The sequence below is a fragment of the Tribolium madens genome, unplaced genomic scaffold (genome assembly GCF_015345945.1).
Source record: "Tribolium madens isolate multiple individuals breed KSU strain unplaced genomic scaffold, Tmad_KSU_1.1 Scaffold_19;HRSCAF=116;Tcas5.2_LG9, whole genome shotgun sequence".
Taxonomy (NCBI): Eukaryota; Metazoa; Arthropoda; class Insecta; order Coleoptera; family Tenebrionidae; genus Tribolium; species Tribolium madens.
This window is the reverse complement of record NW_025400983.1, coordinates 4,197,644-4,483,445: the sequence shown is the minus strand read 5'-3', so window position 1 is coordinate 4,483,445 and position 285,802 is coordinate 4,197,644. Positions and strand designations below refer to the sequence as shown.

Below are 285,802 nucleotides of genomic sequence, written 5' to 3'. Positions count from 1 at the left end.
AAAATAAAACATACAACCAAGAGATGGCACTAATAGTTTCTGTTTACTACTGTTTGTCGTAATTTACAGAAATCTGTAAATAAAAGTAAGTGGCGCCGTCTCTTGGTTGTATGTTTTTCATTAACATATTTGCCTATGCCTGCTGATCAACCCTGAAACTAACTTATTTAACATTTGAAAATAATCTCGATTTGTTTATGACACAAGCCTACTATGAGGTTTTAAACTGATAGGTTTTAAATTAGGGGATTTGTAATTCTTATAATATTTAATTTTACCAAAAAAGTTGCTTTACTTTTGTCCGATAGTATATAAGTTAAAGAAAAAAATTTGATAGTAAATTGGTTACCTTCTGCCGAGTTCAAGCCACATGACAGAGTAAGAACCTTCTTCTTTTCCAACAAATTCGACGACGATCGATCTTGGAAGTTCTTTTCCCAGTCGATCGATTTCGATCTTGTCTAGCGCTATATTTCCGACTGAATGTCCGTCGACGTTTCCTACGCTCCACCCTTCTGAGAAAACCTCAACGAGATTGCTTCTCGACGAGGAGCTGTAGGGACATATGAGAGCTGAATAAAGGGCCGTGTGTACCTTAATCCGATTAGAGGTTCCGCATCTCACGGGAGAAACGCTTCTCGAAGCGCCATCGCCTAGTCGACTCGAATGTTTCATTATCACGCCGCTGATCTTCACGTAGAGATACTTGTTTGGCGATGGAATTATCACACGAGGACTGTTCTCGCAGTTGGTCTGAAAATGCAGGAAATGACGGAACAGATTAGATTTTCTCCATGCAAAAAGTTTGCGATTTTAATGGAATCGGGAGGTTAATTGAGAAGTTTGGTTGGTTTTTTTTTATCACCGAAAGCACTTGCAGTTAGAACAATTGGACATTTACTTACTTCCTGCGGTGATTTGTTCGGGTAGATGAAAGCTAGTTCTCCGCTCGGTCCCTTCATCCGTAAATTACTGGGGCACACGGGGGTCTGTATCAACTTCCACGTGCCTTCGAACGATAAAGTAGTGAAATCGTCGGATGCGTTCATTCCGGTCACGTCGAAACGCAATTCGACTACGTTAGACGTGGAAACGTAACTGAATGGTAACAGTTTATCCTTGTCGAGTGAGCAAAGGCAGTCGCGGGGAACACCCGGTACGTCCATCCATGGAATCTCAAAGAGGCGAACTGTAGCTGTCGTATTCCCAAAACATTCTAGACGATCCGTGTCTTTACTCAATTTCGTCTTGCAATCGCGGTTTTTGATAGTCAGACTTGTTAATGTTATTTTTATTCTTTCGTCATTCTGAGCTTCAAACCGATACACGCAACTAAAGACACAATCAATAATTGTGCAAATACGAATAAAATTATCACAATACCTTATATTTTTTGCTCCACCTCTCCCGTAAAGAAAAATATCTCTGGGTGACCGAAATTTTTGAGGGCCATCCTGATTTAAACTACTGAATCTTCTGGAACACGCTCCTGGTCCATACGGTTCCCCATCCAGATGCAGATCGACAAATTCGTACAAAGCTCGAAACTGCACGGGTCTACAAACACGATAAAAATCCTCGTTTCAATTTATTCAAAGTAATAACCTGAGTGCCGTCGAGTCTGCCAATTTCAACTCCAGAGTGAGACTGTCTCCTGATGTGAGGAAACTTTCGGCGAGGCTACAAGGTCTAGGGAACCTCGTCGAATTAGCTAACAGTGAGTGGTCGCAGCTTCGAGGCACGTGCTCCCTGCAGTATCTCGCCAATAGCGTCACGTTTTTTTTCTTGGTGCTTGAAGCGCCCGATAAACTCGTTGTGGGAATGCTTTTCGATTTATCTCTGCCACCGCTGAAACAAATCTGATTTAAACGGGAGACGAATGGCGGTTTGGAGGTTTTCACCAGAAGAGATCGTTACAGTTGGATGGTGCCCACAATTGACCATCCCACACGTTCAAATAGCTTCTGCACAATTCCTGGTCGGGTTTTTGGGGGTCACGAGGCCCAGCCGCGTGGAATTTCACGATGGAGAGCCAGACGCGGTAACGAGGCGGAGGGAGGATCATCCCGGCGTGCCTCCAGTCGGGATAACGGGAAGAAAGAGGCCGAAAAGGGATCGGAGATGGGGAGACTGACGTGTCGATGCCTTGCAGGTGATAGAGGCAGGTGGTGTTTGCTGGCAAGGAATGCAAAGGACTCTCCAAAACTCCTTTGTTAGTCCCTCTCAAAGAGAACTCGCATTGGCGTTTCGTTTTAACGTAAGTCGGGGATTGTTGATCGACGAATTTGACTTCGACTTCGAGTTGGAAGCCGTGGAGGGCTTGCGCTGGGGCCGGATAGAGGAACGTTCCATAAGGCGACGTGGAGAATTCGACGAGGAGTTCGTGGCCGCTGGAGACGGCTTCGGGGACAGCTTCGCCGCCCCCGCAGAATTTTAAAATGACGGGATCGCGGGTCGTGTAGCCGTCGTAGATGGTGACGTAGTCTTGGACGTCGTCGCAGTCGTTCCAGAGTTTGAGTTCGCGGGTGCTCGCAGTACCGTAAAGAGCTGATTGGCTTCGTATTGAGATCAATTGGCCTTTTAGTTGACGTACAATGATGAGGGCGTGTTTACCCGGAGGAATTTCGTGCTGACGCACTGCGTAATAACAGGTTAAATTACGCGGGTAAACCCCCGGAAAGTTGGGGGACTGGAGACGGCAGTGCTTCCTATCACAGTCGCTGAAAATTCGGGAACAATATGTACCCGTTATTAAATCTCCCAAGTAGTATTCGGGCTCGGGCTCAACTGAGGGCGCCGTTGTATTCACAAATGGCTGACCTATAACGAATTGCACCGTAAATCACACGAAACCATCCCGAAAAAAACGTATTGTTTCGTGCGAAAATGATTCGAAATAGATAAAGTCATCAATCTTCAGAGATATTTTGCATCAAAAACTCTTTAATAATAATAATGCGGCTCGATTTAACTTCCAAGAAAGAGATAATAGGATATAAAGTGTTGAAAGTCTGGGATTATTTCACTTCTGATTTTTACATAATCGATAAAAGTGGTCGAGGTCCGGTTGACCCGGGAACGTTATCTCTCAACGCTGAAAAGTTGCAAAAATCCATTCCACTCACCTCCCCCGTATCGGACAGTTGCCAGTTTTTTCCGGAGAAACTTGTATTCCATACGAAAATCGAAGTTATATCCGTTTTGATCTTTAGAAAGACGAAAAAGATTAACATAAATCGTAACACTTTTCGTTTCGCTGTAATAGATGGCGGGGCCCCACGACGTCCCGCACCACGATCCTCCTACTTGGGGCCTGTTGGATTCCATTATTTGTAAGGCACCGTCTGGACAACCGTCGGATGTGAAAGACACGAAACGACCCAACGTGAAACTGTCGAACGTTAACTGAAAGAGATGTTTTTTCTTTTTAAAACAACCAATTCCAGTCAATTTCAAGACAATTTCAGTATTTGCCTTTAATAAATGGAAATAGTTGTTTGGTTTTAAAATACAAAATAATGAGAAACTCATCCGTTTTACTTTTTTTGTAACGGTTGGCATGCATTTATTTTTAACTCTGGATAGTTTTTGCGAGATGTTTCTCGTACAAAGGGATCGAGTCTGTTATTCAGCTTTTGCGTTTGATTTCTTTCATTTGGTGCATGTAAAAATGTGGAAACGGTCGCAGAGATGCAAGTTGACACAAACAGTTCTCGCGTGCCTGCGGTGGACCGGTGCAGGATGCATGTAATGCGGCGCTTCCGGAGAATTTTAATCTCGGTTGCGGCAATCGCCGTTGCGCATTTAAATCGTCTGGTGTAGTCCTCAAAAATCCCCAGATAAATACGAGTCAGTCTGATGGAATTTCAACGCGAACGTCGACTTTTTATAAATGAATAATACGGATCCCACGAGATGTTCCCATTTTCGAATGAAAAGGGAGTTTGTTCACCTCGACCTGACTTTTCGAAGCTTTTAATTAATCGTCACACGTCTGAAACGGTTAATTTTTCGGATGGGATGCAAAGTTTGCTGAAGGGTGGCCATAATAGCTAAAGTTTATCCCGATTCATGCATATTAATGAATGACATTTCCGGGCGATATCAATGAGATAACGAGGGAGAATTTGAAGAAGAAGATTAGCTCGAACTATTTGCTCCAATTTGCTAACTTGAATTGAACAGTCGAGTTGATTTGCCCATAAACAAAAGGCGTTTCCAGGCTTAGAAACACTTCAAGAATGGCGTCTTACTTGACATTAAAAAACATCGGTGTTTCACGATATGCAAATTTTGGGTTTTCACCGTATGTTAAATTTGATCAGCATCTGTTCTGGTCGCACGTGTGTGAAGCTTTTGCCTTTCCGGAACGACCGGAATCGCTCTTGGCACCATCGAGTGGAAATTAATATGCACCATAGTCGCTCTCTCGAATGCAATAAGGTTCTAAACTAAATGGCGTTGTGTATACCGTGAGAGTATGTAATTAGGCAGCCTTGAATTATTAACCTGAAGCTTCCAGTACTGAATATCATTCGAAACAAGGGCGAATTAAAAGCTATCGAATTTATGAGCACTACACCGAAATGATTCGATTAAATAGCTTTACTTGATTTAATTTCGAAGAGAAACATCTGCGTCTTTTAATAAACACAGTTTACCTGGACGAGTTCTCCGAATTCGTCTCCTCCAGCCGTGAACGTCAAATGACAGATGAAAGGTATCTTATCTTCTTTTGGACGATGTAGTTCCAAATCGTACGTTTTTCCGGCTTGACCGAAATAGGTGCGATTACAACCTGAAAACAGAGTGTTTTATCGATCGCTAAGACTTTTTTTCGAGGAAATGCCCCCGAGCGCTTAAAACCTATAAATCATAAAAGAGTGTCTCTGCTCCTGACCCGAGCAATAAATTTAATGCTTCACCTATTTCCACTGTTTGAGTTCAAACATAAGATTTCTGATAATGAGAGAGCCAAGTCGAGAGAGATAGAATTGCTAAGGTCTTAGGGGATTTGTGTTTGTTATAGTTGGAACTATTTGGGTCAGGTTGTTTTATTGCGAGGTGAATTGTGTTGATCTAGGTATATTGAGAGAAGAGAAACAGTTTTGCTAATCTCGCACTGTATTGTTATTTTCAATTTGTTGATGTGGTGTTTTTAATAAAGAATTCAATAATTCAGGAGGACGAAATAAGACTGCAAACGTTATCACTCTAGGGATGTTACAGACATAAAGTTTTCAAGTGGTTTGTTGTTGGTTGGTATTACTAAAGCGTGACTTGACATTTACATGTTTTTTGATTTATCGTCATTTTTTCAATTTAATATAAATTTTATAGGGGTTGTGGCATAAAAAAAGGAGAAACACAAAATTAAAAATTCGAATTGCCATAGGCGGGAACGATTTAGAAACAGAAATTTATAATGAAAAAATTAACTGAAATTTTGTTTAATTTAATTTTTGCGGGTTGCAAGAAAAGTTGCAGGAGTGTTTTAAATAAAAAATGTTAAACACGGAGGTGTTTTAATTCATTTTTGAGTGTACATTTACCTAACTCTGCTAGAACAGAAATCGAGTCGGTGTATGTATGCATATCGAGATTAGTTAGAAAGTTAAATCCAGGAACAGACTGCGTTCAAATTGAATTTAGTAATAAAAGTCACTTTTGAATAATTGATAACGTTTTACGTGACAGATGAATTGGCAAACTAACGAAAACTTACACCCAACGAAAAGTAATCTGATTCCATTATTGGTTCTGTCATTTGTCTTACTTTGTTTGTTTCTTCTTGTTTACCTTGTAATTATTTTCCGTGAAACCGATTGGACAAAATTACATTGTTGTGTGTGAATGTCAAGGTGAGAATTTTTCAAACGAAAGTGCTATTACATTATTTCACATTTGTTCCTGTGTGAGCAATTTGATAAATTAACAACAACTCGTCTGCGTCGTTAAAAACAGCTGTATTTTCTCCCGGCGCATCCACCAAATTTACATCACGTATATTTTGACGGTTTCGAAGTCATAAATAGTGTATTTTCGAATTGATTCTAAAACGTTTTATTTTCTGGATCGCGGAGTTGAATTCCTTTTGAATATAAACGAGGCAATTTGGGTAAGTTTTTTCATTAGAGCTACACTCGCATCTAAATATCGATACACTTACGCGTGCAATATCTCGGTTCGTCAGACGAATCTCCGCAATCGTTGAGGACGTTGCAGTATTTGTTGAGGGGGATGCATCGGCCGTTGTTGCAGGCGAATTCCGATAGTTTGCAGTTTGTGGCGGGCGCGCCGGCGGCCTCGGCCAGCAGCAGGAGTAGAGAGACAGCAGTCGTTAGACTCGTCATTTGCCAGCGCAGCCCTGGAACAATACATGTGATTAATGCCATCGAAACGCTAGCGTGGTACGATGTATGAGATTAGCGACGCTTGCACGACGAACTTGTCGCTATTGTGGATTTAAGACGAGGTGTTTTGCATATCAAGCGACTAGCAGGAAGCGTGATTGATGAGACGGGATTATGTAAATACGGGTTTTTTGGACTCTGGAGCGTGAAAATGACCGGAGGAATAAGACGGAATGGACAGGTGGATCGCTGAAAGGATAGAAATTTACATTCTTCAAAAATATTTCTATTTTTTATTGTATTTTTAAAATTGAACGTGAATAAAGTATTAATGTGTAAATGGCGTTTTTATCACCTATTTAACGCAGATTATACAGAATGTTCCGTCTAAAACTCACATTAAAAGTGTTGAGTGTTCGAATAATCATATTATTTGAAAATTGGTACATAGCCATAATCCATTAAGTTCTCATAAATGAAAATATTTTCAAGATGGCGGCACTTCCGGTTATACCGGAAGTCGGTTCAAACTTTCTTAATTTAAATGGAAAGCTATATTTTTTACTGCGTTTTTGGATTAATCGGGTTATTTTAAGGGAGTTTTTATCAGCTTTCCCTATACTTAAATTTAGCCGTTTTTGAAATATTTGGAGTTTTTCAAAAAATTTTGGATCTGCACCTTCCACTTTATAAATCGGTAAGTCTGCCATTTTTTAAGATTTTGAATTCGTTTTTTTGGCGTTTGAAAGAGAAAGCTTAGATCCTTTTTCTGCTGTTTTGAAATTTTGAAAAAAAAATTTCATATCCAAAAATTTTAAGGTTACTTTCGTAATAATGCAAATACTCATGACTCAATTTTTTCAAATGAAATACCCGAATTTTTATTTTACTAAATAGAAGAGAATTTAATTGTGCATTGATCTATATTAACATTGCCTATACCTAAATTTAATAATTTTCAAGTTATTGACTTTTTGTTAAGACTACAGAAAATTTATTACTAGCCACACCCGTTTTCACATAGTTTGCTAGGGAAATAAAAAATGTCAATTTTTTTTCTAAACAAACGTCAACAGTAAATTACTATTTGACAAATAGTGCCAAAATATGTAGAATTAAAGTTATGCAAACTTAATTATTATATAGGTTCTACTATGCGATCATTATTTAAAGCTAACAAGTAAGAAAAATTTATTTTTGTTTAATGAACGACATCATAACTTTGTTACACTCTCCATAAATACAAAATAAATTAATTAATAAATGTAAGTTTCAGTAGCTTTGACTCCATATTTTGGCACTGTTTGTCAAATAATGAGTCACTGTCGACGTTTATTGAGAAACAATTTTGACATTTTTGATTTCCATAGCAAACTATACGAAAACGGAAATCTAGTAATAGATTTTCGGCAGTCTTAACAAAAAGTCAATAACTTAAAAATTATTAAATTTTTGTATAGGGAATGTTAATACAGATCGATGCAGAATTAAATTCTCTTCTATTTAATAAAATAAAAATTGGTGTATTTCATTTGGAAAAATTGAGTTATGGGTATTTGAATTATTACAAAAGTAACCTTAAAATTTTAGGGTTTGTTAATTTTTTTTCAAAATTTGAAACACTAGAAGAAAGATCTAAACCTTCTCTTTCAAACGCCAAAAAAAAATTCAAAATTTTCAAAATAGCAGAGTTACCAATTTTTAAAGTGGAAGGTGCAGATCCAAAAATTTTTGAAAAACTCTAAATATTTCAAAAACGGCTAGATATAACTATAGAGAAAGCTGATGAAAACTTCCTTAAAATAAACCGATTAATCCAAAAACGCAGTAAAAAATATAGCTTTCCATTTAAAATAAGAAAGTTGAGACCGACTTCCGGTATAACTGGAAGTGTCGCTATCTTGAAAATATTTTCATTTATGAGAACTTAATGGATTATGGCTATGTACCAATTTTCAAATAAATATGATTATTCGAACTCCCAATACTTTTAATGTGGGATTTAGACGGAACAGCCTGTATTGTCTTCAATTTCTTGAGATTCAAAAATTATTGCAGTAAAAATGGTGGATGCGCCGGGCAAAATGTATATCATCTTAATCTTTAATTTACCGAATGGTTTTTGAAAATTGTGTTGCGCATTTTGCTAGTTGGTGGAGTTGGAAGAATATAAAAAAAGTAGATTGGTGAATTAGTGAAAGAAAGCATTTTCTAAAGCACCGGCCTCGTTATTAACAACGCGGAGGAACACTTTATTCCTATCATCATTATGCTAAAAGATGCAAATTTTATTTTCGACAGTTTGAAGCATAATTGCTTATTAAAAGTTACGAGTGGTTTATTTAAAAATTACAAAAATAATTTTTTCATGAGTTGGTCTTAAGATAATCTAACACGTCGGCTGTTTCTTTTATGAATCCTCTTGCGTACAACTAGACTATAATTAGTTGGATACGGGTGAAGGAATAGCGTCGTTTCTTTTATTGTTGCTTTGACTCTGTTATAAACGTCCCAACAAGTCGAGAAATTCGTGGAGGATCGTTGAGATAAGAGTATTACGTTCTTAGTATTTATAAGTGAGTTGGGTCTGACTTTGCGACTAAATAACAAGTTTTTTTGGGGATGAAAGATGCGTGCACGCAAGCATTTTATTTTTAGAATGAGGATTGATTGCGTGTGAATTTGTAAGTCAGAGCGATTGACGATTTGTGGGTGACAGGAACGATCTGTATACTGATGGAATCTTAGAAAGCAATTTTGTTTTACCACTAGTGTAGACGTTTCTCGATCAAATCTTCCAAATAACAATCGTACCAATTCGTTTTATTTTAGACGAGAAAATTTATCGGCGTATTTATTTCTGTCGAGTTAAGTTGTTATTCAAAAGTTGTCGCCACAAAAAGAAAAGATATAATATGATTAGGAGGTCGGAGACGACTCACAAACTTTTAGATTTATTCTTCGGATTATACACAAAAGGAAAAGAATTAGCAATATGTTAATGAAAAAGTTTTTAAATTCGGGAATAAAGAAGTTGAACGTCGCTTTATGAAATTTAAAGAAAGTTTAAATTTTGATTCGACTCGAAATTGTTGTTTAAATTAATTAAAACAAAACGTAATAAATGAAGTCTAGACTCGAGGGTACATATCGCAATTTTGTATTCAGATAAGTAATTTTAATTTCATTATAAAGTTTGCGCTAGGGATAATTTTCAAAAAGCCACTCTCAAAATGGACCGTTCTTAAAATTGAAAATTAAATTTGCAGTGAAAGTAATCCGGTTTATGCTGCAGTAACTAGTCGGTTAGTTAAATTGTGTCACTAAACCTTTTGCAATTTTTATTTCGAGCATTTTGTGACAAAAACTACGTTCAAATATTTAACCTACATGCGAGCGGGAAAAATAAAAGCGAACCTTTTTAGAATTCGCTCTGACGCCGACCCTAACTTTAAAATTTTAAATAGCACTAGAGTTGCGGCACATCATCTCGAGCCTCCTTCAAGTAAAATGTGCATTTTTCTATTTGAATTTTTTTGTATAACGCTGGTGTCAGGAACAAGAAAGCCACGTGCGTGATTGAGAGAGACGAATGACACACGGGGAAATCTCCGGCGGCCATAAATTAGGACAAATTCGCTCCGGGAGTCCGGAATTTTGCAACTAATAGGTGCTTGAAGTAGTTGCACGAAAATGGCACACAAGTTGGATTTAGCCATCCCCGAAGCATTGAAGTTGTTTAATCGAATACAGCAATTTTAATAAACTCAAAAAATGTGCATTTACGACAACTTGGATCTATTGTGATATTAATTTAATAACTGGGATAGTTGAAAGTTTCATTAAATTCCATTGGGATGTAAATATTTGTGAAATCTAGGGATATTCGGGGTTGAAAGTTTGTATTAAATTATCGACGGTGGAAATTAGGTTTGGAAGGTTTTATGACCAACTGTGTCAAGTTATATTCATGTCACTTGCAAGAAATTGGGAAATATGATTCTGAATTTGAAATTGTATTTAAATTTAGAGCTAATATCTGTATAGTCTTGCAAAGAAGTGATTATGCCGTGATTTATAAGCATTTTACGTCACGATGCTTCATAACAAAATTACAGGGTACAAGGCGGATCGATAGAAAGATAAACGTCTCATTTTTCGGGTCAATATGAAGGCTAATTTTACTAAATTTCGTCCTATTTGAGTCGACGACCTGTCATTTTCTTCCTATTGAACCTTTATTCAAGCATCTTTTTCGTTTTTGCTGTAGTACTTTTCCAGTATTGATTTTTTTTAAATAGGAACGTAAAAGTATCTTGGTTAAAATAAAGTTCGTAAAAATAAAGGAAACTTTAGTGAGATATTTTGAGGAGTTTGCAAACCAAATTTTTAAAATTACTAAATTCTAAAACTTTAGGTTTACTTAGAGGTATTTTCTTTTTTAAATTTCTGGTTTAATGCATTATTATTTTATTGAAATAAATAAAAACAGATTTTTCTTCTTACGATTTCGTTTTTGATTGTCGTTATGTAAAATTTTAGGCTTCAAAGTTAGTTCAAAATTTAGTGATTTTCTTATTATTTTTAATAGTTGCGCTTTCGTTTCGGAGGAAAAGTTTTCTTGTAAACACATCGCTCTTAATTATCCGTTATCACGTCGGTTGTGGCGTCGTCTGTTAAAATTTTCATCTTGCGTCTACGCAAATTGAATTTTCGCTACCTTTCAGGTAGGTATTTATCAGTGGTAGACGTCGGAAGAGGGTCCGAATTGCGGTCTGAGTCGACCTCAAGCGTTCCGGTGATGTATCGTATTGGTGTAACGGCATAAAATTCCGGACAGAGTCGCATCTGTTTCCGGAAACCTGTTCCGTTTTGACCGTTCACTTAATGTCGTCATACCGGATCCGAAACTGTAAACGTAATGGAAAACGTCACGAATCCGGGCAATGTTAACTAACACCCGCTGCGGCTAAACCCATGTCAAACAATCTCGCGTAATTGCAGATCGCATTTCATTCGAGTGCTCGTCCGAATAATAACCGACCACGCGAACGATATTTGAATTACAGATTTGCCACCTTGAAAATATTCCGGGGGAGAGTTTGTCGTGGTCTAATTACTCCGAAGCTGGTGACGATGACGTTTAACACGACTAACTCGTATGGAAATGAAGGAATTTGCAAAAAAAACAACAAATGATTGATAAAGTTTCGAACTTGAAACGTGATTAAATTAGAAAGTTTCTTGGAGGCGGCGCATTTTTTTTAATTTTTATTACAACGTAGCACCGCTTCCGATATTAGTAGAGATATTAAAAAATATATTCTCGCCTCGTTAATTTTAACGGGTCGTACCATAAATCTCCGAGGCGTTTAAGCTAATGGAGTGATTTAAAACTTAATCGTATGGTGATCCACGTGATTTTTTTCTCGTACCTAATTTCAATGGTGAGTTACCCACGCGAAAAACGAGCAAAATTGGGTGATAGATTGGGATTATGTAAAAGGGAAGACTAATGATGCTCAATATTGGCGGATCTCGCAAAAGAATTGATTATAATAATGACATGATGTGATACTAATGAAGATGGTTTTGTAACGCACCTGGAGAGAAAATATGAATAATTACATAAAGTTGGAACACCAATAAGAAAATAGATTAATAATATAAAATTTTGACGTACGAATAATGGTGATTGTTGTGAAAGAAAAATGGAAGTGATTGATCGGCGGCGGGTGAAATAAACAACACAAAAGAGAAATAATAGGTGACATTAAATAAATGGAGAAAATATGAAGGGTTGTTGTTCTGGAAAAAATAAATTATTTTGGTGAATCAATGACAAAATCTAAGCAGCAGTAATTAGGTATGCAAATAAAATCATATTTTAGCATAAGGTTTCATTTGCAAACCAGGGAGTATAAATTATTTACTTGTTTAATGATCCAGCTTTAATAAAATTTATTTTTGTTCCAAATTTATGGATTAACACTTTTGATACATTTCATGCAAACGTTGGCATATTATTTGAAAGAGAATTTTATGAAGTTTTGATTAGCTTCTCGAATTTGAACCGAAGGCCTTTATTTTACAACCCTCTAGAGGCCGTAGAGGGAATTCCTCGCTTTTCATACCTGTTTTATACAAATCGATGAAAAATATGAGAATAAGCGAAATATTTTTCCGACAGACAATATTATAGCGTTTGTTGTAAATTGATATTTGGTTCGACTTTGTTATTACACTTTGTATTTTTTATTTCCCATTGAAGTCGTTTTTTTTCACTTTGTGTAGTGTTTTGTTACGCTTTAATTATAGTCTAAACATTTCCTCTTCCATCATTTCAAGTTTGTTTCTCTTTTCGTTTATCAGTTTTTCTCGGCAATGAGTACTAATTAATTCCTCCTTTGGGAGGTAATCCGACTTTTGCACCCTCGTCCACAAGTAATTTGCATACGTAACATGTCGGAAAAGTCGTCATTTTCGCTTGGCGTGCGTCGATAAGCCGCATTATCCCGCACGAGGACATCGTAATTTTCCCGAAAGTCCAAGTTTTGCTTGTTCAGAACTTGAGCTTAATTAAGCGAGTGTCAATCAAGCCCTCGTTACATTTCATCGGATGGGATCGAACAAGTGACTAGTCTCACATGTTCATTTTTCCGAACTTATTCGATTAATTCGAATTTGGTGGTGTTGAACGGTGGAATTATTAATGCCTCTGTCTGTGCTAGTTGCGAATTGTATAAACGTCAATCAAGCGCTGGTTTAATAATAGCGCCGCCACCGCTCGAAATATAAACTCGCTGAACTTAATAAATAGGAGTTGGGGAAAAAGCGAAAAAGAGGAATCGACGGAAAAAGAGGTATCGATCACCGGTGGCCGTAAACAGAGACGCGATGTCTCGCAATTCGAATAATTTCTTGATTTGAGAGTTAAGCGTACCTTTTTTTCCCATGGATAATTTCCCATTTTTGCGGACAAAAGCAACGACGTTTCCGAGACATTAAAGTGAAAAGTGGGATGAAATGTGCGCTTGAAAAATCAAAGATTTATGGAAGAGACGAGCTTTACGTAACGGACATTGATAGATGTTTGGTCCTGGTTTATCCCTATCTTAGTTGTTTTATTAATTTTATTGTCGGAGCTTTGTGAAGCAAGTCGCATACTATGAGAGAAATTTATGCCGGAGATGGAACGAAATTAATTAAAGGGGGGCTTCGATCGAATTAAAAACTTTATTGTCCCGACTTCTTGGATAATTTACTGTACCGAATCGAGCAATTGGGTACACGGTGCGTTTAATGAGTTAACTAGTTCGTTAGCTGGGGTAATAAGAGGCCGTCATGTGGCTCGATCAATTCTTTCAAAGCTAAATTTAAAACGACAATGGAGAGAATGGACTGCTTTTTTCGCGGGATTTAAGACCACCGACTTACTTTCCTGTATTTCTTTACTATCCCAGAACCGATAAATTTTTCTCAGCGAGTAATGCTTTAACTGACTCGTAAACAACGCCATGTTTATTGTTGAATTGTGAGAATGCTACTCTCGTACATTTATTAGTGTTATTTTATCCTCTTTCGGAATATTTTCAAGTTAAAATAGAAAAAAGAGAAGTGGTGGAGGCGCCGGGTCTTGACATATCGTTAAAGTATTAGTTACACGTAAGAGCGATAAAAGCCAAACTGATCGGTTTACTCGTATTTGCAAACTCGACATAAAGAAATTTCTCGAACATTACTTGAAATATCGTCACAAAGTCACGGAGTTATCGCTTATGGATCAAATCGTAAAAGAAAAAATATTTATTCAGGGCTAAATGATAATCGAAGGTTTGCGTTTTAAATATTGATTGCGAGTTTTTCTCGAAAAGAGGCGTCGCGATGTCTCGAGGTTCCCACACTTTTATATCAAATTATTTTCGCTTGTAATTAGTGGATAACAATTTGCAGAGAGGGATGAAAGGATTTTAACGTTCATTACGCCCATACCGGAAAATTAAATTTTTCGTGTAGGAAGTAATTACACAAGAAGTCGAGTTTGTAAATTTCAGTCGGAAGCTTTTTTATTCCAATCTCTTGCTTTGTTTTACGCGACAGTGATATTCCCACGGTGCGGTATCAATCCCTGATTCAGGTGTCGAGATTCTCACTTCGTTACTTTTTTCGTGTGTGAAGGGTGAATATGGAATCGGGGCTTTCTCTCTTTGTCATTGTGGAGGTAATTGAAGCTGTAATTATCTGATGGGTGAAATAATCAGCCTATTATGACGACAACAACCTGGTGCTTTATCGATTACGTCACTCCTTGTTTGCCTCATTCGGGGGCGGATTGTCGTTTAAATTTGGTTTGGAAGGGAGGTGCCGAGAAGTGAACGTTGATCAAGGTTGGAAGGAGTCGTTTATTTTTTTAAAGGGAATTATTCGGGTTCTAGAAGCTGTCTAGGAGCTTTATTAACGCTGATAATTTTAATTGATTGGGTTTAACGGAGTTTTAGTCGGAGATGAAAGGGTGGTTCTAAATGGGAAATTTCGCAATTTGCCCACTCCATTCCCAGCTCAAAAAGCGTCACCTACACAGTGTGCCATCTAACATTTCACCATATTTGACCTCTGAACTTTGACTAATTGTTTTACTATCAATGAATTTCAGAGTTAGTCACTGGAACAGAATTTTTGTGAGTGAGCTTTTGGTGTTAAAGGGAGATTGTTCTGCAATATAGAGCAGCTAAATGTGGTGAAAATTTTTGCATCAGTCGTCTTTGGCCGTAATTACGAACTTTGTTTTCCTTTGCTAAACACACTGCTCCTGTTATGACAAAAGTCGTTTCATCAAGTTGTGCAGGTGGGAAAGTACCATTTGTTTGTCGAATGAGGGCAAAGTAATTTCAGTTGGTGCCCTAGAGCCCTTTTAGAATTGTTCCGGTTGAGAAATTCCGGAGTAAAACTATGAAATCGAAGTGCAGTCATCAAGATCTTTCGTTTCCGATAAGCTGCTTCGGAAGGGTCCCGACTAGCAATCCTCTTTCTTCCGTCCATCGTCCAGGAGTTGGCTGTTATCCAGTCTCTCGATTTTTTCAATCGTTTGTAACCTTGAGCACTGGCTCGATGCCAAATCCGGTGGTCATCTTGTTGCACACAATCGAGCTTTATCTAGTCGTCGTGGAAACAACCCCAGGAACGTGCCGCTGGGGACGTTCTAATTAAGCATCCATTAGCCGTAATCACCGCGTGCATGATTTATTTAGTAATTGCGGTGGTCGACTGAAAATCGCGTCGACCTCGGATCGGGATCGAAAGTGGAGGCCTCGAGGGCCTTTTCGACGTGGTTTTTAATCGTGGACTGGCACGGGAGCAACGAACATTTTTATTACAGAGTCAGATCTCGGCTAACAAAAGTGTCGTAACAAATGAGGATACTCTGAAAGCGCTCGAGAAAATGTTACGTCTCGTGTTATTTGTTCTTCAACGTAATAAATTCCGTCGTGAAGATGATGAACAGTGCCGGGAGGAAGTATGAGCACGGATGCGGAATTGTTGAATTTTTAAATCAACACACGAAACCGCAAAAGATGTGTTGAATTTTTTAAAACGTTCTTACGCGTAATATTCATAGATAGAAATTTTAACGCATACCGTGTGATTCAATAAAAAATATATGAACGATGCTCGGCCCGACTCGAGAATTCCGACAAGTTTTTTTTGCACCGTTTCGCGTTTAAAATGAATGGTGATATGCCACTCATGTTCACCATTCTACAGCTGAATTTACATGTAAACGGCCATATTTTTATTGCTTAGTGCACATTTTTCGACATGTTGCAGATTACAAGTGTAGTGAAATAGAAAATTCACAAAAAATCAAATTTCATGTTTCATAAGTGTTAAATTTAACAAAATGCGGATCAGTTAAAATTTGAAAAAAAAATCTGCTTGTTAAGGTGCTTGGTAAACTAGAGGGTATTTTAAAATCTCTTTTAAATAAAGATTTAAATGGACGTAATAAGATGAGACATTAATATCATTAGAAGATTAAATGGCAAAAGCAATTCAGACGCTCTTTTTTGTAATGTCAGATGTTACGGAAATTAATTTTATTTGTCCTTTTATTTTTATAAGAACTTAAAATGTTGTTAAAAGGGGTAATTAAAAAAAGTCAAAGGGTAAAATGTTATAATTAGTGCGGTTATAAAGGGAAATAAAAGAGCAAATTTTGCCTCAGGATTGGTTGTTATGTACCAACTTTTAGAAAAATCGGATTTTCTTTTCTATTTAACAATAATATTACTTTTTACATCTGAGATTTTTACATTTCAACTTGTAAGTAAAATAATCAATGAACTTACTGTATACCTACCATGTATGCCAACTTGTTACATAAAATTTCGTGACTAGTTAATTAGTTAGTAATTAAAAAAATGTTAAAACATGAAAACATGCCATTCGAGATGCTTGAAGTATTATTTATTTTTTTGAAAAAAACCAACGTAAGACGTTTTTGTTCGATTTCTTTCTTTAATTGTTTAACATCTAAACCAATATTATTGAGAGTTTGGGAGTAATAGTAGAAATTTTTTGTGGACGTCTAACAACCATTTTTCAATATTTTTTAAAATAAAACAGAAGTTTTTCCATCCCAATTTCAGAAAGGCAACTGGCCAATTACCTTCCTATCTCTCTCATAGAACCGGAAAAACATGCTGCTAGATTTAATGGCGAAACTGGGATATTAAGAGAAATTGTTAGTTTTGAATTTTTTCTTGCTATATCGTAGGAAAAATGATAAGTATTACACTGGAGAAAAGGGTCTTTTCCTCCCTCTCGGGCAGATACAATTTCCTCCCTATTATTTGCACATACTTTAGGCTACGTGAATGTGTCACAAAATTAGTGTTTCAAAGCGATTAATAAATTGTTTTGGTATTAATTTTATTTCAATATATTTCAATTATTCTTATTTCATAACGTGATTATTTTTAAATTAATTAAACGCAAATGAAATATAAAGTTGGGATTCAAAATTGGAAGAATTCCAACTTTTGTTCACTGCAACAATAAAACCGAAATTTTTTGCTGAAAACTTATCTATTTTTCAGACTAAACTCCAACTGTGTAATAAAATTACCAATTTGGAAAGATTTAATGATATGTTATAAATGGTTCAGTTACTTTGTAAATTTAAAGGTAATTCTAATAAAAAACTAAACTAATTAAGTTCACATTATGAGTAATTTTTCCTGAAAATTTTCAAATTCCGTCGTCTTAATGTCTCAACCCACTTATCCTAATACATTTAGTCCCTTATTGCCCCACCGCGGGTGCCTATCAATGGATTTCTGACAAGCCGATTTTTTATGTGTCCATAAAACAGCCTCCCCCAAACCTATAACTCTTTATAACGTCAAAGAAGGGCCAGTTTCTCTTCAGCGTCGTTTATATATCTCGTCCTTAATCCAGTCGAGATCACATTAAATATTTGTCGTCGACGGCGGTAAGCAAAGCAAAGAATGAAAGAAGGAAGAAAAAAATCGCTCACCCCTTTCCATCGTCACTCAATCGCGCCGTAATGTCATTTCTTTATTTATCTTTGAACAAGAAATCACATCGCGTCGCGGCGGCGGCGTCAGCGTCGCGGTCCGTCTTCCAAACGTCCTTTTTTTGGTCGGTGTGGCGTGGCAGTGGTGCTTTTACGAACACAAGTCGCGGCGGCAGATGATCGTCTTCGCGAGCACGAATCTCGACTGCAGGAGGCTCGAGGTCACAACCGCTTCCACCAGGAGTCTGCAAGCGGGTCGCAAATCGATGAGGGCGGACTACGCAAGCTCCACTGTCACTGGCGCCCCGCACACACCATTTTTTAGACACTATCGCCCCGCAATCGGACATTAGACGCACTTACCCCGATCATAATTACCCAAAGTAGAAGTTTTGACGAAATGAACGCGACGAGAATGGCGGTTTGGACAAGGGAGCTTTTGGGTGTAAATCAAGAGATAATCGTAGAAAGTCGATGGGAACTAGATGGTATTCCGGGCACGCTTCCCATCGTCCGGAATTGATGGCGACGTGAGCTTTTGTTGGGCGGGCGAAAGGCTACGATACACTTTTTCCTCGGTCGGATTAGTAATTTGATGCGGATATTGCATTCGTGTGTTTGGTATCGATTCTTTGGAGAAATTTTACGGAATGGGATTGTTTTGCCGAACGGATCCTGACATGGATTTAATAAATCATTTTTTAGATTAATTGAAGGGAAAAATGGTCAAGGCCTGTGGAGCATTGGAACTGAGAGATGTCAAAAGAGTAAAAAGTAAAAATACTCTTAATAATATCAACAAAGTCAAGATGTTTTTCATTTCGTGGCCACATAATTAAAGCCTTGTTTATTCAGGGTGTTCCGTTTTTATTGTTACAAATTTAAACAAGTGATAGAATATTCAATTTTAAGACATAAGTTTCCTATGAACATGTATCAAAAAATGTTACGTAAGCGAGCTACTCCCCCCGAAAGAGATGCGTTTTTTAATGGGGTTTTCCACTATTGCAGAATAGATAAAATAATAAAAGTTGGTACTGCTGATAACACCTGAATGAATTCAAAGATCAGTTGTCAAAATTTTTAATCACGGGTGTCTTAAACGGTGTAACAAATTTAATTTTTAATTTGTATCCTTTTTATGGTCTGTAAGACAAATTGTAAACTAATTTTACTTAAAAACGGTAAGTTGAATCGAAAAAACGCAAGAGACCTCTTTTTTTTGTAAAAAACTATGAAATTTAGAATTTTGTGGCTGAAAGAGCTACGAACCAACAGCCAAAATAAAGTTTGTTTTTTTTTTAAATGGAAATGCCAAACAGTCTTAACGTTGGCACCACTAGTAAATTCATCCATGGTAATTTTAATAAAGGAAGTTGGCAGTTACGGTTTTTTGAATTAATTTGAAAACAATGTCATTAAACGTCAACACAAAAAATCGTCTAAGAAAGAGACGAAACACCAAAAAAGGAACAAATTCAGTAGCGCTAACAGTTTTTAGACATTTAGACACGAATAGTTCGCAAGCAGAAAGTTAGAAAAAGGGCCCGTTAAAATGTAGACGCAATTTGTAATGCAGGTTTGCTAAACATTCCCAATTTTTAGCAAGAAATTGACAAGAACACAAATAAACATGAATGGGAAAGAAGCTCGGAAAGAATGCAATTAAATTAGTGTCTTGTGCATCGTTTTTGAGGAACGAGTTGTAAAAATCACAATTTTGAAACTAAAGCTGAAGAAGAATTTATAAAATGCATCAACTTTGAGCTCATTTTAATAAATTATAGAAAATTTATTGCCAATCATCATAATACCTACTTGTATCTTTTGCTAAATAACTTTTTTCTGTATATACATCCTTTTTCTACAAAGTTTTTGTAGCGAGAACCTCATTTTTGTCCACAACATTGTACTTACTTGCAGTGTGTTTCTATCAAAATTATTAGGACTGAATTCTGTCTTTAGACCTTAGGTAATGATGTCTGTCATCAGGTATTCAATTATAGCGCTTTCAAAGAGCAAACAGGCACACAAGCATAAAAGTCAAAATTTTGACAACATCTCAATTTGAACACATAACCATAATTTTTTAACAAAATTTCTAGGGACAAAAACAAAGAGCAAACAAAATTTGTGGCTATGGAGACAAGCTGCTACCAATTTTTTCACCAAAATTTTGACTTGGTAATTTCCATTTAAATAAAAAACAGACTTTAGTTAGGGTACTTTTACCCTAAACCCCTCCAGTTTAGTACGCCCCTGAGTAAAAATTTCGACATTTTATTTTTAAATTCGTTTGGGTGTATAAAGGTTATCAGTTGTACCAAATTTTGAAATTTTATCTACAATAGTTGCTGAAATATTGGAAGAAATCCATTAAAGGATGCACCGCTTTCGGGGGATGTAGCTCCGTTATTTAATATTTTTCGAAACATGTTTATAGGAAACTTTTATTTTAAAATTGAACATCCTATTACCTGCTTAAATTTGTAACAATAAAAACGGAACCCCCTGTAGAGTTTTAAAATATTCCACGATTTGTCGTGAAAAGGGTTCAAAATTTAATAATTGTCTAGTAGATTAGTTTGATTTTGGTCTAGGAATATGACATTTGTGCAGGAGGATTTGTTTTGGTTGCAGGTAAAGTGCGATGATGTCCACATTATCTCGACTGGAGTCGACTTTGCCCTGTCGCTCTCCTCAAATAGGCCAACTTTATAATCTCTTCGGCCACAAAGAGGAGCCCTTTCCGGAGAGCGTTTACATTACTGGAGGTCCGAGCGTCGGCAAATCTGTTGTTGTTCGTCGAGTTTTGGAGGAAGTTGGTGTTAAGCATGCAGTTATCAATATGATCGAATGTTACACCGCTAAAATATTATACGAGACGATTTTGAATAAGCTTTGTGGTTTGGTGGATACAAAATGCGAGAATATGATGGATTTCATTGATCATTTGCAGCGGAATCGGTCCGAAATACACCGATCTGTGCTAATTATCGACAAAGCCGACAAGCTCCGGACTATGGATTTCAACATATTTCCGGGATTTCTCAAACTCAAAGAGCTCACCGGAGGGATTCACATAAGCGTCATTTTCCTCTCACAAATCATCCTTCAGAAGTTCTATTCCAAAACTAACATCGTCGAGCCGATTCAAATCACCTTTCCCCAATACAACAAGGATGAATTATTGGAGATTCTCACGTTGGATATCGATTATGCCCGATCGCTGATTATCAATAATACGAAAGATGGAGGGTTTGAATTTGACGTCGACTTTTATCGGAATTACTTGAATGTTTTTCTTTCGGTTTTTTATCGAAACTGTAGAGACTTGACGGAACTTCGTTATATCGCGAGAAGTAACTTTCTCAACTACTGTCAACCGATCATCAATAAAGAAAACACCATCAACGATTCGTTGGCTTTGTGGAGAAAAGTCGCTCCCACTCTCAAACAAGCCCTACAAAATCTCTATCTAAGAGTTTCAACAGTTTCTCTACCACAAAACCTCGAACTGCCTTTCTATGCCAAATATCTACTAATTGCTGCTTATCTAGCAAGCTATAATCCTGCAAAAGACGATAAGAGACTCTTTATGAAATATCACGGAAAGAAAACCAAGTCTTTGAGAGATGTTAAGAAGAAAAATAAAGTGAGCGAACAGCTGAATACTGTTCTAGGGCCCAAACCTTTCAGTTTTGACAGATTGTTGGCGATTTTTTATTCCATAGTTGAAGACAAAGTCGGTTTTAATAATAATCTACTAGTTCAAGTGTCAAGTCTTGTGGAACTACAACTGTTATCGAGCTTATCCGATAGTTCAAGCCTGGATGGAGCCAAATACAAATGCAATGTCAATTTTGATTTTATCCAAACAGTTTGCAAGATGGTGGGTTTCAATATTCGCAAATATTTGAGTGATTTTAGTCACATGTGAATGAACAAATATATTTTCCTTTAATAAAGATTGGTTCATTTTCTTTATACCTGTTCTTCGAAAGTTAAATCACTTAGCCCTATGATGCGTCTTGTTTTACGATTGGTCCGATTTTTACTATTGGTTATCGAGGCGAACGTTTATAGCTGGAAGTTACGAGGTAGGTAAGGAGTGTGGGTGTCTCGAGAGGATTGTCTTCTTTTTGCCAAAGGGGAAATCAGAGCTCGGCTCGGTAAACGCAGTAAAAGCATCGTCAATGGACATTCACCGAGTGTCTTAAAAAATCACGAAAGGGATGTAATAAGCTGCTAATGCGGGGTTACGACCACTCGTATATCAAATTTGATGGTATTGACTGAGGAATTATGTCATTAGGCCGCGACCTCGATGCAACGATCGATGCGTTTCATTGTGTGTTAGGGCACAGCGGGTCCAAACATTCGGGATAAAAGGGAGTGGGATTTTGATGAGGGCAATATGGGGAAGTCAGAGTTTGATGAACGATATTTTAACTGTTTATTGTCCGTGCAGAGGGGAATTTACAATTAGTGGATGTTTTATTTGGCACGGGTCGGTTGTTGATTGGAAAGTCATTATTAATTATCAGCAAGAAGGTGAATTTTTGGTGAACGTGATGATTAAATTTTTATTGTTTTTGTCAAAACAGCAACGGGTGATTTTGACCAGAATGGAAATGTTTCGAATAACAAAAACACGCTTCAAATTTTACCAAAAAAATTTTTCAACTTTCCAACCACATGAAAAAAATCTACAAAATCTCCAGATGTACGCAAAAATACATAAAACGTTCGAGAAAAAAATAAAGTTTGTATCTTTTTTGTTAAGTCATTATTGAAAGTTGTACGGAGGCATGGCTTGCTTCATAACTTGATACACATAGTGGGAATTGCGAAGACAAGAGTGTTGAAGTAAGTTACTGTTGGGTTTTGTAACATGTTTGAACTTCATTCAGGATTTCTCAGTGTATTAGGGCAAAAGGTGCAAAAAGATTACTTTAGTTTGCGAATATCATGCAATATAATAGAGCTATTGTTCGGGTTGGTTGGTCATTGGTCATTTAGACATTACAATTCAACGTTTCGTCTCTATAATACTTGAAAACTTAACTTTGTTTATTCTCGTGCAAAACAAACGCATACAATTGCAATTTTAAAAACCCCTCGAACAATAAAACTTCTTCGAGTCGATCCTTTTATTTTGTTTTCTCAAGACAAACTTTTAGTGCTGAAGTTGCAGTGAAATAACTTGTTATATATAAAAGACCGCTTGTGAGAGAGCGAGAATGATAGGGTAGTGTCAAAAATGTGATTTTAAAAGCGTCTCGCTATCATCACCAGTGTTGTATCTATCGATCGGTGAGGGCGGCTTTTACTTTTGTTAATTTACCATCACTATATGGCTAGCATGAGCATAATTGCTTTATAAGCGGGAGCAGCTATTTCCGTGTCGTTGTTAATTTAATCAGCGAAAAGTTCACGATGACAACGGATTAGTTACTCTAATTAAAAATAAACGAAGGGTTGATCGTTTAGTAATTTACAAAAGGATTACGTTCATCGATGATCACAGAAGCCGTAGAATTATTTTAGTGACGGAAACCACTCAAAAAAAACTCATTTTTCAAATGGTACATAAAAGATCCATTTATTTGGACAGTAAATTCGTTGCGGTCTGTACAATAAACTTCTCTTGTCGACTTAAAAACACCCTTAATCTCGACACGAAATCAACAAAAGTAAATTATGTAGTTTTACATAAAGTTCACGACTAATGCACGGGAAGTTGCACGGATCTGATAAATTTTAATTCGTCTAGAGAAACTTAAAAAAAACTTAACGACTCGTGTAAAATTTAATCGCCGATAAATTAGACTCTGAATTAATCACAAGTGCACAATTGGTTTATCAACGGCTGCTTTGCGATTTCTTATATTGCATGTAAACATGAGGTAATTTTGCAAACTTTGGGCTAGAATATGAAAAAAAAAGGTTGTACCCATTTTTTTTAATTGAGTTATAATTAATAAATAAACTGTTTTGCATCTTTGAGAAAAAAATTAAAATACAAATGTATATGGTTTTAGTCAGTCTGATCTCAAAATGCAAATATCTTTTTTGATACTTTTTTTTCCTTTACTTACTTAATTATGTTTTTTTATAGAAAGTTTTACACCTGGCGAGTCCTAGTTGCTGTCCTAAATCTGTTCGCAATCCCCTGCCATATTTAACTGAGGCTTAAGCAAACACAATAAAATGCGATTATTCAAATTTCAAACCCAAAAGCATCTATTGTGTCCGTTGCAATTTCGCCAAACTTTACCAAAAAAGAAAATCAATGTTTGGAATCAAACAATAAAAAATTCAGTCCGTCTCCGGCCGATACTACCCCATCATTGCAATAAATTTCTCAAGAGTGTAACGCTACTGCACCTATATTCTGAATCAAATATGGAAACTAGTGAATAAAGGCCATCTGGAGAAGATCCAGGCACATTCGCGTCGAAATGTCAATAACAGACCCCGGAGGAAAGAACTTTCAAGACTTAGGAGCGAAAAAACGGACCGGAACGTGACATAGAGAGAACTTTAAAATAAATCACCCGAGATGATGTAACTGATGCACTTTCGTTAGAATAATAGGGAGGGCTTCTGCTGGATCAGGGATTTTAAACGAGTGTGTTGTTGGTTGCTGGGAATGGGATTATTGGTTGCCTATGCAAAAATCAAAAATCAAAATAAATAAAATTACTGACTATGAAAAATTAACCAGAGATGGAACTTTAAGGAGCCCACACATGTAAATTTCAAATTTATTATAATATACATTGTAGATTTATTTGTGTAACAGAAACCAAAAATACAGTGATCTACATAAATAAGTTTTTAACGCTGTTATTGTTGGTATCATTTTTAAAAGTAGAACGTTTTTTTTATTTTGCAAAAACCTAAATCCTGGGTTGTATATCTAGTTTAGTTTGCGGCCCGTTCTCAAGCTTTGTGGTGTCATACATACAAAGATTTTTTCTAGACTAGAAGTGCATCTTTTCGACTGCATTATGAGGCAAAAAAGTAGGATCAGGAATTTTTTTGAAGGGTTCTGATTTGATTTGAAAATGAGACGAGATTCATAACGTAATTCTTTATTTTAAAAATATATAAAAACGTTCAACATTCATACAGTATATACAAAAAATGTACAATTTACACTTTGAGCAAAAATACAATATAATTGCACCTAAAACCTATGTGAGATAAAATAAAAATAGCTACATAATATTTGATTATCACAAGACATTGCAATCAGCTAAAAATGTTAATATGTTAATTCTTGGTTGTTAACGAATCGTTAAAATATAACCTAGAAGCCTAAAATCCGTTAGACTAGTCACCAAAAAAGCCGACGTAGAATTAAGGTATACCAAGTTTATTTACAAAAATCACAGATAGTTTAGTGGTGCCCCTGCGCCCCCTCATCGCGGACAGAAGTTGAAATGAGGGAACAAGAAGCAGTGCAGCGACAGGAACCTGTAAAATCCCCCAATTTAATAAACCGTTCGTCATCGCATTTAATAAGGGTCGGAACATGGAATCTTCTAATCGGTGGGTGCGATAAATTGTATCTAATTAAAATTTACCTGTTCGTGTCGTATTTCGTATCGAAACCTTCGATCTTGACGACGTTCCATTCATCTTTGTTCCGGGCGTAACTGAACGAGATCTGCAAAAGCACACATTTTTACTCCAGCGGGAGACCCGACCAATTAGCCGGCCGAAAGGAAGCCATAAATTCCGGCCCCGGGGTGGCGGATGGGCATTCCTCGGTTATTAATTTGATTTTTCGAAAATATAATTACCTGGTCTTCGAGTATCTCCCGTCTGATGAACTTCATCGGCTCGAGATGCGAGTGGAACTGGTCGACGACCGTCAACGGCTTCTTCAGCAGGTGCTCTGAAATTCGACGTGGGTGTCGATTAAATTGCACTGTTCCGAAGCGAATTCTTACCGATTATGTAGCCCATGGTGACGTCGTCCGGCAATCGGATCTTCTCCCCGGTGCTGATGAACTTGCCGCCACTGGAAATACGAGAAATAAATCATTACGAAGGAAAAAACAGTGGTAGAAGTGATAAACGCGTACACAAAACAACCAGTTTGTAATCCTCGGGCGAGGCGAACCAGTGGTGGCGGCGATCTTTGTGACTCCTAATGCGATTACGAAACTTTGAAAAAAAATTTCACTCGATTTGATTATATTTTAATCCCATCAAAACACCTTTAAACACAGCTATGGACTTCCGGAGGAAATTTCGCTTAAAAAATTGAGCTACTTAGGACCGTTTCCTTTTCTCTGCGTTCTCTCACTACAATTTTCTTCGCTCATTACAGTTCTTATATTAATCAAAGTAAAAATATCACGACGTACTTCCTTTCATCTGCTTAACTCTAGAATTATCCGGAAAAAATTTAATATGCATTAAAGCAAACGGAGTTTTTTTATTCAAACTTATTCAACTTTAAACAATGTCAGAAATTTGTATGTAGCGAACACTAAAACTTTACTAATTGAAACAGTGAATGTTAACAGTTCGCACTGCATGGAATTAAGACTTCATTACGTTTTTGTGGCCACTTCCAGACGCGAAACGCAATTTAATAAATGTATAAACAAAGTAATTATCGAACTAGAGAGGAAAGTTCGAATAAATAAACCCCCAAGGGGAGCGTTTTACGCTTCATCGAGATAAAAATCAGAGTACCTACCTATTTTTGTATTTCATGTGATAAAAAATTAAAATTGTTATTTTATTTCAGGATTGGGATGGTGGACGTCATGAGCGGGTAAGTTCATTTGGTAATTTTCGAATAATTACAATTGCTATCTGCTAATTACAGTATTTAAACTGTAAATTAGCATAGGATTCAAATGAGTTTGTCGAAATTTATCAAATTTGTTTCACTGGAATTTTATCGCATTAATTTTCATTGATGTGTCGATTCTGTGCCAATTCAGCGTATCTGTGGTGTGATGAATCGATGTGTGAAACGTTAGTTTGTTAAAAATTGTTTAAATCTCCGCCACTGGTTCGCCACATGTGTTATAAGTGTCCGTTTCTGAGATAGAGAATCGGCAGGTGGCAGGTGGTGGTCGTGTGAGTCCATCATTATCTCGAAATTGCCACGGTCGATCGCTCCAAAGAAGAAGAAAAACGTTCGGCTCGACTGAAAAATTCGCGTTCCAACCATCCGACAAATTTTCAAGAGGTGATCTTTTTAATTGACAAGTGATTAGATAGGAGGCATTAAATCGACGGATGCAGCGGCCTTGTCTCTCAGAAAAAATTCTTAAAACGTCTTCGTTTCAAAGATAAAAATTAATGAGGACCGAAAAATCCGGACCCAATTAAAAGCGCGTGGGTTCCAAACTCGATCCCGATCAATGGAAAAGTTCGATGTGTGGAGAAAAGTGGACTTGCAATTAAGAAAAATGACTCAGAGTGAATTAAATCAATTTTGAACCGAGAGATTGTCGACAATTACACTAATGAAGCACTTAAACGATGACGCTGGGATGAAAAATCCTGGAAATAGGTATCTAGCTGACTTAATTAAAATAAATAGAAACGTTCTGATGGTCTAGTTTATTATTGAAACTTCCTCGTTTGGGTGAAATTAAAATTTATTTAATTTCCTGTTTGCTGGCGAAATTTATGAACAATGGACATTATCAAAAAACATCCGATTGATTCATGACGGATTTTTCGGATTAGCGCCGGAATTTATCGTGATTGAAAAAGAAATTGAATTGAATTGACTGATAATAAAAGCGACCCGCAAAACTATACGACGGAAATAAAAAATCAAGGATCAATACTCACCGGAGGAAGTGTTTATTATTAATAATTTTTGACGGCGAAAACACGAACGCTACTCTTTGTTAATAAAACACTGGAGAAAAATCCCAGCGAGTTTAATTGTTAATTCATAAAAGAATTCGTAAGTAATTAAACGCAAACTGTTTCATTTTGTAAAAGTAGGTACGTTTATTGTGTGACAAATTTCACATCATTCATTGATCAACAAACCAAAGGTGAGAAAATTTTATTCGTCAATAAATAACGAAATAATGGGGTTGAAACAGCTTCAACTGTCACCACATACTAATATATCGTGAAATAGACATTAATTCTGAATGGAATAAAATATCACATTACTGGTACAGATAGAGTGAGGGCTGTGTTTTAATTAATAGAGACATAAATTTCCTTCAGCTTAATATACAGGGTGATACGCCAAAATGACACAAATTGAAAATTTTATCTCAAGAGACTTATAATTTATTCAGTAGAAATTCTCCTAAAGTTGAAAAAATGCGAAAGTGGTGCATTAATGAAATTACCATACTTTCGACCAAGAGCGCGATAATGGCTTCATTTCTGCATAAATAAGTGTCAAATTATTGTCATTAAGTGAGTCGCGCATTGCTCTGGCCCCGAAAGAAATCCGAATGAAAAAATCCGTTAATTTCAGTTGTTTATTAATATCCCGGAGCAAACATCATAATTAGCGAAAATATTTACGGGTCGATCAAGTTTTCGAAATAATCTCATAAAAACACGGTAATAATTTTAATAAATTAAATTTTAATTGACACAGGATGATCGATAACGCACACTTTTACTAAGGTGCTCTTAAATTAATTAAAAGAGTTATTTGTTGGAATTTATATTGACGGGGAAAATATTCAGAATTTTTTTTTGTCTTACGAGCTCATATGGGAATAATTGAATTACGTTTGAACTTGGTGCTTTTTTCTCCTTGTGGGTGAAACAGTTTCGATTTTTCTGACCACCCATTCCGATGAAACCGCGTAATTTCGTTCCTGTCTCGCTATTATGATAATGGACAAGTGTGAAATGAACAAAAGCAATTTATTCGCCGGATTCTTCCACTTTTGCGTCGTCGTCAATCCGCGGTTATTTCGTTTGTGAACAAACACCACCACAAACGCCGGAAAAAATCGAATTTCCCATCAATTCAATTCATTCACGTGTAAAAATTAAAAAAAAAATGCGATAATAAAACGCGAGATTATCGTTATATTATACATTTAAAAGAATGATTTTGGTTGGTAATTGGCCGACGAAATCGCCGTTAGTAATTCGGATAATCTGAAATATGCCAGTCGTTCCTTAACGAGACCATAAAATATTGTGTTTCTGTTGTTGTCGGAATTAGAACGTCCGGAGTATTCCGTAATGAGCTCTCTTTTCAGACTTTAGTGAGGGATTAATCGATTCGGCCGGACCGACAGTTTTTGCACGGGATTCCGCAATTTTAAGTGGCAACCGATCGAAAAATTTCGATCTAATTTCGCAAGACTTCACCCCTTTTTACTCCGGGAGTTTTACAACGTCGTAAAACGATTCAAAAGCTCAGCAAAGTCTAGTCTTGTAATAACACGCTTTCGACCCATCTTCATAGTGAGTACAATGTTTTTTAGGAGGGCATTACTCGGGCTATTACCAGAATTTACCGACCTGTAGCTTTATGGTCGAAAATCACCACTGTCTTGTCTACCAAAAAAAAATCGCCTCTAAACAATTTTTGTAATGGCTCAGTTTAATTAAACTAAACACTCAGTAATAACCACCGAGTCCACGACACGAAAAAAGTCAACCGGTTCTTCAGAGGTAAATATAATGTACGGTAAATTTAATAAAGCTTGAAGCTTACAAACACTTCATTCAGTCCGGTTCAAGTATTTTTTTTTTGTTGAATTATTGACGTGGAGACTTTTTAAAGATTCAAGACGGCTGAAAGCAACTCTTCTTCACGGATTTTCGGGATCGAAGGATTCGAGTGTGTCACTCATAGACCTATTTCATTAACGGTTTAACGGCGCAACCCGACATAATTATACATCAAACCGGACCAGTTAATGACATAATTGCGACAAGACCACTACCGAGAGGTAGTTTAAGTACCGATCAACGTCGTAAAATACGCGTGCACGCGATTTTTCATTTAATAAAGAGGTGGAGATGATGCAAGAAGTGAAAAGGATATTTAGAGAGTGGAAAAAGAACCAGTAAAGATACCACATTCTTGTGAAATGCAGAACAAAAAAGTGATAATTATTAGTTATTACGTTGAGAAAATGTTAATAAATATATAGTGCGCCACAATTGAAGTGGATCATTAACAAAAATGTACCTATTTATTTAATATTTTCAACGCAGCAATGATTTGGATTTGTATCTGTTCGTATTAAGTATAATGCTTCCTTTTTATAATTTTTTTCATACAGATGTATAATAAAAAAATTGTGACGCAGTCATGGGCGTCGTTTGGGGGGAGCAAGGTGGGTCATGTGCCCTCCCTTCTGGAAGTTAGCGTATGACATTTTTTCAAAATAAGTTTTATTCCGTTAGCGGTAAACTATTTTTTTCCAATTTTGTTGTGACAAGCAACCATTGTGATATGTCATTTTAGTTGTCAAATGTGTTTAATTTTATCACTAGTTATATGACATTATTTTATCACTAGTGTTAAAAAGTATGACATCAAGAAAACAAATAACACTATTTTCATAACAACGCTACGACCTAGTATGATTTCGGAAAATTATTGAAATCATAGATTTTAAATTCGAATTTGATGCCTATGCTTTTCCCAACCAAATTGGAAAAAATCTTGTATAAAACACGATTCAAAATGGGTGCTTTTTGCATACATCTAGTAAAAATCACGCTCCTTTTGCAACTTGTTTTTTTAAACATTTTTTTTAGTATTTTTTAACTTTTTTATCATAGACGATTTTGGTTGAGAAAAACGAAATTTAAAACTTTTATTCCTTCAATTTGTTTATTTCTATTGATTACTGTTTTTTTGAATGTATTTTGAAAGAGTTTTTATTTTGATTTCCAAGTGTTACATTTTTCTTAGTATTACTAGTTGATTTGTGTTATTTTATGCTTAACTTTCATAATTTTTATATTTTTTATATTTTTTAACTTTTACACTTTTATACTCCAATTTATGGTTTTAGAGATCCCTGTCTTATGGTTTTATTTATAATTTCCGTTACAAAAAATATCGTTTTATGTTCCTATTTTGTATGACATGTTTTTGTGTTTGTAATAATATCTATTTTTAAACTGCGATGAGGTTGCCCCCCTCTAAAAAAAATTGTAACGACGCCCATGGACGCCGCGTATTTTAACTTAGATTTTTGAGCAAATGTCGCAAAATGAAATAGAAATTCTTTCTTTGGACCAATTTATTGGATTTTTTTATTTTTTCCTGATTACAAAGCTTTTTCTTGTCGAGGTATCCAAATCGGCGTTCCCTTTGGTGCACGCGATATTGTTTACGGCTCGTCTGGCAATTAGCGTCGCTTTACCGAGGTAGAAGTAACACTTTGGTGTCGCGTTTGATTAACTTGCACATAATGTACAAAACCCATCAACAATGTACAACATCCCGGAATCATGGTCGATCGTTTTTCGGACTCACCTGGCTACCGGCATCATCTTGAGGGCCAACGCCCGACTTAAGCAGAAACCCGCGCCGCCCGTGGCGAACCAGAACTTGACTTTTTGCTGAAAAAAAAAATAATACAAAAATACATTATAGACCAAAACGACATCAAATAAATGACTTTTACCGTGACTTAATTCTAGTCTAATTACAGCGACTCGAATCCAGTCGAATAAATTATTACACAAATCAAAATTTCCAAACACTCGTAAACGAAAAAACCCGCCAATCTTGTTTACGGCCATTAGAGACGACTAAATCACGGCCCACCGCGAAGCCGAGTTATTTACAACATCCGCCGATGGAATTATTTGAGTTACACCCTGTAGAATATGTGAAAAATTACGATGTTTCGTGATCGCGGTCGGCCATGAAACATGATTATTCATGAACGTGTCATTTTTCTATTTTCTTAAATGCACATTCACATTCTAGTTAATAAAAATAGATTATGTTTCTTGTATGCATGATGCATATTTTATGGCAGAGTGGCGTTTGAACTAAAAGTTCAATTCGGGAGGTCTTGTAATATAATCATCATATCTCCATGCAAATGCAACTTGCGACTCCTGAAAATTTATTAACAGGCGCGAGGCAAGGAATAAAATAAAACCTTTATTACAAGCCCAAAGATGGAATTTCTTTGATTGGTGACTGAGCCCTACAACTCCTTGCATAACTTATATGACACTACTATCAATTTATCATATTTTTTTATATAAATTGTACATTAATTCATTTTCACGCACTATGGGACATGTCGGCTTATAAGTCGTACCTTACACGTAGCGTAATCAATTAGTAATGGTTTTTGAAATCATTTGAAAATTTATAACCACATGTTTTCTACTGTCTGGAGATCAAGAATTACTCGAGGGTGAAGTTTTTCCTGGTGGAACACCTGTGCATATAATAAATTACAATTAAAAGGATGCAACTGCAGTACTACTTAGGACGATTAACGATTGGAACGTTTCGTCCTGACATGAAATAATTACAGATAAGAAACAATTTTACTTTCGCGTTCGCACGAAATTACGTAGGTTTAGATTTCCGGTCATTATAAAAATAATGCTAGAATTCGAAATAATTGTAAAATGTGTAGGTATGACTGATGTGATTGTTGATAAAATAGTAATGGAATTTACTTGATTATTTATTAATTTTAAAATCACAACAATTGCCCTCATGTTTTATTTGATTTATTATTCATGACTTGGAATAAATTAAGCGACCAATTATATTAACATGAAAATTGTTAATTGTACAATTTTTTTCACTTTCTCTGGTGAAAAATGTCGCCAATTGTCGCCACATTTACCAAGAACTGGAGCTTCCTTAACAGCCAATTAATTTTATAGCTCTGTGAACTATTTACACGAAACGTTGTCGCAAACGAGGCCATATTTATTAAATTCGAATCACACGATTTTTAAAATAGCACAAGATTAATGATAGTCGTAATCGACGACGCCACTTAGAAATACCAGAAGTGAACCAGAGATTTTTTTATTTATTTCTCCACTACCATCGAGTTTATTATGGGCGTTGGCGAGGATCCCCGTGGCTCTCTAACGGACCGGTCTCTCTGTGCAGAAATTAGAAAGGCCTAAGTGTTCCAGTCACGATCCGCGCACTTTGTCTTGTATATCAATTTATTTTCCATCCGACATGTGTGTTAGCAACGTTGTCGGTCGTCAGTATCTCGACGAACACGCCCAGTTTTCGACTTTTCAAAGCAAATGTCGAGCGCGGTCGACCGTTAAATGAGGCCTTAAATAAATCAGACGTGATGGGCGAGAGGAAACCGAGCCCCCGACAAATGCGAATTTTGAACAAAATTTATAGACAATTGGACATACGTCATCTTCAGAAAAATATTTTCAAGGCACAACTGAAAAATAACAAACGGGTTATGTTAATTTCGAAGAATCACAAAACAGCTTTTTGACACTTTTTCAACGTTATTACGTGCAAATTGATACTTTGCATCTACTTTATCCCTCGTTTTCAACATCTGTGTAAACATAAGTAATTGCATCAAGAATTCATCGTAAAACCTCTACCAACACTGCAAGAACAAATAAATAAAAAACTTACTCATTAAAAATCTTGTGTAAAAGTCTAGATAGCTGTTTATGTAGTGAGTCTAATTGAGTAATTTAATAATTTTTGGAATCAGCAGTCTTCTAAAAATACAATTTGTAATTTTTTTCGTCGTTTATCTACTCGTATATGTACATATATACCAGGTGAATAAAAAGTATGGAACGAAGCGTTTTTCTCGTAAAATTTACAACAAAAATAATTAGTGTAGCGTAAAGTCCAATTAAAATGTGACCATTTATCAAGAATAACATTTTTCGAAATTTCTTTTAGTTTTCAGGTTTTAGAAAAAAAAATTTTTTTTTAATGGCAACCCACCATGATAATTTTTTTTAATAAAGATTATGATCTAAAAATGACCTTTAATTAAATAAAATTGTTTTTTAGCCAGTACTTTTTTTTTAATTAATTGTTAAAGTTGCGTTCCGAGCTCATCACGAAGATTTTCCGAACTTAACCGAAGTGGTTGTTTCATGCTTTTCATCATGGGAGAGCGCTGATTTCTATGCAGGTGCTTTGGGGTGGTTTCGAATGGACTAAAAATAGAAGAAAATGATTTGTTTTTACATTTTTTGATCCATCCGGAACCACCCCAAAGCACCTGCACCAAAAACCGGGCTCTTCAACGACCAAAGTCATGAAACGACTCCCTCGTTCAAGTTCGGTAAATCTTCGTGATGGACTCGGAACGCAACTTTAACAATTTATTTAAAAAAAAGTACTGACTAGAAAACAATTCTGTTTAATTAGAGGTCATTTTTAGATCATAATCTTCAATTAAAAAATTACCATAGAGGGTTGCCATTTAAAAAAAAAATTCCAGAAATTGACAACTAAAAAAAATTGCGAAAAATGTTATTCTTGATAAATGGTCACATTTTAATTGGACTTTACGCTACACTAATTATTTTTTTTAGTTTACGAGAAAAACGCTTCGTTCCATACTTTTTATTCACCTGGTATAGAGTTCCGTGACTGACTGACAGACAACGCACAGCCTAAACCACTCAAGCTACAAACATGACATTTGGCAGATATGTTCCTTAGAGGGTGTAGAGGTCCGTTAAGAAAGGATTTTTAAAAAATCAACTTCTAAGGGGGTGAAATGTGGTGTAAACGTTTAAACCAAGACAGACACAAAAAATTTGGAAGATATGTTGCTTAGCGGTTGTGAAGGTGCACTAAGACGAGATTTTTCAAAAATAATTAAAAAACTTATTTACTCTCTTAGAAAAGGGGGTCAAACGAGTTGTATAAGTTTAAACGAAAATAGAAATATTAAATTTAGAAGATATGTTTCTTAAAGGGTGTACAGGTTCGCTAAGAAAAAAATTTTCGAAAACGAATCTCTAGGGGGATGAAATGGGGTGTAAATATTTAAACAAAGATAGAAAGAAAAAATTTAGAAAATATGTTCCTTATCAGTTGTAAAAATGCACTAGGACAAGATTTTTTTTAATAATAAGTAAAAATTTATTTACCGCTTTAGAAAAGGGAGTGGAACGGTGGAACGGAGTGTACACTTTTAATCAAAAATAAAAACATGAAATTTGGACAATATGTTCTTTAGAGTGTGTAGAGGTTCGTTAAGGAAGGATTTTTCTATAATCAATCTATAAGGGGATGAAATGGGGTGTAAACATTTAAACGAAAATAAAAACATAATATTTGGCAAACATATTCTTTAGAGGGTGTAGAGGTCCGCTAAGAAAGGATTTTTTGAAATTATATTTACAAAAGGGTGAAATATGTCAACACTTAAACGAAGATAGAAACATAAAATTTGGAAGATATGTTCTTTGGCTGTTGTAAAGGTGCACTAAGACGAGATTTTTAATAATCATTTTTTAAGCGGGTGAAATGAGGTGTACATGTTTAAACGAAGATAGAAACATGCAATTTGGAAAATATTTTTCTTAGAGAGTAGAGAAGTGCACTAATCAGGCACTTATCAAAAACCAACCTATAACGGGATGAAATTAGGTGCAAACATTTAAATAAAAATATAAATATAAAATTTTAAATTTTGAGATTTGAGGGTGTAGAAATGCACTAAGAAGACACTTTTTGAAAATTCGACGAGGTGAAGCGTTTATAACGTACTTTCGTCATTCTTTTAAAAATCGGGTTTCTGATGCTCCCGCGTTGTTTTGAGTTGATGAATCAAGAAAAAAATAGATAAACAGACTAACTTCCATTTCTTCTTTAAGAAACAACAAAAATTTACATCGAAAATCTACGTGGACGAAGTCACGGGTGCAAGCTAGTTAATACCTAAATACAATAAATCTAATTTTAAAATCCTGACCAACTCAGTGTCGCGCTGCAACTTTAGAGTATTTTTGCAAATTGAGCGCAAATCACAAATCATCATCTTATGAAGATTCCAGACAGTTCATTAGAGGAGCTGCGTGAAATATTTATTTTCGAGTTTTTATGTATTTTTCACCTGGAGGTCCCTTGTTTGATTTTTACGATCATTGTTTCGTCGATTTGTTTCTCGTTATGCGTCTTCCTGCGGCGTTACATAATTACAATTAAAAACCGCAACCGCTTCGCGGTCATAAAACTGGCTTGAACGTTTTCATAGCGGTTAACAAGAAGAAAAGACGCGTTCCAATTAGAAATCGCAAAAATAATACATTTGATCGGTAAAAGGCGATTTATTAAGTTTTGTTGTGGATCGCTTCCTGGCCGGCAGCCAGGTCGTCCGCAGATAGCTGGAGGTGATAGGGACGGACTTTCCACTTGGTTGAACGCGCCTAGAGATCTGGCACACGCAGCCGTTCATCAACGGGTGCCCTGGGTGCACCTCGATACGTATTATTATGGCCGACGATGATGAGATTGCTACGACGAGAGACGCCTACGCGAGGTGGTCCCCGATGAAGTCGCCCTAGGGCACCGATTTATACACAATTTTTTTACTGTTGCAATGTAAGCGATACTGTTTGATTTCACGTCTGGCCAGAGCGATGCCTCGCCGAAAGCGTCTAAATGCAAACATTGTGTTTAGCTGAAACTCGATACAAACAAGGCTTAGTTGTACAACATAAATAAGTTTTCCGCCCCCCTTTCCACGCACGCCGCTCGCGTGCATACTAAGGCGTGGTCCTTCACCAGGAAAAGCTCGCGGCATTGCTACCGGCCCAGGTCACGATTTATGAAGCCATCCGAAGCCGAGTTCCGCATTTAATTCCACTCACCGTCGGTTTTTTCTCCTTATTGATTATCTCCAACGGTGCTTGGATGCTGGGCTTGCCCAAATACCAGTCTTCTCTCGGATTGTAATCCCCCAGGAAGCGGACTAGTCGAGGTACGTTGACGTAGTTGTCGTCGTCGAAGTGGCAGAACCACCTGCGAACAAATGATCGATCGTACATGGAGATTTTGATGAATTACTAAGAAACGTGACTGATGAATGTCCGAATGGAGAGATTTCTTATTTGATTAGACGGACAAAAAGAGAAAAATACGATAATCAAGTTGACAAAACACTGCTTGGAGCCGGAGAATAATGTTGAGGGGCTGCCAGGGATGACGTGTGTCTGATACCAAAATGTTTGAGAGACAGGGAACAGATGTCGGCGATCAAATCGGATCGCTGATGATGCTAAAGAACGTGATATGCTAATTTTTACATAACTTCAAGCGAGGATGTAATTTGTTTTCGAGTTTATCGGACAAATTGTTACTAAAAAATGTTGCCTCACAACAAAACCCAATCGCAATTAGGTCAATACCTACGATGGGCGGAATCAATTCATAGGCAGGTGTTAATAGTCGGCTAAGATACCATTTTTATTAACTCCACCTACTTCCTATAAATCTGGTCTCCCAACTTTTTTTTTTAAATGTAATCTACTTTTTGCTCTGCTATCGTAATCCGTTAATTCCACACACAACTAGTTATTTGTTATTTTGCGTTTTCTGAGCTGTTGTTTTTCTTTTTGAACTCTAGGAAAAATTCTAAATTTTCTGAATGTATCATGTTTATGTCATATGACTCAAAAATTTTAGATACGTAATAGAATTGTTTAGCAAACGCATGACGTGGCTCGATTACAGATGTGATTAAAAATTGACATATCCATTACACAATCGTATACCTTTACATTTATGATTTTTTTTCCAACAAGCAAGAGGTGAGATTACAGGTTGTATCGTCTTGCCCCGCTTTGTACCGGCAAAAATATTTATTTTTCGGTAAAAGGAAGGTATTATTTAGCCTCAAATTTCCCTTCTCGAATTTTTCCGGTATCTCACGTTACCTCATGAAATACTATCTACGGGACGCCATATGGCCGTCAGAGAACAGTAGCAATTCCGTCATAAAACCGATCGAAACAATCCAATTTGGGGCGGTTAATTTAAAATTTGTGCGCTATTAAAAGACGAAATCGTGCATAAAAATTTAATTCATTTCGGAATAGTACGCCGGATTATCCTGGAGCGTATCATCCGGATCGGATTCGCCTCTTTAATGGAACAATTAACACACAATTTCGTGTTTTGAAGAAAATGGTGAACTTCCTTGAGAAACCGACAGAGCGTCGTCTGACATGCAGTGTAATCTTCTGGATGACGCAAACATATTAATGTAAGAAGCTTAGAAAAGACGAAAACTGGATATATATTGCGCTTTTATTAAATTTTTCAAAATGAGAAAGGTAGTCACTGTGTAAATGGATAAAGATGAAATTTTATATGCAATTCTGACGGCTTAAATTGACCAATTAATTAATTAAATGACAATCGATTGGTTCTTGGTAACTCAATCAGGTACTTATTTCTTCTTTTTTCTCCCGATATGAAGAAATCACAGTCGATAATTAACGAAGAAGTGCTGCCTCCGCTTTAATTAAGTGTTAGAAGAAACTTGATGGATGATAGTCACTAGTCAAACTAGAAAGTAAACCATTAAACACTAAACGAGAAAAAAAATCCATAACTAATGAAACAGTGAAATAATTTGGGCGCGGCATTAAGAATTAACCGTGTCAAACTCGTCACTAATCAACGATTAGAAAAAGAACCCAAAACCCAGGTTAAAACCATTTTCTCGTAAAATCGAGATTTATTTCCGTAGCGAAACGTTCGGGTGGGACATTTTAGCAAATTAAGAAACTTCGTACTTCTCGTCCTTGGTTTAATTGAAATCGAATCTACTTAATATTTAATGATATTAGATAAGGTTTTGAGTGGACGTTGAAGAGAACGGGTTCTGTTAATTATAATCTTGTCCGCATCTGCCCGACGTCGCCCCATCGGATATTATAAATCACTACCATGGATACGCAATGATCGGATAATTGGTGCCCCCGTTGCGATTTTATAATTTATTCACAAGGAGAATACGCTCGCGGTGCGTTGTTATTTTTCTCTTTGACTTTTTTTCATTTCGGTTGGGTTTATTGCGTCCTGTTGCGTTGACTAGAGAGGAAAAATTGTTGTTTCGGTTCGGTTAGGTTAAGTCACGTGTCACTTTTACGACAAGTTATAGTGATTCTTCCGCGACTCGCGCAGAACTTGTTGCGCTACCCCCTGGGTCAGACATAAACGTTTTCGAATGAAAAATGAGAAAGATCACTCATGGCCAACGTAATAAGATTAATAAACGTACGAATCGTGTAGGACGTCCGATTTTATCGATACTGTTTCAGATTAATAAATTGTTCTTTTGATTATTCCGATCTGTTGTGTTAAACACGGTAATTAATATTTTCACTATCGATCAAGAACAAGAGAGAGGAAAAAATCGACCCTCGAACGTCTGACGATGCAACAAAGACAGGCTTTTTATCGGACATAATACAAGAAAGATGGTTTATCTTTGTGGTGAATTCAAAAGCCGACAGCTACGAATAAGGATTATTCAAACGGTGATGAGGAAGGGTGACGAGGTGCCAGAGCTTTAGAATTTTGAACGGGGTAAGAGACTGTACAACGCCCGCATCGTCCATCAAGACTATTATTTCATAGTTGGTATCCTCAAAATGCGTAATTCTAGTCAAGTCTCAAATAATTGGCGCAGTCGGTAGGACGTCGCGAAAGTGTCACGTTTTTTTCCTCGATATTAAAACCAGACGCGCTTTAATTAAACCGTAACGTTAAACATAAACAATAATTCCGACATTGGGGGACAAAAACCAAAACTGGGCCCCCTACGTGCCATGAATTTCCATGCGTGGACTTGAGAAAAGCTCCCGTAAAAAATTCCAACCGATGTAATTTGCAGACCGGCCGCAAATCATCCGAATCCGATCGATTTTAATCAAGATCCGTGATTTATTTCCAAGAAAAAAATGTTTCCCCTCGCAGAGGTCAATTTTAATCACGAATTAGCTTTCCAATTAAAATCCGGGCGTTAAAACTCGAACACAAAAATATACAAAGTAATCACCATGATCCGCCCATTTTATCAAGATTATAATCGTAAATTTTAATTTGTAAGGTGACGCCAGACGCATTCAAATTTAAATTTTAAATAGTCGAGTCCGGATGCAACGCCTTTACGTGTCAATTTTGGGGCCGTTACACACGGGTTGCTCACAGGACCGTTTCTATTCACGTGCAAATGGGGCGACTTTGGAAATGAAAAGGTTGCGTGTCGCACGCAGACGCCACTTTTATATTAAACTGACATCAGTTTAAAACATAAAATGTAGTTTGTGCCGTTTTTTCCTTTCGGACTTGTTGTCGGTAATAAAGAGCGGATGTTTCAATTGTGTGTTTATGAAGCGTAATCTGTGAATAAATTGCCTCAACCGGTCCGTCAATTACAAGATGAAGTTCTACACAGATTCATGCTTCTTGCGATTATTACAAAAAGTAAACTCTTAAAAAAATAACGTTTGTACCACTTGAGATGGGTGCCCTCTAGACTCGCCGACACGAGTTATACAATCTGGCAATTATCTGTCATAAATAATAGCTTCCAATTTAGAACAGATGTTTTACAACTTTTCTAAAAAGTTGTGGGGTCCAATTATTTTTTGCCCGTTGGTTAATTACCAGAAATCAAGATTTGTCGAGATGATTGAGGAAGGAAGAACTATATTTAGGGGTAAATTGAAACCTCAGGTAGTCAGGTTCCAATTTAACCTTGCACATTTAATGTCATTCAGGTGTTCGTGTATTAAATTTCATATTACCTTGCTACCACCTGTCTTTTGGAATGTCACATTGAAAATCTTCGGTGATTTATCTTTTTGTAAAAACAACCTCCAAGTTTATTTTGCGTGGAAATTATTAATGGGGTTTCGGTCGGCTAAAAGCTTTTAGTATTGTCTGTATTGGTTGAAAAACGAAATATGTATGTGAGCAAAATCACAAAAAATAATTTGATATTCGCATCAAGAAAAAAATGTGTTTTGTGTTCTCTTTCTTGTGTTAATTGAAAACTATAGGAGGGTATCTCGGACAAAGCCGTCGAAAGGTGACTGTTATAACTTTCAATAAAGTCCTTTCGATACGGTTTAGCGAAACTAGTAAATTTCTTTAGAATCGGATTTTCCGTTTTCATTATTGACGAGAGTTTAAAGGTATCACAGAGCAAATAACAAAACCGCTTACCGAGCGAAAGACACTTTTTTCGTTTCAATTACGTGAATAGCGTCGTTGGAGTTGTGCAAGAACCCATCAAAATCCCCAACTCCCGTCACACAATTCCAAAGTTCTATCGTCGGCGACGTTCCAGTAAAGAAACAATATTTCAGGCCTCCCTTGGCTCTTTGTATATGAATTTCAGGATAATTTACAGCTTAATTTGAGTATCATTTATCACGTGACTGTTACAAAGTTTCGAATTAGAATAATAGCTAAAATCGGCCCCGACTCCGATTTTCATTAATCTTTGTGCTCCCTCGAGTGTGAAAAATGATAATTGAAGTCGCGGAAAGTGCTTCGAAAATGTACTCACTTTTTGTCGGTATCAATGAAAGTGTCAAACTCGACTGACATCTTGCAGCACAGTGCCTTCCTGTTATGCGACGAAGAACAGTTGGTGTTGATCATATGGCCATCTGGAATCGAGAGTGAATTACTGGTTGGAGGTTCTGTCATGCTAGACGCACACATGCACTACATTTTTGTCATAAAAAAGAAATTAAAAGTGGCGGCAATGACCTAGAACTCGGTCTTTGAAACAAAGCGATTTTTGGAGGGAAAAAGTCTACGACCGACACAAAGGGTCTGGAATGTGGCGATTTTATAAATAAATGCGGCAACTGAAGCATGGAGAGCACCTGCATAATATCACCGACCAGCGGATAACAACAGGAAATTCTTTGATTAGAGATCTTCTTTATTGTTACTACTTTACATAAAATAGACTTACTTGTTTTTAGCTGAAATTCCGGATCGTCCGTGTCGGTGAAAAACCAAGTCTGCAAAAGACAAGAAAAGTTTGAAATTATCTCCATGATGTTGGACTAAAAAATTAACGGCGCCACATTAAAGGGGAGTGCGTCGTTTCCCACGCCTCACACATGTTCAAGATCCCGCTTTTACTCCATTTGCTCGAAAAAATTCAATCGAGATAATGATTTTTATGATTTGTGCTCCACAAAAGCCTTTAAACCGGCGATAAAAGTGGCAATATTTGCCTACGTGTGTCCATATTTGTCCAAGTTTACCCCGGTCGAATTTTTTTCGCAACCCTCTACTCATCCATCTCAAATAAAAATCGTTGTTGGGGGTGCGAAATGTATTCTAATGTATTTTTACGGCAGATACGAATCCAGGCACCACACCGCGTGTGCATTCCTTATTTATTTACTTGATTGTATGTAAAGCTCGAAGCCTTCGCCACTTATCCAAATATTTTACAAAAGGAGCTATCCGGAAAACGCTTGAGCACACACATTTGAGGCGGACCTGCTGGTCCCTTCTCAAATTAAAACAACAAACGTTGCCTTTGCCAAGCCTAAAACCATTAAAATGTCTCGCACCCCCATATGCCTACTCAGCAGCACCCTCGAGACTATATCGGATTTCTAATCGATGTTTGCATCTAAGCACGCACCTGAAGCGGGCAGACACAAAGGCCAGAGTTTCAGGCTATGAGGGTTTTAATTTCGCTCATTAAAGAAAAATTTCGGTTTGATAAACGCTATAGGGGCGAAAATGTCCATTTTTCTGACAGTGATTGTCCGAAAATGATGGATCGGATTGCTTCGTGAGGGGTCAAAAGGAAAACTTTGACGCTATCAAGTAACATGGCTACAACTTTGATTCTTTTAATACTTTTTCTTATCTTTCTGAGAGTCGTGAGCAGATGTTGCGTTTTTTATTTGATAGATAAGTCTGTTGACCATTTTGACTTTTGACTAAATGACGGTCCTGATGGACAAACAAATAGTCGTGAAATGGAAAGCATACCTTGAACCATGTGTGTAAATGTTGTGCAAGATTTTCTGCATAAAAAAAAATTCATTTCATGTGATTTCAAACATTTGCAAAATTAAAAAGTAATAATCTTTGTATCCCGTTTTAATTCCATTTTTGATTTCTAATTAAAAATAAAATGGAAAAATAAAATAAAATGGAAATTTTGAGAGAACAATTTTCAGGGTTTTATGCCAAAACTCTTTTTAAAATATTGTAACTATTGAAATTTGAGTATCATCGCAAATCGATAGAGAGGCGTGTGCATCTATGTATTATAATATAGTGTAACGAGCAAGTATCGTTTGTCAGGGCGTGAATTAAGTTACAAGTTGGCTTTTTTGGTTTCAATTTATTCTGTAAACTATTTGGGAAAAGATTTGAATTTCCGCTTATTTGCGAGCGTTTTGTTGTATTCAATCGGCTCGTTAGTGCACCATCTTTCATAGCAATGACAGGATAAAAAAAAATTAACGAGTTACGACATTAACTCGATTATGCGTAAAAGCTTCATAATTCAGTCAAGATATCTAATTACGCCCAAGAACTCATCAATAGAACAAACAAAACGACCGCCAAAAAATCCGCAATCTTCAGTGTAAATAAAAGAGCAAGTTTCCGTTCTTGTACTTTAATAAAACGATTATTTAACCGTTTCTCGCGCAATTATAATTCTAATTCAGCTTTGTGTGCGATTTTTCCGCTATGAAAAATACAGGTGAGAACCTGTCGGATCTTATCGTTACCGCAATTTCCTCCTCGATTCGCAACAATGCCTCCCTTATCCACCGTCTGAGCAAACACAATCTTAAGAATAAGATAGCGAGTTTAAGTAAACTCAGCGTCTTCTTGGTCGATAAGGCCTTGGTCATCGAAATTTGTAAACGCGAGATAAAACCCGTGGGAATTCTAGTTTCTACACAATGAACCTAGTTAGACTCCGGACCGGGCAATGTTTATTATAATAATTACGAGGATGTCGTCAATTTACTATTCGGACAAACGAAATTCGAGGGGGGCCCGAACGGCACCCGTGGGAGTGCGATCAGAGTTTTTGTTTCGTTGATAATGGGGCGTTCCGCTCGACGATAGCGCCCCAAAGGGGGAAACAATTCCCACGAGGGTGACACGCGTCAAATGTCAAGTTTTTTACCTGGGCTTTGGCCAACTGGAACCACGTTTTGAGGATGATGGGCAGTCGCTGGCGATGGTAATTTTTGGTGGTTTTCACGCTGATGAAGACGTCGTCGAGGACAGTGGAGGGTGGCCGAAGGGTCGCCGTCGCCGAAGAGGTCTCGCTGGTCACGGACGGCTCCTCGAGAGGGGCTCTCTGGTGGAGTTTTTCGGCGAGGACGTTCTGAAAGCAAGAAAAATAAAACTCGGATTTTTCGACCAGTTTTGTAGCGGTAGCAGGACGGACATCGGAATTGGAAGAATTCATTCTTACACCTCGGAGCAATTTAATCGACGAATTAGTGCTACTATTACGCAGTTTTGGACGGTTTGTGGATATGGGGATTTTCCCGTGGGACATAGAAAGTGGGCGAAAAGTAGAGGGCGGTTCTCATTCACACGTTGCCGAAATAATAACGATTGACCTATCCACGTACATCATTTTAATTTATGGTTGCGTTACGAGTCGTGAAAGAGATAATTCTGGTTCAAGAGGGACGACAATGGGAAAAGTTTTACGTATTTTTAAACCAACATTGATTGAGGTTGAAAAAAAAATACATATATACCAATTTGTGTCCTTGGCACGAGAAAAATAATACTTAGAAATGTAAATAATGTGTTAGTTAATATCAGATCAGAAATACGATAAAATTTAAATGATACCATGTCAAAATTAATATATCCATTTCGGGATTATAATTTTGATATCTGGTGATCTAAAAATACCTCCTGTCAAAAATTTAATTCAGCTATAATTAATTTTACGTTTGCAATGAACGCCTTTGGGCTAATTTCGAATAGCAACACCCAAAAGTTATGAGATGCAAGATTACACAATCGGCCAGCTCGTTAATTAAAATTAATTCGTTTCATTAATTTAGTTCCCAAGGTTGAAGAAAAGATACGGAAATTTTTTAATTCTTTCCAAAGTAGGTTTTATTTTAGTCAGTTTTCTATCGGTTTTGTTATTTAATTTTCAATATTACTAGAAAAGTGATTTATTTTATTTATTCATCGTATTTACATATGAAATGTTTTAAAATCTTAAATAAATAGCTTATTGGTCAAAGGTCGTTTTTCTTCCACTGCTGCCAACATTTCTCGTTCTATCAAATAGAATAAAAGAGCATCGATCAATGATGTAACTTCACCCAAGTGTTGTTACAATCAAACTTTTAATAGTTTGCTCTCATTTCGACATTTCTCGCCTTTCCAAATCATGATAAGTGAAACATCATTGAAAGGCCCAAAATTCAATTATAAAAAGTGATATTTCAACCGAACTAAATAGAATTTTTTGAGAGAGTGATCAAAAAAAAAAGAATGAACGGGTGGTTTTTGTTACTCTCTGTAGACCGATCATATTGCATTAAAATTTGTTGAATGTGTTTACCCGGAGAAGTTTCCCCAATTGTGCAAAATAAAGCCATTAATCTTAAAAAATCGGGTTTATTATTTGAGTTTGTGCGACAAAAATCCCTTTTAACTTATTCAACGTTTGTAAAAAACGTCATGTATTTAAAATAAAGCTTTTTAATGGAGAGGAAATCGATTTAATTCCTGTTGTGAGTAAAAAGGAAATACAATTTCCGACAACAATCGCTCAATAGAAATAATTCCTCAATAGAGGGAGTTGAGTTTTTTATCACAATAATTATACGAATATATGGAGTTGAACCGCATGTCTGGTGTGTGTTTACATCATTAATTTAATGACCCCCGCGTAATGATATGCAAGGGTTGTAAGCAATAAATTTCTGGCCGTGACAGAATGTTTGAACTGGAAGATTTGTAACACGTCGGAACTAGAAAATGAGCAAAAATTCCTCACTTTGTTAATAGTGAAAAAGCCATCGTTAAAACACGACACTTTCTAATCTCGAAAGTCGTTTTCTATGAACGTCAGCTACTAAAACCGTGCAGTTGACAAATTGAAATTATCTCTTCGCGTGCGTATCCTGGGGGAGAAAAGCACCCTTAAAACGATGGTGCCAGGCGCATCAACAAGTGGTGACACTCCCAACCAAGAATACCAATGAGAACGTCAAATCTACGTGACAATTTTTCTAACGTGTGTGCGACTTCATCGACATCCATGAGAGCGGTTTTCAAACGAAGACGCCGCTGTATGCGAGAAATCCCAATTTTGATAAGATAATCACTTTTTCATTCACAAAGCAGCGAGAAAAGCTGATATTTTAGCTGCATTTACTGCAATCTTAGATTATAATATACAAATCAATATTTTAACATTGACAAATTGATAAAATATTCTTAGGATTTAAATATTATTTATACTTAGAACTAAGTAAAGTGAAAAACAGAAGCTTTTAAAGACATGATATTGCAAAATGTTGCTCTGTTTAAGATATAAAAATTTGAATTATGCGAGATTTAAGAAAAAAATCAATTAGAGAAGTAATCATTTATTTTTTAAATTTTACTTGTGAAAATCGACAAAAATTAATGAAAGTTGAAGCCAACCGAAACTCCCGCTTAAAAATTAATGAACTTTTTTCCACTTTTCGATGTCGCAAAAAGTTTGGAAAACTCCTTACAAAAATTATGCTTTTCAAATGCCTACAGCGAAAAACTTCGATTTTTTATCAGTGTTCCTCGAATATTTTGAATCACACCTGAGTTTTGAAAAATCAAAAAACTAGAAGAATACCAATGAGGGCGCGAAGCTACGTGACACTTTTTCCAACTTACCTCTTCATCGACGACTCCTCCACGTGAGAGCGTTTGGTAGGCGAAGAGCGCGGTGTATGCGAGAAGAGCGGCCAACGAAAGAGTCTGTAAAAATCGTCGATGTCTGGCGTTCATTTCGAAAATCACCTGGTCACCGGAGCACGACATGGGGACGAACAACAAGTCCACAACATAGTTTTCGAGTGGAAAAGGGCACAAGTGTTGCCGAATGTAAACAACGGCCACTATGGAGACTAACGACTCCGAGAAGTAGACGATGTGTGACTGACTCGGGCACCATGTTGTGTGCTGGTTGTTGTTTGTTATGGTCCCCCTCGTCCCTCGAAATTGTGGTGGGGCACACGCCAAGCACGACCACGATGGTTACCTTGCAATGGTAAAGGACTGGGTGCGTGGGCTAAGGGTGCCCGCAGGTTGATACTGACACAAAGGTTGAAGGGCGAAGGGAAAAGTGAAAAGTATCGAATTGGTTTCCACTTGGTTTGGTTCTTTATGCAAGAAAAAGTTTCTTTTCTTCGGGATATTTGAGGAGGGGGAAGCACACGCCTGGATCTCACTTTACGATCAATCGAATTAGTTGATTGTGATATGATGAGATTTATTATGACAAAATAATCAATCTTTGTCACTATTGCAAAAGAGATAACTTCTGTCACATGAAGTCCATAAGTCGTATAAAGAAGAATGTATCTCTTTTTATTTTAGATTATCGAGATAAGTCGCTATGATAATGTGTGCTAGCATTGAAATTTCCGCATGATTTGAAGTTTTTTTTGAAGATTGGGAATGTTCAGAATCACAAAATTGTTCTACATTTCTGGAAGTATTTGAACCCATATTTCGCGTCTGACGTTTATTGTTTTTTTTCCAGTTTTATTTAAATTAACACCAAAACGATAACAATAATTTACTCGAGATAATTATCTTAGGATAGTTTTTGTTACAGACTCATTTGCGTATTTATTTGTTTTATAATTTAGACCTGACCAGAATTCCGAATAATTTCCCCATAAATAACGTACCGACTGAATAAAAACTGATATTCTTGTAACGTAGTGAATAAGTACCCATTTCCATTTTTTGAGAAAATATTTTCATTCCGCGTAATATCCTTTTCGTTTCCTTTGCAACAATTTTATTGTGGCTTTTGCGTAAATCGACTGACCTTATAATAAATACGAGGAAATGTAAATTTTTCAGTTAAAAGGTTCGGGCGCGGTAATAAATTCAACGTCTTTTCAGGTCTTTACATTGCTTAACGCTCTTCTTAAATATTTATTAATGAAGATGTTAATTGATTGTGTTCCCATCCAACGGTTTATTCAAAATAGGTGCACCCACAGGGCATGAAAGTGGAACAGGCGTTTTTCAAACTAGATTAACATGCAAAACAGAGGTTTCACAGGAAACGACTTTCTGTAATTTTGTTGCTTTTTATCAAAGATTTGACGAGTTGTAATGATCGAGTTTCTTGGTCATTTTCTCTTTAAAATGAAACAGTCTTTTCGGGACGATAATTATAATTATACAGGGTGATTCAGCATTTTGTTTGAAAAAATAATCAAATAACAAGAGGTAATCTGACGTTTTCGAGTCATTCTGACAATTATAGTTTCTCTCATTCGATTCAATTACCATCATTAAGCCAAATTTTCAGTGAAACAGACGAAAATGACTAAATTAAGCATCGGACTAGTCACTTTGGCTGTCCTTCTTTTCAGTTATGAAACAACAAGTAAGAGTTGTGGAGAAGAATCTCTTTATTACGACGAGAAAGATATAGATACATTAAAATGTACATTAGAAATTTTGGAAAAAACCTACCATGGGACCAATGCTACCAGCAGCGATGATAGTGACAAGAAGCCCACAACTTCGGCAGCTTTGATAATGACGGATGACAAAATCATCAACCAAATTTACGAAGACATTTTTCCCGAAGTATTTTGTAAAAAATGTAACTTAAAATTAATGTCGAATAGGTTAGCGATTGCTGTTAAATGTTATCAGTGTATTGATACCACGACTCGACAGCCTTCGGGCCCTACAGAGTATAAAAAAGTTTTCATTTATTGATATGTCAAGTTTGAAGTCCGCGCGTTGTCAAAATGGCCGGATGAAGCGCATTCAGCGCTTTCCGGCGGCCATTCGTAAAATTACTCCCTTTACTGTGTGACCGTGACAAACATGGCTCCTACAAAACCAAAATCAGCGGATAAATCCGGTGAGTTCACGTTTTCCAACTCCAACAAACTTAAATTTGTTAAATAAAGTCGTCCTTTTTAACCCCAAGTTTGATTTATTTCAATTCGATTGTCTTGAACTCAACAAAAACAATATGACAAGACGGCCACGCGGCCACCATCCACATGTTATTATTTCCCCAAAAATCTATGTTTTTATCACTAAATCGACCCCCAGAATGATGATTTATTGTGCGGGAATCTCTTTGAGTTCCATGAAAACACCCAAATTCACACCACTGATTCTATTTACCCCTGTCTCGAATTGAGGTTATGTCGTCCAAATTTCTTACTGATGAACTTACAGCTGGCAAAAAAGAAGAGAAGAAGAAGCCGGCATCCGCCCCCGCTGCTGCCTCTGGTGCTGGGACTTCGTCTAAAGTCGCCCCGGCCCCTAAAGCCGCCGCTAAGGCCTCAGGAGCGACCGGTTCGGCCAAGCCAGCTGAGAAAAAAGCGACGTCGAAAACACCCGCCCCCAAGCCTGCTGCCGCGGCTAAGGTTTCTGGAAGTGCGAAATCGGCGCCGGCCGCCGCCTCTAAGCCCAAATCCGGGGCTAAACCCGCCGCTAAGGCCACCGCCAAAGCTGCGGGCAAACCCGCGGCTAAAACTGCGGCCAAGGCTGGAGCCAAGAAGCAACCAGCGACTAAAGTTGCCGGAAAACCGAAAATTCCGCCAAAGGCTATCGTGACGAAGCCCAAAAAGACCGTTCCAGTTAAACAACAGAAGGGAGTTGGGAAGAAAGTAGTGCCTGCGGCTCCGGTTCAGAAGGCTTTGAAGGTACAAAAGAAAGTTATCAAGGGGCCAAATGGGACGCACGCGAGGAAGATTAGGACGTCGGTGCATTTCCACCGCCCTAAGACTTTCAGACCGCCGAGGAATCCCAAATATCCCAGGAAATCGGTCCCAAGCAGGACTAGGATGGACGCTTACAATATCATCAAATATCCTTTGACTACTGAAGCCGCAATGAAGAAAATTGAGGATAATAACACTTTGGTATTTTTGGTACATACAAGGGCTAACAAACACCACATTAGGGCCGCTGTTAAAAAGTTGTATGACATTAATGTGGCAAAAGTTAATTCTTTGATTAGGCCCGATGGTAAGAAGAAGGCTTATGTAAGATTAGCCAGAGACTACGACGCGTTAGATGTAGCAAACAAAATTGGAATTATATAAAAGGTGTCTTCACTTTTTTTGTACATTTTGACGTATGAATAAAACTTGGAGATGCTTCAAAAATAATTTTATTGTTCAAACTTTTTTACAAATAAAAAATTAATTCTTTTCTACATGTTTGTAACAACAAATTTCTGCGGAGTTAAAGCAACCATGTGGATAATTTTCATGAAACCAGCAAGGTTTGTCCTTGTATTTGTCAGTTTGTTTGAGAGTTGGGGGGACTCGTAGTGCGACCCACGTTTTATTGAGTTTGAAAATATACCGGTGATTTTTTATCAGAGTTTGGAGTCCCCCACATTCATTTTTGAGTGCTTTGCGATCTTCATTTGAAACCTTTTGGCTCAAGTCTTTCAAAGTCAGTGTCCCTCCTGTATTCCAATCTGACCTTCCCTGCCCTCCTATCCAAATATTACAGGGTGTGTGAAGCAATTCGTCAACGATCAAATTAATAATCCTTTTCTTCAAATCCGGGTCAAGTCTCGTACAATTCCGGACTTTCTCGACCGGCTCTCGCGGTACAAAATCCCTTGTATTTTTTTCAACAAATTCCTTCATTTTTTGTCTTGTTTCCTCAACTTCAGGATTATCTCTGATTCCCACAAGACAAGTTCTTTTCGTTGACGGAATCCTCAACTTGTCTACCGATGTCGTAAATCCACACATTGTGGAAATATTTTTAACATAATCTAAATAGTCTCCATACTGGCTTAGTGTAGCATTAATTCTAACATATTTGCGACCACTTAAGTCGTATGGGCAACAAGGCAGAACGAAAAAATTCGTCTTGGGTGAACTGTTAAGAGCAATGATCGGAATCCAAGGTGTAAGCTCGTCCGAGTGATTACCAATGAGCCAAGTGGCGTCTGAATAAGTCGATTCTGGCGTGACTGCCCCTATGCGAAGATCGATTCCACCCCCATAAATCTCCCAAACTTGTCGACTTCTAATATCATAACCACAGCCCTTGAAACCTTCCTGATTTAAAATATAGACGAGAAGGCCATTGCCGCACCCACAGTCCACGAAACTAATATTTTCAACTCCCAAATATTTCCATAAACAGATTAAGTACGTCGCAATTGCAATGTCTTCATAGACGTATTTCTGGGGGTCAGTTTTGGCTTTTTGGGGCCACTTTTCGACTAAATTTTTACCATATTTTGTCTTGAGTTCGGAATAAAGCGTGCAGTATTCACCAGGTGCTATCAGACTCAAAGATTTTATCACAGAATTGTCCTCAATGTCGTTTTCGCTCCATTTTATCAATTTTGGAAATAATTTATCAGCCAGCCATTCAGCACTCGCCGTTTCAGCAATCTCAAATTCGTTCAAAATGATGGTCAAGTTACCCGATTTAGTCAAATGAATGTGATATGGGAATCGGGGGGCCATAATCGGGCTGTTTTGTTCTTGAACGGCGAAAAAAGTAACAGTTTGGGTGTCTTTATCAAAAATTACGATTTCGAAGCATTTTTCGTTATTCTTACGGGAAAGTAATTGGCGAATTGATAAAAAAGTGCCTTCGTAACAATTATCTAATGTATCTAAAGTCGTTTCCTCAATTGTGGCTTTTTTGTCATATATTTCTGTGATATTTTTAATGAATTGTGGACTGACTTGTGACAAGTCTGGTAATTTTCTAATTTCATAAATGAGGGATTCCCAGGTGAAAATGTCTCTAAGGCGTTTAATACTAGAGCAGTTGAGGGAGATTTTGCAAAAAAGGAGAGGCACAATTGCTGCTAATTTGCGATTAATTACGTGGGGTCTATTGTGGTATACTAAAACAGCTTTCCAAAAATTATCTAAAGGGAATTGAGTGGAGCTTCTAACTAGGGGGACCTCCTCCATTCTATTGTTTTCCAATGTACTAAAAATTGAATTCAAATTTTTTCTATAGTAATCACACACACAACTTACTTTTTTCAAAACCCAATCTGCGTCCTCATAAGACCTTGCAACGATTTGTTTGATACGTTGGGGGTCTGTTTCATTAACGTGCTGTTTGAAACTCTTAAAATTAAAATATTTGCACCACTTTTTTAAGTCAATTTTTACGGACTTACTTGTTTGATCATAAACTTGTAATATTTTTGCGGGCTTTTGGGTAATTTTTCACATTGGCGTATCAAGTACTTATACAACGCTTTCGGGGGCGTATCAGCTTTACTTGTGCAGTAATTTAACTGATTTTTAATGAAACTAAACCGAGAAAATTGCACCAAAGTATTAGACATACTTTGAGGTTATGTGGGGTTATGTTCCAAAAAAAAATTGAACTCGTGATAACAATTTAGGAATAATCAGAGTCTAGCATTTGCGATTAATTAAAATACTGGTGCAGCTTAATCTGGTTGCGTAATTAGTCAATTTGTGATAATTAGAGTAATTTTCCTGGTGTGGACGTAACTTTTACCACCGCCACCCTAACCTCACCATCCCGTCGAATTTTCGTCTTGTCAAATTTTCCCCCAAACGATGGTCTTCCGCCGTTTATTCCAGCCCCAATTGACTTCCCTTTTACGTCAATACTGTGATAAGTAAGTTGTGCGAAACTGTGACTGTAAATTTTTTATTATATTTAGGAAGCCCCCTCAGGAATATTTTAATCGTGAGGGTGACCGTGGCATGTCTAAAACCCTCACATCTGAAACTTTACCGAAGGATTCGAAGATTTTTGACGCTATTGGGGCCACAGAGGAGTTGTTAAGTCACATAGGCTTGGCTCGCGAGTATGCACAAGAGGCGGAACACGAATACTCAGATAAACTCAAACGAATACAGACAATAATTATAGATTTAAGTACGGCGATTTCACGCTCGAACGATCAGGCGAAAAAAATCATCTCGAAAAATTACACCAAAGAATTGGAAGATTGGATTTTGGAATACTCAAAGCAGTTGCCGCCGCCAGAACAGTACATTATTCCTGTAATTTAGCTGAGAGAATTTTCTTGGTTGTTAATTGTGCGTTTCAGGGGGGCGGAATCCCAAGTGCGTCTTTACATGTCGCACGGGCGGTTTGTCGTCGCACAGAACGCGTGATTGTTCCTTTGGTGAAGGAAGGGCATTTACATAATGAGGCACTCATTTATCTCAATAGACTGTCAGACTTTTTGTTTATTGTCTCACGAATGGCAGCTAAATTAGATAAGAGGACTGAGTCCATCTACATACCCAAACCAGACGAGAAAGTCCAAGCTCAATAATTTATTATATTTTGTATATAGGAAAGTTTACACAAAGTTTTAATAAAATAACAATAACAAAACAAATTACAATTGCTCAAGACCTGAAGCGACCTCTTTGTATGATAATACTTCAAGATAAGAGCCATTCTTTGTTTCCGCTTGCACCATCGTGTCGATTTCTTTAAAGTGGCCAGGATCTATTACAAAAATTAGCGTCAGTTGGTCGTCTTCACGGTCTTCTTTTTCCATTTCAACACTCTCCATCTTGCTAATTTTTTCTTTAAATTTCTTTGCGATTTTTCCCTTTGAAATCACCTTAAGTCGCATTTTAGCTCGCTCGAGCGGAATTTGCTCTTTTAATAATTTAATCACTTGAAGGGCTTGTTGTTTAGCTGACTGGTTTGGTTTTACTGAATAATGAGCATCTTTCATAGCTTTTTCTATGATTGTGACGGGATATGGACGTTTCAGTTCCGGATTAATGCATTTTTCAGCAACCGTTGTTGCGATATCTTTGAATAATTGATCGATTTGACTGTGGCGCTCTTTATCAGAGACTTGCAATTCGCCCTTCATAAGGATTTCTCTGCAGATTTCTGTTTGGTCTTCGGTATTGAAAGCCTTGACTAAATCCTCTTTTTTCGCAACTTGGCCTTTGGAAACATTGGTGAAGACTGTGTGGGATTGTAAAACCTCATCTATGTCTTTTTCACTACAAAAATTAAGTCGAGTTGTGCAATAATGTACTCGCTCTACTTACACTTGATTTCTCCATGACACAACTTTATTTCGATAACAAGCGATTTCGAAACGTTTTCCGCCTTTTTTCATGCGGACTACGGCGATGTTTGTTAGCCGGATTTGGTTTGTTGGGGTAAATATCTTCGCCATTATTTGTTATTTCTTACTTTTTGACGTTTGACATTTAAATGCCAGGTTGGGTAAGTCATCCTGTAGAGGGCGCTTTGCGTTTAAACATCTGACTTATTCTTATCACTGATTGGTTAATTTGTGAATCGGGCGTTGTGATTGGTCTAAATGAAAGTATTGAACACGGGCTTATTGTGACGTTTGTTGTCTTTTCGTAATTGTCAAAAATATCAGTTTATTATTTTTTGAAAAAAACGTGTCTAGGATTTTCGGACTCATGTGGGTGTTTCGTGTGAAAAGTCAAGAATGGCCCTAGTGACGGTGCGCCGGAGTCCTAGCACAAATAATTCGCCGACGAGTATCGTAAGTCCTAAATATTTCCAACCCTTGTCATTGTTTATATTTAGAATCACGAAATTTTTCATTTGTGTCACAATAAAAACACCAACATTCAAATTAAGGTTATATTTAACGAAGATTTTTATCTAATCTACGAGTGAATAATAAGGTTTTTTGTCAGCAAAAGTAAACAAACAATATCCCCGTGTCTTGATAACGTGAAAATGTAACAAATGGTTCAATTTTGGTCATTTTCTCAAATCCGCTACCTAAAAAGGCATAAACCCCATTGCTGTCACCTTTTCCGACCTGTTTATTCCCAAGTTGGACAATAACGGTATCAGGGTTTTTAGTATCGTGCGGTTGTCGTACCGGAGCTCTCCCATCGTATTCGCAGCTGTTCTGTCAGTTTGCTTCAAGCAGTCTCGGTGAGAGTGTCGTGAAAAAGTTGATTAAACAACCCCTAAATCACTTTGAATTGAATCTGCGACAATGTCTTGGTGATTCGTGTGAAAAATGTTGTACATTTTGCCGCCCCCGAGGACCCCGAATCCGCCGTCCCCATGGGAGAGCATCTTGTACTCTGGCGGCGGCAACGCCAACGGAAACACTTCGTGGAAGCCCCCGAGAGTGCGTCTTAGGCCCAAAGTGAGTATGCTTGTACAGGAAGGGTTTTTTAAACGCCTCCGGCATGAGGAAAACGAATCAATAGATGTTCGACCGGTTCGGGGGGCCGATTTGCAATTCATTGATCGAGGGGCTAGAGAAATTTCGGTTCGGCTTCCGTGGCGAGATGTCGAAAATACGGATTATGAGTCATGTCATCGTAAAAAGGATTAGTTTTTTAGGGACGTTAATCCCGACAATGATCAAGTTTCATTGTTATCTAATAGGAAAAAAAATAATTTGATGAAATTTAGTACTTTTCACGCCCATGTTTCTGTTTGTTTTGTGGTTAAAAAATTGTGATAAGCATGATAAGCTTCTGAGATTGTTAAGACGACAAGCAGTCCACTTTGTGTTTTTTTGGTTTGTTTTGTGATAATGAAAATGTGGAACGGATTTGGACACATTTCAAAATAAATTTATTCTTGGTGTTATTGTTAACAACGAAAATATTAGTTTTTTAGCGCAAACTAGTAAATTTACAGTTTCTAATTGCGGAAATGTTACTGTTTAGTGTTTTATCGTAAAAGTATGAGAAATTAGCAATGTAATAACGTGGTAATGGCATTTAATTAATTATTTATTGGTGAGTAATGAACTGGATGTGTTTATCTAATTAATTGTTGAAATTATTTTAATGAATTTCGATTGATATAATTTTAGAAAAATTCCGAACATTGACACCGTTTTTGTGCAGTGACTATTTTTAGCTAATGGCCAGAATTGGCATGTTTTAAAAACTTGAAGAATTTTTACAAAACAGAGAAATTATCAAAATTAAAATGAGATTTTGGGTAGATAGAAATCTACCTTTATGTTTGCATTACCATAAGTAATGTTTGCATAATGAATGTTCGGAAAAGTTTTAATTTGATTTTAATATACATATTTCAAATTTTATTTTAATTTTTTTTCCGAACCTACAACGACTCGATTAACAATTCGCCAAAAATACAATAAAAGAATGTTTTTTTAATTCCTTAAACCAATTTTCTTACGATTTTAAAAATTCTACTGCTGTCAAAATAAAAACAAAAATTGTTTAACTTATTTTAAAGGCCACAAATGTTTGCAGAATATTTTAAAAAAGTATCACGTTTGCTTTTATATATGAGATAAAATGTGTGTTATTTAAATATATACATATGTCAATATTTATTAAAATTAAAAAAAAAACTGCATAAATAAAGGATAATTTAAAACATAAAAATTTTTAGTTTTCTTAAATCTATATATTATTATATGAATATTTATTGCATGTTCCAGGTTCGATTTTGAAATGTTTGTTATTTTTTTCCCGTACCATTTTTTCTGTTGTTGCTATTTATTTTACATTTCAACACACGTCAGTTTTCTGCTCTTTAATCCCGATTAACGGACAGTTGATAATATACTTGCTAGATTTTTTTTAAATCGGTCCATATTTAGAAAATGAAATGAATTATGTTGACATTTTCTTTGCTGCTGGCAATTTATGCGACTTGATACAGGTCTAATCTTTTCTCTCATTAATAATTAAAATTTATTAGTGAGGACGTCAAGCAGAGATTTTCACCAAAAAGAACAAAAATCTCGGTGTTATTAATCTTAGATTTATGTTTGTACTTTTTATCTCATGGTTGATAATTTGCCAGAGATATATTATAACATGCACATGTCATTTGAATCAATAAAACAAGAATTTTCTTAAACGTGTTAAATATTTTTCTTGAATGTTTTTCGTTCGCTTCGGAGCAATTCTCATTAATCTCCAGTTAACATTATGATAAGGAAGTAATTTCAATGTTGATTTTCTCACGACTGCTCATCATCACGTCTCGCTTTTTGCGTCTTTTCAAATATGGATAGATCGAAAAAAAAAGTTGTCTATATGTAGATAAGTCGAAAAGCAATTTAGGAACCTACGGAATTGCAACACAACCTTGTAAGCGTATAAGTAATTAAAATCAGCCTTAAAATGGCCGTAATGGAATGTTACGTAACGACATTTGCAGAATCTGAAAATTCCGACGTTAATTTAACCTTTCAGAAGTTATTCTCATGAGGTAATAACGAATTCTTATCGCATTTCGTCGACTTTCCCGCCTCGATATCATTTTTTTTTCCAACGCTAATGAAATTATACAATCCGAGCCGGTAGTAACCGACTTAAATCATGTAATTACTGCACTCTATATCGTCTTAATTTCCTGCGATTACGAAAAGTTTATTAATGACCTATCCGGATGAGGTTTTTTGTCATCGTGAAAGTTGACAGATCGAAATCGATAGATTTTGTTGGTCGCTTAACCGTGGAAGTCGGCGACGGACCGTTACATGTCGATCGAAAAACGCGTCGTAATTGCACATATTAAAAATTGATGTCATGCGGAAATGACGGCGGTTTTGTATTGTATTCCCGCGCCATTTTAACCCATTTCGCTAGAAAATCGTCGATGATTATGACAATTTTTCGTTTAGAAAGAAAAAATAAAATACGCGGAATGTTTCAACGATGAAATATAAATTGAATATTGTAATTAAATCACGATTAAAATGTAAATTAATATGATAAATAAAACATGTCGTAGTTGGTATTGTTTTTTTTTTCCTGTGTGTCTTAATAAAGCGAATTTTTATGCAAATCGTTTCAACTTCTCGACCGTGCATTCTAATTAGGCTGTTTGTAAATAAACCTACGCACTTTGTGCGTGAACTATAGCAGACTGGACGATGGGTTTCCGAATCAAGATAGAAAATTTATTACAATCGGAACAATCGACATGTCTGAACAAAAGAGAGAAAGTGGATTTGTTTGTTTGGGATTATATTGCGTGTATATTTTAAGTGGTTAAATGGTTTGAGGCTGGAAAGATGAAAAAATTTAATGGAAGTCCTGCTGAGTGTTTGTGTAAACTGAAATAAATGGGACAGAATCCTGCTGAGTGTGTGCTAAATTTCATTTGGCAAGGACCTGCAGGAACACAAAATAATAATTTACTTCAATTTGATGAACCAACTAGAGTAATTAGTACTTATTGCGATACGAATTTGACAAAGTTAACAGAGAAATAGTAAACAATAATGGAACAAATTCCGGGTATTCGAGACCATCTCAAAGATCTTGAAGGTTTGAGTATTTACTACAGTAGTATAAAAAAAATAAACTATTTATCAGTAACGACACAATGTATTCTAATTAATAGATTAATTAATTACATAGTAATTGTTTTTAAGCAAAATCTATGAAATTTTATGCATTTTTTATTATTATTAATTTTCAAACAATTAAATTTTGGTGCTACCTGTCAACGTAGTTTCATTATCAGTTGCATATTAAGTGTTCATAATAAAAGTAACGAGCTGTTAAAATTTGGTTAATAACTTTCATTAAATTGATAAGTTTATCTGATTGATTACTTCATAGTTTCGAGAATCTATGTTAATATGTGTAAAGGAATTATTTATCTTTGGAATATTGACTCTATAGTATCTTTTGATAATAACTTTAATTAATTTTTCTTGCATTTTGATAATGTAATATTTGTGTTTCTGGGAAAATGGGATTGAAATAAAATTGGTTTTGAAACAAAAATATCAGCTTGTGTGACAGTCTGTGTACTTGTGCGTTACGACATACAAACACCGTGTCTGATTTGAATCTAGTTCTGCACCAGATATGTCAAAAATACAATATAAAAAAACTAGAAAAATTTTCTAATCTGCATTAGAAAACCGCACCATGACCCAACCCAATCCCATTGTCCCATCAAACTGTGTCAGTAAATTGACACATCAATTGATGCCAACGACATTTATATTTGATGAAGGGTGCTAATAAACCGATTATGGTTTAGTCCAACATCCATTTCTCGGCTTTCTCTACACTTGAAAACACAGTTATTTTCGTTTTGATTATACCATCTCTGTGAATTTTCATTCACAATACTAATGACTCTTTCGAAATTTCAACTCGGTGCTCAATTAAGACCGTAACGTGGGCGTCTCAATTACATTGAAACGAACAAAAAAATAAATGAGAAGGGTGTAATAACAAAACGGATCCAACTTCGACCCACTTTTGCTATTATGGAAGTGAAATTTCGCGGTCGGCACCCTCCGTTAAGACAACGAACTTTTGTTTTGGAAAATTATTAAATGAATCTCGCGATAAGTTACTAAAATGGTTGCATGATGATAGAAGGAAGAACGGCATGTGATCAACGGTTGAGTGAACTCGCTTTTTGCTCGGTTCTGTGTTAACCAATTAAAGCTCATGAATCATGTTATTATGGCACTTAATTATGCATGAGGAGTGTTACAGTGGAGGAATAATTACAAGAAGTTGAGTTTTGTAATGGGTCAACAAAAGTCGAGTGGATTCGAATCGGGTCGATGTGACGGCGTTGGGACTATATACAAAAGTTACCATTTTTGATATTTTTGTAGCCTTATCGAATCAGATAAGGATGAAATTCGTACTGTTGTTCTCCTCGGTGCACAACTTTTCCATATAAGGAGATACGGATTCTCCAGTATGTCGATGTGTTCGTGTCGGCGAGAGAAAGCATGTCGGTATTTTTAAAAATCAGCTTTATTGAAACGAGACGCTTTTCGAGGTTACGTTTTTGTCGATTCGGTCCATTTCTGGTAATTTTCAAATTAAAAGATCGCTGATGAATCATTATAAGATTTTCTTGATTAGCTCCCAAAAAATTCCATCGTCTTATCAAATTTTTTTGTTTATATTACCAAATAAGGTAAATTAGGTTCTAATTTGCACAAAATTAGTTTCTTCGGAATAAATTATGAATTCAGGGGTCATTACTTCTGTCAATTATAAAATCTGAAAGTTAATAAATACGAAACTGTTTCGTAACCAGCAAAAAATATATTTGGTGTTAGTTTTTTTTGTTATCTTTCGGTCGAAGGAAAAGGAAACGTCGAATTTATACCGTAAAATGTGGTGAATATTTATTAGTCCCAAATGTTAATGTGGTTTGTAACATTATTCAGTGATATTTTTTTGTCGAATTAATTCGGTTGTCCTTGACGTTTACTTTTCCATTTTAAGCAAGAAATTTTGATCCGTTACACCGTAATATTTAGGGCGCGAATCTTACACACTAGTGTTAATTTTAACTGTAAAAGTCCTTCAACAATGTTTGTAAATTCAATAAACAGTGGGAAGGTCAAAAAATTACTGAAATGGGGGTTAGTAGTCCGTTACATGAAAAACTCCTGTTGTCAAATGCGAAACTGTTGTTATCGACAATAACCTTGAAATGGGAAACTGAAATTTCTTCCTGGATCGGCACGTGCCGGATAAATGTTTATCATTAATATATTTAGACTAAAATTTGATGATAGCTGTTTATTGTAAATTTTATCTTGTTTTAGGAGGGATCCACCGGACCGCAAGATGACAACATGGACACGAACCGGAACCCGAAAAGGTGAGTGTTTTTTGTTTTTGTTTATCGTAGGTGTTTCGTTTCCGAAATATCAAAACGTCTTGGTTACATTTCATTACAGTTATGGACACGTGTTCCGGAACCTTACAAAAGAACTGGGTCGAGATTTTCGCAGAGCGTTGCCGAAATATAAATCGAATTTATTTGATCGCGTTTCTCAACCCACTGTTGTTATTATTTAGGTAATGTTTTTATCGCGTTGCGCAAAATAAACCACGAACTTGTTGAAAATTGTGGATGTCGACGAAGCGAAACGATTCTTTGTCAACTAATGATAGTAATAGTCAAGAGAGTGGATCTTAACTAATTTATGACTAGATATAGAGATAAAAACCGTTCTTTATAATACAGAACATGCAATACGCCGCAGAAAATTGCTTGGAAATTGGAGCAGTTTGTCGACGATTTGTATACAAGCGATGTATTGTTTTATTTACTCACAAACATTGCGTCATTGGTGGAATATACTGATTTTATTCAGCCACAACTAGATGTCTTATGAAAGGGTTGATAATGTCAAAGGGTGAAACTTTGTAGTTGAAATTAGATCAGATAATAATAGTCTGTCGTGTAAAACCTGCTAACAAAAGCTTCGTCAAGTGCTCTACGGTCAACACCCCAGTGTAATAAATGGCGTACTCGACTTCCCTGTTCATTAATAATGCTACAAGGACGAAAAGTTTTACTTAATTACGTTTTTTAATGTTGGGATGATCACTATGACCTTTTGAGTGAAAAATTGATTGCGTAAAAAATCATAAATGAATTAGACGTTTTACTGCAAATCTGATATGAAAAGTATTTTAAAAATCACAATACACCAATTCAAAAATTTGTATTGTTCTTCAAAAATTTCCAGGAAAACAGCGATCTATACTTAGTGTCGTGATTTTTTTTCTTTAAGAATGTTTTAAATATTTCGTGCCCACACGAGCGAATGGTCGGCTCGGTGTTACATTTTTGGTACCGATTGTGATCATCGAGGTTGTGAAAAGAAGGAACGTAACAAAGAAACGGGTTCCATCCAGCTGCACCAAATGGGACACATCCGATTAAATTATTCTCCAGTCGACCGTCAAAAATTACCATTCAATGCCCGAACGTAACGCGTTTAACCAGTCGTAACAATTTCTCAAAAATTGAGTAAAAGAAAAAGGTATTTTCATAGCACTTTCGTTTGTGTGTGGTTTAATTTCTTTCTTTGATTCTAATTAAGTAAAAGTATATCTGTAATTGCAGCAACCCTCCAATTAGAATTGCTAACGAGAAATCAATCGGTTCCTTATTGAAAAATAAAGACAAGTTTCGGGCGTATCGTCACGACATAACTCTTTGTTCTTGCCGGCCCGATGACGGCCTTCGATGTTTAATTAGGACATCCTTTCTGTGTTTGGTGCGACGCCATTGGTCTAAAAACGTTTTCAGAAAACCCAAACACGTACTTCATTCCCGTTCCCGTCCAACGGACTTAAAGTCATGAATTATTCCTGTCGCGTTTCGCATCCGATTGTCTCTTCGTCGTCGTCGTCGTTGTCGTCTTCGACCAACATCTGCTACTGCTTTTGCCCATTGATGGGCGCGATCCCATTCAACGAGTCTTTTCTAACTGTAAGAGAGCTAATACTTTCGAACAATCGAATTCGATTAATGATTTTTAAATGTAGTCAAAGCGAGAATTGGTTTCACTCGGCTAATTCGCGGGTAAAACACTTGTGTAATTATGAGCGGTGGGTTGGTAAAACTGCGCAATTATCGGGTGATTCCTTTCTAAATTCCTGGTTGATGGAAGAGAAAAAAGTTCAGTTTTCCTGCAAAATTAAATTGACATTTTTTTGTATCCTGCAAATCGTCCAATTTTCGCAATTATGGTCCCTTTCTCAAGCTCTTGCAATCATTACCTTAAACGTCTCGTCTTGTCTCTCCTGATTGCCTTTTAATGACTATATTTTTTGTCTACTGCTCTGAATTATAATAATTGGAAAGTTGCACTGCTTCGAGATTATCACTTTTCCTTTTTTTCCTCTCTTCGCCACGTCTGCATGTGTCTGTTTATCCGACATACAACTTAAAACAATAAACACTTCTTAGAAAGTAATGTCCAAGTGTTTAACCACATGTTACGTTGTATAAATATCTCACATTACATAATAATTGTGTTTGTAATAAGTCCATTTCGTTACGAGGGCGAAAAACCGCCCCATTTTTGTAATAGGATCGTGCGGTTTTGTGCTCTGATGCAATGCGAGTTTTGATATTTAATGCCTTTCGGTCTGAAGAAAACCGATCTCAGATATCAAGGTCTGAAATACTCGAAGGACGGTAATAAATGCGTGATATGCCACTTGCTCCTCACCACAATAAAATGGTTATACAAAAGAAGGCCGAATTCGGGGCGAATTTAATTTATTTTTAACGTTATATAATTTAGGATGTGGGCCAGCTTCGTGTTACGGTTTCTTAATCGATTACTTCACTGACATGACAATTACTTTCGGTAAAAAATGATTCGTCATGAAAGCCAATTATTCGCCAAAAGCGACATTTGACAATAATTTTAATCAGCAACTTCGCACAGAACTTTTATGGTTCCGATGAGCGTTTATACGCCAACGTTTGAGATTTAATCGAATTTTTAACGAGCAAAGGCGAGATGTTGAGAGGAACATTGTAGGAAAATTAATTTGCGAATTGATTGGTCGTATTTTATTCTGTTTTCGCGAAATATTCTAGCAATTTAATCCTTCTCACAACAGGTTTTTGGGCTCGTTAATTGCCCGATACAAGATTTTTCGGCTAGAATTATTATTTTTTTTTTAATGAAAAGTATTATTTAATGGCCCAGGTCTTAATCATTTTTTTATTTTTTTACATGTAACGTTTGCCTGGTTTTGGGGAATTTTATAAGCATTATTGGAAAGAAATTATTTTTAACATAAACGCTGAACGCATTTTAAATTAAGTCTACACATGACAAATTTATCACTTACTAATATTTCACACAGCTTGCGTCAACAATAATGACCATTAATTTTAGCACTCAAATGTAAATAAATAACAATGAACAATCTTAAATTATTTTTTTTTTGATTGTGCAAAGGAAATAACGAATTTTCTGATAGGATTACAGTGTGTACAGTTATGTTCATCAAAGATTGATTTTTTTAAATAGTTTTAAAAATCTGTAAAAATTAATTCATAATAAATAAAATAATAAAAATATAGACTTTCTGATAAGTGTGGAGGCCAAATATTTTAGAGGAGATACCAAATCAAGGATATCTTCATGGTCATAGCTGATTTTGGTGCCTGTCCAAATATAAATTTTTCTTTTCAAGTTGCGTTTTGTTAATAGAACTTTGTCTTTGAACTGTCTCAAGTGTGCCAACCTGAAAACATCCCGCACTTTGCAGATAATCCGCGAGCTATTTAAAACAGTGTTGCACATAGTGTGCATCAAATGAGCCATGTGCGCGATGTGAGTGACCTTTGTGTATTTTCCATGCTAGTAAATTCAAAACTCATTTCTTCCTTTTGGAAGACGTGTTTTAACTGACAAATCTATATTTGTCGGGTCACATTTGTTCCTCCGAATTGATTTTTTAGATACGAATTAGCGACGAGCGATTTATTGTCGTCATTCGCAAACTCGCATTGTTTTATTAGTCTAAATTGGCAACCTTGGCACGTCCATTAATCTCTTCGCTGGCGCGTTGTCCGACACGGTGCAGATGTTCCACCAAGACGCACGCCTTTGTCAGAAATCAAGGTTTTTGCGCTTTTGATTTTATTCAAATATTTATTACGCGAATGCTCTCACACAATTACGTAAAACAATGCTCTTTCGACATTACCAACGGTGAGAATCGTGTCAGAAGTGCATCGTTGAGTAATAAGCGGATTTTTCTGTAGATTTTTCGTGTTCCTGTTGTGGTAGCACGTAATCAAGCAGTTACGTACTTCCTCTCTTTTGATATCGATTTAATAAATGTCAGTGGAGGCGCCTTTTAGAAAGTTTCTTTGTTCGCGTTGACGGTTAATTCGAGCGAATACATGAACTCAGACGAGGAAAAAATACAATTATTATTAGGAAATTACGAGTGAAAACGACGTTTTTATTGTCTTGAAAGTTTTTCCCGATTCCGGGGTTCACCCGAAGTGACGGTGCGTCGGATGGCCTTCATGGACACAATGTAACAATACCGAGAATAAAATGAATTATTAAAGCGGAACGCCCCTTGAGTTTTCGTAGAAATTGTGTCGCTTTTAATGATTTTGTATTTTTCTCAAAATGGCCGGTCACGCTATATTGAGATGCGGTTTTATTCCAGAAACCGGTTGATTTTTTTCGTCTGGATAATCGACGTGCTGCATCGACAATCGCAGACGAATTTGTGATGGATGACGATTTTTGATACGATACGAGCGAAAGTCGAGGTGAAAGCACGTATAAAGAGTTCAAAAGGGTAAATTCTGCGGCACAGATTTTTGGCAATTACTCAAAAAGGAGAAATTTGGCAAATTGTACAATTATTCATGTAAGAGAGGTTCAAAGAAGTATTTGCTTAAAATCTTAGCAACTAACTTATTCTGGAAATAGTGAATAAATATTTAGACTCTAGAATTACTTTATGTTGGTTTTACTGCTCGCGGGATCGTGTTCACAAAACGTAAATAAGCTGATCTGAAGGTGAGATACCAGACAATTAAAGAATCATAATGGTAAGGTAACAAGGCACTTTTTTGATGAGAGATACTTGAGGCTATTGAAACAGGAGAAAATTGACTGTGGGTGCAAAAAATTGCTTAAATTTTAAATGAGTAGTAATCAAGTTTTACAACAAACTATTTTTACAGTGAAATACTTTTGGTATTATGTACTAAAAACGTTTTCGTGTTGTTGTTTGTTCCACTTCTCTCATCGATCCCTTCCCCACACTTAAATTCCGGAATCTCCCGTCATTTGCATGTTTTCACCACCCACACAGCCCTTCAAAATGTCATTCCGGGCGATCTAATCGCCTTGTCATTACCATAGAACACCCTCATTCTCTGGAAAAGTCAATAATTACGTCTCTCGATCACGCAATTGTGGTTTTCGTCATCGCCCATCGTTTTTTCGATTTATCCGTCGTCGCGACGCCGTCGACGTCATCGTAAGGCCAATGTCCGCTCAACCCTCGCATGTCCATCAACCCTTTCTTCCATTGTCCGGAATATTTTCTCGTTTAGCCGAGCGTGGTAAAGGCAGGCAGGCAGGCATTGCCGTCGGAGAACGATAATGGTCGTTCACCCATGCATGGGCTTTGTGTGCATCTAACTGTACAGTGGGACATCGTGTAAAAAGTGAAAAAGTGGACGAAAATTGTAGGTCGTGAAGGTCCGGGATGGAGAAAGGACGAATCCGGTGACCGGATTTTGTGCGGACTGGATTTGTGTGGAAATTACATCATTTGAGAGTAGGTTTTGATGGGACAGTGATTGATGAAAAAAAATAGTCGAATAACTGTGTGAATTTTGAATAGTGACATCATATAGTTGAGTCACTGTGTATATTCATGTCTTTGTGAGAGAAATTTCTTTTCCTGTAATTATTATTGCAAATAAAATGTGACAGCAACAGCGCAATTAATGTTTTTATAATTAACAACAGTAAATTAACAAAAAAATTATCGATAACAGTTTACGACACCGTAATTGGTACATAATGTTGTACCATACTGTTAATTATGTAAATAAACAAATAACAAAACCGGACATGCTTGAGAGTGCAAGCGTGGAAAAATTCGGCCTTTTACTTTTTTATTTTCGCAAAATTACAATTAGATTCTATTACGCGAATGTGTCTAACGGTGCCTTTATGTATACCCATTCAATTGTCTTTTCAACTGTTGAGAATAACTCAAAAAAAAATGAGAAAAGTACAAAAACCTCAACGGTACCACCATTTAATAAGCATATACTCGAATCAATTATCTTCGGTTCGCTAATTTTCGTTGTTATTCAAACATTCACCACCGCGGCCAATTAATTACGCAATCGTCCAACGATTTATCTCTTTACTAAGCGAACTTTATTTGCGTCGATGTGGGTCACGGCCAATTGAATTTGGCAGTGAACGTCGTCAAATTTCGGTTGCGACACATGTGGAAAAAAATCACGGAAATAGGGTCGAGTCGAAGGATGAAAGAAAAACAATCCGGGGGTTTGGGAAGACTACCTGAAGACGGTTTTACGTCGTCTACCAGCTGTTGGAGGGTTTGACGGTAAACAGACTAAATGGTAATCTGGGTTTCGGGTCTGTTTGGAACAAATCCACAAAGATTTTGAGTTCAATTAGGAAGTCTACTATGTGGGGTGTTAAGTGAGGGAAATATTTGAACACATTTTTTTTGCCTCTAAAATGAAATATACCGCCACCCAGAGTAATTTGGAATTATACATTACAATAAATCATGAATTTTATTTTGATACATCATTTCTCATAAGCTTAAAATCTCAAATTTCAATGTAAATCTTTCTAATGTTGATTTATAAGTGAGAATTTGGCTATTATCCGAGTCCATTGTTTCGAAAATGGTTATTCGAGGTTAAGGTTGCAATTCAGAGATCAGAACATTTATGCATATATTATTGTCTTTAGTCCAAATATGCTATTATGTGAATTGTTGAGTATTTAAAAGGCAATAAAAATTTTCCTTCTATGGTTTCGTGTTTTATTTTACGACTGGGAGTGTTCGAACTTTCAAAAACAGAAATTTGAGGCCTCGGTACCTTTATACAATTTTTATAAAAAATCTCCGTCCTTGAATACCAATTAATTATTATCGATGATATTTTGCATATTTGCGACCTCGACAGGTTTACACACCTGTGATCCGTGATGGCGAAAGATACTTGAAAATTCCGGTGATTGACACTTGAGATGGTTACGAAGCACTTTATGATATTAGCCTATTGTATTTTGAATGCAAATTTTAGTTGGTTGGACTTTAAACATTGCCAAGAGCAATTTAATAAATTAATGAAGCCAATATGAGCGAATGATAATAGACTTTGTAACTGGCTTTAAAGTTGTTTGTTATTTAAATAATAAAGTCGTGGTTTTTTCCCGACTTCTTAAGGAGCTCACTGGTACAAGAAGTACAATAAACAACAATCACGCGGTCAAGTCGACAACCATAACAGTCACTCGGACAACTAACGATCTCGTCCTACATTTATGAAAAAACTTGTCGAGTTTTTCCGACTTTCCTTCGAAATTCAGCCAGCGACCTCGTCGCGAAAATCTCACACGTCATAAACGCCTCCGTCCGCCTCGTCGAAACGATTCGTCATTTCGTTGCAGTACCGTTCGACTTTTCGGTCTTTATCCATCGAAAACCGCTCACGATTGATAGATTTTCGATATATTCCGATTACGCTGTCAATGTCGACGGGTCGGTGACTGTCTGAATCCCAAACAGGACGATGATTGAACGTTTTTTTCTTCTCGTTTTCAGCCTCAGCGAGTGTTACTTCGCGGGCAAGGGTACAGCCTTGGTACTGCCGGCCGCGGAGGCGCAAAAATCCAACAGACGGACAGACGCCCAAGGCAGCAACATCAGGAAGCATCTCCAGTCGATCGTCGATCTTTTGCGAGCCGAGGAAACGCTCAAGATGGTAAGTGAATCGATGGAAATGCGAGAGGTCAGGTCTGTATGACGCAAACGATGGACGTCATAAATGGAAAAATGCATTATCGATTGGCCCACAAACGCGTTTTCGTGACTTTGGAGGAAAAGATTCGATCATCAATCAGGTGCGAAGATGTTCTTTGTTCCGTTAATCTTTGACATTTAAAGGTCGAGATTTCTTAAGAGAAAGGTGTTCATACATGATTCTTGGATTAAAATCAATTATACGAACAAATACCGAGTCACCTACCAACAATAAATAGGTAAATTATACTATAGTCTGTTGTGTTAAAGCATTAAATTTGATGCTTTGACGGAATTTGACCGATAGCCTCTTTGAAGAAGTACATTCAGTGGTTTGGTGTAAGAAGGGTCAATGTTCAATGCAGTATTTCTGTTTGTCTGGTGTATTTTGTGAATTCTCAATAGTATTCGAAAAAATTGGGGTTGTAGGTATTAATATGACGAGTTTGAGTTTTTGTTCACGGTTCGCCCCTGAAACCTTTCTTGATCCGGTTCCAAAAACGTAAATAGCCTCACACATGTTTAATCTTTGTATTTACGACGCAACAAGTGACCTTTTTCGGGGGGAAATAATAATAATCCGTTTCGAGTGCATTGACATCGCGAGGAAAAATACGAAAAAATGGCCCAACCTATGCCTACTTTCACCGCTTTATCGCAGCAAAGGTCGCTAGTGATAATACAAGAGGGTACGGTCGGTAAAGAAATAACATGGAGGTTTGTTGTCTTGTCAGGTTGGTTACCAAGTCAGGTAATAAATATTTATCACGGTTGTCGTTTGTGTTGTTTATTTTTTCTTTACGACTTGTGTTTGATATTCTTGTCGAATGATAAGTGAAAGTGTGCGTGATTTTTTTGTGCGTGCAGACGGTTGTGAGTCAATGTTGCAAGGTTTCGTAATCGAATTTGCGATTGGTTTTTCCAGTTTTTCAATCGAAAAAACAATAAATTTTGTTTTTGTAATAAAAGAAAGGATGGTCAAGGTGAAGATTACGTTTTAATGTTTAAACCTGTCTTTAAACAAATATTGACAAAAAAAATCTAGATAAGTAGCAGCAGATTTTGTTTGTAGTAAAGCTTTGAATGAAGGAAGCAACAGTTTTGCCAATAAAAACAACACAAACTTTATAGGAAGCGAGAGTTATCGCGCAAAAAGTCACACACGAGTTGCTATTTTTGTGGTCATTGTGGGTGGCGACAAATCGTCGAAAGTGTTGTAGTTTTTGAATGGACGATTTTAACTCTGTAGGGAGCCTATATTTGTGCTGCTTTCTTTGCGTTTTATGAATAAATAAAAAAATTGAAATTACGTTGTTATGGTAATTTTTGTCGATAAGATGAAATTAATGTAAAGAGGGCAAGCAGTAAAATAAAACACAAGACGTTGAAACACCAAATTTTGTTTTTGTATTGCTCAGGAATTTTTATTGGTTGAAAATTTGCGTTCATGTTTTTCTTGCCAATTAATTTACATGTTCATCTAACACTCGCGAAGATAATTGCCCGTAAACGAGGACATTTTTTCAAAAGAGAAAATTTCGACCGTTAACTCGGTTTTTCATTTCCACTTAATTAACAAATAAATCAAACGGTAAACATGCATCACGTTAATTAAAAACAGTTTGATGGTACATGTAGTACCAGCATATAAACGACAACTTTCGCCCGTTATCCAACCTACCGTATGGAAATTCGAAATGACTACCGCTCGAAGGATATAAATCGGAACGAAAACGAATCCGTTTCGTGCATGCGTTCCGCATTCATCTCGTCACCTTTTCGACCCTTTTAAAAGAAAGTCTTTAAATTTTTTCCAGGCCGTCAAGTTGGAAAGCGTCCATGCGACTCGAGTACGCTACCTGGTGATCGTCTCCAGAATGGGCAAACGCGGCGAAGAGTCGTGTCTCTTAGGCATTGATTGTAATGAAAAAACCACAGTGGGGTTGGTGTTGAAAGTTATGGCAGATACGACCATACGATTGGACGGCGACGGGTGAGTAATTTTTTTTTTAATACCAATACCGAAATATCAGAATAAAAGAATTACTTACGAGTAAAACAAGAACAAACGCTTATTAAAATATCTTAAAATATTCACTCTTTCATCTTAATTTCCAGTATTAAGTGTTGCTCTTGTTTAAAGTGGTTATGAGTAATGAACTTATTTCTGGTACATGCTGTATATCAGTATGCGGCGTTGTTTGACGAAATGAGTTTGTATTTACTTATTTTTTGTGCTTTTCAGGGGTTTCAGCGTGAGCGTCTGCGGCCGCCACCACATCTTCAAGCCGGTGTCCGTCCAGGCGATGTGGTGAGTATATTTTAAATGTGGTAGTCGGGCGCGCCGCCGCGTCCCAAAATTAGCGAGATGCGTCTCGACGCCGACGCCATTTAAGGCGATCGGACGCCGTAGGAGTCATGTCGAACTTTTTCTAATCGAAATTTCACCTCGAAAGGAAATCATAGCAAAAAACTTTTGTTTTCGCGAAAGTAAAAGCCTGACGCTTGATGCATATGTCGCCTCATTTCACCACGTGATGTATATTACATATTTTTATTTTTATTTCGGAATTGTTGTGGGCGATTGCGGCGACTAAATAAGGGAAGTTGGCGAAAACGCGTCGGCCCCGTTGCCCTTAATTTGGTGCGGCGCTTTCTCGCGCGAGAAGGTCGATGAAAAGTTGGCGGTCTTCTTCGTCCTGAACGGTGATGGTGGACACTGAATGGACGATGTCGCGAAGGTTGCGGGCCTTATATGGACGAAACGCGGACTTCGATAACGGTATCGCCGAGGATTTCATTGAGCAAAACGGCACGACCGACGGGAAAAAACAGAAACTGGTCGAGACGGTGGGAACGGGAGCTTTTATGGAGCTAGAGCGAAATTTTGACGAGTTTTGCCTTATTTGGGGACCAGGAATGAGAACGCAAAACGTAATCAGCGATTTTTCTAAAGTTTGAGAACTATTTTTACACGAGGTCGTTATAACTTGAGTTTGTTTTCAGTACATTTATTTATTATGAAACGCCTCGCATGCTTTGCTAATAAAAATTCAGATTTTTTTCACTTGTTAAAAAAAAGTCACTTTATCCTCGCATAAGTTTATTTAAAAATGAAATTACATGAATTATTATATGTATAGTTTTCTATTAAAAATTATGTAAAGTCTATAAAAAATCGTTGACAATAACATTTTGCTACAGTTAATTATTCATAAAATGAGTTATTGTTCGAATAAAGTCAGTGACTTGTCATTTGGGAAGAGTGGGCTGATGATATGATTAGCAAAGTCCAAAAATTTTGGTTATTTATTGAAATAAAAATCGAATAAAAATATCTGCGTTCTCATTTACTTGGTCCCCTTTTTGAAAACCTGAATTTTCATCGATTTGCCTTTTTGGAAAGATCAAAAACACTGCAAGTCCACCTCTGTCCGTCGTATGTCTAAATAAGGCCGTGCTTCTAAGAGCAGGTTGGTTTTGCGGCCACTCCTCTCCTTTCCACGGCTTAATTTGCACGTCCATGTTTCTATTCCGTCCAGTATAGACTTTGTTCTCGTCATTGCGTCTCGTTTCTACTATTTTGCATCAACGATAGAAGAATTTGAGTCGGATTATTATTCTTATTTTTGATTCGCGCGCCACCCGTCGATTTGTTATCGTCATTATAACAGTGAATCTTGATCGGGGGACGCGACCCCTTTGTAACCCTATTTCTCCCTTAAAAAAAATCATCAACTGACATTATAGGAATCGTTCGTTCACAAAAGGATACAACGCGCGGGATTTTGTGTTGGTGTGTGCGAGGAGGTCGGCCGTGTATCGCGCGGATGGCCATGTTCGGATCCTTCAATGACTACGAGTGCCAGTCTCTTGTGAATTAATCACTGGTGCGGTTGTATCAGATTGTCTTTTACCAAATCGTCGAGACGACGATACGGTTTTAAGGAACACATTGCGATTTTCACGAATCACGTGACTTACGTCCGGTTGTGATAACTGACGGTCAATGTTGATGTGATAATGGTTGTCAATCGCAAAACGCACCTCACCAAACGGTCTATGTGGGATAGTGACAGGTATATTGTGACTCTAGAGTAAGATTTGAACGCTTCCGGGATCGGTTGTATTCAAAATTTTGGATTTTTTTTTTATTTGAGGCTAAAAATCTAAACTTCCGTTTGGAGACATACTTAAAATTACTTTTATTCGTGGTATAAGTTGTCGTCCTTGAAGCCGTGGACCCTTTCGTTGGTGTTAATTTTTTTTTGTTTCAGGTCGGCCCTCCAAACCTTACACAAGGTCAGTTCGAAAGCCCGCGAACAAAATTACTTCCAAGGTGGTCTGACCCATGACTGGGTCGATTATTATGAAAAAAGGATCGAATCGGATAGGTCTTGTCTCAACGAATGGCATGCAATGGATAATCTCGAGTCCAAAAGACCGCCATCGCCCGATTCAATAAGGACTAAGCCAAGGGAACGCGAAGAAACTGAAAGGGTTATAAGGACGACTTTGAAGGAAATCATGATGTCTGTAGATTTGGACGAAGTTACGAGTAAATATATAAGGACGAGGTTGGAGGAGGATCTCGATATGGACTTGGGAGAGTACAAGAGTTTCATCGATCAAGAAATGTTGACAATTTTGGGTCAGATGGACGCACCAACGGAGATTTTCGATCACGTTTACTTAGGTTCAGAATGGAACGCTTCAAATTACGAAGAGTTACAAAGGAATGGGTTAGTAATTTTGTTTTTGTTAATTTTTTAGTGTATTTGATGTATATTTTTTGTTGCAGCGTTGGCCATATATTGAACGTGACACGAGAAATCGACAATTTCTTTCCCGGCACCTTCAATTATTTCAACGTCCGTGTTTGTGACGACGAAAAAACCGATCTTTTGAAATATTGGGACGACACATTCAAATACATCACAAGCGCGAAACAGAACGGTTCGAAAGTTCTCGTCCATTGCAAAATGGGCGTGAGTCGATCGGCATCGGTCGTAATCGCGTACGCCATGAAAGCGTACAATTGGGACTTCCAAACGGCGATGCATCACGTCAAAGAGAAAAGAACGTGCATAAAGCCGAACACGAGTTTCTTGTCGCAATTGGAGACCTATCAGGGCATCTTGGACGCGATGAAAAACAAGGAAAAATTACAGAGATCCAAGTCTGAAACAAACTTGAAATCGCCGGATAATAAACCGGACAAAATTCTTCCAGGCAGCGAGCCGACTCCTATAATTCAAGCTTTGCCGAGATACGTTGCTCTCTCCGGACAAGACTTGAGGAGTTTAGGCACGAGGCCGAAATCCTGGTCACCAGATAACCAATCGAAAGAGGCAGAAAAATCCCCGGTTTCGATCTCTTTGGAAGATCTCAGTCAAAAATCGACTTCCAAAGAGAGCATCAAGGAGAAAAAGACTCAAAGACACGTTTTAATGCCGTGCGATAACGGGGAATCGTACAGTGTGTCCCCGAATCGAATCGTGCATCTCACCCACAAGGAAATTCCATCGGTGAAGGACCGCGTCAGTGAGCTCGAATCGAATAAAGAAGTGGAAAAATCGCCCCCAATGCCACGCGTATTGAAAAAAGAATGGGACCCCGGCGATGATGACAAAAAGACGACGTCTTCCTGTAACAGTACAAGTGATTCCTGTGATTCCCGGACTGATAGTGTAGTGAACGGACATGTGTGGACTAGCTCGACTCAAGTGAAAAACCTTACGGAAAGTGCTGTGCAAACTAGTATTAAGGATCCATTTTCGAATCAATTGGACCGGGTTTTTGACCGCGAGGAGAAGAAACAACAAAGGATCTCAATCGTGGAAGTTGCAAACCCCGAATTGAGGGAATGTCCATCGAGGCAAAGTTCGTGGAGTTCGTACGACAGTGCCGTAGCGCTGGGGTCGCAAAACGAGGTCGGATTGTCGAGGCATAGCTCGTGGGGGTCAGGAGATACACGGTTGTTACCTTCGAGGAATAGTTCCTGGGGTTCGTACGACATGAAGCCGAGAGGACCCGTACATTATCACAATGAAAAAGGGGAGAAGATTCTACACGAAAGTGGCACTTCGGGAATTTTCCCTTACGATAAAGAGGACATTCCTTGGCATCCGGGAACGGTCAAAAGGACAAAACAGAAATTGGAGGAAAATAACATGACAAAATCATCCTCATCGGAAACCCTTTTCGAATACGCGAACGAACAAGACAAACAACCGGTGGAAGCGATCAATCGGAGTTTGGTGGTGTTGTCTCCAAGTGCCATATCGCCGACTATCAAAATTCCGGGCGATTATAACAAAACCAAGAGTTTATCGCGACTATCTGTCAGCGCTCCGGAGCCGTCATCGATGGATTTAGTTCCTGCAGACTGTTCTCTCTCTAAATCGGCGTCAAACGTCACAAATACAACCCCTGGAATCGTCCGAAGTCTCAAGAAGGAATTCGAAGCGAAAACTAGCACAAACCCCGATCCGGAAACCGGAAAGAACAAAGTGACGAGTTTACCGGCGTCGCCTGTAAATCTCCACCAAGACAAGGAGAAAGTCGACGAGATGAACTTTAAAAATTTGTTAGGTCTGTTCGAGAACAACAAAGAACCACAAGTGGCCAAACGCTCGAAAAGCGTGAAAGCAATGATTCCGCGTACTGCGCGTTACTCGTGTGTTGAAGTCGCCTCCAAGTGGAAGAGCGATAAAATGGCTGAGAGACCGACGCCGGTGGTGAGGACGGCGCCCCCATGTCTTGTGGCGTCGGTGATTGCGAGCGCTACGAAAAAACAGCAACAGTACGGAAAAAGTCATCCTCTCGCTCGACTGCCGATCAAACCAAGGCACAATAATACACTTTACAACACTATGTAATGCTCAAATTACAAAAAAATACGGCTGTGACTGCACTCTTGCGTTTGTAATTAAGTGCTTGAAATTTTTTCTCCCCTCGCTTGTCTCTCTTTTTCTCTGTCTCTCTGAACTGCTCTCGGATAGTGCAAAATAAATTTAAGTGTTGCGCTTGATGTAAATAGGCTATTTTTCGACACAAATTGTAAATTTAAGTTTCACTGCCAAAACCAACTGTGGACCATTCATAAAACAATAAGAGCAGGAGAGGTTCCCGATTTCGTTTCGACATCACAATTTTTGGCTGTCTAAAAATCTAGTCCTTACAGCCCCCCGTGAAACCCCAAGAAAAGCTCAAGCCTCGGGCAAGTAACTCAACGGTTTTTTTTTATTCTTACTTTTCTTTTTAGAATAGAAATTTAGTTAACGCTGTTCTTGCTTTGTGTGTATTTGTGTGATAGATTTTTCTTTTTTGTACTATAGCGTGTATTATAAAAAAAAATAAAATGTATCGCTTTAATGTCAATAAAGAGCGATTGTTTAATTAAAGTCCACTTGGTATAATTTTTTCCCCGATACGAAGGCCATTTGGGGCGAAGCGCCGATATCGGTGCGTTGAGCAGCCACCCCTTTCTTCGGGGGGCCCAAATCCAGAGAGTAAACAGCCGAAGGTAAGCCCAAAACAGAAGCCACACTCTAATATAACTCATGAATCAACACAAAATCACCCCTAAACAACTCACCATGTAAGTAGTCATATCAATGATTCGGAAAATATTAGGGGCTGTGCCTCCACACACGACGAAATCTTTCGACACGTATTTCCCAATGTACAATTTTGAGTTTTCCTCCCCTTTGTCCATAGTTCCAATCAAGTTACCAGAGCCGTAATCGAAGACTTGAAATGGCTTTTCAACTTGAAAAGCACATGTCAAGACTTCGGTCCCTTTCGAGTTGATGTCAACGCCTTCGCCGCACATGTGAACCCCCGAAATGTGTCGTATCGCATGAGGTTGTCGCAAGTCCCAAAAATGGACTACGTCGTCCCAACCCCCAGTTAGTAATTCGTAATTGGATCGGGGGTGGAAACAGGCGGCGAAAACTCGAGATGTATGTCCGTCGTGGATCTTGGGGTTGTTACTGGGTGTGGATTAAGGGTGGGACAATTATATTTTTGTGAAAATACCTGCTTGATAAAATCCGTTCTTGGGTTTTGCTTTCCTCATCGTACAAATAAATTTTGCAATCGTCACCATAAGTGACAAATTTGGGGTATCTGGGGTGGTAAGTCAGGCCGAAAGTTTCCCTATTTTCTTTGATCGTATAAAGACATTGATTGAAATTGTAATTCCAACATTTGACGAATCCGTTAGCGTCTAAAAGCCTTGCTTTAGAGGGGTTACGAGAATGATAAATTTTCGTTACAAGTGCAAGTAAAACAGTTATTAATGGGGTAGCTTTTCGAGACCGGTCGATGTTGTATTGCCGTCACCGGAGCAGTCGCCCTTTCGATGTCATTGTCGATCAAATTCGTGAATAAAGTACCGTTTTCGGTTGTATACATCATGATGTTTCCATCCGAACAACCCGCTGCTAAATAGGCAAAATCCTCGTTGTATTTGCAACACAAAATTTCTTTATTTACGTCACTGGAAAGGGCACATAAGGGGTCGCAGTTGTCTCGTGGGGTACTCACGTGATTGACACCATTTTAATACGTCCGTCTAGCGCCGTATAGTCTTTATAAGGTAAAGTGTGTTGGAGATTGACCGTTTCGTTTTCAGAGTCGTAACTAGCCCTCATTTGCTTCCCCATCATGTCGCTGACGATGCTCTTTCTCATGGCCCCCGGTTGGGTGAATGTGCTCAAAAGAGTGGGGCCTGCCATTGATTTACGCTGGGGTAGCCCTTTAAATTTATCTTTTTCTTTATTCTTTCGGAGACTCATTTTGAAGTTTAAATTTGGCGCCAAATGTCAAAATTTCGTAACGAGATATTTTTCAAAAATCGTGGATTTTTCTAATTAATTCGATGAAACGTTATCATATAAATGATTAATTAGGTAGATTGGGAGTGGATTTTTATCGGAAAATATTTATTTGAAAGAAATTTATTCGTTGCGTGTGCCAATGCGAAAGGTTGGAAAAAGCACTAGAATCTGGGTAGGTGTCACCTTCTGTCGCAATCATTCTTAATTTTATATAACATCAAAGTGATAAATTCGATGTAGTAAGTGATTTGTGCCCTTTTTGTGTACTAACAACCCCATTCGTAACATTCCCAAGCCTAGAATTGCCCCTTCGAAGTGACATAACCTCAAAATTCCCCTCATGTATCGCCCGTGTTTATAAACAATTTTTTAACGGCAAATCACAATTTCACCGATTTAATCACAGAATAACATTCCAGAAAAGAAAAATATGAAACGTGGCAAACCACAGCAGGAAATTTACAGACCAGGTAGTGGACCTTTAAGAAAATCAAACACAGGAAACGAAGAGTCTGACCCCGACCTAAACCTCAAACCTAAACCTTACGCACACGATGACAAATACAAACCGGAAACTATAACCGAACCGCAACGCAAACCCCGAAAACCGGAACAGATGCTTTACGTCCCGAGGGCGGTGGCAAACGCCCGCGAGATGTCTCAAGACAACGACAGACACACCCTTAACGGCAACTACGACGATAAGTTCGCCCCCCGATCGAAACGGTACTCGAATCGGCGCCATGGGGGCGGCGAAAGTGACCACGAGTGGAGACAGATGAGACAAGGCTCGGAACCACGAGGCGTCCCCAATGGGGCCCACTCGCGGATGAGGGACACCCGGAGTGTGGAACCGTCGGGACCTCCGCCTCGCAACTACGAAAAAAGCCACACGAAACCCCCCAGTGGCCGACGACACAGCACGATTGGACTAGAATCGGATAAACGGCCCCCACATAAGTCGATCAACGTCGATAAACTACCCCCACGATTCCGCAGAAAAATGCTAGAAGACAATAAATTGAACCAAGGGGTTGAAGATGACTGGAATGGGGCGAGTTTAACGTTTCAAGGCAGTAGTAATTATCACCCAGTTGGGGGGTACTACCCCAACACGAACCAGAACTACTATCAAAATGTGGGGTACTGTACTTTGCCGAATCGACACAGAGGTCGAGGGCGTTTACACCAAGAAGGCGAGTACAGATCCAGAACTCCAGATTTGGGGATTTCGAGTCCTTGTAACTCAAGACCTCCCACGCCTCCTTACGGTAGAACCAAAAGTAATGATAATTTGAATAGGGTGGATAGACCGGCATCGCCGAGGAATTACGACTATAGAAGGAACGGCCGCGAGAGGAATAATAGAAGAAATCACGGAAGAAATAAAGACGATAGGAGAAATCAGAATTACGAAGTGCAAGAAGAAAATTGGGCTGAGGAGGAAAGAGTGAGTCAGAAAGTTGAAACAAGAGAAAATACACCACCGATAACGCCACCAACACCAGAAGAGAAAATCAAAAGTACAGTTCCTAGCAGCAGCAATACGATTTTGGTGAGTTTGGAAAATTTCAAGTTGTGCAGTTTTTTGTTTAATTTTTATCATTATTATTATTATTATTATGCATTATCTATTGTTTGTGCATAGATATTAAAGGCTTATCGTCTCGTTGTCAGTTAATTGTGTGAAGTACTGAATTAATTTAGCTGACGTGAAGGCTATTATAGGAAAGAAAATAATGAGCTCATACACCATGTTAGAAAATTTGATTCTCAATAAATACATTCTTAGACTGTTTTAAAAATCATAATGTTTTGAAGAATATTTCTTATTTCAGTTGAGTTTAGGTCGCTTTGTTTATTTCGTTTTTAGACCCCCACGTCAGCAGAACCTTTAAAAACGTGCATTAAATTGTGAAAATTGACCCATTTTTGAGCCAATTTTCCTACGTTGGTAAAACATGAAGACTTATTTAACAGACTATAAAAAATAATTTAGCAAATTGTTTTTGCTGAAAATATGCATGAAAAACAATTGATTTTACTTTTTGAAAGATTGACTTAAAAATAATGTTTTTTTTTTTCTACTTTTAATCTTAGTGTAAGTACAGTTTGTAGTAGGAAATTAATTGTGGCGACTTTTTATATGAAATGATGTTATTTAACATTTTAAAAAAGTGAAGTAAAATAAATTTATCTGAATAGAGTAAAAAAGCTGTAATTAAATCTCAAGACACATGTTACATGAATTCTTGCAGTAACATACACCAAAATACTTATCAATGAAACAAAGATAAACTTGAGAATAAAATAGTATGCATGTAACTAATATTTGTGTTTTCTTTTTCTTAGGATTGGAGTGAAGAAGTCGAATTACATGATCAGCTTGAAGCTGAAGCTTTAAGCGACGCAATGACAAGAAGTTCATCCGTAGCAAGTTTAGTCGACATTAGTATCAAATCTATGCCTCCAAATATTAACAATCCGAAAAAATCAAAAAAGTAAGTTGGCAAAAAAACTAAAAACCCAAATCGAAAGTAATTATTTGTTTTTTCAAATTTAATGACTTGTTCTACTTTTTTCAAATTTGAAAGTACACTTTTAGTGACGTATAAATTATGATAAATGATCACAAACAAACACTAAAAAAGCTGTTGAAGTCTCATTTCCTGTACGACTTTTCTCATCGATTATAACGTGACTTCAGATATTGATTATTCAATTCCTGTCATTTTTTCAATATTTTGTTTTCTCAATTCAATCTTTTCAATTTTTTATGCAAAATTTACAAAACACCGCGATGGAAGTAAATATTTTTTATCATGGTTTCTATCTACTTTTAGACGTAGCAACCGCCGCAACAAGGGCCGCAGTGGCAGCCGCCCCCGCGACTCCAGTCTCGACAACTCCAAATCTACTTTCCGCGCCCCTCAAGAGCCCCGCGGCCGTCGAAACCGTCGTCATTCGCGCGATCGTCGCGATTCCAGCTACGACCGACGTTCACGCAACCCTAGCCGAGAATCCAGTTTCGACCGGAACCGTCGTAGTTCGACCAACGAACCGGAAAACTGGCGTGAAGAAATCCGTAGTCGGCAAAACTCCGAACGCGAGTTTTCTGATCGAAGCAGACGCAATTCTGAACGCGAAACGGAGAAAATCAACGTGAAAAAGGCCGGAGTTTTGATTCTTCCACCGAAACAACAGGAAATGACGCACGTTGATCAACCGAGATACCCGGAAGTCCGGAAACCGTGTCATCAGAAGAGTCTTTTCGATCATAATAATCCGAGTAAACCGATTATTGTTAAATCGCAAAGTTCGAGGGTTAGTGTGCCTGGATTTTCGGATAATACGGAAACGACACCGCCTCAAATGTATACTACTGATCAGTTTGGGAATATTAGGCCGGGGTGGTATGACGAAAGCTCGGATGGGTTTAAATCCTGTCATTATCCTAATCTAATCAGAGATATAAAACGGGCCGATAATGAGTTACAATACATCATGAATTCGGGTCAGATTTTGATAAGTTGGGGCACGGTTGAGTCCCTAAGACAATTCCTGAAAGAAGCCCTCCAATACCTACTTTGCAAAGACTTGAAATTTTGTGAGGCGGAAAATGTCGAGCAACATTTATGGAAAATCCTCTATCACAACATTATCGAAGTGACACGAAAAGCGATAACAAATGATCCTGGAAATAAGGAGCAATACAAGGGATTTTTGTTGTATTTGATTGACGAAGGCACGAATTATCTCGAGAGTTTGCTGGATTCGTTAGAGGAGAGTTATAAATTCAAATTGAGCACTTTTTTGGGTAACAATAACAATTCCCAGAAAGGTTTGGGTTACGTGGGACTTGCCTTGATTTCTGCTCAAAAGTTACTCTTGTTTTTGGGCGATTTGGGCCGATATCGAGAACAAGTTAACGAAACATCGAATTATGGAAAATGTCGCCAATGGTACATCAAAGCCCATGAAATTAATCCCAAAAATGGCAAGCCTTATAACCAACTGGCAGTACTTGCGGTGTATGCTGTAAGTTTGTTGTTTTATTTAGTTTTTTTTTTGTAATTTTATTATTTTGTAGAGGCGAAAATTGGATGCTGTTTATTACTACATGAGGAGTTTGATGTCATCGAATCCGGTCCCTTCTGCTCGAGAATACTTAATTTCTTTGTTTGATGAAAACAGAAAAAAGGTAGGTTTGGTTAATTAATAAACGAGGTTAAAAAATATGTTTTGTAACGGTTCATAACGAATATAATGTGTTTATTTTACATTAATAAAATGACTCATGGCGCATGAATTCAGTTACATTACTTGCTTGATTAATTTTTTCTCTAATTAATTTGTTTGTGTTTAATTAGTCGGGACGAATTTAAATTGTAAAAGATGCGTTGAAAGTTTGATTTTTTGTGTTTATTTTGTTGACGTTCACAGAATAACTGTAATGCACTACGGATTTTTTCAAGAACATACATCATTCATTTCTCGGGATTAACTAATTTAAATTTTTTGAAGATTATTAATCTGACTTGTATTTTTTTCGCGTATTGTATTTGCAGGTTTAAACATTTCAAGTTCATTCTGTGTTAATCACATTCGGTATTCAATGGTAATTTCCTCCGAAAAAAACGTGTGAATCCGGCGAGGTGTCTCTAGAGGACGCCACTTGACTGGATTAAATGTTTTGTGTTAAACCATACTCATCTGTTTTACTTTTTTTTTACATGCAGTATCTTCACCAAATAAGCGTACGTATGACAAAATAATATAACGTGTTTTTTGTATCCAGAGTAGCATTATTTTTTAAATTATATTCTACAGGGTGAGTCAGCTGAAAGGGAACGATTATCCTTGTTAAATGCAGGATATCCACTGATGATCAGTTCGTTTTTCTCGATGATTATCAGTAGTTACATTTTATTTATAATCCACTACATGGGAAGAAAACGTAAACTTCATGTTCAAGGAAGTTAATTTTGTTGTTTTGAAAAAAAAACTACTTCCATCACTTCTTATCTCAGCATTTCAACAATTTTCTCACAGAAATTGTTTATGATTTGAGTTAAAGATCTTTCCCTCAGTGTGACGTCAATAAAAAAGTTTACAATTTATTCACCTTTGCGACCATTTATCGAAAATGTTTCCATTAATTATTTATGATGACGGGACGTTCCAATTCGAGTAAGAAGCCAATTACTGTTTTACAAATTTTTTACAAGAGCTAATCGCTTCGTATTTGGCGATGTATTATTTCTACAGATTTCGGTTTTAATTAGTCAACGTTTTATTGAGCTGCTGATTGATTTGACGGACGTCGAGAATAATTTAAACAAGAGATTAAATAACTAAAAAAAAATTAAGCCAGTGTTTAAGGATACAAAGCGTTCCCTTTTAGATCCTTGGTGACTTTTAGCCGGTGTTAGTGGCCACACCCTGCCCATGAGTTTTTCTTTTGATTTTTGATATTGTAGTTTGTTGTATGCAACTTCTAGTTTATAAATTTTCGCGTGTAAATCGCTTCCGTCTTTGATTGTATGTCTTTCTACTTCTTATTTGTTTGTTATGTATCTACAAAACGGTTTATTTTTCACTGTCACCAATCAATTTATGTGCATGCGAAACGGTCCTCGTCCCATTAAAACGCTACAGATTGATTGCATCCGCGCGAAGGGATTAAAAGCGAATTACTCGAACATAATTCGGATTTGATTGCATGATTAACGGCGTCATTGCCTTGATTAGTCGTAATAACTTCCATCCATTTGTCCGCTTCATTAATTTTTTTTTTTTTTTGAAAATAGTACGAACAGGGCGAACGCAAACGTCGCGAGGAACGTCTCGAACGTGCCAAACAACACATGAAACAGAAAGAATCCGAAGACCCGGAAAACGCACCCGGATCGCTCCGCCACGAGACCTGGATTCGTCCGGATGGCGGACGTCGAGTCCATCGGACAACGCAAACCGTTCAAGAACAACAAGATTCAGAAGAAGAAGATCTGGCGGCGTTGTCGAGCGTCGAAGTGAACAAGAGATTCGTCATCAGTTATCTACACGTCCATGGAAAACTAATCACGCGAATTGGGTAAGTGGAAGCCCCGCAGGAAGTAGCGTAATTGCGAGGATTCGACACGGCCGACGCCGACCGTTAGCCCAGGCACCGATTCCCACAGGTTTGCGAAAACTACCGAAGGAGATTAATTTTTTTTTTCTCTACTTTGTTGATGCTTCTTCGTATTGTTCTGTTGGGTACAGTTAAGGTGCACCTGGTTGCTAGATTGAAGGATTAATTAGGCGAGATAGGCGATAACTGTAAAGGAATTATCGGAGGGTACATCTAGACGGCGTAGACGAAAACAAAGAAAGAATTTCTTTGTTATTAAAATTACGAATAAGATTCGATTATCTTGGGATTTGATTGTCAAGAAAAGATTTTAACCCAGATTGTTGATCTTCTATTCACACACAGAGTCCAAATTTAAAAAGGAAACGCAAAAAAAATTTGTTGTTTGGCCATTTGAGACATTGTAATATACAGTTTTACTTGAGGTTTGTAAAGGGTTAATTTCATTTTTAATGATAATCATACTCGTGATAGAAGTGCGAATTTTTGAAAACCTTGCAAGGAAAAAAATATTTTAGTTAGCAGCTTATTGAAAATTTAAGTATTTTATGTTGAAATTCAGCTTTTATAAATTTTAAAGTTGCTCAAAACTTTCGAAGCTGTTATGAACATTGTAAAGTCTGTTTTTTTTTTAAATGGAAATGCCAAACAGTCAACGTTGGCATCACTAGTAAATTCATTCATGGAAATTTTAATAAAGGAAGTTGGTAGTTCCGATTTTTTGAATTAATTTGAAAACAATGTCATTAAACGTCAACACAAAAAATCGTCTAAGAAAATTTAAAGACGAAACACCAAAAAAGAAACAAATTCGGTACACTAACAGTTTTTCGAAATTTGGAAACGAGTAGTTCGCAAGTAGGAAGTCAGAAAAAGGGCCCGTTAAAATGTAGACGCAATTTGTAATGCAGGTTTGCTAAACATTCTTAATTTTTAACAAAAAAAATTGACAAAATAACCATGAATGAGAAAGAATCTCGGAAAGAACGCAATTAAATTAGTGTCTTGTGCATCGTTTTTGAGGAGCGAGTTGAAAAAGTAACAGTTTTGAAACTAAAGCTGAAAAAGAATTCATAAAATGCATCAACTTTGAGCTCATTTCAATAAATTACACAAATTTTATTGCCAATCATCGTAATACCTACTTGTATCTTTTGCTAAATAACTTTTTTCTGTATACATATACGTACATATACATTCTTTTTCTTGAAAGTTTTTGTAGCAAGAATCTCATTTTTGTCCACAACATTGTACATACTTACTTGCGGTGTGTTTCTATCAAAATTATTAGCACTGAATTCTGTCTTTAGACCTTAGGTATTCAATTATAGCGCTTTCAAAGAGCAAACCGCCACACGAGATTTATAAAAATCAAAATTTTGACAACATCTCAATTTGAACACATAACCATAATTTTTTAACAAAATTTCTAGGGGCAAAAACAAAGAGCAAACAAAATTTGTGGCTATGGAGACAAGCTGCTACCAATTTTTTCACCAAAATTTTGACTTGGTAATTTCCATTAAAAAAAAACAAAACAGACTTTATCTCTATCTGTTGTTTATCTGTTTTTTTTTTTAATATTTGTGTCAAAAAACAGTCGTTTTGCCACACTTAATAAAAAAAAATAATTATTAACAGTTATCGAAAATATAGCAATGAAGCCATAAAAAGAACTTCATTTTTTCCCCTCTTTATTTTAACGTTTTTAATATGTAATAATTCAGATAATCATTAATTTATTAATTTGACCATTACTTTTTAAGTCTTGTTCTTTTTTTTTTTTTGATTGGTGGAGGTGTCAATAGGCCACTTTTGGCATGTTTTCCTTTAGTGGCACGTATCGTTCCGTTCGTGTGCACCGATGGCACTACCATCCGCAAGTCCGGACACGCATCTCTTGCGACCTCTTTCTTATCGGTCGACACACCCTCTCCGCATGGGAAAAAAGATATTCGATCGTGATAAATTCTAATTAATGAAAAAGAAAGATAATCTCGTATTGTCCGAGTCGGAAAGATGAGAATAACCTTGGTCGAGACCGGACAATGATAATAAAAGAAGTCGCTTTCATGACAGGTCTAAGGTATCACGACCTTACAAGTCATTTTATTATTGTGTATTACAATAGCTAGGGTAAAAAACAACACTGACGTTAAAAAATCGTTTTGTAAGTTGTAATAAGTCGGTGGTCCATGTCTTTTATGTTAATTTTCGTCTTGGGAATATCTCGGGTGTGACTATGCCAATTATAGAGGTAATAATATGAAATAGTTTGTTATCGTATTTATTAAATGATTTATGCGATCCGGTGATTCGAGTCAAAAGAGACCGTCAACGGTACTGCAATGTAAGCATTAAATAAATTACGATTTCTTATTGGCCATTTATGTAGAGTCGAAGATGGACGATCGGTACGTTTTTTTTTATTTTGAAAAATATTCTCGGAATGAAATAAAATCAGTTGTACGGAAAATATAGGACGGTGTATGATTTTTATTACCCTACCTGTGGTAATACCGGTCGTAACAATACCAAACTAGTGTCATTTGTTTAGTTTTTTCCAGGTTTAAGTGTCATGTTTCACGCATATGTTGATGGTTATGGCCTTTTTATTTTATTATTATTACACCACGTGTATGGCCAAAATTCGCAATTACGGTATTTTATCCAAAAGTGGACAAAAATAGTTTTTTTTTGTGTTGGTCAAATTTATTCAATTGGTCCCGATCGTAGCATCAATTTCCATATAACGGTCGTCTAATTATTTATTATTTAGGAAAACATTCCCGATAAAGGGAGTGGCGTTTCTAATACCGCGACAAAAGTCTCGCAACCGTCAGATATCGGATGATGCACAGAGGCAATAAAGTTTATAGCGATATTTAACTATTTCTCGTTTAACGAGGGCCAGTTTTGCGCTAATTTTATTACCAGACAAGAGCAAAAGAAGTGGGTTTCGTGTCCGGTTGTGCGCTCAAGTTTGCATTTGCCGAATCATCGATCATCATGATGTTTTTCCGGGCCACGAGTTGGACTTCCTGTTTGTTTTTTGAGGTTTTTTCTATCGTGGTGCGGCAGCGACCGGTCAAGAGTATGGCATACGGGAAATGGCAAAGCCACACGGATTCGCTTTGCATCGAAAGCCGTCGATAAATTAGTAGAATAAACGATGGGAACGGCGAGAATTATCAGATGTGTCGTACGGACGGTGAGCAATGAAACTACACGAGTTATTATATGCACCAAACACCATGGGAACACACGCATGATGAATTCGGAGGAAAACTCTGTAATTAAATCCGGATAAATAATCGATTTCGGGACGCACCCACCAAGAAAGAATCTCTTCTTGCATAATATACCGAACAAAAGACAATGGAAAAGTGACTCACGACAGGTGCATTGAAAAGAAAGCAAGAGTAACGCGAGTTCGAGTGGGAAAAAGACGCTTTTCGATGAGTTTGAAGATCAATGCGGAAGTCCGATAATCTTTGCATTGCTCTTGTGGGCAAATAAAGTGATGCATAGGCCTTTAAGAGACTCTCGACGCTATTGGAATGTGATTTGCTATTTAAATAATTATCGAGCAGTCAAAGGATAATCCTCTCGGTGCGTGTTGGCATTGGACAATGTTAGTCAAGAGGGAGATTACAGGAATCGTGTAATTCATGATGCGCACTTGTTGCTAATTAGACTATGTAAAAAATGCCACAACATCGAATTGGTTTGGAACTTGAGTTTATAGTTCTTCCTCGCGAGGCACTATTCGACCGTCCCAAACAAAAACAGTAACCAACATTTTTTTTAAATGTGTTCTTCACATATTTTTGTTTATTTTCACGCTTACATTTATTTAAATACTCATTAGTAATTATTTGTTTAAAATTAATAAACAAAATTGTTTTTTCAAAAACAGTCACTAACATCGCAAAATTTCTTTTCCCAGTGTAAAACACAGTTTCTACAAAACACCTTACAAAAGGTCGATTATACTGCATTTTTACCCCAATACCCAATTGTAAAAAAAAATATAATTTACCGTCGTAGGAACATGTTTCGGCAATCAATTGCATCAGCATAAATTTGAATTAATAAAATATTATTTGGAGCGAAATTACTTTAAATTACTTGATCTGAGGAATAGAATCAACTCGTAATTTTTGTGTGTTTTTAACTTTTAATTTCAAAAGTAAAACCGGAAAGACATCTTTTGTTCTTTATGTGAAAATGTCCAAAACTTCCGTAAAAGAATGCCTTTCTGTCTGAAGCAGAGGCGAACATTTGACAGATATTGTATTCCATGTTTAATGGCAATGTTCCAATTTTATTTTGAAATAAAAATACACATAATCTTTAATAAAAAGAGATTCAGTTTTTTTTTTTAAATTACACCTCTTGTTGGGACACATTTTATCTGAAATTGTATTTGCTTTATTTTAATTGTAGAAATGAGTAGTATTTGTAAAAATTAAACTATTAGAAAACACAGTATCTGACACATTTTTCATTTTGTTTTAGAAACTTTTACTTTCGCCTTTTAAATTAAATTGCTAAAAACGATATTTTTACGTTAAATAATATGTGCAGAGAGCAAGGCATTCTGGAGGGTTGTTTAAATAAGTCATTTTTGGCTCCAATAAAAATTTAATTTAAAAGCAGACACTGTGTTTTACTTTTAACTTGGGATAGCCGTATTTTTTTAGTATCAAACACCTATTAAAAAATCTTATATTCGTCTAATTACACGCCGTTCATATTATTAGGCGGCATTAGGTCTGGGCGAGGGTGTCTTCATCCCTGCCGCCTCCTTTGTTCTATCCTGAACGTTCTATGGCACCCATTGTTGTATCGTCTCGGCTTTCGCCTCGAAAATTGGTAGCTGACACCGCTGTCACTTCCATAAATTCTCGACTAATCAAATTACGTAGCGCACATCTAATGCATAAAACATGAGTTGTGTTTGAGTGATACAAACATAAATTTAAATCCGTGCCTAACAATAGTATCTTGTAGTCGTCTATAGATCATTTCTGGCTAATAATACGCATCGGTGCATTTAAAATGTTAATAAGATGCGAACGTTTCGCTCCGAATTTTCGTCGTCGTGAAGAATTCAAGGCCGTTCGAGGTCGCTCTCTTTCGTACCGAACATGTCATAAAAATAAATTCGATGGAACCGCTAATTTAGTACAGTTATGCTCACCTCTGATGTTTTATTTTCAGAATGGAGAGTTTCCAGGAGGCCGCCATGCAGATGCTGAAGGAGTTTCGGGCGTTGTTGCAACACTCTCCCGTTCCATTGCCCTGCAACAGATTCCTGCAATTACTCGCACTCAATATGTTCGCCATCGAAAGCACCCAATTGAAAGGTAAAAATTTCGAGTACAACGGCCTTAAATAAACTCGGAAAGAAATCACTTGTTTGGGTGATTCATTCGATATGAAAATTTATTCATAGCTAACGAAGATTATCGTCGTTTAATAAATCAGTTTTGTTAGATGGGAAGTTTTTCACAACATAGTTATGCTCTATATTTAGAAGTGTTAATGTTGTCGGTGATGTTTTTCTTTTGTTGGATGTTATTATGTCATGGTTGTTAGGAGTTATTATACGATCGATCGGAACGAGAGCAATGCTGTGCCGTTTTCCTTGCAGGAATTCGGCGATTCGTCACACGCGCATACCGACAGGAAAAACTTTTTCGACCTAGACCTTGACAAAGAAAGGAAAGGACACCGTCGCGATTTCGTAACTTTCGGCTTTTCTCAGCGTAATTACAAAGTTACGGCCATTTCCTCGGGCTTGTGCGTGTACGCATCCATCACGATCTGATATGTGAAAATAATTGCAGGAGGTCGACGCACGAAAATTCAATTATAAACACACGCACACGCGTTGCATTCACTCTTCGGATTGATTTCCTGGTGTTTTTTCACCATAACACACAATGTAGAATGTGCCGTTAGTTCGAGGACCTACTTAACAAACACACCCTGTGTAATTTTCGCAGTTTCATGCGTCAATGTGGGACGATTCTAGGTGAATCGTGCGATGCCATAATGGAGATATCAACGTCAGGTCAAGATGCATAATTGCATTTCGTGGTAAAAAGGACCTTTTCAAATCTAATAATTCGACATGATTCGTGTCTGTCGAATAATTTACCATCGTTCCGGCGTAATCTATTTAATTAAATCGGTTACAGTTAGACGGGATTGAGAGAAACACTTAATGTAAAAGCGCACAAGACCTGTTCCTTGAGATAAACGATACACATTTCGAGAAAATTAATTGAGGCCTGATGAGATCGTCGCGGTCCGAATTTAATTTCGAGCGATAAATTGATACACGTGTACACGTGACTCTACACACGATGTTTCTAAATGCTTTACACCATAGAGCGACTTGTAATTTGTTTAAGTTTTTTTAATAAATTACAAATAACTGCTTTAATAATATTTCATTTATTGACATTTCTCAGAAATACATGCCCAAAATTCTTGAGAGTTCGTTTTCCTGTTGCAAACTACTATAAAGCTTGCAAAACTAATAAAAATTTTGTACGAAATTGCTTAAAAATCTAAAATTTTAAGAAATCCAAGAACTTATTTTCTTATTTAGATTGTTTGAACAATTAATTTTCATTACTTTGCTTCACAAATTTCTCAAATGTAACAGAAATAAAGGTTTCAAAATAAACTCGTTTTTGTTTGGTTACTGTTTATTTCTTTTTAACGCAAAATTCTGAAAAAAGGTAGGTATGTGTGATAGAATCGGTGTATCGTTTCTGGTTGTGTGCCTCCGCATCTCCTGCTTCTATATTTACATCGGCCAGTGGCAAAACGTGTGCAAGTTTTTGTTGTTGCTTAGTATAATTTTAGCTCTGCATATGCGGTCGACCGGTTTATTATGCAAATACATATCAGCTAAATAAAACTGAACCATCTTGTACCGCCTCCCTCTCTCGCGTCGTCTAATCTTCGCATCGTATCCCCTATTTCCGGTGACTGCCACCGTCACATATTATTAATACGAGCGTGAAATGTTAACCTTGTGAAGGTCGCTGCGTCGAGGTGAAGCACCTCCGAATCGGTGGTCCTCCAGGACCGCAAACTAACATTTCGACATCGATAACATATCATAACTTGGCATATAAGAAACCTCGGTTTTTTGTGGTGACAATGACCGTGGGGCGATGGCGTGGAACGTTTATTGTCTACGGAGGGGCGGAGAGAAGGGGGCGGAATCACCTCTTCGCCATAATGAGAGCAAAGTGAAGAAACGGCCTCGTAAAAGCTGCAAGAACGGCCAATGTTCGGCCTTGAAACGGCCTTGGTAGGGGTCAATCGGGGACAGAACGCGGCCTCGGATGCAAAAACATCTCTTCTTCGAGAGGTGGACGTCGCCCTCCTCCTTCTTCTTCTTCTTCTCCTCTTCGTTGGTATATTTAACGCCGCGACATTCACCAGGAGGGGTGAGCATAACACATGTGTATTAGTCGCTCCATGGCAAATTGACTCGGCTAATGAGGTCCAGAGGAGAGCAGGTTGGTCGGCGCCAGTTGACTACAAGAATGTCCGATAATTACGCCACGGACGCGAAGAAGACCATTCTATAACGGACGAGTTTCGCCATGTTTCGGAATGTTTACAAACTGAACGCAGCCTACCCGAAGGCGAAGGCCTCCGAGCTATAGCACACACAATTAAGACCGTTTTTTTTTATTTCAATTCACTTCAGGACCGTTCAAAAACCGCCTCTTCGCTGTTTCTTCTTAAATTAACATCATTAGAATAAAAACAAATTGAATTCCACAAATTCCACTCTCGGAACGTAAACAATAATTACGTCATTAAAAAATAAATGGAGCCAAATTAATTTTTTTATTACAGATCCACAGCTGCAGATGCAGGCGGGTTATCGTTCCGAATTACAGGAACGTGCCCTTGTCGTATCTCTTCAAATGTTCAATTTGATACTAGAGCGTTGCGTTTCACTTCTGGAGGAGAGCAATCCAGAAAACCTCAATTCTCTACATCAGGACGTGCATGTTCTACTACCGGCCGTCAAAATTTGGTGCGATTGGATGCTTTGTCATTCGGCGGTTTGGAATCCGCCGCCGTCGACTCAGGATTTTCGAGTCGGGTTGGTGTCAAAAAAAATTGCAGACTTATTACTTAAAATTGAAAATTCGGTGATTTATTTATTTATTTTTGACAGGAATTCGGGTGATACATGGTCCCGTCTTGCAACACTGATGAACATCTTGGAGAAGTTAGATCAGACATCAGTCAGCGCTCTCATCTCGGATTATCAGGAAGGTAAATGTTGTTACATATCAAATGAAATTACCAATCAGAATTAGTTGTCAAACGTTGGACATGTTAATTAAGTTAATAACGATATCAAATAGAAAAAAAAGCCAAGTTACACGTTGGGGAAATTATGATGTTGGCAAGGAGTAATTTAATGTCAAAGTTTCATGTAAGGTATCTTAATTAATTACGAGTTCTGGATGCAAAATATGATTGGGAAATGTCATGACTGATTTGGAATCAACACGAAATAACGGTAATTGTGTAATAGTACAATTTTTGTATTTCCCGTACTAATTATTAATTATCCGCGAGTGCATTCAACTATTGCTTCTCGTTCGTTAAAAATAATTGCGAAAAAAAATTTAAGAATGAATTTTGAAACGGCAAAATGCTCCAAATCTTGCAGATGTTATCAGATTTCGATTATTAAAATCGACTTCGTCAATCATACATCTAACGGCCGACTGTCCGAAAACTAACTGTCCGTTGTCATTTGCAATAAACCAAATCTCAAATATAGCCCCAGTCAAAATCAAACAAAACATTGCACCGCCATCACGAAAATCTCTCCTTCTGACCGACAGTATAATTATAAACTTTTTGCGGTTGCAAGAAATTGCATTTTTGATTGGACGCGCGGCCAATTTCGATGATGTGCAATTTCGGCCCACGTAAAAATTTCCAAAAATAGAAGAGACGACCGCGATGAGAGAAAAAAAAATCAACCACACCGTATCATTATTACAGGTTACGAACAAGTCAAGCTGCCAGAGGACATCGTCTTGAATGGTTTTACGCCGTTGATGGTGAACGAGCCCGACATCAGCTACGCGCCCAAAGATTTGGACGTCGAGGTGGCACAGTTCGCCTTGAGGATGAACAAATTGCTATTTTTCGGAACGGTTTTTTTGTGCGGTTTGGAACCGCCTGTTTTGAAACTGGAAATCGAAGACGATTTTAGGGAATACGTCTCGGTGGTTTGCACTTCGAACAGTAGAGAATCGCCGGTGACGGCGCAGGGTTTGGTAAGTTGGAAAGTCAATTGGCTATTGTGTGTGTTTGATTTAGAAGGAAATTTCAATAATTATTTAAGGCCTTTTGTTCGGCTGATTTATTCAGACGTTAATTGGCCATAATTACTGCAAGTAATTAGAATTTGAATTTCCAACATGGATTTGTTTTAATATTTCTATCTTATTTTTACTGGACTTTTAAATTTTTGTTCTCTACAATAATGCTTTTAAAGCAATTCTGAAATCTGTGTATAAAATATACATTTTAGTGTTGAATTTTCTTGGCAAGTTAGTAGCAGTGTCAAGCATATCGAATGTTGGCAAGTGAACATTATATTACACCCAGTCAAGATTGAATTTTTAGCTGTGACATCAGTGATAATTTATAACCAATCGTGATAAAATTTCCAAATGGAATAACTTTACATTAAAATAGCCAAAATGATACAAAAAAACTTTTCGTAATTGCTATGAAGATTCATTTATTTATTATTTTTATTACTGGTTTTTATGTGAACATAATTTTTTATACTTCTTTGTAAGTTAGTTTCGTGCAGTTTATCCAAATAATACAAAACTAGTTTTATAACATATAACCAGTTTGCCAGTTATTAATAGTTGACATATTTGATTTAATTTTTGATGTTATTAATCGCCGATTAACAAACGTGTTAGTTACAGCAATTTTTTGTTGATGATCGTACATTTTATGTCTGAAAAACTATAATTTATAGATTTGACAACCACAATATTGGCTTTTTAATTAATTTTCTGTTACATAATAAAGCTTATGCTGTTCTGTAGGCTACCGAAATTCAAACTCTATGTTATACTGTTAAAAACACGATTTTAAAGATGTTTTTTACAAATAAAAAATTAAAACCAGCACATCTTAAGGTGCATGATAATTACAATAATTGCAATATGATGAACTGAATATAGAAACAAAACTGGATACTTATTCTCAAAAAAAGCGGAGAACATAATGTGGAATAACTTGATAACGTGCGTTTTTGCGTTAGGTTCGCAACAACGACGTTTTGATGGAGAGTTTCAGCGATGAAGAGGAGGACGAGATTTTGAACGGTCCTGGCGATGAGGCACCGTCTGAAGTTCGGGAATTGTTAAACCGCAAAGTGGAACTTGAGAGGACCCACAGGCGACAAGAATTACACAAACAACGTGTAAAGGTAATATTTAAACGAATGAATGTTGAGTGATATGCGTGACAGTCGTGTTATTATCGCGACTGTCAGAGATTGTGCCTAATTGACGCGAATTCAATTAGGTTTCTTTTGCGAATATGCCAATTTCAATCGAGCGGTACTTCATTGTTATTGGCTATTCTGTGAAGTTCAGTATGTTATTGGAAAAAGTCCATAATAGCTCCTTTAAGGAGCCGTTAGATCGTGAAATTGAATAATTCGCATAGCGTGTAACTGTAGTCGTGGTGGATTTTTCGCGGGAAGTACGGGTGACGCTCCCATCTCGATTTATTTAGCATTCGATTCGAGATAAAAACGAAGGGTTGATCGGTTTTGGGTCAGTGGATTCAGGTTTCGATTGATATTGTCGACGACATATCGACGACGAATTCCGGGACGGTCAGGAACCGTTGCTGCCGACGTTGGACGGGCCGTGGGAAAGCGTGGGCGTGCATGCTGTTGCATGGGCACTTCCTCGTGCGACACACACACACTTGGACCTGTGCCAATCTACCGGTCGAGGAGGATGATTGGCGGATCTCCCGCACGTGTACCGTTAAAGTCTCCTCTTCGGCAGACGACGGCATTCCAACGACATTAAATCCGATGCAACTCCTCGTATACAGACCACATCACATACTAACAGAGTACATACATCCCCTGAGGATGCAATAAATCTCGACGAAACATTGTCGTCTGATTGTTCAGAGGAAATACCGAAACGGGCGGTGACGAGGCGCGGCTCGCGATGCCGTTTCTTCCACTTTATGCAGTTGCTCCGATTTGGAAAATCGTAGAAAATATCAAAAATTTATATACATTTAATTTTTATTTGTTGAACTTTTCTATACGGTAACGGTCGTTTTCTCAAAATAATCATCATGTAACTGTTATGCAAATTCAAGTACCAATTCAATATTTTCCTTCCCATCGTTTAGAAAATCTTAAGTCAGGCCGTCGTCAGCGTCCATATCGAAGTGCGTCCCAAGTACCTCGTCCCCGACACCAACTGTTTCATCGACCACCTGGACCCCATCACTACCATAACGTCATCACACGTTTACACCCTTATGGTGCCCATCGTCGGTAAGTGAAAAAAAATCAATCGCATTGTTCGTACACCTGTCAAGTGCATTGACATTGGGTCCAGAGTTGGACTCTTAGTTACTACTTGCACTTTTCATCGACTTGGTCACGGTATTGTGACGGTGCTGCGTAACTCATCGTTTTGTTTTCTAATGTTGGCAGTGTTGAGCGAACTGGAGGGTTTAAGTAGGGGCGGAAAATCACCGATACCGTCAACACGTAGCATGCTAGATCCGCAACATGTGAGAAAAGTCGCACAAGCAGCGAAAAGAGCATTGAGTTTTCTCAAGAGTCGACCGCAAGCTGTGAAATGCGTTACGACGAAAGGAGCGGTTTTGTCGTCGACGACTTTTACGACTGAGGATGATTCCATGTTGGATGCGACGTTTAAGAACGACGATAAGATTTTAGCCACGTGTCTGGTTTTAAGCAAGGGACACAGGGAACAGCAACAAAGTGCTGAAAGTAAGTAGCCTCGACGTACACAATAAATTTATATTTCTGACGTTAAAAAAGATGTTCTCGGTTCTAATCCCATTAGTTAGTTTTTGAGACAGTTTTATTCGAGTATAAAGTCCGAAAAGCTTGTTAGCTAGTCCACATTATGAAAATGCATTCAAATATATTCCGGTAGCACCATTTAAAAAAAGTCATAAATATTAAATGTGAGAGTTATAAATAGCGCATTTTGGGATTATATTTAATTAGTATTGTTATAAATTTCAGACGAACCTAAGAAATTAGTAAGCGAAGTCGTACTTTTGACGGACGACCGAAATTTGCGCGTGAAAGCATTAGCAAGAGACGTGCCCGTGAGGGAGCTCTTAGATTTCATGCAGTGGGCTGGATTAGGATGAACCTCGAAGAATCTTAAGCGCTAATATGAGCTGTTTCTAGAAACAAGGGCGAGATCTCGAGATAACGGTAAGTAAAGATGATTACCGATGAGTTGCAAGCAACGTCTGGTGTGATTTTTCCAGATTTATGACCTACGTATTTCTCACCTAGACAAGAGTTTTCTGTACTTGTTTAAGTTAAATTAATCGTTGTAGTTTATTTAATTTAGCATGGGGTTTGATATCACCCTCTTAACTGTTTTACACGTTTTTTCAATCGGGTTGTGAGATGTGCATTCCTCGTGTTTCCCGATTAGATCACGCATACACCGTCACAAAATTAGCGCATCGTGCCATTGTTTTTTCTAATTATATTTGTGTATGATTTTTTTTATATACATATTTATCCCTCTCAGACTTTGAGTTTTATTTTTCTCTAGCACTTAGTGAGATATTGTATGTACTTATTTTAATTTTTTTTATATATCGTGTTATATAAATTTTGTCTTAATCCTTAATTAATTAAAAGATTTTAACTTAAATGCTGTATTTAGGGTTTATACGAGTAAATTATATGAACTGTTGTTAATTATTGCAATTGTTTTGCTCAGGAATTTATTGTACATAAATAAATAATATGATTACGTAGATTGTTTCGTTTTTTCCCTCCTCGCATTTATTATTAAGCAAAACGCTATGACCGAGTGTTTGTGTTGGCAATCAGTCTGTGGTTGTGTGTAATTATGGTTTATTTATAGTCGCTGTATGTTGAAGAGGACAACCGCACGTCTCATACAGCGAACGATTCATTCATAATACTCGTCGATTTAATTGTCCATTTTGTCACAATACAATGCTCAATTTCGCAATTCAGCATACTTCGTCATTATTAATCTCTCGCACTCTTGGCAATTCGTTTTATTTCGAGACGAATTAAGTGGCCACGTTCCGAATTTAATCGGAGGATTTCCCAATCCATATTTCGTGAAAAAATGCCGCACTCTTGCATAATTGACGGATTGATAATTCGCAACGCGTCCATTTATTGCTGAATACTAATAAGTGTGTTGCTGAGATCTAGACATCCACACACATCACTTGGATATGCGATTCGAGTAAGATCTATGCGTGAGAACGACGGAACCCACTTGACGCGAACACCACGCCTTGGCATTACGATCGGAAGTCGACTACAAACGCTAAAATTGACATTTTTACGTCAATCACGCCGAGACGCATGCGAAATTTTTTCACCCACCGAAAAAACCCTTTGTTGAGTGGTTAACTAGAAAAGTATCCTCGTATCGTGTTACATTTATGTGAAAATGACGATCTTCCGCAGAAAAACGCATAATTCCTGGCAACATGTAAGGTTTCTGCACGAACCATACATAATTCGATTTTTTTCTCTGGAGGTTACCAAGAAATGTACTTTTAATTTTAATATTTATGAAAGTTGGAAGCGTACAAGACAGTCGTATACAAGCTTGGTATGGTTAATAAAGTCGGAGATTTCAACGCAAAGTCAGACGCGCAACTTATTTCAATTAAAAGTAAGTAGCAAAAATAGCCGAGCGTTAAATAAACAGTTTTATAACATCATCAAATAACTATACGAGTATTTGCTTAGAAAATATTTGGCGTCTTATCATGTTCAAGGCTTGAGTTTTTTGTGCGTCAGCATAAATCAGCTTTTTTGCATAAAACACGAAAAACCTTCTCGTTTTTGGTAAACAATATCTGGATGACTCGTTGGATCACTTGACAATCGAAAAATTTCGCATCGCGGATAATAGGGGCGTTAAAATTGAAAAGAGAACTGGTTTGCTGGAGGCACACTCGTAAAAAATCTATTTTCGACTTGAGTGGCAACGCTAATAAAATTTGATTACAATGAAGATAGTTGGTGGAATTAAAGTTCAGTGTACTTGGATGTGTCGAAACGGCCCCGTCATCGGCGAAATGTGTCGCATACTCCGGTGATTGCAAGTGGCGCCGTCGTTGCGCCATTGTTCGCAATTAAAATATTTTTAAATGTAATTACCGGTGTTGGAGCGCACGCCTGTGCTACTGTTTTTCCCTCCGTCGTTGTTATGAGAAAGTCATCGACGTTGAACTTGGAGTTTATTGTCGGGAGCTGATTTAACGGTAGCGCGGGATGCTTTACACGATGGGTTTATTAAATTATACGCCGCGGCTAATGTGGGAAGGAACGATTTGAAGCTCCATTTTAGAACGTTTTCGGTAATTGCATCGAGTCGAGAAAAAAAAATACACAATTTCGAACAAGTTCAAGGACCAAATGATTGATGATTGGAACAGACAACTGAATTGTTTTCGCAAATTTTTGAATACACGACTGATTAACCTTCGACCCTACGCCTACCTTGCGTCATGAGACAAAATGGCAATGGCCAAGATACAATCTAAGCGATTTTTTTAAATGTGATGTCATCTCGGCCGTATGGACAAGGTGAAGGTCGGTTTCCTCGTTGGGAATTTTGATAACCAATTTTCAGACATCACGGACCAAATTTAAAATTCGCATTGAGTCACGAAGCCATTTTTGCAAAAATTAGCGATGATATTCGTGTTATATTCAAATGAGACATGAAAAATCAAATTTTTGAACCGGTCCACAAAAAATCGATCGAAACAAAATTAATATTTTTACATTTCATTACAAGCTCATGCTTCCATTTGTTTGCCTTTTTTGCAGGCCCGTAGCTAGAAAACATTTTTAGGGCACCCAAAATTTTTAGTTCAGGAGTTTTGTTTGACTAAAAATTAATTAATTATTAATTAATTAATTGGTACATTTTTTTAGCCTGAATTTTATTCAATTGCTAATTGCTATACAGACTGAACCATAAGTAACGCACAAAATTCATTTTTGTTAGTGGTCGTTTTGCGGAAAAATCCTCTAACAGGTCGATTTAATTTTTTTTTTAATTTTGACATAATAGTGACATTTATGACGTCATTTGTTTTTGAGCTGGACGTCATTTAATTTTTTGAAATGACAACTGACTTTTTTTGTTCACTATTTTAAATAGCACACATCTATTATCTTTCTGGTAATAAGAAAAAAAAAATGTTAAATTAAATTAAAACTAAAAGAAAAATTTTAAATAAAAAATATTGACAATTACACACAAAAGGCATTATCTTTTTATTCTTGCCTTATTTTATAAGGGGCAATTGTTTTTTTGTGTATTTTTTTAAATAATTAGGATGAAAACACTTAATGTGAAACCTAAATTGAAAAAAATAAAAACAAAAACATTCACCCCTTATAAAATAAAGCAAGAACATGAAGCTCTTTGTATAAAAAAATGTCGGTTGACATTTAAAAAAATAAACGAATGACGTCATAAATGTCGCTGCAGTGTCAAAATGTAGCATTTAAAAAAATAAAATCGACGTCTTCAACGATTTTTTTGAAAAATGATTCATAACAAAGTAAGAGTATAAAATGTTACTTCTGGTCCAGGACATTTGGCGTCTTAAAAAACAAAGCAGAATTTTACAAATTTAGCTGTTTGCCTTTGGGCAAATATACCTCTTTGATTTGGTGTTGTTTTCCCTTTTTTTTGCATGCGCCAATTGGTCTAGTTCAGAAATAAAAAGCCATTTTGGAGTGTTTAAAAACACGGTATATTGTAAGTTTTTATAGTGCTCTTGAGATAATTTTGCATGATTTTGGGTGATTTTCAACGGTTTTTTCATGTACCCAATTTTTGGTGGCCTACGGATATTTGAGTACTTTTGGGTCTTTTTCAGATGTTTACTTTTGGGAGAACAGCTAAATATTTAGGATACTGCCTTGTTTTTTGAAGACGCCAAATGCCCTGGTCCAGAAATAAAAAGCCATTTTGGGGTGTTTAAAAACAAGACATTTTTAAGTTTATTACTCGTAGATCTTTTTCGGTTGTTTGCTTTTGGGAAAACAGCTAAATTTATAGGATTCTACCCTGTTTTTTCGTGTGCCCAATTTTTGGTGGTCTCCAGATATTTGGGTATTTTTGGTATGCATAAAAATTAATGCTTTTTTAGAGGTTTTAGGCCTTTTTCGATTGTTTGCTTTTGGCCAAACAGCTCAATTTGTGGGATTCTAACCCGTTTTTTAAAACGCCAAATGTCCTGGTCCAGAAGTAAAAAGCCATTTTGGGAAGGTATTTTGTTAGTTTTTTAGGGCGTTCTTGAGATAATTTTGGGAGATTTTAACGGTTTTTTCGTGTGCGCAACTTTTGGTCGTCTATACTACACATATTTAGGTACTTTTGGGGTGGATAAAAAATGTTTTTTGAGAGGTTTTAGGCCTTTTTCGGTTGTTTGCTTTTGGGCAAACCGCCAAATTTGTAAGATCCTGCATTGTTTTTTAAGACGCCAAATGTCCTGGCCCAGAAGAAACGTTTTATACTCTACTTAACAAAGATATGAATTTTATGCGTTACTTTTGGATCAGTCTGTATTATAATTTTATGCGTTATTATTTCTAAAGGAAGTTGTTAAAAAAGGCAAAGTTTTAAAGCTGGACTTGGCTTAGCCCTACTTGGCCCCCCACTAGCTACGGGCCTGCTTTTTTATTCACTTTTCCCTTTCTGCGAGTTTTTTCTCTTTCTTAATAAATTCAGTTCAGAGGCTTTAATAAGTCAATTTTGCGACTTTCCTCTTCACAAATGTCCAATTTTTCGCTTGGCCGTTTCGCATATGTCGCGAATTTTCCGCAATATATACTTTGTTAGAGTATGTGCATATGCGAATAGAAACGATCCACCGCCTCCAGACCGTCGACCGGTTGTTGCACTTGCACTTGTCACTCTTTTGTTTCATATCACGAGACCTTTAAATAAACAACAAAAGGTAAACATTTGCTCCCGCGTAATAATTACCTTGGGAATGGAAACAAGCTCGGCAAACTCAGGTGGTATGTAGGTATACGCGGTGCGCCATTATTAAATGTTGATTTTGCGATGATATGTGCGAGCACACCCTGTATTTTCGCCAGGATGCGTGGGAGAAAAAGTACTTTTCTTCCCCTCTAATTTTTTGCAAACATACACCAAAGGTCAAACACCGTGCTCTCGGGAAACGCACAGTTACATTTTACTCGATTGTTTTAAAGAATAAGAATTTTTATTTGAGAGAAAACACGTCGAAATTAGCACGGGTTTTAAGTGCTAGTGGCTTTTTTGTTTACATTTTTCATTTTTAATGCGACACTTCCCGGAAATCTAAGATGGATCAAGACATTTGGGCAGTGATCGCTAAAAGAGATTAACACATAATAGCAAAAAATATTTTGAATTAATTATCGCCAATTTATTTATCCTCATTTCACTTTTGTCAAAATCTTCAAATTATGTAACGTCGAAATGCTTCTCTTTCCGAAAATCTTAAAATTCGGACATTATGGCTACATAACTCTCATTAATTGCGGTATAACGACCTTTACCAACAATTAATTAATTTCGTCGACGTGTTCGGCGGCATTAATTAGTCGCGGCCTATCGCATTCGATAGAGAATAGACGATTATCTGGAAATAGGCAATAAATCGCGTGCGATTCTTCCAAATAACTGTTGAATATCGCGGAATGTGTGGTGACCCTTACCTTGTCTTCCGGGCCTCGGACAACAATAAAACCACAAATGATTTTCGGCATAACGGCACTTGTCGGTAATTTAATTAACGACTGGAAAAATCCGAATTTTATTGAAGCATTTGCCCGGATTTAATTAGACATAGAGAAAGTGCAAAATTTTAATTACTCGCAAAGGAAGACGTTATAATTCAGTTTAAATCGTGCCATTGATCACCTTATAAATTTGCATAAAATGTCTCAGTGCAGGAATTGCTCCCAATTATCCATAATTTCCTGTGCTTGCTTGCACTTGAAATTCCTCGTTTCGAACCGATTTTTAATTTTAATAGTGGGCCTATATTGATTGATAGGAACCGTTACCTCACCATTGGTGGTAGAACTAATTTTAAGACGAACAAACAGGAATTATATCAATGCGTTTAGTGGTCATTAGCATATGTATTAGGCTTGCACTAATCGATAATAAGTGTCTGAAAGTATTAATCATTTGCCCCGAAATAAATTCTCATTAGAAACGCAGCACCACGTCTGAAAAGTAATTTTTCGTTCGTTTTCTGATTTATGGAGTGTTAAAATTTCAGGCCTGAAAAACCTGAAATTGTCATAAATCCGCACATCTATTTAATTTAATTGTCGAATTTATGTGTCTGCTGAAACTCCGTTATTCGTGTGGAGATTGCAATGGCGGGTTAGACGACAAACCCGCGTCAATAAACCCCAATCGGATCCCCTTTTATTTTTTCCAATGGTCTATAAAAGAAAAAACTCAGAAATTTTAATTTCAAACTAATTTGCCACCACGAACCGGTCATGCATTATTGGACATCTCCTGCTTAAAGACTGATTTTTTCTCTCTTTATCTGTCCATAGGACAGGTGTCTTCGAAGCTGGCAAAAACTGGACTTTAAGTTTATATAATGCTCTTCGTGAGTCACAGTGACAGATCAAATGTTATTGCTGAAAGGACCAAGGCCGTGTAATTCACGAGATGAACTTTCAAGGTACCAGTGCGCATCATCGACTTGAAATCAAGAAGACGTGAAAAAAATTGGGAAAAAATTCGTCATCTTTTCGCCTGAAAGAAGACGACTTATCGCCTGATCGAAGAAGGCGATTCGTTTTGTGACCTTTGATTAAAAAAAATGAGCTTCGATGTGCGTAAAAATTGTGAAAGTATAGATGCGTCAGGGGTTCGGCGAAATGTTAGTCATATTTCTTGCAGACTTTGAGCAGTTACAAAATTTTTGGTTGTCGTAAAAAATGGTGACAACGAAAGGTTTTTGCTTATTTTTTTTATCAACGAGCGGTTTTTGTGACCACATGCGATTTTTAGTACCATTTCTATTCCGTAGAGTGATTTTTTAGTTTTTCACTAAACAATTTTTTGCTCTATTGATTGATTTTTCTGATCACAACGCTCTATTTGCTCAATTTTCTGTTCTAAAGAGTAATTTTACTCTATTTTTGGTTCTTACAATCGAATTTTTGCTCAATTTTGTGTCGATTTTTGCTGAATTTTTGGTTTCAGTAATTGTTTTTTTCCAATTTTTTGTTCCAAGTGAGTTTTCTGCTCAATTTTCTGTTCCGAAAAGAGATTTTTGCATATTTTTTGTCCACATCCGATTTTTTTGCTAAATATTTTGTTCTGACGAATGATTATTTATTATTCTTGCGTCGGAACTTTATTACTTGGCATACAATTTAAACTCATTGCTTTGGACACACAATTATTTTATTATTTAAGAAATAATTTAACGATATTTGACCGTGTGTCCAATGAATTTTTTTAATGGGTGCGGGGCACCTAATAAAAAATGAAAATAATGTACTCTTGCTTAAGGTAAAAAAATAATATAGTAATAACTCTAATTTCGTATTTTTTTAAATCTTTTTTTAGTAAGGTTGCATTCTTTAAAATCACTGTCAAAGATGTCTTAAATTTTCTATTTTTATATTTTACCCTTCGAGAAAATAGATTAAATTCATCGTTTATGTTATTATATTTTCTTTTTCCATTTTTCTAATTAATTCAAAATTAAGCTCTTTAAACTCTCTGAAAAAATTTTTCTTATTATCTCAAATACTTCAAAACTACTAAACATTTTACATAAACTTTTTTATATGTACCTATTCCAAAAAAAATTAGAGAACAAAAAAAATTCTTAAATTTTTTGACGATTTTTTAAATATTGTACCTCAATGAAAAATGGTCGTATTTAGGTTTACAAAAATCATTTTAAAGCTTCAAATTTCTAATCTTTTTTGATATTCTTGAAAATGTAAAAAATCAAAAACCAGTATTGACTAATTTTTGAGACCATTTGTTTAGCTTTTGCATACCCTAATTTTACTCATCGAATTAATTGCATTAATGAAAAGTTGGTACCCTATAAGCTGTATTCAGCACTAGATTTACATTCATGCAAATTAAAAGAAGGGCATTTTTTGAAATTGCTTTCAATTTTTTTTTCAAATTCAACAGTAGTGTATTATTTTTCAAAACTCAACAATTTGAAGCATTTTGAACTTTGAACATGTACTGTTTTCTTGACACTTTTATTGCATATGCAATTTATTGATGTTTTTCTTTTGTACTATACAAAAAATTAAATTGTTTTTAAATCTTCTAAATATTAAATACGTTGAATTCAACAAAAATTGAGAAGAAGAAATCATTTTTTAGCGTAATTGTTCTCAAGTTCTACAAGTTATAGCAATTTTTCGTTTATGCACCCATTGAAAATATGAGAAATGGAGGCCCATGAGCGTATTTGACGATTTTAGTGGTTTGGAGAAAACAAACACTGTACAAAAATGCGAATACATTTTGTAATTTATGTATTTCGGAGAAAAAAGCGAATGAAACCACCAACAAACACAAATCTTTATTGCAAGATTTACAGCTGACAATTAAAACCTCAATTTACTTTTAATTACACGAAATCTAATCGTTTTGATGGTAATAAACCGTCGCGTGCCCAAATCCCAACTTGCTCTTTTACAACATCGTAAAACTCGAGTTTCACCCTTTTCAATTACCAATTTTTTTGGTTGTAAATCAACCAAAAATTATCGCATCTTTTCCTCAAACGTGTCCAACCTTTGTTTGGAAAAAATTTCGAAGGTTGTCCGAGTTCACACCGTTTCGTGGGGTTGAGGGACGGAAGATCTCGATGATCAATCAATGGTACACGTAATAACTTTATAACGGATCGAAGGTCGTGTGAAGTAATACGGCTTGATTACGCGGGTGTTTGTTGTGTTTTGCCAATGATGAGACTCGCAAGGCCTCGAGCATCACGACCGTAATGAACCTAAACCCATGACGGAAGTGCGTGTGCGAGGGATGGGATTTGGGTCGAGTTTGGTGCCTCGAGGAGTACGCCAAAAATACGGAATCTCGTCGCTAATTACCATTCTTCGACGTAGCGTAAAAGCCAAATTACAATATATGCAAAAGAACCGTAACTTCCGATACCATGGAGGTAAACGACACAAGAAGAAAAAATACTAAACTAAAAGCTTTTTACCACTCGCCGGGTTAAATATTTGCCACATTAGCTGCGATTTTGGACACTAATGTTTACAATAATGCCAATTTATAACGGCCGTTTCGGATTATAACCAAAACAGACCCACCACCGAATTATTTATTTATTTGCAGGAGTTTTGACCATTGCAATAAAAATTCCGGCTTTAATGGCGCCACGGGAGATAAAAAATCGTCCTTCGGGGCTAAGGCGCCAGAAATTCACATATTTTCAAAAAATTCCCCAATTAGGGACCATTTTCATTTGAAAGACAATTTAGTTTAATTTATTTTTCTTCAAAGACATTTCACCAGTATTTTTATAATGTTTTTTTAACAAACCGCAAAATTTGTCAATTTTACACTGAATTAAATAAGAAATGTTGCTATTAAGCAGAAATCCCAATGTTAAAACTAGATAAATAATTCAAATATTTTTGTTTTAGTCTACGAATTTCATAGAAAAAACTACCTATGATTAAAGATGATTAAACATTTTGCAATTAATAATAAACCAGCAGGGTCCGTTTATGGATTGTATTGATGTACCAGCAATTATTTGAAAGATATACTTCATATTTATAAATTTTGTTCACAATGTCTAAAACAATGCAAATTATAGAGATTTATGTAATTTGAAAAAAAATGTCCGTGGATTAACTTCCGATAATCAATGTATTGTTACTCATAAGTCATAAGATTCCTTGGCATTACGGAGAATCGTAATTTAAATCTTCAACAACATTATGACTTAATCTGTTTATAAAAACTAACTTCAATTATGTTAATTCAATAGAAAAATTCTTATCGAAACGTGTAATTCTCAAATTAAAACGAAACCTGCTCTACCTTGACACAAAACTTATCAAAAAATGATACCTTCCAAGGCCGTATCTTACAAACAAGTAATAATTTACTTGAAACATCTTCAGAATTCGACTCATCACCATTTAACTATCAAACCAATAAACTCGAGTAATTAATAAAGAAACCGTTGGGTCCATAATTGTCCTTTAATCAGGCACACCGCCAATGAGCGGCTACCAAAAATCCCAAAATTTATAATCATCTGATAAAATTAAAACATTTCGAGCTTCCGTAAATCGGGTCCGAAAAATACCATCAGGTGCAAAATGTTGGTAACGGATTCGTTTTTTCGTCACTTTTACATCAGCGAAATATTTCCTTACCGTTCGCGTTCTGTTAGTTATGCCGAAAAAAACACTTGACTTATTTTTAATGGCTTAAATCTTCGTTGCCACAAATCATTTTAATTGCGTCCTTGACACTCAAGGTCATTCACCAAATCATTTACTTTTCCCCGATTGAGTTTGCTGAAATCATGCTTATAAATAAGACGACTTAGATAACTATTCTTCTGAGTCTTTTGTGCGAAATTTTACGTTTGGTGGAGTTAAAACGGCCGGACCTTGAACTACCGACTGCTCCATTGTTCGCAGAGACGAACAACCGGAGGCAGAAAAACGACAAAAATCAAAGCTTTATGCATATGCACATACACACCTACTTCATTGTTTCCTCGCGGCTACTAGCCTGGCCGCCCGTTGAAATCTCTTGGCGATTACTCATTTCAAAAGTGTGAATTTGTGTAAGTCCGCATTAGGGGAGTGGTTCAACACTTCCTTTTTCTTCCTACGAAACGCCAATTATTCGTGATAATTATTTTCCGAGAGAAGACGTAAAATGAAGAAGACCGCAAATTCGGGGAATGCATTTGATGTTGGTGGAGTACGTTGACATTTTGTGTGTGTTGGTTGCTATATCAAAAACGCAATGATGGTCGACCGGAAGAGCGCGCTTTTGGCCAAAGAATACCGAGAGAGTATCATCGAAAGAATGAGATAATTGTGAGAATTTCGTGGGTCAAACACCTCGGATTGCTTGTACGGTACTTCTTCGACGAGAGAGCCGGATTCGTAACGAGGAAACTGCCGGGAGCACCGGACGCCGCTCTCCCGGACCAGATATGGCGAAGAAGGTGTGAAACTTGATGCCTTTTGCAGAGACAATTTCAGCGAAACGCGAACCCAATGATATCTGATCGAGACTCAACTTACGCAGAACGATTACACTACAAGAAAATACTGTTTCCACCTTTTCAAAAATAACACTAGTTTATACTGAGGCACCGAATTCAAAAAAAATGTATAAAGAGAAGTCCACTACGTCACGTTTAAGAAATATGCAATTAACAAAAATATATACACTGTGTCAATTTTAAAACTTGCAATCGGCAATTTCTCTCAACTGAAAAAGTTATTAATAATCACTCAAAACCGTTTTGGTGGTTCCTAGGGGGAATTAAAATGACATGATAAGTGACACACTTCCACCCACCCTTGAATATAGTAAAAAAAAATGAAAATTTAACGTCTTCGTTTTTGAATAATTGGAAAAATAACTTTACCAAATAGGCTGTTGTATGACATTTTTGAAAAGCGCTTGTTATGGGCTTTCCAACGATGTATCGCAAGTAGGGTCGTGCCATTTAAAATTTTCAACTTAAGGTGGCTCTGGCTTGAAGGGTGGGTGGAGGAGCGTCACTTACCATGCCATTTTGATTCCCCCTAAAAACTACCGAAACGGTTTTGAGTGATTCTCAATAACTTTTTTAGTTCTAGAGATATTGGCGATTGCAAGTTTTAAAATTGACACCCTGTATAAACCACACAACAAATTAAAAATTAATTTTACATTGTTTTTTATACTTTTTTGCATGGATCATTATAACACTTCAACATTAATCTCCTAACATATTTTCATCCCAAGAACCTTCAGATTTTGATGAAAACGCTCGGCCTATTCATCACTCATGATGCTTAGGTTTTTAAAAAAGAAGTCCAAATGCGAGTCAATGAAATGTATTTTAGGACTTATTTAGAGTATTTAGACCCATCTGGTAATATTTTTGCAATAATTCAGAAACAATTTTAATTTTAAATAAATTTTAAATTGGAGACATTTGTGCAGAAAGCAGGAAAACTATCGTTCGTAACAAAAAACTGTGATAAAAAAATTAACAATTATTTTTGTTTAATTGAGGGTAAATAAATACAATAAAAATAGTAATTTTATGAAAGGTATATTAAACAAGTTATTATTTGTAAACCACCAAACTGTTCCCTCGTCAGATAAAATTATTTCAACAAAACTTGAAAATTTGGGGTTCGAACCTCAACAAATATTCAAGAAGGTAACAATTTTTTCGTCTCATCAGACCAAAAACAACGAATACTTTAAAACACAGAATGCTTACGTAACTTCATACGTTTGTATTCTTATTCTCTACATCATTATTTCTTGTATTCTTATCTTCTTAAGTTCGCCCGTTTGCATTCTTATACAGGCTGTTCCAGTTCTATTGTTACAAATTTAAACAGGTGATAGAATATTCATTTTTAAGCCAAAAGTTTTCTATAAACATATATCGAAAAATACTAGGTAAGAAAGCTACACTCTCTGAAAGATAGGCTTTTTAATAGGTAGGTAATATTTCAGAATAGATAATATTACAAAATTTTGTACAGCTGATATCCTTTATACACCTAAACGAATTCGAAGATAAATGTTTAAATTTGGACACATGGAGAAAAATAAATTTAATTTTAAATTTTAATGCTATTTATGACCTATAGTATAAATTTTAAACTGATTTTACTCAAAAACGATAAGCTGTATCGAAAAAACGCGAGACCTCATTTTTTGTGAAAAACTATGGAATTTAGGATTTTGTTACTGAAACTACAACCAAAATAGTTAGGTTACTTTTTACCAATACTCCCCAGTTTAGGATGCCCCTGATTAAAATTTCGACATTTAATCTTGGCGTGTAATGGCTATCAGCTGTACCAAATTTTGTAATTTTATTTTTTAAAATAGCTTCTGAAATATTGAAAAATACTTATTCAAAAACGTACCCCTTTCAGGGGGCGTACCTCCCTTACACAGTATTTTTCGATACATCTGTATAGCAAACTTTTGTACTAAAATTATCCATAAACAGAAACATGAATAATTTCAGAGCCTTACATTCTTATATTCTCTATCTTCTATCTGTTTCTACGTCTTTACGTTTATTATATCCTTTACGTTTTATTCTTCTTTATGCTCTTAAGCTTAAGAAATTTTAAGATCTTTAGATTTCTCTACATACACTTTAATATTCTATGTTCTTAAATTCCTAATTTCTTACGTTACATTATTATGTTCTCTGATTTTCGTATTCCTATTATAGGATGCTCTTAAATCGGAGCAAATTTTTCTCGGATTTTAATTACTATGCCATCATAATTAACACATTATTTTTTTTGGCCGCAAAAACTAAATTTTAGGTACTTGTACCTAAAATAAAGTATACAGGTGTTCTGTTTTTATTGTAACAAATTTAAACAGAAGATAGAATATTCAATTTAAGACAAAAGTTTCCTATGAACATGTATTGAAAAATGCTACGCAAAAGAGCTACACCCCCTCCAAGGGGTACGTCTTTTGATGGATTTTTTCCAATATTTTCGAAACCATTTTAAATAAAATTACAAAATTTGGTACAAATGATAACCTTTATACACCTAAACGAATTCAAAGATAAAATGTTGAAATTTTTAATCAGGGGCATTTTAATCTGTTTGGGTTTAGGGTAGAAATTACTCTAACTATTTTGGCTGTAGTTTTTTGCCACTTTCAGCAACAAAATTCTAAATTTCATGTTTTTTTTATAAAAAGGGTGTTTTGCGTTTTTCCGATACAACTTACCAATTTTCAATAAAATCAATTTTAAAATTTATGTTACCATAAACAGCATAAAAATTAAAAATTAAATTCGTTTTACTGTTTAGGACACCACTGATAAAAAATTTCGATATTTCATCTTGGAATTCGTTTAGGCGTATAAAAGTTATCAGCTGTATACTGTATATTGGAACAAAACCTTTAAAAAACGCATTCCTTTCAGGGGATGTAGCTCCCTTACATAGCATTTTTATAGGAAACTTTGAATACTCTATCGTCTATTTAAATTTGTAACAATAAAACGGGAATACACTGTATTTTAGGTATTTTATTATTGAGTCCGAAACAAACTCTTTTTAGGGACTTTTTGGGAGCGTATACAAAAAATAATAATTTATGCCCAGAAAATAAAATGGTTTTTGATTATCACATAAGTTGAAAATTGGAAAAATATTCATTTACGATTGTGTTTATTCTAAAAATTCTACACTCGTATCACAAACTTAAAAAAAAATTCTCGTAGTTTCGAGTTCTATTTTCGTCCTTCACTTATGAAAAGTAGAGCAATTTTTTAAACGGTACCTACCCATATGGAAAACTTTTTTCTGGGAAAATATTTTTACAATTTATTTTATCATTTATAATAACTAAGAAAATAAATGCAAAAAATTAAAAGTTATTCACTAATAGGTTTGTTATAAAATTACATGTTTACATCTCTTGATCTTCTTTTTCTCTAATCTGATGTGATAGAATACTGTGTCGTAAAAAAGTATCTTCGTAAATGATTCTTGATTATGATTTTATGGATAAGCTTAAAGAAGACAAATAGCGTCCACTTGGAGATAAGATCCATCTCCGTGCGTCGAGTAAACCAGTATAGAAGATGCGTTTGAGAGCTGTAGCCTTTGGTAAAACTCGTCTTTTTTCCGTTCGAACTCGAGCCGAAATTAATATCGCCTCGCATGCATAAAGAATTATATGCGTGCTTATTATGCAGGCCATTAACTAAACATTAATAAACGTGATGGTCAGTTTAATGCGATCTGGTGGCGCCCGATGCCCGCTTGCACCTTTCGAATCGTTTTCTTCGATTGGCAAACCTCGACAAAAACCGACTTATGTGAATTTTATCTACAAAACAGAGTACGCACGACGAGATGTTACCGGGATTTAATTAGAACGTGAAACAGCTTTGCCAATTACCGTTGGTGCCGCAGATCCGCGCACATTTCTCTTTCGTTTTGGGATGATCCGAGAAGGCCGTCGCCGAGGTCAAGGACGTTTATGGATGCGTGTGTGCATGTGTACCACGTGGGGATGGTGGCCGGTCGCTAATTGGGTGCCATCCTCCGTCCTTGCCACAAGGACATCTCGTACATGTGTCATACGGTCGCAGGGTTATTACCACAAGATGATCGAACCGCAGGAATCTAAGACGACGTGACTGACACCCGACCAAAACAAAATTCCAAACATTATTATTATTATTATCCCTGCGACCGGCAATTTGCAGAATTGTAGTCATCAACGGCGACACAAAACGAACCAAAAGAACTAATTGACTACTGAAGGTACCATCGAAGACAACAAGAAATACACAATGCTCGGCTTATTCGCAACGCGAAACTCCTCTTTGAGTGTTTAACTAAATGAATTGACGACGATTTTAATTAGCTAAGCGATGATAGGAGGAGGTTTGCCGAACTGATAACAGCTCGAAGATGATTTATGCAAACAAAACACTGATAGCATCGACCAAGAGTTATGGCCACCTTACAGCTTTTTAATACGCACTGCTTCAGCGAAATTGTTTTGCTTCCCACACAAATTCAAGGCTGCAATTTCCACTTTCCATACTTTTTGTCCTTTTTTACTATTAACACATTTGATTATTATAAAAAAAAACACGATTTGGTGCAGTTGGTAGGATTTTTGACACAATCTTTTCAACTGAAGCCGTAATTGTGGGCGGTTTTTTCGCAAATTTATTTCCGCATCAATCTTATCTTCGATTAAGATTAGAAACAGCGATTATAATAAAAGAAGCGATCTAGTTCTTTTCAGACTGGATGTCTACCTGCATCATGAACCGTATTAATGATATTATTAGAGAATAACATCATTATTCCGAGATTATTTCATCTAATTAGCCACTAATTGAATTTCATTACAAACTTGCCATATACGATCAATTTGTACGCTGATGATAACATGAAGTGTGTGTGACATCTATTTCTTGTAATTATGAGACAGACACAAATTATTCCCTCTAATTTTATTGATCCTTTTTCCCAAGTCTAAAACCTAACGGGAAATATCAAGGTCCTATTTAACATCGTAATAATTTTGACATTTTTACAAAAAACGTATGAAAGGTTTAAGTAGACGTTAGGTTGTAATTATCAGATCTTATCACTTGTCTAATTTTATACTTCTAGGTAGGTACTTGAAATTAAATAAAAATTAGTCATAACTTGAATTGTCGACCTGACATTACATTAAAACAACTAATTTTATGTAGGTTTATTACTGAAATTGTCAAGTTTACCTACATTGCAACAAAAAGAAAACGAAAAAGTGAAGCAAAGAAGACACGACGAGCTTTCAAGAAGATAATTGAATGCCGACAATGTAGACATTAAGTACTAGCGTACTAATTTTGAAAGCTTAACTCTAGGTGGTACGTCACGCATTCATCATTGTCTTTTTATTTCAGCGAAGAATCGGCACGCTAATAAATAAAGTATCAAAAAATTCGGTTTCTTTTTTTAAAAGAACGTGAGACAAAGCAGAGGCGGACTCCACGAAAAATCACGCTAAACTAGGTTTCAACTGTTTTTCTAACTATTTATTGTAGAACACTGATGTTTTCTTGTATATGATAGAAAATGGCAATAAACCGTCCGGTTCTCAAAAATCGACCAAAATCTCGACAAAAATAAAAAAAAATTAACTTTAAAATTGATCCATATAATAATTTTTATATTTCTAAAGGTCAAATTTATAGTTATTTATTCGACGAGTTTGAGTGTAAATCGGATGCTTTATTGTGCATTATTAAACCACGAAGTGGAATAAAGTGTCCGATTTACACTCAAACGAGTTGAGTACAATATGTTATTCTTCGAATTAGACTCAACAAGGCTTAAACTTGCTTTAAATGTGTTAAAAATAATTTGACGTTTCGTATTGAGAAATGCCAAACAATTGTCAAAACTTCTTTACACGGGAGAAAAACTTTAAATTTTGACAGTGTCGAAGAATAAAAAAATTACTAATTTTTTGAGTTTTTGAAGGTGTGCGGTAAAAATAGTCAAAAAATCATTTTTTTTATTTTCATAAAAAAACTAGTACCTATTACATCTAAAATTAACCGGACGATACGCCTGTACAACTCGTTTTGACCTAAGAATCATAGTTTTTGAGATATGATTTCTTTTATGAAAAAAACTAAAAATGGCTCTGTACCCGGAACCAGAGCGACTTCCGGTTTGCGTCATTAGATAGATAATTTAAAGTAGATTTTAATGGCTTTTAAGCTTTTGCTCTAGTTCTTACAGTTTCTTAAAAAAAACGTATTTAAAATTTCACAATTTTCAAATATTTTTACTTTTTGAACGACGATTACGGCCAAACTATTAGTCTTAGGGCAAAAAGCTCAACACCATCGTAATCAAAGTAAAAAAATCTATCAATTGACGCCAAAGCCAGGTCAATATGTCGCAAAAATAAATAATTTTTAACGCCGATTGTGGTGAAACTAGAGGAGATAGCGCAAAATGCTTGGAAAACTCGTAATCAACGCGTTAAAATCTATCGCATAGGATAGTTTAAATAATCGAATGTTAACAAATTTTTACTTTTTTTATTTTGTGAAATGCGGGAAAACTGTATTTCAAAGATATAATATTTTGATACAGACATATGTAAAATTTTCCGAGGAATCGATTGGCGTCAAGAAAACTGCAAAATTCGTAATAGTTTTGAAGTTGTATTTGAATTAATATTTTTGATATTTTTGACTTTATCAGAAATTTTCTCGATAACTATTTATCGTTGAACATAGTTCCTTTATGTACCTATATAAAATATAAAATTAAATTTTCTTTCCAATGGTACCAAACATAAAAGATTATCACCAATAAGTCTGGAATTATTGGCAATAGACCGGAGCGGCTGCCAAAAATCGACCAAAATCTCGACAAAAATCAACAAAATTTTCGACTGATTGATCCATATAATGTTTTTTACATTTTTAGATGTCTTAAAAATTCAAAAAATGCATAAAACCTTATTGTCATATGACAGCAAGAATAAACAAATATGAGCGTTTTTAATTGTTTTTAATAATATATGTAATTTGATATAGAATCCTAGTTTTTAAATTTTTTAAATTATTTTAATGTGAAATAATTGTGACGTAGGGCTGATGAAGGCCAAATTGGCCGAAACCGGTACCCGAAAATAAAATAATTAACAATTGGGAGGAAATTTTATTTTTTGGAATAATACCTAATGAAATAATCCCAATTTGAGGTAACATAACATAGTTTTTAGACTATTCATTTCTGTCAGTCCGGCCCTGGGAAAAATGTATTGGGAGTAGAAGGCGCTATCTTTGTCTGTCCATTGTGTCTTGAAAGCAACTTAATTAAAAAATATCAACCCGAAACCGATGTGGGGAGTTGCCATGTCCGACCTCCCCGTCGCGATTCGGTCCGCATTTCGGTTTTTGCAGACATAGGAAGAATGCCCTAACGAGCAATAAAAGTTAAAAAATCGTCGTATACGATGTATGAGTGTAGGCATCTTATTAATAAGTAATTCGGGCCTGTGCCATGCCCGGTCTCTCACCGGGTAGTCGACAAGAACAAGTTGGCGAGGTCAAGGATAGAGGGCGGCCGTATGCAACCCCATAATTTTGCTGCGAACTGTAACTCTGCGTGTAACGCAGCAGGAGCTGCACTCTCGAGCTCCGGACAACTTTTCGACAGCAACACACAAGAGGCTTTTTATCGATATGCCATCGTTTGGTTTACGGTCGCTGTGAGTTGGTAGGAAGGATTTTATTAGGTAGACATCCTTTCGGTGTGGATATGGAAATAAACGCACACGCGAGCTAAAGCTTCACAAAAGTCAAACGAATCGCAACCCAAGTTCCGTAGGATTTGTTCAGCCGTGGAGACAGGAAGAAGAAATTGTTGTACGCAGAAAATATGCTCATTAGGTCTTGTTCGTGTGTAATTGTTTCTGTAATAACAAAGCGCTCCGAGTTCATAAACTCCGGTCGTTGGTCTCACCGCTTAATTTCCACCTGAACATTCCTTACCATTTTGCACAATTACCAGACGATATTTGCGCTAAGCATCCAGGGACGTCTTAGATAACTTAACACACTATTACACCACTTCTAAAGAGATGATCGATTAATAATTGGAAAACAATCACTACGACACTAACTTTTACATGAAAAAATTAATAATGGTATGTACTTCTTGTACCACACAAAATAATAAATTGACAAAAAACACGTTTTTATTTTTCTAAGTTTTTTAAACGTAAGTATATTTGGACTTTAAGTTTTTGAAATAAGACTCAGTCACAATCATAATTATAATTCAGCAAATAATTTTTACGTTTATATTAAAAGAGTCCATATTTTTATTCAAAGATTTATGCCAATAGTAAATAATGTAAAGGTAAGCTACCGTTACTTAATCTTTATTATTAAGTATGTATACAGAATTATTAAAACTAAGATTTATCGTAAAAATTTCTTTTTTCTTTATAAAAACTATAAAAAAATTAAAAAAAATTTTGTCTCACAAAGAAGAAAAGAAGAAAAATAGAAAACACAAGTTGTTTTGCCGAAAATAAAATAATGTGTGTTCTAAAATGAAAGAATAATGAATTTCCATTCAGTTTTATTTAAAAGTTGACTTTATGGAGAATTTTTGGTTTGTAATGTTGACAACGTTTGTTAAATTTTTAAATAGTGATGTTTTTTGTCTAAAAAAATCTACAACTGCTGTCAAATTAGAACTGAAAAAAATTCCATTGTTTCGTTAGTTTTATTTAAGAAAAATGTAATTTCGATAAATCCTTTTTGAAACGATTTTTTCATTAAAATCTTTATTGCCTGATTTACGTTGCTATAATAAATTATGTAATTGGTAATAAATAATAAAGTTTGACTGTGAAAATTTGTTTTTGCTTTATAAAGATCATAAAGATACACTATTTCGCAAAAGAATATTTAAAAGAACAGTAAATAATATTTGAATTTATAAAAAAAACTGCAAAATTGTAGATAAGACTACAGTACAACTAATAATGTTGGCGATATTTAATTAGTTTTTAAAATGTGGTGCGTCCTAAATAAAGGTATCAAGAATTTACGGTCAGTTTTATCTTTAAAACTTTAAGGCAAAATTTTGACTCACAATGGAGAAAACATTCACGTTTTTTGTAATATACGTAATTTATAACTTTATAAGTGTATTTTTTTAGTAAAAACTCCAAAAATTTTACCCAAAAGTAAATCTTTTATTATACCAATTCTACATTACTCGACTGTTTCAAAATTGAAGAAATTTAATTATAATATTATTGCTGCATAAAAAGTTGCGATTCATTAAGATTATCCTTGAAAACGCATCCTGCGGAGATTCTCTGAAGAGTGACACAATTTTCGCCATCGGTGACGTTACATCTGAAGAATTCCCATAGTCTCAATTAACCGAAACCTTTGATAAGGCTGTGTTGGGTCCATGCATAAATCACGCAAATTGTCAGTGTCCAAAAGCCGAATTATCCATGACAGTCATTCCAACATCCATCACTGTCCAGCATTGGCCATTATATTTCACGTCGAGTAATTTAGATCGCGTTGCACGTTCTTCGATAATCGAACCTCTTCTATACGTGGGCCTCACTTTTTACCAGGCAAATTTATTTTTATTGCGCCTAATTGCAGCGTACACATGCGTGTCGAAACCAGGACCCTCAAGGGACGAAAAGGTCGCTTGTAAATGTCACAAATCGTTCAACAAAAGAAATGATTCATTCTGGATCTTCATGGAACAAATAAAGAATTCCCAAGGTCGGTGGAGCTTTGTTTTAGTCGGTTCTTCACGCAAAAAATGTGAAACCAGCTTTCGACGGCTGGTATCCTCTCTGACAAACGTCGGAGGAATGTTCTTTCTACTGTTGTGCCTTCTGTTCCAGCTGGTCCTCGTCGCTGGGATAATTTTTTATCAACTGTAAGTCACACACAACGCGGTTTTTCTTCAAGTCGACGAGCTTTCCCACACTCGAGGAAATTTTTAAACGTCAACTCATTAGCCGATGCTTCATTAACGACGGATGAACAAAGTTGCAGCTGAAAGATCAATGAAGATCTTTGTAACTGTTCTGGGATCGGTCTCTCTCGCTGCGAATGACATCGAGAGACACTCATGCATTTGTCAAATTCTCTGGGCACTAATTAGCACTCAAAACGGCAATTATAACGAATTTTTGGAAATAAAACCAAATTCATTATTTGTTCCTAATCCTGTAGAAAATTCCTCATGTATCTAAGCCGTCCCAAGTTTCCTTACTCTAAGCCCAATAAATAAAGATTTCGATCGGTGTAACAAATAGGGGTTTAAAAAAGTGAAGAAGAAACGATTAAAAAAACAAAATTGGAATATAAAGCTCTCGCTGTATGAATAATTCATTGCTGGACCAGAGGGAAGGCTTCAGCATCTCCGAAAAGTGCATGAAAATGATCGGATGCAAAATTTAAAAAATAAATCCAAAACCGTACAATGAATAATGAATAATTTATAATTTTTTCCTTCTCATGTGCGGAATTGCAAATCTTCTTTGGGCTAGAAAACGTAAAAACGTGTCCCAAATAGCGTCCGCTTTGACGTCAATTTCTTCACCGGTGTAATACCTCCAAGTGCAAGGTCATCCTCGTGTAATTGTCTTCCATGCGAACAAGTAAAGAAAGTTGATGACTAGTTATTTCGGTGGCCCGATTTAATGATGTCACCTGACATACCGATGTTAAAAAAATCAATTTCGTTTGTTGTCGGAAGAAAATTAAGCAATTATTCGCTCGTATAACGGCTGTCGAAGAGATCCGCTGCCGATTAATTATTTAATTTACTGTCATTAATCCATCGCGGCTTAACACGATTGATTTGCGAGACGGCTTTATCGGCCATTAAAAGCGCCGAATGAAATATTTTTTTACAGTAGTTGTGCAATTTCGACGATTTTCTTCGGAATTCTTTAATTATGTCGAGATGAAGAAAAGCAATAAATTTGCGCAATAAAATAATACTTGTCATGTCGTTGCCTTCCATCCAGGTAATCTAACATTAACATGGAAAATTACTTCGGAGCAACTTTGAAAATTCCCATCTCGTGCACGTTCAAATGATAACTATCTCTATTTATAACGTTTTTTACGATTTATATGGCTCTAAAACGACTTCTATAGCACTCTGTAATGTTTCATTAGCGTTGAATTTGTAAATAAATAATCAAACAAATAATTTTTATTGTATGGTAATCGGCGAATTAATTATTTAATAATCCCTCCACTTATCGGGTTTGAAAAGAAAAGGAAAAATTACATTCAAATTTATGGTGATGTATTTGCCATTTCCATTTATAATTACGATTATTTTAATCCAATAAGAGTGTTAATTTTTGTAATTACTAAACAGAATGAGGAAGAAGCTTATCTAATTTGCATGATGACAGCTTCATTATTTTTAAAAATTTTATGTAAAATTTATATTAAAACACACTGCAATCTTAAAAGTGGATAAAGCATTCCTGGTGGTCCGCTAACCTTTTACGTTAAAACCGATTTTATTACTTTTGTTTATCTATTTTGCATAATTAAGATGCTTTAAATATAATTAAAACAAATAAAACTTTTTTCTGGTTTTATGCTTCAGTGTAACTGTATTTCTGATTTTATGTAACCAGAAATAGAAATTTGGAAAATGAAAAAAATCTTTTGGGAACAACGAGACAAGTAAATTATTACAAGCTAGTCACACAAGACCATTGTAGTTGAACTGAACGTTACTTGACGTAATACTTGTGGCCAAAAATTGGTTAAAGTTTACACAAAATTGAAATAAACCTCGATTTGTGGTGTTTGCAAATCTATTCTGGAAATGTCGTCAATAAAATGTTAAATAAACACCACCATTCCATATTTGCAGCTCAAAGTTTAACGGTCTTGTCGAGTGACTGTTTGGGAAATGAGCAATTTTCGCGATTTATCAATGATGTGTTTCTCCTTAATTGCTTCAAGGGGAATAAATTAGAGTCTTGGAAGGATTGAAATGTTTTTCCCCGAGTCCAAGTATAAAGAGAACATTTCTCGTTTCCTACTTTGCAGTTCTTCCACGTATTCCCTTAAAGCAAAAGCCAGCTTGTCTTAGATTTTTACAACAGCCGGACATGATACAACACGGCGCTAATCACGATATACTGCCGGGAAGCTCCATCCAACGGTTCACTTTTGACACAAACAGTTCGAAAATCCGAGAAAAAATCCCCCCTCGGCCGAGATCAACGACATTTTTCGCGAATGTCGCACTTCCTGTATCGGCGATGCAAATGAAGTTTTTATCTTTGGACTCGATACCGTTTTACTTATATATTTGCTTTTAAGGATAAGCGCGCTGGTGAAGAAGCGAAGAAGTAAAAATGGTCGCGCCGTGACTTGGAGAGGTATTATAATGTTACTTAACTAGATATTGGAAATATGGGAGGTACTTAGTTGTAACCCAGTTGTCCTTAGATGGTAGCAATAGTCAGCCGGAAGACGGGACAAATTGGTTTTGCAAGTGTGCATATGCAACAGATGAGGTCGTTAGCATCGTGACCGTCAGGTCGAGAGGTCAGGGGCAGGACGCGGCGCCTGACCGATGCACCGCCGGACCCCAATTCGCACTCCGGACGCCCAAAGCTCCCGGAGCTTTTAACCAATTTCGATATAGCGAGTGGGTGGCTACTAATCAAGATTACAAAAATACCTATTTTAGCAATTGTCATATTTAAAAACGAATTTATTTTGTTTACGCCAAAATTCGTAATTAAATACATGAAACGATTGATGCGACGAGATTTCCCGGAACACTGCCATCATTTATCTCAAATTATTGCCAATTTTTTGTAAACGGCCCCAAGTTTGGTTTGTAAATCATTCTAATTAGCCGAAGCACCAAAATTTTAAATTAATCAGATAACCAGTCTATAATTAATATTTAACCTGTTACTATAGCTCGACTGTGCTTGCGAGAGGTACAAATAATGAGATGTAACTTGATTGTAGGTATTATACTATTTCTTTTTTTTTAAGCTGAAAATAATAAAACTTACAAACAAGAATGAAAGTTTTCTTTGTTGAAGCTTTAATAATTATAAAAATCTTGAAAAAAAAGTGAAAACTATGATATCATATTGCAAGATACTGAGATATAAAGATTCTTTGCTTTTTCCTTAAAAATATTTTTTCCATAATTTATTTGATTTTTACAAAGAAATATTTTCTTTCTACGATAACACATTTTTTAATTTTTAATCATCACGATACTAATTTACAAACATTTTAATAATTCAATAAACAAACTGGTGTTATGAAAAACATGAAATTATTGTTATTTCTTTGTATCAGGGTTATAACTTTTTTCAAGATCTGTGATAAGGTAATTGATTAATTGATTAAATGAATATTTTGTGATTTGTTAGCATAAAAATAAACAAAAAATAGGATTTTTTATTCCTACGAAATGATTTTTATTATATTTTATTTTTTTGTTCAACTGCGAGACAATTTTTGATATTGAGTGAGAAATAAAATTGTTGGCCAAGCCGTGACCTGTAACCATTCTCAGATTCGGCGATCCCTTCTCCACCTATGACCCCTGACCCCACTGTCCAAGTGTCATCGTATTAATTTCCCAAAACAATAAAAATCATTATGTAATAACTGCACTTTGTCGCGTCTCAATTTGTGTTAAATATTCAAATTTTTTTAACAGACAGGTGCCGAAATAAAACTTTTCGTCAATTAACTGAGTAATTATCGTAAATTTCCATCAACGGGACACTTTACGGTTTTCCTCACCCGTCTAAAGTGTGGAATGTTGCCACTATCATCATAACAATGATAGAGAAGAAAATCCTTATTTGAATAAGCTGTATATAACTATAATAAATAGTTATTATTTTATGATACTTTAAATCAGAAACTTGTGGTTAATTTAAGTAATTTAATATATGATTTTACAGCCGCGTCGTAAAATACATTCATTAAAGCACTCCGTCCCCGTTTAGAACTTATTAATAAATTTCCCTACTTAGTCTTATAAGATATTGTTTTTGTTTATAGTCGTATTTATTAGTATTACGTTATAAATTCAGATCAAAGCAGTGTTAATCCTGATTCACATGCACTTTGAGAGTTGAGTCTTTGTCGGCACGACTAAAAATCTCATTAAAAAATCCCCGAGAGGAATTATTCGCACGTCTCGCTTCTTTCATAATTTCACACTTTGCTTGTCTTAATTGACTCGGCATTTGATGCTTAATTAAGACAATTGCTCGAAATAATTGTCCCTCGTTTTCCATAAGTTAAAAGGTTGTTAACGTTGTGTGTGGCTGAAAACCACCCTCAAAACATAAATTGTCCGGCTATGAAATCTGAGACTTTTCATCATATCCGGCCACTGTTTACGACTCGCTTTTCAGAGGGTGGTTAAGAAAAATCATCGATATATCCGGTCGCTCAAAGCAAATATGTCTTTCTTAATGCATGCTTTAATGCCATCACTTGTAATTTATGAACTCTCTTTCATTGGCGAAAGAAAACATTAATATTCTAATGTGTACTACAAGCCGATAATAAATCCTCGACTCAAAGAGGATGAAACTCTTAGTACAGTTCTAACACAAGAAAATGCGAGATTTATTCATGTTTTCAGCAGGAATTTCGCTGGTGGTCTTGTGTCACGCTTGACCTTTCCTCTCTCGAAATATCAGCCGGAAATGCACACCCTCTTTCGACTAACATGTGCATCTTAATTGTCTCCGTTTCGTAGAAGTGCATGTCAATCATGTTAACAAATCTCACATGTGCGGGCCCGAACCGAAAAAAAGTACAAAAACTGTAAATTACACCGTCAAAGGACGATTATGGCCGAAATGGGTTTGCGTCAGTAATTGAAGTACGGAGAACCAAAGACTTAATCGATGGGTTATTCCGATGGGACTAAATTATTCGCCGAAATTTCAAAATTGCACCACTTTCGGGTACAAAGTGACTCAATTTCACTAAAAATGTACCACAAAATTGGCGCAACAATGAAATTGGGAATTTCGCCCGGGGTGACTGTCTTCTTTATTGCAAAAATAAGTTTCGGTTTGGGAGAGAATTTCGTTATCTTATAACAAGTTAAAATAATTACCATCACGTTTTTCAAAATTTTGGAATTTTATTTAGATTATAAAAGTCCAATATTTTAAGATGAATTTTTGGGTATATTGTCAATAATTTAGTAAAAATTAAAAAAAAATACTGTAACTTTTTTAAGAATTTTAAATTTAATCAAGATATTAAATTTATTCTTGAAATCATAATATCACTTCTTTAAAATTGTATTTTTTTTAATGTTCCCTCAAAATTCAGACCTTCATTAAGATTTTTCATTTGCAGCGTGTTTGAGGTGAAAGAATTAAATTTTTCGGAGGAATTTTTACGTGAGAATTATCTTAAAATCTTGATTAATAAATATGTATTTAATGTAAAGTATTTACTTTTAAAACTTTTAAAATTTTCTGAAACCTGACAACAATTTGTTAATACATAAATATATTTTTGTGAAATCTTGAGAAAATGCGACTTTTCGTCACAGAACAGAAATATTTTAAAATTGATGTTCAGCATTAAAAAAAAGACGATTTCGTAATTTATAGAGAAACAAAAAAATCAATCGCTATTTTCCTAAATGTTGTACTTTTAGAAACTACTTTTAGTCAAAATCTTAACAATAAATCAATATCTTTTGTTAATAATTTGTTTAAGTAAATAAAGAAACTTGCGTGCTTCATGTTTTTCTGATCTCTCACTCTCACGTGCTTCTTTATTTCATACGGCTAATGCATTAATTTTCAAGCTCTAAAATTCATACATTGGCTTGAGAACAATACCTGTGAAAAAGTTTTAGAGAAGTCGGTCCATCGGAAATTCCATAATGTTTAGAAATCGAGTTTTTAAAATAATTTTTTATAATTGTTGATAATAATTAATTATAAATCTGGATAGTTGCGACCCTTTCTTTTAAAATATTAAATCATTTTTGAAATATACAAATTTTTAAAAACGTTTTCATTTGTTTCTTAGATTAGTGTTGCTTTATTTCAAGATTTCGGATATTTTTCAGAAAACAGAAAAAAAGATGATTTCGTAGTTTGTGGAGAAACAAAAAAATCAATCGCTATTTTTCAACTTAAAATATTGTACTTTTAGAAACTACTTTTAGTCAAAATGTTGACAAAAAATCAATATTTTTTTTATTCAAAAGAAAAAACCACAAACCTTATTATTCTCAATCAATTATCAAGATTTTTAGCAACTATTTTCAAAATCAAGATTTTTAGTAACTATTTATCTTTCTTATTTTTTTTTTTAATTTTCAAGATTGTAAAATGCTTTTCTTCCACATATTTAGATCGTAAAAAATCTTGAAATTTTTTGATGCTTTGTGAAAGACGCGTCGATGAAAAATTTGATAAAATTTCTGGTTTTTTCGATGGATTATGGATTGCGTATGAAAATGTTCCATTTTGGTAAAATATGTCCATATCTGGGTCACGTCCATTCATACCTCATGGAATTTGCGTTAATAAGGAAATTAGGTTGTGCGTACACAACAGTAGCGGCTTGACTCGTTCCACAACGGATTTTTTCGTACCATTAATCGCTTCATTAGTTTCGTAATAATCGCATAAAATTTCGCTTGACCGTTGTATCTCTTCGCGTTAAAATTCTTCGTATTGTTAGCGATCACAATCGCGTCTAGCCTGAATGAAATTTATATTACGACCGTAAATATGAATTTGGAAAGGTTAAAAGTTGAGTTTATCGTGATCGGAGGTTACAGGTCGTCCGACGATCGTCCAGTTTACACTTTGTGTGTGCGAAACCAGCACAACACCTCTTTTTTTTTTCTCTTAATGATAAAAGCTTAACAGTTAAACAAAAAAAATTGACGAACGTGAGAAAATCGGCGGTAAAACACCGTTGTTTGGTTTCTTTTGATCTTAAGCAAATTTATGCGAAAGTGTAGGAGTTTACAGCTTCTCCACATCGACAATTAGATGCAATTCTGGTGTTTGGTTTGTTTTAAAAGTTCCGGAAGACCGTTTTCATTTATTGATACCGTTGTTGAATAATTTACTCGCGGGAGATGACTTGTGAGGGTAGATTTTAAGTGTACGGAAACGTTGGATAATTTAGTTTTGAGATTGGGGATGGGAGATAGGACGCCTTGTTGATGGAGATGTCTTTGAGACTATTCCTAAAGGAATAGAGCAATAGACGAGCCGAAATCCATTTGCACTTGTCTTCTCTCTATTTACTTTAGCTTTGATACGATTTATGTCAAGCCCAAATGGAATTTTGTCGTTTTACCGAAAGATTTCCTTGAAATAATGGCCCCAATTGTATGTCAATACCAATTTAATTCACAAACTATCAAAAACCAGAGCTCAAAGCTTCCAACCAAGATCGTTTTATTATTATTTATGTCAAGTTGAAATGGATTGTTATTTCACCTAAAGCTTTCCTTGAAGTAATAATTTGAATTTTGTATGTCTATATTAATTTAATCAAGGCTGTAAAACCCCGGGACAACGATTTGAAAACAATAATAAAATATTTTATTATTGTTTTATAATTTGTGGTGTTTGTTTCGATGTTAATTTCTTCTTTATCAATAATAGTCAAGGCTACAAATGTAGTGTTTTTCAAAAATAAACTTTTCTCGGTATATCAGCGATAAACGTAATGATTCAGATTTATTATTAAAAGTTTGTTTCTCGTGTTTTAATCCGGCTTCCTCGTCCCCCGCCGAATTCCCTGATTCAATATTTACGATTTCCGACTCAATTACCGAAAATTTCGTTTTTAATTAGCCCGTTTTTTGTATCGAATCGCGTTATCCGAAGGAAATCGAAGTTGCTCGCGAACGGAAATCGTTAAAATCCGAATCAAGTTTACGTTACATAAAATTTAATAAGAATAGCATCGCCTTCAAGGCCGGTGAATTAATTAAGAGAAGATTTCGAGTGGCAAAAGCCAGTGTAATTGCACGATTTCTTTATTAGAAATTCCGATCGTTTTGAGTGTTAAGTTCAATGGTGCGTTCATCAGATAATTGGACGCATTTTTGCAATACTAAAACCGAAGAGTTAATTAAACAGAGATGGTGTTTGATTGAATTCTTAAGAGAGTTTGAGGGCGTGCGTTGAATTAAGCCTCTTATCGTGATTGAGGGGATGTTGAAAATCCCTAGCGAAAGCTTTGTCATCGTCTTTCTGGGAAGAAATTCGCGGGGAAAAATTGATTGTTCTCGATGACAAATTTATTTTTGCATTGTTAGTGAATTACGAGCGCTCGTAATGTTTCATAATTGACGCGATATATACTAGTAAAATGTGTTTCACTGACGGCTACATTTATAAATCCTGTCAATCTTTCAATTACATGGGAAAACGGTTTCAGAATTCATTAAAATCCTGCTACGAAATGACAGGATAATTAACGGAAACTAATTCACGAAATTAATTCAATTACCTCCAAGTGCAACTGAAACTCTTATTACGCAACAACTTCAATAACCGAGACTATTATTACAATATTAATTAAGTTGAATGATTTGTTCAACAATTTACATTAATTTTCAAGTTTTGCTTTGTATTGTTGTGCAAAATTTATGACACTGTAGATCCGGATTGAAATTTACTCTCTATTATCTCATTGCGTGCCATGATACGATAATCTTTTCCAATAAAAAACCGCTTCCTCATTACAATCAATTTAATCTTTAATTGTTTACCAAATATTCAAACCACATTATTTATTTATAAAACAATCTACTTGGTTTCAAATTTTTAGAATAGTTTTTAGTTTTATGTAGTTTTGCGATAGAGCTTGCCGAAAGGATGACTAATAATTATTATTACCTTGCTTTTTGCAATCACAATAATTTGTTTCCTAGCCTGAAGCAGGTGCAAAAATTAAGTAAATAAAATTATTTTTTGGAAATGCTTAGGAATTTAAGCTTAAATAAAAACAAGAGGTTGTGAGATAAAGTTCAACATAAATTGTAAAATTACACTAAGACTAATAATGTACACATGCAAGTATAATTTTACAATTTAGGATTGAAATAAAATTTCATATTTACAGGATGTAACCTTTTTAAATTATTTTTCATTAAAAATCACAAAAAGGTGAATATTATTGGCTCTAAAAATAGTAACAAAGTTGTCTCCTACGTAAACTGGTCAACATAATTTAATTTTAAGATAAACTCATCACTGCGGAATTTGATTGTGTGTGACAGCAAAATAATAAAATTCGATGAATAATAATTTTTTACCTGTGACAATATTTCCAAAACAACCGGTCGTATCGTAATTTTATTGACAGAGTAGTAATCTCCGATTCTATTTTAATTAATGTTCAGCTTTTCAGAATTAATTACGGTAGTTTTGGTCAACAAAACAAAACAGTGATTCATATTGGACCATCACCTTGTACTTTTATTTAGTTCCTTGCCTGAAGGAAACTCTTGTTACTAAGAAAAATGATTAAAAATGTGCTCCATTTTTCCCAAGTTTCCAGACTCACTAAAATTTTTAATTAAGTACGAGGAAGTTTACATCTGACATTGACCGTTGCTCGAAAAAATCAGAGTCTTAGTCATCGTGATTTACCATTATCCTAATTCAATTTCGATTGTCTCCCTTTTTATTCACCCAATCAGCTCATTTTGCAACCCTGCTGCCTAAATATTTACAAAATCGCCCCCGGACTGTTTTATTTGAATAAGTAATAAACTCTGAATAGTTAATTTCAGATATTGCAGTTTCGGGCTTAAACTGTAACCCAGCGTTGAATGTTTAATTACGCGTATCGGTCCCATTTGCCCTTTTTTCCCTCATTTTCCCGAGTTCATTCGAGGTCAAGCGACTTGTGCCCTGGTGATTTATTTCTTTCGGGATGCGCACTTGATACGACCTCCTGGCCATCTCCTGGTGAATAGTTTAGGAATTACGCCACGCTTTGCTAATTACTATCCACAATTATGAATAATCTATCTGAAATTATAGGATGCTGCGGTCGGAATGCTGATGCTTGTTTATGAATTTATTGTTGGATTTTGCTGGAACCTTCTGATAGCTTGATGGCTCCATGTATACATTTTTCAATTACGAAGAAACGAAAATAATGCCATAATGGGATATAAATAGAAATTGACGAAATCATTTTTTACTATCGAAGGCCGCGGCCGCGATGATGAGTTTTCTTCTTTTTTTTTTCACATTATACGTGATATAATCATTATCATCGTCTAGGAATTAACAATAAAATTAAACCTCGAAACACGATTTTGACCAAACAAGTTTTAGACGTAATTGCGCGATTTACACCAAAATGTGTGTATTTATTCAGGTGCTCCAGAAAAATTCAAAATTCCCATCGCTTTGGTCATCACCGTGACGTTTAATTTTTTTGCAAGCAGGTACCGGTGACCTAATAATAATCTGAGTCAGCATCAGAATCCTGCTTGCGTCACAATTATTTCTAATTCGGGACTCAAATCAATTAGAAAAATTACACAACGCGAATCAGTCATAGATTCAAGTTCACCTAGTGGAGATTATTGCGAATAATCTTTCTAGGACGTAAATCATCGTGTATGACCTGCCACGACCTGAACGAGTATGCGAGGGTCATTTGCGACTGTAAAATCGTGCAATTTTCCTCCCTAATAACACGGAATTATTAAAATTCTACCGTTTTTATTTTTTCGACGAAGTTCCCATGGCCGTGCTCTCAAATGTGCATCGATAATCGGGGGGGCTTTCCGTTGACTCATGATGCAACGCCATTTGGGTCACTTCCCAGAAATGGTCAACGAAAAATTGCTTTAGTACGCATTACGAGGATAATCACCCAGTAAAAAATACGCTTTTGGGAGATTCGCCATATTTGACAGTGACCGAATTTCGCAACGATAATAAAAATCTTATTAACTCAATTTGGACCAAATCATAAAAAATATAATTATTTTAATTAAAAAATTAAGCACCTGGGGTGAAATTCAAGTAAAAAGTGTCACTCAGAGAGGAAACAGGCAATTAGTCATTTTGTTACGCTTTATGTAAATTCTGAAAAATAAAGCTCGAAATAGAACCGAGTTAATTGTAGAGCTGGTAGCTTCATTAAAAGACATAATTATTTTATGTCATGATAAGGCGTCGCGACGGCTGCCCGTAATAACTCGTGCTTTATGAAAAAAATTTAGAGAAAATGCGGTTCTCTGAAAAACCGCACAAACCCACTCAGAAGTTTTGAAATTTTAATAGTAGTACAAATTAAAACCGTTTTTATGCAGAAACACAAAAACATTAATTAAACCGATGAAAAAAAAATTGTTAAAAAAAAATCGACTTCTGAAGCTAGCAATAGCTGTTTTATACTTATCCTCTTTCTTTTTTTTGTAACAAAAATTTAACGTTGAAGTACACATAGTAAGTATAAAAAAAAATTAAATAGTGATCAAAACTTCATTCTTGTTATTTCATCTCAAAGAAATTACATTTCAAAAACTGAAAGTATAAAATTACACATAAAAAAATGAAAATTAACTAAAAATTATTTGGGTTATATTACAAAAAGTAGAAAAAAGAAAATAAAAAAACTACGTTAATTTTTATTGTGTACATAAGTTAATATAATGTCAATTCTTTTTATAAGTACCTATACCTACAGTTGACGCGTTATAAGCTCAAGAATTTTGAAATGAGATTAATGTAGGAAAGGCCCCCTAAATTACCCAATCTAGAGACGCTTCGCAACTTAATGAATTATTATTAATTAAGTTATTATTTTTGAAGTTATTAAAATGAATTTCGTTAGTATTGAAACATCTCCTTACAATATTACCAATTTTTAAAAGGTTTTTACATCTCAATAATTAAATTTAATTTTAAGATTTACTACTACTACTACATTGGCACTCACTAATCACTCAAAATTGTAAAAATCGCGCACTACTAAATGTCTATTAGGCACTCGAAACTACCCAACACTCAGGCACAGATAAAACAGCCCCCTTTTTTCACAATTTTGCACTGAACCACGAAATAAGTAATTTATTCGGACAATTATTACAATTCAAGTAACGCCTATGGAAGCTTGGCTAAGACTGATTCGTTATTGTAATAATTTCCTCAAAAACGGCAGGATCCACAAAAACCCATTTCGTAACAGTTGTAAAAGGTCTGTCTGTTCGGTACGGCAACGTCACAAAATAATTCTAATATTACACAATTTCACGTTCACCATTTTTTGCGCCCTTTGCAGTCGTACGATTAAACAACCCTCCGATTCACATGATATGACGTCAAAATGCTAGCATCTGATTGGCTGCAGGATGCGCCCAGACATGAACTTTTACCGAAAATTCACTTTTGTTTAAAGATGACAATAAAATTTTAATTTGTCATTAATCGATTTAGAAAAAGCGAAGTAAAATTTAATTCAGGATTAAACAAATCCGAATTAAGTTATCAGTTACTTTACTTTCAAACATCAAAATAATCGCGAAATAAAATTTGATTGCAATTAAGAATGCTCTGTAAAGAATTTTTCAAAATGAAAATGTGAAATTTGTTTAAAACAAACTTTGGTGTAATTTTACATTAATTTTTTCTACTTAGGTATATTCTTATGCCGATGCAGTTTGCGTGTCCTTAGGTGCAATTTCACGATTAATAATAATTATCGATTACTCATGATTAAATAAAGATTATTTTTAAACAACCTTCTATCAAAATATGATTAGCCGATACGACCTTCGTGTCGTCTCGAAGGGGAAAATTTCAGAAAAACCGCCCTCTCGACTACTTTACGACATTCCTCATCCGCTCCGGTGTATTACTTGAAAACTATTTAAACAGATCGTTACCACTTTAACGTCGCATCCTCCGTTAATTATTGATTATTTATGTTTCCGTTTACAATAAACAGCACTCGCAATAATTTATGTGCAGTAAAGCTGCCGTGAAATTGATGAAGTTCTTCAAGAGTCGCATTTTAAAAATGATATTTTTCCAAATGTGAGACAAAAGATAAAACGGAACGGTATTTCTGTTCATATGCCGTGAGCATAATCATCATTAAACCTTAAATGGCAAGAGAGAATTCAGATTAAAATGTTCACACTACTGTATACGTAGCTAATTAAATTCAACATTTATGCCCACCGGAAAGGATTTTTACATCGTCAAATCGTTATTGTAAAATTAGTAGAGATATTTTACATGATGCACTGCTATTTTAATTATGATATCGTATCACCCGTATTAGTTTCGCTTGATTTATTCGAAACTCATTAAGAGATGTTGAAAATTGTTGTGTACATTTCCGCATATTAAATATAAGTATCGAGGGATTCATCGAACGGTCGGACGTTATTTATGGCTTTATTTTTTTCATGTAATTGTTAACCATTACCAGATCGGCTTATAATGGGTGACATAAATCTATGGATTTATGGTAATCACCAAGGTCCACCAAAAATCCCTAATTGAGAAGACAGGGAATAGATGAGTGTGCATTTAAAAATTCCTAGACAACGCAAGTGCGCAATCCCATGTATTTTAATTCGGGATTAAATTCCGAAAGCTTGAATTTGTAAAGTGCTCGTATTTTCTCAAATTGGCTCTCGTATTAGCGCATTATATGCCATTAGATAATGGAATTCGGCATCGCGTAATAATATTACATCGAAATATCAGAAATTCTTGTAAAATTAATCGAATTACGTCGAGCCGACAGATCCAATTTCACTTATCTCGCGTTAAGGAATCGTCCCTGCGTATGCGATGCATAGTCGAAAGCTCCTCTAATCCCCGGTAAAAGCATCAATTCGATGTCCGAGATGGAATTAAATCTGCCATCAATTCGGTTTTAACTCCCCCAGTACAGTCCCTGTCTAGTAATTACACGTGCTAATGATATGCTAATGATTATAGTGATGGTATAATTTTTTCGTTCATTGTAGTCGCCACGACGACTACACGATAAATCCATATAACCTGTTTCGGATGAAAATAACCACATCAATTTGCACGACGACCTTGGCAATGCCGCAATTGAAGGACGCGACCACCAACCCTTCAATTTCGAAATGCGAAAAATCAACGAGAGACAGACATCTTTCATTCGATACGGACTGTACGCCTTTGACAGTCAGCGAATATGTAATTGAATTGCAAATAGAGAGCAAGCTCTAAAAGCTTTTATTTCGATGGATGCGGCGGGTTTTTCATAAGGGAGAAGAGCCGACAATTATTTCCAGATTTAATCAAAATCGATGACTAAATGAGATTTTGCGTTTTTTCCTCCAAGTGTGAGAAGTACCGTTTCTCGGTGTATAAATTAGGTGCAGCTTGACTATTTCTCTAGGAATTCATTTGGTGTTTATTATTAGCTTAAATTAATAAAGAAGCAATGTTCAGTCATCTTTAACCAGGGTTAATTTACTGTAAAACTTGTTCAAATACGACCCATTGACCCAAGACAATCCCTTAACTATTGTATTGAAGATTTCTTTAAGTGGCGCCCATAGCTTCCCATATTTAATTAGAATTTTTGTCACAATCGGAAAAACTCCGCGTCTCCGCGATGTTTATTCAATTTGCTCGGAATTGAGTTTGAGGGTGCATCACTTTTCTTGGATAAAATTTAATTGGTGCATCGTGAGTGCTCACTAAATCATGCAAGTAGGAAGTCGGATATAAATTATTTAATTATCTTAATTATCCGTTCTGCGATATTTTATTGGATCAATTTAGCGCAAAGTGGTCTATAATTAGTGTTGAGCATCTATCATGTATTTTTTTCGTGCCGGTCCTGTACAAGGATTCAGCGAGATTAGGTTCAGGGATCCGAACGTTAACCAAACATGGGAGATGGTCATCCGGACAGTCGTAAAAGAGTACGCTTTTTATTTTATTATCGTCCTTAAACGCTCCAAGAATCTTGGTAGAGCCATACTGTTTAGCCAAAGAGGAGGGTTATTATCTTGGAGCACACGTGTCTCGGCGGTAATTAATGGCGGGACGTGGGACGAATATTAAAGGAACGAAGCGGAGAAAAAATTTCACAGTTTCGTAACTTTCACTAGACGCTAGGATAATAACACTTGAAGGACAAGGAGACTAAAGGTCGGCTCGTTTCACACATTCGGACAAAAATTGGTACATTGTAAGAACATGTATCATAAAGCGTTTAATGGCCGTAAAATGTGTTGGAAATTTATTGAATTTTAAGGTGACTGACGATGTTGCTGCAAAGGCTTTAAGCTAAAAGCCGAATGTTTTGGATAAACTAATTTAACACTCGAGCGAAACTTGTTTTAATTAAGCCTCTTACAGCCTGGAAGAGGGCGCAATGAAAGAAATTGTCGCAAGTCTGCTCAACTATAAAACCGCCATGTTCTACCTCTTTTTTCATTCCATTTTTTTTTGAGAATACATTTAAGAATAATGGGAAACTCTTTCAGTAAATTCTTTATAATGACAATTTAGAACTGAAATAAAACTATCCACTTTTTATTATTTTTTTCAATCATATTTAATCGTCAGGACTATATGTTTTTCCCTCCGGTACAAATTTACATAGATGTGCTTTCTGTTTTTTGTGTTTCAAGCCCAGTGAGCCTATTTTAATGTTTTTAGAATAAAACGGGGAGTCATTTGTAAGTAATTTTCTTTAGTAATATGTAATTATAAGTTTATGTTTCTCTTGGAACAAATTAGAAAAGAAGTAATGATTATCATATATAATTATAGTTGACTCATTTAAACGTCAATAAAATGAACACCTCTATCGTCTGTCGTACTTTATTGCCTCATTTTTATCCGTCTTGTGTTGTGTAATGAATCCCAACAATACGTTTCGCTCACCGTGAATCACTTATTTATCGTTCTTGCGTTGGATCAAGGTCTTTTGGTCGCGAACCATGGAGGGTATTTCGAATGAATCCGATTAGATCTTTGGCCCTTATAAGCGAACTTGGTGGAAGATGTTAATCTTGTATATCGGCAGACATGAAAGCCGATTAATATTTAAGTCATATTATCGAAGTCTGATAGGATCTTTTCATGTACCGGATAATTGATGACTTCTACATAAATAATGGATCGACGACAAATGATTTTTAAAAGTGATCTCCTCGTCTCAGTAATGGTAAACACTCTTAAAATTTTGTTACCAAATCGAATATTCCTCTTCTTGCTACCTTGTAAATTCAATAAACGTCAAATCGATAAGTCCCAGACGTCTAAAATACGAACATAATTGCGGCCGTAATGTAATTTGCAAGCTGGTGGATTGTATCACGTCGGGGAGTACTCCATTTCTGACTAATTACCCTCACTCACGTGATTGATTCTCATTTAAAAAATTTGAGAGGGTCAACCCGTCCGCGATTCGAATTTTAATACCGCAGGACTCATCATCACTGGAGCAAAGAACAGGAAATTAGCATATTAGCTGCACGGCAAATGGCAGTCATCAACATGATGGAGGATGCAACGCAGATTTACGGTCCGCTGGCCGCAATTTACCATCGCGCTATCTGATATCCTAAAAGCAAGCTACTTCTTGGAAACGATGCCTTCACGCACACGGCGTCCACTAATTCATTTTTCGAACGTTTAGTGCTTAAATCATCCGAGACTATTTCCCGAGAGCTTTCCATTGTCGGGACTGCGCTTCTTAACAATACTTGGGTATTGATTCTACGTGAAACAACAGATGGTTGTGTACCTCTAGGGGGTTGCCAAGGAGTTTGTTTTGCTTCTGGTGGGATCAAAGTGGTGCACTCGGAATCACTCAGGTTAAACATTCTTGAGTTCTTTAAATCAATTTAATTTTAACAAAACAAGTGTCTCCATATCTTCAGAAAATCACATAAAAATCCTAAAAGAAAACCCAGTTGACCCAGTTGCATGATTTTAAAATAAATTCCTGTAAAGAACAAAGCCAATTGTGCCAATTCTAAAACCAGGACGAAAAGTTATTATTTCTGATTTCATGTAAAATAGCAGCCAAAGGCTCAACGTGTGCAATGATACATCGGAATTTTTGCAACTAAAGTCACGCTTCACCCACTTTGTGTTTAACTTCCCTGTTTACAAATATAAATGCAAATGCAAGTATCACAACTAACACTTATTTATTTAAAAAAGAGAGATTTTTTTCTTGAGAACAAGTCGTGTACGCAGTGACGTTATTGATCATCATTTAATAATATACTTTATTACAACAATCAATACCATTTTGAAAAGGTTAAAACAAGTTAAAAAATTAAGTTTGAATTACAAATTGACTACTGAAGGTTTATCGAGAGTTTGTGATTTCATACGATTCGATCATTGTTTTGTAAACAACTTTCAATCAAATAAAAATTCAATACTTGGACGTGATGCAACCCTAGATATTTTATCGCCCCTTCCTCGGGGTCATCAATTCCGGTCTGGGCCAGTCCCGGATTCAAAATATTTCTTTTCGTAGAACCACAAAATAAAATCCTTGAAAACTCACTTGACCCAATCCAAAATTGGCTTTGTTTAACCACGGCCCACTCAAATCGGGAATATTTCCTACGTGTCATTTTGCATTAATCCGTTAGCATCCAAACTGCTTGACAAACAAAAAAAACTGTTAATTGCCATCGATCAAGACATGAAGTTTCGTCTCGAATTCAGCGAAGGTCGTCACTGTTTACACGTCGAAAACTGATTTACGTCGGCATGACCTCACGTAAACCAAAACTTTGTGACGAAGCTCGCAACCATCCTCTCGGAAGTCAAAAATTCCAGAGAATCAAGAGAAAAAAAATCGGATTCTGACGAATAGTTAAAAATAATCCGTTTGTTAAAAATAATGTTTACACGTGTGTACATCTCAATTTATAAATAACCTGAGCGCCGATCAATAATTTATGGCGATGTCTTCGTATCCTGTTCTTGGTGACAAGACACGCCGATCCTCGAGACGGAAAAATTTTCGAAAAATCGAAAGACGTTACGGAATCGAATGACACTCCCACACGATTTGTGCTAACCGCAATTTGATTTTGATTGTTGCCCCCGGCGGTGTCTTTCTATTGTGCCTAACTGTATTCAGTGTCGGAAAATATAACACATTTGTATATTTAAATTAGGATGGTAATTATCTGCAAATTGACACACCAATGTGGAAAAAAGTTCATCAACCTGGACCACAGCACTGACCTGATTTCGGCAAGGACAATTTTTCGATTAACCGAAATTTTCGGAGAATCGTAACGTCTTAAAATTAATGATCCGATAATGAGTTTGCAACAAGAATGGACTTGACACGAACTATAGAAAAAAAAACTCGCAAAGACTATAGTGATTTTATAATAAATTAACTAATTTACAGTTAGAACATTACTCGGTCAAAACATGATTTATCTAATCTTAATTTATGGGTCATGTTTTTCTATTTACTGTTAAGATTCTTTCGAATCGTCTGTAAAAACATTGTTCTGACAGGTCTTATCGAAATTGCACCTGACTTTGACATGTTTTAATTGGCGACAGATTTCAGTGACTTCAGAGTCTCAACAACATATGCAGTTGTTAGTTAATTCAAATCAAGGCAAAACAATTTTATGATACAATTCCGGATCATTTTGTAATAAAAAATCCCACTCATGTATGTTTACAACCTCACCAAAATGTCAGACGATCAATTATTCATACCAGACCAATTTTTAGTTAAAGTAAAATTTCTATTTCTGCATAACGGACTATAAATTTTTAAATAAAATGTAAACTTGAAAGTAGAACAAATACAGTTAAGCATCTTGCCAAAAAATGCACAATAGAAACAATTTCAACAAAGGATGTGTTGTTAAAATTCAAATTTAGAAAATTTAGCAAAAATAAAAAATGCTTTGTATTATCCTTGAAATGAGACCAGTGGAAAAGTTAGTGACACGTATTACTTGGGGTCTTGAAAAACATCTCAATGGCTTTTAGGTGTCATTTACACTCCCCTGTATGACATTTTTAGTGCCCTTAAAGTGGAAGCTTTTAGAGACAATATACAGCGTGTCTTTAAAGGTAGAAGGAGAAGTGCATCCAACTGAATTACAAATTAGATCTCTCCTCTGAGCAGTGAAATTTTGCAAAATAAATAGAAAAGACGGTTGAATTATCTTTACAATTTTTCATATTTGGCTTCAGATTAACTAAACAATAAACTATGAATTTGATGAAAAATCCTGAAACAATGGTGTTATAACCACTTCCGATTATTTGATGCAGTTTTATTCACATAGAGTTAAAAATTGGTTATTTTTTAAACTTGTATGCACATGGCATAAACCTTGTCAAGTTAGTACTCATAATGCTTTTAGTGATTTTAGTATACGACGTAAATTGCTTCAGGTTTACGGTAAATAAAATATTAAAGAGTCGACAAAAGGAATCTGGCATACGTATAGTAACACAAGTCTTTAAACCTAAAGGCCAACAAAATCGCATTATCATAATTATAATTTTATTAACACAAACGAGGAACGGTTTGTTACGGTAAATCCAGCTTTGGTCGTTGTATTTCTCAAATTTCGATATCGTAAACGGGGTAAACGTTTGTTTAGAGGCACAAGTTGGCGTGTTTTATCTAATTGCATATGATTCGGGATTCCTGAGCGGGTCAGAGGCCTGGGGCGCCTCTCTCGTATGAAGCAATATTGTTTCCTTGGCCATAACGGGACACCCCGATGTAAAAACGTCCGGGCCCCGCCAAAAAGTACTTAAGCGTTTGTTGAGCCGCTGATTACTGCAAGGCAAAAAACAACACGATATCGAATTACGAACAGAAATTGGCTCACGTACGTTGGGCGCTTTTTGTGGCGCGCCATCGCCTCGATTTTACGTTGAATAGAGGATACTGTTATTTAGCATCTAAAAGATAAATTGCCTGTATTAGGAATTGACATTGACCAAATTACTGCCCCGAAATAATTATCGATGCTCCAAATTGCCACCTAACGGTAGAGCATTGTCGGGGGCACCGGAGGCGGCCCTCCGAGGGCTAACACGCATCGGGGGTGGATATAATAGACGCTCGATGGAGCATTGAACCGAGGCTTTATCTCCAACAGTGGCTCCAAGAATACAAGTGCTTCATTTTATTCTATAAATATACCAACTCTTGCCTGAATAGCAAAATCGGAAACACTACAACTCTCACGATCGTTAAAATGCGCAATACGGCGCCGGGAGTGTCGATTTCATGCATTTTTAACCCAAAAACCATACAAGAATATTTCTCACCCTAAAACCCAAAGCCTCACTCCTAAATCCTCATCATCGTCACCCTATTCTCATCCAACTCAGTGTCCATCTAATCAAACTTTTAAATGGATATTCGACCACCGGGTCCCATTATTTATCTCTCAAATTTTAATGTCTTGTATTTGTTATTTTTCGCAACCGACCTGAAGGGTCGAAATAACTCACCCTGAAAAGAAAACACGGAATTATGTATGAGAAAAGAAAACACGAAAATGGACCTAAAACAATGGCCTCCCCCGCAGTTAAACATGCGACATTTAAGAAGAATTGTAGAGCAGACGTGGCGCCATTAATGGAAGGAAGGAATTGAATTTTTTGTTGTTGTTTTTGCAATAAAGACGTGAAACGAATTTTGTGACTTTAATTAATAGCGAGGACAACACCGCAGGAGAGCGATTAAAATAATAAATGAGAGATCCTTTTCATAATTAATTGTAATAAAAATTTTAAAACAAATTTTCGGAGAGTTTATTAAGTATTTAGGAGGATTATATCCTGTCAATGTAATTTACGACGTCATATAGAGGATGAAACAAGTTTCAAAGTTACGGAAGTCGATATCGACATAGACTTACCTCCCCTATCTCAAGAGCTTTATTTTTATGACATTTTATCAACTATCTTGGGGCAAGTGGCTTCTAAAGTTACAAAGTCTTGCCTCGTAAATAAAACCAGAATATGTCGAACTCAACTCTTTTATCTTTTTACTGGCAAATATTAATTACTTTACGAATAGGCTATCTGAAGTTTTCTTAAAAAAATTATCATTAAATTCTCATTTGTCTTCTGCTTTTTTCAACATACGGGAGCAAAGCTGGTTAAAAAAAATTGAAAGCATTAATTTAAGAGGTCGTGTAGTCATTATTTACTAACGATAATAACTTGACACCTCCTTTAAAATAACATTTCTTTCAGTCGGAAGCTTCAACTACAGTTATATGCACCACGCAGAATTGATTGGACTAAAATCCGGCACCTATGGTGGTTTTGCAAGTTTGTAATAACCGAAGGATTTTTTTGATTGAAACATCCATGTTTTTTAAAATACCGATTAGATTTTTGCCTCATAAATAATTGCTAATAACACTCTTGCGTTTGACATGTCAATCATTTAATCAGTGATTTTTTCGTCGCTCGACTTGTACATAATGCATCCTCCGTGCTCTCCGTGACCGGAATAAAGTACCGATTTTGATTTTTCGTCGTTTGGTCTTCGTCGTCGTCGAACGGGGTGACCCGGTGACCACCGGCATTGTCTCGTTAATCGAATTTCAATTGAGAATACCGCGACAGCCTCGTTCTTAACCTAGATCAGTTGCACTTGCTCCGACACCGACTCCCACGCTCCATGTGAGAGAATGTGGCAATGATGACTTTCCAATAACTAACACTCATTCATATTTATTACGTGTGCGTTTGCTTCACATAAATCCGACCATTATTTTATTCTAACAGAAGCGATCGCCCGGAGAGAGACTCCGGCTCGATATTGGCATTTTTATGCACCGGATGGGGACGTCCGCAGTCCACACCGCACCGATATTATTGCAGAGACCTACATATTGGATTTTACAGTTTGTGTAAAACGAATTCCACGGATTTGGTATTCGTGATGTGGGTTTTGCACCGATTGGAAATGTTCAAAGTTCAAAATTCAGACGAGATTCGACGGAAATGTGACGGCGAGGGGAAATCATTTCCACGCCTTACCAAAAATCACACCCACAAGAGATTTTTAAAAATAAAGTTTCGACGTAAAATTGCTGTCTTTCTTTGGTTTCAAGCACGTGCTTGACCATTGCCCATGCATCTGTCTAATTATTCCCCGAATTTGGTCTGTTTGTAATTAACACAACGTAATCGATTCTTGCAACCGCATTCCAATTTTCGGTGCTTATTTTTGCCCATTATAAGCCTCTTGTTAAAAATTCCCACCCCTCGAGCCCGCAACCTTGATGAATTCGGCATGACAGTCTGATGTAAACGTTCTCTCTCCATGTCAAATTGTTCCAAAGTCGGGATGCTAATATCAAATTTCCTGGAGGCACAGTTTCGGGAAAAACCGTCTGAACCTTTTCGGAGGGACCGGCAGCGCTTAATTTCCTTCACAAATTATAACATGCCCGCATGCACATGCTGCCGACACACCAAATTAAGAACATCCACAAAAAGAAACACTACGCGGTATACATGTCAGAAACAACGTATGCATTCGGAATTTTTTCTCCGATTTATTCGACAATTAATCAAAAATAATTTGTGACGGCTTTTCGAACGCCCACATTGAGAATCGGGAAATAAAAGTGTAAAATAACTGTATTTTCGAGTTTTATCGCAGTAACTTCAGATTACCATTAATCACGTCCTTTGTTAAGTGAGTAAATACAAATCGTATTGATCTGATTTATGACCCCTCCGATGCCCCAAATCCGCCAATGAAGCAAAACCAACATCTGTACAACGGACAGGGCCGGACTAGTGACTATAGCTACTTCTCGGTGCATTTCGTCGTGTTTTATTTGGAGTTATTCCTCCCGAATCCGTCCCTGGAGCAACCCAATCTGCAGATGGATATTACCGTCCCATTCATCACCGGCCACATGCTCCTACCCCGGTGACTTTGAACTTGGCCATCGCTCTTGGCCTCTTTAACCACCTCGAGAAGCGCAGTGAAAGTGTTTCGCAAGCATCAGCGATTTTCCTTTCAACCGCACACGTAATTACAATACGAATCTGTTCCCACCATTGGGGAAACACCCTCGAAATGAAATTTTCGCCAAGGAATGAGTCACATTTGTTTTTCGGTTGATAATTGTGAGATGAAATCGTTCGATAGAGAACGTGTAGGGGTAGGTCGAGGGAGAGGCGCGCGCTGATGCTGGGGCGACGATTTTATCAAGCCGGTCCAGCGTCGCGACGCCAGTCTGTTGCATCACCATACTCTAGATTTATCACAATTTTGCGAAAAAAGTTACCGTTGTGACCGCACGTTGAAGTTACTGTCAATCACTTGGTATGTGATATACTACATTTCGTTGCTTTATCGTCAGAATCTTTGAGAACAAATATTATGTTAAACGGTGTTTACTCATTCACTTTTGAGTGAATTACGACGAGTAAACATGCAATTAGACGGACGCATACCGATTATGGGAATCGACTTTTTTTCACACTTTACACGAGAAAACTTGAGAGATTTTTTAAGATGCAATGAGATGAAATTCAGACGTCTGGCGAGCTTAATTTTGTAATAATACCAGCATGACTGCAACTTTATTATCAAGATCATCACGAAATGAAATACATAAATTATGTCATCACACAAAATTGTTAATTCGTACTTATCAGCGAGTGGCTTAATCGGAAATTCCCTTAAAGTATTGCGTGTAATAAACGATTTACAAAGTCTTTGTATCATTATATGAATCTATGTATAAAATTAAAAAAAATATTTAGTCTTAAATTCAGTGGTAGTTTTTTATAAAAAAATTCTGTCACCACTAAAAATTGTTAAATTCGGTTTATCATCGAGTCTTTTAATTGGAAATTCCCTCAAAGAATCAAAACAATAATGAAATTTTAGTCATAATTCTGCGGTCTGATAAAATTTTACTTCGGTGAAATGAGATCACCGCGATTTTCCAAGGACGTCGAACCTCGTTGATGGAACTCGAGTATTTCCCACAAGAAAAACATAAGTCAGCTATCGAAACTACATTTACAATATTTCCCCCCAAAAAAAAAGAAATTATGATCAAATTTAATAAGTAACAAAAATCTTTATTAATTGCCACTTTTTATATTCTTATTATGGATCATTTTTTTCATAACTGTTATACTTCTAGTATGACCAAGAACTGCTTCATATACAGGATGTTTGCAAAAAACGCCACACAGACTATAACTCGGCCACTTGAAAAACGAAAGTTTGTTCTCATACAGAGTAAACTACAGACTAAAAAATTGCCTTTTTGTCAAAATCAAATAATTTAAGTGAAATTACATCTTATTTCAGAATATTCTAACAAAATTCTTACCAAAAATCTACAAGTTTTTATATTTATATTTCCCGAAATACCTAATAAACTTTTTGTGCTGAGTCCTGAAACTTGAGTCACCCTGAATCCACACATTGGAAGTTTCAGGACTCTATTTTTGTTTTTGATGATTTGTTTAAATTTATGTGAACTCAATGGTGTAGCCTTCAAATAGTGATTTTTGCGAAAATTTTGAATTTTTTGGAAAAAATGTGAAAATTCCAAAGAATCGATTGTTGGTCGTGTTCTGTCAAGGGTGGCGTTTGTTGGCCGTCGGCGTCGTGCATTCCGTTTCTTCTCTACCCTGGGGCGAACCAATCACATACGGCAGTAAAAGCGCCAGAGACTCGTTGCCCAAGAGCAGCAATTCCCCCGCCCCGACGACTATTTAAAGTTGCGGCGCGCAGCTTCGCATGAGTTCACTTCTGGTCGGTCGGTTGTCCGCTCGATCTTCTTGGTTTGGTGTCGACCTCCTGGACATAAATCGCGAACCGAAGAAGTAAAAAATTCTTCGACAAAAGAGACACGACATCGCATTGCCGGTCGGTGCCGAGTTTATTTCATATATTCTTTTCTTTCATCGACAATCTGCGAAGAGGTAAGTCCGGAGTGCTCCGAGTGTTGGTGTTGAAATTTTTCATAAATTCGACCGGAAAAAAGTGCAGTGGTGAGGATTGCAGTGATTTTGGGGTAACACATAAAAAATATTAAAAAAATATTTTTTTTCGTGGAGTTGTATGTAAACTGGTCGTTTCTTTGCTAACCACCGACTGTTTGCCAACGTACTTTGCATCCCTGTGTTAGTCTCCAAACATTATCTAGTTCCCACGGCTATCGGTCCAGGTATCTACAAACACGGAGAAGAATCTCGAGTTATTTATTTTATTTTGTTTGCATTCGGTTCAATAATTAGCCGATCGGAGGAAAATCCGGTGAATCAATTCGGTTCGAAGAAATAATCCGGTGCAGGTTTCATTGTCCCAGTAACCTTCCGGTTAAATAATTTCACTATAATGGCCCTATAACTTACGTTTAACTGTAACCGAATGGCAAAAGTGGCTTTAATCGTCCAGTAACCGGTCGTACGACATCTCTGTAAAAATCCCATCCCGTTTTGAGTCCGGTCCCCGGAATATTCGGCCGTTAATGACACAGTTATTGTTAGGTAATTCGTCAAGGTTGTCCGCCAAGCTTCGAATTAAATCCTTCCTTACATCATTCGAGTCGTTTTCCTTGATGAATCATTAAGCTTTTTTGCGGCGAGTCATTGACATTGTCCTCCAACAGGTTGCTGGTAAATATAGCTCGTTGGTCAGACGATAAAAACGGTAAGACCGGATTCGAGACGCATCTTCCGGAGCCCCGGACCGCTCCGGAGCTTTCGCGAGCTTTCAAATTAGACAAACATTTGCTTTGACGAGTAAATAAGGCGTCTCATGGGAAAAACAGTGTCGCCGGCCCACGGCCAGTTTGCTCAACTCGTTCGATCTGTAGACGCAAACACTTATTTTTACCACCCGAAAATGACACTTAAACGTTTGTAACAATGCGATTTAATTGAGGAAAATTGCCGTCGAGGAGCCTCCAAAACTCATTAAAATGCAATACGGACCCACTGACTGCAACAACCTTTATCCATTCTGTCAAAGACCCCATGGAAAAAACTCGACTATGAAATCGCGATCGCCACGGAAGAAACAAATCGAGAGCAACGAACGCGTGCTGAATGCCATCTTTTTTCTTGTTACAGGACGCGCCATGGCGGCGTGGACTCGAATTTTCCAAGGGCCGGTCCTGCTCCTGTTCGTCGTCCTTTGGGCACCACAAGCTGTACGAGCCGGTAAGTCGCTTTTGCTTTGATCGCTTTCCAAACCAACAACTCCGGTAATCGCATCAGAGGATGATACAAATTTAAACCAAGTCCGGTGTTGCTGTGAAACAATGACACTTGTTTCTTAGTATTTTAACGGTCCGTAATTATGACGACTACCACGTATCATACAAAAGAACAGCAAAGATCAAGGTGAACTATTTGAACAGTTAGACGCGTAATTATATTTGTGGATATGTATTTATATTTGTTATTTTCATTACACATCATGTACGAAAAGCTCACATTTATTTCAATTAACGTCACTTTTTTTTACGATAAAATCATCTTTAATGTGTTTTTGTCGGGAGATGAATCTCAATGCCGTTGTAAAAATAACTAGGAAAATAAAATTTATAAACATCGAATTCTTTCATTAAGATAATTAATTCAAATCGTAATTTACATAAATTGCTCAGGTTTTCTTGTTTTACGAGACGCCTTTAAAAGTGATAGCGAGTAAAAGTTATATTCAATGAATGGAGAACACAGGAAAAAGAAAAAAACAAACTTGTAATACGTATTTGTAGAAAATTAACTGAAGACATTTATTTCAAATTACTTTATTATGACCCTTGATGGGTATTTTTTGTGTTTTATAACTTTTGACGACAAATTTTATACCAATTTAAATAAAAAATATTTAAGCCTTTAAGCATTATTGAATTTTACCAAAATATGGTTTCTACATCTATACCTAATAACTTGAATAAGTTGACGGTTTGTCAAATGATATTTTGGTTTTTTATTTTCTACTTACATTGTCAGTACCTATGTATTTCAAAAATTGAGCAAAAATAATAATTTTAAGTAACATCAAAGTAATTAATTTATTAATTTATTAATTTACCAAAAAAAGTTGGTACATTTAACCTCAACAGACCTTTTTTTCTTAAAATGACTTTTCTCTGTGAAAAAACGACCAAGTTCTTAAATTCTGTAGAGATTTTTATAAAACGGGAATAGAATATTAATCATTTGTGTATTAATAAGTTAATAAAAGTTAATATTGTCAAATATTGTATCTGAGGGATGGATGTGATGCATACCAATCAGGTTTTCCTATTTATTTTGGTTTCTGTTACTTTAAAGAAATGCAAAAAATAAAATTAGAAAAGGCTGAAAGACGTTTTGAAATGTTTTTTTTTGTGTTTTGAGCAATAAAAGAACCAAATTTGGAAAATGTGTTTTAATCGTTCTAATCTGGAATGGATGCTGCATTGTCATTTAGACAAACAAGAAATACAGTTTCTTGTCGAAGACAAACACGATCAATAAATACCGTTCTTTCACTTTTTCCTTACTTTTCGGTACAGTTTCTTGGGGTCATTAGACCTACGTGAGAGATTTGATATATCGTTTTATCAGAGAAAAACTTTTCGTTTGATTGCTTTTCGGTATTTTCTCGTTTCGACCTTGTGTCTGCAATTAAAGAAGGTAAATGAAATGAGAGAGGAGTCCGTCTCCCGTCTATTTACTTTTCTTTCTTTCAAAAATAAAAATCGCATCATGCAAATATACAGGAAGGGGTCACTTCAAGTCATCTTGAAGGCTGTTAAAATTCTTGTTATACCGTCTAGGTATGAAGTAGATCATGTCAATTACTTTTCGAGGTTAGTATTTGGTATGTGAACTAGTAAATTACGTTGTCAACATAATGTAACAGATGTAATACCGTCAACTGTCCATGCATATTCAATTAGACAATGCACGTAATGAATTTCAATGCGAAGTATCCAATTTTAAGAACCGCAATTTCTCGAACTTCATTGGAACACATCCAGCATGCGTCTGGAATATTTCGCGTGATGTTTTATTCAAATATGTGCGATGGTATGCTGGTGTCAGTCGTGAGTATCGCCACCGGGAACGTCTGCGGTGTTAATGGGTCGATTTGCGGTGTTTTTCGTGTGGCGGCGGTAACCCGATCCGGTGTGTAATTACAGCCGCTACTAATAAAGCACACTTTTTACGAGGCATGTGTAAAATCGAATCGGCTGGAAGTCGAGGTTCGCGTCTTGACCTCCCAAGCAGTCTCCTCGGACGTCTGATGGTTCTCCCACGCCGACTACCAGGCCGCCTTTTCCTCCGTGCATACGTTTTGCATTCGAAAATGACGCGATATATGCGCGGATCGTGATTATGTAACCGGATTTACAGTTACAGAAGACATGGGGACAGGATCGAAACGCGAATATCATCGTCATCGACGACAACCTCCTTGCATAAATACGACAAATTCACTCTTTTTCGTGCAAGTTCGACGACCGGGTTCCACTTTGAGGAACCAGCTAAACAACCAAAATTAGGAAAGTTATTATGTGTGAAAGACGATAAACCCGCACTCATCCGGACTTTGAGAGGTACCACCTTTGTTTGGAGACAGGTGGTCGATTTAATCGGCTATGCAAATATTCGCACCTATTTACGGTAGACTGTTTGAGTATGAGTCAAGGCTTTGCCAGTTGACCTCTTTGTACCCATACAGATTTTTTTGAAAGAATTCTACTTTTAAAAATTGAATAAAGAAACATCTGATAGGATGAGGTAAGAATGTCAATTTTGGTTCTCTTGGCTTTGCTGTCGGTGTCTTTCACTAAAGTGTTCATCAGTGACTTATATTAAACATTTAGCTACTTGTATGCAAGTATTGGTTCATATATTATTATGCAAAGTAGTACTCGTACCGCTCCTATTTTGTCCTTGATTTTGTCACTGACCTGTACGTCGCGGAATACTGGTCCACATTTATTTTTCCCATGGTGTTAACCTAATTTTTGTTATGATGCAGCCCCGTACGAACAAGACACGACAGAAATCGAATATTATCCAATCGCCGATTCGACCGGTTGCTATTACAACTTCCAACATTACGACGAAGGAGACAGGATAATCACGAACGAGCCATGTTTGAATTGTACTTGCCATAATAGGATGCTCATGTGTTACCTAAGAGTATGTCCGTTTACAAAAGCAATCGGTCAAGACTGCAAAATCGAGAAAAGAGCGGATCAATGCTGTCCTGTTATAACCTGCCCTGAAGGTACGACAATCAAGTAATGAAGCGAACAGTATTAATGGTTTTATTTTTAGTACCAGTTCAACTTTTGACATCTACCACCCAATCGTCGACAGCGGTCGGTCATTTGGATGCTTACGGGTGTTCCATCGATGGACTGTTCTATTCAGACGGAGCGAGAGTACCGTCCGATCCCAACAAACCGTGCGAACTTTGTTACTGCATCAGGAACAAAACGGCCTGTGTCATGCAAGAATGTACGCTTAAAGTCGAAGGATGCAAACCAGTTTATCAAGAAGGTGTATGTTGTCCAGTTCGGTACGATTGCGGTAAGCCACGTTTGAAACCCTTCGAGTTCTTGGCGTTCTAATTGCGATAATTACAGAACATCCCGATTACAACCTTCTAGAAACGACCACCAGAAGACTAATTACCACAACAACACAAGCTCCAACAACGACTCTCGCTGGACCGGTCGACTGCGTCTACAATAACGAAGTATACGCTGATGGTGCTCTAGTCATCAAAGAAAAACCATGCGAACATTGCTACTGCATGAGAGGTGATATTGTGTGTGCTGTTCAAGAATGCAATCCTACTCCACTCGACAAAGTCAATTGTACGGCATTACCACCGAAAGAAGGACAATGCTGTGCTGACTCTTATGACTGCGATCACATGACTGAGGAAGACCTTACGACTGGGTATTTGTACACAACTCCATCACTTGTCAGCTTTGATGAAAAAGCAACAGTTCGACCAGAAATTGAACCTGCGACAACACAACAACCAATAGGCAAAGAAGGTGAAACACAAGAACCTGTTACAGTTGTGCCGAGCGAAGCTGAAAAAGAACATCCAGAACAACTTCCTGAAATACCTGAAAAGGAAGATCACGAAGAACCAGTCAAAGGTGTTACGTCACTTTTCGATGAACAAGCTCACGTCACAGAACCGCAAGAAGTACCAACAACTGTCAAGGCACCACAAGAACAAGAATCGAATGAAATTCCAGAAGAACACGAAATTGTAACTGCTGGTCCTCATATTCCATCACAAGACGAGATAGTTTATCCTCAAGAAACCGAATATCCAAAACATTCAACTGAAGAACACGAAGCTGGTTCCGGGGAAGGTCAAGTAACAGAACAGGAAACTGAAATACCTGGACAAGCCACTGAAAGTCCCGAAATTGGAATACCTAAAGGCACGGAATTGCCACAATCACCGGAAACTGTAACTGAAACTAAAGCTTCGGAACTTCCGGAACATGCAACTGAAGCTAAGGTACAGGAAATTACAGAGAAACCGGAACATGTAACTGAAGGAAATATTAGCGAATTACCACCAACTGTCACTGAAGCTGAACATGAGCAACCACAACACGTACCAGTCGAAGAACACGAACCGGAGGAAGAAGAAGAAGAAGAACACGTTACTGAATACGAAACACATGAAGGTAAAGGAACAGAACTGCCACACGAACAAGGGCCGGAAGAACCTGAAGCTGGTACTACTGAACACCCACATGTAATCCAACACGTTACGGAGATTGCACCTGAAATTGGTTCCGGTTTGCCTCATGAAATGGCAGCTGTTACTGAAAGAACAGACGGTAAAGGCACCGAAATACCACAAGAAGAACATATTCCGGAAGTAACAGAAAAGGAACAAGTTGGTGTTACGCAAATTCCATCCGGTCATGTTCCTAAAGGGGAAGAAGAAGGCCAACAACCAGTTGAAGAAGGTACCAAAGTGCCGGAAGAACACGTAACGGAAACACAGACCGTCAAGGCCGGTGAAATACCACAAGTACCAGAAAGTGTACCACAAGAACATGTGACAGAAGGTGTTGTACCAGAACATGGATTGGGAGAAAAGGTCACTGAAATACCAACAGCTGCTGGTGAAGGTACAGAAGTGCCAGAAGAACATGTACCAGAAGGTGGAATTACTGGATTGCCGCCTAAAGATTTGGTATATCCTACTGAAATACCTGAAGGACAAGTAACAGAAGGTCATGAGTTGCCCAAAGAATATGCTACAGAATTGCCAAAAGAACATATTGCAGAATTACCAAAAGAACATGTTACACAGTTGCCAGAAGAACAAGGTACTGAATTACCAAAAGAAGGAACTGAGTTGCCTAGAGAACATGCTACTGAAGTACCAGAAGAACAAGAGAAAGAAAAATTACCTTCCGTGACTGAAAGTTCGGTCACTGAACATGCTCCAGAACAAATTATTACAGTAGTACCAGAAGAACTTATACCTGTCGAAAAAACTAAAGAACACACTACGCACAGACCAGAAACTGAAACTGAAACTTCGCAAGAACAAGTTACTGAAGGACAAGCTAAAGGTGAGAGTACCGAATTGCCAGAAGAACATGTTACTGAAGAAATTTCCAAAAAACACGAAGTGCCTAAAGAACCTTCAGTCGAAGAAGAAAGTACTAAATTACCGGAAGAACATATTACTCAAGGTCCAGAAAGTGAAAGTCCAACTGTATTGCCAGCGGAGCATGTTACTGAGGCCAAGATTGGAGAAGAACCTACTGAACAACCAAAAGAACACGCTACAGATGTTCCTGCTGTTGTTGGTCCAGTTACTGAACTACCATCTGAACATACAACGGAAGAGCATGTTCATAAAGCTACTGAATTGCCAGAAAAGGAACATATTACTGAACATCCGGTTCTTGGAGTTGAAACCACCAAACAACCAGCTGGACACGTAACTGAAAAACACATTCCTGAAGGAACAACATTATTGCCAGAATATATTACTGAAGGACATGTGGATGAAGGTAAGGTGACCGAACAACCTCAGGCACATGTGACTGAACAAGGAAGAGAAACGGAAGCATCTGAAGGTCAAGTCACTGAAGTTCCACAGCCACATGCTGATGAAGGTCAAATAACAGAACATCCAGAAGAAGAACTACATGTTACAGAAGGACAAGTAAAAGAAAAACCAGAAATTATTACTGAAGGAAAACTTGATGAAACAACAAAATATGCTGAAGAACCAACTCCCGTAGAAGGTGAACTCCCTGAAAATTATCCTGTGGAACACGATCACGTGCCCGAAGTTCCTGAACAACAAACAGAAAAGGCAGTACCCGAAGTACCAGAAACTGAAACCGAAACTGCAACTTCAGCACCTTCAGAAGAAGCTGAAACCGAGAAAACACGCAAAACCACAATTAAACCATCTCTTATTGGACAAACTGAAAAAAGTGTCACAGAACACGAAGCTGAAACTCACATTCCTATTAAACCTAGTGAAGAAGCTGAAGGTACTACTCCCAGATTACCACAAATGCCAGTTGAAGAAGAACAAGAAACCGAATCTGCAATTGGTAAAGTAACAGAACAACCCAAGGAAAAAGAAACAGAAATTCCACAACAAGCAACTGATGCTTCAAGAATTCCAAGTGAAGAATTTGAAACTTCGAACACTCCAGGAGAACCTTCTGGTGAAGTTACAGAAGAACCTACTTATCCTCATGCTGGTCATGAAGGTGTGGAAGAAGAAGAGAAACCTGGAATACCTGGAGAAGGCAGTTGCTTGGTTGATGGACAAACATACAAAAACAACTCCAACGTTCCACCAATCAACCACTGTCAAGTGTCTTGCAAATGTATGAGTTCAATCTTGCAGTGCGAGTCTGTAACTTGTACACCACCTCCTTCGAATTTACAACACTGTATGCCTGTGTATCAAGGACCTGACAGTTGTTGTCCAACATACAGTTGCAGTAAGTTAACTTCAATTAATAAATTGGCAAACTATTATTTTGTCTATTTGCAGGTGTACCTGGAGTAACTAGCATGGAATCAGACAGTCACAAAGTCGAAATATCTACCACAGAAACAATCCCAGGCACTGTCGGTGTTAATATCTTGATACCAAGCGAAGAAGGTATTGTTAAACCAGAAGGTACGACAGCATCCAGCCGCGATTCGACTGAATTGCCAGAATATTCACTACCAGAAGAACATGTTACTCATGAACAACCTGGAGTTAGCGAAGCAAGTGTAACGCCAGAAAGTTACGTTCCACCTGCTACTACGATCAAATCAGTACCTGCTCATACTGAAGTGCCCGTGGAAACGGCAACTGGAACAGAAAAGATTGAAGGACAAGTTACAGAAAAACAAGGAGAATTGCAACCTACAGAAATCAGTCACGAAGCTACTACACTCAAATCTAGTTCTGAAAGCGAACAACAACCAGAAGTTCATGTTACTACGGACTACCCAGAAGATGTAAGACATGATGAAGTGCATCCTGATGAAGGAGAAAATGCCATAGAAGATCATACATATTCCCATGTAATAGATTCTGGCCGAGACCCAACAGTAACGGAACAAGAAGAAGAAGAAATAACAACTCCATCGCCGGCACTTGTAACAGAAAAACATCCAGTTTTTGTTACGGAAACAGAAGAAGAAAAAGCAACAGAAGGGCCAGAGAAACCAATTGAAGGAGAAGCTCCTGCTACTGAAATTCCAAAGACTGAAGGAAAAGTTCCAGCTGTAACTCAAGGTGTTATAGAAAGTGTTCCTGAAGTTGTTACTGAAGGTGTGACAGCGGGTGTTACTGAAATTGCTCATGAAGGAACTACAGTACTAGTTACTGAACCAGCTCTTAAAGCTAGTTCTGAACCTTCTGTTGAAGAAGAAGCTAAAGTAACTACCGAACCTTCGAAAGAAGGTCCAGTGAGTGCTACTGAACCGGTTGGAGAATACGTTCCTAAAGGTGAAGTTGGAAAAGAAGAATCTGCATCTGCAACAACTGAATATCTCAAACCCAGTATTCCTGAAGCTGAAACTAAACTTCCAGAAGCTGTAACTGAAGGCAAAAAAGAATTACCTGAAATACCAAGCATTACATCACAACAAGAACACGTTACTGAAGGTGTTAAAGAACAAGAACCTCACTACGATGAAGGCGCTCAACCACATGAAGATCATGTTACTGAAATTGAAATACCAGCTACCGCAGCACCTGTAACTGAAGGAAAAGCTCCAGAACAAGAAACTGAAGAAGAGATTATTGAAGTTGCTACCGAACCAAGTGCAACAGAGAAGGTCCCTGAAAGTATAAGCCATGTAACTGAAAAAACGCAAGAAGGCCAGCTTCCCACACACGATGAAGGTGCAACTCAAGTTCCTCAAATACCTGAAAAAACAAGCGAAAAAGGCAAACCTGTTGAAGAACCTGAAGTCACTACTGCTCATGTTCCTGCAGTTGGTGTTACTGAACCAGTGGTTACTGTACTTCCAGAACATAAACCTACTGAAGCCGAAGAAATGCCAGAACACAAACCGGAAGCTGGAATTACTGAAAGAGTTGGCGGAGAGGAACATACTACTCCTCGTTATGTATCTGCCGAAGGTTTGCCGGAACTTGCCCCTGGAACCAAACAACCAGAAGGAACAACAGTGCAACCTGAAGGCAGTACTGCCAAAGCTGAAGAACACCCAGAAACTGTTCAACTTACTCATGAAATTGAAAGTAGTACTGCTAAGACTGCTGAAGAACCGCATATTACAACCGTTCAACCAGGTTATGAATCCGAAGGCAGTACTTCGAAAGCGGTTGAACAACCAGAAATTACAGCTAAACCTGGCTATGAACATGAAGGAAGTACTCCGAAAACTGATGAAGCACAACCAGAGATTACAGCTAAACCCAGTTATGAATCTGAAGCTACTACACTTAAAAGTGTCGGAGAACTCGAAGGGTCTACAGCTCAACCTAGTCACGAAATTGAAGGCGCTGAAAAGGCCGAAATTACAACAATGCAACCTAGTCATGAAGCTGAACAACCCGAAATCACAACGGCTCTACCTGGTTACGAACACGAAGGTACCACTATTAAAGCTGCTGGACAAGAACCAGAAATTACAGTTAAACCTAGTCATGAAGCTAAACAACCCGAAATCACAACGGCTCTACCTGGTTACGAACACGAAGGCACCACTATTAAAGCTGCAGGACAACAACCAGAAATTACAGTCAAACCTAGCTACGAACCTGAAGGTACTACTCTTAAAAGTGCTGAACAACCAGAAATCACAGTCAAACCTTTCTATGAACCCGAAGGAACCACTGTTAAAGGTGTCGAGCAGCCAGAAATCACAGCCAAACCTGGATATGAGCATGAAAGTACCACACTTAAGAGTGCTGAACAACCCGAAATCACAACCAAGCCGAGCTATGAATCTGAAGGTACCACTGTTAAAGCTGTCGAGCATCCAGAATTCACAGCCAAACCTGGATATGAGCCTGAAGGTACCACCCTTAAGAGTGCTGAACAACCCGAAATCACAGCCAAGCCTACCTATGAACTTGAAGGTACCACTCTTAAAGAGATCGAGCAACCCGAAATCACAGTTAAGCCTAGCTATGAACCCAAAGGTACCGAACAACCAGAAATCACAATTAAACCTGGTTATGAGCTCGAGGGTACCACTCTTAAAAGCGTCGAACAACCTGAAGTCACAGGTAAACCAGCATATGAGCCCGAAAAGACTACTGTTAAGAGTGACGAACACCCCGAAATCACAGTTAAGCCTAGTTATGAACCCGAAGGTACCGAACAACCAGAAATCACAGCTAAACCTGGATATGAGTCCGAGGGTACCACTCTTAAGAGTGTCGAACAACCTGAAGTCACAACAATTAAAACTGGCTACGTTCCTGAAGGAAGTACCGAGCCTGGAATTCCAGAAAAAGAAGAACCTTCTGTCCAAACCACTCCCAGAGGAGAGGAATCTGAAGTCACAGAAAAGGAAACTAAACCATTTGTTTACATTCCTCCTACTTCTGATCATGAGCATGTACCAGAAGAAGGTGGAGTTACCGAAAAAGAAGGAGAAAGTTACACGACTATCGGTTATAAACCCGAAACTACTATTCGTCCTGAACATATTCCAAGCGAAGGCGAAGCGCCTAAAACAACGGAAGAAGAAGCAACAGAACCGGTAGTTACAGTGACGGCAGTGCCTGCACTACCAGAAGGACAACAACCTGAAGAAGGCGAAGAAGAAGCTCCAACAAGACCTATAGTTCCAAGTCTCGAAGAAGAAAAAGAAAAATCAACTGAAGTTCCTACCACGGTACGATCTCCAATCAGTGGTGAAGAAACCACCGAACCTCGACCGGCAATCCCCGGCGAAGGCCAAGAAATCCCCGAAACATCAACCAAACCTGAAGTTTTCACTTCCCCAACACTCACTTCAACCACTCAGCCCAACACCACCGAATTATACACTTCGGGTCCAACTACTGAAGAATCAACCAAGAAAAGCGTCACTGGTGAACTATCAACCTCCGCTCCGTCCACCACTCTCACCAGTTCTACAACACTGCCACCACCTCACAGCATGCCCGAATCGCCTGACTACCAAGCCCCCGTCGAGGAGGAAGACTACGGCGAAGAGGACCAAAGTGCCTTCGGCCCTGGTACTTGTCGATACGGCGGCAAAGTTTACGTTTCTGCTCAGCAAATCCCTCGCGATGATCCTTGTGATTTCTGCTTTTGCTTCCGCAGCGATATCATTTGTTTGCAACAGAGCTGTCCTCCGCCAATCCCGCGATGCCACGAAGAACCTATTCGTGGTTTCTGTTGCCCGAGATACGAATGCCCCGTTTCTATGGCAACTTCTGTCAATATAACAACGACCACCACAACAACGACAACCACACTACCTCCGCACTTCTTCTCGCACGCTTACAAGGGCAGGGCCCAGAGGAGCGGATGTCAGATAAGAAATAAAGCGTATCAAGTCGGTGAGGAGATTAAATCAGCGTCGGGACCTTGCCTCCACTGCATGTAAGTGTTGTAGAAAAAAAATTGTATGCGATTTATTTCATGTTTTTCTTTTGTAGATGTGGCGACAACGGTCAAATGAAATGTGATCCGAAGGCTTGCAGTCCTGAGCCGATGTTGAGGCAGATGATAGCCGCGGCGGAATCGCGAAGGAGAAGATGAGTCGTCGAAGAAAAATAGTGACAATGCACGAGTCAGGAGTGTTGTGCAAGTGATAAGACAATTATATAATTGATTATAGTCGCGAACTTTAACATAAAGCATTCTCGGGTGCCAAAATGAACTCTAATCTGTTGTATAACTTAGGTTTTGTGCCTTTTTGCGCGGACTTGGTCGAGTCCCTCATGTGCATGTGGAAATCGCACGATAAAACAACAAATTTTGGTGATGCACACGTATACTTTTTTCGACTACTTATTTATATTATGACTGAACTGAAATTTTTTACAATTTTTGTAATTAGATTTTTTCAAGTGTCGTTTTTTGATAAGCCATTTGATATACCCCATGGGCTCTTATAATAATTAGTGTTATTTGTGTTGCGTATCCCGAACGAGTCTGAGTTGTTTGACTAGCAGAAAGTGCATATTTTATGTAGCTTAAACCGACTATTTAAATTACAAAAAATATTTCTGCTACTTGAACGCTTAGACGACTACTTGTATATTAACGGATGCTCAATATTATATATAATTAAGTAGATCTTGTAGTATTTATCTATAATTAAAAATAAATAAATTATGTAAATGATTTACACACACATCTACACTTATTTCCAATCCACACCCCAACACAGACAAATACGACTGTTTCTTCACAAAATCCTCATAAATGTTGTGATTCTAGACTAGATAGACATTTAACAAATAAATTATCTCTACAATTAGCTCAGTATCTCGACTCATTTGGCTCTCATCTCAAAGCTATCCAACTTTCCACTCCCCCATCCGATACTGAGAAGAGATTAGTCAAAAATTTTTTGGAAGGTGGTTGTTGAAAAAAGTTGAGCGAATAACAAATTTTTACTTTTTTTATTATTTTGTAAAAGCGGCAAATCTTTACTTCAATGATATAATATTTTGACGTAGACATTATGTAAAATGTTCTGGGGAATTGATAGCGTCAAGAAAACTGCAAAATTCGTAATAGTTTTGAAGTTAAGTTTTCTTCTAAAATAAAGCAATTTGAGCAATTTTCAATCCAATTTTGCTCGATTTTAATACTTCCCACCTTAGAATTGAGCCAAATCGATTCAAGATATCACAAATTGCGTTATTTCAGCTTAAAATCGAATCGGATTTAGTTTAATTTTCAACTTTATCAGAAATTTTCTCAATAACTATTTACCACAGAACACTGATCTTTTTTGTATATGATAGAAAATTAAATTCTCTTTCCAACGGTACCAAATATAAGAGGTTATTACCAATAAGTCCGGAGTTATTGGTAATAGACCGCTCCGGGTTCCAAAAATCGACCAAAATCTCGACAAAAATCACATAAATTTTCAACTTTAATATTGATCCATTTAACGTTTTTTACATTTCTAGAGGTCTTAAAGACTCAAATAAGTGCATAAAACGCCATTGGGTCAAGTTTTAAAAATTTCGAAATTTTTGAATTTTTGAATTTTTGAAGATGAGCGGTAGTAAAATCGTAAAAATAGTCAATTTACCTTAAGTTGTAAAAACGCTTAAAATATGGTTTTCTAGACGTAAAATTACGCGCTGAACACAATGCAATAAGTTAAAATACTCCACGATAAATAGTTTTCGAGATATTGAGTAAAAAAGTTAAGACTAAGGCTAGAAATATCCGATTTTGACCAAAAAACCAAATTTTTTTTATTCTTATGAAAAACTAGGTTTATATGTAAAATTTAAAAAAAATTGTCAATTTACCTTAAGTCGTAAAAACGCTTGAAATATGATGTTCTAGACGTAAAATTGCGCGCTGAACACAATGCAACAGGTTAAAATACTATACGATGCATGCTTTTTAAGATATTGAGTAATAAATTTAAGAATAAGACTAGAAGCATGGGCATTATATCCGATTCTGATAGAAAAATCAAATTTTTTTTATTCTTATGAAAAACTAGTACCTACTACATGTAAAATTAACCGGAGAATCGCCTGCACAAACCGTTTTGACCTATGGCTCAAGATTTTATTATTAATTATTTATACAAAAAAAAAAAAAAGAATAGTATATTAAAGTACAAGTTGCAGAAGGTTCAAGCACAAATTTGAAATTCCGAAACGAGCCGCGAAGCGGCGAGTTGAGGAACAAATGAGTACTTGAAGAACCTTCTGCAACAAGTGCTTTATACTATTTTTTCTATTTCGCCGCTTTATATCATTTTGTGAATTAAAAAACGAAAATAATTTTTTTTTTCTAGAGAATTTCGCGACGGTTGGCGACATTTATGCGTGGCTATAAAAAATAAAAATTATTCTTATTTTCACATTTGAAAATGAATTGTGAAGAAAATCCGTCACGAAAATTAAATTACCGCGAACGACTTATTCCAGCACGCAAATGACGTCATTTGGGTGCTGGAATAGACTTATTCTAACACCGAAATAGAAAAAAAAAACATAAAGAACAAAACTTGGAAATAATAGAAAAAATACCTAGTGCTATTATTCCTTTTCATAAGAAATAAACAATGCTGTTACGAAATCTGGAGGCAACTTTGACCATTCTTCGGCAATCCGGGCACTCGGAGCGCTCCGAGAATCTCCATTTTACTCCTCGGTGTTCCAAGTTGGAACACTCTGTATACCACTGCGCAACTCATGTCTCAAGTTTGCGTCAAAGTCAGCTGTTTGTTCATATTTGACAAAACTTCAGTTTTCGTTATTTATTAATAAAAAAACACATGGCTTTAACTACTACGTCGAAGTTAATAAGGCCTTCATATCACTTACGTAACATGACCTCAAATCAAATAAAAACAGCCGGAATTTTAGGTTAGTCTCATGCTTTTCAGACTGAATTATTGTTGAGTAATAGTTATAGGAGACGAGCTTCTTAAGGGCGAAGTAATCGACACAAATTCTCCATGTATTACAAAGGAACTACACAACATAGGCGTCAAAGTCAAAAAGGTTGGCCGAAGGCCCGAGAAATCACAAATAAACTTGGATAGATTTCTGTTATAGGTGACGAAATTAACGAAATAAGTACCGAAATCCGCAATTTCACTAAATTGTACAATTATGTCATCACGACGGGGGGCATAGGCCCCACACATGATGACGTAACGTTTGAAGGTATCACATTTAAGGCCACTAACCTGGTCTCAAGACTCATGTTGCAGCTGTCTCCAAAGCCTTTGGGATCCCGCTCGTCCTCAACCCGCATCTTCGCAAATTATGCGAGAAGTTCTACCAAACGACGGACGCCAACCATCCTGGCATGAAACTCGCCATGGTGCAGCCCCCATGTCTGAAAAAACCAAATAAATCTGAGTCAATTTCAGGTTCCAGAAACGGCAAAATTGACTTTTTCGGATCAAAATAACTATCCTAATGTCTCAGTTGAGAATGTGTACATGTTCCCAGGCATACCTGAGCTTTTCCAGAGGTCTTTTCTCAGTCTGAGCACGAAGTTGTTCAAATCGGATGAGACGGTTTTCCACTGCAAGGCACTCTATGTGAATTTAACAGAGGATAAAATCGCGGAGGAATTGGGGAAATTAGCGGCGGATTTTCCGGATGTACAAGTCGGATCGTACCCGAAATTGTTCCACAAGTATGTTTTCTGTGGATTTTTACAGATTTTTCACGAAATAATGCATTTTCAGACTGTACAAAGTCAAAATAACAATGGAGTCAACAAATGAAAATTCGGTCAAAGCCGCCACTGATCAACTACTCGCCAAATTTCCCAAAGAGGCTATTGTAGAAGTGGATAAAGATAGTTTGTAAAAATAAACCCCTTTAATAAATTATTAATTTGTAAAAATAATCCATTTTAATAAATCATTTACCAATTTTTCCGACTTTTTCTCACACAAATTTGAAACTTTCAAGTAGGCAGGGCCAGTGCGACATCTAACAATTTTTAGACTGAACGCAAGTTGCAGATGGTGACTGTTAGGTGTCGCTAGTCGCGGTTAAATTATTTAACCTTAATTTTTTGTTGCTGGCAAAACTATTATTTAAAATTGTATTTATTTTATTTATTAAGGTTTATTTTTTGGTTTTATCGCAGTGAATAATTTTTTTGTATGAATTTGCAACGACAAGTGTCACTTTTTCGTAGCAGGCTTTTGTTTTGTGTGCTGTGCGCAAAAAAAGACTTGAAGTAATTAAGACTTTGCATCTGTATTGTTGGACCGGCGTTTGTTGCATCGTTTTTTATGGTAAGTGTGCTATTTAGTGTTTTTTATGTTGTTTTTGTTGTTGTTTTGATTTAACCTTAAAGGCAGTGGCGTGCTGATTGATTGAAGCCGTCTCCCTGATGATTTGATTGATTGCGAATAGGTGTCTGTATTATCGGCTCATGGCGGGAGATTTGAACTGTTTTAATTAAGTGAGTAGAATAGAGTAGAACTCGTTGGTTCTAAATAATGTACACATGTGTCCCGAGGGAATACATTTCATTTGTTCGGGAATGCCTTCATTTTTCCTGAAGTGGGCCTAGGAGAATTACTTGATACAGATTAAAAGAGATTGGATACTCTGATATTCCAAATGGTTTCGAGTTGTTTAATTTTTTAGGTTTGTTATATCAAGTGGAATGGCTTGCGGATGAAGTGCGTGCAATAAATCAGAGTTTCACTTTCGCGATTTTCTACGAAAAAATGGCTGGAATTGTCCTGTAATGGCAAGTAGAAATCGGGTTAGTAGTCTGGAGGTGAAAAAGCGAGACAATGGACGAATATGGCCCCGTTTAAGGCCGCTAATAGTCCGGTCTAGCCGGCTTTTTTTCTATTTATGACGGTTTTCTTTTGCAAATTCCGCGACAGGACTTGATTTGTGTCCGGCTGCTGATAATGTTCTTGATCACATCGTCACAAATCAAAGAGACATTATGTCTGGAATTAAAATGTTGGCCGTAAATCAAGTGGCCATTGTCTCTGAACCAGTATGTAGATTCACCTGAGTAATGGTCGCGACGCTGCCAACCAAAATCGAAAATTCCCAACGAAACATACAGATTTTTTCACGCCTCGACTTTTCCATGTCAACGTCGATCCAGGACGTTATTTAGCGGTTGATTGGTGCTATTCGTCAATCACTCTTACCCTCAACATTTACATACTCTGTGCTGGTTGCCGACAATAACTCAACCCTTGCATTAACTGTCAAACCTCCTTCACTGCCCACCATCGGCCATAAATCCACATAAACCAAATTCTTCGGACAATGTCGAATAATTGGACCATTCCTCCTGAACGATTCTTTTGTGGGGAAGAAAATCGCCTCATATATGAAGTTGTCGCGATTGTTGAAATTGCAAGCGTGAAGGTCAAGTCTTAGCGTAATCACTACATTGTCTGACAATGTGCCGTTTCCGTGTCGTTTTATGCTGTTTTTATCGGCGAAAAAGTGACAAGTCCGAGATGGGAAATCTCTTCATTGATGGCGGGTTTCCTACAATGGTGCACCGTTCTGACGCTCCGGGGCGTATTTATCGTGTTATAATGAGGCTGTAATGTGTACGTTTTATGATCTTATTTATATGTTATTATTGATTGAATTAATACACCTTGTTGAGTATCCGAGTACTGATTATTGCGCTCGTAATTTATCTTTTAATGGAGTTTTTTCAATGTTATGACGGTGATTAGGCGGCGGGGTATTTGATTATTTTACGTTTATTAACTTTCGTTTAAATAACTCGAACTCAGCTTAAGTCTCAAAAATTGATTACAGATAGAAGACTTAAAATTATGCTCAAAATAATATGTCATAGTGAGTCATAATTTATATTGAGGTATTTGCTCAGATTATTTGACAATTATTGGTCTTACATCGCTCATTGCTCAGTTTACGCATCTTTTGCTCAGCTCAAATTTGGGATGTCAGTAATTATTCATCTTGACTATTTGCTCAATTTCAATTGTTCATATTAGAAAATTTTAATAGTTATAAAGAGAAATATTAGCTTTTCTGTTGGTGATATTATCATGATTTACTTACGCTTAGATTAGACTTAACTATGGACTTTTGCTCAGTTTGAATTTGAACAATAAATTGTTATAATATGTAAAATCCTGCTCAGGATGTGATGTATGTTATAGTGCGATATTATTCATTTTGAGATATTTGCTAATATTATTGCTTAAATTGCTTATTTCATATTTAAGAATAATTGATTTAGGTATATTCGTATAAGAGAGGGGGAAGGACCTATTAAGTTTGCTTAGAAATTTGAAAATTACATTTACATCTGGTTAGATTATTATTATTATCATCACGTTCAATTTACACAAGTTAAATTCTAACAAAATAATTATAGAACTAAAAAAAACTAAAATTCTGCGTTGATAGTTGTCATAGTGTATACTACTGTTTTATATTTTGACATAGATAGGGTAGCCACAGATAGGGTTTTTATGTACAAAAAAAAATATTTTTATTGCAAAACTCATCTTTCTTTACACCGTCTGACAATATTTCAATGTTTTAACGCAATATATTCAAACAGACTTCCACAAAATTTTTCAAAAATTTTTTTCTTTTATTTTCACAACGTTTTTGTACTTTTTTAAGTGTATTGAACCCCCAAGAGTGCAAATGGTTTAATTTTGAAGCTTTTAATTTTTTCGATTTTTGTCGAAATTTTGGGCGATTTTCGGTATCCGTTGCTAATAACTTCGGAATTACTGACGTTAGTCTTTTTTGTTTGGTATCGTTGGAAAGTAATAGTTATTACAAGACGATAAAGAAATTGTTTATCTATGAATGAAAAGGTTAAGTTTACGAGTGGACTTGTTTCACGAGTAGATAAACAATCTTTGTCGTCGTGTATAATATTTCGTTTTATTTTGTAATCACCTACCAGAATTTATTGAATATAAATAGTAGATAAAAATTACTTTATTTCACAAGACAATAAGAAAACTACTTTATCTACTGAAATTAATTGATAAAATCACTCTTTAACATTGAGTACAAAATAAATTTAATTTTTATCATATAAAAAAAAAGATAATTCTCCTACGTTCAATAGTTATCGAGAAAATTGCTAATAAAGTCAATTATTATCTAAAATATTAATTCAATTATAACTTCTAAACGATCAAAAATTTTTCAGTTTATTTGACGCCAATCGATTTCTTGGAATATTCTACATATGGATGTTAAATATAAGGTTTGAGGTACAGTTTTGCCGCAATTTAAAATAATGAAAATAAAAAAAGTAAAAATCTGTGAATCAGAAGATTTATATTCAGTTATGACAATATCGAAAATAATTATATGTATACAAAATTAGAATATTTAATTTGGTTGTTTCTAAATTATAGTTTTAGTTTTAGTACTACTACAAAATAATTTTGCCTGATTTTGTTCTGGGGGGTGCTGCGCCACTGACTCAGACTATAATTTGCTTATTTTATGTTCGATTTTTTTTATAATTACTTATACAGGGTTCGCCAGAACTCGCGCTCCAGAGAAAAATGCCATATAAGGTAAGATACCAGGAACATGGAAAAAATGTAAAAAAAAAGGTTACTAAAAGAGGAAACAAGGAAACTATATCCTAAATTGTAACTTTGTTCAATGTTATTTGTGGCTTTTATTGTCAAAATTTTTGTCCCTTTACTAAATAATTGTAAAAAAACATATACAAGATCATCATTATCATTAAATAGATATAAAAAAATGTCAAATGTCAAAAAATAAATGTCAAAATTTTTTGACAGTTAGAATTTTTTAAACATTTTTTTCATGTTCTTGGTATCTTACCTTACTTGAAAATTTTCTCTGGAGCGCCAGTTCTGGAGCACCTGTACGTGCGAAGGCAGAATTAAAAATTTTGTTAGAAATTAGTGAAATTTAGTAGATTTATTAATGGTCAGTTTACACAAATACGTATTTATTTTCAAATAAACTCAAAGCTTTTGCCCAATCATTTTAATTTTAAAAATTTTAATTTTTTTCTGGTTATAAAATTCTGCTCAGATAAAAAAATTAGACGTAATAGAGAGATAACTTTGAAGAAGCTAAACATAATCGTTTTAAATTTTACTGCTAATTTGTTATTCAGCTCAATGAAAATGGACAGTTTAATAAAAAAATTATTTACTTATTTCTTGTTAAACATGTTGCTTCAAACTCTTGCGTAGATTAATTTAAACAATAAAATATTGTAACTTCCGGACGTGACCCACTTTGCAGATTTTCCAGATATCTTGGATTAAAAGTTTCCGAAAACTGTTAAATGATTTAAAATTTACTTTGAGCAGTTATATTGAAATGTTTCGTGTAGTGTCCAGGTGGGGTTTCAGGTGTGTTTTTGCAATAATAAGAGAGTATGTATTATTAGAGCGACCCCTCGTCGAAAGTAATATTAAATTTTTATAAGAAGGGAAAAAAGAAATAGAAAAGTCTTTTCCGAGTAATATAGGTTTATGGCTTCCATCTGTGAGATTACTTTAGACGTTTCAGAAGAAAGTGGACTTTTCTGTGAGATAGAGGATGAAATAAAAGAAACTCGAGGAAAAAATAAAAGCTTCACTTCTTTCACATACTGTTTTGTGAGCTTAAAAGCAGTTGTTATCAAACATATTCAGATGTTGTTGTCGAGTCCCACCGCCGACTCCTCATCCCTCTTTTCTTCACACAATACCGGCAGCAGGACGTCGAGTTTCCTCTCCGCATTTTCTCAAACGATTCCATTCCGAATTATTATATTCTTATTTTTCCTCTCGCGATGAGGAGGACTTTGTTAAACTCTTTCTCTTGTATTGTGTGCTCGTTTCAGATTTATTTTAATGCTTGTTTTCTTGTTTCACGAAACACTAACTCCTAGACTGGAATTATATTTATTGCAAGTTCGGGACGAATCATCGATTGATTCATTTTGCAATTTCCTACCGCGAATCGGATATTAATAGATGGAAACGGGGAAAAGAAACTTACATCTGTCAAGAAGATGATTGAGAGATTAAAGAAAAATCGGAGTGCTAGAGACAGACCTAATTGTCACTCGATTTCCTTTTTTATTCATTGATCGTTTAATTTATTTTTTATTATTTAACCAGATGATAAAATCACTTTCACTTCGCTGGTTATAATAGCTCAATTAATTAACAATTGTGTCATAATTCTGTTTTGGAAACATCGCCTCAATACAAATTAATAAAAACTCTAATTACAAGAGAAAGTCTCTAAATATTTTGTTAAAAAAAAACGTTGCGTGTTTATCTGTGATGATCATTTTTAAAAAGTTTTGATACCTGTCATGTTCTTATCCATTTTTTTTTAATTTTCTGTCAGTCATCGTCGTTTTATTATCTTCTAGAAATTCTTTGACAAATGCTTTCAGCCAATTAGTGAACATAAATGAAAAATATTTATGTTTCAACGACTGAAAATTTGTAATTTTCAATGCAATTAAATAACAAGTTTCTAAATTCCGCTAATAAAATCCGACTTGGAGATAAAATACAGATAACTAATTAATTTTCAAATCTCCAAGTATAATTACGGCTCTTTGGAAATATCTCAATCAACGACCTCTTTTATAATTCCACTTTAGTCGGCTTTGGAGTCAATAACTCGTAAAAAAATTTAACTGAGCTAAACAAACACGACTTCTGATTTTTGGAAGCTGAGCAAATGTTTTTAAATAATTTAACTTAAAAAACCATTTGGAATGAAATAAAGTTGGTCGTAGCAATTTTTTAGTCTTATGGAGGCATATCCGAGGCAATTCCATAATAAGTAATTTTATGAACACTGGAAAATATGTCGCCATACATATTATCGCTAAATTTTATAAGCGATGAAATAAAAGTGCCCTCTTTTGACTCGTAAACATTTTATTTTTGTGGTGGTGCGCTCGACCATAACGACATAATGTGGAGAAATCGGAAGGTGAATTAGTGTGATCGAAGATGGCCGTGCTTCGTACCCCCTTGCCTCCTTCGAAATTATGACGGAGTTATAAATTTTACTTTGTACGTAAATAAAGTTGGAATTGATAAAATATTGCGAAAGTTTGTAGGACGAAAATTGCATCCATGCATTATTCATGCTAACCTAACTATATCAAGAGTTTCCCCAAGTTTGAGAGACTTTGAGGGTCGCGAGGACGGTCGGGTGGGGGTGTTAAGTTTTCCAACGGGGAAAAAGGGGACACTGTTACTTCATTACGATCGGATTTTCGTTTGATTTTTTCCATCGAACACTTTGTACTCTAACTATAAATTAAATCTTTCTTTTAATATTTTACGAGATTTTATTCGACGTAAATAATGGCTGGGAATACATTACACGGAACGGCTGTAAATACGAAAAGTCGTAATTACTGTAATTAACGATTTGATGCATAATAAGATCGAGGGGGATAATACAAAATTAATTGCTTTCCGTTCATTATTATTGTCGGTTTCATTGACTTGTGGGAGGTATGTGTTTTTACACCTCGTGTGTTAATAATTTTTCTCTTCGTTTCCATCTAGTTTTGAATGTGTAAAGCACGACCTAGTTTTTTCGCGCAGCCTCGACGACATTCCAAGCCGGAAAAGTCGAACGAAATCGCATCAAGTAATTGCATTCGACGGAAGTGACTAATTTTAAACTAAAATTGATTGCTGAAATTTATTACATTTGAAACGTTTCAGAAGCAAATGAAAAAATTCCTTTTCTCTCTGAAATAATAATACTCATTGTTGCAGCGATAAAAACCTTCAATTAACACCCATAAGCTAATTATACAATCATTCTGTATTAATTTAAACGTTCTTAGTTAAAAAATAGTTTCTTACCGCATTACCTGGTCATTAACTAAACAGTGTTAACATTTCTGTTTGTATTATAAAATACAAGCAATTTACATGCAATTAACCGCGAAAATTTATTCATTTGGGTCAAAACCTGAGGTCAACACATAAATCATTATTTCAGGTTTAAATACGTAATCTTGGCCGTTTCCTGATTTGCTCAGGTCACCACTCAAAACATGGATTTGCTCAGGGTCAGTAAATAAAACAATAGTTTAGCTTATTTGCTCAGTTTATTTTTTGATTTCATTTTTTAATCAAGTATTTTATTTTAAAAAGCTCAATTACATTAAGCCCGCATGAGTGACGTTTCGACTCTTGTGATGGTGATAAAGTGTGAATCTAAGGAACAAATTGAGTCAGCTGTCAGTTTTCGATATTCGTGGTCCGGTTCTGACAGTGATGCCAACGGCAAATCGATTAAGCTGAGTCGTTGAGCAGGCAATTCAGTGCTGTTTTAGTTTTTTACAGTTGTCAGCCCTGAAAGTTAGTTACAAAATAAATGTATATTTCAACTGCGGTTCTAGAATGTTAGTTTGTAAAGTCTGGAAACTTGAATCTGGTCAAAAAAAAGAGGAGAATTAATTTTCTACATTGCAAACTTGACAGACTTTAAACCGTTTTTTAAGCTTGAATTGTAAGTCATAGAAAAATTGTGTTTTGGAGCAATTTTGCTATAGATCGCTTGCAAAATGTATTCAATATATAAAACGGAAAGGTTGAGAAAAGTGAACTGACGTCAAACGAAATCAGTAAATCCATCATCGTTCACTTTATCGATTTGGTATATTAGAGTCGACATAAGGAAACAAAACATTTCTAAAGTTGAAAATAATGTCCGAGTGAATTGTTTTGTGTTGCATTCAAGTCCGGTTTGGCCGAAGAATGCAACAACTATTAATAACCTGAGGCCCGTTCTCGGCCTCCTCTCCCCATCATCATTCTCGGTGGTCGCAAATTGCATTATGCACAAAACTAATAAAAGTGCTTTCAGCTCAAATTCAAGTTTTCTTGTTACGTGAACAAAAGCAATTCGGATATATTATTTTAATGTTTGTTTTTTTTCCTCCTCTCTTCTTGTTTCGTAGCCGAGCTGATGTTGTTCAAAGGGCTTTTTAACTTTTATTGAAAAACTTCAAAGGGGTTTGTTTGCATAACCGTGCAGAATGCAGTCCAACTCGGCGAATTAGAAAATTCAAACTACAAAAGAGCCTCCTCTGCTGTACTTGATTCGATAAATAAAGTAAAATTAATAGGTAGACGGGGGGCGTAAAAAATTTACACGAACCATGTCAAAACTTGTAATTGGTTGCACAAAGCGAATCACATCGAGGGGCGAAAGGAGAAGCGGTCGATATTCAATTATTAAAAGTTCACGATCTGTTTAACAGGGAGAAGTAATATTCAACTTTGGCAAATATCCCTCCGACTCTTAAATATTTGGACCGTTTTTCCAGTGAAGGGTGTTTAAACCCTCCTACTCACAAAAAAATTAAACATAATTGATGCAATAATTTTAAGAAAAATATTTACTATTGTGTTTTTTTTCTGGATTAATTAAGATAATGAAAAATTTCTGGATTGTGGGAGTTGTTGTGATTAAAATGCGGTCCCTTCCTGTTTTCTGTTTGTTTTCGGCAACAAATTTAAACTAGAAAAGTTTTACGTCCCATAAGACTCAAATGAATCAAGAAAATAAATAATATGAACGATCCTTTAAAAGTTTTTTCAGCCATATCTTTAATGCGAACTCGTAATGGAAAGCATATTTCACCAGAATGTCCCATTGAGTGTTCGCGTGAATTCCTCATCACGTCCTTTTCATTTTTCCTCTTCGTTTCCATATTGGTGTTGAAGGATGAAACGGGATGGCATATGCAACCCCCACCAAATACGCTTATTTGTACTCAACCATTAAAACGAAGAAGAAAACAAGATTGGCCTCTAGCAACAAGCAAGATACACTACTTAACGTAAACTGTGCCATTACGGCCTGATGGATCTTATTACCACTGCGATCTCATTAAAATTATTAAGTAAAACTCGGGATTATTGTGATTTCAATTTTTTTCTTTACGATCTTTTCATCAAAAGTGACGCTAATAAGATTCCGTCGCGTGAATTAATCTAAAGAACGTTGAAATTCCTTCTTCTACCGCAATTCGTCGACCCCCAGTGTTTAGCTTTCATTTATCCGTTAAGCAAAGGGCGAGTTGTTTAAATATGAAAGATATGCATTGTGATTATCATTAAACTTGTGCTTTGTATAAATAGACTTAATAAAATGTAAACTCTCTCTGTTTTCGTAATTTTGTTTGGGGGTGGGTTTCGATTTCGGGCCAGAGGCTAATGTTTACACCCGTCATCAGATTTTCGTGGCTTTTTAATAATTCGCGGCGACGACAGTTCCGGAATATCTAACGAAGAACCGGAGTGTATATAGAATCAATAGACCGGAGGCAATATTCATTTCAATGCGAAATTTGTCATTCATCCTCGAAATTGGATGGGAATTTATGATTGAAAATGAATATTGGGAGTCCAACGGGGCGGAAAAGAATACGTCTCTAATAATACATGAAAAGATGGTGGAAGACGACACACGAGAATTGCTTAAACGAAACTCAACCACTGTTTGTTTCAATTTGATACTGTCGTAAAACTGACTAGATACCCTTAAAATACCTCACTTACGAATTTACGATAATTGGATGCAATAAAATTGGCGATTATGTCGCGGCTTGTAACTTTTTTTTTTCTTCAGCGGGATCTTCGTGCATTCTTTGCTTTATGGTTATTGCGAATTTTCTTTAATTTGGAACGTTAATTTGCCGTCTTCCCATCATAATCTCAACTGCGGAGTTTATCCAGAGATAAAGACTTCCAGACGTAAGACGACACTGATCCGCCTTTAATTAGCCAGACGCTTCTACAAACAGGTGATATTTTTCAAATTAAAAGATTCAGTATTCTCATTTTTTCTTTACAATATTTTCTATTTGTTTTTACTATAGTGGTAAACTGGATACAGTTTCAAGAAGAGGTCTGAAAATGTGGGGAATATTTTTTTTTAAGTGAAATTTTTGTTTAGTGAATGAAAATAAAAAATACCAAAAAATGATCAAGTAAAAATCTATTTTACTCGCAATTGTATTTGTAATGTTGACATTTCTAACCTTGACGGAGGTTGGAAAGTGACTCATTACTGATCTTTTATTTCCTAACTCTATTACTATCCTCGGTTTCTAGACTCACATTTCTCACAATTAAACGCATCCATTAGTGTGAGTCGAACTTTTTTTGATTTTTTTTACTTTTTTTTACGATTGTGAATAAAATTGCACCTCGGTGAAAAGTTTTAATGAGACAGTTTGTAATATAGATACTATTTTTGAAGTCCCAATGTGATGAAGTACTGAGAATTAATTTTTCAGATTTCTAAATCGTCTCATAATGTATTTTCTTTGATGGTTTTGAAAATTTTGTAATTTAGAGTTAACTTGTAATTAATTTTTAAAAAATCGTTACGTTGAATATATGGTAAAAGTGATTCCTTTTGAACAACTGAATTTTTTGTTTTTTTTTGTACGTTTTGACACCGTTACATAATTTTTCTTAATTTTTTAATTTCGGGTAAATTCTAGTCTGTTATTTGATAGATTGACGATAAATATAATCTTTTTCTAAATACAAAGTATCAAAAGTAACAAAATTGTGTTACACGAATAACATAGAGATTGGTCACTATTTCCTTCACAAAATTTAAGCCAATCAAATCTTTGAGATTTTTATAATTTTATAATAATCAGATTCATATTACGCGATAATTCAGCACTTGTGCAAATTATCAATAATTATCGATAATGTCTTATAATAATAGATTTACATCTTACATTCGTAATGCATTCAACATTTAATTATTTAATTAATTTAATTAAAATAAGCACTCCTGTAAAATTAATAATTATACCACACCGAAATTGGTTTTTACTGTGGTGTGGTGGCAAAATAATAAAAAATAATAATTTTCTGGTACGCTAAATTATTGCGAATCTGAGTGATTTTTTTTTAAGTAGGAGAAATCTACAGTGGTGTTGATTTTAAGGTCCGAAGACACATTTTGAGGAGCTTCTGGTACTTTTTTAGCTCAGAACTGCTTCACAAAGTTTACTGTTTCTATTTAAAATTTGTTCGCCGATTCCTGAATAGTTTTGTTATCTCTGTTGGTAATTTATTTACTGTATTATTAGTTTTAGCAAATTGTGTAAAATTTCTCAGTTTTGCCACTTTCATTCGAGTTATTTGAATAGTCCTGGCGCGGAGTGAGGAAGTAACAATAAGCGAGGAAAAATTTCTTATCTAAATACATTTCCTTTTAACTTTTGCGAGTTTTAAAAGTCCATTAAGGTGTCTGTGAAAATTCGATTTTAATTATAAAATTTTCTTGGTTTTGCTATTTTTGCTCTAGAAATTTGAATATTCCCAGTTATAAATCGGTTCTGGGGTGGCGAACGATAAAAGGGGCATTTTTATTTAAGGTGAACGCGCGCGCGAGAACTTTTTTTAATAATGGACGGGAGATAAAAGGGAGTTTATACAGGAAAGAAATGTTCTTATAAAGTAGGAAAGTTTTTAAGAAAAATAAAGCAAGGCTTACACAAAAGGTCCGGGGACCAACATCCCCCATCCCTCGATATACACGACAAAGTTGAAATTGCAATTATAATACGGAACGAAGTTTTAAATACTTTAAATTATACTCGGTCTTTTATGAAAAGGGCTGTAATTACGTATTAATATGCATAAATATTAAAACCGCGGTCTCGGGCCATAATAATAATCATAGAAATAATAAAAAACACAGAACACAGGGATAAAAATTCACGATTTTACCTCTTGGATTTATTATTTATTTAAATTGTGTGTGATGTGTGCAGTTTGCGTGACAGACGGATGGGAATACAAGAGTGGCATCAGTTTTGCAAGGGTCAGAAAAGGAGATTTTATTTATTTAGGACCAGCAAATGTCAAGTATTACACCAAATAATTTACTCGAGCTTTATACGAATTTTTTCTATTACTTGTTTAATTATAACACCCTCGGGAACAATATTTGTGTAAATCCAGAACTCTTTTAAATGAGATTTTATATCGGTTTTAATTTAATGAATTCCATTTACTAGTTTGAAAATAATTAAAAACTTTATCCACTTTTCAAAGAAATGTCGTGCAGTGGTTGCAATTCAATTAAGGAGTTTTGCTGGGGAGAGGGGATGAAACCTCCCCAACGTGAAACGTCAAAACTTCGCCTATTTTATTCCGGGGGTGAGTTACCTCTAGTTGCGAGTTTTGCAATTCACTACAATAAATAAGTCTGTAATTGTCAGCTGTTGCGGTATCGATTGTAAGGTTCTTGTATTTTTTTTGTGTTTGTTGGGGGAGTCTTTTGTGAATTTTAGGTGGTGCTTAATGCTCTTTAATGGAATATTAAAATAAATATCGCCGACGGTGGCTAATTTAAATGATTTAAAATTCAATAGCATGTTCGTTGCGTTAATGGCACAATAAATATGTAGATCCTCCTCGATAAGATTACGTACTATTGTGTAACTAAACAATGGCGGGCTGTCACAAATAAAAAGTCTTTTCTCGTGAAGACTTATGCTAAGACTAATCCTCGACTGTAAATCTTTTTCCCGTTGGAGGAGGCATTCCGCGATGCCCCAGGAAGTGGCCCGAAACTTAAATAGAAAATATTCATTTCGCTCGTTCTATAGCACTAATATGAAGGGGTGCGCGGGAGGGTGTAGAGGTGCATGGGTAGGGGGAAAGAGGCACGTGCTACCATGGAAACAGCCCAAATGATGTATCGATCGTGTGCGTCTCTCTCGTGAGCGTCGCGACGCCCTCCGTCCGTCCTCTTCCGGCCCGTGTTCGGGACAACATCACATATTCAACGTATTACTTTTTACATCCCCCTTGTTTTTCTTTGCACTATTTCTCGGGCCTTGTTGCTATTCGGAATTATTCCGGGGGATCGGCGGGGGCTGCGCGCGCCTATTCCGTGTTTACATTGGCGTGTATGTGTTTTTTTCCGGGATCCGGAGGAGATACAATAGAGAGATTTGAATTCGACGATTGGTGGTAATTAAGTGTCCGGATTTTTAAAACGTTGCGCAATACATTTAAATTACTTTCCGCATTTATATGTATGTACTTATGTTAAAGTAGCAGGTATATTAAATTTGCTCACATCAAAGCTCCGGCAAGAATCACGTTGAAAGCTCTGAAAAGCGTCTCCGGCTTGAATTACGAGCTTAAACCGCGAGCTTCATAATTACATGTAAATTCTTCTGATGTTTATCAAGAGGGAATTGAGATTTGAATAAATTACATATTTAAATGTGGCCTCTTTTCGTTTAATACTTTTAATTATTTACGGTGTTTTAGGTTTTTAATGTAATTTGAACGTCGCCATATTAGGTGAGGCGGGGGAGGGAAATGGAGGGACTAAATCTTGCCACCACCTTAAATTAATTTCGTCGCGTCTTTTATTGACTGCCGAATTTGCTTCGGAATTGATGGAAACTTTGTAAGTTAAATGCCTGGCGTGACGCACTTAATTCCGCATTTATCCTTCGTACAATTCCGTTTTTCGGACGATTTACACTTTGATCAAAAAAAAAAAAGAAATTGGAAAAAATCATAATTTGACTTTCAAAGTCAAATAGTCAAATCGGATAATAAAGAAGAAGAATTAATTATAGGAAATTTATTTGCCCTAAGTTTCAGTCATACCGAGTTAATAGGTTTCCTAATCAAATTACTCGGGGTTTAATGAAATCCATTGAACTGATACGACGTTGATTATAAATAAACAAACAGTGCCAACTTAAATTAATTATACCAGAGAGAGATGGACTATCCCGGAGTGCCATCCATCCGTTCCGGTTCTATTTCATTTCCAGAAGGAAAATTCTCGGACTAATCCGGTTAACAGACGAACGAATTACTATGATAATTTTGAGACAATTAGAAACGACACTTTTTCACGTACCACTCAAACTCAATTTACATCCCTGATTCTACATTTATCTAAATTTTTTTCGATTATTTTCGACTACGTTGAAAATTTACAAGTTTTCAACAACACAAAAGAAAAGTTTTTAAACTTAACAATGGAAGAGGGGCTCAAGAAAAAAGTTTCGTGATAAAATCACAACTAACGAATGAGATCAAAGAGGAGATAAAATTGTAATTGGATCGAAAAGGAAACAGTGGTTTTAATAGTTGGCTGAAAAGTTGTGAAATTGGATTGGCACAAAATCACTTAACGTATTAAGATTGTGTACAGGGTGATTTATACAATTTTTGATTGGAATTTTTATTTTTAATACCGATTTTTTGACCTTTTTTTTTCTATTTATTTGTACAGTGAAATTTATGTTTTATTTATCTTATATGTCTTTGTCGTTGTGTCTCTTGTTTGTCAAGCAACTTTTCAAAGAGTCTATAAGAAATCTTATCTCACGCATTTTTGATTTGTTAAGCTCCGAGAGCGGTGTGCTAGGCGAATTATCGCAATTTTGGGTCAATTTTGTGATGAAATGGATGTTTTTAGTCTGAGAAAGAGCTTTGCGAGCGTCTAACTCCGCTGAAAGCTCATTTATCCAGGGTCGGCATCCGCTCGTGTAAAAAATAAATTAACTGTTGTAGTCAACGAAATCGCCTCTATTGTTGTTTTCTTTTGTGCCGTGTTTTTGCCGGAGTGGCATATTTAATACATAATATGCAATTAAGAATGTCGTCTATTGTTCGGTTAGACAAGAAGTAAAGGAGATAAACTTTAAGACAATAGCTTTTGTCGCCAAGATGTGTTAGTAGGAAATTCACTTAGATTTATATAAAATATCGAACAAAAGAAAGGTAAAAAACATAAATCGATCATTTTGGTAAAACGGATTAAGTTGATTTTTTCAAGCTCCCGCCTTATTAGTGCACAATGCTCGGCGCTTATCTCCGACGATTCTGCGAAATCCACCTTCGCATTCCCCATAAATGTGCAACAAAAGACCGAGAGTTGTCGGACAAAAAGTGGAGAGATCGCAGCGCCCCATCTCATTACGGACGGAACGCGCTGTAAATCACCCGGAGTATCGTGTTTAATTACTAATCAGGGTTGGCCAATTAATGAACTCGATCGTGGACTAAGCGGCGCGATATCATCGCCGATTTTTCCTTCTGGAGGACTCTAATAGTTATTTAGTCGTTGGGTCCTGTTGGGGGTTGTAGAGGGCGTCTCTGTCGGCTCCGGGGCGCAATTAAGAGCACGACCGCAACACGACGTATTAACGTAAAGGATAATTGTTTCGAAAGGAGGAGGCCCGGAGTTGCAAATTGTATTGTGTTGTTGTCGTCGTTGTATTTATTCGTGTTCGGTTTAGGAAGGGAATGTTTGGTAAATTCGGGGGTGGATGTTCGGCTTTGTTGACGAGTCACGTTGCCAATAAACCTCGTTATAAATTCGAGTTTATTGGACAGTAACGTTATTGCAACGTCTGAATGGCTTGTGATTATTACGTCGTTATTAAATCATCTCCTGAAGGATACGTGTCTGGGGGGGTGGGACGGAGGATTCATTCTGGCCAAAGTCCCGAGTTCTTTTCTTTTATTCCGGGAATTATTCCGAAACAAGTTATAAGTAAACTTATTTAAGTTGAGCTTGTTTTTTATTCCATTTTGAGCTGTATTTTCATTTTAAAAGCATTTCTCATGAATAAGCAAAACCGCCGTTGTGCTCTACCCTCTTTTCCACCCCTCGCCTTTATGCAAACTTTGTGTTCGCGAAATTACACTTTTAGAGGTACTGGTCCTCGACGACGAGGCCGATGTTATCTTTATTACGCTATTTGTGAATTCGAACAATGTGGATTTAGTAAATTATTGCACCACTGGAACAATTATATTGTTGCGAGATAATTTTGCCGCGAGCGTGTTAAAAGTTATTTAATTATCGATTGTTAATAACAATTCCAACAAATTGCGTCGTTAAGAAAAGGATTTGAGGACAAATTAAACCTTTCCACCCGATTTGATGACCAGTTTTTGTATTTTTGAAATACTCATTTCACAAATGGTTTTCAAGAATTTTAGCCAAATTTGTATTTGCTACGAGGGCAGTCCAGAAGAAATTTACCTTCTTGGGAAACAAAACAGAACTATAAGATTTTTTGTTATTAAGAATCTGAAATTGAGTGAGTTTAGGAATAAAAATAGTAATTTTTTTTCTATCTGAAGGCATTTTTTAATTTTTTACGACCAGAAAGATAAGAATTTGACCTCTCTTATAGAAATGGGAAAACATGGTGTTAGATTTAATGGCGATACTGGAATATCAGAAGAAGTTGTTAGTTTTGAAATTTATCTTCCTGGATCGTAGGAAAAATTTGGAGGAAAGTGTCTTTTCCTTCTTTGGTGGTTACCTTTACGTACCATTTTCACCTGTGGGAGGAAACGATACACTTTCCTCTTTTGTAAAACCAATAACTATGGTATTACTATTAAAATATGTAATAAAATTTTTTTGAGAGCTGTTATTATTTACCTCTGCTTCCACATTATTAGCACCAACTCTAGGTTAATAGTATACTTACATATTTACAGCTCAGAACGTCAATTAAATTTTTAGAATTAGCAATATTTTTATTTTTAATAGTAATAAATACGTTGAAGATAAGTAATGTAACAAATGTACGTAAACATAAAAGCGTATATTTAATAAAACATAAGACCACAAACTAAAAAAGGTAAAAATGTAAGATGGTTTAAGTGAAACTCAAAAGTTAAGTCAACAAAGAACTTTGAAAAGAATAAAAAAGTACTCCAGAATATTATTAAAATTGAAGAGTTTTATGACAAAATATAAGCAATAAGTACATGGGACCAAAGTAACGTAGATAAAAGAACGCAAACTTATAAAAAAAAATACAAGAACGTTAAAAATTAGTTGAAAAGTTGAACTTAAACACGCAAAGGCGTTAGTAAACATAAGAGTAATGTAACAAAAGCGTAAACCATTAGGATTTAAGAGATAACTTTTGTTTGGTTTTAATTTTGTTTAAGATTTAGAAATCAAAGGGGTTTTTAAAGCAGCTTAAACATTTTTTTCGAGTTCAAAATTTATGAAGTAGGTATAGCAAACGCAAATATAAGTGTGGGTCTGATTTTTTTATTGCTTTTAATAAATTCTACCATGACCATAATAACTGAGCTTTCGATAAATAGATTCGATTTTTTTCATTATTTAAAAATTTATCTATTTACAATAAGCCAATAATGGATGTAGTAGTATACGAAAAATCAAGCGACTTACATTTACTACAGGTTTTTTAGACTTTTTGTGGCAATTATTGTCTCATTTTCTCAATGTCCAAATAATTGTGAGCTGTTTTTATTTAGGGCAACTTCATCCATTAGGTATAATAAAAAAGGGGCCCTAATTTTATCTTTTATTGACGCTTATTACAACAATTGAGATTGCAGTATCTAATTTAGTTGTTAACCGATCGTTGGCAAATTCCGGTAAATTGCATCGTTGGTGGAGTAGAGAGGGCTTTGGTAAAAATTTAAATCGTCGGGGAACACGACGCGATGAAATTAATCTTGTTTTCTTTGATGAAATTTAACCTGAAAGCTGCTGAGTCGATTCTTGTGTTTTTGCCAATATTGAAAAAAGGAAGTTATTTGTAGCTTTATATTGCAGCTTTCGCAGAAAATGAAATGAAAGAACTTTTACAATTTTTATTGGAATTTTCCATTAAAAGTTCGCCATTCTCTGTGTTTTATTGGATACGAATTTGTTGATTGAAGATCAACTAAGGGGTTAGAGGCGGTGGCGGCGTTCCGATCGATGAATTTAAACCAGGGGATGCGGTGTCACTCTTAAATATATTTATTAAGATTTAAATTTTGTTTATCCATCGTCTGTTCCCATATAATCTAGTCGGGTTGTGTGCACGCTGGATGAGAAGAGAACTCTGCAAACAGCACAGATTCAAATCATTCTCAAACACTAATTTATATTTACTCAGCTATAAGGAACGCGATTATTTATAATGCACGATATCAGAGCTGTAAACAAGTCGGTTCTTTGCTCAAACTCGTAAAGCAGACATTGTAACAGCCGAGGCTCCGGTCCGAATATCTTTCCGTCTTCGTCTCACTCGCGAGCGAATTGCTGATCGCTCGTTCGATTGCCAGTCTTAAGGCCAGGTGTTCATTGTATTTATGAGCTATTGATTCGAAATTATTTCGAACAAGACGACGATGCATCACGACTTGCACCTAATTCGATTCGCGCCTTGATATTTGCAAATCTAATCCGGTTAAAACATAAACAAGATCCGGCACTCGACGCGAATTAATATTTGAATTTTTATTGAGTTACGGCGGCGACGACGTCCGCCGGAGACGCCGTCCTCGACCGGTAATTACCACCAAAGAAATCAAAATAAAAATCGCTGTATCAGTATTTGGACGATAATTACAATCGATTTGTTGGGTTTTTACCCATTCGAATGTGTTTTCCGTTTTCCTCATGTTATTGCACCGTCGTTTGATGAGTTTACTTTTATATTTTCAGGCTGAATACCATCAAAGTTTCCAGTCCGTCGAGAATATGTAATATACGATATTGAAAAACAAATTTGAAATTCCACTCCGAAATTCCAAATTTATATTATTTTTCTACGGATGTAATTTCGCCGGTTGTTTTCATGAACTAGACCCACTTTGCGCGAAATGATAAATAGAAAATTACTTTTAAAGGTCGCTTCCGGGAGGAGGAACTGAAACAGGGACGCTTCAATCTCAAACTATACAAATAAAAGTAAATTACAATCTCTTCGAGTTTGAGAAAAACGGACAATTTTCTTTGCGATTGGTTTGCAATGGCTGGATTTTCCCCCGGAGAAAATTTGGGCCGAATTCGTTTCACATATATTACGAAAAACTGATTGTCGGTTTGGCGTGTTTTATTTGCGAAAAGTGTAATTTCTGAATTGGATTTTATTCGAACGTGCTGCCGGTGGAGTTGGAAGTTGATTTAAAAAATTACTGTTAACATTTGTGATTCGCATTGCACGTAGTTTAATTAATTTAAACTTAAAATGATGATTGGCGTTTATTTTCGAAATGGACAAAAAGACGAGATTTACTCTCGACGTTGTCTAAAGTCTAAACAACAATTACCTAAGTTTTTCGATTAAAAACTAATTAAACATCTCATCGATCCCGTCTCTTAATTAATTCTCGAGTCCTGCAATTGATATGTTCAGCTACAATAATAATTCCGTGGTGTTTTTTTCTTTGTTAACGCTGTTTTAGAACCGAAACGGATTATAATTGGAATTCGCTTCAGAGCAAACTAATTATTAAATGTCTGGTTCGTCACAGGAATTTTAATATAAAGTAATTAATTTACACGGAATATACGGAAAATTGTATGAAATGACGGAATTTGCCCCAAAAAAGCACATTTTTTCTAACGCGGACGTTTTTTGAATTCATTAAGTCCCTTGTCTCGTAATATCAAATAAAAATTGGAATTTATTGGAATTTTGATGGCGTTCTAATCTATGCGTTATCAAAATGGGTACGAAATTGACTGTGGTATCTTTGTGTTATCTTCAACGACGTTCATTACGGTAATTAACTTGTCAGTTTTTTAGGTGTGGGTGATAGGGACTGACGGGGACGATAAGAAATGGGTCGCGTATGGGAAAGTGCTAATTAAGCCTTTCCACAAAGAGATTCGGACTTTACGACACGGTTTACTTATTTTGACATTTTATACTTTATTTTAAGCACTGAAACTTTTTTGTTTTTTCCTACTCAAAATTTTAACATAGTTGATTTATCATAACTTTGTTTTTGGGTTTTAACAAATTATTTTTAATATTTCAGTGATTTTAAAAATTAACTAGATTCTTCGAGTTACTTTGTATCGTTTCAGACCGGTTCGGATCACTTTGGGACATTTCGGGCGTCTTCGAGACGCTTCGGGTTATTTTGGACTGTAGACTTGCAATTAAGAAAACTTGATTTTATCAGTACTTTTAATACTGATTCATATTGTTATACTACATTTCACTAGAAACCAACACAAGTTTATAATTTTGTTACCTAGTTGTTTGGCAAATGTAAGAAATTAATGGGTAAGAGAGACACACTATGAATGGGAAAAACCAATTCTACCTTTTTCTGCGGATGTATATTTTCTTGATAAGAGAAAATCCTGCAGTTTTTTTGAGTTCCAATTCCTTAGAATTATAGTAATTGGGAAAGATTTAGGTGTATTAAGAAAAGAATAGGGAGACATTTGTCTTATTTTGGTGGTAATCCCGGCGAATCCGCCATTTTTGCGTGAATCTTGCGACCTCAACAAGTTGGCGCGACAGCAGGTCCATGATTAATGTTACCCCATCCACCTGTACAAATAGTTATTTATCGTCGAGACCCGCGCTACTTAGCCTCTTATTTACATTTATTTCGATCATTAATTTGACTTTACCAAAGTCTCATTTACGCAGCTTAATTTATAAAGTTGTGGATTTATAGTTGAAGTTTTGAAAGTTGTTTTATCTTTATGGTCGCTTTATTTCGAGCTTAATAAGTTTTATTACATATTCATAAGTATTAGGGACTCGGGTTTGTAATCGACGAGATAAAGAAAGAGGAAAAAAAAACAATAAGAAACAATGTGTGTTTCTTTGTTTCATATCCTTCGATTTATTTAAACATTTCTTGGGGTAAATAAATGCCGTCATATGTTTTTGTATGATAATATATTTTCCGTCTATTTGAATCGAGCTTTCGTTTTATTTTCATTTCGAGCTCATTTTTCTCCTATTTCTTTTTATATTCAGACAAAGATTTATACGCACTGTCAGGGAGAGAACCTTTTATATTAGGATATAATATTTTTTCATCTCCGCAGAGCGAACACCTTAACTTTATTAAGATTTAGTAATCTTTTTTATTACCTTACACAAATTAAATACGAAACAGATTTATGCACATCGGTCCCTCTCTCACCCTTCCTTTCCGGAAAAACGTAACGTGGCATAAAACCGAGTCCATATTAATAAAACTTCACGCCCCACTCGAACACCCCCATCGAACATCGAAATTGTATACAGCTTTTACGACGGCAACACTGTAAAATTCATACGCGGCAATATGGCGCAGTTTAATACCGAAACATTCTCATTATCGCGCCGGAGATGTAAAACACATTCGTCGTAAAATGCACTTAATATACCACAGTATGTGTGAGAGAAAAATCGATCGAAAAATTACAAGGTGGCTCATATAAATTATATCCAAATTGAATAGACTAAACATTAACGTCGGCTTACATAATGTAACCGCATATTTTAATATATCAGCGTTACGATAAATCTCTGTCCGCTTGAAACAAATGCATTAGCGAAAGTTGCTAATGTATTTATACACTTGCATAACGTATTGCACATTTATGGCAGTTATTTAAATTAACTGAACTGACACATGAACTGACCAATATTTATACTACACCACAACGAGGAAAAATCATCATCGAGTCGGAGATTATACCGCATAATTTACTGTCGTCTGCTTATCATTTTATGTCACTGTATCTGAACGAGCCCTCCCAAAGAGGATTTGCCGGTAATTTATTTCAAAAACAGACTCTTGGAACAGTTTAAAGAACTAGGAAATTGCCCAACAAAAATGTTGGGACAAGAAAAAAACACATTTTTTAATTTTATTAAATTTATTATATCAAAATTAATAAATTGAGAGGTTTTTTTACACGCTTCAACAACCTACAAGCTAACAATAATAATTTTGTAAGTTGTAAGTATTAACAACCACAACTTGGTTTTCCTTGAAAAAAAATTGGTTTAAAAAAATGGTTTCAAAAGTGCTTTTTGAACGATAGCGTGAACTACAGTTAAAGATGTAAATAACTTCTTTGCGCGATTGAGCTCTATTTGATTGTTTACCACGTCTGTTTTCAAGACAGTAAGTTGTATTTACTCGTTGCTATCTCAAACTATTTTGTTTATTGTTGCTAAGTCGGCAAGCAATCAAAAATGCTATTTTATTAAAAAAAAACTAACAAAAATCAATCGCGCAAAAAATATCATAAGCATCACGAACGATAAGGACTTACCGATCTCAAACAATTGTCTTTGATCGGAAAAATATCCTTACCGTTCTTGATGCTTAATATACTATTACTACTTTTTAAAATGAATTTTTTTACCTTTGAAAAATCATATTTGAATTTAATTAATTTTTATTCAGATCTTATTATTAGGTAATTATGGACTTACGTTTTAGATTTTAAATGTTTTGGTTTATGAATAACAGAGTTATTTGTGACTTTTTTACAAAGTGGTAACATCGGAACATTGTTTTTGAGGTGAAATAGATCAAAAAAATTGGTTTTTATTGACAAATTTATAGTCAAGACATACTACTTTTGTACAGAATAAAATATGAAGAGTGACACAATTTTTATGAAATGTCACAATGTATCAACGGTGTTTACGGTCTTGGAGTTGAAAATAGACCTGGTACTTGAAGAGTGCAGAAATAGTGTAATCAAGAAAAAAAAAACTTTCAGAATTGTGATTATTACTAATGTTATTTAACTCCATAATATTGGTAAAAGGTTTAAGAGTCACTGAAATAATTTCTTTCTTAAGATAAAATTGCACTGTTGCAACAAATAAGCGAATCATATCACAGCAATGAATGAGAAAAGTCACTTGATAGTTTTGACACTGTCATTATTTGATTTGATTTTGATTTACTTATGATGAAAATTCGAAGATCTGTTTAATTACCTTCAACGAAATGGTTTCCTTTTTCTTAATTTTTTTACAAATTTATGGACATGGATCGCAAATATTAAAATGCTGTTTGTCCTGATTACAATTAATGCAAATAAATCACAAAGTAATGAAACTAACGGCCTCTGTTCTGGCCAAAGCAGCAATTTTCAAACAAGTAATATAAAAAGAATTATTTATTTTCATAACTTGAATTTTTATTTTATATAGCGTATTAGTTTATTTGTATGGTGCACATTATCTCTTTTAAATTTCAACATAATGACCGTAACAATCCTGAATAGAATTAAAATTTATAAAGTTTTAGCTGAGGCACTAGATATGTTATTTACCAGAGTTAAAAATCTTAGTTGAGGCAGCTCGTAGATATTTAAGATAGCAGATTTTGGAGACTTTTTTATTTATTTTTGAGTTTGGAAGTTATAAGGTAGAATACCTATAAAATAGATTTTTTAGTGAATTACGTAAAAATTTTCCATATTATGTTTAGAGATTTTGCTTAGCTATAGGTATTACAGATTTATTTCAATTCATCTTTGTTTCTTTCAGTTTACATTTTTATAATTTTTGTAAAACTGTTGGATTTCAAAAACATTACAAATAAGCAATAGTACTTATATTAAAAAAAACAAGTATTAGAAACACTCTCATTGTGTTACAAATGCACGAGTATCACAAAGAGAGGTTATAAGACACGTTTTTTAAATTGAATTTATTATTATATTTGACAGTTTGAATTTTTAACACTTGCGGTACGCAAGTTTAGTTTTAGTTTTGGTGAAATACGTTGAACTGCAACAATTTCTTACTTAAAAACGAACTGTTTTCAGTTTGCACAAATGCTCTTGTGACACCGAAATAGAAAAATTGAATTTATTATGAGATTTGCCAGTTAAAAATTTTGACATTTGACGTATGCGGTCCTTAAATTGCTCGAAAATAGCTTTAATTGCATTACTTTTGGTGAAATAAGTTGAACTGCAGCAATTTCTCACTTAAAAACGAGAACAAAGTATTGCATAAAATGTTCTCAAAAAGCAGTGTCTCAAAATTGCATTTTATGCAACTGTTTTCAGTTACACAAAATGCTTATTGTGACACCAAAAAAATATCTTAATCTTTTTGCAATATTATTTTATTTGTAAAGATTTTCTAAGTATGTATACTTGTACTTATTACTAATTGTTTTGCTGTTTTTTTTTTAATTTTCTGTAGTGTTAATACTTAATAGACAACTTCTTGAAAAGTCGTTTTTATTTTTTATAATAATTTAATTTTTAGATAATCGAACAAATTTTTTATAATCAGAACATTTTGTAAATTTTGTAAATTGGACATTTTAATACAAATATTTATAGATAGTAGTGGTTAGTTCATAGTAGTTTTTTGATGTAAATGGTGGATTCGCCGGGTTTGTCCTGAAAGTGTGCCAGATTTGAGCCGAAGTTAGCCTTTGAACGCAAGGCGAGTGTCGAGTTCCGGCGTGCGGCTTGGAAATCTTTCAATAAATAAGCTCTTTGGCCACTTGTGAGTCCCGAAGTGATAAAGATATCTATCTGGTCATCCGTCCGATCGGATTAATGACGTTCGTTCCGTGTCGGCAACTTGTTGAGGTCGGTGTGAATTAGCGGAAAAATGGCGGATTCGCCGGGATCACGATGCAACCAGTGACAGTAACTCTTCAGCTCGTTCGCTCGACGAAGCGCAAGAAGTTATGGTCCCGAACGGTGCTAACTTTGTCCATTAACTCACGAGAATACACATTCGTGTTGCTTATTTACTAATCCATGACGTGGATCGTTTAACACCTCCTCTCTTTCTCCCTCGCGACGACAAAAAGAAGGAATTTAGGGAGGAAAACCTCCTAGGTGTATTTATGGGGTCGCGTTCGGGGTGTCCACACCCTATGCATTAATGCAAACAACTGGGAAATTTATTACAATTCCAACATTGTCCCGATAATTACGACTCGCGACTGTAATAAATAAGTCGAGTGTAAACCAGCGAATAACATTGATATCGTTTTAAATAGTTATTATTGTAAGTGTTGCGCAAGAGGCACTTTCTCGCTTATGAAATTCGAGTCGGGACTTTCTAAGCGCACTGATAAAATCTATTCTTTGTTTCAACTAAGAAAGGAATGCGAAAATCGAAATTTTCGAACGCTGCAACGGAAATAACACCTGTATTATTTTCCTAAATGAGAAAATTTTTAAACCCACTTGACGAGGTTTGACCTGCCTACTTCCAAAAAGGAAAGTGAAATGGTTATTACTACAATTACCTCACAAGAAAAAAGTTGTACATAAATGGATAAAAATCGTGGTATGTAAGGAATGTTAATATTAATTAATTGGGAACTTGGGCAAGGCTACAGATCGGTGACCGATTTATTTCCTCATAAAAAATGATTTAATTTATTGTGATCAGTTAATTGTGTTTCCCTTCCTAGAGCTACTTGTCTTTTCTTGGTATTAATTATTGTCCGAGCGCCTCAAGGGTCAATTCTCAGTTCGTTGTTGCTTCCAATATTGATTTGCTTGAGTGCTTTTTGATTTCTTAATCTTCTTGCATCATTTGCAATTGAAGTAATTGGATTTTTGTGGAACAAAAGAAAAAAATTTCGTGTAGATGAGGAGGTCGGTTTGTTGAAAAAGAAGGAGCGCATTCGAACACTAATTAAGTTTTAAATTGCTTCCAACAGAAAATAAAACTGTACATAAATTGCATGACTCGGGACTATAATAACTTAGAAATTATTTAAAGCAATAAAAAACAAACGGCTATTTTAATAACATGTAATCAAACGACCATCAACGTAATGTCAACAGAAACGATTTTTGCTTCGTTCTGTTTTATTTAATCTGCTTTTGTTAATTCTTTAACTACATTTCCTGGCGCATTATTTTGAATATCAGAGGGAATATCCGTTCTCGGGCCGATAAGGCGGTTTCGCCTCGCTTGTGCGGAAATTTGAATTTTTGCAATATATACAGGCTGACCCAAAAATGACAAAACTTTTTTTTGTTGATAATGTTGCGCCATTTTCGCGTCGCTGATGAAAAAAACTGAAAAAATAAATTTCGTTTCATGAAGCAACAACGAAACAAGAAAAGGCAAATAAAAAGCTGGCGCGCACACATATAAATTACTTTTTAATATCACAGCATCATGAATCATTGCAGGAAAGCGCTGAATTTTCCAGGACGGAAATTTACAAATTTAATACATGGTTTATTTTTCAATTTTAATTGCAAATTTCGTTTCGTCGATTTTAGAAACGTGTCTTCTCTCAATGTAATTGTTCTTTCTGGTATTGAAATTTATTTAGTTGGCATTTGTGAAAATGGCCATCTTCGATGAGATGTAAACGTTTTATTGGAGCATATTGTGCCCCACGGTGAGTGTACAATTCTCGTATTATTGATCTCATCCGGGCTCGGGGGAGCAATACAAGACATTTCAGTGAGGAAAATATGACTGCAATGCGTGTTTTTCATATACATACACTTTGTAATATCTATAAAATACGTATTGCCGTAAAATGTGCCCCTTTGTCGGGCGAGGAGCACCCTCGCCCATTCCCTTTATCTCGTTCTGTTTTTATTAAACCAAACTAAATTTTCGTAAAGTTTGTTTGAATTCATGTATTTAAATATTCATTTTTCGACGCATTTACATACATATGGGACAGAATGATATTCCGCATTTACTTTGAATTTTAAATTTTCGATGTAATCATATTCGGAATTAAATCAGTTCATTTTGAAGCTCGATTCGAGTCTAACTTTGACGATAAGATTGAAAAGTTTCAGCAAAGATTTTTCGAATTTGGCCGATCCGCTTAAAATTTATTCTTTCTAATACTGTCGAGACAAAATAATAAAAGCCAAGAATAATGGCTTTGAGATGTTGTTACTAAATGAAATTGCCTCGGGGGTATTAAATTTTTATATTACGGTACTTTCTAACAGGTTTCAGTTATTAAGTGAAAATTATACGAGAGAAAGACGTAATTGAAGTGGCTCTAAATTGTAGTGTCTTATTCGAACTCACACCGGACGAGGATCGGTTCGTTCGTGTGAATCCGGCTTTGCTATAGCCGATTTATGGCTACAACTCCACTAAGTTATTGTGCACGACCTCAACAATATTTATTCCGATTCAACCGTGCAGAAAAACGACGAATAAACGACGTAATTACTACGCGAAAAAGAAGAAAAAAATGCGCTCAACGACGACGACCTTATTCCAGGAACCTTTCCGAAATTGCACTTCTGACCTGGAAGTGGAAATTTAATGAGAAAGACGCTCAATATTCCTGCTTCAATTTACACAAGAAGAACTAATTCAACACTGTTTTACTTAATTACTCACTTAATTGAATATGTATTTTAAGCGAGCTTTGTGAACGAAGCTTTAATTACGTATGAGACGAGAGAAAACGACTCGGAACATAATCTAAATTAGATGGAAAAATAAGAAAAGACGAGGGAACGGTTTAAGCGCATTGCGGCTCACAGATTCAAAAACAAATCTCAATAGTTTTCTAAAAATAGAGATTTTGGAAAAATGTTTTTTTCTTTCACATGACAAATACCTAACATTAAAAAATTTAGATTAGTAAATGAAATCTATTTGAAGTATAAAGTAATAAACAAGAAAAATTTCAATCTTCAGTGGCTTTTATTTATTAACATTAATTTGAAAATATGAGATTACACATAATTATTGTGTTCTGGAAACGTTTTATCCAAAAGTCGATTTTTGGAAATATAATACTTTTGTTCCAAACATAAAAGGTTATCACCAATAAGTCCGGAGTTATTGCCAATTCACCGTGCTAAAAATCGACCAAAATCTTGACAAAAATCAAAAATATTTTCAGCTTTAAAATTGATCCACACAACGTTTTTTTTCTAGAGGTCTTGAAGACTGAAAAAAGTGCAAAAATGTTATTGAATAAAATTTAAAAAATTTTCGAATTTTTGAGTTTTTGAAGATGGGCGGTAAAAAATAGTCAGTTTACTTTAAGTTGTAAAAACGCTTCAAATATGGTTTTCTAGACGTAAAATTAAGCGCTGAACATGATGCAACAAGTTAAATTACCCTACGATGCATAGTTTTTGAGAGATTGAGTAATAAAATTAAGAATAAGGCTCGAAGCATAAGCACTATATCCTATTTTGACCAAAAAATCTTTTTTTTTTTCTTATGAAAAACTAGTACGGATACTGTAATACCCGTGTACAAACTGTTTTGACCTAGGACTCATAGTTTTTGATATATGACTTTTTTATGAGAAAACATTGAAATGGCTCTGTACCTGGAACCATCGCCCGGAGGGAATTTCGCCATTAAATAGATAATTTAATGTAGATTTTAATGGTTTTTAGCTTTTTGCTGTAAGTCTTATAGTTTCCTTAAAAAAGCGCATTTAAAGTTTCAGAATCCTGAAAATTTTTCTTTTTTGAACGACGATTATGGCCAAACTATTAGACCTAGAGCAAAAAGCTTAACACCATCGTAGTCAGCTTAAGAAAATCTATCGATTGTCGCCAAAGCCATGTCAATATAGCAAATTTTTTTTGAATGTTTAAACTTCGATTACGGCAAAACTAGAGGAGATAGCGCAAAATGCTTGTGCAAATTCGTAATCTGCGCGTCAAAATTTATCGGAAAAGATAGGTTTAAATYGAATCTGAGACATGTTCAAAAACACCTGTTTTTAAGTTTTTAATTTTTCCTTTTTTTATTTTGTAAATTGCTGCAAAACTGTACTTTAGTGATAGAATATTTTGACCTAGACATATGCAAAATATTCCGGGGAATCGATTGGCGTCATGAAAACTGCAAAATTTGATGTTATCGTCGAATTTTAATTTTTGATATTTTTGACTTTTTCAGAAATTTTTTCCAAAACTATTTATCGTAGAACACTGATCTTTCTTCTGTATGATAGAAAATTATATTTGCTTTCCAATGGTACCAAACATAAGAGATTATTACCAATAAGTCCGGAGTTATTCGCAATAGACCGCTCCGGGTGCCAAAAAACGACCAATATCTACACAAAAATCTAAAAAAATTTCAACTTTAAAATTAATCCCATTAACGTTTTTTACATTTCTAGAGGTCTTAAAGACCTCTAGAAAAAAGTGAATAAAACATTGTTGGGTCAAGTTTAAAAAATTACGAACTTTTTGAGTTTTTTTCTCTGGGGCGCGAATTAGACAGGGAATTTGTCTATTGTAGATATAAACTGTTTTGGCCTATGGGTCATAGTTTAGTAATGTTAGGTTAAAGGCTATAGTAGGCTGTAAATAATGAAAAACACAAATTGAATTGTTGGTCGGTTATCTGGAATGTAAAAAAATTACAACTTACTATAATGATTGGAAGTTAAAAAAGAAATTGAACAATTAATAAATATTTTAGAGCAATTATTGTAGTGTTGTATTACCAAATGATAACAGTGACGTGGTACCCCCTACTCTACTACTAAATACCATTATTGCAAGCTTTCTTTTAGACCTTTTTCTTTTAGATTTATTTAAATTTTTACAAGTGACAACCAGCGAATTAAATTTTTAGGAGATACTTGTAAAATTTGTCAAGCACAAAGAGTGGGGGTTTGTATCTTTTAGGTTCAAAGTTTAAAAACAAATATTGCAAATGAGTAAAATTGGTCGTGTCATGATAATCCTAATGGTTTTCCAGTACATTTCTGGTCGTTGCGCTTTTGAAAGTGAAATTTGCGTCAATAATTCCGTGCGTTGGGTGTTTTGTTGTGGCGTCGTCCCATCAATCGGGTCGGTTTTGTGCGTCGCGTCGTTAGTGGCCGCACCATCGACGGCGAGAGGATGATGCCACAGGTGGTTGAATTAGTGTCGTGTGGGTCAGTCGGAGAGCTTCCTTTTCGGATAAACAAGTCTCCGGTCGCCCTCGTCGTCGTTGTCTCCGTCGTTGAAAATCGATCGATCCCTTCGTGGACGACAGGTGTAAAAATGCGTTTCGTGACCGCGAGGTCTCCCACAGAATACAATGGGTCGTTCATGACCCTCTGCGTCCGATCCTCGGTGATTTGTAGGTCTGGATCAGATCGCGATCTCGCAATTAAACGTCATGTCGTACAAGGACTGCTTTCGAACCGCGGGCGTCGCTTCGCGAGTCTATTTGTACAACCACCGGAGATACAAGGGACGATATTATTAAGAACACCACGGAATCGTACCGAGTAATAATTGCATCTGCTCAAACCGAGCACTAAATTTCCGAGAATCGCGACCCGTTTTAGATAACAGGAAAATAATCAGATCGGAGGACGTAACGAGGATGCCGATGTGTCGATTATTACGCCGGGAGAGGATGACGGCCCAATAATGAACTGAGGGATGCGACTTGAGCTAATTACGAATAACTGAAACTAAGAAATCAACGGAAATTGCAGAATTAACACAAAACCAGGATCTAGACCGCTTCAGATTATTATATAATTTTTTTAACCTAAATTGTAACATTTTCAATAAATATTTTTGTACATTTATAAAATGTATAAACATATCTTTGTAAAACAATAAATAAAAAACCGTTTTTATTTAAGAAAAAAATTATTAGTATGGTAATCTCAAAAGTTTAAACAATTAATTTAAAAAAATATTTTAGCATTTTCCTTTACAACCTTTGAACATTTATTAATTTATTTCCAAAAAAATTGGTAGTTTACTCAAAAAAATTCTTTATTTCTTTTAAATCAAATATTTTTTTAACAAAAAAGTGTGAGGTTTACAAAAAAAACTTTTTGCATGGCAACAATTCTTGTAACAAGCTCGTTGTCTAAAAAAAATTGTGGTAGGTTTCTATTTAAAAAAAACAATGTTACTATGTTTATCTCGTAAGTATAAACAAATAATTAATATTCAAAAAAATTTTTGAATAGCATTTTTATAGCCATTGCATTTGCCAAAAAATTTGATAGTTTCGCCAGAATAACATCGTTTCCAGACTTTTGGAACACTCTGTATTATAGATCAGTTGTAGAAAAAATTTCGTATATCATGCTTGCCATTTACAATAAAAGAAATCATCCCACACTGTGCGTCGCGTTAATCTAATATCTATTAATAACAATCTGGCAAGTATTTTTTAGTATGACATTTACGAGCCGGTCAAATGGATTACATTCCCCATCCCTGTTCCCATAAAATTTAATTAAAAAAGTGCGCAGTCATATTTCACGAAATTAGCAGAAAAGCTGAACAACGTCCGGCCATGAATTTTTATAGGAAATATCGTCGGAATCCCGAAATTGTCGTGGACATGCGGTTCGGTATGCAAGCGACGACATGATGATTTGTTGCAAAAACTGAACAGAGACACATACAAGACAGGGGCTTTTCATTGCGAGCTTTATGACACGGCCACCGTCGATGCAGAAGTCGACAAGATCGTGGGCGGCCAATTTGTTACTTGCAAAGAACTTTTTCTACATCTTGTATAATTTAAATTTAATTTTTTAACGATATATTAACTTTATCGTTGATGGGCAAGTTGTCTCAACTCAGAATGCTATGAAACGACTAAAATCTACACATTTGAAAGTTTTTGTTTATTTTATGACACCAAGAATGAAAAAAAGACGTCTTACCTGAAACAGCTTGTAGATCATCCTATATTTCTTGGGTTCGTTAAAAGTTAGTTGCGGAGTTTTAAAGCTCGACTAGATTTGAAAATATTGTTTTCGCGTGATTGTTTAAAAGAGAAAATATGACGTATTTTGATAGATTACAACTAGACAAACTAAAAATTTAAACTGTCATAAAGATTGATTAAGGTTCTCTGAGCAGTGGAGTGTGTTGGTTAGATTAGGTTTCAATTTCCTTATACCTCGAATGATTTATTTAAATTTTATGTCTTTGGAACTGTTGTTTAATTGATTATGGAAATAAAATTTCTTTCGTCCGGGAATTGTTGAGTTTTTCCGTTGAAAATTTACGACTTTCTTGGGAAAAATAACCGGGCGTAGCAACAATGAAAACCTTATTATCCCATCCTTCGTCTTGTCGATTCCGATCCGATTCTAGTCCATCCGAATCGAGGAAATCGCATTTGCAACATCCGCAATGAAATTCCATGTTGTAAATCGATCGTTTTCGGTCATTTAATCGAATTAGGAATTAGTGTAAGGTCTCGATGGGACCGCAATCGGATGATACCCTTCAGGATTGCGGCCATCATCTCTTACGGCGGGGCGCTGATACTGATGTAACAGGTGGTGCGAGAACCTCCTTTGCTTTGGTCACCACCACCTGACGCCGTGTTTGCCCCGCAGGGACGGCTCGTCAAGCACCTGTCGTCATGTTTTGGCCCTCTGTTACCTGAAAACTCGGCGAAGGTTTGAATTCAGTCGGAATTTTGCCATCGTGTATTATACGTGTGATTGTGGAGTGAAGTGAGGTTTGAGAAGGTGTACCGACATGTATGTGGGGTTTGGATAAAGGGATTTGCGCTAATCACGTGCCACGCGAGACGTCTGATTGAGGGGTTGTGAGGATAATTTTGGTAGGAAGGCTATATTAGACTTGATTTCAAAGCGTTTTTCACCATTGGAGAGTTCTAAATTGTTGAACAAGTTTGTTGATATGAAAATTCGATTACTTGAGATATCTGAAATTATCATTTATTTACGTCGTCCAAAAAGCGAGAGAACGCCCGTCGAATTTCCATCCCCTTAAATCGATCTCTTCCAATGATCATTGAGCCAGTGTCAAGTGTAATCCATTCCTCTCGTTTACTTTTTATTCTTTTCACTGGTACCCCTTTTCTGCGCTTCTCTTTCTTCTTCTCATCCGTTACGATTTGATTCGTTTGGTGTCCTTCTTCCACTCGAAGAGAGAAACATGACGACGCTTCAGTGTTGCGAAACTAATTTAAACAGAAAACCAAATTTAATCATTTCTCTAGAGCTGCTTTCATTAGCAATAGAACTTTACAAGAAAGTAAAGAATAACACTGCTTGAATTGGAATGATTCATTATTAAATTTTAACTGTCTAGAAACTTTGTTTATATTTAATTACGGGATAAGTTTTTGAAATTAATTTTCTGCATAATAGCCGTCCTCTTAACAAAACAAAAGACGACAGCCATTTTAGATTTTGATGTCGGTAATTAATACACCGAACTAATAATAACAAGAGATAAAATTGTCAAAATTTTGCTCGATCCCGTCGAGCGTCTCAATTAGTATGGATGCGTTTCTCCGGTCGAGTTTTTGCGACATGCATGCCACAATAATTCCTGCAACATACTTCTAGTAAAAGCTTTTTTCGTCTAAATATCTTGTTTTCTGCATTATCATCGCAACATGGCGTTTTATTTTTTTCTCGTAGCGGAACATGTGTTCCCAAGCAGTTGTTTTAATGAGAACATGCAGTAAAAGACAATTAGTCATTGTTTGCAATGTCAATACTTTCATTGCCAAGGAAGGAAAAATCTTAGAGGGTAATTTTGTTTACACGGTCATCAGGGTTGTATTCGTTGAAATCGAACATCTGCTTTCTCTTGGCATGTGCATGAAGAGGGTCGAGAGATTTACGACGGGGCCTAAACGGCACAAGGGCCAAGCCAATCTTTTATGAATCGTCTCAAAAACAAAATAATTTACTGTTTTCTCATCGGGATTAATTGCTAATTGAATGAAAGGACATGGATCTGTGACAGTTGCGTTAAATATCGGTCTGATCTAACAGCGAACTGGTTTTTCAGACAATCGAGATAGAGGCGAATTTATGGCCAGGCCGGGCCGAAGTGAATGCCAGAAATGGCTAAAACACGTGTACTTCCATAGATAACGCCTAATGAACCAATCCGCACAATAAAAAAACAATAAAAGCCATCACATTGTGTCAGTAGGAACGACCAAGGGTCATTAATAAAATAAAAAACAAATCGCTTCATGTCCAATTAAAAATTCATAATTAGAGTTGCATCAGAACAACCACAATAACGAGTCCAGTTTTCAACTTAGATTTTAACATTAGAGGGGTGTGGTTGAGGGTGAACAAACTTTTCTATCGACCTGCCTGAGGCTTTTAAGAAGAAACAGGGAGAGTTTAAATTTTTGCCTCCACCCGACCCCGACCCCTACGAGCCCTTTCACCCTCCACTTTCATAAAATCCTGAAATAACTTTCAGTGACACAAAATAAAATGGAATAAGAAAATGAATTGTCGTTTTCACTCTTTCCTTTAATTACATCGGGGCGACTCTTTCCCATCCCTTTACAGCCATCAAATTAGCCGTTTTTAGTTGGGCCGGCGACACTTTTTCGATTATTAACACAATGATTGAGTTTTAAAACCGAGTTGGAAGAAAAAACTAGTTTCACCTTATTTCAGCCGAAAATTGAATTGATGGAGATGAGAAAACTTCGGCTTTGATAAGAGGAAAGTTTGAAAGAAGTAGTGAAAACAGGGAAACGTTGATAAAATGATGATTTATTTCTGCGATTTTTTAAATCTAATTTGAAATGTTTGAAATTAATACAAATTACCGGTTTGGTACATTGTACTTTGCTTTGCGACTCATTTGATTATATGAAAAATAAATTAAACTTGTAAAATGTTTCGGAAATGGGTGTTTATTGTGTTAGCTTTCAGCGTTTCTTATGATTTTGAATATAAAAGATTTTATTGTCTATAAAACAGTCGCGAGCGTTGATTCTTTGATGTAGCATCTTAGGAGAATTACTCGAATTTCATCATCTAATGAATTTGAATGGAATTGTTGTTAAAATCGGGTTCGCATCTTTGGGTATAAAAATTTCACATGTCTGCAATAATTTCGCATCGATCGTTTGTGAAATTGCCCTCGGATGTTTCGTCATAAATTTTCTTGATCGAGTGTAGTATATCTTTGAGCGAAGCCAGTTCATTTATCTTTATAAAGTGTATAACGGTCAACAGATTTCAAAACAGAAATGGTCGTTTTTAACCGAATTTCGTAGCGTTCGTTAGTGTTTCGAGTCCGGATGGATGAATCCGGATGCCTGTAAAAGTTTAGCGCAAACGTGATTTTCGTCCAAGTGGATTTGTTGTTAAAATAGTAACTATGAGTAATCGGCGATCGTTTAATGAACGTTAACGAGGACAATGGACGTAATTGGAAATAAAAACGCACTCTGTACCCAATTATGCATTCGATGGAGCAGTTCCATTAGTTAATTAGTAAAATATAAAATGCAGGAGCACAGCACCGCGCTCATCTTTAATTAATTTCATAATATTCGTTGTTTGCTTGCGATTATTGCACATTATACAAAGAAACTTCGAGAGTATGCAAAGTAAATTATTAACATTCATAAACGAAAGCCTCTCGAGTTTTAATACGGCCCCCACGCCCGCCTCTCACCCCCGTCGACTTTATTTCGAATAAAATTTCCATTCGTTTCCTCTTCTTTTTACATGAAATTGCTTCTTTTTCAAGCCCCCGGCGCATGTACAGTTTGATATCGACTGGGCCCCAGCTTTTTTGCATCTCTCTAAGATCCGCCATCATCATCATCATCATTATCACAACCTCGTCGAATTACGCGAAGTGTTAATTATTTAAGGCGTCCCGAGGGCTCGTTTGCGGTCGACAGGTATTGCGTCGAGACGCCAGCCACCGCCGCCGCCTGACCTCAACGGCGGCGGCGGCGGCCCGTTCGGTTCCGCACGAACAGGTGGTGCCCTTGACGCCACCGCCGCCGGATTCCTCCAGACAGCTGTTCGTCGTCCGGAATCACTACGCTTTATGACGTCTTCATAAAAATTACGTTAGTCTTTTACGCGTATCGAATATTTAAACCCGGAATCCGGATTTTTCGGTCACACGACGCCACTCCCAAAGGGAGTATTTTCCACACATTCGCGAACTTGTACATCTTGACATCGAAACTCTCAGGTGCTTTTAAGCAATTGTCAAAGCGGGGCTGTCTTGCTCCGGGTTAAAGCTGACGTGTCCGGATTTTTCCGACTGAGATATTTATAGAAGATGAGACGAAACGATTAATATTTCAAGGGGCTATTTTCGGGAATGCATCCAATAAAAATTATTAATAAGAGACTGTAGGGATTTTTAATTACTTGAATAATTAATTTAAGTTCATTATTTATTTGGTGGAAAAGATATAAAATATGGTGTGTTTCAAATCTAAAAAGATAGAGTTGTAGCATTTGGAAATGAGTTTTTTTGTTCTCTTCTTCTCTGTTTCTGCACCTTATTTTCGTGTGGTTTCATTGTCTTTGCGTTAATTAAAATCCGAATATTTGTGGCACTCAATCCCGACTGGTATTTAAAAAATTTAATTAGCGTCACGCGAAAACCTTGTCTATGTATTGGTTTCCATGTGTGTGTGTGCGTGGTTATACGTCGTCCGCGATTGTGTATGGGAAATGAAATTATTAAGCGCCGTCGTTATAAAAGTTATAAAATGAAATTTCCGGGCCACAAAGCATGTCTGGGGGAGATGATATATAGGAACGCATTTTTTGCGTACTATTTATAATGGAAAGAATCAATGTTTGTGGACGGCGTTGCCGCGCGGACGCTTGTCGCGGAATGCGCCGCGGTACGGCAACGTCGCCGTGCAAGGATCGATGCCACCCCTCGGCGGCGGAGGCAACGGTTGCCTCCTCGGAGATGTTCGATGGACCTCGGGACGGGGTGATGGCGGCACCCACCCCCAGGCCGCTCCTACGGCCCGTACCGGGACCTCCTCTCCTCGCGACCTCGCAACTCATAATTTTCTAATATTTTTTTACTCTCATATTAGGACGCGAATTTAATTTAAAACAAACAATGCCGAAAGCACGACGTTAATTGCGTATTGGCCTCTCTACCAAACATTTTTCGCAAAGATAAGAGTTACAATTGCGTTTCAGAAACGGTTAAAACGGACTTGAGATACAGCGAGTCATCTCAGCTGGCGTTTTAGGGAGTTTTTTACCGTTGGCACTTGACAGATGTTGGGAAACCTGTGATATCAGTTAAATCCGTCAGACGTCAGCTATCTTAGAACGTTACTAGCAGAATAAAGACGCTCAAATTTGTCGTTAAATTGAAGACCTTGAAATGGGTTTTGGCTGATTTGACACTTCTTTGAGAGTTTATCGACGTGACATGATTTTTCTTAATTTCTGATAAGGTCTTTCTAAAGCAAACTACAAGAAGCACCGATCGTTATCATTAGGGTAATCACAGGGTGAATCAGTTTAGATGTTGTTTTAAAACTTTAAAAATACAGAAGTTTTTATCTTTTATTTATAAATATTTTTTATATGATCTACAGCTCCTCAAACACAGATTTCGGTTGCACAATAACACTATTGTAGGCATAGCTGAGTCACTCTATACATTGCAGTACTGAAACATTTCAAATAAAATCGTAAGAGGCAATCAGAGTCGTATTTTTGTTTTTCTGATTTACTTTTACATTTAACAAATATTTTTGAAACTTTCTTGTTTTTTATAAATTGTTTCCCTCAAAGACCAGAGACACTGAAAATAATGAAAAAGTTTAATTTGCCTGATTTCGTGGGAGATAGTATACAGGACAAAGGAAATAAAACCATTAAATCCGTCGCGACGTTTTGATACCTTTATTGTATCTTCTTCAGGCGAAGAATTTTTGTTGGCTGAACATGAGAGGTATGGCACAGTCAAGGAAGAACACAAAATGGAGAAAAAGTTTAAGTCAATCCTTAAATTGAAGAAATGAGAAATCTTGGTTGAAGGAGAGTGAAAAATAGTGAATAGTAGATTACATGCGAAATGGAAAATGTGTCATTACCCCGAGGATTCATATCTAATTGAGAAGCGCAGGATGTAGCCCAAGGGGTATGACATTTTCATCGAGGTTTATACTGTTTTATTCACAATCACATTTCGTTTAAATAATAAAACATCATTTTTTGTCAAAGTTGATGCATTGCAAACAAATGGAGTTTTTGATATTTGATGGCCTCGTAACCTTGGTAATTTTTAATAAATTACTTCCTGACCACGGGATGTAATGACAGATTTCCCGACTGCCAAAAGGTTACAAATTGGCATATTACTATGGTGATTGTGAATTAACATGTTTTATTATTATTCCTGTTATTTAGTCAAAATTAGTTGTTGGTGGGCTTGGTTGGGGCTCGGTTCTCGTGTTTAGCAAGTTGTATCGTTTGTCGTTGAATGGATTTGTTGGCGTCTAAAAAGCGCATCTGTCGTCAATAAATTCCTCTCGAAGCGTTGTTTTTGGGCATTTTCGTCTGAGTCCTTGTCGTTTATGCGTCGCATGCCAGGCATGTTAGCGCCACACAAAGCGGAAATAAACAATGTTTGAGCCATTGACTGGTTGTAATCATATTTGCTTGGCAAAGAACCTACTTTATAGTTCATTTTATGTTGGAAAGCTGTTTCCGCGCTGATTGGTCCTTTTAGCCTCTCAAAGGTTAATGCGTGGCAAAAGGAAACATCCCATGTGCTTCCGCCGAGTTGGGCACATTAGACGCGCTTCATCTGTCCTCAGTCCGAAAATAGTCCGAGGGGGTGGCAAAACGCCGCCACCGCCATCGGCGGCCGTCTTGCAGGGGAAAAGTGTGCGTGACGTTGATTGCATGTCCTTGACATTCGACGGTGGTGATAGCAAGGAAATAAGGTCAGTGAGTAAGTCGGGTCTGGGGTCAGGGCTTGCTCTGATCGTTGACCTAGGGGATTCCCGGCTTATCCTGCCATTTTCACCCGAACTAGGCGAACATCGCTGTGCCTTATTGCCGCCGCCGCCGCCACCGACGCTCGCTTTGAGCGGCGGGACACCGACAAAAAAGGAAGATAAGGGTTTCATTCACTGAGGGAAAACGATTCAAAGTGGTGACAAATACTAGGGGATTTCGCACCACGGGACCTGCAAACTGAGACATTTCGATTTAATTGATCATTATGTAATAACAAAATAAAGGCAAATCAGTTAAATATGTTTTTGTTTCGGGGGGAAGTAGACTGTGAAGTTACTTGCGTAACACTACTATTATCACAATTACTTTCTTCTATAAAATAACGAATTAGCATTTTTCAAATAACTAACTTTCCTACTCGCCTTTTTATGTAATTAATTAGAAGTTGTGACGTGTTTTAGGAATTTTTAATTAATTTTTCAAGTTTTTGTCAGCTCGTAATTTGAAAATAATTGCGATGAGAACACTCCATGTCGAATTCCTTGCCTTTCTATTATTATTAATTTTCAAAAAATATTTCAGTGTGAAAAAACGACCGCATAATAGAATTTAGATTGCTGATACAAAATTTAAGTCTAATTTAATGGAATTCACGAATAGGTTTCAAAGAAAAATTGACGATAAAATAAATATTTACGAGAGTTCAAAAATAGTGTTTATTATGACGTTTTGAAATGAGAAAAAAGGTCGCTTTTAAACTTTGTTACGTTATTTAATTTATTTAATTCAAATATAACAAACTGAAATTTTTATAACGAGAAATGTGAAACAGAATTAATAAATGAATAATATTCTAAATGGATATTAAACAATTTAAAATAGATTTGTTTAGTGTTGATTGTGTATTCGATACTAAATGTAAATTGAAATTATAAAGAAATAAATTTGCATTGATAACTATTTTCAGCACCAATTTGTTCAACATTAATTGGCTAAATTAATGCTTTGTTTTGAGATCCACGTCAGTCATCAAAATGAAATTATCGATTAATCATTACGTGGTCACGAGTAAGAAAGTCCGGGAAAAGGATAACCGGAATTGGAGGGTTGACCCGTTTCTTTTTTCCGGAATTATCGTTGTTAAATCGAATTGAACGTAGCAACAATGTAAATCTTTTCCATAATAAATTCGTCAGTAATAATATATCTGCAGAGGAATTTGGATTTCGCCGGGTAAGAGGATTTGAGATGATTGCTTATTACCGCGAAATAGATTCATTTGGATTTATATTTTGCCTTATTAATTGCTTCAAAATTGAGACTAAATGGATTTACTACTACTTGACATTAAATTAAATTTTAATGCTTAATTATAATGTCTTCGTTAAATTTCTCATCAAGGCCCCGGATTACTCCCGGAACGGATTAGGTCGTATTTGTTATTCATTTTCGCTTTTATGAGCCGTCAAGGGTGAAAACTTTTGATGTTGGTGCGTTTTTGTGTGTATTTTTTTTCTTCGAATAACGAATTTGTCAATTTAATTAAAACGATTTGTTTCGTTCTTGTCTCGGGGGCGAAGAGTTATTTATTGTGTTAATTTTTTGCGGATCTTGACGTTTCCTCCGCGGGCACGTCCTGAAAAATCGGTCATTTCTTTTCACAAAACGAATTTTTCTCTCTCGATGAGGGATGAAAGTTTCGTGTGAGGCAGATAAGTAATTAAGTTTGTTTTATATAAAGTTACGCGATCGTCCTGCAAGGGAAAATTTTAATGTGAAATATCGGATACTTTCCCTAAGATAACTGAAGATGTTATTCGTATGGAAAGGAACCGAGTTGAGGAGATTTATTAAAAAAGTTTTAAAATACACCATTATTTTTCTTTGCCTTCTTATTCCGAGGCATCGGATTTATCAAAATTTAATAATGCATAAATTTCGATGAATTTAATTCTTTGTTTTTTTGCAGGAATTTGGCGAGTTGGAGGTTCAGGTGAGTGCATTAATTGGTTCTTATTGTCATCTGCGAAAATGAAATATTCGATTAGACCCAATTCGAAAGGGACCAAATCTAATTGCTATTCCGTACACGACTTGAAACTTGATTAAATTTGAAGATATTAGGGAACGAAGAGTCCTTTTTATTTATTTATGGTTATATGAGAGAGAATTGGACTTATTAAATTTATCGCCGAGGAAGGGAAAAAATGTTGCGATCGTTCGTAATATTCGAGTATTTATTTAAGAACCTAGGAGAAATATAATTCGCGAAGAAGAGATGCATGTAACATGTCGTACATTACGACACCATAACCATTCAACTTTGTAGGCTCGTAAAGCCACTTTTATGCCCCTTTTACATATTTACTACCCTTTATTTAATTCCCATATTCTTAGCGTTTTATTCACCATAACCGACATAGTAGACAATACAACAAGCTTGATGGCGAACTCCAAACGTCACACTTAATCCTCGTTTAATTGCCTGCATTTTGCCATAAAAACACCACATATTTCATCGTCGCATTCCGAATTAAAATCAAAATTCTACCGACGGCGAAACGTTGAAGAAGTTCGTTTTAATTAGGTGCAAGTTTACATCACGGCGATTTATTCCAACCGGCACACAAAAATAACATAAATCATTCGGAAAGAAACTTGCCAAGGAAAAATATCCGGAAAGCGATTAAAAATAAATTAAGTGCCGAGAAAGGGGTTTATAAATTAATTAGAGGGAACTAAACTTGTCGGGGCACGGGGGGAGGTAAGCAAATTCAATTATTTTTAAAATATTGCCTCGTTATCATTATCCCCACTGCGTCTTTTTTTCGACCCCCGTTTAACCCCATCTGATTTTTAAATTATTTTTATGGAAAAAAATGATATTCATACTAAGTACATTTTCTTTCATTACTTAAAGTTAATTTTTTGTTTTTTGCATTGAATCCGCGTGGGTTTGAATCGTCAGTGAATATTTTTTCGTTTAGAGTGTTTCTTTGTGCTTAGAAAGCGTCCGAGTGTGTTTTATTTTGAGTGAAAAAAGCGAGAGAAAGTCGGTGGAGATTTATAAATTGCCAATGGCGAGGAAGAGGATCTCTGTACGTGCAGAAATTGCTCGATTTTTCCGATCGGTCACGGCTTTTAAATCGGCACAAAACGTTTCGTTGTTGTACGGAAATCGGAGCTCGTGTCGGACAGCTTGCGCCGCATATTGAAAATGCAATTTATAAATTTTATTCAGAAATAATTGGTCAATTACCGGGAGCTTTTGTATGGAAAACGCATACAAAGTATAATTATTTCTGTTGTCCTGAAAATTGTAATTGAAGTTCAAACGTCGGGGAATATAAATAATGATTTACGTATTCAACGAACCGGAATCGTACCCCCATTTAAAGCGCTCACAACTTATTCTATTTACTTTGCATTATTTCCCCTGTCTTGCAAGAACTTTTCCAGTATTTTCCTATTTTCTTTCCCGGCCGTTACGCTCTTTTCAGACTCATATGTATTTTTCAATCTTCTACATACCTTCAGATATTAAACAGTCTATCTTATTTTCCTTGCCGAGAAATTTCATTATTTTGTATGATGATATATCTCGCAGTTTGCCTCTCGGTCTTTTTCCTCTTTCTTTGTTTCTTCCGGGTCCACGGAGACTCTACTTCATTCAATCGTTCGATTTTTTTTACAAATTTTGACAACCAACATTAAATATGCTCGATACAATCTAAAATATTTGTTTTACATGCTGTATAAAGTATGAAAATTGAAATATAAGTGGAGTGGCGGTGGGTACGACGGGGGGTACGTGAGGCGCGCTCCATTTCCCTCCATAATACACACTTTGTATTCCGAACGAGTCTGCTTGAGATGGAAAAATATTATTTTCTTTACATCACTTCTTTCAGTAATAAGATGTCTGAAACGGGACACATTTTTCCTCCATTTCCACCCCCCCCTCACCACTGAAGGTGGTTAATTTTCCACTCGATATTATCCATTAAAATTTTTTGATCAGTCTCTATAATAATGTTTCTGTAATGACATCATTCTCTTAAGTAGAACAATTGTGTTTTAAATCATTTAATAACAACTTTCCAAGCAGACCGGTTCTTTAATAATATACTGGTGGTATTTTTATTTTATAATGTAATAATGTTCTCCAAATCGAGTAAAATCCTGTACACGTTGCAAGGATTGACGTGGAGGCGCTCGATTTTGTGACAGAGGCATTTTATTAGATTTTTATTAGGATTTTATTTTTACTTTATCGGATCGGCCAAGTCCGTTTTATAATTTTGTAGCATTTTAGCACGAGGCGGAGCCGAGTAAAACCACCATCTCGTCTTGAGTAATTGGGATTTGTTTCCGGATGCAACAGTGTGTCAGAAAAAGTGTCGTAAAGCCGTTCCCGGATTGATTTTTAATGTGGCATCCGGGCCGGTTCCGTCGCCTTTACGAGGCCGTTAATTGATTCCGTTCGGGCCTCCGGAGGCGGTTTCATGGGCGATTACGGCGCGGGCCGTCCGGTTGTGCTTGTGCCGCCGCCCCCCTCTAAAATTTGAAATCTAAATCTCATTCTCCCGGTCTGCTGCAAAATCCATTTCGTTTTAACTTGACGTTCAAATTGAATGTTTTGTAGTGCGGGAGGGTGGCAGTGGTGGCGGCGTCGAGGGGTGTCGATCTCGGGCGCGCGACTGCGGGGGGAAAGTGCTCTTGATAAGCGTGATTTAGCAGCCCCGGGGATATTGATTTTTACGTCCCTCAGCCCCTAACCCGCTCTCAGTTTTATATGTCTGTTTTCTTACTGTAATAGCTCGGTATGTTGCGCGCGCCATGTCGAAATGAAGAGAAAACAGCCAGAGGGACGAGGAGGGAAAGACGGTTTTCATTGGTGTTGTGTTTCCGCGGGACGGAGTGGGAGAAACGGCCCGTACGCAAATACGGCCATTACGGACGGTGTCATCAGTATATGGAGACAATTGTCGATTTTTGACAATGTGGCAAAGGGTTTATGCCACTTCGATGACCGCTAGACCAAACACAAGAAGTTTAACGTGAGGGGGAAACGGGACCGGAAGTCCTATGGGAACTAGGTACACTTCTAAGTATCCAAGTGGAGGTAGATAATCCGCTTTTAGTTTAATAATGTGCTTAAAAGGGTCTTTTTCTACAAAACAATGAAAACGCACTTAACTCTTTAATGGCCAAGCTGTAGGTAATGCGATAATAACAAAGAAAGAAGTTTAGACGAATTTCCAGAAAAAAACATGTTGACGAGTTTTTATTTCCTAATTAAGTGACGAAGATAAGAAGGAATTAAAACCCTTCTCGAATCTCTTAACTCAAACATTAACCGTACTTATTTCTGTTACACACGGTATAAACTTGGTTGAATTAAAAGTGGCTTAAAACTACTTAAAAAATATTCGTTTATTGTGCTTCTTAGGGGCGAGGGAACTTCTCGTCGAATTTCGTTTACTTTCTAATTATCTCCCCAGAGTCGATTCGCTACAGGCCCTTCATAATTTACCATTACGATTCATTAAAATAACCAGATTTTTTCAAAACGATTATCTTCATTTGAAAAGAATTTATCTCTCTAATCTACTAAATGTATATTTATGTTAATGGTCGTTTCAATTTTCCCATTAGTTATTCCGCTAATTAACCGTTTTTATTTAATGGCATTAAAATTATACGTATACACACTTTTAACTGTGAGATAAAGCCCAAAAAATCGTTGTAATTTTAATTTCTAAATAAAATCTTGGAATTTTCGATAATCATAAAACGTTGGTCGCCGTATCCGGATCTCGTAGATTGCATTAACTTGGCAATTTGACATCTTTGGTATATAAATGAGAAGTGCATAAATTTATTTAATACTTTGCTCGTATTTCATTCGTGAAGTTTATCGCTTCGCGTTGTTTCGATAAAGTCGGGATTATTTCAATTCAGGCAAGTTTAAGTGACATAATAGATTTGCAAATTTATTGCAAAACATTGAAAGTTAATTACGATATTAAATAATTAATCGATTTTTATACAATTTCACACACGCCATTAAGCATTTTTTTATGTGGGGTCATGCAGACTTGTAGAATTTGTTCCATGAATTATTAACGTTTTGTGGAATTTTATAACGCAAAAGCATGTCTTAACGACGTCGTTTTTTCACTCAACAAGGCTCAAGTATGCACCTTTTACAATTTCTCGATTTATTGTTTAAGGCCGCACCCAACATATATTTAATAATCAAATATCCAATTACTCGGATTGTTATTGCGGAATTATGAAAAATAAAATTTTATCATGACATATAGTTCACTACGTTAACACAGACGTGGATTTCTAATAACAAAGTTGAAAGTATATTTTATTTTATGTCTGGCTATAATTTTGTTTAAACTGTGTTTTACTGTGTGTCTAAATGACTGTTCTCTTATCTCAATTTCAGTCTTATCTTTTGTAATGTGATAAAAATAAAGCCGTGAAACAAAATTTTTAGAAAAAAGTTATACTTGTCGCAACTGAAAATGTCCTCGGTAAATTTAAATTTATTGTTGTTTGACATTTGCGGTATAGTAGCAATGACAACCACTTAACAAAGCTATAAAATTTAGATAACTAGATCTGGAGAGAATTTACGCAGATCGTTCTTGTATGGGCTATCTAAACGAGACAAATTTACGACACTCGGTTTATCGATAATTAGCAGCTTCTGAAATTTTTCGTTTCAGAAAAAAAACTATTTATAGAAAATACCGGTGGAACTCTCTACTAAGAGTGTTAATAGTGTCACTCTGTCATAACATTTGCATGAATAACACTAAATGACAAATTAAACTAAGATGGATGACTGCAAGGTGCCGAAACGTGTCTCTTAATTAGGAAAAAACTTCCAATGTGGGAAAAAATTAAAAATTAAGAGGCAATTTGTAAAGAAATATTCGAAAAATTAAAATTGACTCAAGATTTTGCAATTAATAAACTTGTAGTCTCCACCACGACACGAGTATGTGACAAGATCGTTTTATACTCCTCGATGTAGTCACAAGCTTGATCTATTCTGTGGGAACAAAGTAGAATTAACGATTTGCCGTCGTGACAACTTTCACTACCCATATCTCATGTCCTTTGTTACATCAACATCAACATTTTTAATTCCAATTCCATCGAGGCGAGATCTTAACACTTGATTTCGAGCCCGAGATTGACCTTTTCGCCTAATTAGACGCTTCAAAATCACCGTTTCGGTGAAAGACGGCCACCGCATAATAAATCCTTTCACGACGAAAAAGTAGATATTTCTTTTTTTTTTAATCAATATCTGACGTTTCCGTGTAAACAGTTTTACGACTCTTGTATGTACACTTTGTATGTTTTCCACCGGGAAAACTTAAACGACATGTTCCACTATTGCATTCTTTATTAGTAAAACATCTCTTCAACTCAGCGTATTACATAAACGACGCAAATGGCATATTGTAAAAAGAAGAACATACAAGCTCGTGACATCGGAATGTCGAGTTATTTCTTCGACTTTATTGAATTTTCCTGCAAGTAATAGACCTAGCTGTCAGCACCACAAGAATTTAATCGATTTATTCATTTTTTTTCGGCTTAAACTTTGGTGGTTTTACACATTAATCAATTCGGAAATACTCAAACGTTGAGCTTTTAGTCGTAAGAACTTTCGCAAAGGATCAAAGTGTTTGCATGTTCGCTTATTGAATTATTTTAATGAGTTTGCGTGCGCTGTATTTTTACACAACGGTTGTAATCTTAAACACTTCCTTTATAGCGCCATTAAAGGTGGGATGTCCCACAGGTATCACCTCACGGGCCTATTCTTCCCCAAAATCGATTTTAATTGTCTTGAATTAAATATCGCCTTCTGGGAGGACTAAATGAACCCACTTAATCATTTCTCTAGTGGCGTCTCAAGGGATCGCAGGGTTGTTATTGTCGTAATCTCGTCGAAAACTTGTTTTTTTGTGAAATTTTGCAAGATTTACTCCGTGTTTGGGGTTATGGTGCCTCGGGTGTTATCCGGGTGTTAATTGTGTCGGCGGTGTCCGGAGGGGCGTCGGTGAGAATGAGCGTGACGTCCCAACGCCGCCGTGGCTCGAAAACGGCGCCGTGGGGATCACGACCGGTCCCGGAAATGGGCAGACATCGGTTAGGTTGGTGAGCCACGCGCCCGCTACGTGTTGATACACTTGTTCTATACGGTTTCTGGCACACGACGACGACCCACGCCTGCCACTTGTCCTCCGTGATCCCTTACGGCTTGTTTACCGCCGCACGAAGCCGATCGACGGAAAATAAGGGATCTTCCGGACGGAGGAATCCGGAAACGGACCGCTCGTGGGGGACACTACGAGATCATTCGCCCAATTTCCAACAATTAATTGAAGAAAATATGAATTTTAAGAAAATTAGTATTCCGAAAGGAATCTAACTCAGTCTTTCTAAAATTCACTCAAAATAACTTTTTTCATCAATTCCCACAAATCATTTTCGAGAAAACGTAATAAACAGTTTTCAGAAAATGCAAGAACTTCTCACTTAATTGCTTTATTAAAGATTCCAGGGCATATGGAAGATCTTGAAAGAAAATTGATGAAACAAGAAAAAACGTTTCGCTGCTGTTTCCTTGAACATTTAGTAATTTTAATACAGTTAAGTCTTTTTTGAATTTCAAATTAATCTTCTTAAAACAACTTAAAAAATGTTAAAACGTAAAAAAACATAGTTTTTATAAAATATCGAATGAATGACATCAACGTCCTGAAACAAAAAATTATGATAACCGAATATTTTGATTTCTTTGCATATTTATTTGTAGATTTTAGTAGTTTTTCATTAATTTCATTTTGATTCAGTAAAATCTTTCTTTGAATCGTAAATCATTTATCATACAGGGTGAATTATGAAAAACACCCAGCCATAACTCCATTATGTTTAAAGATATTACGATACTTCTTAGAATAAGTTTATTGTCATCTATTGTTGGGGATAGATAAACAATTAATGCTGCTGAAATCAATTTTTTTTTAAATGGAACACTCTGTACAGGGTGCTGCATTTTGGATGTCCGAATATGGAATCTCCGAAACTAAGAGGTTTAGCCAAAAAACGAGTAATACATTCTGGGGCTCATTTTTTGAGAAAATAATATTGGTTAAAACCGCATCCCGCTATCGTCTTTTGTTTTCGACTTATAGACAAAAATTGACATTTTAGCGAAATCTAAAAAAATTCATATCTTCGTTATTATAGAAGACACAGCTTTGAAATAAAGACATTATACAGGTACTTTTTTACATAGAATTTAATAATGTAGTTAACAATTTTTTTCAGTTGTTTGTTTAGCCGTAATAAAATAAACTTGTATTTTTTTTAATGGGAATCATAGATGGCTATGTCATTTTTAAAAAGCTTGTTTTTTCTTACCTAAAAAATATATATTTGTAACAAATTATTATAATACATTTTTAGCAAAAACTTATCTTTGAATTTTGTTCACAGTTGGCCATGAAAAAATGTAGCATCTTCAACTAAAAGGATTTAAACTATATTATATTCAACCAGTGTCACTAATGAAAGAGTTTTCTAAGTACTAAGTGATGAAAAAGATGCAAAATAAGTTGTAAATCAACTTATTGGCGACTAATAACATTTCTTTGTTTTTAAACAAGCATTACCATTGCAACTTCTAGTGATACATAGTGTTGTAAAAAAAAGCCGCTTTAATTCTTCAATAAAATATATTTTATATGTCACAAAAATGACGATATGGCTATTCAAATACTCAAATTCCGTCTATGTGAAACGTTATCCTACCTCCATTAGATCATCAAAAAAATGTTTTTTGTAATTGTGTTGACTGTTGACACATTTGTTTTTCCTATTTTTTGATTTTTTAAAAATATGTAATAATTTTGTTCTGAGGCGCTCGGATATTTGTTCAATGCTTCTACCGTATCGTATTTTTTTTTTAATTTTATCTATTTTTTTATCTATTTTACAGTTCACAAAACTCTTATTGAGTATTATTTACACATTTGGAGTGAAATAGTTTTTCCATGGCCAACTATTATCACACAAAATATGTATTTCACTTTTTAAGTATAGTTATAATATTTTGTTACAAATATATATTTTTTAGATCAGAAAAAAATAAGCTTTTCAAAATTGCCATAGCCGCCTATGATTTCCATTTAAAAAAATAAAAGTTTATCTTATTACGGCTAAACTAATAACTGAAAAAAATTGTTAACTACATTATTAAATTCCTTCTAAAAAGTGCCTGTATAATGTCTTTATTTCAAATCCGTATCTTCTATAATAACGAAGATATAAATTTCTTTAGATTTCGCCAAAATGTCAACTTTTGTCTGTAAGTCGAAAACAAAAGACGATAGCGGGATGCGGTTTTAACCAATATTATTTTCTCAAAAAATGAGCCCCAGAATGTATCATTCGTTTTTGACTAAACCTCTTAGTTTCGGAGATTCCCTATTCGGACATCCAAAATGCAGCACCCTGTACGGGGTGCGTCAGAACTCGCTCCCCCGAGAAAAATGCCATGTAAGGTAAGATACCAGGAACATGGAAAAAATGTTAAAAAAAATTGTATCTACAGTATGTCTCCTGATTGGGTTTACAAGAGGATATTTTTGTTCTTTGATTTACGCCAAAACTGCAAAAGAAAAACATCTTTTGCTTTACATGAAACGAACAAATATCTAATTAAAATTTTATTATTCTGATTCAGTGAAAAGAAAAGTTAATTTTCATAATTTTTTCTCTGCTTTTTAGGTCATATCACATTGGCGGTTTTATTTATTTGGCAACTATATGTCACTGTGACAATTAATTTATGAATTAAATAATGATATAAAAATGACTTTGTTTTTTATCTTAAAGCTATTTTTTGCTTTTTTGATATTTATTAAAATTTTGTTTTTCACAAACATTTTTGTTATTTAACTTGCGTAAGGGACATCATTGTTAATAGTACATTACAAGCGAGGTGGTAAATATGTCATTACCCCGAGTGCTTATGTATTCGATCGAAAGGCGCCAGCCACGATCCATTACTACCGAGGTTTGTATGCTATTTTATTCACAATCACATAATTTTTAGTCAAAAATTTAAATAAAATAAAATTCTAACAAAGATAAGGTTCAAACGTGGTAGGCCATCTAAATTGCGTTTAATTTTTGACATTTCAGAAATGTCAAAGAAAATATTGAAATAATGTGTGAATTTGATTTAAAATCGTTGAAATGGAGCATTGTACTCCTCCAGAAGTAAGTGAAACTGCTACAGAAGCAATTGAATACTAATTGACAATTTGAAGAAAAAATTCCCGGTATTTTTGTAATCCTAACATTGGCAAACCTGCATATTACAGCCCAAGAGAAGTAATATTATTACTCCTCATGAGATATATCGATGTGTTTCCCAACCTTTAAAAGGTTAGTAATCACTAATCAGCATATTACATTAGTGATTGTGAATAAAAAAATAAAACCACCCATGTGATGGGATTTAAAAAGCACAGAAAAATTATTTCAAGTCCAAAATCAAGAGAAAAATGAACTTTCTTCTTATACTAAGTTAGAATAATGAAGTTTTATTACAGATTTGCTCGTTTCAGGTAAAGTAAAAAATGTTTCTTTTTTGTAGTTTTGGCCTAAAACCAAAGATTTTTTTTTCCTCTTGTAAACTCAATTCGGGGACATACTGTATAAAAATTTTGAAGTTATGAGAGTTTTTCCCAGTTTTTCGCTACAAGCTAATTTAGAAGACGAAACAAGGAAGCTGAATCCTAAATTGTAACTCTGTTTAATGATGTTTGTGGCTTTTATTGACAGAATTTTTCTACTTTTACCAAATAAGTAAAACGTTTACAAGATCAACAGTATCATTAAATAGAAATAAAAAAATGTCAAATGTTAAAAATTTTTGACATACAATTTTTTAAACATTTTTTTCATGTTCCTGGTATCTTACTTGAAATTTTTCTTTTTTGACCACACCTTGAATATTTTATTATTTTTGGATTTTTCGTAAAATTTTGTTTCAACAAGCTCATTATTTATTTATCACTAACTTTAGTATTTATGCAATTTGAAAATTAAATTAAATGAGTATACTTTAGAAAGAATAGAACATTTTTATTCATTTTATCTAAAACAAGCAAACAACTGATAACAAAAACCTGTTCAGTTTTGCTCAAAGAAGTTTTGTCACTTCTTTAAAAGTAATGAAATTATGTCTCGGGACGTTTTTTATAATTCGGCTTGTATTTTTCAAAAAGGGCACACTGTCTAGAGTTCTTGAAATGCAGGTGTGGAAGGAAAGCTCGTGCATCTTTCATGCTGGGCCCCCTTTTGGGTGGAAAGCTCCCAATTGGGCTAATTTCGTGGCACGTCGTATGTTCCGCCACCGCGGGAGTCGTGGATCGCCTCGACCGCCACGTTTGCCGCCGCCGCCGCGTGCGGAGAGCTTAAATGGCGGTCTGGGGCCCCTCTGAGCAGCTCGCTCCGTCGGGGTGGGGTGCCAGTCATATTATTTATTCGTTTTTCATGGATTTTTGAGATTTAGATCGACGCGGGCCTCTCCGGATCGGGTCCAGTTTTGCGCAGCCCGACTCCGGTGGGGAAGTCGTCGGGGAGGGGTCCGCGCTTCGCGGCGCGTTATTCGGTTTCGTGCCGCAGCTGTGTTCATACAAGAGATCGGCCGCGTTCCGGAAACCATGCTCGAAGTGACCACGCGCCCGGAAAAATCCGGTCACAATTGAAATTTTCATAATCGGCGTCCAGAAGTAGTGGATCTTTTCGGGGATTGGTGATTGTATTAGTGTGGGATTTAGAGAAAAATTTTTCGTCGACCACGTGGACTACCCTGTGCTCGCCACAACGCTGGAACATTTAAAGCCTATCGTGGCTTCTATCAACACCCTTATTGGAAACTGTGAGAATATGGAGGCTACTTATTGCGTCGGCAGCGATGTAGATGTGTGCAGGATGTTTGATCAGTATTTATATAAGGTACCCCCAAGAAAAATTATTTTATAAAACGTGAAAAAATCCGGGGAAAAATTTTCATTCCGGGATGTTTTCTCATGTCGGCGTTGCGCGCGTTTCAGGGATGCATCTGAAACAATTTCAGCCTTGAAGAAAGAAAGGTCACTGACACAAACGATGATTTATGTTACCCAATTTAAAACAGGAAAGACCAACATTGTAATTATTTTGAAATAAATTTAAAACGCACATTAAGATTATTTATACCTAATGCATTTTTGTTTATTTATTATGATTTATTACCCGAACGGAAGACGATTGTTGTGATTTAAATTAGAATCACTCGTTGGAATTTTTCCAAATTGCTCCAAAGGCTGTTACGAAATTTTTTCATTGCATAATACAATAAAATACGCAGAAAAATCATAATTATCGAACAGAAAGACCTTATTAAAGTTTCACGTAATTGTCGTCAGGTCGCATTATGTTTCGGGAACTATTTACAAAGCCGCAAAAGCTCCATGTTTGCATTTAAATGAAGTAAATATGGAAACAGTTGTTTGTACACAACTTCGGCTAAGGTAAATAACGCCCGGAAACCCTCCCCGGATTCCTCCGGTTCGATCCAAAAACGGAAGCGTTTATTTTCTAGATTATTATCGTGTGAATGAAACTTGCTATTGATTTGAATTTTCAAATCCAGGTAAACGAACAGATGGTGTTTGAGAAAAAAACCATTTGCATAAATATGTCGTAGTGAATAATTTTCAAGCGACGGAAACCGTTAACCTCTTTTGTTTCAAGATGGTAAATAGACAGGTTTTGGACATGATTTTTTCGTACATTTTATGCTGTTGTAATAGGAAATTAAATGAAGTTTAACCCAAGTACTCAATTTAAATACAGTTGTTAAAACAGTTATCGCCATCTCACTTAAACACTATTTGAGAAAATTTGTTTTTACGATCTTTTGTATAGTCTATAAAGCGCGGTTTATTATTACAACTATATCCCAAGTTAATTATTTCTGTTTTTCACTAAGTGAATTATTTAAATATATTGTGGGTGTTTGTATATTTTGCAGATTAAGGTCCCAAATCTGGGAAAAACAAATTCGGGGAAAATAAACATAGTTTCATTTAAAGCAGTGATATTTACTTTGTTATCATAAGAATTATCTTTATTTGCTCGATAAAGAACTTAAGGTGGATGGGTACATAAACGTAAATATTAGCATTTTTACTTTTATGGTGATACCAACTACTCTGAGAATGATTTATTAAGAAAGTTTTATTTTCGTCTCGGCACGCTTTTTCGTGAAATCAATCTAATTTTAAGGGTGAGTGGTTATTAGTGGAACAATCAGAGGCGTCCCATGTAACCCTATCTTCCCCGTCGGTGGCCAGCATCAGATGGTATGCATGTGCTTGTATTAATCCAGTCGATCGGTTCCATAATCGAGCTGGTGCCGAGACCCGTGCCCATCTGTCGACGTCTCCAATTCCACCTTTTTTTGTCTCAAAAAATAATAAAAAATCGCTCGAGTTTTAAATTTTTTCAAAATTGAGAGAAAGACAGTGTTGCCGGAATGCGGATCTAATAATAAGGCAATCAATAATCTAATCACAATGTTAGTCGGCAGTAATAATTATGTAAATGGCTGCAACTAGGTTAGTGAGAGGCCGTATTTTACTCCGGCTGTTTTATGGAAGCGGTTGCATTTATATGCCGTTTCAGGAACTCGTTATAGAGCCCCGTATTGAGAAATTTTCGGTTTCGAGACATGTGGGATGTCCGAAGAAACCTGTTCAAAAGCCAGGTATCCATCAAAACGCACATACATTGTGTGCTGGAGTTAATGCATCGGCCATATGGCCGATTTTATCGCCACTCGTTTTGAAAAATACCGAACGAGTATTTTCCGGGGAAAAATCGCAGGATCAGGGTTTTTTCCTCCACACGGGCCAATTAAACAAACCGAAGGGGGGAATAACAGTAATTTATTGCCGGAGCAGTAAGATAATTAATAATTCTTAAGTGGTATCATTAATCATCTGGCAAAGAAAGTCAGATTAATCACGGCATGCCGAGGAAAATAATAATTTTATTGTTCGTGCAATAGAGCTATAAAGTAACTTTAAATTGATCAAATCTTACGACCTCGATTACAAATTGACAAAATACATCACGTCCCAACAAGGAAAAATTGGATCAAAAAACTCAGTAATTACTTAAATCTATAAATCAGGGATTATTCCTAGGGTCAGGATTGTGTTTGTCTTTCAATAGATGTTTGTCTTCGGGACACAAACCAAATAATTGTTTATTGCATCAAACAACAATAAATTATCACACTTGGAGTGGTTGAAGAAATTTAATCCCGGACAAATCCCGTAATCGGCTCCATAAATCGCCACCGTCTTGGAATGAATCTTTTTCTACTTTTTTTTTCAACACTTATATCCCTTATCGTCCACGTGTTCCAACTAAAAACACCCCTTCGACCGTTCGTTTCGCCTTATTTATTCATTGCGCGTCTTGGAGATATATATTTTCACTTCATACAGTCGATCAGAACAGACAATGAATTTTAATGGCGGCATTATAGCTCAAAAGCCGGCGAAATAAAAATCCGGAACTATTTTTTCGGCGTCTTATTAATACAGAATTTCACACAATCACGCAATAAGGAACTTTAACTTAATTACTATTGAAATCAGACTCTTTTCTGTTGAAAAAAAAACGTTTTTTTTTGTGTTTAATTGCTCCGGTTTCAAATCCGGAATATACAGTATGTCACCGGATTGGGTTTACAAGAGGAAAATTTTTTTTATCTTTGATTTTAATCCAAAACTGCAAAGGAAATTTATTTTTTGCTTTACCTGAAACGAGCAAATCTACTTAAAACTTCATTATTCTGTTTCAGTGAAAAGAAAAGTTAATTTTTCTCTTGATTTTTGACTTAGAATTTTTTTTTGGCTTTTTAAGTCCTATCACATTGGCGGTTTTATATATTTGACAACTATATGTCACTTTGACAATTATTTTATTAATTAATGATAGTTCTTGTAAAAAATGACTTTCGTTTTTATCTTAAAGCTGTTTCTTTGAGTTGCCATTTATTGAAAGTATGTTTTTCACAAACATTTTTGTTATTTAACTTGCGTAAACTTATTTCTCAAAAGTGACATCATTGTCAAAATAATAAAACCGCCAATGTGATAGGACTTAAAAATCAGAGAAGTCCAAAATCCAGAGAAAAATGAACTTTTCTTTCTACTGAGTTAGAATAATGAAGTTTCAATTACAGATTTCAGGTAAAGAAAAAATGTTTTTCTTTTGCAGTTTTGGCGTAAAATCAAAGATAATAGTAGATTATGTTATTAGGAGGAAAAGTGATTGTTTATGTGGCGAAGCTGAAGGTTCATTTTACCGAACGGAGTGAGGCAAGTGGATTTAGCTGAGCCACATAAACTCACTTTTACTCCAAATAACATATACTATTTTATCTGCTTATTCCGGGAGAACGCAAATTGTAATTTTTATTAGTTAGTCTAGGAGTGGGGCAGAATCCGGGAAAAGATACCAATCCGGAATTTTTTAACTGTATTTCTTGACTCCACAAATTATTTTTTATTCCGGTTATGGCCGGATGTCGACAGATTTTAGTGTACTGACTTTTATAAAGTTTTAGACCTTCTCGAAGGAACTAGATTTAACACCGCACCGGGACATTTTTTGAGAGTTTAGTTTGTGGACAGAGGTCCGAAATCCTTAATCAATTTTGATAATTTTTTTCAAATTATTCTGGAAATCAATATTTCAAATGAGATTTTGAGGGTTAAGTCTGAATCCGGGCGAGGTTTTTATATTGGCTTCAATTCCGCGAGCTTCTGGGAAAAAGCGATTTCGTATTTTTTGTATTTTTCTTAACAAAGAAGGATTTGATTCAATTTCATCTGCTCAAATCTCGAAACAGCTTTATCAAGCGGGCCCGGATTATTTTTGGAGTACTTTTGCCAGTTTTAGGCCTGGATCCGAATCCGGGTTCGGGTCCGGTCGATGGTAATTTTGTGTGAAATTCCGTGTCGTCACGCGTAATCTCGTCTCGTAGTGTCGTGTCTGTTTCGATCGATTGAGTCGTTTAGCGGAGTGCGACCGCAGGAGATTAGTCCGGGGGCCGCCTCCGTAAACGCGTCCGTGGCGGCACGCGACCGCTGTCCGCCTCCGCCGTCGTCCGCCCCCACCTCTCCAACAGGTGTCGGATGAGTCGTCTCGTCTCGATGGACCGCGAAAAACGCACGCAGCGCTTTTGTTGCAACTTTTCAGATCTTTATCGATAAATAACACGAATTCCGGAGTGCTCGTTTCGCCTTTTAAGGCAGCAGCTGAAAGCTGAAAACTTTTTTTCTCGATATTTTTTTTTCGTGTGTTGTGCGTGTTCATATTGTAATGGGTGCTTGAATGACATCGACCTATGAATTATGTATGGGTCTGTTCTGGTTTATTATGCCAGGACGGGCATTGTGCTGTCGAGATTCGCGATGGTCGGAATGCGTTGCCCAAATCCGTCGCGACGCCTTTTTTAAGGGGATGGTATTTTTACACCTGTGGGAATTTTGTGACCGTTGACCTCTAATCGTGTGCATCTAGCGTGGGAGGAACCAGTTCCACAGACTTTTTTCCGAGTTTTATTCTGTATAATTATATGGTTTTTGTTTTTCCATCGTCAATCATCTCGATAACACTGATTTGTAGGACGCTACATTACTTATCTCTTTTTCTATCGATTTATCTTTGAGTGTAATTACCGGACGAGGATTTATTGGTGGAACATCAATAATTCTATTTGTTTTCGAAACCGATATGATTAACTACATATTTTAGATTTCAATTTACTTACTACAACAAATTCCTTAAATTACTAACATGACTTTATGGAATAACAATAGAATTGATACCATCTCGGGGCCGGAAGAGAATGAAGAACAAAGGAAGTTCGTTAATGCGCTTTCGGGTCTCAACAAGACCAAAATGGATATTAATGAAAAAAAAAATACCAAATGGTAATACGGAGATCGAGGAATTAGATTAAATTCCACAAGTTCACGATTCCCTTTTTTGTGGAATTAAAACAGAATCTACAAAACGAAGCCAAAGAATCGAGTAGCATTCAAAAGAAAAATAATTTATTCGATTTTTTCCTTAAATTCAACAGGAAAAAAATCTAACTTCGTTCAAGTTTTGTAAAAGTCTGTATCCTAAGCCGAAAATCAATATTCTGGTCGAAAGATAGTTTTATTAAAATTAGATTTTATACAACCAGAAGTAATTATATTATTCAGAAAGAAAGGCATACAAGATTTTTGCTTTCTTATTCAGTTTCAGTGGAGTGTGAATTGACGCTTGTGCAGAGTTGAATCACGATTCATTTTCTGATTCAATTTCAGTCAAGTTATTTTTTATCAATTGAGGAGTTCGGTTTGGCCGGTAGTCCAAGTGAGTCGTTTATGATTCATTTTCGTTTCTTTTTTCGTGCTGTTGAAGCGTCAAACGTAAAATTTATTATAATGGTTCGTATCTTAAGTGGCCGAAAAGCCGATAATGGAATTGGTGGTTGCGTATTTTAAATGCATTTGATAGATTTTAAACTTGGAGTTACGACGTCGTAAAAATTATCTCGTCGGTGTCGTTTAAGAAAAAGTCTGGACCGTTGCGAATTAACCGATTAAAATAAACTGTTTTAACATCAGTGCCATTCCGTCGCGCATTAAAATTGCATAAGCTCGGGGGTAGAAACGGTCGAAATCATCCCTCTCTGATCGCTTCGTGCTGTCCATTTATTGGTTTTGTTGTGGCTGGCCGTTGTTTTTTTCATTTGATTCGGGGTCTATGACCCGCAGCCTCCGGCGGTACATTGTACTACCCTATGACCTCGCATACCAACTATACCTGTTCTCTTGGCTGCTGCTCGCTGGTGCCTGTTTGTACTTACCTTCGTCTCTTCTCTTCCCTCGCCGATGCCCGGCATCGGAATACCTACGAAAAATGGCCACGCACCCGGAGTAAATAAATAATTTTCCGGGGTTGAAATGCGGTGGAGATAAGTTCCGGACGAGTCTCAAACATAATAAAAGTGCGTTGGTGCTAATGACACGCGAGGTTTTTTAAACTGGGGCCATCTCTTTGTTGTACAGCATCTTCACCGTGTTTCCAGTAGAACCGGATTCTTGTAGCCTTCAAGGTCGCGCCGAAGGTGCGTGAAGAGTGGCCTCTTTTCGATCTCGCGTGTTATGGACTTAGAAAAGGGTCTGGACGTGTCCACATCATGCAAATAAAAAATAAATTAGATGCCGTAATTTATACCAGTCTAAATTGGTATTATTATAATTTATCACACTGTTAAACGTTTTAATTAAACGTAATTAAAAGTCAAGGACGTTGGGAGGGAAAGAGACGCTGCTGGCTCGGGATTGAAAACTGGAGACTTGTAGAGAATGTTTCTTGAATACATTTTCGCTTTAAATTATATGGCAGCTTTCAGTTTATATTCGACTTTATGCAAATTCACTTCGTAAATTATTTAAGTTATTATCATTATATTTTTTATTACGAGTGTAAGTGGGAATATGTACACAATGTTATTGTTGTGTGAACATCCACATACTGGAAAAAAGAGATAAGAATTCTGGTGGTACAGCACGGGCCAAAAGTTGTTTTTTTAACGGCATCTGTCATTTTGTTGTTCCTGTTATTAGATAATTATCTCTTAATTTGATCGGTTTTAAGGTGTAATTTATTAAGAATACAGCCATTGTTCACTTTTACAATAGACGCTCAGTTACTGTAAACACGATTCTTATGAAATCTATTATTTGAAATTAAATACAATAAATCTATAAGCTTTTTTTTGAAACTTCCAATTAGGCTAACTACAGGTTGGGCTAACAAACAAATCAAACGTATATGGAACTTGTTTCATTACAAAGTGATTTATGTCATTTATGTCTAATTGTGTTACAAGTCTTTTATTTTCATTTATGTCAGATGTTTCATACACCGTGTTGCGTGAAAACCGATCGAATTTAGTTGGAAATGCATTTTTAAGATGAAACTTTCAGAATTACTGGTTTTAAAGGAAATGCTTTCAACTTTTGAATACAAAATGGAACACTTTGAATAATTTTACATTTAATTATGTCGATTCTGAAGCAGAGTAGATAAAATCCGTCAACACATAATTAATACGCTGTTTGTTCAAAAAGTCTTGCATCAAAATAAGATAAGTTTTTGCAATTTTTGACTGTTTTGTATTGTCACCGGAAAACCGGAAACTCGTAATTTGCATAAAAGTAGGAGAATTCGAACTTCGCCTTTTCACCTTTTTGTTAATAACGTCTGAAATTTATTAACCTTCTAATTTTTGGTAAATAATTTTTTAAAGCAACCCCAAAAAATAGGGATTATAATCTACTACAATGTGGAAATCTGGTATTCTGTCAAAATCTTTATTAGTGATTTTCGAAGTGATTTCTTCATTTTCACTGGATGTTTCATTAAAATTTGCATCTATTGAGATTTTTGCTTAAGCTTCTGTAAAAGTCTATTTGTCAGTGTTTGAAAATTCTGAAGTTTCCATTTAGATCCTTAAAAAATCTGTATGTAGACAAATTTTCTAATTTTCAGACTATTTGCTGAAAAATATAGAACAGGAATATGTTCTATTTTTGAAAATCGCATTTCATGTAATTCTGTTTAAGTTAGGTTTTATCGATTGAGATTTGAGTTTGAATCAGTGTTTAAAATGTCGATTTTTTTCTAATATTTCTAATACTGACATTAGAAAATGAATAAATCTGCAGTTTTGCCAGCTGCCATAGCGTGCAAGTTTAGCGTGCCACTAACCTATTTGTCATTCCGTCTGGCGTTCCTGAAAGATTCAAAATCTTTGATTCGATATTTCGCAAGAAGTAATTTATTTGTTTATCGTAAATATAACAAAGTTAAAGTCCAATTACCGTAAGAGTCACGTGACTCGCCTCTTTTGCCTTATTTTTAACTTGTGCCCTGCGGTAACTTTCTATACTCTAAATTAGGTAACGTTACACCGTTGTTATATAAGGTGCGTTGGCGAATCTGGATATAGTCTATTGTTCTAATTTTTGTTTTGTGTTTATTTGAAATCACAGGAGAAAATAAGACGTAATTCGCTTGTCTCTCCGTGAGTTCGCTTCGTTGACGTTATTTTAGGTAATAAAGGCCTAAGTAGGTACTTTACGTCAAAGCGAAAGTACTAATATGCGCAAACATCACATCTTATGCCTCTCGAGTTTCATGTTTGTGAAATTCTCCAACAAAGTGTTTATTTCTAATCGTTGGATTATTAATGTGTTAAATCGTGATCAGAATGGAATGTCGACAGTTGGTCAATAAAACTTTATTTATGTTTAATTAATGTTGAATCGTAAATAATTAATTTTCCGTGTTTTTCTCGCCCTAAACCGTGAAAATTGGAAATTGTGTTGATAATTTAGAGCAATACAACGTCTTATAAATGTCTGTTTTCATGTTTGTTGTCTGTTTATTTATTCATAATTTATTCGAAATGTGAAAATCGCTTCGAGCTGGTCGTTCAAGTTTCTACTTTTCTCCCATGTGAATGCGACTTAAATCTCTACACAATCGTAATGGGAATTAACGATTTCGTATGCATAGCCAATGGTTTGGAACAAATCGATTTCGTGCACTCCGAACAAAGAAAATTAATTAATAAAGTGAGCAACCGTTTGAAAATTTCGGACATTGGTTCGCACTTTGTGGTCGATTTTTTATTCAAACTCTATATCGATTTTGTGAATTTTTATCGTCAGCGCATCCTTTACGAAATGAGTTTTGCACTTCCTTTTTACCGGCGAAGTTGCGCCGTAACTACTTTTATAATGTATATGGAACTCATAAAACTTCGTTTGCTTTACATTGTTCAATTTAACTTTAAAACTCCGAGCAAAAAGATGAAATTATTTTGAAACAAATGGAATTTACGGAGAACAATTCGAATCGAATGGAATTTGCAAGTTTCAGGCGTCCTGTGATTACAGTTCCGTCGCGTCTTTTCCGTCTCTTGAATAAGGGTGAAAAAATGTCTCGCTCGATTCCATCTAAATTAAAATAATGACTCATCGAGAATTGGCTTAATGCAATGTTAAAAATGTTAATTCAACGACACAAAGTGGATTAATTTAACAATTGCCTTAGTTAAAGGGTTAAAAGATGCAATAAAGGTTGGCCGGGCTGTAATTTTAAACTCATGAATACGCCTCGGGGGCGAGTGAGGGGCGGCCAATCTCCTCTCTTTTTCCAACACGCGCCGCCGCCCGGATTCGATACACCCGGAATATTCGCCTTATCCCGCTGAAATCCAATTATGACTTGATTTATTACTAATGCTTTAGAAGCCGGGGATGGTAGTGGTGTGGTGGTACATTTACTATTCAATTTAAATGGTTCCACCGCCCCCTACGAAACTCTACAACTTTCAAATCGGACGAATTATTACTAAATTGATTTCTCCAAGTACATGCGAAACTAGACCGAATAGCAGCAATACGATTTTTTTTTATTTTATTTTTTTCTTGGTGACACTGATGATATAACTGTTCAGCGAATAACGTTCCCACTATTATCAACCATAATGGATTGTTACGACTTGTCACGTGAACATTGACAACAGACATGTCGTGCAAGATTACTAATTAAGTGTACAGGTGTTTTATTTACGGCTTAATTAGGTTTTTGTCAGCTTTATAATGAAATTAAGGGAGGAATCTTGATTGGACCCTCTTCAAGGGAATCGAATTTGACAGCGACTTTTCTCTTTTAATCGCAACCAGTGTACAGTTGCCGACAAAATTAACGTCAATCTGGAATCACTTTAGTTTTGTCGGCCACTGTACACATTTTTCGGACGTTAACAGTTTCAAGGAGAATTTAATTTATATTAAATATAAGGAAATGTGTGTGAATAACGCATGTTGTGTCGCTTGTTGTGCATGTTTTTGACAGGCTCGCTCCTGGAAACAAATCGGTTCGTTAACTAAACGAAAATGTAAATAGATTTAAATGTGAAAAGACCGATCTATCAGAATGATCACTTTGATTACATCTACAAGTGTATGTAGGCATAAATAGCCGAGTTTATCATCTGTCAGTAGTCTTGTTAGAGCGTTAGTTAATTATGCAGATCGAGGAAGTAGGTTTTTTTTTTATTTTGTTACAGATTGTAGGTAATTTTAGTGTCAGTTAAAAACGCATCAATTGCGAGTGAGGGAGAAGTGAAAACGCCACCTGTGGGCGATTAAATAAATCTTTGACTTGTAGCCAAATACGGCCACAAGACTTAGTTTAAATAACGAATCGGTTCATTAACTAAAAGGAATTGTAAAACAGGTTGTAATGTGAAAGGACCTATCTATCGCCTGTATCTACAGTGTATGCGGCCATAAATAGCTGCACTAATTATCTGCCAATTTAAGGAAAACTGGTGTTTTCTCCGTGTAAGACACCCCACAATTTGAATGTTTAGTAATCAAACGGCAAACGAATATAAATCATGGTGATTCTAATGTATGTAATCATGTAAATTCCCGTCCTCTAGTTCATCCATCATGTGAAGCGTGACTCTCGGACAAATTGCCGTGTTGTAGGTAGGTATGACCGTGGCCGCGACGAGGACGACTTTTCCTAACTTTTCAACCCCCGGAAAAAAAATTATTTTGTTTTTTCGGACGCTGTTGTTGCATCACCACGACGAATAAATATCACATAATTAAAATTCATGGCTACATAAATATAAATAAATGGATTAAATGGAGACACAAAGTCAACGTAATTAAAAGTGTAATGAATATTAATGGAACTCGTCGCGCAAAAGAACGCTAAATCTCGCAAGGGACGGTTTTGTCGAGAGATAAAGAGGTAAACGAGGGATTTTTCCGCAATAAAATTATTAGAAAACCATCAATCGTCGACACCACAATAAATTTCATTATAAATATGGATTTTTCCCATAATGTACGATTGATACGAAGGAGACAACAACACATAAATTACCTTCTCTTTCACCTGTCCTTTCTTTTTAACGTTGTAATCACTTTTTTTCCTGTCGCAGATCATAGGTTAAACGTGAAATTGAGGTGCAAATTATGTATAATTTTAAGAAAGTGAAATGTGTGACTACCGGAAAAATGCTGGCATAATTCTTAAATTAAATAATAATTTCATAGGTAATTAAGTCGAATTGCACGAAACGTAACGCAACTTTTTGCTAAAAAGCCAAAAATATTTCGTTTTTTCAATTAATGTTTAAAATTACGAAACAGTCCGTCATGTTTTTGTTTTTGACTTTGTTACGAGTTGAAAAAGATTGAGTTAGTTTGCCAGGAAGTGAGATGTTGGGTGCCTCGGGTTGGGCAAAATCCGGGAGAGGGAAGAAACGGTCGATAAAGGAGGGCTCAATTTAATTGAAATAAACATGACAGTATTTCAAAGCGCGCTCAAATCTAATTAAGAATTTGCGATTATTTCATGAAAATAAATTGTATTCTTAATATTCGTGCTTTCGTAGTAAATTTATTTAACACTCAGTGATGGTTCCTTTCGGGAAGTTTCTTTGATGGCCAATTGCGATGATTAAAAAGTTGGGCTTGAAGTTTTCAAGATTCGCTCTTTTTTCCGTAATTACGATCGATGTGAAACCGAAAACCGAAATAGTTTTGCGCGCGCGCTCGCTAATTTGAATTTACAATATTAAGATCTCGTGCGGAAGTTTGTTGCCGAATTTCCAAGTGGATTACCGTGTGCGGTTGTCTCCTTCCTCCATTTCAACCGGGAGGGGAGAAAAATCAAATCTGCATCCGAAAGCTCGACGAGCTTAAAATTCGGTCCGAGGGACTTTCACTGCAATATCTAATTAGAGATTTACAGTTAATTACTTATTTATGGATTTGTACGGTTAATGGATGACGTGATGTTGCCAGATGGTTGGGGTTTTGAAATTTTTCTTGTTTCGTTTGTTGAAGTGGAAGCCGTTGCGCACGTTTCTGTCACCGGTTACATCGTTACTAAGTGCAATTTCGAACTAGTACTGAATAATTAATTTCAATCGTTTGCGGTTGATGTGATCCGTTGGTGCGGAAAAGTAGACGACTCTAATAGGACCGATATGGTCGCCATAACCATACGATGGCCGGGGCGGAAAAGCTCATTATGGCTGATTGGCAAAATGGAGCGAGATTTGCATCAAACAATTACGACGTTTTTAATCGAATTTTTAATTAAACGTCTTGTGAACAAAAACGTCATAATTGATGTTGGGAAATAATGAAAAATTGGTTTTAAAAATTAATTACACGCAATTAAAAAAAATTGAAAAACAACAATTGACATTACTTTCTGCCTTGGTTACACTGTTAGACAAGGATACACCGATAGAAACGGCCATTGGTCAGATAAGGAGAGAATATAACAGATCGGTATCTCATTCTTGACCTGGCTATAAGTCCGCTTTGTCTCGAGTGTAAAAAAAGATTTTTTTTTTCTTTGAGATATAAATAACTATTGTACCATGCCTCATGTCTAATTAACTAATAATTCTTCATTAGTATTGTAGTTTTATTTTTAGAAACATTTCTAAGAATTTGATTAACTTTGAGTCATAACAATTATTAGCTTTTATTTAGTTATTTTTCGGGCAAAATTATTCGGCCACTATTTCAATAGAGCGTAACAGAATTTCATGTTATTGGCGAATTTTTTTTAACGACTGTATTAAATGTTGAGAGAAAAATAAAAAATAAAATTATCTTAGAATATCACCTGATTTGCTCCACTGAGCACAATTTTCTCGTTAGTGCAATTATGTAATTAGATAATTTTTCTAGTCGTTTTATCTTTTTCTAAATTTTTAGAAAGGATATCAAAAGATAAGCACTTTCTATGATTAATATTTGAGATTTATCTTTTTCATCTCTGTGTATCATTGAAAGAAAAATAGAACAAGTTTCTAGTTGCTTTCGACATTTTGCTGCAATGTTAAGATGGGATTATATTCATTAAAACTAACGCAAAAATGTGAAATAATTAAGACAATTTTGCATTCCAGAGGAGTGCACTTCCGTCTTATGTAATAACTGGCAAGCTTTGACGTTTGCTATTACAGTATTTACTGTCAAGTCAAGCAAAAATATAATTAACTGGAAATATTTCAGTTTGTCGGAAACGGCTCGGCTGTTCAAATTTTTTCTTTTTAGTGTTTTTCTTTTGTGAAAAATGAATTTGTCAATTCGTCGTTTTGTGTCGATTTCTAATTGCAGTATTTATTTATATCCCAATTTGGCTTGTTCATTATATTATAATTTATTGCGAGTATTTAGCAATGAAATTAATGTTGTGGAATGAGCTATAGGCTAAAATTTATGGATCCGGGAAAATCTCATTAAGAATGAAGTTGTTGGGTTTGTTTGGGGGGGTCGGGTGGCGTCGAGGGGATCGACTTGGGGAAAAGGAGGGTGGCGGCGGCGCCCTTCCCCCTCCTCCCTCTTTCGTCCCGGTTCGCGGAACGAGAGTTATGTAATCGATATGAGAATTTGAATACTTTGAATTGTATTAACTATGCGGAGGGTTTTCAGCGATAATGTTTTGACTTTTTTTTTTGGGTAAAAGAATGCTTTTTTTCGATTTAAAAGGATGGAGGGTTGGGGGAGAAAATAAAATGTTTCATAAAGCTTTAAAAAGTTTTTTATTTATGTTGTATTCTTTTGATAAACATCGTCGTTTCGTTTTATTTGGTAAATATACATACAATCGAGCAACTTTCGTAATGTCTGCTTTTTATGGGATTCATAAATTTATTTATACAATGTTATACCTCGGCCTTAGATATTATGCGATTAATAAAAAGAGAAATACTCCGGCGTGCTTTCCACTTGAATTGCAAGTGCATATTTACATAATATTTATGTAGGGACTCGAGCTTTTTTTTTCTCTTGTGTTCTTTTTCGATTCATGCGAATGATTGACGTCGAGTATCGCCATTGGTTTTGTTCCAAACCCTTGTATTACAACACGAGTGATTTCAAGAATGCACTCTAGAGGACGCTTTGTTTACCGAAAAACAATAAACAAGTGTCCAATCTTTACTTCTTGTCAATCCCGACCCCCGACAAACTCTTGTTAAGATGCAAATTCTCTATTGGCTCTTCCTGTTGTTTAGCATTTAATGTAATCATCGTAATTCTAACCTTAATTGGTTAGATTATTACCGTTTGACCTAGTCAATACCCATCAGTCCGAATGTTTCATTCGATCAAACTTTAACTTTTTTTTAATTACAAGAGTAATTAGGTACCGCCCCTCTAAATAAACACGGCCTTTGAGGCATTTTTTCTCGTTTCTCGCCGAGGATAAAACCGGTAATCTTGCAGGACGGTACGCTACCCTCCCACTTATTACGTTAATTTTCCAAACTGCTGGCTTATTATTTAAATTCCAGTCCCTATTGTGAGCGCAAGTGGCTATTACTATAAATAATCATAGTTGTTGGACGGAAAAAAAATCTCGCTGCAGGGTTCATTGTAACCCAACCTCGAAAAAAATTAATCAAAATCGATTTTAAACCGATTCGAAAAGCAGAAGCGGTTTACAAAATGTAACTGTGGCTGTTTCCGGTAAAACCGGAAGTAGAATTCACATGAAACCACTTGAAACATAAAGTTTATAGAAAATTGTGAAATTTGCACCAAACGGTTTTTCTCTATCTTGAACCAAAATCAAGTTATTAAACGGGACACAAATATTGACTCACCCGGTATATAAATTTATACCTAACTCAATTTTAGTTTTAATTATTATTCATTCTAATTTAAATTTTCCTTTTTTTTTTTCCCTTTTGATTTGGGGTTTTTTGGGGCAAAGATATTTCTGTGTGGCACAAGACATGTCTTCGTTGACGTGGGGGATTAAAAAATATCACTCTCGATGAATCACTCCGGTGTGCGAAAGCCGAAAGGCCATCGTTTCAACTCTATGGACTTTATGGCAACGAAAACACTCATATAAAAAGATTTACGACACGAAAATAACCCAATGTAATGTCTTTTAATTTAACACGTCGACATTATTCTTCTCCGTGAAAGTTATTGCTTGTAACAAAAACGCGCCCTCTTCGCGTGGCCGTAATTGAGGGCGGTTTTTCAATTTTTCTCGATGAGTGAGAAAAGAGAAGGTAGAGAGAAAAAAGGGCAAATCGACGATTTTCTCCTTATTCGATGTTGGAGAGAGAAAATTCAACCGCACCATCATTTTCACCTGAAAAACTTAATTTAGCTGTCATAAACATGTAATAACGTGTAATTAACTTTATTTATGTCAGCTTCACCCTTTCTATTTTAACTTGAAATAATGATAAACAACACTTAATTAAGTGCGTGTAATTATAGGTTAGACAAACTTTGTTTCAGGTTCTCGCTTTACACCATCGTTTCGACATGAATTTTTCAGGCGAGAATGCTGAAATTAGAATAATTAGGGGCGTTTAGCTATTACACTTAGAAAATGAATTGAATGAAAAAAAATTCTACAAAGTTTGTTTGATTTATAAATAAGTTCCGTTAAGTTATAAATAAAATAAAGAGAAAACGATCTGTCTTTAGTCGCCAAACACGTGTTGTAAAGGTGTGAACAGTTCGATTAAAATCATCGCCTAGAGCCGCCACGTTCTCCAAAGCTCCTTAACTTGTGCACTTCCTGCTAAAAGCTTTCCATTCCTGCTCTTAAATTTTCATACAGTCGGCCATCATCAATTTTTCATCCGGTCACAAAGGTATTTTTTGCGTCCAACCTCGATAAATTCGCCAACAATGGTCCACTCTCGTCCACAATAATAAAAAAAAGACAAAAGACCGCGCTCGTTACGTTTTATTTAGATTTTTAATTTTTCGGGACGAACAAGAGAAGCGAGTACTAGACGCGCCACCAATATTTAACGAGATTATTAATTGTTCCATGTCCTAGAATGATGTACGATTTTTATTTGAATAGAAACACAGCGCCGGAATAAATGAAATTGTGAGAGAATCGGCGCCGCCACCGCTACCGTCCTTTTCTTCATAGGTGGTAGGGGGATGGTTGAACCCTCGCGAACGAACGGTCCGCGTGTTTACTTTTAATCTCTCATTGTTCAAACTCTCGACATTTATTTGTTTTCGGGACTCCTGCCGGCGGGCGGTGGAAAAAAAGAACGGGAGAAAACAGAATATTAATTAAAATTGTAATTGCGTTACGCTTCCGCGAACCAACCCACACTATATACAAAACGAAAAAAACAAAAATCGGAAATGTGCTTCCCAGAAGTGCTATTCTATTGCGCTAAATATCACTGCGCAAGCAAAACTGTCAATGCGGCAATATCCCAAAGGTCAGCCTGTATATTCCACCCAAGCGAAACGGGAAACCTTTACACTAATCTAGGGAAATTTCAAGCCGGCTCAAGGACAGACACCACAAAATAAACAAGTACATTTACACAGAAAAATTAACACTCAAAAAGAGGTTCTGTAAACGTTTTTTATACGAAACCAAAATTTAACTTGTGTTGAAAATTACAAATTTATTCTCCCACATTTTGTGATTTTTTTCTTAAAACTAAAATTAGCAAATGGTTTGGAAATGGTTTGGGCGTTTGGGTTTTGTCACAAGTTGTTTTTACATGGAGTGTCACAGCTGACACACGATCAGTACCTACGTAAGTGGTTTTGTAAATGGTTTAAATTCTCTCGATGACATATTTCCTTTGTATTTGTTGTTTCACTTTTTTTCAATTAATTCATTATTGTTGTGTCATTAAATGGTTTGGACAAAAATTTTGTCATTTTGAAAAAAAAACCATATTCAGAAATTAACAGCAAGTGGTTTTGGAAATGGGTTTACATTTACATAAAAAAATGACACTCATCTTTCGATTTTACAAAATGTCAATTACTTAACTACGAATACTAAGTTATTTTTGTTACGTGCAGAAATTATCTGAAAGGTGGTTGGAAGAGGAGGTTGGAGTTTAAAACCCCTCCCCTCGAACAAAATCAGGCAAAATTATTTTGTAGTGGTAATACATATACGTAAAACTCAAATTATCTTTTAGAAACAACCAAATTAAACATTCGAATTTTCTATACAATTATTTTCGATGTTGTCATAAGTTCAAAAGATTCACAAATTTCCACTTTTTTTATTTTGTTAATTGCGACAAAACTGTACATCAAACGTTATAATGTACATATGTAAAATGTTTCGAAAAAACTGGAAAACTTTTAATCGTTTAGAAGTTATAGTTGAATTAATATTTTGTATTAATTTGACAACTGACACCTGTTTAACGCAGGACAACTATCTTTTTTTTATATATGATAACAAATAAAATTTGCTTTCCAACGGTACCAAACAAAAAGGGCTAGCGTCAGTTGCCCAAAATTTCGACAAAAATCGGCAAAATTAAAAACTTCAAAATTGAATCATTTGCACTCTTGAGGGTTCAAGAGACTTCGAAAAGTACCAAATCGTTGTAAACACGCAAGAAATCAATTTTTTTATTTTTATTTTGTCTGCATGAATATATTTTATTTAATTAAAACATTGGGACTGTGGGCGGCGTGGCATAAGGTTCTTTGTACTTCTGAACTCCAGTGAGGTAACAATTGTGTAAAAACCATTTACAAAACCACTTGCATCAAATTGTTTTGACATCATTTCGTTTTTACAATAGAAGTTATAGTTGTTTTCTGTAGAAATTAGCGGGTTTATAAATGATTTTCGTACCAAAAGCAACAATTTGGCTTGTTATTACTGTATTTTCCAACATTATTATTATTAAATAACCAGTAAATGGTTTTGGAAGTGGTTTCGATTTTCAGTTAAATTCTCAGAGTGTTGTCTTTGGAAATAGTTTTTATGCATTGGACTTTAAGTTCCTTGCATTTCTGAACTCTAATGAGGTAACATATTGTGTAAAAACTATTTTTAAACCATGTGTCGCTATTTTTTCAAACGATTTTGTTTGAATAATTTAATCCAGAAAGTTGATAAGAAAAAATTTGGTCATAAAGAAGGAAGCAAATCTTGATTAAAGATTCCACATTTCCAGTAAAATTTGTGAATAAATAGAAATTCGTATTTTCTTCGGTCCTTGGAGGATTCAAGCGATTGCATCGACTGTTCATTGCAACAGGAACAAAATGCACCGTCAAACCGAAGTCCTCGGGCGGTCGACTCACTTATATTAAATAAGTTTAACTTAATTTACAACACAACTGTTCGTTGGCGCAGAGACTGAAATTTAATTAAAAAGTTGAAATTAGTTTTTGTTGTAATTCAGCATTTTTAAATTCTTCTCGTTTGCGTTTATGATCAAACTTTCTGGCTAATTAAATGGAATAAGATGGGCTCAGGCGTAATAAAATCACACCGTAATTGTGTTTCTTTTTTGCGGAATGCGTACGTCGATCGATGTCATAAAGCGATTCCGGGGATTTCAGTTGACACACGGACTATTCCGGTGCTTACCGCTGTCGGATTTATTTCGTCTCGCCTTCACTACACATACGATACGATTTTGGGGACGTCGGGGTGTTGCAAGTTGCAACTCCCGACAACTTTACGTATAATTATAGATATAGTTTGCGTGATTCTGTATAGTCAATTACGAAAGTTTACAAGAGCTATAATGAGAATACATAATACCGAATTGGGGGATTGGGGGAACACCCCCTGTGCGAATGCAAGGAAATGAATCTAAAGAAAAGTTTATTATGAAACTAAATGAATTTTTTTGTTTCAGAGATCTGAAAACGTGGACTTGTCCTTGAGCATACCCCAGTCTAACTTCCAATCCAACGGCTACGACATGGGCGACCAGGTAAGTCCTTCTGGATGCACCAGCATCTTATGCACACGTGCGGAAGTGGGCCGGCCATCTTGAGTGCTGTTAGAGAGATATGAAAGTCACCTTGGTAATGGCCATTGAACTGCGTTTCTTCGTCATAATATCAATCATAAAAGGCCGATCGTTGCACCAGCAGTCGCGTCCCAAATTCGATTTATTTTCGATATTTTATTAAAAAAAAATAAAAAATAATTGTCTTTGCGGTGGTGGTGGTGGCGGCGACGGCGGTGAATACATCGCGAGCGCCGCCGCGGTGACCTGCACAACTAACTTTAATAGAGTCGAACTGAATACCCGTTGGATGTAATTTATTTGGCAGGCAAGAAATATGGACCATAACTTTGTATGAAAATAAAGAAGAATTATATGAACATTATAAATCAGCTTTTGCTCATTTTTATTGAACGCTTTTTTCATCCTGTTTTTTTTAAATATACAAAAACAATTTTTTTTAGACATTTCATACGCCGAGTTTCGGCGACGAAGACTTCGACATTCCGGCGATCAATCCGCAACAGCAGCAGCAACAACAACAACAACAGCAACAACAACAACAACAGCACACCGACCAACAACACTACCAACAGCAGCCGATGCAAGGCATGCAACAGATGAATCAACAAATGAATCAACAACAGGACGGCATGGGAATGCACGACCCGACGGGTGGCTACCAACAGCCGTTGTATCTCGCAGGTCCTGATCATGGAATGGTCAATCCGTCCTATCATAGTCCACAACCGAATTATTCGATGAGTCCTAGCCAACAACAACAGCACAACAATCAATTGCTGATGATACAGCAGCAACAACAACAGCAACATCAACAAATGATGATGAATCACGGACAACCGCCACCGGGTGCAATGAATCAGTACGGGACGTCGCCACAACATCCCCAAGGAAGGGGGAACAGTCCGCCGGCGCCCCCCGGACAGGAACCCACCACCAGCGAGGACAGCGACGACAGCACCCCGCACACGGCAATGGTAAAAAAATAACCCCCGAAGTGTATACACAATTTTTTCTACTCCAAAACATTAACCAGTGCTTTTTTTGAGAGAATGATGAATACAGAGTGCGCCAGAACTCGCGCCCCAGAGAAAAATGTCATATAAGGTAAGATACCAGGAACATGGAAAAAATGTTAAAAAAAAAGTTATGAGAGTTTAAAATATGCACTTTGACTCTATTTATTTCTGTTGGAAAAATAATTTACCAAGTTTTTTTGCTACAGTCTATTAAAACAAAGAAGCTGTATCCTAAATTGTAACTTTGTTTAATGTTATTTGTGGCTTTTATTGGCAAAATTTTTATTCTTTTACTAAATAATTGTAAAAAAACATATACAAGATCATCAGTATCATCAAATAGACATAAAAAAATGTTAAATGTCAAAAAATAAATGTCAATTTTTTTGACAAATAGAATTTTCTAAACATTTTTTTCATGTTCCTGGTATCTTATCTTACATAAAATTTTTCTCTGGGGCGCGAGTTCTGGCGCACCCTGTATTTTATTTCGGAATAAAATTGTATAATATGTCGATATATCAGAATGTCAACAATTTACAGTTAATGTCCTAATTATTGCAATATTCATCATAATGTTACAGTTAAATCTTGTCCATTTAGAATGTTTTATCAATTGTTACATTTATTTAATGACGTAATAAAGCAAACCACGCCCAGTGTTACAACTTACCACAACGATTCGAGTCATGCAAACTCCCAAAGTGAACTTTTTTTACCAACTTGAGGAACTTAACTTTACCAAATACTGCATTTAGGGTGTCGTTCAATTATGTCATTGACTCTGTTGTTTTTTTTTATTTTTTTTGTTTTTTTGCAGATGACTGCGATGAAGCGGCCGTCGCCCGAACCCGCGGACCAAACGTTAACGAAAACGCAGAAAAAGCCTAAAGTGCAGAAGAAGAAAAAGAAGCGGGACCCCAACGAGCCCCAAAAGTGAGTTTAAACCATACTCGTTATTCGCCACTAATTGATAATCATCATTTGTTTGTTTCGATTAATGAAACCGCAACCGATTTTCAACGCATTCATAATATTAATCAACAAGTAGGCATTGCGTTTGGGTTGTTTAATTGTCGAAATGGTGAAAAATCAGAGCGGAAATTTCAGCATTTTCAGGACACTTAAGAGATAAGCGCGTCGTAAATGGAATCGTGGTTTTAATGTCGCCATTTTGTCGACTTCAATTAACTCCGCGATTAGAATAAAGTGCGATTTTTTTCGGCTGAGGTTGCAGCAAATAAGAAATTTCATCCCTGGTCGTAAAACGTGTGCACCCCTTGTTTATTTTTATTCGTGCAACCCTTGTAAAAATGTAGATTTTTTCCGAATTTCTCGGAATATTTAGGTTTCGCTCGGAATTAGCGAGTTATTGATTTTCGTGGCCGCTATTAAATCGTATTAAAATGTTGAGAATGCCATTTACCCAGCTGCATAACAGAAAGGAAGACGTTATATGGCCCATAAAGCTAACATTTACCGTGCGCGTAAGTTGTAACAGCAGATTTATTGTTGCAATTTTACTTACTATGTAGTGGAGCGGCCCAATTCGGGAACTATTATCCATCTATGATTAATTTTTATTATCGATTTTGATATGGTTTTACAGACCCGTCTCGGCTTATGCCTTGTTCTTCCGTGATACGCAAGCGGCCATCAAGGGACAAAACCCGAACGCGAGCTTCGGGGAAGTCTCAAAAATCGTTGCTTCCATGTGGGACGCTTTGGACTCCGAACATAAAAACGTAAGTAACCAAATCTAGTGACTTTTTTCAAATTGAACCTAGTGTATTACCACAACTAAACGTCAAATTTATTTAGAAAATATTAAAATCAAATGATTTAACAACGATGATTTAGGGTCACAGGTCGGCCACAAATTATCATTCTTTTCAGATGACTGTTAATAAATAAAAGCTCTTAACGAGTGAAATATAAATCTTGAAATTAATTTCAGCGTTGACTTGAGGTTAAATACATTTGAACGTGTCATTAACCAAATTTATGTTTTATGACTAAATTATCCAAATGATGAATAATAAATGAAAATAACATTCCACTAAAATTAAGGCTAGGATCTGTTTACTGCCGCTGACAGGCATTCAATTATTTTTGTTTAATAAATTAATGTTTATAGAAAAAACAATTATTTATCGCTAATAACAATTTAATGATGTAATAAGAATAAAAATTATTTAACGATGGCGAAACGATTACGTCCTATAAATAAGCATCGCGTGCGGTCTGTTGGCAACGCTGATGACATACAAACAAAAATTACAAGAACGTGTAATTTAATTTTTATTTTTTACACACTAGAACAGTGTTGTCCAGGTCTGGTGAAATTTCACCAGAACTGGAGATTTTTATACTAGTACATAATGGTTTGGTGATAAATTTTTTAAAAAATTCTAATTTCTTATGAATTTTTGGAAACGTGACTGTAGTTCCAGCAGAAAATGATGTATTTTGAAATATTTTTTTTAAATCGAATATTCGCCCACATGTAAGATTAACTTTTTTAATTATTGATTTAGTAAATTCAGTCAAAAATGATGACGCTATTTTTTTGCATTTTGCATGATTTTTAGCCATACAGAAGCTCAAATGCAAAATTTTCTCAAAAACAAGTTGAAAATCGAGTGATAGTTTTGTCTTTCTAAATGAAATTTCACTCAACAAGGTAAGAAAATCGCCAAAATGGGTCAAAAAGTACATTATTTTGATAATTTCTGAGCCTTTTAGTATGTTTTTAGCCAGAAACAAAACTATTTTGCAAAATTTCGTTAAAAAGAAACGGAAAATTTATCAAATTAGGCCAAAACTAGTGTTATTTTTGCAATTTTAGAGTGTTTTAGCAGGTTTTTAAAATACATTCAAATTGCTAAAACTGACTGAAAAATTACCAAATTAGATTGAAATTGATACCATTTTAGCGTGTCTCGCTCGATTTAATTCGTTTTTGAACCAGAGACTCATTTATTTTGCAGGATATTGTCAAAACATACTAAAACACAACAAAAATAAATGTAATTTGATGTCATTTCGTTTGTTCGATTTAGCTCTTTTTGAGTGAAATTTTGTCAATAAATTCGAGGAAAAATACAAAGTATGGTCGAAAATGGTGTTAATTGAAAGATTTTGCTAAAACAAATCAAAAGAACATCAAATCAAGTCATTATTTTTGGTTTTATCCTTGATAAAACAATAAAACATTTGTGTTTTAGCATGTTTTTCAAGTAAAAACGTTAATATCGGATGACTAAATGATGTCATTTTTTACCTAAAGGTGTCAAATTAAAAATTTTAGTTTGGCAACCTTGACTTTCAAATTCAAACGTCAAACTGCAATTGTCATTCATTTGCGACTGCTGATTTAGCCGTCACCTGAAACATTCTGATATAACAAATTTAGAAAGATTACCACTAATTCAGTGTTGCCAATACATTTTTTGTTATCCGGTATTTCGCAAATTTGAATTAAAAACTAGCCAAAAAATTATAGAATCAAGACTAAATAAAATAGCGTTACCTATTTTTGCATTATTCGAGCGTTTAAGCACCTTTTTGAACAGATTTGCCATAAAAAAACACAGTATTAGAAAAATTTTAGTATATGGTGAAAATAGGTAAATCTGGTAACTTTTCTGCTCAGATCTGGTGAATTTAATTATTTTGAGTTGGCAACACTGAACTAGAATTGGGCATTATTTTTGTTGGGTTGGCGATTTCGTGCGCGCGCAACTTCTCAGTCCCCTTGTTTGAAAAAAACCGTTTTCCTCCCTAGGTGTATAAAAAGAAGACGGAAGCGGCCAAAAAGGAATACCTGAAAGCACTCGCCGCCTACCGGGCGAGTTTAGTGTCCAAGGGCGCCGGCGAGGGTGACGGCATGTACGGCAACTACGGCAGTTACAACGCCGGCGCCCCCCAATACGGGGGCTACACGCCTCAGGGCACCATCCCCTCGCCGCCTATGTCGTCGGCAGCGACGCCGCCCACCCAACAGCCCCCAATTGGCAAGAAGCCGGCGATGATGGCGCAGCAACAGCCGCAACAACAGCACCAAAACATGATGCAATCGCCTATGGGCCAAGTGCACATGCAGCATATGCAACAGCAGCATAACAGTTATATGCAACAGGTTCCTCAACAGCAGCACATGCCAGTGTCGCCGCAACAGCAGCCACATATGCAACAGCACGTCAGTCCGCCCCCGATGGTGTCGAGTTCGCCGCCGGTGTCGGCGGCGGCACCGCCCCCGACTACCGGCGCGCAGCAAGCGCAAGGACAGATGAGACCCCCGAATTCGTGTATACGACACGGGTGCCCCAATCCGGCCATCAACAACGCCGAGTGGGAGGACGAGTATTGCAGTAACGAGTGCGTTGTGAGTCATTGCCGGTAAGTTGAATCGCCGGGTGATATACGAGTAGGTGTGATTTTGTGTTTTTTTTTTTCAGGGATGTATTCACAAATTGGGTAGCGAACAACAAGAACCAATCACAAAATTTTTCAACAGTTAAATAAATTGTAGATGTAGGGATTGTTGCAAGTTCGAGTTAAGCAATACCGAGAGGAACAGATAGGATATTAAGTTTGTAATCGGTCCGAGTGCTGTACTGATAAAATGATGTGTAATAGTGAGAGGCTAGGTTAAGATTGTAAATAAAATGATAATCATTTAGAGAGTGAGGTTGTATTGTGGGAAGCAATAGGAGCAATACGATTTCATGAAATAGGTATACAATACAAGACACTGTAATCCTAGCATATACACGTTGTATATTAATTATTGAAGAAAAATTTGTTAATTCATGCTCTGTAAATGCATGTACCCCTTGGAAATAAAAATGGTAGTTAGATATGTCCAAAGTACATAAAGAAAAACTATATAAGAGGAAAACTATTTTAGTTCATAGTTAGGTCTTTGTTGTTACGGAACGTTCCCCATCCCTTGTGCAAGCGTGGATGAGTGAGAAAGAGTATAAATAATCGTGTTCTCTGTTCCTTGTACTGAATTCCTTTTATTTGAGATCTGACCGATCATAGTTTGTAGTGTACAATTATTTTTATATCATTGACCAATCAAAGTTACGCTTTTTTGTCGATGTATATAAATTGCAGTTGTTATTTTATTGTTATTGATGTAATAAGCAATTCGGTTGCGTCAACATCCCTAGTATTAAATACGTGGTGAAGGATGTATATTTGTGAATATTATGAACGACTTGTTGAGATTCGAACTGTTTGAAGCAGTGATATTGTTAATGCGTTTTTATTTCCTTCCCGACTGTTTGAGACAGTTTGAACTGTGAGAACTGTATTATAATACGTTTAGGTAAATGCATATTACGACTTCAATACTTGGTTCTCATCGTTCCTTCGGTTGTTTGAGGAACAATCGGCGATTCGTTCGTTCGTTCGTTGGGTCGACGGATATCAAAATCACGACTATTCCAATCCTTATCTCTACATGAGCTTTAAAATTATTAAGTACAATTTATGTTTCACTATTACATTGTAAATATCATATTTTATCCTGACAAGCACACCTTATACTATGTAATCAATTAATATTTAAAATAAATGAATAGATTCTAAACACCCTTTTTTCACCCAAAACACCTTTCCAGTAATAGTATACAGGGTGTTTGTGGATTGCGAGCAAATATTTTAACCACTAAGAGAATTTGTTATGAAAAGTCGAATTAAAGACCAAACAAATTCCGTATCCAAATTTTATTTTTGCAATTTCCCCCCCTATGATTTTCACGAGCCGTTCAGTGTGTCTGTCCTTGTTAGTTGGAAGAAAAAATATCAATGAAAATAAATTGCATTGAATGTTGACCGTGAAAGTTTTTATACAGAAAAAAGGAAACTTTTTGTACAAAATAATTATCACTTGTTTACACGTGTCAGTTTAGTTAGTCGTTAATGCGCTTTCGGGTGAATTGTGCACATCGATTTGAAATCAAATTGTCATTCAAGTCAACTACTCAAACAAATTAACTAGTGTACGAACATCACTTCCAAGACCAATTTTCACTTAATGTTTTGGCAGGGATCATTGAAGATCACCAAATTGGACCCCACATATTACCTCAACTCAGAAATGACGTGCTTTCGACAAAAGTTGGAATAACGAAAGTTGTTTCTTTTGACGAGTCCTATTAGCGGTTAAAATATTTGCTCGCAATCCTCAAACACCCTGTGTTATTATACAAGTTTGGAAAAACTGTATACACGGGGAGAGAAAAACGCAAAACACCTTAAATAACTTTATTTTCCAAAAATTACCCCTAAATCGTCTCTCCTCCCATGGACATGGGATTGGGGCTTGGCGTCGAGCTCACCGAACTCAACGTCTCCTCTTTCATCTTCTTCATTGGATCCTTCTCCTTCTTATCCTTACTGTGCTTATGCTCGTGTTTATGCTTGTGTTTATGTTTATGCTTCTTCTTGTCCTTCTTCTTCTTCTTAATCTTCCCTGTATCACCCTTATGCTTCGAATCCTCCTTTTTAAACATCCCGGGCTCGAAACCCACCGGCCCACTCTGACCCATCCCCGGCAACGACACCGAATTATCCGAAAAATACTCCTGTTTGGGAGTCGGCCTTGACTCCACCTGCACATCCATTGGCTCCTCCTACGAGAGAATTAAACCACGCCTGGACCAATCACACACTTACCTTAACGCGATCCTCGCTTGCCACCACCTCCACATTCATACAACCCAAATTATCGTCGATTATGATTGGCGTAGTACCGTCTTTTGGGGTAGGGGAGTGTTTTATTTCGGGAACGGGGAGGGGCTTGGGTATGTAAGGCGTGGTCTTTCTCGCATCGTGTTTATGCATATTCATCATACCGGCCAATTCCGGTATTGGGAGACAAACTGGGCGTTTACTTCCGTATAAAGTGTAATACAAGTCGACCAAATCACACCTCAGTCTTGTATCATGTGACAACATTCCGCTGAAATGTAAATAGACTCCGCCTCTTTGTGATGATTTAAACCACACCCACTTACTTGATGTTTGTCCAAATCCGCTCGACTAAATCAGGGATGTCCAATCGTTCGCGATGTGCCCTTCTAAACGGAGGATTGGTTATAATCAAGTCGGCTAGTTTGTGACGTAAGCCAGGGTCAGGGTCACTTTCTAAAATATCAAGTATGTCTTGAAGGTCATTCCAGCGACCATCAGCACGGACAAAATCCACTAAACATTCGAGTGCTGCAACTCGAACATCTGAAAATCGACCAATCAGTGACGGGAATCGTTAAATTTGAATTTCAACCAATGAAATGGCCGTAACTGGCGTAACTCTTGAAGATGGTTGGACGGCTTGGCAAATGGCCGAATTTCTGCAACTTCCGAATTGCCTTAAGACACGCCACTGAAACGGTATATTTGTAACAAGCTAAGGCTTTTTCAAGGTTAAGCATCCTTGTGACTTCCTCAAGGATCAGTTTGGTGTCAGTACTGAGACTTTCGGCCGTTATTGGCGCCCCCTGGTGGATCACCGAGACAACAGGAGTAACAGTATTCCCCAACGCCTCGACCAAAGCCGCTCTATAGTAATTATCCGAGTAGCGATTCTTCGAATTATCGTTATATTTGAACAAATCGAGCAAAAATCGTATAACATCAGGTGGACAAATCCCGTGGGCATTCCTCAATCCTGCCATAGCCAACGGGATTGTCTTTTGCAAATAATAGTGTTGAAAATTAGTAAAACTGTTCTGTCTTATTATATGCGGAGCGGCAAACGATCCAAACAATTTGCGAAATATTGCCAACATGGCCGGCGGACCGGCCCAATTCGCCACCATCGCGTTTGCCACTTTGGTGAGACAGTGGGCGGCACGACATCGGACTTTATAGTAGCATTGCTCGTTTTCGATGGTGTCGGTGAGGGCGAGACGGGTGGCGGGGGTGGGGTAACGCTCCAGAGCGTAGATTGCCTCCATCTGGGCTGTGACGTCACGCTCGTGACGGAGCTGGTACTGCCATTGGTAGTCGGGCTGCTCGATCACAACCGACCGCAAAAGGGTCATTTCCGGGTCCAACCGGATCCACAGCACCGGAGAGTCGCTGAAATTTTTTTTTATAAAAATAAAAAAACACCCAATAATTTTTCTCAATTTTTAAAATCGGAATAAAGAATGAAAAATGACAACAGTAAACAACCTGTATAATAAATATTATATTCCTTTTTTTACAAAAAACATAAATGTGTAAAAAAAGAGTTTCAATGGGCCTCAGATAAATTAAGATAGGTGGAAATTAAAAATACTCAATTGTCATTGGTCTGATTCGAACATTTAATCAGAATTGAGTATTTTCTCCTTCCCGCCCAAATTATAATGAAAACATTGAACACCCTGTATAATAAAAATTATTTTCCATTTTTTTTTTAGACAAAAAACTAAAGTAAAAGTTTTCAATAGTCCTTAGATAAATCAAAAGAGGAGGAGTTTCAAAATACTCAATTGTTATTAGTCTGATTCATTTTAAGACTAACGAAAAATTGAGTGATTTTGAATTTTCCCCTCGAACTAATTTCAAATTCTAAAATCTAAATAACGTATGAATAAATAGTGAATACCCTGTATAATAAAAAATATATTCCTTTTTTTTAGACAAAAGACTAAAATATGCAATAAAGAAAGAGTTTTCAATAGTCCTCAGATAAATCAAGAGAGGGCCAGATCTGGTGATTTTCATGTTAATTTGGTAAAAATTTTTGTAAAAATTATAATACCTGAATTATCTGGTGATTTTTTAGAAATGAAAAAAACTATTTTTCGAGTATTTTCCAGATTTTCAACCAGAAACTTGATTATTTCGTCAATTTTTTTCAAAAAAGTCGAAAATTAACAAATTGGTTAAAAATAGTTCTATTCGTTTTTTTACAAAATTTTACAATCCAAAAATTCAACAAATTCTAACAAAAACGACGTTATTTTTGCTCCTTTAAAATGTTTGAGCACGTTTTTGAGAGAAAAACAACAAAAATTTCGTTGAAGCAGGAAAAAAAATTACAAAATCAAATAAAAATTGATATTGTTTTTAGCTTGTTTCGCTCGACTTACGAAAAAAACTCGAAATTAGAGCAAAATGGTATAATTTTTTCCTTTTTCCAAAGTTTAAGCAGATTTTTAAGCTGAAAACTGTTTTTTCGCGAGAGTTTGCCATAGCATGTCAAAAATCACTAGATTTTGTAAAAAAAGATTATATTATGATATTTGTACCTAACTCTTAGGCTTTAACTTGATCATTTCGTCAAATTTTCTCGAAGACAAAATAATCGAAAAACACCAAATTGGTTAAAAATAGTTCTATTTGTTTTTTACGAGATATTACTAAACAGAGTTTTTTTGAATGCTTTGTCCGCTAGAAACACAATTATTTTGCCAAATTTTCTTAAAAACAAGCCACAAATTCAACAAAATAGCCAAAAAACGGCGTTTTTGGCCCTTTTCGAGCGTTTAAGAATGTTTTTGAGAGATAAAAACACAAAAAAATCGAAATATTGCGTTGAAACAGGCTAAAAAATTACGAAATCGATATCATTTTTTGCTTGTTTCGCCCGACTTACTTTGTTTTTGAACCAGAGTCTCATTTATTTTGCAAAATTTTGTCTAAACACGCTTAAAAATCACAAAAACAATTGATATTGATGTTATTTCGTTTGTTTCACTCGATTTAACTAGTTTTTGAGCAAAATTAAGCCGAGAAACCTCAAAACTTGGCCTAAAATATTTTTTAGCGCGTTTTTGTACTAAAATCTCAGGTTTTTCACTAGATTTCGCTAAAACAAACTAAAAAAATCAAGAAATTAAGTCTAGAATATCATTATTTTTGCATTCCTCGAGCATTTTAGCACGTTTACTCAGCGTAAAAATTTGTTCGAATTTTTCAACTCCGATCTGGTGAATTTTATGTTTTTGATCTGGCACTTCAATCAGTGAGTATTTTCAAATTTCCCTTCCCAAATTAATTTCAAATCCTGAAATCTAAATAACGAATGAATAGAGGAAATAATAATAATTATACTCCTTTTTTTAGACAAATGGTGAAATATGTGTGGGAAATTCAAATACTCAATTTTCATAGGTTTTCAAGACCGACAAACACACCCAATCAGAATCGAGTATTGTACTCACTCCATCGCACTCAAGTCCATATCGACCTCGTCCCCTGTACACAAAGGAATTTTTTTCTTTTTATTTCTGCGACTTTTGGAATGACACGTGATATCGGCCTTAACCACCGTATTCTCAATTTGCAACATATGTTTAAAAGTCCCATCCAACTCTTGCAAAGTGACCAAAAGGGGGCCCACATATTTCCTAATACCCAACTGCGTAGTCGCGTCCTGTCTTATCTCCAATTCGATTGTATTTCTACAAAAAGAAAAATTAATAATGTTTAAGGGGGCCACGCGTGTTGTCACCTCTTTCGGTTGAAAACTGAAGTGAGATGAAACTTGGCATGGCCCCCTGTCCGCACCCATTGGTCAATAAAAACAGCCATGTCTTTACCAGTGACCGTAAAAATCGCCTTGGTGAAAACATTAGTGCTGATCAACATGTGCCCCCATAAGCCACTCCCGATTTTCTGTTGTGCGGCATTCGTAGCCAATGAGAGTTGTTTATTGAAAACTTGCAACAACAACTCTTGACCAATCCGGTGCTCCAACATTCGCATAACAAGACACGCCTTCTTCTCCAAAGCTTTGATATACATGGGGGACATTGTGTGAAGATTCCTGATGGAGAAATAAAACTTCTCCTCTTGTTTTGTGTTCGTTTGTGAGGCGTTTGAGCCGCCACCGACCGGCAAGGGGGCCGGGGGTTGACTCGGATCCAAGACAATCCCCCCGAACTGTTCTTCGTATTTAACAACGTCCTGGAGCATACTTTGCACCCAATATCTGTATTCGTTATTCCCGAAGCTTTTCTTACAGTAGAGACCACACAAATACTGACTTATCCCCTTGTTGAGCCACATGTCCGACCAATTTTGCATCGAAATGAAGCATCCGAAAAACTGCTCGGCTATCGCCTGGGCCATTATCGTCCTTGTGGTATAAACCTGATCTATGATCACGGCCGAGTGTAGCAAATTGACACTCAGGATACTCATCGTCGCGTACGATCGGTAATCCTCGTGAGTCTCATCGACAAAAACTTGCTTATAACACGAATAGGGGTACCGATTTGAGAGAGTCTCCTCGTAGAACTCAAAAGTCTCATGCATGTACCTCGTGGTCACTTTGAGCAAAGGCAGAAGGTTGGGGAGGCAAAAGTGGGTCACTTCGTGCATGTAGGGGTCCACGTAGATCTCGAAGGGCCCCACCGCGAGCGAGATATTGGGGGCACAAGTGGGCACATTGAGCGAATAGTGGTAAGTCTTACGTCGCATGTCCGGCGTGTACACCACTTCGATGAGGTCCCCGTTGGAGACCGCCGTCATCTCATCGTCGACGGTGAACTCCAGCTTCCAGGTGCAGGTCTCGGCGAAGCTGTCCACGCAGGGGAACCACAGGCGCGAGGAGTTTTGGTGGCCGTAGGTGAATAAGTGGACGCCGCGCTCGGCGTAAGTGCCCTCTTTGGGGGGCACGACGAAGTGGATGCCGCCCTGGGGCTGCTCCAGGGAGAACTCGATCCCGACACGGAGGGCGGTGCCTTCGGCCACGAGATGCGAAGCCTCGGTGGGGATTGTGACCACCAGCTCCCCGGAGTTGTTGTCGGGGTCCACTTTGAGCGAGGCATTGAGGTGGTGTGTGGAGAAGGTCTCGAGGCTACGACTGTCAAATGTCAAAAAATCATAGCCTGCTACGACCAAGAAAATGCGATATTTACGTGTCGGTGTCTGACTGGCAGATGTCCAAAAAGGGGTCAAAATACTGGAAATGCGCCTCATATGCGTCGTTTAAAATAATTCGGTAAATACGGCACTGCTTGGCGTTCAATTTGACGTGTCTCAGGTTGTCTCGAAGGGGCACCACCGTCAATTCAACGAAGCCCTACAACCACAAATTTACTTTCTATGACTAAAAGGAGGCTCGAAAACATACAATTATGCTTTTTCGTTCAAAACTAATCCCTGTAAGGCTCACAATTTGATGGGCTGTAAAAAAACATAACCTCACTTTTACGAATCAAAAAAAATTAAACGATTTTTTTAAAGATACTTATAATTTAAAGGGGCGGCAGTTGTCTCCGGTGCGCTCCCGCTTCATTTTTGTGTGGTTTTTGCAAGTTTAGAGAGATTTTAAAGTAGACATTATTGCAACTTTTGTTTACTAACAGTGTTTTGACTATTTTGAGGTTGGATTGTTTTTTGACAGTTAGTTTGTTAATTTCAATTTGGTGCGATTTTTGCCTTTATAGCCACTAAAATAAAGGTTAGAATTGCTGAAAATTGATTTTTCAGTAAGAAGCAATTATAGTCCTTATGCCACTTCATTATAAATTCATTTTTAATGAAACTTTTTTGAAATTGTCATAAGTTAGGTTATGTTGTTCACGTGTTGGTGAAGACAAGTTTTATATTAGTTTAAATAAGTCAAAATGAGTTCTAGTGAATCTGAGCTTAGTGATAGTGATGTTGAGGTAATGTGTCGAGTCTTCTTTAAAAAAAATACAAAAAATTGATTTTTTTTTTAGTTACAAGAAGCTTTCGCGGAGGGACGTCTCAAACCAGGGTTAAACACAGTCGAAACAGCCCCCAAACAATTCGTCAACAATGTCGTAAGTCACTCCACTTGTTTTTTTTTCCGAGTTAAATAATTCAATTAGGGTGGCCTTCGGCAAAAACTGGCGGAGTTCAAATCAAGCCTCCCCTGGATCGAAAACCTGGATTTAGTGAACAAGCAAGCCCCCTTGGCGCCGGAACTGGCCGCCCAAATGCTTATCCATGAGGAAAAACGCGAAAATCAGCTGAAAAACAACAAAAAATTGCCCCAGGTTGACCCTAGTGTGGACCCCGTTTTGAACGATTTCAAACGCGAGACGATGTTCCACCGGCAGGCTCAAGCCGCCGTCATGGAGGCCTTCCCGCGGATCAAAGCCCTAGGGCTCAAAACCATCCGTCCCGACGATTATTTCGCCGAAATGGCCAAAACTGATGAACACATGCAAAAAATCCGCGCGCACTTGATGCAGAAACAAGTGGCGAAACAACGCAGCGAGAGGGTGAAACAGTTGAGGGCGCAGCGAAAGGAAGGCAAAATGATGCAAGTTCAGGCCAAACTCGAACGACAGAAAGAAAAGAAGGCGATGTTGGACCAAGTGAAGAGAGTGAGGAAGGGGCAAAGCAAGGATTTGGGGTTCTTAGACGGGAGAAACAAGTCGAAGAAGGCGATTGAAAAGAGGAAGGTTAGGGATAAAAAATTCGGGTTTGGGGGCAAGAAAAGGGGGAGCAAGTTGAATACTAAGGACAGTGCAGCGGATATTAGCGAGTACAGGAGGCCCAAGAAACCGGTCGTTGGGAATAAAGGGAAAGGGGCCAGCAAGAGGCCCGGGAAGAATCGGAGGATCAAGAATAAAGCAAAGGGCAAACGATAAATAAAGTTTTTATGAAATGTTTGATGTTTCATTTTTGAATGTCACATTTGACGTTTTTGGACATTGTTGCCAATGTAACAAAACAATTTTAGATTATATGGATTATTTTGGCATTTATATTTAAAGATTTTGATGTAATTTTTTGTAATAAATGGTTCTTAACACTTTTTGTTGTTTATTTAATTTTTTAATTACCAAACAACGGCAAAAGCTGAATTTTTTGTGTCAAAAAAACAGGTTGACAAACTTCTAAAAAATTACTTGTCAAAATTAATAGGTTAAGTCTAACCTATACACGTGCTATTTTTTCTCATTCAAGCAACAAAAAATGGCAAAGCTGAAGCTTAGTAAGTTACAAAACTAATTCAAATAATAAAGTTTTACGTTGTTTGTCGTAGAAAAGCCGTCTAAGCGGCAACCTGCGCGCCAGCGTTACAAAATCCAGAAAAAAATCCGTCAACACAACCGCAAAGTCCGAAAAGAAGCAAAAAAGAACCCCAAAAAGCACAAACAATCCGTTATCCAAGTCCCCAACATCTGCCCATTTAAGGAAGATATCCTCAAAGAAGTGGAAGCAATGAAGAAGCAAAAAGAAGAAGAGCGTCAAAAACAACGCGAACAAGCGAAAATTGAGCGCGAAAAACGCAAAAACGAGGAAAAATCTGCTGGTTTAGAGACTCTTGTTGCAAACGCGGAAATGCGTGGCAAAATCCACGAGAATTTCACTCCCCTTACATCCGAAAAAACGCTTGAAACCAACCAGGAAAACTCCCTCAAAGCTTACTACAAAGAGTTCAAGAAAGTGATAGAAGCCGCTGACGTGATTTTGGAAGTTGTGGACGCCCGAGACCCCTTGGGGACCCGCTGCACTCAAGTGGAGCAAACAGTCAAGTCAATGAAAGGCAACAAAAGACTTGTCCTAATTTTGAACAAATCTGATTTAGTCCCTCGCAAAATTTTGGACCAGTGGCTCAAATACCTCAAAAAAACGACCCCCGCAATCGCCTTTAAAGCCTCAACTCAGGACCAGTCTCGCAAACTGGGGCAGAAGAAATTCACAAAGGCTGAAAAGACCGCTCAAGGGGCCACTTGCGTGGGGGCTGAAGTCTTAATGTCACTCCTCGCCAACTACTGTCGCAACAAGGGCATCAAAACGTCGATCACGGTCGGGGTTGTGGGGCTCCCCAACGTGGGCAAAAGCTCGATTATCAACAGCTTGAAACGGTCGCGTGCTTGCAACGTGGGGGCCACTCCCGGAGTGACCAAAGCCATGCAAGAGGTGCAACTCGACTCGAAAATCAAGCTCCTGGACTCCCCGGGGATTGTCTTCGCGGCTGGAAACGACAGTGGGGCTTCGCTACGCAACGCGGTCAAGGTTTCAAGCCTCGCGGACCCCATTACCCCCGCCAACGCGATTTTACAAAGGGTGACGAAGCAACAAATGATGGAAATGTACGACGTGACGGAATACAGCACCCCGGATGAATTTTACAGTTTGAAAGCGGCGAGAATGGGGCGCTTTAAGAGGGGCGGAGTCCCGGATGCGGTCGCAGCGGCGCGGGGGCTACTCGAGGACTGGAACAGCGGCAAAATCAAGTATTACACACTTCCGCCGGAAGATGAGGGACAGGTTCATGTCAGTTCGGCGTTTGTAACCGAAGTTGCAAAAGAGTTTGATTTGGATAGTTTAGAAACAATGGAAGTTGACACTTTGGATAAGATTGAGAAGGAGGGAGCGAGCAAGGGGGCCTTTGTTTTGGAGAGTTTGGGTCCCGTTGAGATTGTCGAAGAGATGGAAACTGAATCAAACTCAAATTTGGTAAATATAACATTTATTCCAATATTACCCCATAATATACTTGTTTTAGTTAAGTGATAAAATCAATGTTGAAAGCAAGAAAAGTAAGAAAAAAAGTGGGAAGACTGAAGCGAAAAAAGTTGACCCGGAGATGGAGTTAGAGGGTAATCAGAAGTTGAATCAAATTAGGAAGAATCAGTTCAAGAAAGAGAGAAAATTGCGAAATAGGAGGGAAAAAGTAGCACAACAATTGGCTAGTGGTTTAGAAAATTTTACTCTAAAGTCGGATAATGATAAAGATTATGACTTTGATACTGACTATACGACGTGAAATAACAACTGAATAAAATATTGATAATAATTGGAGGTTTATAAGTACGGAAAACCTCCTAAACTTAGTTTCAATAAAATCATAGTGTTTAGTCTGCGTTCCGGCGTGTTCAAGTTCTTGTTTTTTTCTTCGAAAATTATTTAAAAAACAAGCAACGGATTTAATTTTAGACAATAGAAATCCAATTAGATTATAAAAATGTGAAAATTAAATCAAGAAGAGGAGTGGGAGCTATAAAAAGTAAAATAGTTGAGCAAAACACTAATAGTCACTTGGGGGCTTATAGTCGGGCAACACCTCCCAGACTTTCTCCCTCCACTTCTTCATCTTCTGCTCCTTGGACTTCTCCAGCTGGATAACAGCCGGCAATGAGCGCCACTGGTAGAAATAGTGAATCACAATTCGCCTAGAAAAAAAAATCGCTATTTTATCGACTTTACCAATTCCCATACCTGTTGTAGTGCATTTCGGCGAGCTTCTTCTGTTTCTCCTGCTTCATAAACTCAACACAGACGTGGCGATGCCATTGGGTGAAACTCTTCTCCAATAAAACAAAATCGTAATAATCCTCAGCGACTTGATTGGCTCGGACTCGTTCCAAGCGTAACTGAAAACGAAAAAGGGGTTTTTGCACCACTTGTGGGAGAAACTCACTTTGCGCCACTTGTCCATCACGCGAGTTAGAATTTTTTTGGCGAAACAACCGTCGGCTTTGGCGTTTTTGTCCCGGTATTTGTCTTCAATGAATCGTTTCCAGGCCGCGATCGATTTCCTCAAAATACAGTTTTTGAGGTGACGCTTGCTCGTCTCTTGCTTCATCTTCATTGCGGTGTATTCGTCGAGTAGTTTCTTCAATGCGTTTTTGAGTAAATGTCTCTTGTGTAACTCTTCAGCTTTCTTCATTTTTTCCAAGAAGATCGCCTTGTTTTCTTGCCGTTTCTTCTCACGCTCGAGCTCTTGCTTGCGACGTTCTTTAATCATTTCCAGTTGCTTCTTTTTTTCTTCCTCGTCTTGCGTTTTCTTCTTTTCTAAAGCTTCAGCTACGAGTCTTGCGCGTGTTTCGTCTAGTATGCGTTTCCTTTCGACGACTATTTCGTGTCTTTTGGCCCGCTCGAGGGCCTTTTCTTCCAATTCTTGGACGAGTTTGGGGGCCTTTTGGGTCGAAATCATGAACTTTTCGCTGTAGTCCGCCGGGGGGGCCACTTTGCATCGGGTTTTGGCAGAACACTTGGCGAAAATCTCACGAATTTCGACCTTAGTTTCATTGAGCGACTTGAGGGCCTCCTTGTCTAAAATCCCGAGCTTCAATTCCTCAATCAAATGCTCCTTTTCCTCAAGCTTCGATGTAAGTCGCTCGATTGTGTTTTTCTGGGCCACAAACCGATTTTTGAAATTGTGTAAAAGCTTAAGTGGCTGGGTTTTGGCCCCAGAGGTATGCTTCTCTTCTTGTTTCTTCTTTTGGTACTTTCGCAACGCTTTGATTAAATTTTCAAGTTTCTGTTTCTGTTCTAATTTTTTTTGGACAGCTTCTGCTTTCTCGACTTTGATTTTAACTTGCCGTCTCCAGGCATCAAAGTACGACTTGAGGAACGACTTTTCCTCCTCGGGGGTCATTGCGTTTATGAACACTCTGTAAGAATGTTTTGATGAGTTTTGGTTGCTAAGGGGGTTTCAAAATTTGAATTTCCCGCGTGCGTGACATTTGACAGAGGACGCGTCAGTCAATGTAAAAATGGCGGACTTTTGTAAGGTGAGAAGGCTTGAAAATTAGCAATTTTCGCACCGTAATTTAGCAAAACAGCCTCAATTTCTTGCATAAAACGCCTCAATTACCCAAAATTGATCACTTAGAGTAGTTATAGAGGGTCTGAATTTGAGTTAGTTGTGCACCCTCACAAGATGGATTCTTCCAGCACAATTTGGGAAAACTGTTTATTTATTGGAAAAAATTTCAGCTGATTGTGGGTTTGTAATGGATACGATTGTACAAGGGCCCCCCGGGGAAGGGGCCCAAGACTTGAATCTAGTCGACGCGACTTGGACCACCCAAAATTCCCAAGAAATTGTAAACAACAACTCGATCCTCTACATCGCCGTAAGTATCGATTATCGGTCGAAATCCGCCCCTAATACGCCCCCCAAGGTCGAGTACATCAAAGATGAGTACAAAATGGAGCCCGCGGTTAACCTACCGCAGCCCTCGGAGAGTTTCACCGATTTTGAGCAACACGTGAGCCCCCTTGACCCGAATATGAGTTCAGTGGCGCGGTACAGCCCTGTGTATAGCGAGCCCACCCCTGAGTACAACCCTGTGGTCATCCACCATCTGGTACAGTCGAATTCCGGCCAAAGCGACATTAATAATTTGGCCCCTAATGCGGCCCTGGAGACCATGCCGGTGTTGTGCAATAACGACATAAGAGAAGTGGTAGACAACCATTTCTTGCAAATGGTCAATTCCAATAACCAGCTCCAAGTGGGCCCCCCCAACGAGCAGGAAGTGGCACTTCTGATAACTGACCAAGAAACCGGGATTTCCTACAGTGTCAGGGGGCAAGAATTTCTCGTCGAAGACGAACAGTTGTTAAATGCGTTGAGTCCGGACCCGCTTTTGGACCCCCATCTTTTGACACTGGACGAAAATGCGCTTAAGACCGAACTAGGGGACGAAATAATAAACTCAACAGTAAACTCCGCCGTTAATAATTATATCACGAGTTTGAGCGCTGCGGTAGACAGCGACGGACAGTACAAGATGGAGACCAGGAGGCAGAAACAGAACGAGGTCGAGTTTGAAGATCAGTTATGTAATGATTTTGTAATAAAAATTGTCAAGGGTTGTGAAAATTATTTAAATTTTGGTTGCAGTGTCCAAGGTTTATAGTATTGTGGACAAACCGGTGCCGTCGAGGGCCAGGGCCACGCTTCCAGAGTCCTATTTGAGTCTGCTTAAGGTGGACCAAGGTGAGCGCGTGTTTAGTCTGCGGTCCAAACCGATATTTCGCATATTTGGCCGTTGATGTTGGTAAAAACGTGCACGAAACTTCCAGGAATATACCAAATTTATTGTTTTAATGAGAAATATCAAAAATTGTGGCTGTATTTCACCAAAATTGAAGAAATGTGGAGTAAGTGTTTAGTCTGCGGTCCGCCAAATTTTTTCAAACACCGATATTTCACATTCTTTATCTTTGAAGTTGTTAAAAACGCACACAAAATCTCCAGGAATATGCCAAATTTATTGTTTCAACAAGAAATATCAAAAATTGTGGCTTTACTGCACCAAAAATGACGAAATGCTCTTAAGTGGGTGTTTAGTCCGCGGTCCGCATTGTTTAAGTTTTTATCATTTATCAGTTTTTGATAAAGTTTACAAAGAAAAATGAATCGCTTGCAAAGTCCTATTTGAGCCTGCTCTAGGTGGATCAAAGTGAGCGGGTGTTTTGTCTGCGGTCCGTCAAATTTTTTTAAACACTGATATTTTGTATTCTCGATCGTTGAGGTTGTTAAAAACGCACACAAAATCTCCAGGAATATACAAAATTTATTGTTTCAACAAGAAATATTAAAAATTGTGGCTTTACTGCACCAAAAATTACGAAATGCTCTTAAGTGGGTGTTTAGTCTGCGGTCCGCCAATTTTTTTCAAACACCGATATTTAGCATTCTTGACCGTTGAGATTGTTGAAAACGCACACAAAGCCTCCAGGATCATATCAAATTTATTGTTTCAACAAGAAATATTAAAAATTTTGGCTTTATTGCACCAAAAATGAAGAAATGTGGAGTGGGTGTTTAGTCTGCGGTCCGACAAATTTTCAAACACCGATATTTTGCATTCTTGGCCGTTGAGATTGTTAAAAGTGTGCACAAAATCTTCAAGAATATACAAAATTTATTGTTTTAAGGAAAAATACTAAAAATCATAGCTTTATTGCACTAACTAAAAATGAACAAATGCTATGAAGTGGGTGTTTAATCTGCGGTCCGTATTATTTAAATTTATTATTCATCAGTTTTTGATAAAGTGTAGAAAGAAAAATTAATCAAATTCTTTTTATGTAATCAGAATTCCAAAACACGTTACATAATGATAAAAAAAATAGCAGCATATTGTATTTCCAAAGAAAATGACAATGGAATTCGAATTTTTATTGTCTCGTCATCATGAAACAATTCCAATACGAAGTCATGAGCTTAATTTTCCATAAAAAAAAATTGATCAAAAAATTAAAACATTGATGTATTTATTTTAATTCGAACAAAGATATAAAATTAGCTAAAATTCGTTTTTGTTGAATTTTACAGTCGGAAATGTAAATGAAATAAATAATTATTTCAAATTTCAAATACTCACTTGCTGCTTATAATCATGATGAAAAAAAGATTTTTTCGATCAAGAAGTTAAAAACTAATCACTTGAACACTTGCTCAACTTTTGGCAAAACAAATGCCTGTCGCCGCTCGCCTGCATTTAAATAGTCGTCACTCACGTGACCTCCTCAGTGATTTTCCATTCGTTCCAGCAATCGGCGTTTTTGCCAAGAAAACAATCCCTAGAAGTACACAATTCGGACCTTTGACTGGAGTTTTGAAACCAAGCACCGAACGTTTGAAAAATAGTCCAACTTCTTTGCAATTTTTCATAGAAGATGAAAACAACGTCTTGTCACAAATTGATGTTTCAGATGAAAGTAAGTCGAATTTTAAGCTCGATAATTTGAGAAAAAAAATCATGTTTAGATGCCTCAAACTGGATGCGTTTTATAAGACAAGCGACGAATTTTAACGAACAGAATTTGTTGATAACTCAAGAGGGCAACTGTTTGTATTTCACAACAACGAGGAGTATTCTTCCGAAACAGGAATTGAAGGTAAATAGGTTTTGGGTGGTGGAGAATTGTGAGTGATTTTTTGGTCCGTAAGGTTGGCTACAGTGTGCCCTACGCCACCCGTCACAAATTATCAATTCTCGTCCCGGAAGAAGAAAAATCCTGGCCTTGTTACGAATGTCCCGAGACATTTTCCTCCTCTGATGAGTTACAAAAACATTTGAACGTGCACGACAGCGATGAGGAAACCAAATGGAAGAAAAAGAACCTAAAAAACAAGAAAAAAATCCCCAAAAGCGAAACCTTCCAATGCAACAACTGTAACGAATTGTTTGTCCAACCGGGAAAAGTCGCCCTCAGACAACACTTGATTGAAAAACACCTTTTGAGCGGTTTGGATTTAATCGATCAGTATTTTTCATCAGTCATGTGAGTCGTCTCTAATCGAAGTACCCCCCAAGAAAGTGACTTTTTCCAGGAATTACAAATGTGATAATTGCGAATCGGTTTTCAACTCGGAAGCTTTGCTAAAAATCCACAATTATCTTCACGATTCGGACAGTTCAGACGAACAAACGAATCACGTGTGTCCCAACTGTCAGAAAAAATTCCCAACTCAACGCCAACTTGTCACGCATGTCGCCACACACGCCCTCACCAAGAAACCGGAAACGGAAACGTTCAAGTGTCCGGTGTGTCACAAAATGTTTGCGATGCGTGAGCGACTTAGAGTTAGTACTTTTTTCCCCCGGGTTTACTTCCATACGAAATATTTCATTCAAATAATAGTTTAAAAAACGCTTTTCAAGTGATTTAGAGCTTTCGAAACTTTGCGTCTTCCTCCGTCTGTTTTTCGAGTTGTTATTTCATATTTTATCAAACCTGTTTACATTTTTTGTTCAGGGTGTCCCAAGTTTTAAAATATTTCTAATTGATTAAAAAAATTTTTTGCTAGTGCAAACGATGGAGGATTAAATAGACTTCAGTTTGATGCTTTAATAGTGTTCAAAATTTTTAGCGTAAAATCCTAAAAACCAAGTTTGGATTTTTTTTTAATTAATTGGAATCTTTTTTACATGATAAAATTCCTTGATTTTTTTTGTCTAATAGTAACTGTGAAAATTGAGTAATATAAAAGTTGATAGATTTTAAGTAATTAAGATTTTAATATTGAAAATTGAGAATTTTGGTAATTTATGCATTCACAGTAGAGCGGAGGCTTCACAATAGAGCTCAGGTACGTCATAAATGTCATTGCGGAATTTTTTCTTTTGTTAAAAAATTCTGGCCTGATCAACAATTACTTCAAACCCCCCCATAAATTATTCCAAGTTTCAGATTTTCATTATTCTATTTTCACAAATACCACAGAAAAAAATCAAAGAATTTTATCATGTAGAAAATATTCCAGTTAATTGAATTTTTTTTTCTTCAAATTTAATTTTTAAGATTTCACTGCGATACACTAAAAATTTTGTACAATATCAAGTGGATTTAATCCTCTATGGTTTACACTATGAAAATTCTTTCTTAATCAATTAGAAGTATTTATTTTTGCGCCGGCCCTAAAACTTAGGACACCCTGTATGATAGAAATTTTGTTAAAAATAATTCTGTTTGGAAAGAGAACATTTTCTTCTTTCATTTTAAAAAATTTAACAAACTTTAAGGTCATAATAAAAATATTCATATAATTTTGTTCAGTTCTTGTTGACTATCTTCGTGCTTTACAACTCGATATCACATTATTTTGTTGACTCAAAACTGATAATAATTGCATACCAACGTAAGCTTTCAAATGATAAAATTTTTCAGTGAACAGCTCACATAATAGCATTAAATCGTCTAAAAATAACTGAAAATATTTGTTTTCCCACAAAATTGTTGTATTTCTACAAAACAGGTGTTTAGTCTGCGGTCCGCGTCGTTGTGTTTTTTAATGTATTATGTTGGAATTAGTTCTAAAACATTTGAAACTGTTAAAATATTATTTAGTGGAACTAATGTTTCGCGTGGAAATAAATCCGTTGTTTTTTGTTTTGTTTGGAGAGTCGAAATGACTAAAGCGATTGCAGCGCCACATGCTGGTCCACGGCTCGGACGACTCAAAGCCTCTCCAATGTAAAACTTGCAATAAACGCTTTGTGAACAATTCGGCCCTCGCTGGCCACATCAAGACCCACCTTGTCGGTAAAAAAATCTTCGAGTGTCCCATTTGTAAAGAAAATTTCGATCATGTATTAAAACTGAAACTCCACGTACCGAAACATTGCGAAAACAACACCTATTCGTGCCCCCATTGTAGTAAAGTCTTCAAGAAGTATAGTATTATAAGGAAGCATATTCGGGCGTTTCATTGCGATCAGAAACACGCGTGCCCCCATTGTATTAAAATGTTCCCGACTTTGGATAAGTTGAAAATGCATCTTTTGCGCCATTCGGACCATCGAGAGTTTTTGTGTGCCGATTGTGGCAAGCAATTTAAGCGCAAAGACAAGTTGAAGGAGCACTGCAAGAGGATGCATTCGGAAGAGCGGGAAAATGACGTCCCGAGGCCCCCCAAACCTGTCTCGCAGCCGGTGAAAAAAATCAATCCGAAGAGTGAACCCACCGATTTCCACCGTTTCATCTACAAGTGTCACACTTGTCTTGTCGGGTTTAAACGTCGAGGCATGTTGGTGAACCACTTGGCGAAGAGACACCCGGATATAAGCCCGGATTCGGTCCCGGAATTGAATTTACCGATTTTGCAAACGACACGTGACTATTATTGTCAACATTGCGATAAAGTGTATAAGAGTAGCTCGAAACGCAAAGCGCATATTTTGAAAAATCATCCGGGGGCCGCTTTGCCGATGAGTAACCGGAAACAGGGGAATTTTCCGGATAGTTCCGGGCTTCCGAATCCGACATTTTCACAAACGGTGGGGAGTATTACCACAAGGCCGCAGAATTGCAAGTGGTGTCATAAACAGTATGCGAGCAAAGCGAAATTGTTGCAACATCAGAGGAAAAAACATAGCGAGCAGTTGGCTCAGCAGAATGGGGGCAAGGAGGAGCAGAAGTATACGCCCCCGGAGCAGGGGGAGGGGCAGCAGAGCGACTTGCAAGAGTTTAAGGTGGGTTTCTACGGGGAAAAATATTAAAAGATGTTCAGTCTGCGGTCCGCATCACAATTTTTTTTTTTTCAAATTTGTACAAATTTTTTACTGTAAAAGTGTCAAATGTTTATTTTTTCATGTGGCAAGATATTAAATTTATATTTTACAAAGAATATCTTTAGTCTATGTCCGTATTGCAACTTTTTTTTTCAATATTTTGTGATGGGAACAGTTCTAAAACGTGTCAAAATATCTCAAAACGTTTGTTTATGTTTGCAGGTGTCTGAGAGCGACATTTTGAACAGCGCCCTCGAGGAGTACAACAAGCGCGGAGGGGAGCAGTTTTGCCATTTTGTGGCGATCGGCGGTGGGGACGAGTTTGAACAGCCGGGGGACTTGGGGGCCCCCAATTCGCATTTGTATCGTTTACTGACAACGAGTAACGGTGAGTATTTTTTTTGTGAGTTTTTGAGTTTATTGTGTTTCAGAACTTCCAGGTTTAGTGCCGCCACGTTGAACAAAATCCTCGAGGATTTCGAGTATTTCCGATGCTCCTTTGTGAGATTTCCACTCAATTGAGTGATTTTGATGCGAGTTTGTGCCGTAGGTTGAAACCTACGTATTTAATAAAACCAAAAAGTAACAAAATAGAGAGATGAGACGAGATTTTTTGGGAAATTGAGATTATTTTAGCAATAATTGTCTTGTAACAAATTTATAAACGAAACAAAGCACTATGTTTGTTTGGCTTGGCCGCGAGGCCGCTTGTGTTTAGGTTAGGGAAGTTTGTTTGGGTCAAAAACTTGTATTCTAGATTCTAAAATTGAAATATTTTTCCCCGTAATAGTGAGTCCCAAGTACTAACACTTTGTATTTTAACTAAAATTGTTTTTCTAAATAATTAACTATTAAACTTAGGGAAATGTACCCCTGTGATTGTTAAAAACAAGTCGCGTGACTTTAAATATTTTTATTGTAAAAAAAAAATTGTTATTAGGGATATCCTAAAAACTCATATTAGTAGGCCAGGGTTCGGTATCGTTTTGGACAAAAACATCATCCTCGGAGGCACTCGTCCCTGGCGACGTGTACGACGTCTCCCCCACGCACGTGTAGTAACTCTCCCTTTTGCTTAAAGACAAGTTACGTCCGATGCAACTCAAGCCCTCGCTCGCCCTCTGATTGGCCGGGTCGAGCCGTAGGGCGACGTTGTAATGGTGGAAAGCCTCCTCGTCTTTGTGCAAATTGACATAACAGTCGCCGAGCATTTGGTGGATCCGCGACGTGGGGTGCTGCTCGACGTGTTTCAAGAGGAGTTGGCGCGCTTGGTCATACTGCTGCTCCTGCTCGAGCAACTCCACGAGCATACAGACGGCCTTGGTGGAGAACGTCTTCTCCTGCCCTACGGCCTTCTCCAGGAGCTTTCGTACGGCTTTCCCGGACGTCATCGGGTCTTTGAGCAAGACGGAGGCGTGCAACTGCAGTGAAACTATTTTTTGTAATTGTTGTTATTTGAGGAATAAATTAGGAAAAAGCGAATGGGGTGTTTAGTCTGCGGTCCGGCTTACTCACCGTCACCGAATGCGGGCTGTAGTTGAGCTGTTTGCAGGCGTTCTGCGCCATCGACTCGGCCTCGCGCAGCCGGTTCATCTTCATGTAGCACTCCACCACGCACTGGTGCAAGTCGTACCGAAAGGGGCAGATCTGGAGGGCCTCGGTGCAGTGGTGGGCGGCGTCTTGGTACTTGTTCAGCTCCAGAAGCGTCTTGGCTTTGAGGAGCAACGCCTCGATGTTCTTCGATTGGGAGGCGTAAAGGGCCTGTTGGGCGAAATAAACGGCCTTTTCGTGCCGTCTCGTCGAATACATCAGATTCCCAATCACGACCCAATGCTCGCTCGTCCAGAGGGACATGTCCGAGGTCGGGATTAGACTCTCGAGGTCCTCCACGTGTTCCGAGGTCCCCGAACTGGCCAAAAGCGTCGCCAGCAAGTCCCGCCCGAAGACTAGGTTCTGGTCGAGCTTCACTGCGCGCTGCAGGACCCCAATCGCAGCCTCGTCCTCGCACATGTAGTGGTAGCAGTAGCCAAGATTGGCCAAAACCGAGGTGTTGTCTTTGAGCAAGCCGTGAGTGTCCATGCTTTTGTAGGTCTGGAGGGCGTTTTCGAAGTCACGGGAGTGCAACTGGGCTTGCGCTTTGAGCCACAAATTCAACCAAGTCACTTCCGAAGTGGCCTCGACCATTAGTGCGTTCACTTCGACCCCTTTTACCCCCAGTTTGAGCAAATTTTCCACCGCTTCCAGGGCTAGAGGACACTCGCGGAGCACCTCTTTGTAGCAGGTGATCGCGGACCGCTCCATCCCGGCCTCTGAGTACAAATTCCCAAGCGCCATGTTGATTTTGGGGGTCCTCAAACGGGCTTGAATCGACTGCAACATCTCAATGGCCTCGTTCACCTGCTTGAGAGCCATGCAACACTTGTGTATCTTGAACCTGATCTCAACATCACTGCTCAATTCGGGCTGACTCTCGGTGATTTTATTAGACATTGATTTATTTTTTAAAAGGTGCTTGCGGAGTTGTAACGCCTGCCGGTACAAATTTTCAGATTGGGCATACTGTTGGGTTTCATATAACGAATCGGCGTAGAGTAGGAGCAGCTGGAATTTTTGTAAAGGGGGCAAACACTCCGGTTTTTGGTCAGACGCAGACAGGGCCAAATCGCACTAAAAACACTCGTCAGGGGATTCAATCAATTAAAAGTGGGGCTACAAACCACGCGGGATATGTTTGAGTACAACTCAAGCTCGTACATTGACTGCAATTGCTTTAATAAATTACTCATCTTGATTTAAATTACAAAAAGTGAGGTTAGGTTTTTGAATTTTAATAAAATGTCGAAAATCACAGAAATCCCTTAATGGTGAAATTGACACAATAATTGATTTTAACAATATAAAAACTGTTTTATACACAACTAATAACAAAAACATTGTTTCGTAAATTGAAACTTGTGATTTAACATTTGGTTAAAAAAAAAAATTTGTGTAATTATTAGATTTCAGCAAAACCGGATTTCGCGCCGCCCAAAACGTTGCTTTGACGTTATTTGGTGTTGTGCCTGGTAGGTATTTCCTTCAAATTTTGTAAAAAGGATGGGTTCTAGTAGTAAAAAATACAAAGAAAAAGAGAAAGAGTCTCGTAAGCGGCGCCACCAGAGCCCCAACTACCCTGACGAACATGAGCCCCCGAAGGAGAAAAGACACCGTCACAAGAGACACCACAGGGACAAAAAGCGCGACAACAAGGCTAAACACGATTACGAAAGCGACGGTAATTAAACCCCACTGTCGTTTTTCCCCGTTAAAAGTGTTTTTTTCCCAGGATCCGACGTAATCGAGGTCATTCCTGACGACAACGAGGCTTCAGGTTCGGGCCAAAACTCCGAGAGTCTTTCGATCGAAGAAACGAATAAATTGAGGGCTAAACTCGGCCTGAAGCCCCTCGATGTCAGTTCGGGGGAACGGTCCGAGAAAAGGCGAGATGACGGCAAGAAAAAGGACGATTGGGGCGAGTTTTACCACAAGCCTGCTGAGAATTGGGCGGATAAGAGCGAGAGGGAGAAGTTGAAGAGTAAATTGAGCACGATTCGGGAGAAACGCCAACTGGAGAATAAACTAGGAAAAGTGAAGCTTCTAGGGGATAGCGACAGCGATGATAATGCAGAGTCCTGGGTTGAGAAAAACCGGAAAATCGAATTGGCGAAGAAAGAGGCCGAGAAAAGGGCGAAAATGCTGGAGGAGTTGGATGAACAATTCGGGGTTAGCGAGTTTGTGGAAAACGAGAAGAGGGAAAAGAGGAAACAGCGATACACTGAGAAAAACTTGAAAGGGTTGAGGGTTGAACACGATGTTGATAGTTTTGCTGAAGAAAGGGATGTTATTTTGACGTTACAAGATAAAGGAGTCTTGGAGGAAGACAAGGAAGATGTTTTGGTCAATGTCAACATGGTTGAGGATGAGAGATACAAAAAAGTATTGTGTTTTTTTGCAACTTTCTGTTTTACTAATTTTTATTAATTTCCAGAATGTTATAAATAAAAAGAAGAAGATTTTATACAACGCATATGAAGATCAGGAATATGACGAGTTTGGTAACCCCAAAGAAAAGTCCCTTTTGGCCCAATACGATGAAACAATCGACGGTGAAAAAAGAGAAAGTTTCAAAATCGGTTACGACAATGCGATTGAACGCAAACAAGCAATTGTGCAATCAATTAAAGAAAAACTTGCGAAGAAAAGAATCGAATCGATTGAAACAAAAGATTTGAAGCTTGCATCAGAGTATTACAATGATGAGGAACTTTCTAAATTTAAAAAACCCAAGAAGAAAGTCCGGAAAATTCGAACTAAAGGAAAATTAACAGCTGATGAGTTAGAACAGCAAATTAATAATAAAGGGATTGAGGAAGTCGGGTCAAGGAGGCCGAAAAAAGACCTCGAGGACTTGACAATTGACGACATCCCGGAAATGGAATACCCAAGTGATGTGAAACTTGAGGATGAGAAAGACGACTTGTTGGAAAAAGCACTTCACAAGACTCGGAAAATCAAGCAGAAGGAAAACCTCGTGGCTGAAATAATCAAATCAACGCCGGTTAAACCGGAAAATGAGGAAAACCTCGACGGGAGTATTGTTTTGAACGCCACGGCGGAGTTCTGCCGTACATTGGGGGACATTCCAACCTATGGCAAGTCGGGAAATCGCGAGGAAACCGAAGAATTGATCGATTTCGAGCGCGACTTGAAAGAGGAGCCAGAAATGGATGAAATCGAGCAGGAAGAGAAGACTGGTTGGAATTCCGTCGACCCGAATGAGCCCCATGAAAGCCCCCAAATCGCCCCACAGGAGGTGCAAATCCTCGACGAGGAGCCCGATGTCAGTACGGGGCTTGGGGCCGCTTTGAAACTCGCTATGAGTAAGGGTTACCTCGACAAGGAGCAGAACAAGAGGCCCTCGAACTCGCGTTTAGCTCACTTGCAAGCCAAGCATTACTCCATCGAGGACAAGACGTATGGGGATGAGGGCGACCGGGCGAACCGCCGGGAGAGGTACACGGGCCCCATTATGGAGTTTAAGGAGAAAGACGGGTTCAAACCGAACGTCAAATTGGAGTATATCGACGATGATGGACACGTTTTGAACTCGAAGGAGGCCTTCAGGTATCTCTCGCATAAGTTCCACGGGAAAGGCCCCGGGAAGAATAAAATCGAGAAGAGGATAAAGAAGGGGGTTCAGGAACAGTTGATGAAGAAGATGAGTTCGACGGATACGCCCTTGGGGACTTTGAATATGTTGCAGGCCAAGCAGAAGGAGACGCAGTCGCCGTATGTGGTCTTGTCGGGGAACAAGCAAATTCAACAGACAGCGGTTATTTCCAAAAGTCGGCGTTAATTCAGTGTTGTAATCAATTAGCATTAAACGAGTTATTATTTGAATTAACATCATTTTATAGGTCATTTTTTATGTTCAAATATTGCTTCATATTTATGAATAACCCTGTGTCCCACCAGTCGTTTTTAATGGGACTTATTTGTCCCATCCGTACTGTTAAAAACGCTAACCACCAACTAAATGTAACATTACGCGACCTAAAAACATTCACCTCAATTAATTTATCAACTGGAAAACGAATGGGACATATCTTTCAACTAAATTAACCGCTTAGTTGCCCAGGACTCTTGAAAACGTTGTTAGAAACATTAATTTAGAATAATTTCTGGGTTAAAATCGAACAAAATTGGATGGGAAATAGCTCAAGTCGGATTATTTTGACAGAAAACAAGTCTAAGCAATTATTTTGTTGAAATACATTGATTTAAGTTGATTTTTGGCTTAAAATCGAGCCAAATCGATTGAAAATAACACACAATGCTTCATTTTGTCCGAAAATTGAAATTTAAACAATTATTTCGTTAAAAAAAAATGGAATAGTCTCTGGGTTAGAATCGAGCAAACTGTTTTTTAAGCATTTATTTTGTTGAAATGCTTTGATTCTAGTTGATTTTTGGCTTAAAGATAAGCCAAATTGATTGGAAATTGCACAAATTGCTTTATTTTGACCTAAAATTGGATTTTAAGCAATTATTTGTATAAAATACTTTGCTTTAGAATGACTTGTGTTAAAATCAAGCAAAATTGGGTGGAAAATAGCTCAATTTGCTTTATTTTGGCAGAAAACAACAATTTTAGCAATTATTTAACTATAATACATTAATTTAGAATGATTTCTGGCTTCAATTCAAGCAAAAATTTATTAGAAGTGGCTCAAATTGTTTTATTTTGGCAGAAAACTGTTATTTAAGCATTTATTGTGTTAAAATAATTGATTTAGGTTGATTTATGGCTTAAAATTGAACCAAATTGATTGGAAATAGCATAAATTGCTATATTTTAGTCGAAAATTGGGATTGAAGCAATTGTTCTTCAAATACTATTTCTTTATATTCACAATAAAATCAAAGAAGCCGATTTTTTAAACAAAAATTTTAATTATTTTTATTTTTCTTTTTTTTTGAAAAATCCAAGACGTGTTCTGATTGGTTGGTTTTAAAAAACGTAATTGATTGGCTAACAATCAAACAATGACACACAACTTTAACGCATTAAATATTTTTTTTTATTTTTATTGGTCTAATAATCGAAAGTGCATGATTCATATTGGCTCTGAACAAAAACACGATTAGCCCGTCACACCAAACTTTTATTTTAATAGCACTAATAATAAATAAAACTAATAAAACTTTTTTATTCTCACCTGAGGATGACCACTTTGTGGTCGAAACGCGTTGTGCTATTAAAATAAAAGTTTGGTGTGACGGGCTAATCGTGTTTTTGAAGAATCATATTGGCTCCACCCATTGTACAAAATTAGATCCAATTAAAGTAAGATAACACACACTAAACGCTGATTTGTTATAAAAATTCGATTAAGAATTCAATAATTATTCACGATTTTTTAGTTATGTGAATGGGAAATAATTATTATTGGCCCTTGTAATCGGATCATAAATTAACAAATGTGTCCAACCAATCAAATTCAACCTTTTGCAAAAACCTCACCGATAAATTGTTTTAATTCAATTCGAATTTGCTTTGAAAAAGACCAAAAATAATGAATTTAAATTCATTTTTCCAATTAGCCACCAAAAATTAATGTTAAATAAGAGACTATTTTTTTCTGTGGATTCCAAAAAACGTAGATTAAAGCTTTTATATGACTTTAAAAAAAATCGTTTGATTTTGTTGAAGAGTGCCAACCATATTGTCGCGAAATGTCAACAACTGTGAGAAGTGTCAGATTGAATGTTTGAAAGCCAACGCACTCTTATTGATGTTTTTCTTTAAAACGCTATTTTAGACACTTTTAGACCTTTTTTCTCTATGAAACTCTACTACTTTGTAGAATTATGATTGAATTTTTGTTTCTTACTTTCACTCAATCTCCACCTTTTGCCGTTTTCTACTTTTAGTGCTTCAAAATTTTACAACAATCTCCAGGAGAAAACAATTGCTATCGCGTGACAAAGATGGTTAATTAGTACATTACATAACGAGCACGAAAAGTGATAAATAACGCACAAGCGGGAAAGTTGCGCACAAGGCGTTAGCCGAGTGCAGGCAATCCCGCGAGTGCGTTAGACACTTTCCTGCAAGTTTTGTACCCTATTTTTCCTACGACCATAATTTTTTTTTTCTTACGTACATATTTTTTTTCATAACGATTTATTTTTTATAATGGATACAAAAAAATACGTTAAATGAAAAAATACAAAACATTCGAGTGTCAATTGTGCGTTAGATTTCTAACACAGTGCGAAAACAAATCGCACAGGTTTTCGACCTCGTACGATATTGCCAATTTTCGCGCATATGTAATTGTGTGTTATGATCTAGTTTCGTATATGGTCGTAGGAAAATTAACGTTTTACACGGGTGTGAGAGCGTTCAAGCTAGTAAGGTATATAATAATATAATACACAAAAAATACTTTATTATATTACTTACTAATTACAAAACCATCAACCTCGGCGCGATATTCATCGACATTAACTCTTGGAAGAGCAATTTCGCAGCATAGGGCAGCCTAACTTGCGAAATCTGCGTCTTATTTTTGCACCCTTTACACTCAAACGTGTTATTCCGCATATTTGCGATGGCAATCAACCCGCAAAAATTACAAACATGGATTCGATACTGATCCGAGACTTCGAACAACCTCTCGCGGAGAAACTGTGCCGCTCCGTGCGAAATCTGACAATCCCGTTCCATCTCCCCGAAACGTAGCCCCCCATCGCGCGCTCTGCCCTCCATCGGTTGCCTTACAAGAATCTGGACCGGCCCTCTGGCCCTCGAGTGGATCTTATCATCGACCATGTGCTTCAATCTTTGATAATACGTCGGCCCTATGAAAATTTGAGCGTTGATTTTCCGGCCCGTGTGCCCATTGTACATCACTTCGTTGCCGCGGAGTTGATACCCATACTCTTGCAACAGTGTTGAGATTTTCTGCACGTTGACGGCGTCGTTAAATGGGGTAGCATCGCCGATTTCCCCCTTATTGGCCGAGACCTTGCCTTGGATGCACTCGATCAAGTGCCCGATGGTCATCCGGGACGGGATAGCATGGGGGTTGATGATAATATCGGGGGTGATGCCCTCACAGGTGAAAATCATGTCCTCCTGGCGGTACTGTATCCCGCAGGTGCCCTTCTGGCCGTGCCGCGAGGCGAATTTGTCCCCAATTTGGGGGATGCGCACCGAACGCACCCGAATTTTACAAAATTTGTAACCCTCGGAGTTGAGGGTGAGCATGACCTGGTCCACGACGCCGGTTTCGCTGTTGCGGAGGAACGTGGAGGCGTCGCGTTTTGTGAAACGTTTCGTGGTGCCGTCTAATTCGTCGTCGTTTTCCGGCAGTGTCATTGTTTTGCCGATGACGACGTCGTCACCAGAGACACGAATTCCAGGGGCGATGATACCGTCATCGTCCAGTTTGTCGTAGAGGGCGTTGCGCATACCTTGACAGGTCTGGCGAGTCGGCTTCTCGAATTGCTCCTCCTGGTCGCCGAGGCGCTTCGATTCGGCGTCTTTGTACGACCGGTAAAACACAGACCTGAAGCAAGAGAAAATAAAAATTAATTTCTGATCAGTGTTGCCACATCAAAAACAATAAAATTCACCCGATCCGAGTTGAAAAATTCGCAAAAAAACGCAATATTCACCTTAAACATCCGCTTGAAGCCTTGAAAAAAGCGCATTTCGGCATTATTTCGGCTTGTTTTCGACAAAATTTTGCGAAATAATTAATAATAAGAAATGCTCGGGAAATGCAAAAATAATGTAATTTAAAAATAATAGACTTAATTTCTTGATTTTTTCGTTTGTTTTAGTGAAATCTAGTGAAAAACTTGAGATTTTAGTACAAAAACGCGCTTTAAAGCATTTTCGGCCAAGTTTTGTGGTTTCTCAGATTATTTTTGTTTTAAATTTGCTCAAAAACTTAACAGCTTTTGAATGAAACAGAGACAATAAGATCAATATCAGTCCTTTATGTGATTTTTAGGCGTGTTTAGACAAGATTTTGCAAAGAAATGAAAAACAAAGGAAGTCGGGTGAAACAAGCTAGAAAATGATATCAATTTCGATTTAAATTTGTAATTTTTTAGCCTTTTTCAACGCAATATTTCGAACTGTCTGTGTTTTTATCTCTTAAAAACATGCTTAAACACTCGAAAAAGGCCAAAAAACGCCGTTTTTGGGCTATTTTATTGCATTTTTGGCATTTTGCAAAATAATTGTGTTTCTAGCGGAAAAAGCATTCGAAAAAGGCATAAATAAGTTGTTATTTTCGACTCTGCTTAATAATATCGCGTAAAGAACAAATATAACTATTTTTAACCAATTTGGTATTTTTCGATTATTTTGTCTTCGAGAAAATTTGACGAAAGCATAAAAGTTAGGTAAAAATATCATAAAAAAAAATTTTCTAACAATTTAGTGATTTTTGACGTGCTATGGCAAACTCTCGCGAAAACACTTTATCTCTCAAAAACATGCTCAAACACTCGAAAAAAGCCAAAAACGCCGTTTTTGGTCTATTTTGTTGCATTTGTGTCTTGTTTTTAACAAAATTTTGCAAAATAATTGTGTTTCTAGCGGAAAAACATTCGAAAGACCTAAATAAGTTGTCATTTTCGTTGAGTAATATCTCGTAAAAAACAAATAGAACTATTTTCAACCAATTTGGTGTTTTTCGATTATTTTGTCTTAAAAAATGCTATGGCACTCTCGCGAAAAAACAGACTTTCCAGCTTAAAAATCTGTTTGAACTTTCGAAAAAGGAAAAAATAATATCATTTTTGGCCTAATTCTGTGTTTTTTGGCTTGTTTTGAACAAAATTTTACGAAATAATTGCGTTTCTAGCTGAAAAGCGTGCTAAAATTTTCAAGAAATGCAAAATTAATGTAATTTTCGACCTAATTTGTTGATCTTTTTAGTTCGTTTAGCAAATCACACAAAAACCCTGAAATTGTAATACAAAAACGTGTTTAAAAGCATTCTCGGCTTATTTTTGTCTTATTTTGCTCAAAAACCAGTCAAATCGGGTGAAACAAACAAAATAACATCAAAATCAATTTTTTGTGATTTTTAAGCGTGTTTGGACAAGATTTTGCAAAATAAATGAGCCTCTGGTTCAAAAACGAAGTAAGCCGAGCGAAACAAGCTAAAAATAATATCAATTTTGTTTTAATTTCGTAATTTTTTGCCTGCTTAAACGAAATTTTTAGAACTTGCTTTGTTTTTATCTCAAAAACGTGCTTAAACAGTTCAAAAGAGCAAAAATAACGCCATTTTTGGTCGAATTTGTTGAATTTTTGTATTGTTTTTAACGAAATTTTGCGTTTCTAACTGAAAAAGAAGTATTCGAAAAAAAAGTATTGTAAAAAAATAATCAGAACTATTTTTAACCAATTTGGTGATTTTTCGACTTTTTTGAAAAAGTTTGACGAAATAATCAAGTTTCTGATTGAAAACGCGAAAAACAGTTTTTTTTCATTTCCAAAAAATCACCAGATTTTAGAATTTTTACTGGTGAAATTTCACCACTTCCTGATCGAAGTGACCTGTGACTTTGAAATTAAGTTGGCAACATTAGCTATCAGATTCAAACGTCACGTTTTTATGATCAATTGTCATTCATTTCGGACGGGTGGATGCTGGCATTGCCGTCACTTGACTCAATTTGATATCATCAATAATTCGGTGTTGCCAACTTAAAGTCGATGAAAATAGTTAACTAACCGGAAAAATCCTCTTTCGACGGCTGACGCATTCAAAATAACCGAATCTTCCTGGTTATAACCGGTGTAACAAGCAATAGCTACGATACTGTTAATCCCAGCCGGTAATTCCCTGAATCTGAGATATTCCATCGATCTGGTTGTAACTAAAGGTTTGTGTGGGTAATAAAGGACATGGGCTAGAGTGTCCATACGGACGTGGAAGTTGGTAATGTAGACACCCATAGCTTGTTTACCCATAGCACTCTGGAAATTTGATCATTAGAAAAAAAAAACTTCAATAAATAAATAAATACTTGATATGTGTTTCTGGGACTTTGATTGTGATCCGGGAACGGTATAATACTAGCACAGACCCCCAAAATCATAGCTGGATGGATCTCACAATGGGTATAAGTGGTACAATACGCATATTCCTTCTCCTGTCGTAAATCATCGGGAGACATCGCAATCATAACCGTTTCTTCCTCCAAAGTATCGATATATTCGACAACTCCTGAAGCTACCAAAACCTGCCACCCGTAATTATTATACTCCCTCTCTTTCAACATATCAATATGGCGTTTTTTCAATAATAAAGTCCCATTTTCTACGATCAATAACGGCCTACAAATCCTCCCAGCATCCGTGTAAATCCTAATCTCCCGATCCCGAATATCCCGAATCATGGAAACCTCCGATACTATGATATCCATCTGCCTCCTCAACTTCCTCAAAGTCGCCATCAACTGTTCAGGATCCCTGTGAATCCCCACCCAACAACCATTTACAAAAATCTTAGTCGCATTGGCTATGGCAGAGGGTGCAATTTCCTCTAAATTCTCCATTGACCACTCCTCCAAGAACTCCAAAATGGGGGAAGGTTGCGACCCTACCGAAATATAAGCCATGAGGGCTAGATTCTTCACCAAACCAACAGCAGCCCCTTCTGGAGTCTCAGCCGGACAAATCATCCCCCAAAGTGTGTTGTGCAATTGTCGGGGCTTCGCCAACTTCCCATCGCGTCCAATGGGCGAATTAACGCGTCTCAAATGGGACAAAGTCGATGCAAAAGTCAAGCGATTTAACACTTGGGAGACTCCGGCCCTGGCCTGATGGGCCTTTTTCTGGTCTCCCCAATTACCAGTCGCCAAAGAGTACCGCAACCCGTCTGTAATCAATTTAGTCTTGATGGCCAAATCCAGGTTAAAGTCTTTGCCCCTATCGATGAATTTCTGTGCATACATCCGGACTTCCTTCATTAAATTTTTAAACAAGCCCCGGAATAAAAACGCGAGAAGGGGCCCCGCTAGATCCAGTCTTTTATTCCCGTAGTGATCCCTATCGTCCAATTCCCTGCGCCCCAAAGCCGCCAAGAGCAATCGGTGGACCATGTACCCCAAAAAGTAGGCTTTTTTCGTCTCGCAGAAATCGGAGACTCCCACATGGGGCAACATCTCCTTCTGGAGGATCTCCCGGGCGTATTTGATACGTTTCTCTTTGGTTACACCAGGTCGGGCCCCCCTAGTCCCAATGAAATTAAGCGCAATGTTCTGTTCTTGGATTACGAAAGCTTCGTCAAGTGACGGCTTCACCATTTCCATCATTTCGGGGTCCTCGAAATCGTAGATGATGTGCTCGAGGATGTCCCGATCGGCGACGAACCCCAAAGCCCGAAAGACAATCATAATGGGGATTTCCTGCTTGATGTAGGGCAAAATCGCGATGATTCGTTGCCCAATTGCGGCTTTTTTGATCGCTTGGCCCCCACGAGCCATCATATTGACCCAGAGGGTGGACGTGGGACGCGAACTGTGCTCGAGACAGGAGCGAATTTCCGATTTGAAGGCGTATTTCCCGTCTTTCATTGCGAAAACATAAACGGTATTCGTGGCCATTTTCTCTTGAGCGATTAGAACCTTCTCCGAGCCGTTTATGATAAAGTAGCCCCCGGGGTCAAGGGGGCACTCGTTCAGCTCGGTTAAGTCGCGATCGGTTAAACCGTTGAGGAGACAGTAAGTCGATCTGAGCATAATGGGGATTTTCCCGATGAAAGTTTTCTGGTGTTGGGTCTCAATGGGGTCCTCGCCGTCTTTAACTATAGTCTTAGTGATGTCGACGTATAAGGGGGCTGAGTACGTCAAGTTGCGCAACCGGGCCTCGTTTGGCATCATAGGCGAGGGGGCACCGTCCTTCTCCCAATGTGTGGGCTTAGACAAGTAAATCTGCTCGAATTTCAACAAATACCGAGAGGGGTTTTCAAGCTCGCCACTCGTGTGTTGAGCCTCAGCCTGCAAGTCGATCTGGGGCGAGTCTTCCACGATTCTTTGCACCGACATTTGGATAAACTCATCAAAACTGTCCAATTGTTGCCGGACGAGGCCTTTTTCGTCGAAATAAGCATTGATGACGATCCAACAAGCCTCTTGCCACAACTCGGAGCTGATTTCCTCAGACTCCTCATCATCGAATTGATCTACAAAGCCAGATTTTTGCAAAAAAAGACACGGGGGTTATAATGGGGGCACACGTACCTTCGTCTTGTTCATACATTGCGAATTATTCCAAAAAAACACGGCACAAATACGACGCACAAAACACAAATTTTGTGCGTCTGTCAACTGGAGAATGTTTTTGACAGGGGGATATTCAGTGTAGCCAACATTTTGCTATTCAAAATTTCTCACAAGTTTTATTTCCTTCGCCCTTCACCCACAAATCTTTTCAACAAATAATCCTAGAACTGGATCCTGCTGGATAATTTTCAAATAAAAATCTCATATAAAATTGACCGATTTCCTGTAATGATCGTGAAGTCTTATGTAACCACACGACAAAAAAGTTCCCAGATTTTGAGACAAAAAAGTTAATTGAGGCACGAAAATATTTGTTAATTATCTGTGATGCAATTTAAAGCTCAAGTAAAAGATAAATAATGCAATTCATTAATTTAGCTACGATTATTATATTTTTGTGGGTTACACTACGTGACTTTATGACATTTAAGTGGCGCTAAATTTGATTTAAATAAAACTCGAACGTAATATATTAATTTTTACTAGGAACAGTCATTTTTAATACAATAAATAACTACAAACTATCATTGTAATCAGACTGTGAGCAAATTTGGCTGAATTGCTTCCTGAGCGCCCAAAGAAAAACCCGGTCCTTTTTTTACCTAAAAAACACCCTCATTTTTTGTTGTACATTTTGCAAACTTACTTTTTTCGTTGGGATCTTGTACTCCACACTGCTTGTACGCAATTTTCACTTTACGTTTCGTGTTAATATACCCTGGGATATACAATGTGGGGGTATCTAAACGCCCACTTGCTAATAATCGGCTAAAATCCTGCTCTAATCTCCCAGCAAGAGGTCCCTTGAAATGCAACAAAAGCTGAACACAAGCGTCGCTATGTAACGACTTAGTTTTCCGCGAATCTACAGTCAAAAACCAATCGGGGATTCCCAGAATTCCGCGGACTTCTTCGATAAACTGCGAGAGGACGAATCGTGGGGACTTTTCGATATTTGCATACTTTATTATATCATAGTCGGGCTCGATATTAGCACAAGCGTAACGCTCGGGGCGTCTATTGGGGCTCATGATTACAATCGAGCGGCCGATTGCTGTGACATCCCCTTCGAGCGGTAAATTCGAATCGGTGAAGACTTTGCGCTGAAGCCCGATGTCGATGGTACCCAAACGGGCCGACAGGTCACCCACGTGACACCTGAGAGGGTTCTCAGGGCCGCATTCTTGCCGATAAAGATCACCCTAACAACGAAACGTTATTTTGGTACCACAAATAGAAAAAATTAGTACATTGAGAGGGTCAGCGAGTTGGGTGAAATAAGGGTTCCAGATGTAGCCCCCGGCCACACATCGCGTATTTTGGGTCTTGACAGCTGCGTCCACACCCACTGGATTCACATAAATGGCCCAATCATGGTCCCTGGTCTATAAAACAAGTAGTACCATTACGAAAATTTGGTACTGATACGTACCACGTTCCGGTCATTTTTTCCAGGGTGGCGGAGCTTGATTTCAATCGTGGTGTCACTCTTACTCCCATCATTATAAATTAATTGTTTCTACAATTAAATCATTAGGGTAATAAAAATTGACAGGTGGTGGTACCATTTTCATGTATCCGTAAGCGTACCCTTCTGGGTGATGGAACGAGGCAATTGCGCGTAGTTCCCGGGCTTCTGATGGGCTATAGCCCCGCTCAATGGTAGAGCATGCCCATCTGGACTTGTCCTAAAATTAATTTTAAACAATTGAAGACTAGAAATGAGTGGTACCTTCTTATGGATTATGACAGAACGGCCCACTATGCTTTTAGGGCCAAATAATGGAAGCATGGTATCATTGTAATCAGTTTTGTAGTAGGTTTGGTTGTCAAGAGTACCAAATTTGCCACTCAAGTCGCCCATTTCGTATTGGTCGGGGGTACCATGGTAGGTGCGCGGGGACGACGATGGGTCCACATTCAATGGGTTCCAATGGTCGTACAAGCTTGAAGCTTCACATGGAAACTCGAGATTTTCCTCAACAGAAGTCTAGAACTGTCCTTGTGGTAAAAAATTAACGACTTTTGGTACTTACAATATGGATGTGGTACCCACTATTGTCACTCAAGCCTTGCAAATTCACCTCAACATTAGTAATGTCGTACTCAGTCTGCTGGAAAAACTCAATTTTGCCCTTGACTGTGATTGGTACCCCATTTGGGAACCAATCCTTGACCACAGCTTTGCGTCTATAGACTCCACCGATGCTAAAATTTACCAAAATAGGGGCACAAATGGGTTAAAATTCAACTTACATGGAACACGCTAAGCGCTCGCCGCGTGCTTTCGGCCCATGGTCGTCATAAAGTACCATCGACTTGCCCAAAACGCTGGAATGGCCCGTCAAGGGCAAAAAAGGGTCAGTCCACATGGTACGCGAAACCTTGTCACTGTCGGCAATTTTGCCCGAGATTTCAATGGTACCAAGCTTGGCAGTCAGGTCCCCAACGCGGCACAAACCACCACTACAAGGGTTCACATCAAAATCGATTTTGTAAGGGTTGTAGATTTCCCCCGAACTGAGACAACGCTCCTTCCAACTGTAAAAATCCTTCCCGGGGGGCTGCTCATGGATGGCCCATCGATGTTCCCTTGAGTTGTTCAAAGTGGCCCCATCGGCGTGCACCAAGTACTCCACTAACACACTAGTGTCGCTCCAGGGCTCATCCCTCACTTGTCTCATCAAAACGCGCCCCACTGTCGGGTACCGGAAGACGACCTCGGCGGTAAAAATCGGTTTTTGGTACCGGAAATTAGATTCGTAGAGTGTGACTCCGCCGCAAATCCAAGGCTCGGCGAGGATCCCCCCTTTCGGGTACTGCGTGTTCCTGGAACCAACCAAATGAGTGGGTACCACCACGAAACAACACCTACTTGTAAATGACCATCGTGCGATGGATTATTGAGAATTGTCCTTGGAGAGGGAGAAAAGTGTCCCAGTATAAACCGCTCAGTTCTTGCCCATTGGGTACCAGAACCGTTTCATTGTTCCTCCCGTGGAGTTTCCCGGATAAGTCCCCAACCAAGTACTGGTTTTGGGTCCCCAACCCGGGTGGTGGTACCACATTTGGGTCAATTTTGACCGGGTTGTAGACGAATTTCGTCGTTAGACACGAATTCTCGTTTTGACCCAGCGTTTTGGAGGGTTTAACTGGCAATTCGTGGATTTTGTACCCCGCGACTGAGGAACTATACACCAAGCGGGTTTCCAAGTCACCCCGAGCTGTGGTCAAGTCAAAATTGACAAAAGTCGGTTCAAATTTACTAAATTGTGTCATTGTGACTTCTCCTTTGATCCCCCCGGATTGTATCACGACCCTAGAAGTAAAATTAGCAAAATGCAACCCACTTTCCTTCTAAATCTGTTTTTTTTTAATGGAAATGCCAAACAGTCTTAACGTTGGCACCACTAGTAAATTCATTCATGGTAATTTTAATAAAGGAAGTTGGCAGTTCCGGTTTTTTGAATTAATTTGAAAACAATGTCATTAAATGTCAACACAAAAAATCGTCTAAGAACTATTAGAGACGAAACTCCAAAAAAGTAATAAATTCGGTACCGCTAACAGTTTTTAGAAATTTGGAAACGAATAGCTCTCAAGCAGGAAGTTAGAAAAAAGGCCCGTTAAAATGTAGACGCAATTTATAATGCAGGTTAGCTAAACATTCTCAATTTTTAGCAAGAAATTGACAAGAATCCAAAATAAACATGAATGAGAAAGAACCTCGGAAAGAACGCAATTAAATTAGTGTCTTGTGCATCGTTTTTGAGGAACGAGTTGAAAAAGTAACAATTTTGAGACTAAAGCTGAAGAAAGATTTATAAAATGCATCAACTTTGAGCTGATTTCAATAAATTACACAAAATTTATTGCCAATCATCTTAATACCCACTTGTATTTTTTGCTAAATAATTTTTTTCTGTATACAGCGTGCGCCAGAACTCACGCCCCAGAGAAAAATGCCATATAAGGTAAGATACCAGGAACATGGAAAAAATGTTAAAAAAAAAATCTATAAAAATTTTGAAGTTATGAGGGTTTAAAGTCTGCACTTTGACTCTATTTATTTCTGTTGGAAAAATGATTTTCCAAGTTTTTTTGCTATAGGCTATTAAAAGAAGAAACAAAGAAGCTGAATCCTAAATTGTAACTCTGTTCAATGTAATTTGTGGCTTTTATTGGCAAAATTTTTGTCACTAAATAATTGTAAAAAACATATACAAGATCATCAGTATCCTTAAATAGATATAAAAAAATGTCAAATATCAAAAAATATATGTCAATTTTTTTTGAAAGATAGAATTGTTGAAACATTTATTTCATGTTCCTAGTATCTTACCTTACTTGTATACATCCTTTTTCTTGAAAGTTTTTGTAGCAAGAACCTCATATTAGCACTGAATTCTGTCTTTAGACCTTAGGTAATGATGTCTGTCCTCAGGTATTCAATTAAAGCGCTTTCAAAGAGCAAACAGGCACACAAGATTCATAAAAGTCAAAATTTTGGCAACATCTCAATTTGAAAACATAACCATAACTTTTGCAACAAAATTTCTAGGGACAAAAACAAAGAGCAAACAAAATTTGTGGCTATGGAGATAATTTTTTGACCAAAATTTTGACTTGGTATTTTCTATTTAAAGAAAAAACAGACTTTAATTACTTGGCATTGATTGGATGCTCGTATCTAATTTTGGCACAGGCGAGGAAGCTGTCGGGGTGTTTGCGTTCAAAGACGACCAAATAGAGACTCCTTTGGGGCCCTTGGAGGTCCCCTGGGAGTAGAATCAGGTGTTGGTCGATAAACAAAGTCTTGAATTTGCTCCGAGTGTAGTCTGTCGACACTTTGACTTTCCCGAGTCGCGCATCCAAATCCCCCAAAGCCCCCTTTCCGGTGTTGTCAGGGTCGAAGACAAGTTGCAGAAAGTTGCAATCGGGTCTCTCCTTATCACTATCGAGGATATCAGTCACGTAGATTTTCCACGAATGCTCGGTGAAGGCCACACTTTTAGTGTGATTTTCCTTGTTGGCGACGTGGTACAAATCAGTGGTGATCAACATGTCGTTGTGGTTGTCTTTGGTGGAGAACCACCGGAAGTTGACTACGCCGGAAATGGGGGTGTTGAACCGCGCCACTGCGATTTTCTCTTGCGTTTTGTCGACCATGGTGATGGTGGCGCAGATTCTGGTGTTGGTTTCGGGGTCTTTGAATAGGAGTCCCTTGCCGTAGAGGCCCCCATCGCCGTTGATTTTCAACGCGTTGGTGGTGAACTCGCTGGTACTGTTATCGGGGAGTACCAAAGGGCCGTAGATCGCGTCCAAGTTGACCAACTCTTTGCCCAGCTTGGTGCCCCAACAGCGGTTCTCCAGGTCGGTGTAGTCGACGGGGAACTCCACCACGGCCCAGGACCACACCTGAGTTGGGTACTCGAGAGTGGTGTTCAAATCGGTGATGATTTTGGTTTCTGGGCCGATTTTTCGGAACGTGATGGTACCGTGGAGGCCATGGTCCGAAATGTAGCTCTTCAATTCCAGAGACGTTGCTGCAATTTCTCTTGTTATTATTTATTATTTAACTTGAGAAAACTTAAACTTACCAAGTTTGAGGTAAACAAACCAAACGAAAACAGCTTGGAGTCCCATTGCGCGTCACATTTTGCCCCCAGATGGTAGAAAACAACTGAACGAGCGACCCAATGGAAGCGAATTCGATATTCTCGATGAATAGAAAGCGGGAACTGACTAATCACACACTTACCAACGGTTCTTACCTGTGTTGAATGAATGGATAGCTGTCAGACGAGGTCGGCGAGTGTGCAGAGTTGGCTTGAGAGGGGACCTTGCGACACTTGAGGAAAGTGAAAAGAAGTGGGTTGTGGGGTCACCTTTGTGGAATTTTTCGTTACGGTTCTGGTCGGTTTTACCTGAATCCGCGAGGATGGTAATTTTACAAATATTTTGTGGTCATTTGTATGAGTTTAGGAGCTTTGGGGCCCTTTTTGTTTGGTTATTGGACCGTGAGGAGCATCTGCGAATAATGGAAACGGTTGCTGGAATTAAGTGGGATGGGGAGTGAATTAGGGTTTGGAGGGCTGGAATTTAATTGTGTTGATAGAATAGTGACACGAGAAATGCGATTTTGCAAGTTAGAATGTTCTACGATAAGTAGTTTGAGAATTTTGGATTGATAGTTACCGTCGTTTTTTATCGACTAAACAATCAAAAATTTTGAAATTGGACCAAATGACGTTTTTTGGGTTCTACTCAAAAAAGTGCATAAAATGATATTAAATCGAATCTGAAAAAAATCGATTTTCTTGAGGTTTCAAACTTGTAAAAATAGTCAACTTTTTGTCGCAAAAACGCTTAAAATATTATGGTATTCTAGCCGTAAAATCACACGCTAAACACGATGTAACAAGTTAAAATGCTCTACGATTAGTAGTTTTTGAGATATTAAGTAATAAAGTCAAGAATAGGGCTATATGCATAGTCACTTTACTCGCTTATAACCAGAAAAACTATTTTTTTAAATTCTATCAAAAACTAACAACTAACAAACTGTTAACAAATTTTTACTTTTTTTTATTTTGTAAGTTTCGACAAAACTGTACATCAGTGATATAATATTTTGACGCAGGCATATGTAAAATGTTTCGGGAAATAATTTTGAAGTTAACGTCGAATTTTTATTTTTAATATTATTGTATTTTTTACAAATTTTTTCCATAACTATTTATCGTAGAACACTGATCTTTCTCTATACAGGGTGTTCCGTCTTTATTGTTACAAATTTAAACAGATGATAGAATATTCAATTTTAAGACAAGTTTTCTATAAACATATATCAAAAAATGTTATGTAAGCGAGCTGAAAGAGATGCGTTTTTTAATGGGGTTTTTCTATTATTACAGAATAGATAAAAGTACAAAAGTTGGTACAGCTGATAACCTTTAACCACCTACAACGAATTCAAAGATCAGTTGTCAAAAGTTTTAATCACGGGCGTCTTAAACGGTTAAACAAATTTAATTTTTATTTTTTTATCTTCTTTATGGTCTGCAACACATATTGTAAACTGATTTTATTCAAAAATGGTAAGTTGTATCGAAAAAACACAAGAGATCTCTTTTTTGTGAAAAACTATGGGATTTAAAATTTTGTAGCTGAAACTGGCAAAAACCAACAGCCAAAATAGTTAGGGTACTTTTTACCCTTAATCTCCCAGTTTAGAACGCCCATGAGTAAAATTTCGGCATTTTATCTTTGATTTTGTTTGTAGGTATAAAGTTTATCAGTTGTACCAAATTTTGTAATTTTATCTACAATGGTTGCTGAAATATTGGAAAAAATCCATTAAAAGATGTACCCTTTCAGGGGATGTAGCTCCCTTATTTAATATTTTTTGATACATGTTTATAGGAAACTTTTGTCTTAAAATTGAACATTCTATCACCTGTTTAAGTTTGTAACAATAAAAACGGAACACTCTGTATGATAAAAAATTAAATTTGCTTTTCAACGGTACCAAACATAAGAGGTTATTACTAATAAGTCCGGAGTTAGAGCTGACGCGGTTTGAGAAGAACACAGTGAGTCATCACGTTCTGACCGTAAGCTTCGAACCAGTGGCGTAGTGGTTCTGTTCGTGCAACGGGATACCGCGTTAAAATTTGAGAAAAATAACAATTCACGCATAACGTATTCAGTAAAGACAATTTTTACTTTTATTTCTTTTATTTCAAACATACGGTTTTTTTTCATATAGTCACTTCAATTTCTCTTTCGCATAAAGTGCTTTGTGAACGTTTTCGGACAAAATTTTTGGGTGGAGAAGAAAATGAAGCAGCTATTTCTTTCATTTGTTTTTGGAAAGAACGATAGCTTTTCTCGCTTATTTCTGTAGCTGCTAAAACACAATCTTTATAATTGCTCAAAAAAAAATTTAAGAGATTTTCCGCCTTCTCCTTCATAAATTTCATAACAGTGGCAATTAATATCCGTCTTTGAGTTTGAAGGACCTTGTCTTTAACATTAATGTTTGAGTTATTAGGCATTGTATACAAAAGTATTATCTATAATAACGTTAAAATAATTTATTTGATATTAAAAATATTTATGAAAAAGTTTGTTCTTACTTTGCACAATACAGAGCAAAACCGAGTTCTGAAAAGAATTGATTTTATAAAATAAAAAAAGAGGAAAGAACACAAACGACACGAATACATTAAACAGTACTAAGAGACTGGTAAACTAAAATTGGAAAATTGTATCAACTAGGTATCCCAAAGTCCAAAGAATTCCAGTAAATATTATCGTTTTCAACACCCAACAAATTCCACTACTTTCTTTTCAAATAAACGATAATTACATTTACCTACTTGAACCTCAACAAAGCTGGTGTTGTACTTGATGGAAAATTGTGGTTCCATTTTGTTTGTAATTAAAAAAATTTAATAACATTCCTTGCAATCTCGACAAAAATTTTAAAAAAATCAACTTTAAAATTGATCCATTTAACGTTTTTTACATTTCTAGAGGTGTTAAAGACCCAAAAAAAAAATACATAAATAGATAATTTAATGTAGATTCTGATGTTTGTTGGTATTTTGATATAAGTTTTCTAGTTTCGTAGAAAAACGCGTTTAAAGTTTCACAATTTTTACAATTTTCACTTTTTGAACGGCGATTACGGCCAAACTATTAGACTTAAAGCAAAAAGCTCAACACCATTGTAATCAGAGCAAAAAAATGTAGCGACTGACGCCAAAGCAAAATCAATATCTCGCAAAAAAGTTTTTTTAAAGGTAAGTAGATTACGGCTAAACTAGAGGAGATAGCGCAGAATGCTTGGAAAATTCGTAATCAACTSGTCAAAATCTATCGGATAAGATAGAAAACTGCAAAATTCGCAATAGATTAGAAGTTATAGTCGAATTAATATTTGTGCTATTTTTGTCTTAACCTGCGATTTTCTCAATAAGTATTTATCGCAGAACTACGATCTTTTTTATAAGAGAGTAAATTAAAAGCGCTTTCCAACGGTACCAAACATAAGACAGTTATCAATTATAATCTCAAAGTTATTAGCTGGTTTCCGCTCCGAGTACCAACAATCGCCCAAAATTTTGTCAAAAATCAAAAAATTGTAAACTTTAAAATTGATCCAGATGCACTTCCAAAAGGATTTTTTAAAAAATTTTGTGTACGAACAAATACATAGATTTAGAGCAGAGACACTAATCGGGAGCGTGATAGCGCTGCGGCATAAAAACTATAATATATGCCTCGAGGGCTGTAAGATTTTTTTATTTTATTAATATTTTACAAATTGTCTTAAAAGGAGTCGTTGGGGTAAAATCAGACTGTCATTCGTTTGATCTAACATATTTTATTGGAACAAGATGACAACAGTAGAGAATGAAATGAAACTCAAAGTAATATAAAATTAATGATTTATTCAGCGAGTCGCGTGGTGGCAAAGCGACTGCTGTTAAGTACAACATGTACAAAATGGCATTTTTTTTCTAATGAGCTCAAATGACGTAAACCATGCCACTAAGTGACATATTCCAAATGATGAGATAACTGCAGTTATGACGAGATGATGATAAAAGTGATGAGAACTGATGATTTAGGCGGCTTCACCTTCGCCTTCTTCCTCTGGAGCGGCGGTCAAGAGTTGAATGAGACCCTGGGTGTCAATCCTGCCTTTGTCGTCGATGTCCATAGCATCGAAAGCATCGTCGACCTCCTTGGCGGTGAATTTGTCCCCCCAGGTCATGAGCGCGTGCCTAAATCTGTGCCAAAAACAATTATTTCYCCCATTTGTGAACCAAAAACCCCACGTACCTTTCACTGTCGATGGTACCGTTCTCRTCAAAGGACTTGAARGCGGCRACGACGACCTCATCGTCGTCGGTACCACCGGAGTCCTGCATGCGGGTACCGAACAAGCCCAACAGTTGGGTGAAGTTGAGTGGTCCAGGGGCTTCGTTGATCATCTCATCGAGCTCCTTCTCGTTGGAGAGCTTCCCCACGGCGTCGAAGGTCGCCCGAAGGTCGGCCTTGGTGATGATGCCGTCCTTGTCGTGGTCCATGAGTTGGAAACCCTCCTTGAACTCGGCCACTTGAGCCTGCGAGAACATGGAGAAGACGTTGGAACCGGACCTTTTGACCTTCTTGGAGGAGCCTTTGGAGGAGGTCCTGGTTTCGGCTGGAGCCGGGGCTGCCTCAGGCGCATCTTCCTTCTTCTTCTTCTTGACCTTCTTCTCCTTGTCCGCCTGGAACACAACACTGAAGCACTGCACCAACACTGACACGGAAACTTACCATTTTGTTGTGTTAAAGAGTCTACTGGAGGAAAACCCGCGACTGGGTCTGTGGAAACGGGACGGGAGCCTTAAATAAGCTCGGCTCGACGCCAGGCGTACGTAATTTTGCTAGCCATATATAGCGACCCCTGAAAATAGAATCGGGAGAGAAGCCTGAAACACTAGAGCGGAATTTCGGGATTTTCAGCAATTGTGGCAACCTTGAAAAAGGGGCAAAACTCGAATGAGTTTGAGGGAGTTTTCCGGATTTTTAAGACACTGGTTGAAAAAACGAGAAATTTGTTACGGCATTCCTGACAAAAATTGTTGATTTGTATCAAGTTTCAGAAAATTTAATTAATTATTTACATAATTATGTCTCTTGAACTATTATGTTTTTTGTAATAATGATGAGAACCTGTTGCAATCAGTGTTCTATAATTAGGCGGAATGTCGGTGATTTATTTTTAAAATGGGAACAAACTTAACACAGTTCTGATTCATGCAAGCACATAATGAAGATGCAAAGTCTTAAACCATTTTTTATTGTAAAATATTTTTTAGTCGAAAGATAATTTAATTCAATTTTGTACCATTCATATCTTTATTCATTTTAAAACTAACTAAAACTAATTTGTTTCAATTTTTGCTCTTATTCTTTATTACACTATTAAAACATTCTTAATCACCCAAAAATCAAAGCACACTAATTCACAATAGATTTAGCAAATCTTCACTATAATTAGATTAGAAGGAAAGATGTCTTTAAAAAACTTTTAACCCTTTATGTCATAAAAATGATAACATTTTATGTAATTAAGTTAAAACGCCAATTTTTGTTAAATTTTTTTTTGCTTACTTAGTAAACAAAATTGTTTTTTATTGTGCTATTTGTTATTCCTTCGTTTTTTTTTATAAAGATATTCTTAAATTTATATTCGTAGAATTTAAAAATAAAACTGTTTGAATTTTTGCATGTTTCTATACCGCTGAATTTGATTCCTCAGTTAGACATGAAAAAACAAAAGATCATTATTAACATTTTGAATCCATTTGGACTGCTATGTTTGATTTTCTTTTCTACAAGCTACTCGATTAGTATTGTGAGCTTGAAAAGTTTCAATGAAGGTTTCAACTTAAAATTTTGAAAAATTTTAAAGCTATAGGTCGGTAATCTAGATTTCTTTACATTACATCATTGTCAATTATAGAATTTCTTTTAAATTACGCATTTTCTTTTTATGATTTCTTATTTTTTAATACATACAGGGTGCCCATTTTATCTGTTCCAGCCTGAAGAAGCAAAGATAGGCAACATATTATACATTTTATAAATTATTTTGTGTAAAGTATGAACTATTCTAAATTAAATAATTATAGTCGGTGCATGACGTCAAACTTCAACAAAAATTAAATTCAAAAGTCAAATGTATAATAATGGGAACAACAGCAAAAAATTAACTAATTATTGTATTATTGGTTGCCTACTTATGAAATTTAAGGAGAGAACAGTTGAAATAGGCACCTGTACAAAGATTTAGGCATACAAAAATACTTCTGAAAATTGTTGTTACAAACAACATGAAAAACGTAATTTTCTTAAAAGTTTAAATTCTAGGTGGAAATTTCTTGTTGACAAATCTGTATGCGTTTGTAGTTTTACCAAAAAATATTTTCCTTTGTCAAAAATAATCTTCACATTTCCTTTTACGAGTATTTTGTATCAGATTATAAAGAAGTGGTATATTTTTAAACAGACATTTTTATTCTTTTCAACTTTATAATAACAAAGACATAAGTTTCAAATATTTCACAATTAATTATAAGTTCAACTAATATAACTTTATAGTCGTTATACACGAATATTTTTTTGTTAAATAATAATTTAAAGCCAAAAAACTCAGTTGACTATACAAAAGGCTGACAGTTTTGATATTTACCACCAAGTTGACGAACAGCGCCATCTCTTAGTAACAAAGGAGTGAAAAGCCTCATTAATACTACCTGATTTTTTTATTAAAAAATTAATTGGTTTGTTTGAAAGTTATTTCGTTATTATCTACTACGTAATGAGAAAGTAGTAGAAAAAAACTTTTTTCTTGTTTTTTTTTTTAATAAATAAATTATAGTCTTACTTTTACACTTCATTAATTTATTTAAAGTCAAAAGCCAAGACACGGCTCATTTTATTGTCAAATATACACACAGAAACGCCATTGCATGACCCTGAACTAACTAATTCTATTTTTTTTCTCTTCTGTTACAAAATAAAGTAATAAAAAAACAATAAAAACAACAATAACATTTATTAATTAGATTTTTACACCAATCTTCACTGTTTTTTCGCCCTTTCTCCGAAAATAGCCGTCCCGACCCTCACATTCGTGCTCCCCAATTCAATCTGAAACATTTCAAACATTTAAAAAAATAATCAAAAATACCAAAAAACATACAGCGTGTTCATAACCATCGGACATKCCCATTGATAATTCGATGGTTTTCCAGTCAAGCCCCAGCTCTTGACACACTCTGTCTCTGCAAGCCCTTAAAGTGAGGAAATCGGGATTGGGGCCATTCCTGATGTCATATCCGAACTTTCCAATGGTCATTAACCCCTCCAAATGCAAGTTTGGACACTCACTCAAGACGAATTTTGTCAAGTCCACCACTTCACTTGGCTCAACCCCGCTTTTTTCCTCCTCTGCACTCGTGTTAACCTGGACCATGACGTTCAACTTGGAGTCAGGGGGCCCAAACTTGGGCCAACTCTTATTCAAATTCGCGGCTAATTTCTGCGAATGYACGGTCTCAACCATGTGCAAATTGGGCGTCGACAAGACTTTGTTAATTTTATTCGTCTGCAAATGCCCGATAAAGTGCCACTTGATGTCTTTACATTTTTCTAAAATAAGGGGGTGGTGGGACTTCTCCTCCAACTCTTGCACGTAATTCTCCCCAAAGTGTCTCTGCCCGGCCTCGTAAGCGTCCACAATCAACTCAACCGGCTTGGTCTTAGACACAGCCACCAGACGTGGGGGCTTACACCTCAACTCCTTGAACAAACAAAGACAGGGTCGGGTTGGGGCTCAAAAGCGACTTACTTGAGGCGTTTTAAGACTAGCTCGTTCGATGTTTTCGAGCACTTTTCGTAAACCGAGTTTTACATCGATTTCGGACATGGTTCTRAGCATAACCTCAAAGTCSAGACGGGTTTTATTTAGARGGGGATTACGGGGTTGTTGGTTTGGGATTATCGAAAGAATGGGATTGCGTCAATTGTGACCTCAGGGTGATTRTTTATTTGGAATTTTTACAATGTTTTAAATAATTACATAATGTAGGGTTCTGTAATTTACAGGTTTCTGTAGTGASAGTTGACAGCTTTGACACTTTTAGGTTAGAAAATGACACTTCTACTACCACATAGATGTCACAAACTGGGATAATTGCAAATAATTGAATTGAAATTAATGCAAATTGTGTTTGTAATGACAATAAACATCAATTAACATATGTTAATACGTGTAACAAATATTTGTTATGTAAATATTTATTTTTTCGGAATTTTTGTTGAGGGCAGCTGATGCATTAATACCCTTATGTCGTTATAAATTATGGAATTAGAGTTCTGGTCTCTAAATGAGAATTTATTAGTACACAATAAATAATAAATATTATGGCGCGAGGTGTGCATGTAGAGCATATTTCATAATTTATGGATTTAGTCGTTTTTCAGGAGAAATCTCAAAGTTTCGAATACAAAATAAATAGCTACAATTTCAGGAATTTTCAAACTTAAATCAAATTTCGTGCGAATTTCCCGCAGGACGCCGTCCATCCATGGCGTGTTATTAAGTCATAACGAGGGTCCCCGAATTTAATGAGGTTTTTATGCAGGCAATGACAGTCTTTTGTTACAGTAATGAGTTTAGGGCTGTCAATCGTCGTGGGTATTGTTAGCGACGTTCTTTTGTCAAATCGCCCTTTTGTCCTATACGAGACTGTATGCCGAGGGCAGTAAGGGCGCTTTTCCGCCCTAGAGCCGGATTTGGGGTGCTCATATGTAATGGACGACGTGTAGCACCGTGATGTTTGTGTATCACGATGGCTTTGCGGTTAATGTACGGTCGAATGGAAATGTAATTGCAGCGGTGGTGGAGTTGAGCGATTTTTGCTTAATTGGCCCCAACTAAATGTCATTTATCACCGGAAAATGGGTTTGGGGTAATTACAGGGTGGGCAAAGATGGAAAAATGAGGGGTTTTAGAGCCAAGAAATGAAAGTTTAGCCCGATTTTTAATTAKAGGGGAAATAAATCAAGAGAGCGGAGAATTTCTGTAATTTAGATGGAATTTTCTGGGTTTTATACAAAAGCACAAGTCTGTATTTTTCTCTTTGATTTGTGTTTCAAAACTTATAGATAATAAAGTGTTTTTGATTTTTTAAATAAATTAATTTTATTATTTTCTATTGGCTAATTAATTTAGAAATGAAAACATTTAAAAGTGACTTACACCGAAAAATGATGAGATTTATAAAATTCTTTAACCTAAGAATACTTAAAAGACCACAATTTTAAATAAATAGTCATATTCACAAAAAACAGCAATATTAACATAATAAATACAGTTTTTAAATATTTTTTAATAATTTGGTTAGACGTTGTTTTGTGCTTTTCAATTTTTCTTGTTTTAGCTTTTCTCCTCTTATCTACATATTACGTTTGTTCTTGCTTTCATACAAATATTTTTAATGGTTCTAGTTTTTTTTTAATTTTTGTAATACTTTTTGGCTTATAATCTGTCTATTGTCTCAATATAAAACGTATTCTGCTCTTTAATTTCTATTTTATTAAAAGCGTTACACCAAAATTAAAATCATAAAAAAATATGTATGTATACAGAAAATGAACCAAAAGTGTATTGACGTTTTTTATGAGTTTCATTTAAATTGGTTAAATAATGTTTAAAAATAAAATAAAAAGAATAAAATAATAAACGATAGCAAAATACGCCAAAGTAAAACAGAATCGAAGAAGAATACAAAAAAAACTAGAAAAAAAAATAAAATAAAATAAAAAAATAAAAAATGCTTATCAATTTTAGTTGTTGTGGTAACAATGTTTATTTTTTAGGAAACTGTTACCTACTGAGTTCTCAAAAACAACATTTTTTTACTGTTTATCAATAATTGCAATGACATTAGTCAACGTTGCCACATCCATTACTTTTTGAATACGTTTTTTATGCTTACTATTTTGATGTTTATACAGGCTGCTCCAGAACTTGCGCCCCAGAGAAAAATGCCATGACCAGGAATTTGGAGAAAATGTTAAAAAAAAAATATCTATAAATATTTCGAAGTTATGAGACTTTAAATTTTGCACTTTGACTCTATTTATTTCTGTAAGAAAAATAATTTTCCAAGTTTTTTTGCTGCAGGCTATCAGAATAGGAAACAAGGAAGCTGTATCCTAAAATGTAACTCTCTTTAATGTTATTTGTGGCTTTTATTGGCAAAATTTTGTACCTTTGCTGAATAATTATAAAAAACATATACAAGATCATCAGTATCATTAAATAGGCATAAAAAATCTCAAATGTCAAAACATAAATGTCAAATTTTTTGACATATAGAATTTTTTAAACATTTTTTCCATGTTCCTGGTATATCTTACTTGAATTTTTTTTCCAGGGCGCGAGTTCTGACACACCCTGTATACATATACCTGAGTATATTTCTACCTTTCATTGAGTTAGTGTGCCACTTTTTGAGTGGCCTATAGAAAATGACAGAATGTCCCAGAAATGACTGACAATATAAACCACTATTTTTTCAAATGTACCTAGCTTTTGATGCTGATGTTTTTTAACTAACTTCGTTATAAAATCTTTCATTAAAATAAAATTCCTGAAATATCAGCGTTGATGTCAATTCTTTATATGTATAGTTTTTGGCAACGTATTTAGATATACGGGGTGTTCGGTCGAAGTCGCCCCGGCTGATAACACCTAAACTTACTTCTTTTTTCCAAAAAGTAAATATTTAAGTAATAATATTCACTCTTGGCTTTCTTAATAAATGTATAATTTTTTTTAGCACATCCGTTGTTGTCGGAAATGCAACCAAATTTAGTTTTTCAAATAAAACACCTATGTTTTTTGTCCTCCAAACAATAATAATTGACATGAAAAATACTGTAAACCACTATTTATTACATTTTGCGTAACACAATGCAATCAAAAAACATCTTAAATCTTAGAATTCTACAAGGAAATTGGTCGCGTAGTCTGATTTTTAATTTTAAAGGAAAGGTGTGAATAAAAAATTGCTTGAATACAGTTTAATTGTTGGTTTGACAAATCTAATTTGTCAGTTGATGACTCTTATGAAAACTCTTGGATTTTCTTCAATTGATAATAGAACATTCAGATTTCTATTTTCTTGCTCTTCACAAAGAACCACAGGTTTTTTATTTTTAAGAAGCGAACCTATTCGTCTCAGTTGTTTTTCAATTCGACTAAATTTCTAACGATTTGGGTGAACTCTATTTGAGTATTTTTCTCTATATTGTCTTTCAGCTTGCGCTCTATTTTTATTGCACTTAAAAAAAAATTCGTCGTAATTAATATCATCCATTTTTAAAGATCTCAATAAGATTTATTGACAAATTAGGCTTTTTCAAACTAACAATTAAACGGTATCTAAGCATATTGCTTCTTGTATGAATAACCTGACAAGTAAAATCCGCCAACGTTGCAAAATTTGCCAATAAAATTCTAAAATTTAAATTGTTTTCTGAGTGCATTATGTAAAGTAAAATGTAATAAATAGTGGTTTACCGTATTTTTCATGTCAATTACTATTGTTTCGAGCAAAAAAACATAGGTGTTCCATTTGAAAAACTAAATTTGGTGGCATTTCCGGCTACACCGGATGTGCCAAAAAAATTTGATGCATTTACTAAGAAAACGAGGAATGAATGGTATTATTTGAAAATTTAGTTTTTGAAAAAAAAAGTAAGTTTAAGTGTTATCGGCCGGGGCGACTTGGACCGAACACCCTGTATGTAACCTTGATCGGTTAGTTAAATTTTTTGAGGGTAATAAAATGACTATCAAATGATGTTTGTTGTCAAATCATTTCAGATTGACTTTCCTGAAAAACCCAATTACCTTTATGCCACTTGGCAATGAGAAATAAATTGTGTGGTCCTTTGTGGCCCTTTTCGAGCTTAATTCGAGCGTAAATTAGCACAATATCTTATTCCTTTGAAAATTAGTCGTGCATTGTGTCTGAATTGTGTTCATCCTCAACGTGTCTGAACGTAAGCGATCCGGACAGAACCCATCTCGATAAGGATCGTTTTCAGGTATTATAACCCCAAATAAAGACATTTGTTCGAAAATCCAGTAAAACATAATTTAAACACATTTAATTTTAAAATACAAACCAGAAAGCTCGCTTTAATCGTTTCACGATGAGATCTCCGGCCTCCTCCGCGTGCTTCTAGGGGCTTTTCGCCGGAAACCGCTGAAAAAATATCGTGGAAGGACTGAAATGGATACTTTCAGAGCGGTCGCAATGAAAACAAATCGTGGTACGAGCGGCCAGACGTATTCAACGGTGCGTGAAGAGTCATCTGTTGTTAACAATTATAGGCAACTTAGTGACACAATACAGCCCTTACCATATAATAGAGTGGATAATGCACTACCATTATACCGAGCATTGTATGCTCCGAAATTAATCGCTTGTGAAATATAAATTTATTTGCGAGTTAATGGCGTCGCGTTTGATTTGGATTGGAACCAGCAGAAATCGATAAAAATTTCGGCCGAAATGAGACTCGTTACAAGTATAATGTATGGAAATGGGATTAGATAATTATTCCATGCTTTACTAGACGCTATAAAATGCGAGGATTATTACCCAAGGGCCCAGAGAGCTAATTTTTAAAGTGGAGATTTTATTTCTTCATCATCAGAATATTAAAAGTAAAGTAAACATGAATTCTAACATTCATAAATAGATGATAAACATTTCACTGAAATTT

At 36.6% G+C, this 285,802-nt stretch overlaps 24 protein-coding genes and 1 long non-coding RNA gene across 35 annotated transcripts in view; 12 read left to right on the top strand and 13 right to left on the bottom strand.

Annotated features, from left to right (window-relative positions):
* LOC123015593 overlaps window positions 1-18,088 on the bottom strand; it is a 21,411-nt gene extending 3,323 nt beyond the window's left edge. The window contains exons 1-9 of the mRNA XM_044415404.1: window positions 17,890-18,088; window positions 6,170-6,367; window positions 4,662-4,798; window positions 3,126-3,405; window positions 1,902-2,820; window positions 1,606-1,848; window positions 1,384-1,557; window positions 906-1,332; window positions 350-753 (exon numbers count right to left, since the gene is read on the bottom strand). Of these exons, the coding sequence (XP_044271339.1) occupies window positions 350-753; window positions 906-1,332; window positions 1,384-1,557; window positions 1,606-1,848; window positions 1,902-2,820; window positions 3,126-3,405; window positions 4,662-4,798; window positions 6,170-6,367; window positions 17,890-17,899 (2,792 nt within the window). The 5' untranslated portion in view covers window positions 17,900-18,088. The remainder of the gene's footprint in view (window positions 1-349; window positions 754-905; window positions 1,333-1,383; window positions 1,558-1,605; window positions 1,849-1,901; window positions 2,821-3,125; window positions 3,406-4,661; window positions 4,799-6,169; window positions 6,368-17,889) is intronic.
* The window catches only part of LOC123015597 (origin recognition complex subunit 5), a 40,299-nt gene extending 18,448 nt beyond the window's left edge, over window positions 1-21,851 (top strand). For all 3 annotated transcript variants that reach the window (XM_044415414.1, XM_044415416.1, XM_044415415.1), the window contains one exon: window positions 20,530-21,851. In XM_044415414.1, coding sequence (XP_044271349.1) covers window positions 20,540-21,829 — 1,290 coding nt within the window. In that variant the 5' untranslated portion in view covers window positions 20,530-20,539 and the 3' untranslated portion in view covers window positions 21,830-21,851. The remainder of the gene's footprint in view (window positions 1-20,529) is intronic.
* A 3,125-nt stretch (window positions 21,852-24,976) lies between these two features.
* Window positions 24,977-47,060, bottom strand: LOC123010984 (fringe glycosyltransferase). The gene is made up of 10 exons (XM_044408222.1): window positions 46,772-47,060; window positions 44,037-44,240; window positions 41,835-41,883; window positions 41,418-41,520; window positions 36,703-36,853; window positions 31,367-31,452; window positions 25,854-25,924; window positions 25,704-25,798; window positions 25,485-25,567; window positions 24,977-25,374 (listed from the first exon to the last, which is right to left on the bottom strand). Exons 1-10 carry the CDS (start codon window positions 46,916-46,918, stop codon window positions 25,320-25,322), a joined length of 1,044 nt encoding a protein of 347 aa, XP_044264157.1. The 5' UTR covers window positions 46,919-47,060; the 3' UTR covers window positions 24,977-25,319.
* Window positions 47,061-48,815: 1,755 nt separating this feature from the next.
* Window positions 48,816-50,259, top strand: LOC123015544 (60S ribosomal protein L25). The gene is made up of 2 exons (XM_044415327.1): window positions 48,816-48,995; window positions 49,322-50,259. The coding sequence occupies exons 1-2, from the start codon at window positions 48,959-48,961 to the stop codon at window positions 50,191-50,193; spliced, it is 909 nt and encodes a 302-aa protein (XP_044271262.1). The 5' UTR covers window positions 48,816-48,958; the 3' UTR covers window positions 50,194-50,259.
* LOC123015542 (probable tRNA (uracil-O(2)-)-methyltransferase) lies at window positions 50,246-52,647 on the bottom strand. The gene is made up of 3 exons (XM_044415324.1): window positions 52,263-52,647; window positions 52,117-52,209; window positions 50,246-52,066 (listed from the first exon to the last, which is right to left on the bottom strand). Exon 3 carries the CDS (start codon window positions 52,045-52,047, stop codon window positions 50,293-50,295), a length of 1,755 nt encoding a protein of 584 aa, XP_044271259.1. The 5' UTR covers window positions 52,048-52,066; window positions 52,117-52,209; window positions 52,263-52,647; the 3' UTR covers window positions 50,246-50,292.
* LOC123015546 (corrinoid adenosyltransferase-like) lies at window positions 52,440-53,462 on the top strand. The gene is made up of 3 exons (XM_044415329.1): window positions 52,440-52,736; window positions 52,782-53,127; window positions 53,175-53,462. The coding sequence occupies exons 1-3, from the start codon at window positions 52,675-52,677 to the stop codon at window positions 53,403-53,405; spliced, it is 639 nt and encodes a 212-aa protein (XP_044271264.1). The 5' UTR covers window positions 52,440-52,674; the 3' UTR covers window positions 53,406-53,462.
* LOC123015545 (ribosome maturation protein SBDS) lies at window positions 53,392-54,333 on the bottom strand. Its single transcript, XM_044415328.1, has 2 exons — window positions 54,148-54,333; window positions 53,392-54,099 (listed from the first exon to the last, which is right to left on the bottom strand). The coding sequence occupies exons 1-2, from the start codon at window positions 54,276-54,278 to the stop codon at window positions 53,472-53,474; spliced, it is 759 nt and encodes a 252-aa protein (XP_044271263.1). The 5' UTR covers window positions 54,279-54,333; the 3' UTR covers window positions 53,392-53,471.
* Window positions 54,334-54,450: 117 nt separating this feature from the next.
* Window positions 54,451-75,818, top strand: LOC123015541 (protein phosphatase Slingshot). 3 transcript variants are annotated; one of them, XM_044415322.1, is made up of 7 exons: window positions 54,451-54,620; window positions 60,642-60,697; window positions 68,215-68,374; window positions 70,230-70,405; window positions 70,658-70,723; window positions 72,690-73,154; window positions 73,214-75,818. In XM_044415322.1, the coding sequence occupies exons 1-7, from the start codon at window positions 54,564-54,566 to the stop codon at window positions 75,291-75,293; spliced, it is 3,060 nt and encodes a 1,019-aa protein (XP_044271257.1). In that variant the 5' UTR covers window positions 54,451-54,563; the 3' UTR covers window positions 75,294-75,818. The 3 variants fall into 3 exon arrangements, with proteins under 3 accessions (XP_044271257.1, XP_044271256.1, XP_044271258.1); XM_044415321.1 differs by lacking the exon at window positions 54,451-54,620 and adding an exon at window positions 54,980-55,244; XM_044415323.1 differs by lacking the exons at window positions 54,451-54,620; window positions 60,642-60,697; window positions 68,215-68,374; window positions 70,230-70,405; window positions 70,658-70,723 and adding an exon at window positions 71,912-72,491.
* On the bottom strand, window positions 75,649-77,420 carry LOC123015543. The gene is made up of 5 exons (XM_044415325.1): window positions 76,966-77,420; window positions 76,695-76,918; window positions 76,456-76,645; window positions 76,013-76,409; window positions 75,649-75,965 (listed from the first exon to the last, which is right to left on the bottom strand). The coding sequence occupies exons 1-5, from the start codon at window positions 77,214-77,216 to the stop codon at window positions 75,810-75,812; spliced, it is 1,218 nt and encodes a 405-aa protein (XP_044271260.1). The 5' UTR covers window positions 77,217-77,420; the 3' UTR covers window positions 75,649-75,809.
* LOC123015540 (telomerase-binding protein EST1A) lies at window positions 77,236-96,501 on the top strand. Of its 4 annotated transcripts, none has more exons than XM_044415317.1 (16): window positions 77,236-77,430; window positions 77,678-78,813; window positions 79,611-79,759; window positions 80,102-81,296; window positions 81,349-81,459; window positions 81,998-82,015; window positions 83,069-83,352; window positions 88,618-88,763; window positions 91,288-91,540; window positions 91,616-91,716; window positions 92,461-92,738; window positions 93,749-93,916; window positions 94,870-95,017; window positions 95,180-95,482; window positions 95,744-95,941; window positions 95,998-96,501. In XM_044415317.1, exons 2-15 carry the CDS (start codon window positions 77,689-77,691, stop codon window positions 95,872-95,874), a joined length of 4,410 nt encoding a protein of 1,469 aa, XP_044271252.1. In that variant the 5' UTR covers window positions 77,236-77,430; window positions 77,678-77,688; the 3' UTR covers window positions 95,875-95,941; window positions 95,998-96,501. The 4 variants fall into 4 exon arrangements, with proteins under 4 accessions (XP_044271252.1, XP_044271255.1, XP_044271253.1 ...); XM_044415318.1 differs by having other exon boundaries at window positions 77,420-77,497; XM_044415320.1 differs by lacking the exon at window positions 81,998-82,015.
* Window positions 96,502-141,922: 45,421 nt separating this feature from the next.
* LOC123008314 (titin) lies at window positions 141,923-155,114 on the top strand. Of its 2 annotated transcripts, none has more exons than XM_044404116.1 (7): window positions 141,923-142,091; window positions 143,244-143,333; window positions 146,155-146,406; window positions 146,457-146,711; window positions 146,768-150,145; window positions 150,199-154,231; window positions 154,288-155,114. In XM_044404116.1, the coding sequence occupies exons 2-7, from the start codon at window positions 143,252-143,254 to the stop codon at window positions 154,388-154,390; spliced, it is 8,103 nt and encodes a 2,700-aa protein (XP_044260051.1). In that variant the 5' UTR covers window positions 141,923-142,091; window positions 143,244-143,251; the 3' UTR covers window positions 154,391-155,114. The 2 variants fall into 2 exon arrangements, with proteins under 2 accessions (XP_044260051.1, XP_044260056.1); XM_044404121.1 differs by lacking the exon at window positions 141,923-142,091 and adding an exon at window positions 142,123-142,183.
* A 1,923-nt stretch (window positions 155,115-157,037) lies between these two features.
* On the top strand, window positions 157,038-158,200 carry LOC123012408 (FAD synthase-like). 2 transcript variants are annotated; one of them, XM_044410298.1, is made up of 6 exons: window positions 157,038-157,203; window positions 157,247-157,341; window positions 157,383-157,506; window positions 157,554-157,666; window positions 157,716-157,987; window positions 158,040-158,200. In XM_044410298.1, the coding sequence occupies exons 1-6, from the start codon at window positions 157,113-157,115 to the stop codon at window positions 158,161-158,163; spliced, it is 819 nt and encodes a 272-aa protein (XP_044266233.1). In that variant the 5' UTR covers window positions 157,038-157,112; the 3' UTR covers window positions 158,164-158,200. The 2 variants fall into 2 exon arrangements, with proteins under 2 accessions (XP_044266233.1, XP_044266241.1); XM_044410306.1 differs by having other exon boundaries at window positions 157,062-157,203; window positions 157,396-157,506.
* Window positions 158,201-158,367: 167 nt separating this feature from the next.
* On the top strand, window positions 158,368-235,473 carry LOC123012394 (TOX high mobility group box family member 4-like). Of its 2 annotated transcripts, XM_044410286.1 has the most exons (8): window positions 158,368-158,600; window positions 198,769-198,792; window positions 228,736-228,813; window positions 229,296-229,829; window positions 230,692-230,807; window positions 231,481-231,616; window positions 233,659-234,272; window positions 234,332-235,473. In XM_044410286.1, the coding sequence occupies exons 1-8, from the start codon at window positions 158,598-158,600 to the stop codon at window positions 234,396-234,398; spliced, it is 1,572 nt and encodes a 523-aa protein (XP_044266221.1). In that variant the 5' UTR covers window positions 158,368-158,597; the 3' UTR covers window positions 234,399-235,473. The 2 variants fall into 2 exon arrangements, with proteins under 2 accessions (XP_044266221.1, XP_044266212.1); XM_044410277.1 differs by lacking the exons at window positions 158,368-158,600; window positions 198,769-198,792 and adding an exon at window positions 209,514-209,873.
* LOC123012419 lies at window positions 185,772-189,877 on the bottom strand. Its single transcript, XR_006413215.1, has 2 exons — window positions 189,744-189,877; window positions 185,772-186,031 (listed from the first exon to the last, which is right to left on the bottom strand). It is a non-coding gene; the product is annotated as an uncharacterized LOC123012419 (long non-coding RNA).
* Window positions 235,474-236,136: 663 nt separating the features above from the next.
* Window positions 236,137-242,218, bottom strand: LOC123016059 (transcription initiation factor TFIID subunit 2). Its single transcript, XM_044416260.1, has 9 exons — window positions 242,081-242,218; window positions 241,960-242,014; window positions 241,745-241,908; window positions 240,334-241,689; window positions 240,044-240,283; window positions 237,172-237,968; window positions 236,903-237,122; window positions 236,562-236,847; window positions 236,137-236,518 (listed from the first exon to the last, which is right to left on the bottom strand). Exons 1-9 carry the CDS (start codon window positions 242,122-242,124, stop codon window positions 236,171-236,173), a joined length of 3,510 nt encoding a protein of 1,169 aa, XP_044272195.1. The 5' UTR covers window positions 242,125-242,218; the 3' UTR covers window positions 236,137-236,170.
* LOC123016060 (probable rRNA-processing protein EBP2 homolog) lies at window positions 242,209-243,618 on the top strand. Its single transcript, XM_044416261.1, has 3 exons — window positions 242,209-242,497; window positions 242,552-242,635; window positions 242,684-243,618. The coding sequence occupies exons 1-3, from the start codon at window positions 242,456-242,458 to the stop codon at window positions 243,449-243,451; spliced, it is 894 nt and encodes a 297-aa protein (XP_044272196.1). The 5' UTR covers window positions 242,209-242,455; the 3' UTR covers window positions 243,452-243,618.
* A 75-nt stretch (window positions 243,619-243,693) lies between these two features.
* LOC123016103 (guanine nucleotide-binding protein-like 3 homolog) lies at window positions 243,694-245,610 on the top strand. Its single transcript, XM_044416338.1, has 3 exons — window positions 243,694-243,798; window positions 243,850-245,270; window positions 245,320-245,610. Exons 1-3 carry the CDS (start codon window positions 243,780-243,782, stop codon window positions 245,578-245,580), a joined length of 1,701 nt encoding a protein of 566 aa, XP_044272273.1. The 5' UTR covers window positions 243,694-243,779; the 3' UTR covers window positions 245,581-245,610.
* Window positions 245,238-250,021, bottom strand: LOC123016105 (inner centromere protein-like). The gene is made up of 4 exons (XM_044416341.1): window positions 249,938-250,021; window positions 246,235-247,210; window positions 246,033-246,187; window positions 245,238-245,986 (listed from the first exon to the last, which is right to left on the bottom strand). Exons 1-4 carry the CDS (start codon window positions 249,952-249,954, stop codon window positions 245,842-245,844), a joined length of 1,293 nt encoding a protein of 430 aa, XP_044272276.1. The 5' UTR covers window positions 249,955-250,021; the 3' UTR covers window positions 245,238-245,841.
* Window positions 247,209-254,561, top strand: LOC123016102 (PR domain zinc finger protein 10-like). The gene is made up of 11 exons (XM_044416337.1): window positions 247,209-247,330; window positions 247,536-247,675; window positions 247,724-248,387; window positions 248,449-248,544; window positions 250,107-250,274; window positions 250,324-250,454; window positions 250,507-250,841; window positions 250,891-251,143; window positions 252,488-253,531; window positions 253,793-253,958; window positions 254,002-254,561. Exons 2-11 carry the CDS (start codon window positions 247,553-247,555, stop codon window positions 254,028-254,030), a joined length of 3,009 nt encoding a protein of 1,002 aa, XP_044272272.1. The 5' UTR covers window positions 247,209-247,330; window positions 247,536-247,552; the 3' UTR covers window positions 254,031-254,561.
* On the bottom strand, window positions 254,469-256,424 carry LOC123016104 (anaphase-promoting complex subunit 7). Its single transcript, XM_044416339.1, has 3 exons — window positions 256,288-256,424; window positions 255,086-256,237; window positions 254,469-254,991 (listed from the first exon to the last, which is right to left on the bottom strand). The coding sequence occupies exons 1-3, from the start codon at window positions 256,354-256,356 to the stop codon at window positions 254,518-254,520; spliced, it is 1,695 nt and encodes a 564-aa protein (XP_044272274.1). The 5' UTR covers window positions 256,357-256,424; the 3' UTR covers window positions 254,469-254,517.
* Window positions 256,425-256,601: 177 nt separating this feature from the next.
* Window positions 256,602-259,013, top strand: LOC123011110 (U4/U6.U5 tri-snRNP-associated protein 1). Its single transcript, XM_044408412.1, has 3 exons — window positions 256,602-256,844; window positions 256,896-257,545; window positions 257,598-259,013. Exons 1-3 carry the CDS (start codon window positions 256,667-256,669, stop codon window positions 258,963-258,965), a joined length of 2,196 nt encoding a protein of 731 aa, XP_044264347.1. The 5' UTR covers window positions 256,602-256,666; the 3' UTR covers window positions 258,966-259,013.
* Window positions 259,014-261,544: 2,531 nt separating this feature from the next.
* On the bottom strand, window positions 261,545-267,489 carry LOC123011116 (DNA-directed RNA polymerase II subunit RPB2). Its single transcript, XM_044408424.1, has 4 exons — window positions 267,389-267,489; window positions 265,172-267,330; window positions 264,877-265,121; window positions 261,545-262,686 (listed from the first exon to the last, which is right to left on the bottom strand). Exons 1-4 carry the CDS (start codon window positions 267,405-267,407, stop codon window positions 261,582-261,584), a joined length of 3,528 nt encoding a protein of 1,175 aa, XP_044264359.1. The 5' UTR covers window positions 267,408-267,489; the 3' UTR covers window positions 261,545-261,581.
* A 406-nt stretch (window positions 267,490-267,895) lies between these two features.
* LOC123009852 lies at window positions 267,896-273,220 on the bottom strand. Its single transcript, XM_044406401.1, has 11 exons — window positions 273,031-273,220; window positions 272,097-272,976; window positions 270,306-270,749; window positions 269,687-270,259; window positions 269,467-269,638; window positions 269,163-269,420; window positions 268,996-269,118; window positions 268,863-268,949; window positions 268,681-268,815; window positions 268,077-268,632; window positions 267,896-268,032 (listed from the first exon to the last, which is right to left on the bottom strand). Exons 1-11 carry the CDS (start codon window positions 273,074-273,076, stop codon window positions 267,929-267,931), a joined length of 3,378 nt encoding a protein of 1,125 aa, XP_044262336.1. The 5' UTR covers window positions 273,077-273,220; the 3' UTR covers window positions 267,896-267,928.
* A 3,651-nt stretch (window positions 273,221-276,871) lies between these two features.
* LOC123010863 (myosin regulatory light chain 2) lies at window positions 276,872-277,882 on the bottom strand. Its single transcript, XM_044408034.1, has 3 exons — window positions 277,766-277,882; window positions 277,286-277,716; window positions 276,872-277,233 (listed from the first exon to the last, which is right to left on the bottom strand). The coding sequence occupies exons 1-3, from the start codon at window positions 277,766-277,768 to the stop codon at window positions 277,068-277,070; spliced, it is 600 nt and encodes a 199-aa protein (XP_044263969.1). The 5' UTR covers window positions 277,769-277,882; the 3' UTR covers window positions 276,872-277,067.
* Window positions 277,883-280,033: 2,151 nt separating this feature from the next.
* On the bottom strand, window positions 280,034-281,038 carry LOC123014337 (pyridoxal phosphate homeostasis protein). The gene is made up of 3 exons (XM_044413399.1): window positions 280,848-281,038; window positions 280,200-280,799; window positions 280,034-280,147 (listed from the first exon to the last, which is right to left on the bottom strand). The coding sequence occupies exons 1-3, from the start codon at window positions 280,935-280,937 to the stop codon at window positions 280,079-280,081; spliced, it is 759 nt and encodes a 252-aa protein (XP_044269334.1). The 5' UTR covers window positions 280,938-281,038; the 3' UTR covers window positions 280,034-280,078.
* Between the last annotated feature and the right edge of the window lie 4,764 nt (window positions 281,039-285,802).

Bases quoted from the DNA above. Each gene is read 5' to 3' on its own strand.
- LOC123015546 (XM_044415329.1), top strand. From the start codon at position 52,675: ATGGTCTTCCGCCGTTTATTCCAGCCCCAATTGACTTCCCTTTTACGT. The intron at 52,737-52,781 runs GTAAGTTGTGCG...TATTATATTTAG, and splicing joins TTACGTCAATACTGTGATAA to GAAGCCCCCTCAGGAATATT. The intron at 53,128-53,174 runs GTAATTTAGCTG...TGTGCGTTTCAG, and splicing joins CAGAACAGTACATTATTCCT to GGGGGCGGAATCCCAAGTGC.
- LOC123015541 (XM_044415321.1), top strand. From the start codon at position 55,113: ATGTTGTACATTTTGCCGCCCCCGAGGACCCCGAATCCGCCGTCCCCA. The intron at 55,245-60,641 runs GTGAGTATGCTT...ATCTTGTTTTAG, and splicing joins GAGTGCGTCTTAGGCCCAAA to GAGGGATCCACCGGACCGCA. The intron at 60,698-68,214 runs GTGAGTGTTTTT...TCTCGTTTTCAG, and splicing joins ACGAACCGGAACCCGAAAAG to CCTCAGCGAGTGTTACTTCG.
- LOC123015544 (XM_044415327.1), top strand. From the start codon at position 48,959: ATGGCTCCTACAAAACCAAAATCAGCGGATAAATCCG. The intron at 48,996-49,321 runs GTGAGTTCACGT...ATGAACTTACAG, and splicing joins AAAATCAGCGGATAAATCCG to CTGGCAAAAAAGAAGAGAAG.
- LOC123016104 (XM_044416339.1), bottom strand. From the start codon at position 256,356: ATGAGTAATTTATTAAAGCAATTGCAGTCAATGTACGAGCTTGAGTTG. The intron at 256,238-256,287 runs GTTTGTAGCCCC...GAGTGTTTTTAG, and splicing joins ACTCAAACATATCCCGCGTG to TGCGATTTGGCCCTGTCTGC. The intron at 254,992-255,085 runs GTGAGTAAGCCG...GTTTCACTGCAG, and splicing joins ACAGCCCGCATTCGGTGACG to TTGCACGCCTCCGTCTTGCT.
- LOC123016103 (XM_044416338.1), top strand. The intron at 245,271-245,319 runs GTAAATATAACA...TACTTGTTTTAG, and splicing joins CTGAATCAAACTCAAATTTG to TTAAGTGATAAAATCAATGT.
- LOC123015545 (XM_044415328.1), bottom strand. From the start codon at position 54,278: ATGGCGAAGATATTTACCCCAACAAACCAAATCCGGCTAACAAACATC. The intron at 54,100-54,147 runs GTAAGTAGAGCG...TAATTTTTGTAG, and splicing joins GTGTCATGGAGAAATCAAGT to TGAAAAAGACATAGATGAGG.
- LOC123016060 (XM_044416261.1), top strand. From the start codon at position 242,456: ATGAGTTCTAGTGAATCTGAGCTTAGTGATAGTGATGTTGAG. The intron at 242,498-242,551 runs GTAATGTGTCGA...TTTTTTTTTTAG, and splicing joins TTAGTGATAGTGATGTTGAG to TTACAAGAAGCTTTCGCGGA. The intron at 242,636-242,683 runs GTAAGTCACTCC...TAATTCAATTAG, and splicing joins AACAATTCGTCAACAATGTC to GGTGGCCTTCGGCAAAAACT.
- LOC123015543 (XM_044415325.1), bottom strand. From the start codon at position 77,216: ATGAGTCTCCGAAAGAATAAAGAAAAAGATAAATTTAAAGGGCTACCC. The intron at 76,410-76,455 runs GTATTTTCACAA...ATCCACACCCAG, and splicing joins GAACGGATTTTATCAAGCAG to TAACAACCCCAAGATCCACG. The intron at 75,966-76,012 runs GTGAGTTGTTTA...GAGTTATATTAG, and splicing joins TTGATATGACTACTTACATG to AGTGTGGCTTCTGTTTTGGG.
- LOC123009852 (XM_044406401.1), bottom strand. From the start codon at position 273,076: ATGGGACTCCAAGCTGTTTTCGTTTGGTTTGTTTACCTCAAACTTG. The intron at 270,750-272,096 runs GTAATTAAAGTC...TTTTACTTCTAG, and splicing joins GAGCATCCAATCAATGCCAA to GGTCGTGATACAATCCGGGG. The intron at 269,119-269,162 runs GTACCACTCATT...AATTAATTTTAG, and splicing joins CTGTCATAATCCATAAGAAG to GACAAGTCCAGATGGGCATG.
- LOC123010984 (XM_044408222.1), bottom strand. From the start codon at position 46,918: ATGTCGTGCTCCGGTGACCAGGTGATTTTCGAAATGAACGCCAGACAT. The intron at 44,241-46,771 runs GTAAGTTGGAAA...TCTTGCTTTCAG, and splicing joins GAGGAGTCGTCGATGAAGAG to AACGTCCTCGCCGAAAAACT. The intron at 25,925-31,366 runs GTGAGTCCGAAA...TCGTATTTCCAG, and splicing joins AAGATGATGCCGGTAGCCAG to TGGCGGCAAGTTCATCAGCA.
- LOC123008314 (XM_044404116.1), top strand. From the start codon at position 143,252: ATGGCGGCGTGGACTCGAATTTTCCAAGGGCCGGTCCTGCTCCTGTTC. The intron at 146,407-146,456 runs GTACGACAATCA...TTTTATTTTTAG, and splicing joins TGTTATAACCTGCCCTGAAG to TACCAGTTCAACTTTTGACA. The intron at 146,712-146,767 runs GTAAGCCACGTT...CGATAATTACAG, and splicing joins TCCAGTTCGGTACGATTGCG to AACATCCCGATTACAACCTT.
- LOC123016102 (XM_044416337.1), top strand. From the start codon at position 247,553: ATGGATACGATTGTACAAGGGCCCCCCGGGGAAGGGGCCCAAGACTTG. The intron at 250,275-250,323 runs GTAAGTCGAATT...AATCATGTTTAG, and splicing joins AATTGATGTTTCAGATGAAA to ATGCCTCAAACTGGATGCGT. The intron at 253,959-254,001 runs GTGAGTATTTTT...ATTGTGTTTCAG, and splicing joins TTTACTGACAACGAGTAACG to AACTTCCAGGTTTAGTGCCG.
- LOC123015542 (XM_044415324.1), bottom strand. From the start codon at position 52,047: ATGGAGGAGGTCCCCCTAGTTAGAAGCTCCACTCAATTCCCTTTAGAT.
- LOC123016059 (XM_044416260.1), bottom strand. From the start codon at position 242,124: ATGAAGCGGGAGCGCACCGGAGACAACTGCCGCCCCTTTAAATT. The intron at 240,284-240,333 runs GTGACAACACGC...TTCTTTTTGTAG, and splicing joins TCAGTTTTCAACCGAAAGAG to AAATACAATCGAATTGGAGA. The intron at 237,123-237,171 runs GTTGAAATTCAA...GTCGATTTTCAG, and splicing joins CAGTTACGGCCATTTCATTG to ATGTTCGAGTTGCAGCACTC.
- LOC123012394 (XM_044410277.1), top strand. From the start codon at position 209,805: ATGGAGGCTACTTATTGCGTCGGCAGCGATGTAGATGTGTGCAGGATG. The intron at 228,814-229,295 runs GTAAGTCCTTCT...AATTTTTTTTAG, and splicing joins GCTACGACATGGGCGACCAG to ACATTTCATACGCCGAGTTT. The intron at 229,830-230,691 runs GTAAAAAAATAA...GTTTTTTTGCAG, and splicing joins GCACCCCGCACACGGCAATG to ATGACTGCGATGAAGCGGCC.
- LOC123011116 (XM_044408424.1), bottom strand. The intron at 265,122-265,171 runs GTATTTATTTAT...TCAAATTTCCAG, and splicing joins GTCCCAGAAACACATATCAA to AGTGCTATGGGTAAACAAGC. The intron at 262,687-264,876 runs GTTAGTTAACTA...CTCTTGCTTCAG, and splicing joins GTCGAAAGAGGATTTTTCCG to GTCTGTGTTTTACCGGTCGT.
- LOC123012408 (XM_044410298.1), top strand. From the start codon at position 157,113: ATGGCTTTAACTACTACGTCGAAGTTAATAAGGCCTTCATATCACTTA. The intron at 157,507-157,553 runs GTATCACATTTA...CTCATGTTGCAG, and splicing joins TGATGACGTAACGTTTGAAG to CTGTCTCCAAAGCCTTTGGG. The intron at 157,988-158,039 runs GTATGTTTTCTG...ATGCATTTTCAG, and splicing joins TACCCGAAATTGTTCCACAA to ACTGTACAAAGTCAAAATAA.
- LOC123015540 (XM_044415317.1), top strand. From the start codon at position 77,689: ATGAAACGTGGCAAACCACAGCAGGAAATTTACAGACCAGGTAGTGGA. The intron at 91,541-91,615 runs GTTGGTGTCAAA...TATTTTTGACAG, and splicing joins ACTCAGGATTTTCGAGTCGG to GAATTCGGGTGATACATGGT. The intron at 95,018-95,179 runs GTAAGTGAAAAA...TAATGTTGGCAG, and splicing joins CCTTATGGTGCCCATCGTCG to TGTTGAGCGAACTGGAGGGT.
- LOC123011110 (XM_044408412.1), top strand. From the start codon at position 256,667: ATGGGTTCTAGTAGTAAAAAATACAAAGAAAAAGAGAAAGAGTCTCGT. The intron at 256,845-256,895 runs GTAATTAAACCC...TTTTTTTCCCAG, and splicing joins ACACGATTACGAAAGCGACG to GATCCGACGTAATCGAGGTC. The intron at 257,546-257,597 runs GTATTGTGTTTT...ATTAATTTCCAG, and splicing joins AGGATGAGAGATACAAAAAA to AATGTTATAAATAAAAAGAA.
- LOC123016105 (XM_044416341.1), bottom strand. The intron at 246,188-246,234 runs GTGAGTTTCTCC...TTTCGTTTTCAG, and splicing joins TGATGGACAAGTGGCGCAAA to TTACGCTTGGAACGAGTCCG. The intron at 245,987-246,032 runs GTATGGGAATTG...TTTTTTTTCTAG, and splicing joins GCCGAAATGCACTACAACAG to GCGAATTGTGATTCACTATT.